The sequence below is a fragment of the Thunnus albacares genome, chromosome 8, assembly GCF_914725855.1.
Source record: "Thunnus albacares chromosome 8, fThuAlb1.1, whole genome shotgun sequence".
NCBI lineage: Eukaryota > Metazoa > Chordata > Actinopteri > Scombriformes > Scombridae > Thunnus > Thunnus albacares.
The window spans coordinates 8,999,652-9,288,009 of NC_058113.1; the positions used below are offsets into that span (position 1 = coordinate 8,999,652).

Consider the following 288,358-nt stretch of genomic DNA (forward strand, 5'->3'; position numbering starts at 1 on the left):
TCCCCAGATTGGCGCTGGGGAGCAGTCTGATGTATGATCCCTGACCCTTGCCTGCAGCCTGCAGTCTGAACATCATACCTACAGTAGCTGCTGCTCGAATGCCCACGGAAGAGCTCAGTAAAAAAATTAAGCAAAACTATCAAAACATCTGTGGTGGATCGTGGTGAAGTTATCACAGCTGAGGTTAATAAAAGTTTATTCTTTCTCATATGGAGCTCCAGTTTAAGCAGCTATTTGATTCAATTTTGCCCGGCACGAAGTACAGAATCCTGAAAGACAACTTACAATCAAAAGCACAGATGTCAGTGTATTTCAATATTAAGACCACATTGCCAAAGGCCTGAATGCCATAAAGTAATTTCCCTCTGCTCTGCAAAGTAGTTCCTGTGCATTTGTGTTAATCACACTAATGCAGAAATCATAGAAAGTGCATTATAGATATTTAATGCACATAATAAACAACATATTGCATTTTGCACATGTCAGTTTATGCTGCTGTACAGTAAGCATAAAAAGAAAGGTCAAACATTAAACCTTCCCTATCATTGTGAATTTAGCAGCTCAAAAAAGTGACCCAAAAATCGTCTGTTTTTTAGCTTCAGTAGAGGCTTTTTATGTCCTCATGACGTTCACTGAATGTTCAAGATCCAAAGAAAACAAGAAGTGAGTCCTGCTTCATCCTTGATTGCTTTGGCTGATCATTCTGGACTTTGCTAACACCCGTTCCACCACATAGTCTTTGAATTTGGAATGAAATTAATATTTCAAAACTTGCGACGGGGCTGCTCGACTTGGCCCCATGTCAGCGACAGGCCATTCATCACAGAGTTAAGTGTCAGCATTAAATTATCCCTGCTATTATGACAGCAACATTACTCATCAGGATTAGGGCTAGCCAAACAGAGCCTCCTCAGCTGCAGCCATCTCCTGCTCCCTATCGATCGCTGTTCCCTCCATTACCAACACAGAGGCTATCTGCATGACACCGGCACACTGCGCATGTTGATGATGCTCTTGTCTGCTACCAGGATGCTTGTATCATGAGGTAGAGAGAGAGAGAGAAGGAGGGAGCAAAACACGGGAGAAAAGAAGAGATAAAGAGAGACTGTACGCAGAGACTCTCCAGAGAGTGAAGGTATAATGAAGTGCTGGATAGGTTTAATACGAACAACACAAGGGGCCACTGCCGTAGTCAAGTGCTGTTAATATCTCCTCCATTCCTTAAGCAAATCAAGTTATCTGGCACTGCCTGTGTTTCGATAAGGAGTGGATGAGGTCCACTGAGAACAGCTTGATTTAGATGTTGTTTAAAGTGAATATCCAGATAGCTCAAACACATACTCTGTATGATCTGAATCTACTTGTATGTCTGCTTGTTTTTTTACTCAGCGGAGCGTGCACTCAGACTGAAGAAGAGAGATAAAACTGCAGTGGCGTCTGCATAAATCCCTCATTTCTATGTCCTTGCTTCCAATGCCTCAAACGTGCCAAAAGACATTACTTAAATAATGCCTGAAGGTGCAACACCACTGACGGTGTGCCCCTCCATTCAATTTGAAACGCATCAAATCCTCTCTAATTCCACATTTCAGGCTTTTTAAATTGCCCTGTGCTCTGAAACGTAACCGAAGGCTTCAACTTTGTTTCAAGACTTTTTCCTTTTTATTTTCTATTAATGTCAACTTTGTGTTACTCTGAGAGGACAAGATAAGAGAAGGAATAAGTCCATTTTCTTTTTGTTGTAAATGTCCTCTGTGTGGTTACGCTGGAGCATCCAAGGAGATAGCAGACGTAAGGATTTTCAATGCAGGCCAATTTTAGGAAGTGAAAGCTGACCTCTTCAGGGACTTCCACATGGCAAGTGTCTCTCAAACAGAGGAATCTATGTGGACATTGTTCTTTAGGTGGGACATCTCTGGACCACATGGACAAACCTGTCTCATTTTAGACATCTCAACTGACTGGAGCACCATTGGATCTGACTTTATAACTTTAATAACTATAAAATTCTAAATAATTTGACACAGTAATAGTGATACTTGTTGTAAATCACAATAAAAACTTGCTGTTGGCTTGTGTGGCTTTTAACGGAAAAATTAGTAAGATGAACACTTCCAACAATGAACAAAATATAAGATTGTCATTTTTCTTCAATGTGAAATGTCAAACACTTAATTAAAATTAGGCTAAGACGAAGTATGAGCGACAAAATACTTTAATCTGAACTCAAGATCCACTTAGCAGTTGGGGGTTTTCCCTCATCTCACTGTCTTCATCGGTGAATAATGATTATATAACCTACAGCTGAAGTAGATTACTTAAATATCTGAGGATGCACCTCATTGTGATTTTTTGGTTGTTAAGTTGCAGTTTTCTATAAAGGGTGAATCATGCTCCCAAGCAATAAACATTATCTACAAGGTAAGATGCATGAGTAGATTGCAATTACTTAAAAAATTGCAATTACTTATCCATACAGTTTAGCACAGGAAAACCTTTATTGTATTTGTTATAAATATAAAATAAAAAAGTTGTAGAGAGTCACAAAACAATCAATAAAATGCATGAAACTTAAGCTCGAATCTACTATCTCACCTGAGAACGGTCTGAAGATGACGTAGGACACACAAGCTGCAAAACATTGCATTGTTCATTTTCTCAAACTGTGTTAATCACTGTGCACTGAATGCTTTTTTCTTTTTTCCGTGTCACCCCCACCCCCCAGAATTCCCTGAAGGTCATCAAGCTTCACAATATTTTAGTATATCTCAAAGCATAGTGTGACTGAATCATAGCTTCATTCTGATGATTGTCTCCAACAGCCTGATATGTACTCTGCACACTGCATTTGAGGTGTGTGTGACTGTAGAGTGACACTGAAAGAAGATGTTATTTAAGTATCAGTGACATAAAAAAAGCAGCCTGTACTGGGACGATGTAACTCAAGCCCACATGGGTCAATGTATAGATCCAGTGGTTTGGAGCTCATAGCAGATCAGATAAGTCTCAATTGGTTGAGCGCTTAGCTGTAAGCTCTTTTGAAAAGATGAAAACATACAAAGACAATTACCTTTGAAAGGAAGAAACCTTTTGAAGGTATGATTGGATTGTAAAGAAAAAAGCTGACCCTAGATGTTGTCATCATATCACTAGATTATTAATTTGCAGTGACATGGGACTACATTGTTTTTACACTGGTTTTCAAGTCTTTCTGGGCTCATAATGCCAGATGCTAATACAGAAAAGCAGCCCAAAATACTTTCTGAAACAGTCACTTTCAGCATATGGATATAGCACTTCCTGAATGAAGAATGTTATCAAAGAAGTAAAGGAACACAGAGAATCCTCAGTCTTTGTTTCCCTACCTTTAGCTCGTCTTATCATTCTATTACAAATCTCCCCGCTTGGACCAACGTCATTTTTCTCCCATGTAGCTATCAAATGCCCCTGCCCCCATGTGTATCGACCACCCTCCTCCTGGAGATCAATACTGAGCCTATGGAGGCTGGAACAAAAACTGTAATTACTCACAAAGCTACAAATTCCTTGGCGATAACAGCTTATTTCATTCATTATTGCAAGTAAGAAAAATACACACATGTACACGCATACACACACACACTTCAGAGAGTAGCAAGTGATAATGACACAGTGCTCATTTTCCCTTTTTATTCATCCACAACGTCAACTCTTTCTGATTGGGGTTAGGGTTAGGGTTAAGGGAGGGTTAAGGGAGGGTTAGTAAGGAAACTTCTATTCATCTTACCATTATAAAACAACAAAACAAGTTTGCAATATATGTTGTGTCATTATATCTAGTATAACTTTATCTGTGTATTTCATAATGCAGTGTGTGAATTCATGGCCCTCAGTTCACCTTTTCTTCATCATCCTTATGACAATAAATGGGACAAGGAGCAAGCTGAGAAAAAAATCCACTTTGAACCACAACCGGAAAAGATGAATTATTTTCCACCATGAGAAATAAGGTGAGCAATAAAACCTCTCATGATACAAAAGGGTGAGAAAGGATAATAAACAAGTGGGCGAGATTTGCTGCCTTTCAGCAACCCTCTTAAGTGGTAATGGGATAACCCTGGACACGTCAAGAGCCTATCAAACTGCCCCTCACATTCGACCCCTGGGTGAGACAGGAAGGGCCTGCTTTGTTTGTAGCAATTGGGTCCTGTGTGCAGGGCCGTAATGAAGTGACCTGAAATAATGGAAAGCCCTGGGCCCCGCGTGGATGATTTTTGCTGGGATAAGAGCAGGGATCCTGATTCAGAGTCACAGTTCATTTCATTTTTCGCCTCTGATGAGATCTCCTCCGTTATCTGATAAAATTGAACAGCCATTACCGGCAGGGGCTCAGGCCGACCAAGCGGTAAAGCGCTGCCGACTGCTCCTAACAGAAATCCTATACACTCCACTTTGTCAGCAGTTTTGAATTCATCGTTGCTGGAGGTTGAGCCAGATGATAGGAATAATCTTGGCCCAACCAAGATTGACACTTCATTTCAGAAATCAATATTTACAATTTACTTCTTTCAAAGTTCATTCTCTGAGAAGATTCCATATTATCCTTTCCAAATAAGCTGATCATATCTCTCTCTAGTCCTGGAATGGGTTTTCCCAAAATGTGAATTTTTGGTTTGAGAAAAAAAATCAATGTCGCCATTGTGGGCTTTAATCTGCCCTTTGATGACAGTAAATCTTTATCTTTTTATAGGCAAACGGCTGTGGGCCGCTGACACCATTTCCTCCCAGAACAAAGCCCCTCGCCCCATGTGGACGCTGGTAGATACATGGAGCCCTAATGTGGCTGGACACGCCACCGACGGGTCATTAATCAGACACTGTGACAGCCACCTCTTCCCAATCCAGCCCCGACTTCAGCCCCTAGACAAGCCCACTCAACTCCTTACCCACAGGAGGCCACGCAGGGAGCAAAGAGACAGAGGGAGAAGAGGATTGAATGGGCATTGGGAAGACAGGATAGAAGGGAATGAGCAGGGATGCTACAAAGCCAAGGTATAAAAGGACTCAGGCATGATGGGTAGGACTTACAGATAAGAGATGTAAGAATCAGAGAAGAGTTGGTGTTTGAGATGTACTGTGGTGGACTAAATCTGAGCCTGGGGGATTTTTTTCAAATATCATCATGGATGGATCATGAAATTGATGTATATGACATATGTATCCACAGAAATGTGCCCCCATATCATGCCCCTGGATCATATTTTAAAGAGAGTCTACAGCCACACTAGTGACTCTGTGAAGCTGAGTTAAATGCTAATATCAGCATACTAACCTGCTCACAATGGCAATACTATTATGCTGATGTTAAGCAGGTAAAATTTTTACCATGGTCACCATCTTAGTTTAGTGTGTTAGCATGCTAATCTTTTCTAATTAGCACTAAATTAATGGGAATGTCATCTGTATTTAGTGTTTAACCAAAGTATTAGACAAACTGAAATTTTGAGCAGATGATGGCACCAGATTAAAAAGTTATCGTAATTAATCCTGAGTGGGACATGAATGTATATACCAAATTTCATGACAATAGTTGTTGAGATATTGCACTCAAAGCCACAAAAGTGAATTTTACGGTGGTGCTGAAAGAAAAGTCAGTGGGTAAGTCCTCTAGGAACCACAAATGTCCAAAATGTCCAAAATTGCCACTAGCATGGCCAAAAAGTTCTCTACACCAGGAATTCATGGATACAGAGATCTGATTAACACCTGTGTTCACAAGAAAGTCTTTGATTTAACTCATTAAGACATACTGTATAATGCAGAAGTCTAAAAGCCAATTTCAGGAGTTACACAGCAGTTCAATCGTCTGTTTCATGATGGGACAGGAGCAGTTACAGACAGGTCACTAAGGAGAAGTAAAGTCACTTGATCAGTGAACCATTCTCGATCTGGAACTCCTCACTCTTAAGGTAAAGAAGTAGCTAATGCCATTCTCATTAAAATCTGTCTTTGAAATCTCTCTCTTTGCAGTGTAAATGTAGTCAGTCTGCAGTAACCTAACAATTTCAGGCATAAGTCAACTGCTACAACCTGTTAAGTCAAAAAAACTGCATCTTGGAGCTCATGTTGAGATGTCAACCAATGATCAAAACCTTTTATTTGGAATTTCGCTTCGATTACTCTTGCTCTTTGTGTTGTTTGTTTCCTGGCTTGTGTGTCTTTAAGCCATAGAAAAGCGATAAGAACACACATTAACACAGATCATCACAAGTAAACCCTCAGAGGTACAACTTGATGCAGTTAAAGGAGAAATAACCAATCACAACTTTGGCTTCACTGAAAACCTTAACATGATTTGCAGCTAAGTTAGAGCCCAGTGAGCATGTGTGTTATCCAATTTTCATTGTTCTTTGGGATTGAAGTGATGTTCCAAATCATCTTATAGGCACAGCTAATGTGGTTTCAATTGATCACAGGTTTGAAGAAGAACCATTTTCTCATTGTCTTGCCTGAGGATAGCATGGAGCAAATGTATATATCTCCCAGAAAACTGAATATGTGAGCATGAATATATACATCTGTTTTTTTTTTTTCCTAACCAGGTGATAACCATGTTTCTCTCCATCCATAGCAAGCCCCTCTTCCTCAGCCAAGTATACTATATTAAAGCCCTACTTCACCAAAAGCCCCAGTGGATAAAATAAAATACTGCACTTCTCCGTATTGACTGAGTAAAATGAAATAATCTATGATGCATGAACAAGCTCTAAATGAAATAATAATGTCCTTAGCGGTGAAAAACGGATTGGTGGTACAGTAATTGAGCAGATTTATTTCCACTCGTTGGAAAATGGGAGGAGAGGGAGGCGGCGGTAGTCTGCTGAAAACTGCCCTGCTATTTTATTTAATCTCATATTGGAGGAATTATTGGCTGGTAATCTATTGTTAAACATCATTTAGGGTGATGGATTGAGAGCGTCAAGCTTTTCCCCACGTAATCAATTCATATCTCATTAGCACGTATTATTTATGATTCTCATAATGTCCCTGCGGGGACAGGGCTGGGGGAGAGCCGGCCCCACTGGAGGCCTCAGCTGTTGCTAAAATGAAGTGTGGCATACTGTAGCTTATGACCTAATAACTGCATATATAAAAATGCTTTTGCTTGCACTATTGATTTGTTTCAGGCCAATCTAGCGCCCCTCTCCCCCTTTAGCACTCCAAAGAGAAAGAAAAATAGAACACCTCTGTGTGCAATATGTGTTTCCCATATTACCAAAACAGAATCATAATATGTGAGATTGATTTAGGTGGCACACAAGTAAACTCATTAGTATAACTGCCATGTAAATCTATGGATCACAATATTTACTACACAGTGAAAAGGTCAGGAGAGTGTACACCTTTGCAGAGAAAATAAAACACAACTTAAAGGAGAGTTCTACATGGCGATATTCTATGATTTTTAACAAATATCATGTATATTATGGAGTAATGTCCCCAGCAATTGTACAGTATTGTTTAGCCTTATTTAAAGATGTATGGTTTCAGTAGGAATGGATGTAGTTAGGGCTGAATAACACAGACAGAGAATGAGGTGTCTCAAAGTGTTAAGGGACAGGACGCATTGTCGGTTTCTGACTTTTCATGAGAATTGCTGATAATAAAGAATATAAATTATTGCCAACCTTATTCTTTAAGATACATTTAAGTGTTTATGTGTTTTATTTGACTGTCATGGTTTCTATTAAAAGGATAAATTGAGGAGCATGATGGAAAATGAGTGACACTAGTACTACAAAGCAAAACATTCTGATTAAAACTGCTGTTGAGCTGGTCATGTATTGTAAAGAAATATATACATATATGCAAACTGCAAGACACTGAAGAAATAATGAAATATCTTGGTTAGATCCTCAAATATGTGCTTCCTAGAACAAGAATAAGTGTGATGTTCTGAAAATGAAAAAGGCAGAATGATTTTTCCCTAACAGGCTTGAGAGGTCATAAGTCTGAGATCTGTGATCAATATCCTGGACAGGAGCATGCTGAGCTGCAGGAGCTTTTCTTCTGTTCACTGAGCCAGCACAGAAAAGGAAAAGTGTCATATTGTGATCTTTATCCAGTAATCGTCCTGACACACAGTCAAGTGATATATATGTCCGCTCGTTTGCTCCAGGGCTCTATGACTGTCCGCAGTGTGCGGTGCAGCTAACATCTCTGCTGAACCCTGGTAACACTTGGCAATAGAAAGCTTAGAGCCAGAGGAGAATGAGAAAAAGCAATTATAGACAAGTTATGTTCAATTGGACATTGTTGCAACAAAACAGTCTAAGAATGGACAGATACTGGTAATACGTTTCTGGATCAGTCGATGTTTATTTTCAGCAACCACGCAAAACAAGCTGTTCAGCTAAGTAGATGCACCACCTGTTCCAAGAATAACATTCCCAGTTTTGGAAAAGAGTCTAAGCCAGCACTTGTCATTGACTGACACACATGCAAGTGGTTGACACAATAATCCTCTTTTACTCTGATGAGGATGTGCTGTTTATTGTTGTTGCCTTATTAAAAGCTTTAACTTGAACATTTTCATTGTAATCCCTTACAACAGACCTGCAGTATATAATTTTATTGTAAAGATACCAATGCTACATTTTCATCAGAGAGGTGTTGATACAACTCAATGGTCATTTTTGAGGCAGCAGTTTGTGTTGTTGCATTAGATTGCATGAAACTGTTCAATGGACAGTGGATATGCTCTCAGACAATTTGAGTACTAACATGCCCTGAAGTGACATGGGCACTGAACTAAAACACTGCATGCACCTGGAGTTAGTCCTCACAAAACCTCATGCACACTGTGTCTACACCATATGTCACAATATGATCTCGGAAGAAAGAAAGGTTCATTTAAATTTTCACATTTTTCTTTTTCAATGTTTTTTTTTAATAAATCAAGGACCCGATTGCAGTGAGCTGGCTATGAGCCAGCATGGTGGCCCTCATCATAACAAAACCCTCATACCACCTCATTTTTTGTTCTGCCTAAACCAATTATTGCTTTTATAAAACAAAAATTACTGGGGTGGTTCATTAAGACCAAACAAAACTAGGATTGTTACAGGTTGCTAATTTGTTCTATGTGTCATCCTACATTATCAACATCATTCCCTACTTGCCAGGTAGTCACTAACTTTGAAGTGGAGGTGAGAAGTAATACGTGAGCTTAAAAACACTATGAGTTGGATTTACCTCTTTAAGCCAATCCCAGTAATCAGGGTTAGCACTTAAGTCAAGGTGGCCATAGCAATGCCTTTTCAAAATATTGTTAAGAGAAACTGTTTTGGCCATGGAGCATGTGTACATGACAGCCGAGTGTTCTGAAAATAACCAAATCACTGACAAAAAAACATGTTTGTCAAAAGACTTTCTGAGATAAATGCAGCAGATACAATTTGTAACTGTCACAGAAATTAAAAACAGAATACACAAACTTGGTGAACTAAATGAACTTGAACACCAGTAATATTTTTTTCTCCATTCTCCAAGACGATCTGTTGGTTGGTTCTTTCTGAAGTTTCTGTTATGACAACAGATAGGTATGAAAAACAGTTGTAAGCTACAGTAGGATCATTCCACCTAAAAGATGTGGAGTACAGTAGGTCCTATCTGAATGCTTGCATCAACATCACTACAACTAAGCAAACATGGTGCCAAAAATAACACTCCACCAGTCAGGGATGAGTCTAACAGTTTCTTTTTAGGAAAGATCTTCAAGTGTTTCACACGTGGCTCATCTTACAGTTAAAACATATTAATACAGTATAAACAGAGGCTCAACAGTTTAACCCAGCCTATCCTTCCAGTTACACGTTAGTTCTTATAAGGCAAAATGCATTTAATTTCATACAAACTGGTGCTATCAAGAAAAATACAAAGAAATGTCACAAAACTGCTTAGTAGCCAGTAACTCACATACAGATTCATTCATTCATTTATTTTTATAGTATTTACTGCTTACAGTTAGGCTATCTTGTGGACATCTACTTAGAGTCCATTAGGAGGCATACAGTAAAGATGTCCATAGATGGCACGTTACAGGTGCTCGTCAGTCAGAGCTCTCTGATTCGTGTCTTCAGTGTCAGTGAGCTTCCATCCTGAAGCATCACTGAGTGCAACATTAAATCCAAACTCAAACAACCTTTCTGTGGAGAGTGAAAAAACGTTTTCATGTGGAGATAGAGATATAAAGATTATGTATAAAAAATTCTACTTTTATGACAAGTAGTACTGTTTACTGTGATACTAGTTTTGTGGTGTAAAAATTCAAGTAAGCAGGGTTAGATTTTAGACACTTAAGTTTATGTACAAGTGCTAAAAGGGTGATGGTGAATGTTGGAGTCTCAGGAACAAGGTAGTCGCCCTAAAACCTTTTTCTTATACAAACCTGACATCTACTGGGCAGCTACAGTATTGGATTAACAATCAGAGAACATGAAAAAAGTAAAATATTGTTATACTGTAAATAGAAAGCATTTTAAAGATGTATAAAGCGTTTTAATACATACAGCACACCAGTTTTTGATGCGCAAATTGAAAATGCAATTCACCACTGTACAGTATATTCACCATTAGTGTCTAATATGTTCTTGTTTTTCATAAACCTTCAAAAAAATTCAAAACCCGAAAATGTATGTATTGTCAATATTTCGTTGGAGCCACCAGATTTAGATTTATAGTTTTGTCTACACTATTTGTATACTACATGTTATATATTAAAAACTGTCATATTCTATGTTGTGAGTCTTTTGTTGCTTTTGCCATGCCCTAGCATTTGAGAGGCATCTGCTAAGTTATTCATAAAGCCCCATTACTCCTTATGCATTTTTAATTGGCCAGACATAGCCTTTATGTCATGATATGGAGGCTTGTAATGAATATTTACTGTCCAATTATTAATGGCCTTGACGATTAATAATAACCTGAAAGGATGGCACATTAAATTCCACCACACTACTCATTCTCCAAGGGCTTGTATTATAAATTGACAGATAACATTTAATTATCATAATGTAATCATTGAGCTCATTCTTTATACTTTGACCTTCATTTAAGTCATGAAATATTTTCATCTGTTATCATTCAAACTCAAGAGATATCAGCCTGGTCTGCAACTGCTCCAATGAAAAAGATCAAGTGACTCTGCATAAGGTCTCACTACATTTGTCCCTCATTTGATTGCTGAGTAGAATATCATTGATTTTTTTTTCCTGACCACATGTCCTTACCTTGAATGTCAGAGATGTTCATCACCTTTTTTCCAATATTTGCTCACCATCGTGCTGTTCCATCATTCACACAGACTTCCAGTGCATTTAAAAATGCACCTTCAGCAACTCGTCGCCAGCCTGAACGACTGCATGCTTTACAAGATGGGAAAAGAGGAAAAGAGGAGGTTTCTCTGAAGAAGCTGTTCTGCATTTGCAAAGCACATGAGTGGACAATTTTAAGTATCAAAACTGCATGTCAGTATAACTAACTACATTTATTGTATTCTGTAGTATACAGTGATATTTGGTGAATTAAACATTTTGCAATAAAACAGCTCCTGAAACGGTATATATAACGTATTGTGTAATACCACCTCACTGTACCAAGCACAGACACATACACACACACACAAGGAGCTGCATCTTAAAAGAGCCGTCCCGTCTACTGTCCACTTGTAGCATTTCTTTAATCACATTTACAGCTGTAATACCTGACTGGAGTGGTGTCATCAGACAAGTGATACGACAGTGAGACTGGACAGGAGTGGAGACGTCTGCAGCCATGTAGTGAGGACAGTAAAACACTCACTCACACACGTTCACTTCCAACAGATCACATTAGAACATCATTTTTAAAAAGGCTCACATTGCGTAGGTGTCACTAATTGCATCAATTTGTGTAATATAAGAAAGTGATAACCAAAAAGAAAAAAAAACAGCTTTTGTGGAAGATGTATCAGCACATACGAAATCCTGTTCTCCTTAACTGAAGGAAGGTATTGATATCAATCCTTTTATTTCATGGAAACCATTTTTGACTGTGCTTTGGCGATTGAATTTCTAGATGGATGTCCTCTATTCTACAAGACACCTGTCTCTTATCTCCCTCTTATCTGTGAGGATCGAAGCATGCAGACTCTTGAATTACCTATCCATACAATGTCATCTGTTTGTCCCCCAAGTTGGTGTAACCCGACCTTGAAATCAGAGCCACCTAAAATAAATAAATGAAACCCTAATCAAAAATGCTACTCTCCTTTGGACTGGTGTCAAAGAGGAAGGATGATCCGCCCTGATTTGATTTTGTTTCCAAACCACATGATGCATTCGGACAATTAAAATTTCAGCAAGTCATTCGCTGATAGCCTGTGAGTGAGTGCTGCTGGGCCGGGTCTTGGTTTTGGATTTCTTGCGGTTCTGCCGACACTCTGAGGGCAGGTTATTTATTTTGGCCCACTGCCATGTCTGAGAAAACCATGTTTCTCTGAGTGTGTGTCTGGAGTCAGAGAGCAAGGTCAAAAGTGTTCAAAGACCAGTGAAGAGACCCAGCTCACTTTAACAGAGACTGGGCTGCTTTGTCCTCAAAAGTGGTGGACAGCTATAAATTATTTGAACGTATCTCTCTTTGTCTGCTACAGTGTACGTCACTCATCTGGTTACTCATTCATCAACATTCAGAGCTATGGTAAAGAGCAAAACAAGTGACTGTTTTGCACTGATGCTGATGCAGTTGACAACTGTTTTACTTTTTTTTGTATTAGCTTGTAGCACTTCATTCATCATTAGCAGGATGAATTGAAAACTTTTTAATGACACTTTATACCAATAGAGACAATTTTATCAATATGAATGTGTGACAAATAAAAACAGTTTTATATAATAGTATAAATTTCATTGTAAGTTCATGGTTTTATGACACTTTTTAACATCACTACCATAGTGATAAGAAATAGATTGTGGTGCATGTTTTTTTATAATTTCGATTTGTATTTTCTATTTTTTTTTAAAAAAATGTTTCTTTTTTTCCATATTTTTTTCTGTGTCTCATATAAAAGTTAATTATAATTGAAGGAAACATTTTGACAAATTTTGTAAAGTTTGGGGTCACTTGTTAGATTAAAGAAAAACTTTTGTTAAAAAAAAAGCTGCGTTGAAAAATGGTGTTAAATTACTTATTCTGTGTTTTGTCTTTATTTTTATTCATTTATTTTTGTTGTTTAAGTTTATTTATTGATTCATCTCTATGTCTTTGATTGTCTATAGCTCTGATACTGTGCAGAACTTGCTTACTCAAACAATTGTAAAATAAGTGATGTTCTTGTTTTTGAAAATGAAAAAAGGGAGGAACAAAACAAGCCGACATTCGGAGAACTGCTCTCACATACATCACAGATTAATCACTCTAACTGCTTCAAATGGAATAATGTTACATACATTTTTATTCATTGGCAATTCTATGACACTGTAACCTAATTAAAGAGCATACATGTAATATCTGAAAGTACTGTACATAAAGATGCACTTTTACTTTTATGAAAGTCATGTAATTGAGGGCAGCTGTGTGGCTCAGGAGGTAGAGCGGGTTGTCCACTAATCAGAAGGTTGAAGTGGGTGAATGTCAGACATTACAGCATCATCTTATAGCATAATTACAGCATAGTGAACCCAGTTTCAACAAATGAATATTTGTTGATTATGAACATTTACACTGAGGTCAAAGATGTCTTATAAGAGTGTCACTTTAGGTGCAATCTCTCACACATTATGTTGCAATGTGTGTTTACTGGTTAGATCAGAATCTACTTATCTTACCCTTTTGAAAGTAATGTTAACCATGTGGCATTAGAGCAGGAAGTTTGAATTTAACAAAAGCAGACTTATGTTCGTGTGTCAATATGTGAGTGTTTCTGTGTCCCTGTCTGTAAGTGCATATGCTCAAATAAGGCTTGTGCGCACCCACTTGTGGAACATTTTGCAGCCAGTGTGGCATGGCGGCGAGCAGATAAAAGAAAATGAAGCAGAATGTGATTAAGATGAAGTCATCAAGTATAATCTACTGCTGCACAGCAACACTGCAGGGACTTCTGATAGGGGATACTGCTGTGTTGGGCAATGGACGACCAGATATGGGTGTGCAGCAGTCCGTGACACCCTTTTACCCAGAGGGGTCTGTCCAGAATGAGAGTGACAGCAATGATGATGTCATCAAAATAGGCCTTGGCATGATGTGCTTGAGAACGATGCCCGGCTAGGGGGGAATTGCCGATTTAGTAAGCAGTGAAGCATGGCAACTCTACTACAGGCAGTGCATAATTCCCAGCAACACGGGGAAAGGACATGACTTTAAAAAAAGTGTATGGCTTCACCATAAATAATGAAACACAAATGGCGTTCTATACCTCCTGGCTGGCTATGCAGGGCTATTTTTGTTTTTCTTATTACACTCCATTGGTTTTTTTCCTCATTGAATTTTAATCTTGGAGAAACAAAGACCACTCTTCAAAAACAATTCAACAGGAAATAACTAAATGAGCTCTCCTCGAGGATTAAAAACAGTCTGGGAACTTTCTTTATAGGTTTTGCTTTACTGTGTGATTGTCTGAGTAGAAGTTGTGACAATGTTTTTACCAGGGCAGAAACAATATTTCTTTGTGCTCATTTCCCCAGTGATTTTTTTTGTTTTTTTTTTGTTTCCCGAGGTAAAAGTGAACTGAAATTACACAATTAATCAAGACATTTTTTTCTTGATAGTACAAATGCTAAAAACAGTCAGCCCAAACAAGGTAGAGTGCTAAACACATTCAGTCAAAGAGCCACAGTTCAGTCAGGAGTTATATTAGCCAAACACACACAGAAAAAACACCAACTGACTGACCAAACAGGTATACAGATTTACAAGCAGACAATTAGACCACAGACAGACACAAACACATAACTAGATTACTTCATAAACCTATAAATGTTGGACAATCATGCCAATAAGGCTTTTTTTTACTCTATGACTTTATAACATCATAAACAACATGGAATAATGGATTAATAATACAGTGAGTGCACTATGCACATCATGTTAATTTCTCAGTACAGTCTTGATGGTATTAGTGTTGTAGTTTATACTGAGGTTGAAGTGTTAAATGTGCCTTTGCAGTCACAATGCTGCCATCAAGTGGGGGATTTTAAACATTACAGTTGTTTCAAAGTATTTCCTCAATTTATCTTTCTGATGCCTTTATTGTAATTGTCTTCAAGAGTTTTTCAATGAGGCATTTATATTTGAATACTGCAGTTTTTCAAATCACCATTCAGTGAGTGTGAGATTAATTCGAAATTGCTGATTAAAGTTGCATAACCTGGCTAGCTCGCCATGTTATTATTTCATCATTTACAAATGTGTACAACATGTATATTATTAGAATGTTCTCTAATTATATGCACAATAACCTTGTTGTTTATTGTTCAGCCAAGCATACAGTGTTACAGTAATTCATAATACATTTTCAGAATCATTCTTTTAATAATATTTTTAGCACCTGCATACACACAAATGCACAATACAGTAGGTATGCTTAGCATCACTTAAATTATGCTGTTAAATTTCCAGACACAAATTTTTGTGAACTTAAGTATGTTGTTGAATGTAAATTATGAAAACCCTGAAGCAAATGTGCTGTTATGTTTTTTGTAGTTGTTGTTGTTGTTGATTATTTTGTATTGTTTGTTGTATTGAGATTCATGGACAAGCCTTGAAGTATGGGCTTAAGGGACTCATTTGGAAAATTGCATGTCCTGATTTACCCCCATAACTAAGCAGTGATGCATATTGGTATGCTTGTCACAGCTCAGTAAATGAGAAAATCCCAGACGGCATCATTTACCCACAGAATAAGGAATGGTTTAACCTGCAGAGGTCACCAAAACACTGTGTATAAAATCTCCAGAGCATCATCCTTCCCACAGTAAGAGGGCTAACACATGCTCAATGATTACATGGACAATGCTCTATTCAGTGTTATTCTATCTTCATTACCTGTGATCTCAAGGAGAATCACTTCACTGTCGCATTTGTCGTGTGTATGATTATAAAGACAGAGACTCTTTGTCATCCATAATGTATATTGTTAGCTATCAAATGATGAATGACATGGTGGAAAGACTATGAATTAGGAGTTATTGTATTTGGTCCTCCAAATCAAATCACCCTCATCACTAATGATCTCAGCAGAGTATCTACTTCGTAAAACAATATGCACCAAAGTGGCCGCACCAAAATTATGGAACTCCATATATTTAATAGATTCAAGTGTTTAAAGCCTACTGTCAGAAGACCAAAAGACCAAGAGCTAAATATGAATTACAGTTTTTAATCATTTGTAATTAATCTAAAACCAAATTTTAACTCCAATTAAACAATAAAAGCACCTAAAAAGCTTAAATACATGGTATCTTGTGTCCAAATCTGTGGACTGAGGAGTCATGAATAGAATCTGTTGCCATCATGCTGCAGCAGAGGCAGAGAAATGGACTGGCAGACTGTCAAAGAGACAGTCCGGACTGACAATCAGGACTGATTAGACCTAATTTGGCTCTGAACCAGATGTTGATCGGGTAAAGCTGCTCTGTCTCCATGACAACAACCATCCACAAGAAAGAAGAAGGGATTTCAATTAAGATTGGCATAATTCTACCTAATGGTTTTAATAGAGCGGAAATGTGTGGGAAGATGACATATGGACACAACCTCATAAAAGTTGCCAAATTTGTACTGAGATGAAACTTGAACTGAAGCACTGAATGATCATATTTCCCTGCGTCCAAATGAGTTCATACAGTACAAGCAGATGATAATCACAACTGTTATAGATTGTGAGATGATTATAGGGTTCTTCAGAGCCAGGAGCATGTCCATTTAACACTAGGGGCGCAATAGAGTAATGTTTTGATGACAAGGTCCCCATTTTGCTTGTATCTTTTGCTCTAGAAATGATAAAAGGATGCATAATGTCACACATTTACGCACATAGAGGGCGGCCATGTATATTGATACATTTTAACCATGTGCCAGCAAAAGGCAGGGAAGATGTTTGCTGGTGTAAACATTAATGTATACAATGTAGGCTTTGAAATATTTAAAAAAAAAAAAAAAAAAAAAAAAATCAGCTTTGCAAATGTTTTATGCAGCTCATTTGTTAGGCCTCAAGGACAGACAAAATGGGCTTTGCTGAGAAATGTTGAATGTGAATAACAGATGTGTTTATTTACAAGAAAACTCCACAAGGCATCTTCAATTGCTTCAATAACCTCCCATACGGTTTGTCACTTTCATTGCGTCTAGTGAACATAAATTTGTTGAGGATGGTGGTATTTCAATGAGCAACATTTAATGGGCTCATAGCTAATATGAAACACTCAAAAGTGAAAATGCATATCTCAAAGCAGCAATAGATGGATGGACTATTCGTTTTGAATTCTACTGGTGCATCCCATTACTGCCAGAGTCTGATATGGCTAAAATCCTGTTTTGCAGAAGGTTTGCACAGCTGCATCTCTCTTCCTACTGATTGGTGCCCTAATTTATTCTGAATAACTAAAATGTTCCTTGGGCCATTTTTTCCTCACATCTTTCTCTTCAAAGCTAAGTAGCTGATACAACACCATTAAGACATACAGTGACATTGACCTTTACAAGTCATCACACTGTACATCAAATCAGAGGTTCATTGATTCTAAATAATAGAGAGAAAACAGAAGACATGCTTCACTTTGACATTTTAATTGCCGGAAGCTCTCCCAGAAAGTGGTTTTCCTCATGAAGTTGTCACAGAAGAGTCAGCTGGTTTAACTCATTGTAATTAATCAGAATTCAGGTCTAAGAAAGAGTTGCATTTAATTTGAGAACATTGAATGACGATTATTATTTACATCTTGAATAGACACTGACGCATATGTGTGACTCACCCCTCTAAAGACACTAATTTACTGGTGACTGCTGCAGCATGTTCAGAGAACTAAATCTTAGTAACACAAATAATTTTCATAGATGCAATAAATATTATGTAAGGTGTATTTAGCAATAATTTAATGTCAGCCGAGAATGTGTTAAACAATGGATGATGAATCCAAACATGCTTGTGCTTTCATTGTAATGGCAGCTGTTCACCTTCTTCAACATCTAGTGTCTTTCTCTGGCTCTGTTGAATATACAGTATTGAACATAATGTTTCAAACTGTGGTTCATTTTTTGAATACTGAGAAATGTTTCTTTATATTTTGTAAGAATTTCTTTTGTATTTGATGCATATTATCTTGCTTTACAACAATACACCAGGACCTTGTCCCAGATTAGATTTCACAGTATTATTACTAAGGGAGTGGTAATGCATGAAGTTTTAACATATCTAACATTATTTTATTTTACATTCAATTATATTACTTATATCACTACATTAATACTGTATTGCAATTTGTTTGTTATTGTTATTATTATGTTATTTTGTTTTTAAACTATATTATATGGTATTTCATGATATTCTCTTCCATATAGCATTATTACTGTATAGTGTGTGTATATAACATAAAATGCACATATATTACATATCTCATAATATTTAATATATTATTATGTATATTGTACTTATATGTCATACCTATATATAATTATATTATATATAGTTGACGCATCATGTTCCACAACAGGATTTCTTTCGCGCAAATATTTAAATATTTGTACAATGCTCTTATATAGTCTAATGTATTGTAATGTATATATTGCTTTTAAAAGCTAATTTCTTTCAATTCTTATTTTATGTCATTCAACTATTTCTTTATCTGTTTGTTTATTTTCTTTCTTCTTATTTTTAGCTTGTCTCTGTGCTGCTACTACATGTGAATATTCCACTGAGGAAAAAAAGTCTCATCTTATAACATGACCTGCAATTCCAACTGCCTAGTACACCAGATTTCTTGCACAGCTATTACTAGGGACTTGGTGTCTCCAGAAAAAGCTACAATTTATGTATAATTTGGGGATTATTAATTCTGAGAAATTCTGAGCTGTAGGGACGGTGAGATGGTGGGGCTTTTATGATTTCTGGAGATGGAGAGTCAGGGCTGGCTCTGCTGTCTTAGCAAACACAGCTGCAGCAAATTAACGATTAACAACCCTCTTTAACTCTCATCCTGAGACCAACAGAGGAACATGTTCACCACTCACTGTGGAAAGACGAACTTGCAGGGACTGACAAAAGCCAAAACCTTGGACTGTGACCCGTGTTATGTCTGCGTCTTAATGGGGAGTATTTATATCACAGTAAAGGTGGACTCTTGATCAACGCAGGGACACCACTCCACCTTCTTGCCCACATGCAATCACTGTTCCCCTCAAGACAGCAGGATGTAATTACTAGTTGGACCCCTTTCTTGTTCGTGTCAGTGTATTTGATGGAAAATGCTTACTATGTCCACATGCAGCACCCAAGGGAGGGTAATGGATGTGGTTTCTTTGCCCATTCGGATGTTTTGTTCGACTGCATGCGTGTCGACCTGACGAAGCCTAAACTCTAAGACGCTGTGGTAATTATTTGCATATCTTCAATTACTGCTTGTCATTGGTGAGAGGACCTGTAGAAAATATCTTTGGACTAAATGTCAAACAAATGTCAAACAAATCTATTCTTTAAATGAAGGGTGAAGCTGTCAGGATGAAGACCACATATTTAAAAATGTTTTCAAAAAAGAAAGAGGGATAGAGGAGAGCTTTTGTTTTCAGGGGCATGCTAAGCTATGTATGATGGGTCTTTGGAGCATAAAATTAAATGTCACAATAAATTTTCCAATAACATCACTCCCATAATATTGTCATATTTTCTCAATCATGAACTGCTGAGCTCTAGTTGAACCCACCACACACCACACACACAGACACACTTCATTCATTTACACACAAAAATTGAAAATGGATAACATTAACATTTAAGTCTTTCAGTTACACACACAAGAGCAGTTACATACTGTGCAGCGCCATGGACCACCAAGACTCCAGCAATCATTGTGAAATGAGGCTTGATACTTGTGACATCACATTAAGTGTAGGCCCACAGTGGGTTGTTTGGTAGAGTGTCACAGTGTTATTCAAAGTACTATGCGTTTACAGCCTGAAAGATCTAGAGAGGATGCTAAAAACACTTTCTCACTCTCTGAGAGGTACATAATTTGGTCCCAACCCTCTAGACTGCAAGGCCATCTTGTCAAGTAAAATGCATGAAAGAAACTTTGCTATGTGAATTTAGAAAGCAATAATAGGTTTCTGTGCTTAGTGGTGGAAACAAATACACCAGTAAAAAAACTATAAACAATATGAGATTGAATGCTTAATATAAGTTTAAAGTTGTCTTTTCCCATCATTCCAAATGAGGCATCATATGACATATTTTGGGGGCGTGTTGCCTTGACGACAAACCACAGAATAGATGGTTGTTTATATGAGCATCACAGATTTTTATTGTTTATCAAATTCATGTTTTATATGCTTGATATAAAACATATTATATTAAGTACCTCTATGCCTAAGAGGTTGATCATCTCAGTCATCATGATGCCAAGTGACAATGCTATAAGCTTTCGAGCAGCCAGCCCTGAGTGCGAAGACATATTAGTCTCAATGATGTTCCACGTGGACAGGAAGAATCAAAGCTGATTAAATTTCCATCCTGCTCCAATTAGATTTTTTTTCCCTTGTTATAGCTCATTAGAAAATCCTGGTTGAGTGGACTGATTTTGAACCTCACCGTCACAAGAATTGGGTGATTTAATCCTTTTCCTTGATTAGGAATGAAAAGAATAATAATAAGAATTTTCCATCTAAAATAGGAGCCTATAGATGACCAAGTTCAGGCCATTTTTCTGGTAGTATTTTTATACAAATGTGATGTCTCTTGTATCTAAGTCATGTACTGTATTAAATCCCCTTTTTTCCCAGACCTAAAAATCTTGATTCAAAATCTAGATTAGATGCTTTGTGTCTTAAATGTCTCTATGTGATCAACTTTAAACCAAACCAAAGTCCCTGATGTTCTTGGATTGCTAGAAAAAGATTAAAGAGTGGTAAAGGAGATTTTCCCTTTTCCTCTTACACTCTGGTGTTCAAATTCCCCAGGAATACACGGAGGAGTGAATGTTGAGATAAACACCAACATTGGTAACTCAATATCTGAATCTTGTGGAAGTCAGTGTCCCCTCACTGTCCTGGTGGCATTTTGATTGAAAGATGAGTTGATGCAAGATCAAATTATTAGCTCCCTGCCTTTTCCACAGAAATCAAAACTCCTTTTTTCCACTCATCAGTATTAAGCCAGTAATGAGTATTTGTTAAAGTTGTAAAAGCCTAAGTTATCACTCAAATCACAGAGTGAACCTTCCTCACTCCCTCTCCACTCTTGCTCTCAAAGTCCATTTTTTTGCATTTCTGAACTAGTGGTGTGTGCCGAGAGGATACGAACTGTGAATTTCAACATCCTTTAAACCACATCTCACATCTGTTAGCCTATTGGTATTTTCAAATTGCTGAAAAAAGCACTGTCAGGATGCATGTTTGAGTTCCTATAGGATTCTTCAGAAGTCTTTTTCAACTTTTTGAAGACTTGTATGATCATGGTAGTAATAATGCCTCCAGCTACCAATTTCTTAACAAATGTCCTCATTCTTTAAAATATAGACTCAAATTAATGCTTGCTTGCATTTGAAGTCCACATGGCATTAATAAATCACAGTTGAGGGCTCAGTAGTCCTCATTCAATCTCCAAAGTTCTATGATTGAATTGGCCAACCTTTGTTTAACCACAATGTTCTCTTAACATCAAAAGCTTTTTGGGGGAAGGTCATGGGCAAAATAATTATTGACATGCATTGTTATTAATCTGACGCAGTGTCTTTTTTGGTACTGCCACTGAGAGGTGCCAAAATTGAAAATCCTACTCATAGTGGCTTTAAGATAGACTTCAATTATTGATTCCACTGCTACATATGTAAAATATGGCTAAAGCTAAGGTTATACTAAAACATTAACTGACTGCCCATAACGTAGTTCTTCATTAGTCTGTCACTATGCTTCATATTTATCATGCTAAGTGTTTTGTGTTGGTGGCAATGTGATATCAAAGCACTAGTAGGCAACACAGCATTTTGCATTTCAGCAGACGTAAGTACAGTATTATTATCCAACCCATGTGAAGAGAGATGAATCATTTCTGATTTTTTATAATTCTACTTCATAGTTTATCTTTATTGTTAATCAAATATGTTGGATTGAAATGGAAACATTTAATCCCATCTCTAAAGACAGTCTTGTCTTTTTGACATTTAGACATTACAGGTTCATTAGTCTCATGTCAGACAGCAAAATAAAGTGAGACAGTATTCAACTGCTGCTCATCAGCGGAGGCAGACTGTAAGCAATACTATTTTGATGATAGATCTAGAACAGCAGTAATTAAGCTCTTTAAATTACACATTGGGAGTCAGGTAGACATTTAACTGGCTGATTAGTTAGGCAGTGATCATCAATATTTAATCATAGGGCACAGTTAAAATGAATGCACATGTGGAGCAGTGACCTTTGGGCACATGCAGATTTGCCTTTTTGCTGTATTTGCTGTGACCTCACACAGTATGGTACCAGAGGCAGTAAGTACCAAAGAGAGCTTAAACTGTTGTACTGATGTACTGTCTGAAATGAGTTAACAAGATCATTAGTTTCACTATGAAATAATATAAAAAGAGGGAAAATTACATGTTGAAAATTGTACCACAGTGGAGGAATTATGAGGAAGAATATAATCATATCAGTCTTTGTGCAGATATTGACTAAACTGTAAATGTGAGGATATCAGCATTTGTGAAGAAGTATTAAATTGACTTTTGAAGTGAGTCTATTTTTCTCCCATTACGCAAGGAAGCCAAGGATACTTGAAAACAAATGAACTGAAAGCTCAGCTTGGTCTCTCAGAGTGCTCGACTTTTCTTAGGACACACCAAATGACAAATGACCAATGTACATGCTGGGTGCAAAACTAAAATACGGTAGTGATTCTCACACATTGGGGAGGGTGACCAAGACAAGGGGACCTCCCACAGAAAATTGGTAGTTTTAAAAGCAAGACAATTACATTTGGTAAACCCAGAGAAAACCATTTATCTTACACTGACATAAAGCTGTCATGAGTTTTACACTGCTAAGTCCATACATTGATTTACAGACATTTATGGTATAAAGTATCATAATATCCATTGATTGAAAGTTTTAGTTGTTTCACTCTGTGTTTTATGAAGGTTTGTGTTTTTTTTCCATCACAATGTCAAAAACCCAATTGGACAATTGGAGATTTTAACCTGTTCCACTCAGTTTGAAGCCTGATTATATTTTTCACACAGTCCTGACAGGTATTTTTCCTTTAGTGCATTTTGTAGCTGCTTGATCTGAACATCTTTTGAGCTACCAACTTCGTAGCTTTTTCACTGGCTGTCACTATGTACCCTGCACAATTAAATAGTTTTCCTGAGTCAAAGCTAAAGCCAAATCGATTCCTCTGTGTTACTGCTATCATAACACAACACAACAAGAGATTAAATTGAGGTTTAGAATTTTGTGTGATTGGATATGTATTACACCTCTTTTCTGCTATACACGTTTTTTGTCTATTTGATGTTATATTGTTTTATGACTCAGCATGTTTTAATGACTTGTTGAAATAAAGGGGAGGACTTTGTATAAGCCCTCTGGGCTTCCTTCCTCTCCTGCACAATTTAATATAACTTTTTACTGTGTAATATTTTATTGTAACCTTTGTGCAAATAAAAAGAAAAAAAAGAAAAAAAGAGATATTTTCTTCAATGCTCAACGTGTGGTCTCTAAAACGATTGATCTGTAGAATTTTAAATAGACTGATAACAATGTCATGACCTCACTGCTAAACATGACAGACATTTGCTAAGAGCAGCAGCTGGTTTGGGGCAACAGAGCGCTGTTTTTCATTATGTGTTCATGTCAGTCGTCTTGCTGCACTTATACCTGCCTCCTCCTACTTGGTGCATGTCATCTTTCCCCACAGGAGCACTCAAGACGAGCACATGCTGTGCCACAAAGGCACTCCTCTGTTTTCCATGATCTCTCTGCAGTATGGCCTCCCCCGAGTCCTCTTGTCAGTTAAGCTGACAATCACTTTGGAAAGTGACAGGTCTGAGAGCAAGGTAACTCAGCTGTCCATGTCTTTTGCTCAATATGAACAGAAGGTTTACATGTCAAACACAAGGCTGCACATCTTGCAACCAGTGTGTCTTTGGCTTTACAGCTGTTTGCATACACAGCAAAGTTTTCCATATCTTGAATATTCATTTAGATTACTGTGACTCTTTTATCATATCAGAGATTGCCAAAGACAAACACAGGAACCCATACTGGCAGCTAACAATCTTTGACAGACGTGTCGTGGAGGAAAAAAGTCTTCAGCATTTGCAGCTACATTTCTGTACCAATTTTACATTTCCACAATTAAAGGAACAATTTGACATTTTGAGAAATACATTAATCTCTGAAAGATAGATGAGAGAACTTTGGTAAATATGAAGCTGGAGCTAGCAGCTGTTAGCTCAGCAGAAAGAAACAGGGGGAAACAGCTAGCCTGGCTAGCTGCTAACCAAACCACAGACACCGGCACCTCTAAAGCTCACTGACTAACAAATTATATCTTGTTGGTTGTATCCAAACACACATTCACCCTCATAAAACCATAATTGATTTTGTTCCCTTTGTTCATTGCCAGACAAGCGGTGTCCCATATGCTATGGTTAGTTTAGTTTAGGGGAGTGTAGTTGCTGAGGGTGCCATAGCCTATTTAGACTGTTGTACAGGTGCCATGCCATTGGTCCGACAGCCCATTATTCTGAAATGCCAATAGTTTGTAAAAGTCATTGGCCAAAAGCCCATCAGTCTGACGGCCCATTATCCTGAAAACAAAAGCCCACTGCTCTGGAGGCCCGTTGCTCCAAAAATACACACTCTCTCTGGAGTTTTTTGCCCTTAATATCTTAATGTATTTTGACATGCAAACACAAAGATACCATTTACAAAATGTTTGCGTTTTAGTGCATTTAGTGCATACTAACCCTAACCCTAACCCTGGCCTAATCTAAGGGCTAAACCTAACCATAAATAATGGCAGTGCATCAGTTTTATGTGCATTATTCTTTGCTGTAGTTCTCTGTGCTATAATCCAAGGTGTGCCTCTCATAGTCTCCCTCAGATGTTAATGCAATTTTATTGCTAACTTGGTAACAATGGCAGTAGGGGACATATGAACATGCCAAATCGAAAGAACCATCAGACACCCAGCACCATTCACCTAATCAAAATAGCATAATGGGGCCTGCATTCTGTTTGGTCAAAGTGCATCATCCTTGACTCTCCTGTCTTTGACTCCACATTGACATGGCATCTGATAAATTACCTACCATTATTAAAACTGCCTTCATACCTCCTCACCTCTGAGGCATAACAAGAGGAAGGATCAGTATCAGCTGACTCATAATAAGAAGCGGTGACTCACATTCAACCACGTGACCAGTCACCTTCAATCAACACAAAGAAGCTGTCTTTATATTCTGACGAGCTCTCACGCTCACTTATCTGATAATTATGTTACTGCTCATGATTATGCTGGTAGCTGCTACACATTGCTGTCACTGGTCGTCTTGATTTGATATCTGCATCCACCACACCAACCTGCTCTCATTCAAGCCCTTATTAACATACCTGATGAGGCCATCTTTTGCCTTGTGCATTATCCATACCTCTGCAATACGTGGGTCTGTGTAGCCCTTGGGGGAATTTAAAGCACCCCCTGCTTAATCTCTCATCCCCCCTTGGATTAAATGAGGAGCACCACAAATCTCAGGGAATTTTCTGCCAAATAAAATTGCATGATGATTGGTCCTCTGACTTGTTTTTAATACAACAATTTTATCTTTTTTTGTCTCCAACCCTTAATAGGTCTTCAGTCTTAACCACTCCTTTAAATGTTTAATGCTGCTGACAGCTCTGACTAAGTGGCACATTAGGTGTATTAAAACAAACAACTTTTGGATCAATACAAGTAAGATTACAAATAGCCTGCATTGTAATTGCTGACCCAAGACACAAAAGGATAAAAGTTTTTTCATTTTCTAGAAAATCTAAATTTGCACCTCAGAGTGTAATCGTACAGCGTCTATAAAAAAGTATTCACCCCCTTGGAAGTTTAGTTTTTATTGTTTTACAACATTGAATCAAAGGGGATTTAATGTGTCTTTTACAGTGATCAACACTGTAAATACCATGTTTATGCCATCATGAACATAGGATCACCACAATGAAGCATGGTGGTGGTAGCATCATGCTGTGGGGATGCTTCTCTGCAGCAGGCCCTGGGAGGATTGTGAGTGTAGAGGCGAAAATAAATCCATGAATGAATGTAAAGAATGGGGAAAAATTGCAGTGCTCTCAGGTGCAAACCCATCCACACAGACTCAAGGCCATGATTGCTTCCAAAGTTGGGGGTGAATACCTTTTATAGGCTGTATTTTTCTTGCACAAAGGTCCAAGCTCTTATCAAGGTTTTGGTGTTGTTATGATGCATACATTTATAAAAAAGCCCTTTTTCTCTTGTGGTATGTTGTGGCAATACATTATGTGGCAGCTGGTGATGTGCACTTGAGGCTTCATTCCTGAAAGGCAGAAATGATGTTACATATTGTAATCCTGTCCAGGTTGCATGAATATTTTGTCAATATCCTCCTGTTCTTGCTCAGGCACACAATTTCATCTTTCCCACCAAATAGTGAAAGTAGGCTCTCCCTCAATGCTTCTGTTCCCTCTATTGATTGCTGCCTCAGTTCTCCATCTCGTTAGTGAAGCCTTCAGTATCTTTACTCTTGTCCTCTCCTCAATATCATGGTGATCTTTCACCAGGGAGTCAAGGACAAGATACAAAGCGAGAGAAGGTGACATACAGTACTTTTCAAATGGAATACAACAAGGTTTGAATGTGGAAGACAGGACGTTCTGTGGAGTTATGAATTGGGCACCTTAGGCTCATGACCCCTCCAGAAGGCTCGACAGTGATTGCTGACATTCAAAAACACAGATTGCTAAAGCCACTATCCCAGGTCCCAAGACCCAGGACCCTGGATCTCTCAATTGGTGTTTGCTCACTTTTAGCTGTCAGGTGTACCCAGACTTATGTGTTTATCTTACTAATATGCATTTCAACTTTTGCTTGATTGAAGTCTCAATCTCAAAACGCCTACACACCTGCTTTTAACGTGTAACAGAAAAAAGATAAAGGTTATAAATTACAATAAAGTTTGAATGATACAAACTCTATGATTTTGGACTGGACTTGACATAGTTTTTTTTTATTGCAGCACATTTATCCAAGCTATTTTAGTGATACAGTTATTAAAATTCTTTAGAAGTAATAGATCACTGTAGCTGTGTTTAATAGAGCACTGTTACTGTCAGAGTTCATTTCAAGGTGCTAATCCACTCTTCCATGGCTCGCTATCGTGACCATACTGATCATGCACCTGTACACATTGCTGCAGTTCAGGGAATGGAAAAAAGGGAACTCCTTATATCATCGCCTGTAAGGTACAGATGCAGTGTGTCTCCTTTTCATTATAGGCATCAGCATAGTAAATGGGCCTAAAAGCTTGAGCAGTGTGCTCTGGATTTTACAGCAAATGTTGCAGCTGCTGCAGCTCTGATGATTTCTGTATCCATAGCCTTGTGAAAATCTAGTTTGGGTATGACAGTGTTACACAGGAAGGTGATAGTTACATGTGTTAGATTGTGGCTCGGGTATGCTGTGAAAGGCCATAGGGGTCCAGAGAGCCTCCCCCACTCTCTATATATAAGCTCTTTCTCTGTCATTATTATACATAAGCAGACCGTTCCTTTCAGTGGCCCCAGTGGTGGTAGTATGCATGTGTGTTTTGCTGAAATTGTAGAAGATGATGTCCTGATAACAGAAACAAGTTTACTGAGTTATCTGTAAGACTGTAAGACCCATAACTCATTGGTGCCCAATTTGCTTTTTGCTTTATTCCAGTTCAAATTTTGAAAAACAGGTTAAACAGGTTGTGTAGTAATCCAGTAACAGTTGCCTGTTACTCAGCTTTTATGTCAGTCTTTTCTCAACAAAGTACTCAATAGTGAACTCATAGTTTATGGTATCAAAATCTCCAAAGCTTTTTTCCTCCAAAAAGAAACCCTAGAAAAAAGATAGCATTCCACATGTTGCCCCAGAAAGGCTTCTGACAGAGAGACACACGCAGAGCTAAACACATAACTCCCTTCTCTCAATGGTTTAGGGCCAGGATTTTACTTGTCTTGTGTTGCTTTTTATCTTAGGGGTTCTGCAATCATCCTCCGTGCAGCTATGAATAGTTTGAATTATTAAGCAGTGATCCTCCACTGATTTGGAGAAGGTCATCTCTGCAATTATTTCCTTTTCATTAGTCTCCTGTAATTTCCTGTCTATCCAGAAAGGTTCTGTTTAAAGATTGAGATTTTTTAAGGTCCTTCTCTGCTTTTTGAGCACCACAGTAGCTATCTTGCCCGAAATTTTTAAATCCCTCCTGTCTGATACACAGCATATATATAGAAAATTAGACTTTCTCTTCAATTGGTCTAAAACGTGCCATTTCCTCAGGAGTTGTGATTTGAATCAATAAAATTTAACTTTATAAATGGTTTGTGTGATTTTCATTGATCCTAACTTACAACTAGCCATTATAATACATGTAATTTGATACTAACCCTAGCAATCTGATCGGAGACCTTGAATAAAGATTATGCGGCTCAATGTTTAATATAGGAATACTAATTTTCAATCAATCAAAGCACTATGGAGATGATAAGGTACGTTGGTGTCAGAATCTTAGAAGTTACAGGGGGGCGACTGACTCATAAGATGTTTTGAATAATGGTCAGTATTGACATACTAATGATTTCCCTTTGATATTTAGATCCATTTGTTTCAATATGAATTCCAGTTGTGCTGGCACATGCTATGATAATATGGAACAATTACTATGAGGTTACACACCAACTTTAGCTTTAATTTAAGAGTGTTTACATGTATAGATAAACCATGTAGGGCATTTTAGATATATTTAAAGTTCATATTGTATGTGACTGAATGTTGTATATTGCAGATTTAAGAGATAGATCCAAATATATCAATACTTAGGCTAGATGCAGGCTAGATAAAATGGTATTTACTATTGCAGACAAATATGACTGAACTTTAATTTGATGAGCAAGTGGTAAAGGTAAATGGATGTTTTTGTTTGTTTTTATGTTATTTTAATATTCTCCTTACGTAAATTAAATTTAAAAAAAAAAAAAAAAAAATAGTTTCATATTATTACTATAATAACTGTTCTTGTTTGAACTAGTATGTAGATGTGTTTATTGTGTTGCCACATGCCTTCATAAACGCTGCATTCCCGGTGGTCACGTGATCAGCTTTCTGTCTAATCACGTTGTTCAACTGACGTGACGTGGGAGATTCAAAGTTGGCAGCAACGTCTCTATCCGTCCAGACTCGACTCCTGTCTTCATCTGCGGCTTAAGCTTTTAAAAAGCATATAAAAGTTATATATCTCAATGTTTTCATATGAGTGAACAGGATATTCATCATCAGAATGGAAGGCAGAGTTATCGGACCGGGTCCATACAGGGCGACAAAGCTGGTGAGTGTGGTAAAGTTAGCGAGGCTCAGTCAAATGTGACATTGAAAAGCTTTGAGCTAAGTTTTACAATGTAACTTATGTGTAACGGTACGTTAGTTAAACTTTTCTTTATGTATGTATTTTATGTAAAAGTTTAGCCTGATAGTTATTCGATAGAGTTAGAGTTATTTGATATTAACACCTTAAGGAGGCGAAAGCGACGACGTACTTACTCGTTAAGGGGAGTTTAACGCAACGTTAATTAATTAGCTAACAGTTAACGTTGCATGCAGTTAATGTGCATCTGTACTTTTCTTCCTAATGTAGAGAGTTTAAGTGTCATCGCGGCAAGGAAAGCTCTCAAAACATCACAAAAAGTTTGTTAGCCTTTAAAAAGAGTCGTCGAGTCACTTACAAAAACAACCTTTTGGGGACAAAACGTCTGTGTCACAGTAACGATGCTCTGCTTTGCCCCTGCAGCGGGTGCACTGTGGTATCATAAACACCAATAACAGCATAATGCTCTAAATGCTCTATTTTTGCTGTTCCTGTGTCAGAAATATTTAACAGCAGTGTTGTTTTTCACATTTCCGATCACTCTTTTCACAGGAATACGCCCTTAGTGTTTACATGAGCAGTAATTGTATTACTCATGTGTCCCGAACTGATTAAAGATAATGATAATGTGTTCTGTGAATATATGGGCGCTAAGAGCTAATTTCCTGATTCATACAGAAGCATATTTTACACAAAATCCACAAAGCTTTTTTTCTCCAAAATGAAACCCTGGAAAAAAGACAGCATTCCACCTGCTGCCCCAAAAAGGCTTATGACGGAGAGACACACACACACAGACAAACACCTAACTCCCTTCTCCCAGTGGTTGAAGGCCAGCCTGGATTTTACTTCTCTTGTGTTTTTTTTTTAATTTCACATCACATGTGTAGCTCTTTTCAAGGTACAGGCCAGCCAGAGTGAGCTTTTTATGATAACTGCATCTGCTTCATACAGTGGGATACTCTCCTGGGTTGTAATGACCTTGGATAGTTCTCCTTTTCTGCTTTTATCTGCTGCTTTTATTTTTCTCCTCCCCATATGGATACTTTGTGAGATATGATAACCTCTGCATCATCCAAAACATAAGAGATACATACTGTAGGGTTCTAGTGATATGTGCCTGCTTTTATAGTGAATGGAGGATGATGAGTCCTTTCAGAACTTGCTGTGTTTTCAACAATGTAATTCTCCCTAATGGTCTTTGTCCTGCATTTTCTATTAGAATTAAAACAATGTACATATGTGAATGTAACTGAATATGGCCTAGATCCTTTGTGTGAAACTTTATCAACAATAAGTGAGTTTTATATCCACCATAAAGTATAGCAGGTGATCGTTATGCAAACAGATTTGTTATCAAAGTGCTGCAATACAAATATTCTAAGAAATTAATGTGCAGAATCCTAAATGGAGCAGTTTTTTTTCTTTTTTTTTTCCTTTTTTTATCCTAGTTGGCTGTATAATTCTGGGGAGTTTTTCCTTATCAGGGTGGGGAGTCTAGAGGGTGTTGTATGCTGGACAGATTGTAAAGCCTCTTGAGGCAAATCTTTGATTTGTGATATGGGACTAAATAAATAAAATTGACTTGACTCACATGTTGTTGGATGTATCCCTTTTTGGGAGTATAACTACAAAAATGTCCCAATCAGCAAACTAACTCATGTCATTGAGAAGAGGAACTTGGTGTTATCTGGGCGCTGTCAGAACAGTAGCTTCAGCAGAATATTTATAGGCCATATTAAACAGTATATTATGCTAGACTGCTTGGAACACTCAGTAATGATGTATCAGTTCTTTCGATTACAAAACTTACTTACTTTTCTAATCATAATAATAAAGAATGAATGAAAATACAACAAATGTGGGATATCAAACAGCAATAAATCTTCCTCTGTCAGATACACATATAGATGTAGTTAGGGTAAGGATGGCAGCTGTTAAATCTGACCATAACTACTTTTTTCACTTTCTACATTCAGCCTTTCTCACACTGCACTCTTGTATTTCTCCCTTTTACAGTGGAATGAAACCATTAAACTCTTCCGTGGAGGCATGCCGCTGAGAAGGCACTGGGCGCACTTCCGCTACTATGATTTCAGTTTCACGGGATCCGAGGCTGTGGATTATCTTCATGAGTTGCTGAAACACAATGACAACTTTGGGCCGGAGGTGACTCGCTACCAGACTTTGCAACTGCTGAGAAAGTTTCTTAAGGCCCATGTTATTGAAGACATCAAAGGACGCCATGGGACAGAGGACTTTGAAGACAATGGTCACCTGTACAGGTACTAATGAAATAATGTAAATTATTTCATGAATTGTCATCTCTAATACAGTTACTACATTATATGCAGAGATGTGCTAATATCTAAATTTGGAGAAAGGATCATCTCCCATTGTGCAATTTCTGTTTCTTAAAGGGAAACTTCAGTATTTTTCAACCTGGACCCTATTTTCCGTCTTTTTGTGACTTAGTGACTAATGGGGACAACATTTTTAAAAAATTGGTTCAGTATTGAGCGAGAGAGCTGCAGCCGGCAGCTGCAAAACGGGCTGCAAATCCTTTGGGGCAATAGTGCCCTGTAAGTGTTCGTCCACTAAAAGTGCTTGTTTTTGTCACTGACAGGCTCAGATTGTTATTCTAACAACATTGTGGAAAGGACCATACAGAGAAATAAACATTTTTCTTTACCTTTCGCTTCATCCGGTCTGCTTGTTATTGTGTCTGACCAAGTCTCGCTCAAGGAGAAGTCACATTCTGAAATCCCGCGAGAGTTGACTTGTTGTCGAAATCACCTAAATATTCAGCCACATGACTTTGAAAATCTTGCCTGATAGGGAAAGTGAGTTACTCGATTTACTAGCTTGGTGTGGCATTTTACTTGCCCCAGGCAATCGAGCAAGTCTTATTGTTGAACCATGTTTTCTTTTTCTGATGTATCTGGAAAAATCCATGCATTCAAATGCTGACCTGCATACTATATGTGTTACCATAGTCACCAAATGATTTTGCATTTAATGGTTATACAGCCTAAAGATTGTGAGAGCGCTTTCTTAACATTTTATGATCAGCAGATGGACGTTAAAGTAAATTGGCTTTTGAATGCCAAAATCACATATCTACTATCATAAAATGCTGTGGTTGGTCTCTTTTTGCTTTGGCACAGCGAGTCCACCTGGAAGCAGACCAAGACTGACTGAAAACGTGGATCTATGTCCGCTTCCATGTGGACTCTGGTTTTGGCTGCATCAGCGTTTAATTGATGACTTTCTCACCTGTTCAAACTAACGGAATTTAACGGGCAAAAGCGCCAGAGTTTGATTGAACTGAACGAAACAGGTTAGGTGTGAAAGCACTCATAATTTCTTGACAGTCAGCCAACATTTCCAATCATTTGCCTCAGCAAGAGTTCAACAGCAATTTGAACCGGTCGTGCTCTGGTAACATAGTTCAGTAAAAATGAGAAGGATATAGAGGAAAAACATCACATTTCGCTGATCACTTAATTTAAGTGGTAAAGTTCAGAGTTGGCCTGGACTTTTCTACCTGGCCGTTTGTTAAAAGGCAATTTAAAGCTTATGTAGTTATGGAATAGAGATGGAAAAGGTGTGACAGGTTGTGTCTATTTATCAGTGAAGAAAAGTCTTCTGCATCTCCGGCCATGAGATTTGCCAGCTACTGGGTGTTGTTGCCAAGCCCCCAGGAACAGCACCGGGCTTTGAAGCCAATATGACTTAGTGGTCGAACCGTGTTATTGAAACATCCAGGTCTGTCACGTGATGCACACTGGGCCAAAAAGCATTTTTCCTGCACACAATCACGGGGGAAAGGAGCGGCTGTAAAACAATGGATACATTTTTTTGAGCGTCATAACCCCCACAGAATGACTTGTTTCACTTTTCAGAATTTGATCCATTCAGTCCGATAACATTCGGAAAGTCTAGAAGAGCTGCACAATTGAATTATTTTATCCCCATTCAAGTTAGTGGAGGGCTAAATTGGAAGTTAGCTGGCTCCGCAACATTACTGCGCATATTCAGTGGGCCACATACCCCCCCCCCCCCCACAAGTAAAGCCAGAAGTTAGAAACATTTTTGGCATATGCGCCAGGCGAGCAGTTCTTACTGGACTGAATGTCTGCCATTTTCGTATGACTATAGTAGAACGCTGCAGTCATACGTTATCCTCATAAAATCCCTTTGTTTTTTGTGAGCATCATATAGCCTTCTGATACAATATCAGGCACTTGTGTTTCATATGAAATACTTGCTGCAGATGTGCTGCAACAACGGATTAATGCTTAACATATACAGTAGATAATTTATTTCAATTAAACAGTCCCCAACCAACTCTACAATCCGCTGTCCACAGCTGCTTTATACTGTGTGACAAACCTCTCCTTCAGTTCATTAAATCCCTGCAGCATCTGGCAGCAGGACCAATATGTTGATAAATCCCTCCAAGCCTCCAACACTGTATCCAGTTCTCTTTATACATCCATGGCTGTTACTTGATATAACAGAAATCATTGCATGCTCTCTATTTACCCTTTCCTTACTCGGCTGATCCCAGTGCTGTTGTCTTTCTTTCCAGGTTCCCCACATTGTCGCCCCTGAAGTCTTTTCCAGCAAGGCAACTGTTGAGAGACAGCAGTGACCTGCCAAGACTCATTCGCTGGGATGACTACGAAGAATTACCACAACAGGAAAACATTGCACCCCTGAAGTCTGCTGTCATGGTGAGAAAGAGACAGAGCTGTTTCAGCCCCTCCTGTGCTTGCATAGATTCTTGCTGTGCTTGGAATTTGTAAGCAAACTTAATAGAAGAGCAAATGACAAGACCGATGAATTTAAATGTAGCCCCTGTTTCAATTACCACTGTGTGTCATTTACATCATTCTGCACTCAAGTTTATACAGTACTCAAAAAACAAAGCAACAATGCAATGTGGTATACGAGCCCTGCAGTAAATACAATGTTACAAAAAAATATTTGAACCACCACACCTTACAATGCAATGCCCTCTATGCAAGTCAAGTCAAATGTATTTATAAAGCACATTTAAAAACAACAACAGTTGACCAAAGAGCTGTACAATCAAAATGGCAAAAGCCATAAAACAACACAATAAAAACACAAAGACAGACAAAAAGACAAAGAAAGGCAACTCTCATACTGAGTTAAAAGCCAAGGAATAAAGATGTGTGATTTAAAAACAGGCAGTGTAGGGGTCGGCCTAACATGCAGAGGCAACTGGTTCCAGAGTTTGGGGGCTACAACTGCAAAGGCACATTCTCTCCTGTGCTACGACCTTGATCCTGGGACAACCAGAAGCAACTGGTCAGCAGACTTGAGTGACCTTGATGGGACGTGAGGTTGTAAAAGGTCAGAGAGAAAGGTTGAAGCTAGCCCATTTAATGATTTATAGGCAAACAAAATCAAACATACAGGGAGCCAGTGAAGGGAGGCCAGTACAGGGGAAATGTGCTCTTGTGTGCATGTTCATGTTAAAAAAAACGAGCTGCAGCATTCTGGACTAACTGCAAGCGTGAGAGGAAGGCCTGGCTAACACCAACGTAAAGGGCATTACAGTAGTCAGGTCAGGATGAGATATAAGCATGTATAATCCTCTCTAAATCATATGCAAGGACCACACAAACTGCAGTGTCAAAAAGTACCGGAGAGTTAAATCAACACAGCTCAGAATGTCAACAACAAAAGCAGATGTTCAGTTTCACAAAAGTAGAATTTAGTTACACGGCGGTTGAGTTTCTATTTTTCTGTTCACTCAGTGTAAAGTTAACATGTCTCTGTTCCTTTTTGAACAGACTTCAGATTTGTGGAATAAAAGGCACAGTGTAGCTATTGGGGATGTCAATGAATGCAAGCTCATACGCAGGAAGGACATTACTCCGAAACAGGTGGACCATATCTGGAAATCAATGACAATTGCACAGTATGTAACCCCTTTACATATTATTCTCTTCCACTGTTCATGCTGTTTGTTGTTTATTCTCTTCAATATTTGATTCAACCACTGTTCCTTTAGGTTGCAGAGAGTGCTGGGCCTAAAGACATTGGATGGAGTGTTAAATCCAACACATGTGAAAGGCAGGCACATTGTTCACAATGTGTTCAGCGTCAATAAGACAGGCATAGTCATATTGGAGAACAAAGCCGGTATGGTGCATTAATTGGAAGAACAATTGCTTTGTTTTGACTATTATGTTATGACTCACCTATCTCCTCTCTCATCTCCAGAGGACATGCCCTATTGGGTGGTGTCAGCAATGAAATGCCTCGCCAACTGTAAGTACACATTTTCTGCTGTCTTCAAACATTAATGTTATAAAACCAAAAAGAACATCTCCTTTGGTTGGGATTGGTGTACCATGTGCTGGGACTGCAGCAGATACAAGCACCTGAAGGACATGAGTAAAATCTCTAAAATGATAGGATTTATCATTTTGGTAAAGTGGATGCAATTTTTGCACCTGATAGATATCTCACTGTGGGGTGAACTGTTTATATGTGAATATATGAATGTTTAACCTATTTCTGTGTGTGTGCACACGTATACTATAAAATCTTTCCCAGGGCCTAATGGCAATGAAACCAAACAGCCAGTGTACCCAGGTTTCGAGAGAGATGTGCTGAGAACAGTAGCAGATTACTTTCAGCGACTCAAAGAACCTCTGCTGACTTTCCATCTATATGAAGTCTTTGTCAACATTCTCAGTGAGTGCTTCATTGTACGGATACACCACTAATATTTGTACACTGCCGCTGAGAAAGTTGCTGGTGTTTATTTTGTCCAGCATGTATGTTTGTCCTCAGAGAGCATGACTCTCCTCTCCTCATATCTCTGCAGGCCTGCTGCAAGAGCCGGAGGTAGCCACTGAGGCTCTTCAAGTCAGCAGTCTCTTACTGCCGCCGCCCAACCGAAGACGCCTCCAGCTTTTACTGCGACTCATGGCCCGCGTCTGCCAGAATCCCCAACTGCCTCCACTCAATGACACCATCGCCACACGCACACTGGTACATATTCCTAACATAACATATCTTGTTCTTTTGGTTTGCGGCGGTCATACAGAATAGTTTTTTGGTAATTGTTAGTTAGTTAGTTAGTCCTGCAATTAACAGTACCTCTATAGCGCTTCTGATATACTTTTTTGACAACGTTTTAGAGGTTTTTGTCTGCCATTGTGGCATTGCTATATTAGATTGTGAGGTGAACACATCTGAGTCTCAGAGGAGGAAACAAAACAGGCAGTTCTATGTGCAGAGGGAAGCTGTGGGAAATATTGTTTGACCAGAGGGTCATTATCCCTCATTAAAAGTCAACTTTTTTGTGTTTTGGATAATACTTTTTACCTGGAAAAGGTGCTTTGGAATATGCAGTGGTCTGAATATACATATCTGTAGGATTCAACTGTAAAAACGCGCACAGCACCTAAGTGTTTTTTCACAGCTTCTAAGCCGAATGAACAGAAAAAAAACTATGCTGAGAGTCTCTACCACTTTCTGGTGTAATTTATGGTCGTGCTGCCTCTGTTCCCTGCTGTCTGTGTTAGAGTTTGACCAAGGGTGGGGCTCAGCTCCTCCATGCACACACACACACACACACATACATACATCGTGGGTGACTCGAGGCAAGTATGACTGTCCTCTCCGTTGGGTCATCTACTTGTGGGTCTTCAGATGGCTGCAGAGGCTGATACCCGATCCACATACTTTTAATGCTACACTCATTACTGTGCAATAAAAGCTTTGCAAGTAATAAGCCAATAAGAGTATTTTATCTGACCACCTGTTCAACAAGCATAAACGTAGAAAAGCGATATTTTCAACTGCTTTGTCTGTAGCAAATTGTTATAAACAAATGAAAGCTGTCTGTATGAAAGCTGACTAATTAACAGTTTAGCTTAGTTTGCCACAGATCTTAAAATGTGGCAAATTCCTGTAAACTACTGGCTGAGACGGCAGCCCCTCCTCTGTCTACCTGCAGCAGAGGGAGCAGGACAGAGGGCATTCTATCTAAACTTCACTAAGTATTTTGATGTCAGAAATATTATTTATTTTATTGACATTTCAGATTTGTTTCCAGTGAGACATTATTGAGTGTATATAGTAACTTTGCTGTTGTAAACTTTACTATTGCTGCTCTACAAAACAATATGTGGTTAGATTTAAAATATAAATCAATTCTAATATTGTTCTATTCTTTTTATAACAATTCAAGAAACCCCATTTCTTTAGTAATGAAAAAGAACTAGTATGAACCGGACCGGTCTAAGGGCATGGATAAGATAAAATCCTAACAATACCCATCCCTACAGCTGATTAGTGGCTTTAACCTAATTTTGGGAGGATGAGCAAATCGCTCTTCAAATCCCTTCACTATAAGCCTTGTTTTACCAATGTTATTTTTTGATTAGTGTTTTTTATGGCGCACAGTGCAATTACTCACAAAAATGTTAAGGATTACTTCAATAGTATATTTTTTTAAAGATCTGACCTTGGGCTCAATTTAGAGTCTCCAGGTACTTCTTAGCTTGATGTTTTAGTAGCACCTCAGGCTGTATTTATTATGCAGTCATTAAGCCATCTAGATAATACTACCAGACTCAAAAAAGATCCCATTCTCTAACACTGCATGCATACAAAATTCAACAGTTCACAAAGGTATTATTTTTTTGCAGGGCTGTTCTGGCTCTATTTGACCACTGCCCATCATGTCGTGTATATGTGTAGTTACAGTGTAGCTGGAAGGTAGTTTCCAATCTATCTCCTGTTCCCCTGTCCAGATGGTGCAGATGTTCTCCCACTGTGTTCTGGGCTCAGTAGATGATATGGACTTGGACGAGCTGCTTGCTACCAAACTGGTGACCTTCATGATGGAGCACTACAACACCATCTTCCAAGTGCCTTCCAAGCTGCATTGCCAAGTTGAGGAGCACCTGTCCCACCTTCGAAGAGTTCAGGTCAGTATCCTGCCTACAGTCCCACAGTCCGTGTGTGGAAAAATGGTGGTTACTGGTAAATTATATATTGATTAAAGGCACATAAAGTACACAACTTGCGTACATTTTTATGTTAATGTGAGTGGAAAACAGTCACAGTAACTTGAGGCTCTCGGTGTCACCGTGTTGAGTTGTGGGCACAACGTCCCATCTGGCAAAATGGACTTCTTTTGATTGGCTTCTGTGGTAGACTGAGATCTGTGATAGAGGGTTGCAACAAGAATACATATGGGAGAAGCAGGTCAGCAGCATCATTGCAGGATGATCAGGGGATATGAAATTAAATTCACTATATGATGCATAAATTCAGTTTAAACATTTATAAACAGTTTAAACAGCTCATAACATAAGAATAACATTAATAATAGTAAATGAGAGTGGCATCCTTTTTTCCTTTTTTTGTCACTGCTGCACTGAAACCTAATGTTCCAGCTTCTGGTTTGCATCTGTTGCTATGGGAAACACCATAAAAAGGCTTTTACCCACCTTTGGTTCCCACTGCTTCAAGCTAAACCAGTTTTATTTCATTCTTACACTGTAACCTTGTAGAAACTACTATTGTTTCTTTAAATAAAAAATATGTGCACACATAACATATTATAGAAAACGGCATGTGCCTTATTTTCCCTGCAGCATGTGGTATACAGATTTTCAATAGAAAACATCATTGTGGGCTGGAGTGATCAGTATCTCCACAGGAGCAGGCAGTAGTGGGATTACATATCTGCGGGAGGAGGCAGTAATGGTTGGAAATCCTGCAGGAACGGTTGGGCATTGGATTGAAAAACAGTCTCACGCTAACATTAAAGAAAGGATAGTTACTCATGACATTGCAGGAACAAAACTTTCACAGAGACAGAACCAATGACACAATTTCTCTTGCATTTTGCACTTCCTTTCGTGATCGGCACCGTGGAGCGAGAGGAGGTGTTTCTGAGATCTTCTGTCTTTTTATTCATTCATTTGTGCCCAGCTTGCTCATATTGATGTGTGCATGTGTTTTTTTTTTTCCTTTTGGCGGGCACATCAGAAAATGTAGAACACAGACTGTATTGACTGTGCAACACTGTTTGGCCTACAAATGTGGGATTGATTGATTTTTATCTTTGAGTCCAACAGTGGACGCATATGCTTACACATGCTGTGAATGGTAGTGAACTAAACTAAACATATTATTCATATTTACTGGTAGTCATATTAATTATCCTCATTAAACTCTTCTGAGGAACATGTAGGCATAATCAGCCACCCACTGTGGATGCTGTTACAGTTACTCAGAAGTTGGATCCCAAATCACCAAAATGAATCCTCAAAAAACTGCAATAGTTGACAACCTAGATTGAGTGTCACAGAAAGATGGGCCACATATATGTTCTTACTTGTAGCCAGGTAATGTCAGTAGGTTCAGATTACTGGCTATATTTTACACCATACATGCATAAAATGTTTGACTTTAGTTGTATTGTTGGCTCATAATAGGGCTAGTTCCTCAATCGCAGGAATTATTTATTGATGGTAAAGCAGTAAATCAGCAGTTCTAAATGTCCTTTTAATTTTTTCTCTTTTTTATTTATTTAACAAAACAATCTTAATCCAGGATATGACAGTTTGTGTCACAGCAATATACCAATATTTTCCATTCTGCCATATTTGTAATCATAAAGATGGTTGGCATTCTGAGTCCATCAATCCAACACGTCCTTTGTTTCTTCCATCAGATAAAATATGCAGGTTCAGATACAGACTTCAGCACATCTCCAGCATTTTGTAAACAGATCAGCAGGGTGGAGTCTGAGGAACAGAAGGTAATAGGCACCCAGACCCCCCTGCAGGAGCTGCTGGAAGGCCTGATTGCAGACAAAGAGCTACCTGCCAAGGACAAGAGGAAAAGGCTCAAACAGGTATGTTCATATTATTTTGAAAGTAGACGGGTTAACATTAAATGCACAGTAGATTCAGTGGGAGGTGTTTCCTTAAAGTCTTGATGGGCCTTGGGAATACAGCATAATCAGACTGATTTGAGCAATAGGCTGTAGGCATTTATTTGTATAGCCACTGCTACTGGACTATTCATTTAAAGGCACTAAAGGAAGACTGCAAATTGTAGAGCAAAGTGTAAAATTGGAGCGAAGGAAAATTGTGAACAAAGAGAACTTCAAAAAGGCAACACAAAGGATATTAAAAACAAATGGTCTTATGTCAAGAAAACAACTGTTCATCAAACCAAAGTGGTGATGTCTTCTAACTTTTTTAGTTTGACCAGCAGTCCATTAATTCCAAATAGGTTCACAGGAAACAGAGAAATCCAGGGTTATGTCAGCAGTTGGAATCTATCCAAAAATATCCAAGAGTGCCAAGGCCTTGGTTCAGTAAATAAAGCTCTAAACCCAATATCTGTTTGAGCCTGGGGATTTATTCTCAACCTTGGGGACACATATCTGGAGGGCAGCCCACTATTCTGTCTTCCATATTTGTGTAGGGGTCCAAGGGGATGTTTTAATATTTTAACATATACTGTACAGTAAATATGCATTTCCTCCCCTTTTCAGTTCCAAAAGTCTTACCCAGAAATCTACCACAATCGATTCCCCACTGAGGAAAGTAAAGCTGCTGTCATACCTGAGAAAACTCCAAAACTCAAACCTCAACTCTTCTTGTTCAACATCAAGAAACCCTTCCAGCCCTTCCAAAGGAGCTGGAGCTTTAGGGCATGATCTGCCACCTCTGACACATCCACACTGTATACACATTCAAACCTCAGAGTTATGAGACAAGGAGGAATGTGGCTGTACTGTTGCTCTTGGCCACACTTTTGGTTGCTCATGGTTGACTTCTACAGTTAGTATTTAGAAATAATACATTTGACTTTGTAGCAAAAGTACTCTTAAAAAAGATAATAGTTTAAAAGGTTAGTTCATCCAGATTATACAGGTACAGTTACAACCACTGAAACAATTAATAAAATACTGAAAACTGCTAACAATGGATATGGATGGATGAACTGACGCTTTTAAAAGGTACATTTCTAATTATTGTGTTGCTAGAAAACTTGAACAAAATAAAGGAAACAATGATCCACTAACATTAAAAAAACCACTGATGTTTCTTAAAATCAACTCTAATGACTGTTCTAAAATCGTGTGTATGTTCATTTTTCTACGAAGATATGTGTATGTTAAAAAGATCTCAGTAGAGTTTCCAGTAGCTAAATTGAATGAAATGCATTTCAAAAATATTAACGGGTTATTTGATGTTAACATAGGTAGTGAAAAAGATTTATATTGATCTACGGTTGTATTCTGTTACAGATATATAAAGATGCATTTCTACATGGGTTTGAGAGGCACAGTGTTGGTACTAAATGACCTTCAAACAGATGATGTAATTTCATGAGCTTGACACTAGTAATGCTATGAAATTTTATTTTCTTAAACACTTTCTGACATGAAATGATCGTTATAATGCTGTACACATAAATATATTTTTTGTGTTTTTCAGTTAAACATCAATGAACATATCAGGGGTTCACGTAGAAAGGGTGTGTTTGTGTGATACATGTTACATAATTGAGAAGCTCTAGTTGACCTTCAGCTGATAATTGTGTTCATAACTATAGAATCCAAATAAATGATTGTACATCTAAAAGACCCAGATGAAAATTGCTGTAATATTGTACAGCTAATTTAATCTGATGTGCTCTAAACTGTCACAGCCCTTTCTCTCTAAACCCTCCCTATACCTTACTTGATTGGTCCAATTGTATGTGCACTCTTGGAACACCTCATTTCATGTTCTTACTTGTTGGTTTTATTGTGTATATAAGAACTATTTACCTAATTGGTACATATTTCAATGTCTCATTCTCTTTCACTGTTTTCAATGTATTTTGTCATTTTCTATTGCCTGCTGTAGTGTCCTGTCAATCAGTTGTCTTTCACTTAATTTGAGACTTAAATATTTTTTTATTTTTATAATGATATTTTTGTATGGATCTTGAAAAATACTTTCGAACAAATGTAATAACTGCTGGAATAACTGTTACACTTGAATTGCTGCACTTGGCTTGCTGGAAAATTTCAACTGGATAAAAAGTTGATTATGATGTAGATTATTCACTAAAACGTTTAATTGGAAATTTAACTTTTTATCGTCCTCTTTTTTTTTCTTCTTCTTTTTTTTTAGGAATTTGTTGTGATACATTAGGTGTCATTTGATATTCTACACAGGAGAACAAATTTTGTTGTGACCTAAACATGAAAATAAACTAAATGCATCCTCCACTAGGATTAGGATTATTGTGTAATTTCCTGTGCATCATCATCTCCTGAAATACAAGAACATAACAAACACAGTTGTTTGTTTCTGGCCCAAGCCCAGTCTGAGAGAGCACATCTGTCTGCACATGTTGTCAGTGTGTTTGCATGAGGGCAAGACAGAATAGAAGAGACATGAAATAAACATTGATCCTGTGAAAAAATGGTTGTTATCGCAGGAAAAATCATGTTATCAGTTATGAAGAAGGGAATAGGTTACAATATACTGTATGCACACAACCATGGTATAAATTGGAAACATTGTCTAGTTAATAGTTAATAGTTGCAGTTATGCTTGAGGAGAAAAAACAGCTGTAATGCTTAATGGTTCATTAAGGCTAAAGAGGACTGCTGGAGTGAACAGCAGTGTAAAGGCTTTCCACCCAGTTGTATGAATCTATTTGTGAAATGTACATCTAATGTGGTTATGGCTCTAAGCAACACATTCTCTACAGTTTGTCGACATTTGCCTTACATTTTACTTTGAAAACTACTCTTTTAATTATCTACTTAAAATGAATACCTTTTAATCAACCATTATCTCGTTATAGTATTGATACTTATAGTAGCCTACTTTCCTTGAATGGGATGGGAGTCTGAATGGTTCTATAGTACACATACAGCATACTTAATCATTATAATATGGTAAAAACACACAATACAAAAGGAAATACAGCAGCATTTAATAAACACAATTTTTCTTTTTATAGAACTACTGTAGTCTCATTACTAGGTTATGTACACTTGCATTTTTGCATTTGACAAGTACTAGAAAATGAAAGTGTGGGACAGTCTCCTTTTTAAAGATAACCTTCAGCTGTCTGCCCTTTGTCGCCTTCTCTTTTTCCCTTGCTATATGCACACATCAAAAGCTTTTAAATGATAATCATACTGCTTAGGGTTTTATGAAGCTACAGGGTGCTAGAGTGACAGTGAGATATTAAGCTGCGAATGGGAGGAGAAATGCCTCTGTGTGACACAGCAAAACAGTTGTCAGCAGCTGACACCTGCATGATTGCACAGGGAGACATCCCACACAGTAAACACTTTGGGTTGTGTGTATGGGGGTTGAAAGAAAACTACTGTACTTCGAGTATCCCACACAAGTAATCATCACCAACATGCAATGATTCACAGTGTTGAATCCAGAATTCTTGCATTTTTCAAGTTATTCTGATGGTACAAGTTTATAGTTTTAAAATAGTAAGACAGTGCTAATGGAAATGTGTGCAGTCTGTCATTCACCCTCAGGCTTACATTGTTGCCACAGTGTTGTTTTGATACTACCACTGGGGGGGCGTCAAGGTTGGAAATTTCACATGTAGTGGATTTAATGCACTGCACCACTCTACAAGCGCTCCAAGCGAGCAGTTCTTTGAGGCTGTACTTAGCTAAATGCTAACATCAGTATGCTAATATGCGCACAATAACAACTTTAAGATGCTGATGCAAGTATGTTTACCATGTTGATCATCTTAGTTTACCATGTAAGCATGCCAACATTTGCTAATTAGCATTAAATGCAAAGTACAGCCTAGGCTGATGGGAATGTCATTAGTTCTGCAGGTCTTGGGTTGTAGTACTGGACAAATCAAAGGTTTGACTCAATGATGGCACTTGATGGAATGTTAAAGGATTAGCAAAGTTGTTACAATTCATCCTGAGGTGGACATGAATGACTGTACCAAATTCAACAGCAATACGCATCCAAAAGTTGTCAAGATATTTCACTAAAAAACTAAAATGTCAAGGTGGTGCAGTCAGGGGATCGCCAAAGTCACTACAATTCATCCTCTCAGGACCATGAACGTCTGTACAAAATTTTGTGGCAATCCATCTAGTGCATAGATGTGGAGATATTTCACTAGATAAGTTAATATTTTTGACCTGCTGGTGGCGCTACATAAGAAGCCACGGATCATCAAAGTCATTAGAATTCTTCCTCTGATGGCTATTGATATCTGTACCAAATATGATGGCAATCCATCCCACAGTTGAGATATTTCACTTCGACCACAGACCAATCAACAGACCAACATCCTTAGAGCCACATCACTAGCATTGCCAAAAATACTCTCAGTATGCAAAACATGATCCAGATACCAAAACTCAGGGACTTGAAGCCTTGGGATGAACACTAAATATTTGCTCAAATCAAAACATTTTCAGCTCTTTTTGCCTTAATTTGCACTGCCCAAGAAACTGTGCATCTGTTCACACATATTTGTGCAGTGACCTCACAGCAAACATTCCACCTCTAAAATTTACTTTGTCAATTATGAACACATTTTTAGGGATACCTGTCAGTATCAAAAAGCAGTGTGTGTGCAACTGGGCAAGGTCTAGAAAATTGCAATTAAAATGTACTTATAGATAAGGTGGTATGTGCATGTCATATTGTTTTAAAACATGTATTTTATGGCAAAGATGCACCAGATGTATGTTCACAACAGACTGGTAAATATATACCTCAGGTCACTTACCTGAAGATATCTTGCAGCATTGTTAATCTCCTCTGCTGTTCTGCAACAAAACTGATATGATCCAGTCTTTCCAAAGCAATGCAGAGAAACAGGAGAGAGAGCTTTCTGAAAGGCACCAAAGTTGAAGCATGGAAGGAGATCACTACCATGCTGTTCATGTTGTGCTGTTTTAGTTTAGTTTAGTTTTTTTTTAATCCCCCGAACCAGTTACCTTATGACTGGGTATCTCAATGTACCCTTTGTCAGTGGCAAACTAATGACTCTCTGGAAATTGCCATAGGTTGTTAATGGTATGGTAATATCAAAAACGTTTGAAATCTTCACATTACTCTAATGGCTAGTGGTGTGGGGGATGTATGTGATCATTATGCTTCAGGTAGTCCATTATTAGAGCATTATTATTCTAGCCAGTGTGCTTGCGGATGGTACAGTAGGTGTTCCATTCAGGGTGATTAGGAATAGCTTATTTCTTAGCAGTGGAGTGAAGGAGACTTCACAAGGGAACTCTTCTGTCTTTGTAGCCATGAGGGTAAAACCTGACCTGAATACAATGCAGCTGATTTGTTGCTATGCATCATGATTGTATAGCTAGCATTAGGTGCTGCTTTCATCCCTGCTCATGGACACTCAACAGATCTGATCTTTAAGTGCTGCTGACAGGGTCTGTCTGCAAGTTAGCCAAAGTATTTATGAGTAACAATCGGAAATACAGAAAAAAAAAATCACATTTTGCAGACCGCCAACGCCAATTATAAAAATCTAATTTTCCTTATTACCATTATTAGCACTAATTGACTAATTTGACATGTTTCTCTTGAATTTCTGCTATGACTAAAGTACTGAAGTCAGTGGTTGCCAGGTCCTGGGTTCATAGCTGGGCTTTAGTCCTCGCTGTGAGCAATTTGCATGTTCTCCCCAAATCTTAAAGTACATTTTCTTTGTGCGTTACACTTTCCACTCATAGATGTAGACTAGATTGCCAATTATACTTGATTGTGTGAGGAGAGGAAATTCAACAAAATGGTTATTTCCATATACTTTTTCTTTAGTTCTGAGGCAGTCAAGCTCACATGTGCCCACATAATATTTTTGGTATTGTGTGTTCATGAGTCAGCCCATGCTCTCCAGTTGGGAAAGCCCATGCTGTTTCCATAATGCTTTTCTGGGAATAGACATGTAGCTGTGGTAATTGGTTTTTCACTCTGGAAAGGTTTGCCGTGCCCATGTATCACACGATCACTACGACCTGAAAGCAATTCAACACAGCGAGGAAGAAAATCTTGCTGTAAGTACAATATTTTCTCACTATCAAGTGCAGAAATACTATGTAGTAAATTGAAATATTTGATGCCGATTTTGGTTATAATGCCAGTACTAATTTATACGGTTTACGTCAGTGTTGCTTCTAGATTACAGTTTTGTTTTTGCCAGCAGAAGACACATGATGTTTGAGTAAAATTAATTATTATTGTAAATTACGAAAAAAAACTTAATTATTTCAGATTTTTACATGCTGTGCACTAACAGAGTCTCCACTAATTATGCATCAGTCATAATTACAAGAGCACAAACATTCACAGCATGAGGTTCACCTGTTCTCTCAGAGTGAGTCAGTAAAACTAATTTTCAGAACAGTGAATACACCAAACACCATATGCTGCTGTTAATCATGAGCAAGGAGTTATGAAAACATAAAGGTGCCAAAACATAAGATAAAGTGCTCTGCACATAATTTTCTGGCAAGTGTGGGAGAAAATGAATCTGTTTTGCACAATGTTTGTGGTAAACACAGCTTGCAGCTTAAGCCCAAGTAATCAAACTGTAAAATCTTCTGTTTAATACAAGATAAAAAGTCAAAAATGCAGTAAACAAGGAATGTTTACATTTCTGGGTTGTTGGCTCACATGCATCATAATGAATCATTTCAAAGATTAAATGTAACACGACACGCACTTCTTTTTTGATAGTGTGCCTCCAGTCTGCACTGCTTCTCAGTGAGGCCGAACTTCAACCCATCTTTGCTCCATCAACATCAATTAGATAACAGCCAATTGAGAGGAAATGAGTCTGCACTGTCTGCATGTGGTTAGAGTGAGCACCATGTTTATTTCTGAGTGACATACTGAGTGATCTTTATGTCTGGATGTTGATCACTGCTTCAGTTGAGTGTTTTTCTGCTGGGTGCAGTAAGAGCGCCTTTTGTCTCTTAGCCTTTTGTGGTGTAAAAAAAAACAACTGTTAGTGGCACTCAGCTTTTGTGCTGATCTCAAGGTGTGATTCTGAGATTGGTAGTAGTATGTCCTCTCTTCACACGAAAGAAATAAAGACACATTATCTAATATGTCTAAAAAACACATGATGATTTAATGAAAGGAGAGTTTATTAGTTTTTAATGAAAGGATAGTTATGAATCATTATCACTCAGTGCAGTTCTAGTGTGAAATATAACCATAGCTGTGATACCTCTAAGTGAAATCTGAGAGAGAGCATCATTAAGTCTCAAGGTGGAGCAGTAATTTTACTCAACTCTACTCTCCATAATTTTTCACACCCTTTGGAGTTTTTGATTTCACAGTGTTCCTCACAGAAAGAGCTGCAGGAGTAAGGTCACTGTTTGACTCACGACAGAGAGCTAAAGAACCAGTTTTTCTGTTGCTGCAGTTAACCGATGATAGAACAGGCAAAGTTGAATGGCAAAGAAGAAAATTGTGAAGGAAAATGATACTATAAATGGCACACATATCTTTGATTCATTGGTGCTCATGTATTAATGATCTCAGATGAAAAGAGCAGGCAGCTAAACCAAATGAACAATAAGATAAGCTTTCTATGGCTCTTTGCTTCCATCACGGTGTGTAGCTCAGATGGGGTTATTAAATAAACAGCCATCATAGAAAAAGTGATAGTAGTCACACTAAGAGCTTTTGTGGGTGTAATCCAACATCACACACTGTGTGACTCAAGCCAGGCTTATGAGAGGACGCGTCCACAAAATCTGTCATCATCCCTTAAAATACATGCAAACTTCAGACAGAAAGGATATGTCCACATGAGTAATGACATAAAGCAAAATGAATTTTGAAACAAATTTGTCAAGGGAAGCAAGTAATTGCTTCCCCATTGCACAGTATATCTATCAGGATCCAAATCTAGGTGAGTCTCAACCAGTCTGGCTATCTGCAACTATAACTCAATAATACCGTGTTGGATATTCCAGAGTATATTAAGTTTGTCCAGCACTAACAGAACAGTGCTCGTTCTCAAAGCTTGGTCACCCACTGCACGTAGCCCTGTGTGTTTGATGCCCTGATGTGTAATGTATGCTGACAAAATGAGTTTCCTGATAAATGTCTGAGATGATTGAGCAACACTATCAGAGCTGAGATTTGTCTCAGGAAAACATCATTTAAAATCAAATAAATTTAGATAAAGACGGTTAAGTGGCCTTTAACTAACCCCATTTCCCATGAACTCAAATGTCACAGCTCGACAAAAGAGTAGAGCATTGGTGAGAAAAGTGACTTCTGTTAATTCAGACATTAACACAGTCATGTAATAACAACAGAACAGAGAAGACTGAATGGTGTAGAGTCTTTTAGACAGCAGAGGTTACATCTCAAGAGTTGAAAAACTGACTTTAGACAAGAGTGTTTGTGAATACAATACTGACAAAACCAAGTTACAATGTATCTGCACTGCCATGCCAGTAAATTTTCATGGCAGCTGTAGTTTTCTGTATGCTAAAAAAATCATTGTTGTTTAAAGGGGACATATTATGCATATTTACAGGTCTATATTTTTAATCTGGGGCTCTACTGGAATATCTCTGCATGATTCACAGTTCAAAAAACTCCTTATTTAACTCATACTGACCTTTTACACAGCCCTTCAGTTCAGCCTCTGTCTGAAACCCCCCCCCCCCCCCAACTCACAGCATGGTTAAAAACTGCAGTTGGAAACAGTAAGCGAACAGTGGTCTCCTGCAGTAAAGTCCAGTTCCTCCAGCAAAGTCCAGTTCTTGCCATCTATTTATCTAGCCATCCACCCAACCCGCCACCTCTGAATATGGAAATTTGACACCTTATCTACACATCAGTCATTGGTCTCACAGTGTCTCTTTCAGATTTTGTGGGAGTTCTATAGAAGTTTATCGGACTACCCTGCATGTTGAAAAATAAGGCTAAAGGGGTACCCAGTTCGTTAAAAAGTGACCAAGCTTCGCTATGTGACAAGGTATCATGGGACTGCAGGCTGTTTCCTGAGACCTCTTAGGGATCATTGGGTTGATTTGATGCCAGGAATTGCACTCCACTGGTGTGTAATCAACTAAAACCAAACTCTCAGGGGAATCCAACTGGTGGGAACCTCCACTGTTATTTTCTTTCTGTTGGCCACAACCCATTGTGTCAGTGAGGGAGGTGAGGGTTGTTTTGTATCAGTAAGGCTGAAGAAAAAGCTCCTTTTATAGAAGTGAAGGCCTCAGTGAGATGTGAAAACAATTTTTTTGGGGAGATTTTCATTCCTGAGAAAACACATAAGAATTTTAAAAAATGCAAAGCAGGTTTCATTTATGGAATAAAGAGATTTCTTCAAGGAAATGACACAGAGTTTAATATAATTATATAATATAAGTAGCACTGCATAAAGACACAATCAAAAGCCTGGATATATTTCAAAATAACATCCAGATATAGAGCCTTAACAGTTCTTCACATGTTGCATTTCAAGCACAGAGATTCATCCCCCCACCCCACCCACCCCAATATATCTGGTAAATTATTTGACTTCAATGGCACTGCTGAAGTAATACGAGAAGAAGGCTGAAAAGACACATCCAGACAACCTCAGTAAAACACATGAAGCTGAAAATCTGTACAAGCAGCAATTTCATAGCAATATCAACACTGTTACGCTTTGATTCATATTTTCCCTGCCTTGTTTCTCAGTAATAATGTTATACTTCATATTTTTTAAATAGTAATTAAAGACATGTACATTGTAATTTATTTCTAACTGCCTCTCAGAAACAAAGCTGTAACCTCCTCAATCCCATCCTCTTGTCATCCCCGTGTGCTTACATATATGAAGTATAGATACGCTGTTACATTTTTTATTGATACCCCAAATATGCTAATGTAATTGTGGGCTGTAATCTAAAGTGTTAGAAAATTAAACAATGCATTTCCTGCTGAAAAAAATATGTTTTTGTTCATGTGCTCTTTACATGGGTATTTTGAAGGAAACAACACTGTTTGTGATCCACATCTGTATCATTTGCCAGAGAAATTCCATTCATTCACATTGCCAGGCAGTGTGTGTGAGCCATAATCCCACCAGTAATTAGCCACGTCCCTCACATTTCCCGGATTGAGATTCCATGAAAAAGTCCCATTTAAAAACATTCCACGAGTCCTGTGTGGCATGAATGAGCATCACCATCTGTACAGTCAGCATATAGTGAGTAAAGTCATCAACTGCACCGCTTCTGCTCTCTGGGAATAATCCTTGGCTCTCACATCTGAAGTCCTCGCTGACAGGGGGGATGAGTCTGCTGATTAAACTGATTAATTCCACCTCTCTGTTTTAAGTTAGTGTTAATCAGTCATATCAACTGCTGCAGTACAAACCCTGCAGCAGACTCCCTTTCCTCCCTGGCACACAGTTGCCTATTCTGCTGAAAATCCCCTCTTAACTTCACTTGGAATCCTTTTCAAGCAAAAAGTGAGTTAAGAGATGCAACATGTTCCTGCAAAAAGTCCACATTTTCCAAAGATGTACACACAATACTGTAGGTCCAACTTAATGGTCTCATATTGTTTTGTTTTAATGATTTTGTTTTACTGAGGTAAAGCTGCTGTGTGTAGGCTTGGCACATTACATACATATGGCATACAACATATTCCACAGGATCTCCTGTAAGACTGTTTTCATGGGTAGAAAAATGGCTACCAGAAAGGGTACAAAACAATCATCTTAACGAGCTTTACATATCTAACTGCCTGGCTCAGTCATACAGCACAGCACAATCTGAAAACTGTTAATATAGCATAACAGCCACATATAGAGGGAGGCTTTCACAGGCAGTATGTGAATACCAGCTTCAGCGTCCATAAATATTTACAACCAAATGTACTTAAAATACAAGCTTGAGTGCAATAGCAATGTTTTTTTTTCTTATCTACAGTGGCAAAGCGGCAAGTTACTTGAAAAATGTAGTCCATCACTCATACATTATTTTCATTGCTCAGCAGCACAGCTCTGACTGGCTCTCTAACAACTCCAAACTCCAAAACCAACTCCAAATCCTCTGTATTTAACATGTGTAGAAGTAGAAACTGAGTTATTGTAGTTTAACAAGCTGCCAGCTCACTCTTTGGAGGCGCTGACTTTATTATATTTCTCTTTTGACATTTTTAGAGAAACCAGGAGCCACATTTCTTCTCTTTCCATAGAGGATAGCCAGAGCTTTACAGAGATTAGTGTACTAACTCTAACGTAATTCCTAAATTTGAAATTGGGGTCACTTACACTAATTGTTCCTAGAAAACATTCTCTAACAAACTATAAAATAATGCATTAGCCTACTTCCCATCACTGTTCTTCAGACCGAAAAGACACATTCAAACAACCAGGTGTTGTGTTAATGCAGATGTTGTGACCCAACATAAAAAGTCTGCCAATTAAGATTTTTAATACTAACACTACCTTTCATATTTTAAATGTATTAACTTATAAATATATCAATGTATTTTGTCTACAATCAAATGACTTTTACTTTAGAGCGAATGTCATTTACCTGAGTTTCAAATTCCCCAGTTTTGAACAAAGAGATGTAGGAAACATAGACTGATCGAACAGAGTAATCATGTCTTGCAGCCACAGTGGCTTTATCTCAGCTAGTCCAGGTATAATGAACAGCGCTTATGTGGAAAAAGTATAGCTGTAGCAATATCCAAGCAACACCCACATCACAAAAATCAACACCCACTCATGTCTGATTGTTGTCACTATGTCCTTACAATAAGTGACAATGTTTGTGATGTTGCAATGTGACATTTGTCATAATTCATTTTCATGTCACAATCCACACCTTTTCAGTCAAACATTGGTGCAGTTAGTTGAGGGTGGAGTGTCCACCTTGCTGCGGATCTCCTTGATGTCGTTGAGCGGCGAGTCACTGGAACCGATCTGGCATTTGAACACTTGCTTGTAAGCCTTTCTGAAGTTCTCTGACAGGAAGGCGTAGATGACCGGGTTGACAGACGAGTTGCTATACGCCAGGCAATGGGCAGCCACCCGTAACACAAAGGAGGCCTGGTTCAGTGGGAAGGTCCCGAACTCCACCCAGAGGTGAACGACGTGATGAGGGAGCCAAGACAGGCAGAACACCACCACCACCACCAGCACCGTCTGAGCCGTCTGGGATCCACAAAAGAGGAACAGAAAGGGGTAGGGAAGATATTAAGTCAGTGCCCTCAGGGACAACAGTGATGACATTTACATGCTGTATTAAGGACTGTTTAAGTCTTATTCAGGATAAAAGAATAAAATATGTTTTGAGAGGTTGGTGACATGGAGAACTTCCTGCTGCTGCTCTGTTATTATTCTGTAGTACTATTCTAGGGTGCTACTAAACGTTGCCATACACTCTGTTGATGGAGTACACATTAACCTATACATTATATAAAGTTAATGATTTTTTTGTATTATTTTCAAAACTCAGCAGCAGAAAAATACACATTTATTCACCTGATATACCTACACAAATGTTGTGGAATTGCTGCTAAAACACTGGACACAAACACAGAAATAAAAGCATAGACACTGGTTGATCTGAAGATTAATGAAATTATTATTGATCAATAAGGAGACAGAACTCACACAAAGCGAATCATTCCTCTGTCTCACTATAAAAAGCCAAACTGACCTTTTTATAGTCTTTAGAGACAAAGAAATGATCATCGTTTGGTCAATTCATATCAACTTATGAATTACATTCAATGGCAAACAGCAATGAGATACATTTACATGCACATGTATGTTAACTAGGAGCCACATCACCTAAAGACACAAATCAAGGAAGAGCCTCAAGCCATATGTGGCCTTTGACCTTTCAACATGTCTTGTTTATTCCAAGACACAGAATGGTACCTTATTTGGGCCTAAGCCAGGATGGAAAGAGAGGAGTGTGGGCCTCCTAAGGCACATTCCTTCTCTCAGGAACATGCACACATTAGCAAAGGAGAGAAGTAATGATTATCTTTACATGTTTCTGCACATTAAAATGATAAGACAATCCTTTGGTCTTTGATAACCTTTACACAAACTTCGGTATAGTACTTAAACTACACTGAGTTAATGGTATTTAGGTATTATAGAGCCTGGTGTATGCTAAAGTGTTAGCTTGCAGCCAACAATCTAACAGGGATAACTACATGAATGATTCCTGTGTCATTTTGTCATTATTTTGCAGCAAAGTTGGGCAACAGGCCAGACTTCCAAAATATTTTCCAAAATATTTTCCTTACAAATGCAAGTCTACTATTCACTGTACTTTTAGCTTTGTTTTGGTTTCCACCAACTTCCGAGAAACATAGCAGGCTCTTAATACTCCACTTCTTACCAGCTAGTGGCTAACTTTGTCTGCTGGCTGTTTGGTGCTAGTCAAGTAGTGTAGATTTATCATAGTTTTTCCACTGAAAACAGATGTTTTCTGTTTTTGTCTCAGCTGAAATTGAAGTTGATAATAAGAGAGTTGTGGGCTGGAAAAACCAAAACAATAAGCTAATAGATGCAAAAACACACCTTAGGGCCGAAGGAAACTACAGACTTGGTAATAATTTTCTATGGGTTTGTTACTATGAGCAACCCCCTTCACATTTCACATAGTCATTTGATCTATTGTCAATATTTAAAATATTGATTAGTGCAGCTTTAAATTGATGGCATAAACATTAGCTGTATTGCAGTTCCTTCTTAAACCAATAAAAACTGTAGACCCATTTGTATGCAATTTCATACCCATTTAGGACCTCATAAAATCTTTAATTGTATTGCATTACACTGACCAGTAATGTAAAGTATCCTATTGACATTTCACTCAGCAAATACAGCTGCAATTATGTAAATTTATGTTAGGTTATATGACCCTCTAATCAGAAGGTCATGATGCAAACGATCATACATACTACTGATTCACTCATACAGTATGTACATAGTGTGGGTGGTTGAAGTGAGAATATGGGAAGATTTGTCTCATCTATACATCTAATTCCAATACGTCTACAGAGCTGAACATTAAGCTAACAGAGACTCTGTAAGACTATCATTCTTTAAATCCTGAGGCTTGTTAGGCCTTGAGCTTTTATACTAATGATAATGACAAGAATGTGAAAAAAAACTACAACCTTGTGGAATAAATGGTAAGAGTGCCTGGAAAATGGCAGAAGACCTCGCTGCACTTGTTCCACTGCTATAAGCATGAACATCACACATGCTGTCTTGCAGCTGGTACCTGATTCCATTGATTGATTAAGGCTTTTCTGAGAACAGAAAAGAATCAAGACTCAAGGATTCACTTACTCATAGTTCTAAATACATGCAGTGAAGATAGATAATAGGCCTGCAAACATGTATTCATTTAACACTTACTAAGGAACTGGTGGCTCATGTGTCACTAATATCCATGGAGAAAACTTGCACAATATGTACAGTTATAACACAAAGATATGCCTGGCAATGTTGTGATAAAAAAGAGTGGCAAGTGGCCACCAGTTGATCATATAGTATACCAGACAAGCAAAATAAGTTACGCTTTAACATGATGTACTGAAAAGTATCAATTTGTTTCAAATAAAATGTGATAACTTAATGTGGAAAGTATGGCAAACCAATTTTAGGTCATGTCTAAGAGGAAAGTGGTGGTGGATGTTATTACTTCAGGCAAGACTATCAGTAAAGCAAAGGCTACAGCTGGGAAGTGTCATTATAAAAAACTAATTACATGCTGCCTGATCTGCAAAGCTGCTCCACTGCATTTCTAGGTAGCAAGTGGATTTATTCCAGAGCTAATTAGTTCACATTGCAGAAAATAAAAATGCAGAGGAGAGGAGCCTGAGATTATTTAGAAATGCTGCTTTATATTTCGTTTTGTTCAAGGAAAGTTACAAATGTTAGATTAAACATGCCAAAACATGTCCAGTACTGTACATGTTCCTAATATTTCCCACTAAATTCCCCATGGATAAAGTCCTCCAAATTAAATTATAACATATGTTGTTGGTCCATGCCCTCAAGAACAACACATATGGAGGACAGTCTCTAGATAAAACATTTTTTCCACAGTGTTAAACATTGTTCCATATCAATTTTGCTATCTGCTTGTTCACGTCACAATTATATTGAGTGAAATACTCTGAGATGCAATAATTTATGTCTGCACTTTTATACCAGGCAGAAAAAAATGTCTTGTGTGTTTTTTACACATTTCCCTGAATTGAGAATTACTGCACTCCAAAACTATAGGATTTTCATGGAGAACTACATTTCTGATCACTTCTTTGACTAAAATAGAGATTAATTCTCTCTTTCAGAACTGTATTCATGTCCATGTGGAAAACCATGCCCAAAAAGTGTAGGCTCAAAAAGTCAAGTCGAAGAATGAGAGATACTAACAATCATGAAAAGGCCCTAACTGTCATGAAAAAACATGAAAGGCCTTCTCTAGAGCCAGTATTTGGTTTGTCCCTTCTGGGCTACTATAAAAACATGGCAGTGCAACCTGGCGGCCTCCATGGAAGGGGACCCGCTCCTTATGTAGACATAAAGGGCTCATTCCAAAGTAACAAAAACACAATTCTTATTTTCAGGCAATTATACACTAACGAAAACATACTTATGAAAATTATATTCCATTTCTGTCAAGTCTATTCCGCTAGATGGCACTAAATTCTACACACTGCACCTTTAATACATGTGTAGCATGAACATCAGAAAAAAGTCAATATATGAAAGACCATGGGCAAGGTAACAAGGTTATAATCTGATTTCTATTAAACTAAATACAAGGAGTAAACTTTTCAACTCTGTATCGAACTGAAATAAATTAATCACAGGTTTGGCTGTAGCCTAACCTTTACTCTGAACAGCAGTACTATAATAATAATGACATGTCGGTGCAAATGTTTGCACAGTCTGATGAAATGTTTTATGATCATCATTTCAATTTTAGAGCTTCCCACAGTCAAGTGTTATATTGATTAGTGTTACAATAAATGTGTAATGGAACTGCATCCTATCGATCATATTTGAGATAAATGTCACTGACTGGATTATATCCACTTTGAAATGAAAGGTCAATATTGGCCTGAGATTACAGCCAAACCCTGACACACACACACATACACACAGAAGCCAGAGAGAGGTTCCCACAGTTTTAGTAGAGCAGTATGTTGGTAGCAGTGCTTTGTTTGCACAGCCTCCATAACACATTCATATCTTCACCTCATACCCCTGGAAGCCATCAGTTAGGCTAATATAAACAGCAGCATTGCCACAGACAGAGAAAACTAATACAAATTCTTGTCTTTCTGCCTCTTCTGTTGCTTCACTTGTCAAAAAGCTGTTATTTGTTCACTGTTGTTCAAATGCTTTGAATAATTGATTAACAGCTGTCAAGATTTATTTTTGATATTGAAATATTAACCTTACAATGCTCCATCTCCTTAGTTAACATTTTAAACTGTCACAGTTCAGTAATGTGTTCAAGTGATCAAAGTCAAAGTTGGATATCAGGACCTAAGGCAAGCTTTTCTCCTCAGAGGAAAAAGAAAACACCATAAAAAGCATTAACATTCAAAATTGCTCTGCAATTCAGGACTCATTTCATTGTTTGGTATTTGCTATTTTCTTAAATAACTAGCTACAGCACATGTAGACATGTAAAGCTGTGTTCAAAATATTTCAGCCATGTAAAATGTCAGTGATAATCATCAGGAGTCAGTATGTCGGAATCAAAGTGGATGAAATTGTTTTGCAATAATAATCAGCAATCATATTATATCGTATCAGGCACATTAAGTGTGTTTACATGCTCATAAGTATCCAAGTTTTGAGTCTTATCCTGGTTTTGATCATATTCAAGATATGATGTTTACATGGAACATGAGAAGCCTGGGTATTCATTTCCCTTGGTAGATGATTCTAACAGGGCAGTATGGTGGTACAGTGGTTAGCACTGTTGCCTCACAGCAAGAAGGTACTAGGTTAGAACCTAAGAACCTAGAGCCTAGTACCTGAGGCCTTTCTGTGTTTAGTTTGCATGTTCTCCCCGTGCCTGCATGGGTTTCCTCTGGGTGCTCAGGCTTCCTTCCTCCCCCAGGCTGTGACTCTAAATTGCCCATAGGTGTGGATGTGAGTGTGAATGGTTGTCTGTCTCTATGTGTCAGTCCTGGTGTACCCTGCCTTTCGCCTATCACCACCATAAATCAATATTTACACTATAGGTATCTGTAGCAGGGCTCCTGTTAACCCCTTGTGTCAAGTATGAATCCAGCTTAAGAGTGTAAACCTGGTGATGTCATCACTGGGCTTTCATAAAGTCTTTAAGGAAGTACAGTAGTAAATCACTGGTGCATTCCTTTGATTCTGTCAGGTAGGATCGTAACACTCAATTACTGACACTCAAATGGGCATCTCTGTCAGAAATAAGCAGTTTGATCTCTGAGGCATTAGCTGTCCCCATTCTTTTTACAGATTCTGTAAAACAATTTCAAGACTAATATTCATTTTCATAATTATCCATAATCATCTGTGTGCTCCGTCTGGATGCCTGACTGACTCATATCATTTCTGGCTTTTTAACTTCTCTCTCCATTTAAAAACATTATTGCTTGCCAAGTAAAATGAACTCAAACGTTCTGTATCCCCAAGGGCATTAACCAGGAGCCATGGTAAATAAGGCTTTGACACAAGAATTTTTACAACCAAAAATCAATGATACTTCATATTTCCTTTATCTGAACAGGACATTAAACCTGAGAGGGAAAGAGATTTATTTGAAATGAATTTGGCTTTTGAGATTGCCTCATTTGACTTTTGGAGGCAAACTTTTGGTGCCTGGGGGTGATAGGAAGTTTGTCAACAGTAGATGTATTTCACAACACCAGTGGGAGTAACCTTGCTCTTCCCATCTGTCGTTGTATTTCACAGGCCTGGTGGTGAGCTGCTGAGACCCAAATATAACACACAAATTATCGATTAAACACTTATTTGAACAAATTCCCTTGCTTTCCACCAAGGCCATGTGTGGCCCACTGCCATTTATTTATTTGTCTCCTTTGAGTTTCATCTATTCTGGAAAGCACCCCTCGTGTGACATATCTGCTAATATTTTGAGACAGCAAATAAAAAGAGCTTGCAAACATGACAACAACTTATAATTAATTGATAACAATACTATTTTGATTTGATTCAGCACAATCATGATTTTTCTTTCAGATAACCTTGTTTAGGCTGCCTGTATCTCCCCATTTCCAATCTTAATGCTGAACCAAGCTAACCACTGCTGATGGTAGCTTCATATTGAACAGACAGACATGAAGGATATCGATCTTCTCATCTACAGAACTCTCAGCCAAAAAAGCAAAAAAGGCTATTTCCTTAGACATCAAACTCCTTTAAGTATGAACCTTGGTCAGTGAAAAATGGATTATGAGGACTATAATCCATATTATGCACACATAATAACATCACACTAATCATTGTGGCCAAATTGGTGACAGCTAGGTGACATTGTTGCATCATCAGACCAGCAATCAAATCAAAGTGAGACAGTTATGGTGTGCTGAGTTAAAACAAGTTAATCTCTGCAGCAGAACACCCAGGTTGGCTTTTTACCGCATCTCACAGAATTGCCAAGTCTAATGCATTGACCGTGAGCCTCACAAATTTGACACTTTTCACATGCTCTCATGCCACATGTCCATTTTCTCACGCAGTGAAAAACAAATTCATGACTGATAAAGTTGGGGCACGAAAAAGAGGACACTGACAGCACGCAGACAGACAAGACAGAGCAGCACAGCACATGCAGACATTAGTGAGAGTGAGTTACTAGGCTTATGGGGATGTTCTGAGTCTCTATCGCCCTGAAACTTTCTTGTTAACCAACCAACTACTATTTTAGGCTATGGAATATTTTTATGAATACAAATTCAAATATGAAATAGCCATTCTTTTAATAATCATTTCCTGTCCTGATCCATTCCTGACACTGTTCTTGACGCATTCTTGGTTTTCATAGCACCCTCAATCTAACCAATCTAGACTCGTGCACATGTCCGTTTCTTGACTTAATCCAAGAGGGTAGGTAACGTAGAAATGCAGAAATTTTGTTTTAAAATACAACAGGCCGATTGCTCGGGCTTCAGCTGCTACTTCAACGCACAGACAAATTAATACAGGCGTGAATGAGAATATACACCAACAACATTGACATTTGTCTAATTTTATGAATTCGTCAGGTGTTACTCAGGATCTGTCGTTGTAGAGCTGGCCTACGTAGAGCAAGGTTAGTAAAGTTATTGCAGCATTGCAGCACTAAACAAGGCCAGAGAGAGGTCGAGTGGGTCAATTTACCACGAATAATGCTCATTTTATTATGAACAAAAATAAGCACAACTGAAATACACACACAACCCTGACCTCCCAGCCCCACCCCATGGGAATAAATATCACTCCAAGCTGAAGTCAAACGTTGGCAGCCCTAATCTCAGCTACAAGGACGAAGAAGTAATACAAATGATAAAAATAATAAAGTAGCTGATCTACTAATGGTTTCCTAATGTACATGCATTATTCATTGTCCAGTGATTATACATGTAAAGTGCCTTGCTATACATTAATCTTGACAAGACATAAACAATACACACCCTCAACAAAACAGACATACTGCAAAGCGAACTCTAATTCTGGCACAGCTCCATACATGGATATTCATAAACAAGACTAGGTCAAAACCTAGCACACGGCTGGACAGTGTATGGTCAATGTGCAAAATTGTGGCCACTTTGTTACAAGGATAGTCAATGATAGTGTCTATAATGTGAATTCATGGATATTAAATGTTCTGCAATTTTCTGAAGTGGTCCCAGTAATATTTGTTGTTAAAGTGTACTGAAGTAGCATATCACATGACATGGTTAAGCTACATTTGAGTCACAAAAAAAGGTTATAAATGCAGTTGCAAGAACAATACTTTCCACTTGATGTTTGATTTAAAAGAGAAATAAAGTAAATTTTAATTTTAATTATAACTATTCTAATTATCTGTTAACTCCCCTGTTTCTATCTGCAGATGTCTGTAAACATCATCCATATGTTAGCATGCTAGGCTAACAGTCCATCAGCTGTGTGACTTTATACCTGCGCCATGACATCTTTCAGAGTACAAAAACACAGTAGACACACCTGTCACCTGCCCAGCACAGTGCTGTGAAACACTGCAGCTACACCTTATTCTTATACAGTCTATGGGCTACACACAGAACGGCACGGCCATGCTAACTAGCTCATAGCCACCATGCAGGGTGCTCCTGTCAGTGTCAGAGCCTCCATGTAAGACACTTCGGCTGGTAAATGTGTGTTTTTAAAACTTATTTCGGGACTAGTGATCTGCGCTCGGGGCTCTGCTGTAAACACCCCCTGAGGACATAATTGAAACCGTTAGCACCAATTCATTTTGAAAGTGCAGTGGTCAATGGGGAAACTCCAACACTGGACTGGCCGACCAATAATGTAACTTTATCACTCAGTCAGTTAGTCAGTGACAGACAGACATTTTAGGGTTATACGGCTGGTCTGTAGCTGGTCCAGCCAAAAAGTAAATGTGCATGTTTGTGCAGTTTTAATGCAGTTTCATGTGATATTACTTTTTTTTTTAGCAGGATTACAAAGTTTGTATGTTTTTCATTGCTGAATATTTATGTGCAGACTGTCTCTTCTGACATATAGTATTGTGCAAAAGTTTTAGGCACTAAAAGTAAAGTGAGAATGCTTACAAAAATATTGCTATAAATTGTTTTAATTTATCAATTAACTTACAAAGTTGAGTAAACAGCAGAAATCTAAATGACATCAACATTTGCTGTGAGCAGCTTTGCCTTTAAAACAGCAGCAGTTCTCCTCCGTACACTTTAACTTTCATGGTAACTTGCAGGCAGGTTGTTGTAACCACCATGGAAAAAGAATGTTCTTCTGTGGATTTATTATTTAGGCCATCTCAGGTGCTTCTTTATGTAATCGACTCCATGATGTTGAGATCAAGGCTCTGTGGGGGCTTTACCATACCATCTGTTGCAGGACTCATCATTCCTCTTGTTGCTGAAAATAGTTATTTATGACTCTAGCTGTGTGCTTGGGAAATTGTCATGTCATTAATAAATTTGGGATCGATGAGACACCTCTCTGATGATATTGCAAAATGGATAAGAATCTAAACATCTAAGGTGCCTAAAACTTTTCCACAGTACTGTAGGTTATAGTTTAACAGTAGCTAATGGGGTAATTTATGTGTCTGAGTTTAATCCACTGTTTGCTAACTGTTTATCACAAAGCTGTCAGTTTAACATTCCCCCTGTGCATTAGTTAAACTGATCTGCACAGTGATCACAACACAGTAAATCATCAGAATATCTGAGATTCCTGTTTGACCTTCCACTGTTGTTTTAAGCCTCATGTAATAAAGCATGTATGCAGGGAGGTACACATCAGCCCCTCCCCTCCCAGCTGACCATAGTCTGTACTCCTGGTATCATAGTATAGCACACGGCAGTTGTCAGATGTACTGCTAAACTGACCAGCTGTGAAGAACAATGGACAGACAGAGAGACAGAACAGCAATCCAGCAGGTGACAGCAGATAACTGGCACTCTGGGAAGCTAAATGACCTGAATAATGAAGACTAGATGGCAGTTTGATTGCACAGTGCCTTTTGGCCACTTTTCTCGAGTGTGGCAGTTAACAATAAGCACTATAGCATAAAAAATAATTATTTTGTCTCTAAGGGAAAAAAACAAACAGAGACGATGGAAATAGTTCCCTCTGACTGGCTGTTGAATTAAAGGAAATAACAAAACACACAGCCTTGTAGCCGCGTTGAATAATGTGTGTGGGACTTTGGGTCAGTGTTGCTCTGATATATATCTTCCTAAAGGCCAAGAACACTGACTTCTGCGTCGAATCATAGCCTGTGTCAGCAGAGGAGAAGGCTGCAGCTTAGTGAACCGTGAAATGCACTGATCTGGATAGATAGAGAATATTTCCATAAAGGTGCAATTTAGACACAAGCTGTGCAGGCTTTTTCTTAAAAGCTTTGTAAAGGTTGACATCATTAATCTTTATAATTATCATCATGATGGCAGGTAATGGTATATTACTCAATCCAAGAGTGCAGGAGGTCAAGTTTAAGTGGAAATTTATAGCACGGTAGTATTTTCAGTGATTTAAGAATTATTTTAACTACAGAAAACCTGGCCCCTCACTTTGTTTCATGTCACAGCCAGAATTCCTTCAAATTAATGCAATTCAGCAATAATTCAACAGGTAACAAGTCACTCAATCTCTCTATCTGGTATATTTATTCAGTTTTTGTAACTGATTAAGTCAGCCAAGTTTGCACACAAGGCTGTTATCTATGTACCCCAGCCACCCCAGCCCTCCATAAGACTGGTTTAATACATACCTTTTTCTTTGATGCCTCTGACTTTTTGGACATATTTCTCAGTTTTTTGTGCAAGTGATTTAAAACCTGCAAGCAAAGAAAAAGGGGTAAGATATAGTTAGGAATCTTCAATCATTGCCATAATTATGAATCCATGTGAATTGGTTTTCTTACCTTTGCATAACAGAAGGAAATCAGCAGCAGGGGCAACACATAACCAAAAACAAACGTGCAAACCACATAGACTTTCTTCTGGTTTTGATCTGGCCACACTTCCCAGCAAAAAGTATGATTCTCTCCTCCATGAAAAATGTTCTGGTAATACATGATAGGCGCTGCCATGGCCAGAGAGAGTATCCAAATCACCACCACTCCGATCAAAGCATGCTTCGCTACCCTGATAGAGGAGGACTTTCTGGAGTGCACGATGGCAATGTATCGGTCCACGGACATGGCAGACAGAGTGAAGATGCTGACCAGCATGGACACAGTGAAGAAATAGTGGATGAATTTGCAAATAAAGGCGCCCAGGACCCACGTCGGCATCATGTAGATGGTGGACTGGAAGGGGATGCAGAAGAGCAGGTAGGAGAGGTCTGCTATGCTAAGGTTGAGGATGAATATATTGGTGGTGCTCCGTGGTTTCCCTGGTTTGCTCCGGGCCAGCACAGTGATCACCATGGAGTTGCCCAGCACCCCGAGCGTAAAGATGAGTCCGAAAACCAGCAGCGTGATGAAATTATCCGCGCCGATCCCGAATAAAAGTTTCTGGTCCTCTTCCTCCGCTCTGCTTAGGTTCCACGGCTCTTCGAAGAGCCAGGCAGACTCTGATAAGTTCATGATTTATTTTTCCCCTTAAGGTGAACTTGAAATGTTGCCAAATTGACCTATGGGAGGTTTATGTCCTGTTGCTGCTTCATGGCAGAGTTTTTAGAGCAGGGGTTTATGGTCCGGTGCGTTTCCATTAGCGCTCATGTAAGGATTATCTTTGCTCTCATGTGTCTCTACCTTAAGGTTTCACCAAATCCTGCGCGTTGGTCTTAGACATTACATTAGTAATTCGTATAAAAAATCTTGCAAATCAATCTAGTTGTCTGTAGAGCATTCATCAGTCGTGCCGCTGTGCGTCTTTGGAGTCTCTCCTGGTGCGCACCTGACGCGTCTGCGCACCGAGCGCGCTGATCCACTCTGTAGCCTATTTCTCTGCGTCTGGACCTTTTTCCTCTCATTGTAGCAGGGGCTGGGCTGTGCCATTCACGTCAGCACCCATTATACCACCTCCCAAGAAATTCTGAGACAAAAAAAAAAAAAAAAGATCTGGATGCGTTTTGTTCTTCACGTTTCAGAAACCATTGCTATACCTACAATTTGGATGCCAGGGGCCAATGTCATTTTCTTACTCATACTAGTTTTGACAGAGATTGGATGCAAATACTATTATGATATTCCGCATGGACTGTCAAAATTGCTCTGTACCACAAAACAATCTCACTTGGCAGTTTTATTGGCAGTCTATGATTGCCTTATTCGAGTTTTATTTCCCCCTGTGGTGAAATAAGCTCTCTAAAAACATTTTAAAAAATTAAGAAAAACATCAGTGGTGGGTTTTTGTGCTATCTGTGTTCGTTATTTCACTGACTATGTGCATGCAAGTAGACTATGCTATGTTTTTCATTCTTACGTATGGGCATAGATCTCGGTATGGACTAATCATCAATGTGATGCTGGATTGTCCCTTCCAATATTTTCAATATTTTCACCGATCTCACATAATCATCCACGTAATGTTAACGGTAAGATCTCTGCAGAGTTGCCAGATTTGTGTGTTTTCTGCAAAAAAAACGTGCGCTATTATGATAAAGAATGAAAGATGATATGGGGGGATACTCGACCTGATGATCTGGCAACCGTCAACTTCTAACTGTACACATTGTTGACTAGCAGCAGCTCGACAGCAGCAGCAGCAGCGGAGTCGGTGAGGTGGAGAATCTGAAGCTGTTAGTATGTATAGTTTAAATGTTCCAAACGACTTTACTGGACGAAACTAAGATCATTTGATATTATATTTCATTTCAGGCATTAGATGTTTTTTAACTAATTTGTGATTATTGCTCAGACAGGTTGTTTAATTAAACAGCTGTTGGTGAAAATTCCTCCTAAAAGCGAATTAAGACATCTGATTATTTTCAAAGAAGAACCAAAGTGTCAGTAACACTTGAGCTTAAGAATGTTCTGTAATCAGTCCAAACACTGATCTTTGAAATTAGTGGGAGAAATATTTACTATTTAATGTCATCTCCTCCTTTTTCCATAAGTGAGCACAGTTATTATTGCATAACTTGAGTTGTGTTGCCCAAATCTACAAACCAAAAGAAGGACAGAATCTCAGGTGAGGTTTGAAAACCTTACAACAGCGAGTTACAGTCTATATGTTATTTTTAAATATTATTTTTGGTTTCAGATTTATAGCTAAGTAATCTATTAATAAATATTAAATAAAATGTAAAAATCAGTCCTCAGAGAAAAAATCATGATACAAGTCTGGTTTCAGGCAAGTCAACAAATGCATATCCATAAGGTAAACATTCTGCAGAGTCAGGCTCTTTATGTGTGTATGTGTGTGCCTGTGAAAGAGAAAAGCGTGATAGAGACAAAGTACACATACACAACAGAAACATTTTAAATGATTCTTAGAAAAAACAAAAAGAACCAAAATATTTCTTATAAAGATGGCAAATATTTCTCACAAACAGCTGCAGGAATCCTAAGATTCAAAAATGGAAAATTCAGGAGTTCTTGAGCAAAGAGCGTGCTTTGGCCTCTCAAGATGTGCTGATTTCCCAGAAGACTGAAGGGTCAAGTCCAAGCTGAAGAGCTGTTGATGAAAATTTAATGTGTGAACTATTGGTTTATTGTTCACTGTGACGGAAAACCCACTGAGCTGAGCCTATTATGTCATGGTCTTCAGAAAACATGTGTTATTGCAATAATACAGCAATCATTTATCCACGGAGAGATCTGTAAGTCAGCAGCTGTCACTAATACTTTATTAATGTGCGCTAAGCTGGACACATGCTGTTAACTGATCCGATCAATCAGTAACACTACATGGTAGATCAGGGGTCTCCAACCTTTTTTCCTCTGACAGTTTATCTGACAAAATTAAAGAGCTACTCATGTTTTATTATTAACATTTATTCACATAGTTCTGAATAATATAACACTCACATTTTGTATCAAAACATCTTAAAATCAGCAGCATGTGAAGGTTTTTTTCTATATACATTTTCATGTGTCAAACTCACACTTAAATTCACATCATATTAATGTCATAGAAAGCAAAAGTGTACTTATTTTATTTGTCCTTATGTTCAGTCTGTCTACATATCACTGTATCACATGTTTCGTGTTTCACTTGCCGAATATAAAATGACAGTTTTGCTCTGAAAGCCTTAACATTTCTGATCATATCACATAGGTTTTTATCTTTACTTTGTAACTGTAGGTTCAAGTGATTCAGTTTCTCAGTTACATCCGTCAGAAACACAAGATCAAGTAGCCACTCAGCATCAGACAACAGGGTGGTATCCTCCCTTGATTCCATGAAAGCCGTGATTTCACTCAGCAAGGAAAGTAAGCACTGTAGTATCTTACCCCTGCTTAGCCACCTGATTGCAGTGTGGAGAAGGATATCCCCATATTCAGCAGAACATTCCTCCAGGAACAGCTTGAAGCTCCTATGTTGATTGGCCCTTGCTTGAATGGCATTGATCTTAACAACAGGTGTCATGACATGATCAAATACCATAACCTTCACATGTTAGCCTGTTGAATGAATGATACAATGATAGTTCAGAAATTTAGGAAAGTCCGGGTCCGCTTTGTTACTTTTGTTGTCCTTGAATAACGTTTCAGCCATTGCCAGGGCCGCCGACCCCAGGAGAACACCAGGTCAGTTGTCCCGGGTACAAAAGGGCCCTCCAACCTTTAAATAATGTGCTGGAATAATTTGTCAAAAATACATATTTATGAAAACTTTATGTAGTATTTGTGAGTTGCATAAATGCTTGTTATTTTTTATTATCCTAATTTTCCTTGACAAAGTCCTGTGAAAAGTTGCCATGGACTTTGGTGAAGTGGCACTCAACATTACATTTTTAACTGACTGAAACATTCGCACTGCAAATGAGACACAAACACTTGTTATTCACATTCATGAAAGAAAAAAAATCTTCATGGAAATAGTATAATTTTTGCCTTTTATCGGCCTGACTATTTTCTGCAGTCATTGTCAAATCTGGTGCAGGCCGCTAGCCTGCTAGCATCACCTAATATTAAGGTGTAACCAAACTTGACAGCAGTGTGACTCATTTAATTGACAGCTGTTTGGCAAATAATTATTTTGTGTCAGCAGTGGCAGGATGTCTGAATTTGATTGGATAGAAATTTAAACAGGTTTACCAAGTGACTGTGTTATCAAATTTATATACATATTCTTTGAACCTTCAGAGAGACACTCAGAGACAGGAAGCAAGCTACTGGTAACTCACAAGCGATGTGTTGGAGACCCCTGTAGGTGTAGATCGATCTTAAGGAATGATTCCTTTCAGTCAAACTCTGCTGTCTAGTAGCAGTGGAATACTGTTAGAAAATACACTTCAATCTCCTCCCACCTGTCACCTCATGCTCACATCACACATATAATCACCAGCTAGCCCACCTTGACCTGCTATTAAACTCAATGACACTGAACTAGACTGAACTGCACCTGATTAGAAATGTTTTACATTTGGCTCCATCTTGGGGCTCGTTGTTGTGGTGTTTGATTGGCAAGTAAAGATTAAACGGTATGAATGTTCCTTTAGCATCTTTATTCCAAAATTTCTTTAGGTGCTGATTTTTTTTTATCAGTTGAGAGGCTATATCTGCTTGTACTATCCTCCCTTTTCTATTTTGAACAATCCTGAAATGTAAAACACAACACTCTCTGTATGCCAGTGGACTAGACAAAGGCTTTAGTCCGGCAAATCTTTTGTGACTTGGATATACTCTTGTGTATACAACACAGTCAGTGATAAAGTGAAGAAAACAAATTATTTTTCAATCTTACAGATACAGTGATTTCATTATACTATCAGGTGTAGCAGTGTAGGCTATGAAATGCAAGGCTATGTATTGTAAATTAACAGCTGTAGACCCTGCTACATGTTTGATTCATCAAGGTCCATCTGACTCACCACAAAACTCCTACATACATTTGGATGTCAGACATTCTTTATTTGTTTCTCAGTAAGTTTTACTGCCTTTTTTGTAAGATATGAGATTGACAGATTTTTTTTAAAAAAAAATCATCTCGCAGCAGTGAAACGTGCTAGTTGTATGGCATTTCCTGCAGATAATGATGCTTTCATGTCAGAATGGTCAAAGGCACGCTGCCCATTGTTTGCCTTTTTTCTCTTCCACTGACAGCCTTTGTATTGTTTTATGTCCCATTAGACTCAACTGTGTTAGAAAATGAAACGGGCGCAGCTTCATTGATCTCTGCCAGCAGCGATGACTAGAAGGCGTAAGTGAGGATGTCTTAGGACGGAATAACTCACTGGTTTCTGCTACTGTCAGACTTTCTGAGCCCACAAGTGCAGCTCTGCACTCACATTGCCTCCTAACAGACAGAAACAATACTGACTAGAGGCATGGCAGCAAGCAGAATGGAGAACACACACATCACAACAGCCGTCCATCTATTTGGACTTGATTAGATTGGATGAAACCTCAAAATGATCAGTGTAATTGTAATCAAAGGTCAGACGACAAAACCGATACAAAACAAATAGATAAAAGGTTATTCTATTCTAATATGATAGAACATACTGTTGACATTTTGTACATTGTATACACAGTATACTATACATATTTTTATTGTTTTTGTAAATGCTATATTTTCTACCACCATTCTATGCCCTCATGATCCTGTAGTTCTATGATTATAACATTTCCACTCATGTTCTATTGTTGAATATATAGGACATGTTGAGTGTCTACTTCTACATTATTTATCCCCTTTTCTCTTTGGTACGATGACCCGATTTCACTTAAAGGAGTTTTTGAGCAGTAGCAGGGTTAAGGAGCAATATTTTGTTTGTTCTTGTGCACAGTCATGAGGACACACATGCACAAGCATATGGATGACACACTCCTGCCGATGTTGCACAGGAGCTGGTAACATGGCAAGAAATGCAGCAATGCAGCAGCAAAAGCAGTGAAGAAGAATACTGCTAGCAAGTAAACATGGATGTAAACAATGCAGGTTCAAAATCAGCTCTATAAATGTTTTATGAGGAAGGAAATGCATTTGATACGTTTGACCTCAAGGATACACAGAATGTGTCTTGATGTGTGACACTGAATGTAAACAGAAGCCGTGTTTGTTTATAAGAAATCTTCACAGGACAACTTTCATTTTCTCCTTAAAGAGGTATTCCAGCCATTTACTATTGTACTTCCACAAAGTTGGGAGGCTTGCAAAAGACAGATTTGAAAAAGAATGGTTGAAATCACTGCAGGATAGGCTGAGATATCACAATTTTTAGTCCCAAGTATGGTGCAATTTCAAAAAATGCTGGATTTCCCATAATGCAACCAAATGGTAGATTTGGTTGACTTCCCCCTCCTGGTAAATACACTCAGTTTTCAAACCCCAAACTGCATTTGTAACGCAGGCTTTCTGTTGCAAATTTGTAGTCTCCTGACGACATAATCAGGGTTATTATCCCAGACTCCAGAGCCACAGGAGTCATTATGCAACTGATTTCACAGGCTGAGAAGTACTCCCCATGACAAGTAAACTGAACTTCATGTGTAAAGCCAGTACAGTGCCCCTTTAAAATGTTATTGTATCTCAGATATTTTATAAAGTGTCCAACTGAATCACAAAAAACAATGCTAATTTGTCTTTTCTTTTCTTTTTTTTCTTTTTTTTTTTTACATTTCATTTTTTTTAATGGATATCTTCCACTAGATGGGGCTATTTTATATTGAAGACATGCTTTTATTACTTTTTAAATTCAGCTGTGTTGAGAATCTATTGTTGATAGCTTAATGTGCATTTGAGTGTTCAGGCCCTGCTGAATGACTGTTTGCTGCAGTCTGCAACACTAATTCCCTCTGTGTGTGTTCAGTGGGAAGTCATCAGTGGAAATAATGAGAACACTGTACCAGCCTATTTGATTTAGCAGAGTCACACAGGTTAATCTCTGTGGTTTGAAACACCAGTTGCATATACAGGTCCAACATTTGGGGATGCATAATCACATTTGGAGTATCTACCTCCTGTCAGCTCCACACAGACAGTTGTTTTTTGTCTGTTTTGTTGCACATCAGAGCAGCAGTTTATACGGGGTGTCTTTCAGCAGAGGATGCTATTTTGCAAATTGTCTCGGAACCCTGAATTGAATCAGGCATATAGCATTGCACATTTTCTGTCAAAAAGATAAAGCAGGTCAGTTTTAAGTATTAATGTATTGCTTTATCAGATAAAGCCAGAAATTAAAAGGCTGTTATCATTTATTGAGGCTTGAGAGAGTTCTGGCTTAGAAAAACTCAAAGTAATAAAATCTTTTGATTACTTTCATCTGTCACTGTAACTGGTAGGGACAACAAAGTAAGAGGTCACAGAACAACTTCAGGCAACCTTGAATTAATGTGTGTGTGTGCGCGTGTGTGTGTGTGTGAGACTTAGCCTAAATTATATTACATTGGCCTTTATTGGTCTTTAAACAGGCTGAATTCTATTTGAGAGTCATGTCCACCACATATAGAAATGCATTCAGTGGAAACTAAATCCATTTATTTAGTTTTCTAAATAAAAAGTAAAATCCTTACATTTTTGGGTGAACTTTTATGGCTATTCTGAGTATCAGCATAACACATCCTTTACATCCAAACCATACCGCCATAGCTATCAGATCCCCTGTGGGATGAAAGTCTTTGTATGAATGATTTGTATTTCTTGCCATGCCTGACAGTGGTTGTGGCTTTGTTCTGTGTTTGAGATGTTATCTCAGCTTTTTCCCCCTTCTACATGATTAAACTTAAAAAGGAGTAACCAGGCGATGTTTAATATCCATCAGGTTTCTTGGAGGTCATTAGGCAAATGTTGATGAGATGAGATAAGGTGCAACTGCTTATAAACACCCCTAAGTGCCCTTTGGTTGGAAGTACCTTTTGACCTTCATTATCAGTAATCCTGAACATTCAGAATGAATTTATATCAGTATTAGAGAGATGTCAGAATGAGAGATGTCTCATGTTTAAGGTTAAGGTACTGAAATCGCTTACATGAATACTGAGGTCGCCGCCTCAATTAATTTACCAATCTTACACTTCCTGTCACCACTTCACGCTTGGCCAGTGTCCCAGCTGCTTGTTGGTGTTACACTGAGTTTGTTTTGCACAGAAACATCTGAACAAATTCTTACCTTCATTAATTGTTGTGTAACGTTGTTATGAAATTAAAGCTGCTATAATCAATATTTTTGGATTAACAATGGATGATGTGACGATGCTTAATGGAAAAGGGGTCACTGGTAGTGACAAACTCACAGAGAATTTCAACCGAACTCTGCAGCTCCCCACTATAGAGCATTTTAGGGTCTTTCAGCTCATTGTTTTGGTTTTGTAGCTCACACAACTTTATTCTTTTGGCTCATTCTCGCTGCTCTCATCAGAGCTGTTCCTAAATGCAGTAGGCAGCTTGCCTTGTTACACTCCATTTGGTGGAGTGGGCGGATTCAAAGGTCTGGACCCAGGCAAGTAGGCGGCTGTTCTCAGTGGAAAAGTTTTAAAAACCAACTGCACTCTACCTGCCCAGCACCAAAAAGCAGACAGACGACATCAGCAACTAGCTGGCTGACATCAGCTAGTTGCTAATCTAACATCAGCAGCTACAGAGTCAGATAATTCCCTCAGGAGTTTTTGGAGAACAAATCAGGGCTAAGAGTATTGGACTTATCACCAGGTGGACTCAAACATAATTTCAAATGAATGCCAGTGTTGTTCCTTGTCTTCTAAATGTGTAAAAGCTGTTTGCTAACACATTCATCATAGCAACCAATATAAGGGGATGTCTCAATGTTGCGTTTACAGCTGATTGTGTTGCCCCCACGTATCATATCAAATAATGTACGATTAATATTTTTCTTCAGTCACTCACAATCTGATCTCCAGTGAGTTAAGCTGAAATTATAGTTTCCATGTCCAAGAGTTAGCGAGGGTCCGCTAGGGTCCACGTGATGTAAATTTCGTCAACAGAGGGTGTACGTGTAGATTCCATGCTGACATCTGGGTACCTGCAATTTGTTGTGTCTGCATGGACCTGTCCGCACCAGTTGGCACGGTCACAATGCTGTGTTCCTGTAGACAGCGATCTACTGCGCATGTGTGAAATGCGTCCTCCAATCGGACCCCAGAAACTAGTATAAACAGAACAACTACCCATCCGTAGTGCCTGCATCTGTCCGTGTACGCGTCCCCTCAGGAGTATAAATGAAGCTTTAGCATTATGTATTTAGGCCAAGCTAACATTACCAATAACTACCAGAGCTGAATGTAGCAGTGTTTTAAATTGTATTATTGTATTAGCACACATGAGACTAGTAATCTCCAGTGTTCTGCAAAAGTATCTGTTTTTTCTCCATGCATCACAGGCTGTGTATTGTATGATCTTACCCTGATTATTCCAGCTATATGATGTAAGCATTGCAGATCCAAGACGATTACTCAGATGAACAGCTGCCAATGCAATTAAAAAGCGTAATGAAACAGCCATTTCCAAGAATGTAAAGCCAGAGGACAATGTATTGATTAGAAAAGAGTTTTAGGCCTAAGTGTGTATGAGAGTAATTGTATAGCTTTTAATCTTACAGTTTCAGAAATGATGTTACCCAACAGTAATTTGCCAAACAACACTGAAGTATTTATGAAGATGATGAAGTTAAATTAATTAAGACTTTCTAAGGAATTTTCGCTTAATGGTAAGTGACAATATGTTTACCCATATAGATCTTGATTACATATAAATTGCTAAAGTTAAGTTGTAAGTTTTTGTCTATTAGGTGACTTTCCTTGCTAGATAGAGACATAAACACAAGTGAGCTTTGGAGAATGTTAATTAACATCACCTACTCAGGCCTTTACTTCCTGGCATCTGTAAGGCCCATTTGTGGTTCAGTTCATGTAAACAAACCAGCAAACAGCATAAGACACATTGGATACATATAGCCATAAGATCTTCAAACTACATCTAAATTAACCTTTTAGTTAAGAATTGCAGGAAATCCATCTTTCCACTGTATACATGAGGAATTACATTCCAGACAAATACATATGAGAGCAAGACACTTGGATTTATTTCCAGCAGGTGATCAAGCAGAACATCCAGCATTACATAAAAACATGACATTATAAGGATGTGTCCGTTTTAGGCCTTTAACCATCTGTCTTTATCTGCAACTCGTGAAAACAAACACCCTCTGATTCTTGTGCAGTTTTGTCTCCAATCAATAACTAAGGGTATCATGATTTCTAGCTTTGAGTGAAGGACATATGACCCCATATGTCTGCTGAGCGTTAAGCACACATTTCCCTCAACACAGATACATAGACGACAAACATCTCCCCCTTCCCCTGAGTTACACTGATGGATAAATCATGCTTTTTTAGGCCCATTACCTTAGCTGAGGCCTGGCTATTTCCATGACAACAAGTTACTGTATCTCTGTCCAGATCTGTCCAGGCTCTAAGCTAATGGGTTATTATTATATGACTGACGATGTTGGGTAATTTTCTCTGCCTTGGGCTGATCTCCCTGGTAAGCAATCAGATTGTTGATTCTGCCTGCACCCTCTCTACCCCCAACCTCTATCACCCCCCCCCAACTCCCACAAAGCCCCAACCTCATCAGCTGCAAGCACTATCCGCAGCTCTGAGTCAGGATGAATTGGACCCAGTCCTCCTAGATACATTATCATAGGTGATTTGATTTCTCTGGTCACCACTGCATCATTGTATTACAGCATCAAATCTAATCATCTTTAAGCAAGGACTGTTATAGCAATTGTCATGTGACAACCTATGGCTGTAAAAAATATCACAGGACTCAAACTGACACTGAAGCTGTTTTTTTAATCATTTGACATAGCATTTCCTTCACAGGATGAATTGTAGTAACTTTTCATCTAGCATCAGCGTCTGGTCAAAATTTTAATTCATCCAATACTTTGGTTTATAACCAAATAACAAAATCATTGACTTTCCCCTTGGTCTCGGTTGCACTCTCTGCTAATTAAATTATGTTATTTTTTAAAAGCTAAGATGGTGAACTGCTAAACAATGTCCTTATGACATTGTTTGTGACAGTCTCATATAAAACATCTTAGATCATGGTGAGTCAGACTAAACAAATAAAAGCTTAAAAAGTTATCACAGCAAAGTAAAATTAAATCAACTTAAATCTAAGTCTAATTATGAAAAATAAAGGATAAAGCATAAAGGAAAGAACAACATTATAAGTTGTATTTAGCATTTTGTCTTCCCTAATAACGTCACAAACAGCATCATTATGGAAATTACAGCACCATACAGATGGATCATCTTTTCCCACATCAAAATCATAAAGTTTATACAGGTAGTATTTGCTGCAGAGCTACTGTAGTGGCTTACAATAAATTGCTCAGGGTCTGTTATTGTGTAATTTTCTGTATATGATGGAAAACAGTCTAACGCAATGCTTGCGCAATGGCTGCAATTTCCTGCTTTCAAAGCAAGGTATTTTTAGGGCCAACATAAAGTACAATATCTTTGTTTAAATTTAATTAAAGCATATAAATGGACAGACTTTGTCCTGCTCTATTGGAAGATTTGAGTTTTGGCCAGCAGAGATCTCCATTAGGCTATTATATAAATCATTTTATTTTGTATGGGAATTGAGGTCACCTCTCTGAGGTCTGCTCTCAGTCAGACTTCACTTTCAAAGTCATGGAAGCTTTTTGCAGTTTTGCTTTGGTGCTTTATTTCTAGCGAGAGGGGATGAAGGTAACAGAACTGGAAGAACTGAGTATTTTTTCATCAGAAAACAGAAACAGCAAATTTGATTCTATGGCTCACAGAAACTGTGAGATAGCTTCTTATGGAATTCATGAGGGGAAGAAGGTGTTGAAATTATTTATGTTCATATCAGCAGGAAGAATACTGAAAAAGAAAAAAGAAGAAAAAGAAGACCCAGTGGATATTTATTGAAGTGACAAAATATAACACTACAGAAGCAGAGAGAACTCTTGATCCAATCTTTAAGTCTCTGTTGTCCAAACTACCTCTTATTGTACAAATTGAATTCCTACTGAGAGCACTTGTTTACAATATTTGCTGATATTATCAGTGGCCAATATATATTTAATTTCCTATCACCTAACTCCAGGGCTGATGCAATTTATAAAAGAAAAAAAAACCACAATTTGTTTAATTGATGCAAAAGTTAAGGAAGGATTAATATTTCTGACCAGACATTATTGATTCCAGTAGATGTAATTTTGAAGCAGCAGGAAGTCCTTAAAATGAAGTTTTTTATTAGAAAACTTAAGTCATCATGAAAAAAAGGTCATTTTAAATGGAGCAATCAGAATAATAAGATGATCGATTATTAGATATATAATAACATTGTCCAAATAATATGTTGTCATTCATCAATCATGAATCAGACTGATAGAAATTTCATTCAACTAAACTGCTTTGAAACACTGAATTGGACACATTGAATAAATAAGAATTTTCACCATAGTACTTCGATGAATACCATAATGTCAATATCATTGAGTACTTTTTTTTTTTTTAAATTCCCACATTATATCTGCACACGTAACACAAATGACAAATAAAAAGTGTAACATAGAAAGGGCAAAATGCTGCAGAAAATGTGAGTGTGTTCACTTCAGCTGAAAGATAGTGCTGTAGTCTATAAATCTCATATTGCTGAGCTCCATGTAAATGTGTTGGTAAAGGGAAATGATATGAGAATCTTTTTGAACCTACAAGAACCTGTTGGTAGGAGTGGAGTTTGAACCCCTTTTGGTTATTTGTAGGTCTTGTAGTTGCAGCAGGTGCAGTGGTGGAAGTATTCAGATCCTTCATTTAAATAAAAGCAGCAATAGGCCTCTTTTCGCAGCAGACATTTTGACTTGTCATAGCGGGAAAAGCACGGGTGTTACTGATGACATTAATGATGTTACTGTTGCATTCAAGTGTCCCACTCAAAATGTTACTTTAATAAAGGAACAGATGTAGTTAAAGTATTCAAAGCTCATAATATTGACATATCATCATAATATTGGATTTTTATTACTGATGCACTAACATGTTAGCAGTATTTTAACAGTGAGTCTGACAGTGCACCTCCAATTAATTAAGGGCTAGAGCACCAGAAATGTAGGCCACTTTTAGATTTTAACATTGTTAAAGACAAATATTTCTATGTAGTTCATTTTGGAACTAATGATAGGGACAGCTGGATAAATCCAGCCCAGTCTCTTCAATCTGTGTACAGACAACACAACTTCACACAAATTGTGTGCAGTGCATGCGCCAAAGTCAAATTTTGCATGCAAGTGATACACCAATCCTTCCCAGGGTAGTGACATCAATATAATTCCACTTTCTTGTATTTAATAAGTTGATTTTTGGTTTACTAGGAAAGCAGCAGGGGAGCACTGTTCCTGACCGCCAACATCTTAAATGTCACTTTGGGCATTTTAAGATTTTTTGCATCATATTCAGACATTTTTACTGCATTTTACTGTTTGAACCCAAACCAGGATTTTTCCCTAACCCTAACCAAGTGGTTTTTGTGCCTAAACCTAACAGTGTTTAATGAGATGCAAAAAGGTGAAAAATGTGGTGTTAAATTGCATGCAATTTGAAAGTGGAAAGTCCTGCTATTTGTATGCAGATTGTGAGACTAGGTTGATAAATCAATAAGACAACCCCCTCTTCCTCAACAACTACTGTTGGTGCCCTTGAGCAAGGCACTAATGGGCCTACCTATACTGGCCTAATGTATGAACAGCTGCCTAATGAAAGTACCACAGAGTGGTAGTGGCAATAGACTTCAGCATATCTTCTCAGAGTGAGCAAACCCTACAGTGGTTAGGGTCATTTTCCATGTCTACTGTAGATCCTACCGTTTTCCAAAATCATATGCCACTATAGTCGCGCGTGAATTTAACCCCCCCTCCGTACAATGAACCGCGACATACTAACCACGCATAGGCGTGCACCAACGTGCCTTTTGAGCCCACATTTCTTGGCGGACTAATGCTGCATTCCGCCCCACCCCTTACAAACAACATCATCACCACTGTACCTAAATCAGGAAGCACCGAGACACGTTTTTTTTTCTTTTTCTTTTTTTTTTATTCGAAGACACTTGTGATTACAACAACGACGAACCATAAAGGGGAAAAAGGCGTTATTGTTGATGTTGTTGCCGACCACCGTCGACCACTGCTGAGAGAAGACTGACAGCTGGTTACATCCAGTACAAGGCTCAGCTGTGGATGCATTTGACACAGACTAACCGGAGAAGGGTATGTTATGTGCACAGTCGAACTGGTGAAATTGACCAAAACCAAACAAACATACGGCGAGAAAGCCAGTGTAAAGACAGTTACACACATGTGGTGGTTATATATACTATGTCTGTGTAGTTTGTTTTTTTCTTCTGCGGTTTACGTGGTGTAACGATAATAAACATATGTTATCCACGTCGACTTGTTTACAGTGCGTAACAGCCGTTTCGAAACCTGCCGGGAAAATATGCTCGGAATGTAATTTTCATGCTTATACGAGTCTGCCAAACTCGGTGTAACCATAAGTAGTAAGTTAAGTAATGTTTAATAAGCAGCACGGCCACTAGTGTCACTAATTTGTCATGTGCTTTGACAGTGTCTCCCCCCTCCCCACCCTACCCCCACCCCCACTACTACAACCACCACCTCCCTCCCTGCTGCCTTCTGTCTTGTTGAACCAATCACAGCTGACGTTGTTTGCAATTTAACGCTTCTTTGCTTCGTACCAATGAAACTCTCAGTGAAGAATGAGATTTATGAGCTGCAGTCAAACCCTGGGTAGTTCTCTGTAATTCGGCATAGATTAAACACACCAAACAGAGTTTAAATCCAGTAAAATTCAGACATTTATAACAGGTCCACGCTATTTCCTGCTGAAAACCTCAGTGTGTTTTGGTTGAAGCGGCGCGAAGGATTACGGGGGGAGGCAGTCATTTAGTTTAAATTAAATGACTTGTGCGGGTTGGTAGGTAGATTGAGTGTATGCCGAATTTGTCAGAAGGTCCTAATGATTCGTTTAAGCATCAAATCATGTTACACGAGGCGTGTCAATATGCACCAACGTGTCTTGCCTTTAAATTGAATGATTCCTAAAGGGGATTTGCGCACATACTCCAGGGCAGTATGCTTTTGGAAGTGCTTTGGTTAAATGTTGTTTATTAAAATGTATTAAGTATTCAAATACATTTAGTTGATTTGCATGATATTGGGACTTAGAGTAAACACTCTTGACTTTGACCACATAAATTACAGACAAAAATCTGTTGCCAAGTGACATTTGAATGGTTAATGCACTTAAAATTCACCTCGCATACAACTGTATTAACTTAATCTTGGTATTAGAGACACATAGTCATCATTACTGTTACAGTTTTTCATATATATAATTGGTCAGCAGTAAAACAAGTGTTTAGTGTTTGCACTCTTTTTAAAACTGTCTCCTAAAAATCAGTACAGTGGCTCGGTGTTGCGCCTGGCATTACACGTAGCTGTAGAGGATCACTGTAAGGTGTGATTTCTCACAATCTTTGGTCTAAATTTTCATCCTGGCCAGTGGATGGACTGGTACGCAGTAAAGCCTGGAGGAAATTAAATCTTACATCACCATGCATCCTAAGCAAGGCCTGGTCAGCAGCGAGCTCCACTTGTTACCCAACTTAACATAAAAACAGTGAAGGTCTGTGACAGAAACCATACAGGCTCTATTGGCCTGTTTACCACTGCGCTGTGATGGTAAGAATTGCCAAGATATAACAGCAGCAAAAGACCCTGAGCTTTAGGCTGTATACGTCTGTCAGTAATGACTGTGACATGCTCACTTACTGGCGCTCCTATGCACAGTCTATAAATAAAGTACTCACACATGAGTGGCTGCTTATGTCTGATCTGCTCTCATTTATTAAAGCCTGCAGCCCAGAATGTCCTCTAGCCAGGGAACATTCAGCAAGGAAATCTGGCTCTGTTTGATACAAATTACATGTAGGTTTAATCCTCACCTTTTCCTTTAGTTGATGAAGACAAAACATGAAGCAAATCATGTTAGTTGAAACACTGAGGGATCTAATTTTCAAATCATCATATCAGTTATATTATGATACCTGAATATCTCCCTGTCACAGTCACAACATTGTCAGATAACAGGATTTCATTTTTGAAACACAACGGTGCTGCTGTGATGGAAATCTTTCTGGTGTCCCCCTAATGGATTTTGTGGAATCTTAAGGATTTCTAACTAGATAGAAAAAAAACAAAACATATTGACATATGCGAAGCAAGATGCCAGCAGTTGTAGCTTAACCCTCACATAGTTTCAGGAGAAAGCTCTGTTTGGCTGCGACTACCTGGACTGGGAAGGCCGCAGGAATGCATTCCTTTGCATTTCATACCGTGGGATTTGCCTCAGCTCAGCCAGGAGAGAAAATGCCAAGAGGTTTGCTCAGCCGTCACGTGGCATTCCTTTGTCTTTATACGCACTTATACCAGTTGGCCTCAAGTGAAATTTTGCACAGTTAACTGAAATATTTGCTGTTTGCTGTTACCAAACTATGTTAAGTTCTTCATCCTGTTCCTTAAATGTGTGACTGCAAATGCACTACACACACGCCCACACTACATCTGTGTTCTGCAGGTGATGCATTGTGGTTAGTCAACTTCTGTCCTCAAAGACTCACAAACTTCCTCTCTTCTCTTACTTCCCGTCTTGTCTGCGCCTGTTCTTGGTAGACAGGTTGAGTCACATTACCTGCTGTGTGAACACCCCCTGTGCAACAGCATGATAGTTTTGTTAGTTTTTGCCCAAGGCGTGGTGCTGCCAATCAGCTCTGGGTGCTACTCTGACAGCATATCTTGTTATCTGCAGTGGCGTCGCAGCCTGCAATGTGTCGGGTCCTCATAGCGATTACAGCAGATGGTTAGGGTTGAATATGTTGCCTCCAGACTCGATTCGAGAGGTTGTAGCTCGGATTATTAGATGGCAAACCCCCAGGTGGCAGCGGTTGTGTATCTCCATTGAAGAGCATTGAGCTTATGCTTCATGCCCTAGGCTGTATCACAAGGACACCCCAGGGAGTGACGGGAGGTGCCCTTGCATAGCAAAACAAAACAAATACGTGCTTGTTTTAACAAAGCAATAGCTATATACAGCATTGGACCCTGGGGAGTTTTTTTTTTTCTGTTCTCAGAAATTTAAAAAGTCCCCCCCCCACACACACACACACACCTGTCTCCACCTCATGTTATCCTCTTGCTAAACAACATCAGAGAGCGTCAGTAAGGAAGAGATGGAGAGTGTCATAGTAGTAGTCCAATATTTCAGTCCAAGAAAAGAACCAGGTTAAGTCACTGAACTCTGAGACCAATTATCTTAAGTTAAGAGAACAGAAAGCAGCAGCCCTGATGTTCCAGACAGGCAGCCGAAGCCCACAGGCAAACCCCGCTTCACTCAGTGGTGGATCTGCTGCGCTGCGGCCACGGCTGACTGGTCCTGAGCTGACAAAACTCAGCTCGCTGACTACTCATCTAGCTTGCTCCCACATGTAAGTGTCCTCACTTACTCACAGTGTTGAGCTCAGACTAAACTGACATTGTTACCCAGCCTAGGGGTGGGTAACACATCATCGTAATGATGATGTAATAATGGCAGTGATGAATGTAAATGCAGGGATTTATCCCTCAGTTAAGATTTTGTTAAATGGTAATGTTTACATGTTAAACAGTACCATTTACCATAAAATTCCATCTATCCTGTTTTGCTCAGAAATACGTCACAATAGAATGGAAGTTAGATACTCTTGAAACGCTGTAAAGTAATACTAACAGTAATAGTGACAGTCTCAGATTACTACCACAACTAAAGTAAATGTTTTGTAATCATTTAGTAATCTCATGGATATCCCACTGCTGAGTCTGAGCCTGTGTGTGTGAGCTCTCCATCACTCTCAGAATCTGTTGCAACATCGCAACAGACTGCAATGACTGCAGCACACATTTGCGTATCACCATTTTTGTAGTAAATCTGGCCCTCGGTCTTGTTCAAACATGACAGCCATTTTTTGCGAAAACCAAAACTAACACAGGCTGTATGTCAGGCTTCCTGCAGTGTGCACTCATCGCTGTACAAGCAGATGCCCTCCCTCAGGGACAGATGTTGACCTCTGACCTCAAATCTCTTGCCAAGAGTATAGATAGCACTTCCACTAGCAGATAGGCAGCGTGTAACTCTATTACTCTATTGCTGTTTCTCATATCATCACTCCCTCCTGTTCCACCCCGCCTACCCTCACACACACGCACGCACACGCACACACTCATGCTCCATATTTATTATGTAATTGACTCTCACGGTAGAGAATAACACAGTGCAGTTACTAAGGGAAGCTGGAGGGTTAAAAGGAACTGTTGTCTCATGTGCACAGGGACAAACTTAAAGCGAAACAAAGGCACCAGGCAACTGCAGACAGACACCCACGTGTTTCAGCCACTTACAGCTTTAGTGGTGGACTGAGAAATGGGCTTGTCAGCATGTTGTGCAGTGTTATGCCACGGAGGCTTCTTATCAAATTAAATATGCAACAGTGGCTATTGTTGAATAGATACGTTTTCACATGCTGATCATACTATAAGCAAGTCTTCATGTTAGTATTATTTCCTGCATGGGTTCATAAATGGTCACTTTTCAGTGATACAGTTCTGGGTTAAATGCCTGTCATATAAGTTTAAACATATTGAAAGGCTTTACTGTATATATCATTAGAAAATTTGTTGTTTCATCATCTTAGGTTTGTGTGTGTGTGTCAATCTCAACAAACTCATTCATCCCTTCTTCTTCTTAATGTTAATAAGGGGACATTAGACCCAAATACTGAATTTAAACTCCGGGGGAAACTTTTGTTACTTGCACGGAAATGTATATTACTTAAATGGATTGAGTCTGAGTCCCCTACAGTTAATATGTGGTGCAATGAAATACTCAGGATTCTTCCCCCAGAAAGGCTGCCTGCAGTCCTGAGTAGCAGTGAAAGTAAATTTAGCCAAATATGGAGTTTTCTTTTTAAATCATGTACCACAGGCGATTGGAAATATTCTGCTTGCAGGATTAACTAACTGCACATCAAATTTTCCTTTATATGTGTCAGATTCTTCATTATATGTGAAAGAAATAGAAGGATTTCTTGTAGAGGTGATTGACTTTTTCTTTGTGTTGTTACTTTCACTCTTTACTACCTAATTACTGTCTTTTTTTTATCTTTTTGCATTAGGGTGATTTATTGTCTTGCATGGGAATGGCATCTGTTTTTGTCGCAGAGCATTAACTGGGCATGTTATTTGTAATTATTTGTGGTGTTGTAGATCTTGTCTGGGTTGATGGGATTGGGATGATGGGGCAGGTGTTGTCAATATATTTTTGTTTTGTCTTATACGTATGGTGTTAGTGGGTTCATTATGGAAATAATAAAACATAAACACAGAGTAATGGAGGACGTAGAGATGGCTGCACAGAATGCTTTTATACCTTTTGTTTGCACTCGACTAGTGAAGAGAGCTATTATCTGTTTGTCCTCACAGTGATTGAGTGGAGAGTGCAAGACAAGCCACAGATATATAGCATGGACACTGAATGTAAATACAACAGCTGCAGCAGGGCGGGCACTAGTCAACCTGATAATATGCATCATACCTACTTCAGTGTAACGTTTCACTCATTTTGGTGGCAGATTTATTCATAAGTAATCATAATTCATGTTTTTTTCTTGTTTTTTTTTGTTCATTACATGTCTTGTAGGGCTGCAACAATTATTTTAATTGTCGATTAATTTGACGCTTATTTTCTCGATTAATAGATTAGATGTTTGGTCTATAAAATGTCAGAAAATAGTGAAACATGTCGATCACTGATCTCAGAGCCTAAGGTGACATCTTCAAATGTCTTATTTTGTCCTGACCAACAGTCCACAACCCAAAGAGATTCAGTTTACTTTAAAATACTAAAGAAAATATTCATAATTGATAAACTGGAATCAAAGAATCTGAACATTTTTTTTCTTAAAAAATGATTCCAAACAATTAATCAATTATGAAAATAGTTGGCGATTAATTTGATAGTTGACAACTAATTGGAGCTCTAATCTCTTGCAGTTTTTGCAACAGTGCTGTTTAGTTGCATTACGACTGGTAGGCTGCTACAGTTGATACATGTTATCAAGTAATGTTAGCAGCAAACAATGTTAGTATAAAAATTGATCTACCAAGCTGCATCTTAATAGGCACTGGTTAAAAGTAATAGTTCAATATGTTGAGATATTGGCTGGTTGGCTTTTTTTAAGCATGGAGCTAGAATTGGGATTTGCGTTTTTTAGCATAACGTCTGGAAGCAAGAGGAAACAATTAGCCTGACTCACGCCAAAAATACACCCAACAACATTTCTAAAGCCCACTTACTATCACAATGTGTCAACTCACACAAACAATAACAATGTAAAAATTTATGGTTTTACAGTCATGTGTCGTAACTTTTTCATGGCAAACCACTTCTGTACTTCTGTTAAGCATGTCAGCTGGTTACCTGGCAACTCAAGAAGTCACTGCGCCGCCAGCTTTAATTAGCCTATTTCTTGGTGAACATCAAGAAATATTTACAGCACATAACTCCCCATAAAACAGCAAATTTACATGACTATTTTTGTACACCTTTTTTTGCACACCTTCTATTAATAAAGTCATTCAGCACAGAAAAACAGTCGTCATGACTGTGGTCAAAACTGTTGTTTATATAGCCACTGGTCATAGCCACTGGTTAAAAATGTTTCCTCTTAGTTTCAGGAAAGTCTACTTTTCTTTAGTCAGTTCAGTTTTTTAAGTCCAAAATCATTTCTTTTTGGAATGCTTAGCCAGGAACAAAATACCACACCATGGCTATGATCCTAAATATATTCCAAAAGTTAACTGATTAAAATTACTGAATTTATCCAACAACTTCCTCCCACAGTTAGCTGCAGGCAGTAGAATTTTAAAGAGGAGTGATGTTTCTCCAAGGGCAGGTACATTATTTTTGGAGTTTTTGAGGTTTGTAAATCATTCTGTAGCTTCACATTAGTGTTCCATATGTATTCAAATCCAACAATTCAAAGTATGTATGTTTTAGCATCAAAACGCTATTTTCCCAAGCCCTTCTAAAAACCTTTTCCCACCTGACGTAGGTTTCTGCATGATGACATGGCTACATATAAACTGATAGAAACCCCCTTAGCCTGCCCAGCCAGCAGCCACAGAGACAGTCTGAGCACTCACTGCTGCTGCTGCTCTGTCACTGCTCTCTGCTAACGGCTGAGTGGGCATTGCCATTTGAAAAACCCAGTAAGGAACGCAGGTGGAGTTATTCTTTAACACAGTGCTCCTTAGGCCTGAATTGACTGATCTGCTAAATTTATGTACAGAGTCTGATTCCTTGACTTTCTTAAAGGGAAATGGAACTTCTATTACCCATATCTATTCTAATTTGCCAATTGTTTGTTTACATTCATCATTTTTGTAATTCCTTGCACTATGTTTTTTTCTACTCCCTCAGAAAGGGTTCTGGTAGGAATTTCCTACATTTCTCTTCTCTGTTGCACCGAGCCAGCGGGATCTTACAAAAAACGAAAACAAAAGCAACAGAGAGTATCTTGTGTACTGGTGCGTCAACCTCTTGTATGATGGATTTCTTCCTGTATGACTCTTAAATAAAGACCGCGAAAGAAGCTGTTTAAACTACCAGAAACTGTATGAAAGCAGCCTATATGTGAACTTCATAATAACAAATTCAAGAAAATGACTGGCCGCAGTGTCTTTCTGCTTAATCTTCAGTGTGTAAAGGGTTTTGGTGACCCCCATTATAGCGGGTGCACTGACCTCAGACCCCCTATAATCCCAAAAGAACTAAATCTCGCTACCATGAAGTCATATTCCAAAGAGATTCCTTGTTTTACTTTTGGTTAATGCCTGTCCCTTTGTTGGAAAATTGGACTTGAATGCTTGTACTGTACCGGGTGAGAACATTGAGTGAAACATTGATGTACTAACATGCTGTACAGAAAGGGGAAAAAAATGCACCGCATCGTTTACTTGGCTCTTCACATCCATCTTTCTGTGAGTCATAGTCATATAAAAGTCAGTTTCACACTCGCTGACCCTTTGTTTGAGGAAGTATCCCTGAAACAGAGCAAATCTTAGTAGTGTGAAATCCATTTGCACAGTATTGTTTTGGCTGTGTCCATAATTGTCTCTCCAAAATGACAAACATACTTACCGCGGGTTGATAAAGGAGGCCTCATCATCCTGAATGCTATTATTTCCATAACGATTGTTTCCAAGAGTTTTATTACTTTGGTTGTTGCTGGGTAATCCATTCTCCCTTTTGCAAGCATTATAAAAAAACTCATCCGATCCTGACATTGAGATTTATTTTGCTGCAAGGTAATATCCCTTTCATCCTTATGAGCCTACAATCAGTGAAATAAATAGCTGTACCGTGTCTATTTTCACTGTCAAAAAGGAGGATTGTCTTTTTATTAGTTGATAAAATGTTACCCCAACCAAATTTTCCTAGCAGTCAGCCTGGAAAAAAAAGATTTTCATTACATCTACAATTCCGCAGCTATTGCAGATCTCCCTTTCCTACAAAAATATAAAAGCACTGAGTATCCCCTCTCAAATGACTGTCTCTTTTTGATGGTTTCTGTTTCATCATTCGAGTGACTGGCTCCGAAAACACAAGATCAGGCAAACGTAATTCATTATGTGCGGCAAACAGAAGACATATGGTAGGAGGTTTGTTTAAATGTCAACATACAGGTTTTTTTTTTTCGTTTTTTTTTTTCAAAGTAATGAGACCCAATCCTTATCCGCGTTGAAGCCATGTTAAAACATTAGTGGCTCATGTGAATGAGGATTGCAAAAAGCCTCAGGTAATGGACAGCTCAGACAGATAGATAATTGCTCACATGTACTGCAGACTCTGGTTGGAGTGGTAATGGATTCTTCGAGGTGCTGGCCTGTATGTAGCTGCCCTGTAATAAGCTTTTCCATCCTAATGATTTATTTAAAAGGTAAACTGAAATGATCAGACACCCCTTGCAATTAACAGCAACTTATATGGTGAAATTGGGAACTGCATGTTCTTTAACACCTTCCTATCACTTTCTAAATTACAGCGCGCTGTGTGAGGGGAAAAATAAATGCCAGGCAACCATGTGTGTTTTTTTTTCTTAGTTAAAAAGTGGTGCTGCTGAGTTGTTATTGCAGGCTTGTATCCCCCCCCCCCCTTCTGCCTCTCTCACTCTGTTATGCAACAGTCTTTTCTTGCAAGTCCTTGCAGGATCTTTGATTGTGTAACATTTGAGAGTGAAACTGGCTGTAAAGCCTCACTTTCAGTTACACAGAATCCTTACAACGTTTCTCCATGTCCATCAAACATTTGGGTTGTTGGTGAATATCACTGCGATAAACTGAATACATAGCTTTAGGCGATATAATTGTGGCCCTTTGTTTAATCAGCAGTGAGTTTCAGTTTATTTATGTAGCTGCTTATTTGTGCTCTCTGGTTTGGCTTCACCCCAAGCACACCTCAGGTATGAATCAGCCCATTCTCTCAAGTTCACAAATGCTGGTTAAACAAAGCTTAAAGTTATACAGACATACTTCTCTATAGAGCTAAGCGATCATGTTTTATTGATTTATTAGATCAGTACTAGCTTTAGTAGCTTTTAAACTGTGTCACAAATCTCATGGCTGACAGTGTAATGGAGGTCCAGTGGAAAATTAGCAGCGTGCAGATGAGTTTGTTCTTCATTATTCCGGCATACTAACAATATTTTAGTTGTCGGTGTTTTCCCGGAAACTGGAAATATGTAATGTGATTCATTGGATTCAGAAAACGGATATCCAACCACTGATGGCACAGCCTCTCCTTTATCTTTGTAATATGCCAACAGGATCAAAAAAGGATTACTGGACTTGTGCAGAGTCACTGCTTAAACCAGACTTGTTCTTTTTACCTTTTTATGTCTGGAACTGTGTGAGTTTGGTTGTTTTTATTTAAGCTGCTTAAAGCCCCTTGGAGCAATTGTCGGAACTGAGAACTAAGTCTAGCAACTAGGATCTATGCTAAAACAAAATGTAAAAGAAAAGGCTTGTTTAAAACTACAGTAAAACCTCAACATTTTTATATTAGTGTGTAAAGCGAGACGGGTCTTTCCCATCAAGCAATGAACCCACAGAGAATAATCACCTGACTCTGAAGTTGCCCCCAGCTCTAGTGAGCGTTTCAGCATTTTTAGCTCATCTTTAGCTCATTGTTTTAGTTTTACAGCCCAACAACTTTACTGTTTTTGTTCACTCTCAGCACTATCATTAACTCTGTTTCCTGCCGCAGCTGGCATCTGTTTTCAGTAAAAAAAAAAAAAAAGCTCTGTACAGTACCTTAGCTGCACTGTACATTAGGTGCCCAGCACCAAACAGACAGAGCAGCTAGCAGCTAGCTACTGAACATTGGAGCATTTAGCTGTTAAAGAGCTGAATATGTACACCAAGGAAAGAAGAAACAAGACTCCAAATGAAAGCTAATGTTGCTCTGTGTCTGCTGGATGTGTAAAAGGCAATTGTTTGCTACTGTAATACATGATGACCTTTTACGGTGATAATATGTAACAATATGTTGTAGTAATAGGCTGCTTTAAAGTTATCTGGATTATGCTCAGGGCTGTTAAATTTCCCTTTTAGCAAACTTATTTTCAGATACAGCTGCTTCTCTCCTTAGAGAGGCATCAGCACAATGTTATAATGAGGCAGATTTTCAGAAGAGAAACTCACTTTTGTTTTGTGAGTATTTTCAGTGCATGGGAAAGTTTCTAATTGTTAAGGATGGTCTTTGTTGTTCTTTGCAAATTCTATTCATTTGGATGAAGGGCTGTTTACTTTGAGCCACACTACTATGGTATAATACTTTAGTGTAAAACTGCTGTTCATGGTAAACACTGCTCCCTGTGCTCCCTGTTCAGAAAACAATGGATGTAACAACACCTCTCAATAGTTAATCTTGATAGACCGTGGGCGCATGGGAGGCTCGGGGTTAGATTTAATTAACCTGACTTGACTGTTTCATAAGGCAAATTATGTGTTTAATATTGTGTGTGAACTAGAATGTGCAGTAATGATTATGTCAGGACTTTATTATTTTTTACCATATTTGTTCAAAGACTTAATTAACATATTTTGAATCGTTTGGACTGATTGACCTGTGATTAAGGAATGTGAAAGGCTCCCTGTGATTAAATTCGGAATAATAAAGCTGCAATCTTGCATTAATTAAGATAATTTATTTTAATTGTTGGCTTTCGCAAGAGAGCTGGCTATTGTTAGAAGCCTGTGTCACATCAGTGCTGACCATCAACAGGCTATCAACAAACCTTGTTACTAAACATGTCTTAGGATAAACTGTGTAGTGTAGCAGGAACTTTCTTGACAGGGGATACTATCAAGTAGTATCCATGTAGTGTTATAAAAATGAAGAGAGGCCAGAAAAGGAAATAGTCAAGGTGTGGACAATCATGAAAGTCTTTTGATGGCACAAAAATGCTCCTAAAAGCCAAAAATGTTGCTGTGATTATTTGAAAGTAAAGGAAAATAGTCCTTAAGTGGAAAGATGATTTTTCTTTGAGTGGTGGGTGCAGGCTGAGATTTTGATTCATGCAATATTCATAACTTGTGTTTGATAAACAGGCTTTTTCTCATTTACACCTTCAAGTATATACATAAATGGCAGTTTTTACTCACTTAAGTTGGAATCATTGATTACTTGCTTTCATATCAGGATAGAAATTCTTGGTTGGTTGGGTTTATGTTGTTTGTGAGCTGTGGGCGCACACACACACACACACACACACACATACACACACCACAGTTTTCTCCTTACTTGACAGACATTTCTTACAATCTCTAGATGGAGAGAACTAAGGCTTCCTTTACTTCTTCCCTTAGGGGAATTTACTTTTCAGGACATGTTGTTGCTTTGCAGAGACTTGACAGAACACCTGTTCACTGGAGTCAGTCAGTTTTCTGTAGTTCTTTCTGCAGGTATCGCAGCAGCATTTGAGTTTCACGTACACTGTTGTCAGAAGCACAGATATTCACAAATCTGTAATTTAGCAGCACTTTGTATGTCGAATTAACACTTTTTTGTTTTACTTACAACCCACAACCAGTTCCATTTAAGTTAGATAGCAGAGCTCCAGATTGTGGTTAGGATAAGACTAGTTTGCAGCTCTGCAAAATGATATGTTGGTGGTAAAAAAAGGTGCGTCATCAGCTGTGGAGAACTTCATCAGATTCAAAGATCATGACGCTAATGAAGTATGTACTAATCACTTGCTGGCTGTGTTTTATAGCAGTGGCAAAACAGACCATGGGTACAAAATATTCTAATGAATGGATGAAGGCACAGAAGACTACAAGACATACAGGGAAGAGTGAAGGCTAACACGTTTTTGCTTTTAAAAATTGGGATAATATCAACCTGTTCTGTACCTTAGTGGTCTGATAGTATAACATTTACCATGTTCACCATCTGTGAGAGCGCCTTTAGACTGTGCGACAGCGACAATCGTGTAAGTTTATTTCATGTTACACTGTGCGAGAGGGCTCCTACAAAGTTTTGGTTGCAATTTGAGGCTGTCAGATTGTACAATGAATGTCTGGTGAATCATAGAGCTACAGTGTAAATAGAAAAAGGTATATGAAAGCAGAGGCTTGTAATCAGCTTGCGTCATCCATCCGTTTTGAAAATACAGCAGTCACCCAAACTTCTTTTTCCTTATGCCTCGATCATTTTGGTTTGTGTTTGCCATGGATGTATTAAAGAGAATTAATGTGTTTTCTCCCTGAACTATATTCAAAAACAGTACTTACAAAATGTTATGGTGGCCAGTGTATTCTGCATCATTTCATGTCATATTCTGATTGGTTGTTTGGTAGATGTGGGTCATAGCAGCAGTCACACTGAAAATTTGGTCCAAATTGTTGACTGTCTTTGGCGGCCAAAGCTCCAAATCTGCTGACAGTGGACATGTGTTACAGTGTGATCTAGGACCTCCATTTTGGATTGACATCCAAAGACTTCATTACACCTCTCTCACGATTGTCAACTTTTGTCACAGTTTAAAGGGGCTTTTATTCTAGTGTGTTAGCTTGAAAACAAACTTAAGTGCAGCTGTGGCTGATGGGATCACATTAGTATTACAAGTATACAGTAATGAACCAAAGTATCAGAAAAAAATAAAAATTTAACCTGATGATGGCGCTATATGAAAAGTCAGGTGATCACTATAGTTACAATTCATCTCAAGGGGGAAATGAATATCTGTACAAAATGTCAAGGCAATCCATACAATAGCACAAAAACATTAATGTGAATCTCATTAGAGCTGCAACAATTAGTCAGTTAATTGATTCGTTGTCAACTATTAAATTAATCACCAACTATTTTGATAATCAATTAATTGTTTGGAATCATTCTTTAAGAAAAAAGTGTCCAAATTCTCTCATTCCAGCTTCTCAAATGTGAATATTTTCCATTTTCTTCAGTTTTCTATGACAGTAAATTGTATATCTTTGGGTTGTGGACTGATGGTCGGGACAAAACAAGACATTTGAGGATTTCATCTTGGGCTTTGGGAAACAGTGATTGACATGTTTCACCATTTTCTGACAATTTATAGACCAAACAACTAAGCGTGAATTAATCGAGACAATAATCAACAGATTAATCAATAATAAAAAATAGGCTTGTTAGTTGCAGCCCTAAACCTCATGCTGGCACTAGAGGAAAAGTTGGGATCACCAAAGTCAGTAGGATTCATCGTCTGGGAACCATGAATGTCTGTACAAAATTTTTGCCAATCCATCCAGTAGATATGGACTTGCATGGCTAAAAATAAAGAAGACTAAATACAAAATACCAAATAAGGACTTAAATATATTTTGTCAACAAAATTGACATGTTCAAGAATGACACTCTTGATCCTGATTGTTGATATATTCATGTTTCTCCATGCTGTCATTGCCAGAAAATAAACATGGAAATATGCCAGTCTTTTTATCCCTGGGTGTGATGATACAATTTCACACACAGGCTGAGAGCTAACCCTTCTTGCTTAGATAAGGAGGAGTGAGTATGTAATCTTCACATATTATGGTGTTTACCGTCTTCTCCTGGTGTTAACTCATTCTCTTTTTTGTCTTACAGTCTCTGTCAGCAGCATGGGCCAGCATCTAGGAAAGAGGGAGTTACCCACAGACAGCAAGGTAAGAGTCCATTTGGGTTGTTCCACTTTTATATAAAGGCATAACAGTATCTTCAAAGTGTGAGTTTGTGTAAGTATTTTGTTGAATGTGACCTGAGAATGAAGCATGTGTTGGAGAATTTCTTTCAACCTTATCAATGTAAAAATAGTCCTTTATCACTCAGACTTTGGATCCTGTTGTAGACAAGCTGTCAGGCTCCTTCAGTCAGACTGATTTATTACCTTCACTGAGCTTCAGTCAAACTGTTACTGTATGCGCATCTCAAATCTCTTTTTTATTCAGCGCTTAAACAGTGCAGAATAAAATAGTCCGACCTTATGTAACACAGAGATGAAAAATACCAAATTCATCAGAGATGGTGTATTTCATCTCTAAGAGTATGCACAGAATGTTTTTTATGTTCACAAGTGATTTGATTTATTTCTCAGCCGCCTCCGTGTTCTTGGTTACAAGCACTTACTCTCACCTCAAGCACTTGGATCACAAATCACGGTTTAGTGGTAATCACACTGCCATAGGCATCACTTTACACTCATTTCTCAAATGTATTGAGAAGCAGTAATCTATGAATAATGCATTTGTTGTGCAGAGTAGAGAAGTGAAGAGGTGGGGATGACTTTGCAAATGTTGGATTGATGGCTTTGCCTTCAAGCTGTTGTTTTTAGGTTAATATTGATCCATTATTTTGACGTAAAGGTTAAATTACTGGAGCACATCATGTACACTGCAAATTAAAAAAAAACTTCCTGCACTCTTTTTCAAAGATTGGTTAATTCAGTATTCTACATCTCAGTCTTTTGCACAGTGTAGCAAATGAAGACTTTGGACATGCAGGACTGAGAGCAAATTTGGGGTTGCCAGCTTTTTTCTAGTGTTTCTGCATTGATCAATTGCAAAAAATTTTGAGATAATATTTTGTGCACTTTATTTGAAACAATTGATTTGCTACAACCGTCAGCATCCCACTCTTAATTAAGTTGTGTTGCCATGGCAATATCTAATGCATGATGAGTTTCCATGGCTCTTCTGTGTTGCCCTATAATAACCCCTTGAAGCCTTGCTGCAACAGTGCTCCATGAGAGAGCCCATTTGAACCTGAGAGAGTAAATAGATGATTGTGTGCATCAAGGCTGACACTAAACCCTCTCTATGTCCACGTCTCATTTAACCATTAGCTTTGGCCCAGCTATCACCAGGACTCTGTTCAGCTACAGTAGCTTCCACCCTCAAAGTTCTACAGCATCAAAAAACTGTCACGCTACCCAAATTCCATCTAGAAACAGTTTTTCTATGAGAAGTGCAGAAATGGTAGGTTGTGAGTTTTAAATTCATGGTTATATTTCTGCAGACTTGCATCTTGTATTATTGTTGAGTGAGATCTTAATGCTTAAAACAGTAAACTGGATTAAAGTGTGTAACAGGGAGCCATTATGCTGGCTGATGGGTTATGCTTGCTGCAGTTACAGGACTTTGTTTAGTCAGCAGGTGGGCAGATCCGTAGGGATGGATACCCTTCAATGATTATTGCACTTGATAGAATCAGGATGGATCAGTGAGTTTAGACACTGAGGTGGGAAAATAAATCCTTTAAAAGAAAGTATGATTACATATGACATAAGTCTTAAGGTCTAGTGCAAATTAAGGGAGTCTCTTCTTCTGTAGCCCTCATAACAAACCGAGTCATCAAGCACCTCGCAGTAGGCATTTTAATTTGGCTGGGAAGCAAGGTGCTCTGCTGTCCTCCAGGTTTAGTACTTGACAGAAATGATTTGCCTCTAATAGTCCTGTAATTAAATAGAGCAAACGTGTTTGAGAGATTTTTTTGGCTCATCTTTCAGCTCTGCAAGTGCATACATTAAAGGCCAAGACACTGGTCCTGTATGCCAGGTGTGAGAGGATCAGACTTAAACTGGGACAGTAATGTAATTTAATGACATCATGTAATTAACCCCAGCCTTGCTTAAGTCCTTTTGTCACAGCTTTTCAAAATTACAGCAGATATAATGAGTTTGGGCCATTACAGGTGAAGCTGCGATCAGATTTGAAGAGATTGTGAGCTTGGTTATAGTAGACCTAACCCATACTGTGAGCAAGGAGAGGGGGAAAGAAAAAATAAAAGAAAATATGGGGGATAAAAGCACTCGCCAATGTCAGCAACTGAGGCTGTGGGCCTGTACAGTCTAGTTTATAGTATGTATAGCTACCTGGCTGATGCATGTAATGGGTGGAGTGATTGTATGGGAGAAAAGATTGGATTAGATTGGATTGGACTGGATACGATTGGGTTGGATTGGACAGTCTTTATTGTCCTCAAGGGGCAATTTGGTTTACAAACAGTAATCAACACAACCAGTACGCTTCATAAAATAAATAAAAAGACATCTGTTTACTTTGGCCCTCCTAGGGAGTCAAAATTCTGCATGAAGAGGGTGTTGAGGGTCCACCAGGAAGGCCTTTGCCCTCCAAATAGTGCTAACTTGATAAATATGGCCAAGATCACTCAATCTTTCCCAGCCTATTTGTGTTAACTATACTGAGGTTGCAAAACCAACAAATCATTGCAAAAGTTAAATTGACTCAATAAAAGATGAAAAAAACATTTTCAAAGGCAATCTGTCAATGTTACAACCTCTCAAATTTCTTAAGAAGAACAGTCTCTGATTGGCCTTTTTGCAGATGGAGTCAGTAAGGGCATCGAAAGTCATTTTGTCATCCAGGATTGTGCCCAAGTACCTATATTGTCTCACTGTCTCCACAGCTATGCCATTGATAAAAGTAGGTACCGTGACAGGAGGGTTTCGGCGAAAGTTGACAAGCATCTCTTTTGTCTTAGAGACATTGACTTGCAAGTATGAGTCATCACACCATTTGATGAAATTGTCGAAGGCTGGACCATGGCCCACCTCATGGTCCTGCAGGAGGCTGACAATCATCAAATCATCAGCAAACTTGATTATGAACCTGGACTCAAACATACTCTGGCAGTCATTGGTGTAGAGCAGAAATAACAAGGGCGACAAAACACACCCCTGGGGTAATCCTGTAGAACACATCAGTGTCATTAACACAGGCTCTCTGTGACCTCACTGTCAAGAAGTCGACCAGCCAACATGAAGTGCCAAAGTCAATGCCAGATATTTCAGAAAGCCTGCGAGCTAGAATATATGGCTGCAAGCAGTTGAAAGCTGACAAGAAATCAGCCAGGCATAAGTGTACTTGCGTCTTCTTGCCTTCCAGGTGCCCAATAACAAAATCCAGCAATGTTGCTGTGGCATCCTATACCCCCTTCCTTGCTTGATTGATAAATTGGACTGGGTCAATTACGCTGGCCAGTAAGCTCCTCTTCACAATTTGTTTAAGACCTTTCATAACTAATGAGGCGATAATCATTCAACACCTTTGGTGATGGAACCTTGGCCACTGGAACAACAATGGATTCTTTCCATAACATGGGAACTTTATTCTGTGGTAAAGAGAGCTGGAAAATACATATGAAAATGCCACACAAGGAAAAAGCACAGTTTTTAAGCAGCCAGCCGCTGATGCAGTCAGGTTGTGTGTTCCAAGAGTTCTCCAGATGTCCATGTCATCAATCTGAATCTGACTGCAACTCTAAATTCGGCCAGGTCATTGCTAAAATCATGGGAATCAAATCGCAAGTAAAACTGGTTTAACTCCTCTGCCAGGATAGAGTCAGACTTATGAGGCTTAAACACCCCTTTTTTCTTGTCCTGAATACCCACCATAGATTTGATTCCCCTCCAGGCAGAGCAAGAATTGCCATTCTGAAGTTCATTGTCTCTCTTGTCTTTAAACCATATTTTGGCCAGCTTTATTTCCTTTTTCACCAACTTTTGAGCATCTCTTTGTTGGTGAATGTCACCCTGGTGGAAAGCTAGTTTTTTCTGATTGAAAGTATTCTTGAGGGAATTACTGACCCAGGGCTTATTATTTGGGTACAATGTAATTGTCCTCCTGGGAATAATCATTTGCTCACAGAAGGTAATGTAGCTTGATACAGTGAAAGTCAGTTTATCTAAGTCAGTACAAGAATCTTTAAAAACATCCCAGTTGATACTGTGAAAACAGCCATTCAGTACATGAATCAGTTCATTCAAAGGGGAGTCCAAACCAGTGGGGAGGCTGATGGCTCAGCCCGCAGATGATTTGTTTCCTTTGCCTGCAAAGCACACTCTTGAGAGAGAAGAGCAGGAGAAAGAAAAGTGGATTAATTTGTCAAGTGCAAAGCTGCCAAGAGAGGCATCATGGCAGTGTGTTGCACTAAAACAGCAGAATTTATTTAGCTTGATTATTATGTTGCATATCTGTCAGTCTATCATTTGTTTTCCCCCTTCCTTTTGGCTTGATTATGGTGACATCAAAGTCAATTTAAAGGTCTGGCAAAATAGCCAGTTGTCATAGTGACAGTCAAACAGGAACAGAGCGTGACAGAATAAGGCAGGTTGTGTTTAGGTGCTGTTGTCTGAGTCGTGATCCCTCTCCCAATCCCTTATCATTACAAGAAGGGTGAAATGTACCCATACCTCCTTTGTAAAACCTGAACAGTGGCTCTGACAAAATGTTTGTCTTTCAGCTGTCTGAAATGTTCACATTGCTGACATTTCAGAGCTTTAAATCCCACTTAGAATTACAGTATAATAACGCTGGCCCTGCTACTCAGTGCTTTGGATAGTTTAGTAGAAACAGAGGCACAACGTTTGCTCAGATGTTCCTAAATGCTAATATTTCTATGCTGGTTAGTGCACACCATAATATTTTTGGAACAACTAAAATCCCTAAAGCACTTTAAATTAGGACCACAGTGCATTCCATTGATAGGAGAGATGACAGGATAACAAGGAAACATAAACCCTGCTTCTCTTTCTCTGGATGCTGTGTATTGCACTGAATTACAGACAGAGGCACGCAGTCACTGCGTGCAAAGCCTATAAATTCTTCAGTAAATAAATGAGCAGTAGACAGTCACTTTCACTGCAGTCCTACAAATATTTTTTCATTGCAGTCATTTTAAATTGCATTTTGTATGATCTTACTCTCTGGACTGACACTAAAGGGAACAAAATGCAGCTTACAAATACATAAAAACTATTTAAAAAACATCTTTTTGCAGTGTACCTTGAATTTCTGGCCTAATTGTGTTTGTGTAGATTACTGGTCAACCATAGACTATGAGACATACCATGTTGAGACATTTCCTGCTCAGCTACAGTGAAATGATTCGATTTTTATACAATCTCAGACATCAGCAGGATGTGGTATCAAGTAGGGATGCAACAATTATAGACTGAGAAAAAATGCAGTTTTAGTAAAAATGAAAGACAGAAATTGAGAACATCTCTTATGCACGTATTATTGATCACTGAAATGCAATTAATTAGATCCCACGGTGTTGGAAGTCTACAAGATCCTAATGTTAAGTTAGTCTTTTGCGCCTAGCATATTTACCTACTATACCTAGCATTTACTCAATGCAAATGGGAGGAAGCAACAGGGTGTAACTGGTTGCACTGAAGCCCTTGAGGGGATTACATGCTATTTTGGTGAGTGGTACTTTATAAACGGTGCAGTGCTCCTTTTGCACTGAAAGCCCAACTCTTTGCTCACAGCTGCTTTGTTGATTGTGACACTTTTATGTTTAATTCCCTACCAACTCAGTGCTTCATTAATGGTCATTTCATTATAGCCATACCACCCGGGGTGCGCGCGATCTCATCTGATCTCAGAAGCTAAGCAGGGTTGGGCCCAAGGCCATTTGACATAGCAGCCAAACCATGTAATTACAACGTCACGTGACGCTATTGGGCCCAAAAAGACTTTTTTCCATAAACTTACATTGTGAAAGAGATGTCCGTAAATCAGCAGATACATTTTTTTGAGCATCACAACCCTCGCAAAATGACTTGTCTCACTATCAGAATTTGATTCATTTGGTCCAATCAAATTTCAAAAGCCTAAAAGAGCCACACGATTGAATTGTTTTATCCCCATTCAAGTTAGCGGGAGGGCTAAACCAGAAGTAGCCGGCAAAAGCCACTAGTGCGCTTGCTCTATGGGCCCAATGATCCCGGAAGATCCTGGTAATTTTATACACAAAAGTCGAACTTTTTTGGCTTCATGCGCCACTGAGCAACTTTCATAGGAAGGAACGGGGCCCCGCCTCTGACGCTATATCCAGTTCTCTTTATACATCCATGGTTGAGCCTGGTTTGTACTTGGATGGGAGACTGCCTGCGAGTACCAGGTGCTGTAAGTTTGGGGGCGGCTGTGGTTCAGGAAGTAGAGCGAGTCGTCCACTAATCAGAAGATCTGTGGTTCGATCCCCAGCTCCTCCAGTCCGCATGTTAAAATGTCCTTGGGAAAGACACTGAACATGTCTGCTTAAGCTACTGTAGCCCCCCTGAAACACAAATCAGGGGAGTAGCTCTCATGACAACATGTGTAACTTTGTGTACCTGAACTTGTTGCAGCATGGCATTTTAAGCTGGTACACCAGGTTCTGCCTGCAGTCTGCTGGTTGCGCCTGTGGACATTTTTTTTTTTAACACAACTGTCTAGTTTTGTTTAATCTTCCTCGTAGTACAACCACTGTTCATAGAAAAATAACATACTATATTGTCCCTTTTTTTAAAGTGAGAACAGAAACATTTGGTGTAGCTGAGCCTTTATGGTTACAAAACCGTGACGTTTTAAATGCGGTTAATAGTGAAATTGGTTAATCGCTGCATCACCAGTATCAAGGCCTTGAATTCATAATGCATATTATTTTTCTAGACTTGCCATTTTCTACTGATACTGAGCAATCAGAGATAAATCCATTGCAGCAAAGACGGCAACACAAATTTCTCCACTGAGAGTAACCCCAATAGACCAGAATGCAGTGCAGCCAAATACTTATTGCATTTTCAGTAAAGGGCCTACAGTAGCTTTCAACTAGACTTGAAAAACAACTCAAAATTGCAACCATCACATCATTAGTTAAGGTTCAGTTCATTTAGGGGAAATACAAGAAAATCACTAACTGAAGGAGAATTAGACAAGGTGCATTAAGCAAAGGTGGGTTCCAATAAATTAATACACTTGTTTCTAAATACTATGCATTGCTACTGTTTGCATTATACTGGACTGCATTAATAAGTAATTGATGGTATCTGAGAATGACGTTTTCCTTCACTTAAGTGTGTTCACCTTACTGCCTCCTAGTAAGAAGAATGTAGATGAATATGTTTTTGATTAAATGAGCACCAGCCTCCCAGGTCACATTTATGTCATGGTGGTCTGTTTTCCTTTTTGCCAGGAAAAAAATAAATTTTGATGCTCTTTGGGGAAATGCATTTGGGAAAAAGTACCACTACACTTAGATCACATGTAAATGAGCTGAAGCACTAGAATTATCAGAACACCAACGACTACAAAGAAAATCAATTAAATACTGAACACTGTCACAGACATGGTTGCACCAGATAGAATTAAAAGTAACACGTTAGACTTACCTGATTAAATCCTGCAGAAAAAGGGCTTTAGATTATAAATGTGAAGGAGTTAGTGCATGCTGTACAGAGGATCTATGGGTGGTTGTACAGCTCAGAATCAAACATGTTGAAGAGATTAGGTTACAGTGTTACCTCACAATTAGATGTTTCTTTGTCAGTCCTCCTTTCATTTGCTACTTTGTATCTGAATTTGATAGTCTTGTTACTGAAACTGCTGAATTAAAGACTGAAGTCTCCAGATGAGGGAGCTTGAGGCTCAGCTAGAGGACCACCAGCCTTCAGAAACTATCTAAAGTCGTACTCAATTAGAGTGCTGCATTGTGATCAGCTCAGCAGGTTTGTTCCTGTCACTCCTGTTCCTCTGTGTGAGATCTGACCAGAGAAAAAGTCACATCTGAATCATAACTACACTCTTCCCATCCCAAGTCTTTCTTGATTTGTACTCTGTTTGATTTTAGCCAGAATACCACTGCTAGGCTGTTTTAACTATGAAAGTGAAACTTGAATATACTGTCAGTTGCTGGAACAGTTACATTTCAGTGACGTTTTAGAGCTCAAGTTACACTTCAGGTTATTGACCATGCATATACTCATGCTTGGATTGGAAAAAATGTGGAACTAAGCCATAAATCTGCCAACCTCTCATTCTGTATGTGGTATTCTGTCTCACTGTTTTGCCTGTTATTTGAGTTATATATTACAGAACATTTCAAAAGACTTGAACTACTTGCACTGCTCAGTTCCTGGATGTTATCTTACTGCCCTATGGCAGTTTGGCCTTTATTGGGTAAATTGACTTCCTTACAGCTCTAATAACTGATGAATGTTAGAGATATTTGATTGTCCTTTTGATTTTTGATGAACATTATCACAGTATAAAACTTGCATATTGAAGGTAGAGCTACAGAGACTCCACTGTGTCTATTGCTTTTTAAATCTTAGTGAAAAGGTGAGATGAGGTGTGCATGCTCCACTTGTCTTCCATATCTAAAGAGTGGACAGGACGAAACACTGAAGGACACAGCTATCACCCAGCCGCGGATAGAAAGAGGAGCTTAGATTCCTTTGAAAGTCTCAAATCAACCAAGCCCTGAAAGGTGGTCAAGTCACTGCTCTCTTCTCCTGTCTCACTACTCCAAAATAAGGAGTACTTAGATATATTGTAGATATATTGAACCCCGTCCAGTACTCTACAATTGAATGGGGATCACTGGGCTTAGTGGAACTGAAGCAACAGCCATCATGGCTAAGTGTGATAGTCTAAGACACCCATCAAACAAATAAGTATTCTCACAAAAAAGGTACTCACAAACATAGATTTAAGGGCAGAGAATAGCAAGTGTGTTCCTTATTGAGCTGCTTTCATGATCTGCTTTACATGCCCTAGGGTAAGGTGATGCTTCACTGTCTCTGTCGCCAACCTCTATGGAAGCTCAACAAGAGCTATATTTAATAAGCGACCAGTGGCGAGTAGGTGTGAAGTCACACTGACAGCTGCTGCCCAAGGTCGACATTGAGATGCTGCTCTAGTCTACTTGGAGAAATTGGCCAGATATTTTTTTTTCTTTTTCATTTCCTCCTACCACGCCACATGTTAATAATCAGAACCAGATACAGTAGAGGAGAATGGTAATCATTTTAGTAGCAACAAGCTAATGGTAGTATAAGTGTATGTGCCCTGCAGTTAGAGTTAAAAACTGGGTGTTTGAGGAAAAAATTCCCTTTTAGTGCCTAAAATATAAATACTAAATTAAATGAAGAAGCAGAACAGTGTTCATATTTTTACTATTTCACTTATGTCAAGCTACAAATTTTTTGTTTTCTAAAATTCAAAAAGGGCTAAAAGCCCATTATGTGCAAGTATAATCATATGAGTGGCCTCAGCATCCAGAGAAATCAGTGCAGCAAACACCAGTGTCTCATTTCCTGGAATCTAGATTTGTTGTTTTGCATTGCTAATTATCTACACTTACAAAAAGTGCAAGGCTGAAGAGAGAGATAAGACAGCTGTGACTATGCATGTGGGTGTATGTGGACAAAATCCAACTAAGGCTGAATTCTGAATGCTTTAATGATGGAAAAGAAATGTTGATGCCAGACTGTAGGAATGCTGTGATAAGGTTTATCAATGCACAAAAATCCATGTGCAATTTGTCTTTTCTTTCTTATTCTCTGTCTCTGTCTATTGCTTTCATGTTGCTCCCACAATAACATTGGTGGAGGGACTTCACCAATGTTAGCCTGATCAGCCTTTGAGCGTCCAGCTGTTTTGCCATTGTGTTCATTATCTCAGATGCCACAGCTCAGGGCCTGCACTGACCAAACTTCTAAGAATCTTACATGTAAGAATGCTCTAAGGAGACAAATTAGGAGTAAAGAAAGTTGTTAACTAAAAGTTAAGAACAACACACATTTATCAAGCATCTTACGTTCATACCTACAGCTAAGTTTGATAGTAACCTTTATGAGCAGCTCTCAAGTGATCACATAATTAGTAGGCTAAAACTACCCTATTCTGAATAATACATAGTGCGTCAGATAACGTATTATTCAACATTGACCAATGTATTTTATAGTCATTCTAAAAAATGTCTGAGAACGTCCATGTTTGTCTTTGTACTGCTGTCATCTAGAATCTCCTCTTAACCAACATAAGAAACCTTTGGAGAGCTCTTACATATTTTCTTTCTTCTTATACTTTACTCTTCTAGTTTGAATCAGTTGAATGTACTATATTGGCATGAGACCAGTATTGCCAAATACATCCACTGTATACAACTACATACAATCTGACATCCACAATCTATTATTGAATCTGAATCTCATTTGTTTACATAGTTGAAAGGACAAAGAACATTTCAAAAGCATGGCACTCGTTGACCTTTATGTGATTTGCATTGGTAAATGCTTGCCCACCACACTTGTACACCTCCTCTCAGTTGACAGGACTGTGACACAGGTGCAATTCTCTGTATTCTCATTTAATGGTGAGCAGTGTGCCCACAGATTTTGAATGCTTGTGTTGATTCCCCATGCTGGCAAATCCACTCGGTAGTGAACCTGGAGATGTAAGTTGTACATTGTCATTGGGGAGGAGGAGGAGGAAATTCATAAGAGGATTTATTCAAGATGCAGGTATATTGTGCCTTTGGAACCAATTTCTAAAAAGAAACAAGTAACCTCACTTGTGATGAATGGCTAAAGAAATAAACAAGACACAGGGACTTGTTAGAAATGACATGGGAGATGAGTTTGTCTGACCCAGTGACGCAGGAGGGTATAACAGTTCAGCATGCATAATGCTTAAGGTATGACTTCCTGTGTTCAAACAGCCTGAATCAAACAAGAGCTGACAGGCAGTTTCAGCTGAATCAATACTTAAAAGGTCTGATAAGACAGGTGTACCTTGTTTTTATTATAACACCTAATGATGTAATATACACCCTGTTTCCTCCATGTTAGCTTGGGTCAGCCACTGTCACATCACATTGTGGTTTTGTCCAAACTTTCAAGCGAATGTGACACACCAAATATCGATAAACTGCAACTGTTTTAGTTCTATGTTTAATCATTTTTTATGAATGACACCATGGACTTGCTGTGGGTGTTGACGTCCTGCTTTCCCTCCACTGTCTACCCAACAGTACTGACAACAGCCAAAGACTGTCTGACTGCTTTAAATTCATTACCAAAGTCTCTCTCTCTTTCATACTGTTCAATGCTGAAATGGGTTAGGACAAGTAAGTTTAGTTTTGAGGATGGACAATTTACCATAAATGATAAATAAATGAATCCAAGAACATTTTTTCTAGTCTAATATTGGCAACATTATAACATTAATTAAAATATATTTTATAATTTTGCATATCTATCCTGAATAAATATTTACAATATGACAAATGAACAAGTGAAAGTTAAATAAAACAAATAAAGTCCTTGTCTAACCACATAAGAAAGATTTTGTGTAAAAATCCTGATAAATACAGCTGATGAAACATATAGATTTTAGAACTGGGATCAAAATGGGCAAATCTCAATGTGTACAGTATGTCATTCAAAAATTGTTCTTCTTTTGAATGTTAAATGAATGGGTCTGAGTGTAATTCTGCTGTAATTATAAAGCTAAAAGCCTAAATAGGAGTAACTATCTCTTTCTCTCCCACACTGTCTCTCTCTCTCTATCTGTTGTTCTGTCTTTGCTCTGTTGCCATGGCACCTCAGCACCTCACCTCTTCAATCTGTTTTTGTGTTCCTATTAAAGGCTTCGTCGCCTGAACCTGAAGCAGAGCAGAGAACAGCAACAGCAGCAGAACCTGAATCACAAGATGAAGTGTTTGGTAAGAGGTTAAACCACGTCTTTGAATTTGCATTCATGTTCATATTAACATTTGGAATTCTAAACACCCTCTGTTGATAGGGCTTTACTATACAAAATATCTGGCACACAAAAGGTATTTTTAAATGTTAGATATAGTATGTTTTTTATATTTTAAGTTTATAAAGGTTGGTAATGAATACTGAACAGACTGCTGCCCTCAGAAACTCTACCATCATCAGCAGAATGTAAAAATACATTGCAAAATGTCCCAAGTGTGATTGCCATTTCCTTATTTATCAGCATCAGGGGTGCTTTAACATTACTATAGGCCCTGGGGCTACAGATGTTTTGGACTGTGGACTCACACTGTGCAGGAGCATATGTTGTGTGCAAACTGTGTGGAGGTTGCACTTCCTGTAGCCACCAGTTTAACCAGTATTAAATATAGGCTATTTGACTTACAGATATTCCATAGTGTTTTTACACTGGCCATCTAATCTTGTCAACAGCTACCACAACATTTGATTCTTAAGTATCAAAGCCATGGATGTATACCTCAATAATCAAAGCAGGTTAGTAGTTGGTCCACATTTTCTACTAACAGTAATGTCAGATACTTCAACACACTCAAACTAACTTTAAGAAAGGTGAATGCTTCTTGCTGCCGACACAGTTTCATTAGTAAGACAAAAGTAAGACAAAAGACTTAGTAAGACAAAAATAATCTGACAAATATTTATTTAACTTGTAATGAAAGTAAAATTAATAAGGAATTTTCAAGAACACCTACATGTTCTCTTGGTGTTTTCAACAGCTGCCGTCACTATGAGCAACCACGTCACATTCAGCTGAAAGTCGCCAGTTAACATGGTCAGTTCAACTACTGATGTGTTCATCTCATTGCGCATAAACTCCCAAAATTGAATCACTTTTGCCACAAAGTCCTCCTTCAAGTCCATGTGATATTTTCGTTGTCCTTTTCAATGTCTTGACTTTGACAATGAAAACTTTTGCTGCTGCTTGATACTGCACCTCCATGTTCAAACCGATGTAATGACATAAATCATGTTTAGTGTTAAAGCACATTGATAGGATTCACTCCTCATCCACCCCCACATCACAGGTAGCTTACTCTCCTACATTGTGTTTACTGTGTGTGTGTGTGTTTGTTTTGTGTTTTTAAGCTCATGTCTCATGAGGCCCCTGGAGGCCTGAGGCCCGGGGCTTAAGCCCCGATAAGCCTGTGCATTAAGGCACCACTGATCAGCATGCAGTTCCTCCAGGTAAAGCCTTTGAGGCTTTTAGGATGTAAACATCCACTTGCTAATCAGCAAATATATGCTCAATGCAGACGGCAATGGTGCACAGTGCATCTATTATATCCAACTTGAAATATAGTACACTAACTTAACAACTGTTAATTCATGTATCATTCAGTGAAATATAGATTTTGTGGTAGTTTCTCAGGCAGTTCTTGCTGAGGCCTTAGTCATAAAGCACAGTGTAAAGCACTGAAATGTGGACCCTGAAATGACAGCCTTAAGTCCACATGAACATGGTAGTTCCTTTAACTCGGCTATCTTAATTCAATATCTAATTTTTTGGCAACAATTAAAGGCTTCTGCTTCACAACACAGGCTCAAAAGCTGCTAATCCTGCAGAGTGATATAGTTTGGAGTAAGCAGTCTGGCTGATGAAAAGTTAACAGTTAGCTAGGATGAATGTACCTTAATGGTTTGTGGAAGGTAACCATTGCTCATAATGAGAAAATGTCAGAAGTCAGTGTTCCATACACCCGAAAATGTATTTTCTCATACTGTTGCTCTTAGAGAAGTTTTCCCTCAAATAGGGCCTTTGTAATACTGCAACTCAGCAGATGATGGCAGACTTTGTTGCACAACAAAGAAGACATCCATTGGTTGGCACTAAGTTGATCTCAATGGTTTTACAAATTAGGATGGAGATTGTCCTTAAGCCAGGGAACAATTGCAATTGCAAGTTCAAATTTGCTGAACTTTTTTAATGAGGCAACAGCTCTGATTTAATTCTAATCAAAGGCAAATCAGATTGGATTGGATACTGCTGGGATATATAATAGATTATGTATAAAATCATACAACACAAAAGCTCAATCAAGAACTTAAATTACAATTTTACAGAGACCTTGTAAAACCAACATCCCCAATGTCTTCTTTTTTTCGTTACCATGAATGAAACCATTAGCGCCTCTGAGGCCTCCTGTTGGCTCTTGTCAGTTCTGATGATAGGAGCTGAGTGAAGATGCAGCCTAAGGCACCTCCCAGGGTGAAGGAAATTATTTTTTTTCCACATACAATATGTGCTGTGGCCAAACTTCCGGAGCCAAACATCAACTGCAGACTTATCAGTGTTGGCTTCTCGTAGCTGCCTGTTCGGACTTGATGGTGTGCCAAAAAAGGAATCACACCAAGTAATGAGGAGAGGTATAAATTTGGGAGAGAAAAGTTGGTTATTCATTCTGCCAGAGAATAAAAGTGTCCCTACTTTGACCACATTTGTCTTAAAAGAGCACCAAACATTCAATAGATAGAGAATGGAAAGACAAGTGCAGCCTGCTTTCTCCCAATTGTGTCAGCCTCAATTGTTTTCAGGGTGACCTGAAGTGAAATGCAAGAGAGGGGAAGAATTTGGCCACATTTACCAACTAAAGCAGTTACAGCGCAAGAGATAGGGCTTTATAGTTGTGTGTGTGCTTAACAACTAACATGAGTTGTTAATAGCTGATTCCAGAGCATTCAGAAACTGCAGATAGCCAATATCGTTTCCCAATATTCAGTGTCTTTAAGATTGACTGTATTCAAGTTTAAAACATTTAAAACATTACACTGTTTTTTAAACATTTCTTCCTCTTAAGGTAAAATATCCCCTAAACCATTGCAGTCAGATTAATTTCTTAATTGAAACCCATGATGACAAATATTTTATAGATTCATAGTTCTACCACTACTACTGCTGCTATGTCTGCTGCCACTAATATTACTATTACTACCACTACTGCTACCACAGTAGGTCTAAATGATAAATCATTTTCAAACCAAAATTGCAATTCAAAGCAGTGCAATTTTTACACTGCAGAAGCCACAATTTATTTAGGCCATAACTCACATCTTTAACAAGATTTTAGCTGAAGCTAAATGAGATGAAATAATTATTGGCAACTGCTGATATTGATGGCAATGATGAACTGTTGCTGACAAATTAACTCAGCTGTAGCGAATTAGCTAACATTAATTTTGTGAGTTCGCCAAACTACAAAATGGAACTCTTGGCTGTCTGGATAATATCTGAATGCCACTGTTTGTAATATTTATGCCTGCCTAAAAGAGATTTTAATGTTTGAAAAGGTAGAGAGTGGATTTTGTCTTTACATTGTTGAAAAAGACCAACCATTCTGTTGGTCTTTTTCTAAAAACATTTTAGCGAATTGCATCCCGTCATTTTCAGATGGGTATTAGCAGCAAGCTTTGTTGGTAGTTGGTAGTAGAATGACCAACACTGATATGTAATGAGTCTGAGCAATAGTGTTAGTTGGAACCTTCTAATTAAACTTTTAAGCACATCTTATCATTGCATTACCTAATCATATCACCTGTAGCATTAAGCTAACTTTAGTTTTAGCAGCTAGCTAAGGTGCAGAGCTGTCAACACTACTTTTGAGGGTCGTCAGTCAGATATCAAAACTTTGACATTGGTCAAGTGAAAGTTAGCAGTTTTTCTTAACATGTATACATTGTATTGGTGGATAGAAGTGGATGTTATCAACTAATATAACCACTTTTAAATATGATATCTGAAAATAATTGAGTAGCTAATGTCACATGTACCACTTAAGTAATCTTACTATATGTGAGCTAAATTGGTCGATTTCTCTATAGACAATTAGCCAAGTTCAATTTGAAGGTGTAGCAAAAATATACTGCACACAACAAGCCATTGTATCATTTTCTCTGATTATTATAAGTTTGTGATTATGCTTGGTAGCTGTTCAATAATAGGTGTACCACCAATACTGGTCTGGAGTTTAGTTTATAGAAAATAATCAGATTAAATAATCAGAATTTAAATTTCAGTCACAATGTATGGCCAGAAAAATCATAGTTTGATTTTGTCTTTTCCTCAAATTGTTCAGCCTTAACTGTGACATTTACACTGCTATTACTACTAAAATTGCCACTACTACAACTGCTAATAATAATGCTAATAATAATGCTAATAATAATAATAACAATAATAATACTACTACTACTAATAATAATAATAATAATAATAATAAATCTGATATGATTGCGTCATTTGCATCAGTCAGGGTCCTCTAATACAAAGTCAGTAAAGCATTGACTGATGAAATCAGTCAAACTAAATGAGAGAGTTGAGGTTCTAAGTGATTTTCACAGATAGGTCAATATATCTAATATTATGAAAAATCAGTTGATCAGTCTAACTAAAATCATGCTTCCTTGTACAGAGGGAAATTTACAGACACCACACTCTCTTGTTATTCGCACTGATGCTTTATTATCAGCTGGGAAGTTACCTTGCAGAGACTTAGTCAGATTGATCTGTTAGCCACTCGATACACTCTTTCTTCTGCAGCTAATTAATGTCTGTTGTCTTAAACACTTGTCATTGATCAGCATGGAGCAGACTTGGAGGGTCCACCATTGACACAAGTGATACTTCAAAGCAGTCACCCACACAACACACAGTTTCATTACTTTTAGCCTGGGGGGATAATGTAGCATCCAGGCACAGACATGAAACTATCCGACATACAGTAGCTTACTGTGCTAGTAACCAAGCTTATTGCATCAGTGATTTAATGGCTTGACCTTTGAATCACGAGTGATGAAACAGTTATTTTCTTATAGTCTTAGGGTCTTCCTCACACAGGAGCTGCCTGTGTGAGGAAGAGGAATGAGAACATGAATGAATGAGTGTGCAGGTTTAAGTGCAGATCTATTTAGAAAAGTGAGGTAAGCAACAGCCTAAAACATGATCTGACTCCAGTGACTCCATGTCCATTCAAGTTTTCTAAGGCATTTGCTTCAAAGTGAACATTATTGAACTGTGCCTACACCAAGAAGAGCAATAATTAGATTGGTATTTAGATTAATTAATCTGGTAAATGAAGACAGTGCGTTAAAAGGTAAGTAAAAGCTTAGAAGCTGTACTTAAAGAGCCCTTTGGCTTAATTGAAGTTTGTTAGAAGGCTAAGTGGAAATCAAAGCTCTATCGTAGCGTGTGTTCTGTCTGACAGTTATTGGTCAAAAAGCTGCTTTGGAGCACCACAGTATTCATGTGTAGATCTCGCTTTGATGCTTAATGTTTAACTGGTTCTTTGCTCAGTCAGCACTGCTCTCTGATAGTGTGTAAAAATCTCATTTCCTTATCAGTTCGTAACTCATTCTGAGGGAACATTGCTGTTAGGATACATTATAACCTTTCTCTGACCGGTGCACCAAGGCTGAACTAATTTAACACCATTAGGTTGATTCAGGGTGCAGGCAAAAGAAAATAAAAGGAATTTCCACCAAATTGACATGGTGTGAGTGGTTTATGACGGGCACGTTAGTTGTGCTTTATTGGAGCCTGTTTTGGTCTAGTTGTGATCAGCAGGCGTCATGACTCATCCCGGCCTGTCCAGTGTCTGGGGATGTCTCCATGCTGCACTTCCTGTTTGCACTGCTTTTCCACTGAAGGGCAAACACCACCATCAGCTGTGCGGCTGTTAAAAGCCCATTATGGCTCCATTACCTGGCCCAGCCTGCAGCAGGACCCCACTCAGCAAAACAGACCCCCTCTATCTGTCTGTCTGCCTGTTCCGTCCTGACTCTGTCTGGGTCACTGTTTCTTCATCATCCCAGGGTGAACTGAGGAGAAATGAACAGCAGTGGTAGGTAGAAACCCAGGAGGGCCAGAACAAAGTGGGATGGTCTTAGCAGTGGTTGCTTGACCAGACATTTTAGGATGAGGTAGCTTAAAGGGCCATTCTGGTCGTTTTGCATGTTTGACGGTGTGTTAACACAGAAGGCAAAACAAATTTTGCCTTTGCGTCAGTCACACATTGACTGCTGGACTAATTATGCAGCCTCAAACAGCCAGTGCACCAATTGTACAGATGTGAGCTGTAAACTAGCTAGAAATAGACGCACCAACCATATACATGGCAGTGTGTTTGTGTTCAGCTCAGCCTCTGACTGATCTCAGAACTCACCATAAACTCAAGTTTTTTTCTGTTATTTCCCTCCAGTCTCTCTCCTTTTTCGTCTCAAGATATTTTCAACTTGTGCGGACCTCAATTTCAGCTTCACCTCCATTCTCACTGCTTCAGGCAAATTCACGTCTAATCTTAACATACAGGATGAAGTTTTGTTAGCAGTGTCCTTTTTTTCTGACAGAACAGCAAATCAAGTAACAAAACAGCATCAAGTGAAATAGTTAAATAGAAATGTATAGCACAAAACCACTAAAGTCATACAAACAGTGTTTATTAGTGACATACAGTAACACAGGCATACATGTGCAGCCTAAACATATTTCTGTCTGGCTGCTATGCAGTTGACTGAAGATGCTGCTCTCCGACCCCCTCAAAATAACAAAAAAGTTTCTAGATGCTTTTTAAAAATCATAATAATAATAATGATAAAGTTGTCAATTCCAATTTCACACCAAATGCCCAAGAGTGTATAGTTTGCCTAAAGTAGTGCAAAGAATTCATTGCAGCACATAATAAAAATAACTTTTGCTGCAAAACCTGCTTTGTGGATTTTGTGTGAAAGCCCTGTAAAGGTGTCTTAAAAGTCACATAATCCATTAAATCCACGGATGTCAGAGAATGTTTTAGAAAGTATTGGCAGAAATGTAGAGCTTCTCTGAAAAACAGACAATGGGTTAAAACTTGCAAAGTGCACCTATTAAATTCAGTACATTCGATGACAGAGACTCACCATCTTCCAGCTGCAAGTCTGTCAGGTCAATACAAAGAGAAAACAAGGGTGCAAGTGTAAGAGGGCTTTGGCTCTTTCTCTGGAGTACTTGGCTTGAAAAGAATGGTTTTTCTTTGTAATTAGTTTGTTTTTGTCCTTGAGTCTCTAAACCTACACTCATGAAGAGGACTGTAATAAGGTGAATCGATATGAGTTACCTATAAGCTCTTACATTGCAGGTCAATCTGTTCTCATAAAAAAGAGTTGGTTATATAGAAAAAGAACGGAGTACTAGAGGAGCTGTGGCAGAAATGTATTTCTTATATATATATATATATATATATTTTAATAAATCTAAAGCTAGTGCCTTATTTTGTTCTTGTTATTATTGTTAAGATTTGCTATTTGAAATCCTCTCAGTATCAAGTATCGCTTCACCACAAGAAAGAGAAACAACAGCTAGAGACCACATAAACCCTCAGCTGTGTTCAGTCAGCAAGTGACCAGTCCGGAGTGAAGCCTGAGGGTGACTTTTTTAAGCCTCATATTACATTGTCTGCACAAGGAAGCTGCACACTGTGTGTGAGGATCTAATTCTCCCTGCTACCGAACACTTTGTTTGGGAAAGTCTGAATGATGAGCCTGCTAGGAATGTTGATACAGTACCACTCTCTGGCAATACAGCAGCTAGAAATCAACAAATAAAGAAAGAAATACATATGAATAATTCTGAAAGGATTATATGGTTTGTAAAAATTGTTTTTGAATATTTGAAATACAACTAGAGCACCAAAAAGCTTTGGATAATTGTAGTGTTTTATCAGTATTCTGAAACTTTCTTTCACTTTCACACTTAATTTAATTGTCCTCCTAAATTTTAAGAGTCTCAACATTTCAAAACATAATAACATTAATGGAAAACCTGAACAAGCAAGGAGCTGGTAAAGCTATGGACGTAATATGATAAGAAACTCCTCTGAAGATCAGTTTTCATGTCAGATTCATCCCTTCTCAAGGTCACACTTGAGTTTCTATCAAATTGAATGATATTGGAGTAAGCCAGTTATCGCTTACTTCATTCACTATGTGCTTCCCCTTTAATTGCATTTGGGACCTAGCGGCTACTCTCCAAATCTTAAGAGTGGAACAGGCTGCTTCACATTGCACTGATTTGGTCCGAGCCTGGTGGGGTTAGTCAGAGTGCTCTTCTTAAGTTCTGGATGAGACGGAGTAGGAGGACGATCCGAGACTCCCCACCTCTCTTTTTTGCTTGTTAATAACTGTGTAGAGAAGCCTCTGAAATACAGATCAACCTGTAATGAAAACAGAATCTGAACATGCTCTCTGGAAATTTGATTTTCCCCCAATTATGTCTTGTGAATATTTAATATCTTGTTGAGTTCTTAAGGATGAAGAGCTGGATGGAGTTCAGTGCGGCGATGTGTGTGATGTACACAGCTAGGTTTTCATTCACTGACGTACTCTTCTTCTGGTTCACACAGCTCCCTCTGCTCTCTTCTCTAGTGATTGTATTGTACAGATATCTTAACAAGTCTTTCTTACCCTCATAAAACAAAAATAATTAGGCTATTCTTGGAATATGGAATAATATTGTGGAACTGGCTTTAAATAGTTAGTTAGTTTCTTTTATCATTGGCTTTTGGCCTCTGCAGTTGAAAACAAATTGAATGGTTTTAGTTGCAGAATTTAAACATCTCATGTAAAATATGGAAGCTTTCAGACTGGTGGAGTCACTTAATATTGTTAAAATCATGTAGAGAGGTAGTATTTAATGTATTTTCTCTCTATAATCTAACCCCCTTGATTTTGGCCCTCTCTTAGACGCTCAAAATCTATTCAGCCAATTTAGTATCTACACTTAAAGGCAATTATGTGCTTGTTGCATGTGTGTTTTTCTGGTGCGCATCTATGTGCGCGTACTCTACATTCCAACTGTGCTTGTGTCAGCACTGCTGAGTGTGCATGTAACACAGTATTGAGAATACGTGTATTTGTTTCCCTGCTATGCATTTTGTCACTTGTAAAAGTGCAGTGGCTCAGTCATTTGTCTCTGTGGCGGAGGCAGATACGGGTTGGTACGGGCCCTGGCACTGCCAACATGAAGCACCTCCTTCCCTCTCAAAAGCTCTGATTGTTAAAGGGCAGCATCCATCACTGGACCAGTGTTCTTTGGTTTGACACCATTGTTCAGATTCTCCCTTTCTCTCCCCTCTCACCTCACTTTCTCGCCTCTGATCTCTTTCCCTTTCTTTCAGCTTTTTTCTTTCAGTCTCAGATGGATGATCTCCATTCGACGGAAAAAATGCAAAGGCTACAACATGTACAGCATGCACATTTTTCCTTACATTCCCCCCAAAAGCATTTGCGGTTATACAGCACGCTCATCCCCTCCTGCTTGCAGCTTTAATCTTGATTGCATTTCATGTGGATACGCACCATCTCTCTGTGCATTCCGCCTCTGTTTCTTTGTGTGCCATGTTGTAAGAGTTTGCGCATCAATGTGGCCATGAGTTCAGGAGACCACGTCATCTGGCCTCGACCATCTGGCAGGACAATCAGTGAGTGTGTGTGTGTGTGTTAGCAGCTGGGTCTGTGGCTACAAGAGTCCAAGGGGAGGGAATGATGGGTAACCAAGAGTACAAAAGCACTACCCTAGCTACTGCAACCCATATGTCAGACAAGATGAACTGGAGTCCTTTTCCCCCTCAGAGCAAAACAAACTCAATTTAAAGTGGAAGTGCAGCTGTGGAGGAGCGCAGCATGTGTGACGTTTTTATACATTCTATGGTTTATCCATAAACACCCAGATTGTGTCTAGATTCAGCTGAGAGGGATTACAATTGATACGTGGCGCTAGACTGTGCCTCAGATGTATCACAACTGACTGCTTTGCTTCACTGCTGATATTTGATTTTATCTGTGGGGCCACTGTGACAGAAGCTAAACAGATAAAGTTCTACATTCATGCTCACCTAGTCCAGCTGGCAAGGACCTCAGTGGCTCTTTGGTAACTCGCTTTGGGTCCAAATTTTAAAAAGTCTGAGTTGTTTTGCATCAGAAAATCAAGCGATGATGGTGAGCAAATCTTTTGTCTCACTGGTAGTGTGTGTGTGTTGATGGATAGTTGTTAGATAGCTTTTGAACTTCAGGTATGTTACCACCACTCTCTGGACTGAACAGTACTTACAATATCAAGTTTACATCTAACATGGTAACAGTTCGGCAGATACAAACAGATTTGTGAACCTGTTAACGGGGTTTGTACGACATTTTGACCGACCACGTCTCAAGGCACATTTTTTTGCAGTTGTTTGCACTTAAGAAAAGTGACAGAAGAAATATTGTGTAAAGAATAAAAAAAGGACTTGAGAGAGAAGTAGAAAACACTTTCTCAGCTCTGCTCACCTGGCAAGTTGCTGCTTGAAGTGGGTGTGCTTGTCAGTTTGTCAGTTTCAGAAAGTTACTGAAGGGTAGACAAATGTGCATACAACTGCATCAGGATTTTATACAGATATAAAATATTGTAATATAATGAATTGGGCCAATATTTCCTCAGTACTGTTTCATAAAGCTGTCCACTTTTGATCAGATTGCCCAAGATTCATTGCAGCGACAGTGTGAACAGGGCCTGGACTATCCGACCTCAATCCATCATCCACCAGCTAATTATGCTGTCCCATATCAGTGCACGTGCTTTGGTTGCAGTATAAACCTTTTTGTGTCACCTGTTGCTGTGTGAGAATATTGAATTGCTTCTTCAGAGAGGTGTTGACGGCTATAATGGCTTAATACCATTATGATTCACTCAATGTAAGAACAAAAAAAACAATTTTTTTGTGACATTTCCTGTAACATTTGGAAGATGCTGAGGTCTTGGGTGTTTGACAGAGCAGAATGTTTCAGATTGTGTTGGGACTTGAATCTCTCAGGATGATGGTTTTCTTGTGCCATTGGTCACGCTACATTTCTGATGTGCTGCTACGTTATGAACCATCTAGACCTCTCATGTCATCTGGGACAGGTCTGCTTTCTGTCCCCAGAGTCAAAACTAAACATGGAGAAGCAGCATTAAGTTTTTATGCACCACATATCTGGATAAAACTCCCAGAAAACTGCAGGTCTGCTGCAACTCTCGGTTCTTTTAAATCAAGGCTGAAGACTTTTCTGTTTGCCGCTGCCTTTTATTAAATCAAAGAATTATTCTTTTTCTACACTGCACTGTAACTTTAATTCTTGTATTTTATGTCTTACTCTGTTATAGCTTCTTTTATTTTCTATTCTCTCAGCTCTTTAATGACTGTTTTTGATTGAATTGAAGTGTCCTTTTATGGTGTGTTTTTATTGCACTTTATCTCGACGCTTTTAATGTTTTATGTAAAGCACCTTAAATTGCCTTGTTGCTGAAATGTGCTACATAAATAAACTTGCCTTGCTTTGCAAAAGAAATCAAAGTGTAATATCTTAGTTGATGCCTTTAAGACATGCATCCAGCTATCTTATGATTTTAGGACATTAGTCATGTCCACTGCCCTGTTGAAGTGCGTGTATGAATAAATGTGTTTTGGCCTTTCATGTCTCCATGGACAAGAAAACGTCCCTGAGCACTACGCTGATGGCATTAACCCATGTTGAGCTCTATTCTTCTTGTTTGCTGTCCCACTGTCCTACTAGAGACACTCATTCATACCAGCTACCAATGAAAACCTCATCCGCCACAGACACGTCTGTCATGAAAGAGATATAGTACTGTATTAATACACCAGGCTTAACTGGACACATTCAAAATTAAGATTCATGAGTAAGCTTGTAAGAAAATATAATTAATCCCAAATGACAGTATTATGTGCTACTGTGCTTAATCCAGAAGTCCACAATGAAGTCCCAGAAAGTTAAAAGAATATATAAAATAGTGCTGAAATGATTCATTGAATATACAGTCACAGAAAATCAATCAACATTCATTTTGATAATCAATTAGGTGTTTAATGTGTCAAGCAAAAATTTTTATTGTTGTAAATCAAATATCTTTGTATTTTGGAACATTGGTCAGACATTGTAAGCAATTTCAAGAACATTTTTTTGTTATTTAAAGAATCTTGAAAAGTTCTCTATAAATAAAATGTTTTTTCCAACTATTTTACTGACAGCTTAAAGACCAATCAATTAATCTTTTAATTAAAAAATACAATAGGCAGATTAATAAATAATGAAAAGAATCGTTAATTGCAGCCGTGAAACAATAAATAAAGCAGTGGTGTCATTTAGTATTACCGTAGCGACTGGTTAGGCTAACTCACATTCATTTAAAGGTATACTATGCAGGATTTTCTTTAAAAAAAAAAAATATATATATATATATATAAATATATATATTTTCTTATATATATATTTTGCCTGTATTTTCTTATTATTTTGCTGTGTTCAGGATGTTTCTGGGCATCAGCCTTTGGGCAGCGGCTGTGTAGCCCCTAGCCAATAACAGTGCAGGTGTGAGGTCGGGACTCGAAGCGTAGCGACCAGGTTACATCACTGTCTCTGTCTCTCTCCTCTGCTCTGTTCTCTGTCTTTGTGTCATGGATATATAAAGAGCTGCAGCTGTGTGTGTGTCTGCTTGACACACGCCAACAGATAAATCCTGCATACTATACCTTTAACTAGGACTGCAACTAATTATTATTTTCATTATCGATTGATCTGCTGATTATTTTCTGCCAATTAATCATATAGTCTATGAATAGTGAGAAATATTTCCGTTTTAATCCCACAGGTCAGTCACAACACACAGATAAACAACAAAGATATTCAGTTTATTGTCATATGTGACAGAAAAGCAGGAAATCGTCTAATTTGAGAAGCTGGAACCAGACAATTCCTGCTTGAAAAAAGGCCAAAACGATTATTATCAAAATAATTGCCAATTAATTTTCTGTCGATCGATTAATCAACTAATCATTGCAGCTCTAAACTTAACGAACAGTAGCACAGTGACACATAGCCAGGATATTTGTTTAATATGGGAGATAATTAATAACAAGCCAATATCTCTGTACTTAATACTTTCTACTGGCACACACGCCTCTATTGATTTGAGAAAACTTATAAATGTCCCCTGTCCCTGCTATGATGTGATAAAGAAAGAGATGTAAAAAAGAGAGAGAAAATAGCTGCTGTTTGTCAGTAAACAAATCGATGTGAGGAACTGCTGGTGATGATAGATCAGGGCTTCATTATGTTTGGTAGTGCTTGAGGGTAAGCCTCACACCTGCCTGGATAAATACAGCAGCTCTGACACTGCTGTGTATATAATGGAGCTTGCAACCCTCATAGCAGACAAAGATCAAGCCAAACATGGCTAATGCCTTATTTCTTGCTAGTGTAGTTTTGACCAAATTAAATCGTGTCCTTACTTTATCATCACAGTTATCAGCGGTACTGCCAGGTGAGAATCACATCCTTCCCCATTTAAAGTCACTGCTAAAAGTGAAGTTCAGGGGTCATGAACAGGGCTTTGGTTAGAAGAAGGGAGTGGTACGTCTTATCTCGTCCAGAAAAATCTCTGGAGGACTAACGTCCTGAATGCCAGATGGGGTTTCAGAGACAGAGAGAGGCTTTTTTCTCCAGGCTTGTGGGTGCTTTAGATCCACCATGAATGTTGCGGCAGAGGGATTTTCGCCCTTGGGTAGGAGGTTTGGTTCGGGGCCACATAGCTATGAGTGTTTTTTCAGAGGAATACTTCCCGTGCCTCAGTCCCACCACAGGCCTTGTTGTTGTCCCAGAAGCTAGGCCACACATCCTCTTCATGCTGAGGAAGAGGAGGAAAAATGAGGAGATTGAGGCCCACTCCCTGCATACCTCTTCCCCTCTAGATGCTGATCTTTCTCCTCTTGTCCAGCACTGAATTTCTCTGTTAAACACATCAGATGGGCCGTTTTTGGTGTCTTCACCTAACTATTTACTACATTGTGCAAGAGACAGAGGTGGTGATGGTAATTGTTCTGGGCACAATAAGCTACTCCAAGGCGGCAGATCATGTCAATTGTCCCCTGTAATTTCACCAGCATTATCAGGCCGTTGCTGCTTTAGTTGTCATAGGGACATCTTGGTGTTGTCATGGTGAATTAATCAAGATGTGATAACAGGCTATTATCTGCTCACCCTCAGACTGCAATAATGTCTTGGAAGAAGTTAAAAACATATTTTAAGATAGATAAAATAGACTTTATTGTCCCAAATGAAATTTGCCTCAAAAACATATGTTATCTGCTGTTAAATAATACAAACATAGTGCATACATATGATACATACACAGACTGTCACCCGTACACATGCACACAAACAATACCTACAGTACATGCACAGACCTGCCATCAACCAACAAATTGCACACTGTCCGTTATCATAATGGTGTACATAATATGTGCAGTAAGAGTAAAGCAGCCTCATCAACATAGAGTCATCATAAAGTACTGCAGGTACTGCAGTACAACCATACTGCAGGATGCTGTCAACTATGGCATGGTAGAAGAGGAGCAACACTTTCTGGTCAACACCAAAGACTCTCAGCCTATGAAGGAAGTGTAGCCGCTGTTGGACCCTTGTGCAGATATTTTCTACCTGAACACTCCATGTCAGTTTCTTGTCGATGTGTATGCCCAGGTATCTGTAAGAGTCAACCTAGGCTATGTTCTGGTCATGGACAACCACTGGTGAGTGGTCTCTAATGGATTTGGTGTTGAACACCATCCCCTCTGTTTCTGTTGTTGAGGGTGAGGAAGTAATGTTGCTGCAATGTTTTCAGGAGAACATGAGGCTGCAGGGTGTTAAAGGCTGAGCTGAAGTCTACAAACAACAGTCTAGCATAGGCTGTAGGTTTCTCAAGGTGTTTAGTCACTAAGTGCACTATACTGTTGGTTGCATCATCAGTACCTCTCTGGTTTATGCGACGTGGTAGGGATCTAGCTGTGGGCCTTCATCCAGCTGTAGTTTGCTCACTATGAGCTTCTCCATACACTTCATCACAACAGAGGTTAGAGCAAGAAATCTAAAATCATCACTCTCCTGTGGACAGGGTTTCTTAGGAACAGGTGTGATGATTGCTTTTTCCATTGTGTTGGTACAGTTTGAGAATCTAGGGTCCTCTGAAAAATGGAGCACCAGGCATGTGTCCATTCATCTGCACATGTTCTTAATAGAAAAGCAGAGACACCATCTGGACCTCTGGACTTTGTTTTAGGATAGATCTTTAGCCTGTCAACACCACCAATAGCAATACCATCTGGCACTATGTCACATTCAGCAGAGAAATCATAATTGTAAAAAATGCATTTAAAAAGAAAACATTGAGCTCATTTGCTATAGCCAGTTCATCTACAACATACAAAGATTTCTTTGTGGGTTTCATGTTGGTAGTTGTTTTCATCAAGTCTCATAGTTTTTAAGATTTCATAGTCTGGAGTTTTTCTCTATCGCCTCCCTCTGGTGTTCCTTTGCTTCTTTGAGCCTCTGGTTCAACTCCTTTTGTACAGTTTTTAGTTGTAGGTGGTCATTGGTCTTAAATGCCTGTCTTTTTCTGTTAATACAATCCTTCATCTCCTTTGTGGTGTAAGGTTTGTTGTTGGTGTAGGCTTTTATTGTCTGTTTTTGATCACAGTGTCAACACAGAATTTTATGTAATCTGTAGTAACTTCTGTTGCATTGTCCAGCTACAGCTCTCCAGAGAAGATATCCTAGTCTGTGCATAAAAAGCAACCTTTCAAGTGTTTCCATGCTGTCATCTGTCCATGTACTGATAGATTTAATTAGGGGTTTACTGCTCTTTAGGGCTGTCTTGTATGTGGTGATCAGGTGACCAGTGTTAGTGTTAGACAGGGGTGGTTTAGCTATGGATATATATGCATGTTTTACATTACCACAGCACTTGTCTAGAGTCCTATTCTTCCTGGTATCACATTTAATATACTGTTCAAAACCCGGCAATGCATTGTTTAATTTGTAATGATAAAGATCTCCCATGATGAAGATCAGGGCATTTTGGGGTGTGCTGTAGTTAATCATGAACACAGTCTGCCACCTGTGTCGCAGCCCTCGAGGCGTTGCCATTTGGGGGTACATAAACAGAGCAGATGATGATATTACCAAACTCTCAGAGTAGGAAGAACAGCCTGACACTCACACCTAACAGTTCCACATCAGGGTTACAGAGTTTCTTCCGGACTGTGAGCTGTCTGCACCACTTATAATAGAGTCCCCCTTTGCTTTTCCCTGACAGCTCGCTTCTGTCAGAGTGAATATGCGAGAGCCCCTCTAATTGAACAAGACAGTCCGGGATCTCGGGGTGTAACCAAGTCTGGGTGAAAAGCGTGATACAGGACTCACAGTATTCAAAGCATTCCCTTGTTAGGAGACTTTTTTTGCATAAGGTCAGCGTCTCTTATTGCTAATAACGGCAGACATCCAGTGCCATATACTTGACAGAGTGTATGCAGCAGTTCCTGACCTCACTGTCTTCTTCTCTGGTGGTTTAAGGACCTTGCTGGTTAAACCGGCGACAGACATGTCTGAGAAACTGATGTTATCTCTGGATTTCAACACATGAATAAATCCGGTATTTATGAAGGGAGCCAACAAATTGAAGGCAGCATACTCTCAGCAGACCCTTGCTCCTCTCTGCAGTGTTATGCGTCAGACTGCTGGATAATTGGCCTTTAGTGCTGTGTACAAGTTGTGCTTCTTTTGCATAGAAGTGCACAGTGATAGCTATGCAGCTGGAGGAAGAAGGGTTGTTTCTAATGTAATGAAGGACTATAGAGAGGAAAACAAATCACACAGCATCATATTTGGCCCATCTCCCCTTTCTCCTTCACTTCTGTTAAGCAGTATCTTAGGGAATAGTGGAAAAAACATAAGTGTGATATGAAAGCTTATTTCCCTTCTCTTTTCAATAATCTCTTATGTTTCAGAGGGACCACAGCTTGACAAGGTGAGTCTTAATTGCCAGGCTGAGGAGCACAGACAATTGCAATTAATGAAAAATTCGTAGTGCTTGTGAAAAGTCCCAGTCATCCACGTCATGGTTATCCAAGGAGGGTTGTATCGAGGGCAATTGGACTTGGTTGAAGATACCTGAAGTAGTATCAATGACCTTGATAACGACCCCACAGAGTTTAAATACCTGGGACTGCCCACCTGTCCGTTAGAACTGAAGAAGCTCCTTGGATGAGAGGCGAAACGTCTTCAAGTATCTTCAACCAAGTTCAATTACCCTTGATTCAACCCTCCTTGGAAAAATTGGTTAGGTGTGCTGAGGGTGTTATTAAACTTTGCTACGTTCTGATTGATTGTCTGACTGGCAGTTTTTAGTGAACTTAAGGGACGTGGCAGTTGTTATTAAACTAAAGGGAAGCGTGTGATTGATTGTAATTTCTTGAGCTCAGGCCTAATTAAAAAGTCAGCATACTGAGGAGCGCAGGCTGTCACACAGTTGTCAGTGACACAGCCACAGAAACAAGGTGGCCACAAAAGCTCTCCCTTAGAACTGTCTGAGTTGGATTGATTAGTGGAGACTATACAAAAGAAATGGTTATAACAAGAAACATTAGAGTAAACTGTCTGTGTGGGTGGAAAAGGCAGCTCAGTGAGCTTTTCATTTGGGAAAGTGAGACAGGATACATGGATATCCATGAAGCAAAAAGACCTCCAACAAACAAACCAACCAGAATATCTCGTCCTGCCACCTTAATTATCCAGCATGCTTGGCTTGTCGTACTGCATTAATTGCACTTCTATGAGCTGCCGTATTGCTACAAGTCATACAGTAGGATACGTGCCCAATTTCATGCCTCTCTACATAAAGCATGCACATGAAAAATGAATATACATTTGAGTTATGGGGGACTGCAAACTTACTTACTAGAATAGTTGTTGTTCACTTGTTTCTATCATATTTTGCACATTTAGCTTAAATTACTACTAACTACTAAATTAAACTACAGCAACTGAAATATCTTTTACAAATATACTTTTGGCTCCTATTTGTTATATTTTTTATAGACACTGATTTATTCGATTTAATAACCGTATATTTTCATAAAAGTGTTGGTTTGCAGACAGTTTATAATACAATAAAAAATGAAAACAGCTGATCACAATCACAAAGAACAACTAAAGGATCATTACCCAGTCTATTTGTATTTAATGGACGTTTAATGGAAACCATTTCATATCAACAACATTGATGGCTATCTGATACAGGGTATGGTGGGTGGTAACGGACACAAATAACAGTCTAATCTTCACCATATAGATGAGTAAACTATCTAATCTAAGCAGAGATCCAATAAAATCTCTAAAAGATAAATAACACCATGATAAACGCAGGAAGAAGAATAATACTGCTTTATCATTAAAGCATCGTATTTGAGACATGAAAACAACATTCTGTAGCTTTTGGACAGAGTCAGTCATTCACCACCCTTCATCATTAGGCGGTTGAAAACATGTGGGGGAGGGGACTTTTGTTTTTCCATACGGGAAAAGTACGGGGTTGGAGAGTGAGTTCTGATTAGGCAGAAATGTCAGCACCTGCTTCAGTAATCACTGAGTCATCAGCATTGATCAACAATTCTGTCAATCCCCCACAAATGTATTCTGGTCAGTTTGTGTGTTGGCAGACTAAAACCTTGACTTAATGCAGCTTTAATAAGAGCACACAGGCAGTCAGCTGATTAATAAGTTACTCATCAACCATCACCTTTTTATGGCCAAACACTGTGAACATGCAGTCGGTGTTTGTTGGAGTATTTATGGACTATGGTGGACTATTAAAGTTCAGCCGTGTCAGGGATGTTTTCCTCTTTGTAATTTGTATTTTATTGATATTCTAGTGGTGAAATGATTTCAGAGGACTCATAGGCAGGCCACTTGGGACAGAAAGACAGCAGCGCTCTTATTTCTTCTACTCTTTGCAGTAAAATAACAACCACAGAGGCTCTCCTGAGAGGGAACAACATCGTAATATAAAATATTTACTGTAAGGTAAAAAAAAAAGAGTTACATTATTGTAAGCAAATTATAAATTAGTTAGAAAGCACTGCCACAATTTTATGAGGCTGTACCACTGTGGGGGAGCGTATAGCTCCATGTACACAGTCACAACTCAAAGCAATGAGCTGAACCGACTTGCTTATTCGGCTGTGATCCCTTTAGAATTGTCCCAGATCCATAAAACATATGTAGAGTGACTCTCTAATGAGCCTCACTATTGGCTGCTGAGATCACAGGCCAGCTTTTCCTCCAGTGGCTGGCAGGTCGTGCTGTCTGCTAACGAACCCCTGGGTGAAACTTTAAAACATAACAGTAAGTCTTATGTTTTGGAGGGTTTGTTTTAACCACTGAAAAAAGTTTTCAGGCCAACTGCAACAGAGTGCTCAAACTCTTGTCAAAAGGTAACGAATCATGGAGATACTGTTGTGTTTTCAAAGCCCAGTGGAGGCCATCCTCACCTTTCACTGCAGAGGTACATAAATCTATTATCATCTCAGGTTGCATAGCTCTCTAATGCAGTGCTAAATAGGGTTAAACCAATTTGTTGAATTAATTATATCATTTTGGCTCAGCATCAACACTCACTTACTTAAAGCCAGTATGTCTGACATAAATGACACAAATGGGCTGAACTCAATACATAATATGCATCAATTTGTTTAATTTTTGCCATCAGAGTAATTTGAAAGACTCTTACAAATAAAATCTATATCTAAGAACCTACTCAATCAGACACACTGGGAGAGACAACTTTCACTAAGTACTTTATACAACGCTGCAGTGTGTGTGGCCAGGCTGCCGCAGCCGTCTGAGGAGCGATATTATGGAAGTGCTGAAAAAACAGCCCTGGTTGCAAGAGAAAGAAATAATTAGATCTTTTTTTTATTAAGGCCTTTTTAGAGTCATGTCTTACTACAGACAGTGTTGGCAGACAGGCTTCTAATGCCTTTCATGAATGATTTTTGGTGTTCTGGCATATTAGAGTTTTGCTGGAGAGCTGCAACCGAGATTTTGTCCAGTCCAGTGTCAACATTTACATTATATCTGTGTCTTTTTGTTGACATTCCTCACAATAATAGTTTTGAATGTGCATTTGAAAAAATTCTGATTCTCTCTCTGTCTCTCCCTGAAAACGTAATGACTCTGGTGGACGACAAGTACCTATCATCATCCCTCAGTCTCTCCTCTGAACAAACAGCAAGATAAAAAAACAACCAAGTTGTAAATTTTTCCGTCATTATGGCTCTGACAAAGCTTTAGTAGCCGTTTAGTAGCAGTGGTGTGTGTATAATGTACTGTTAGTGGTTCCTCAAGGCTGCCCCCGTCAAAGAAGGAAAGTTTGTATTTCTTAATGAATTCAGCCATATTTGTATCTACTCCTCATCTAAATTCAAATTTGATACATGAGTTGCTAATCTGCCAGAAGGGAAACAAGCTCAAGAGCCCAGTAGACCAAATGATGAGAGATTATTATGCTGATTTTACTGCCATAGATGCATTGTTTTATAAGTAATTCCATCTACAACTGCAACAAATCATAGTGCACATTTCTACATAGAAGCAGCACTTGCCCTGCACGCAGAGACAGCAGCCTCGTAGCTCTCGGGTCCCAAATCAGATAAGTATCACCGTGCATTGGGTTGAAAATCCATACTTATAGGAGTTATTTTAGTGACACTGGGCCCTTTGTTTCTCTGTAATAACTATGCAGCTCTGACAACGGGCCACTGTTTTGGCCAATATTAGCATGCAGATTCTCTGGTGTAGTGCTACACCATTTCTGCCAGTACAGTGTGTATATTGTTTTGCAGGCAGGAATGCACTGGATGTCCTCTGCTGTGGGAGCTGGCTAGCTTAATGGATAGCTGTCAAAGTGGATGCTAGGGGAACAGCTGTACTTCCATCTCATTGGAAGTAATATGCTGGAACATGTGACTTTTGTCTTATCATAATTGAACTGAAAAATAAACCATGAGATTGTAGGGAGATGGGATTTAATACACTGTGCATGGTTGACTGTTACAATGGTGCTGCATGCATATTTTTGTTAATTTTAAGATTAGTTCTTGCAGAAATTACTTATGTAAAATGTTTGAACCTACCTGTGATTGTAATAATGTGATACATCAAGGTAGAGCACTCTAATGCATTGTGTTCCAGTGAGATTTAGCAGGGATTCACCTGCTACAGCATTGTTTTGCCTCACAAATGTCTGCACCCAAGAAGGTGAAAGTGAAGGTGACCTCAGAGATGACATGATGCTTAGGAGTTCAGTGAACAATCTTCCATTGCTTGTGCCTTTAGTCTCACATTTCCACCTTTTCCCGTTCATAGGGTAAGGTTCATTCCAGTTCAAATGTGAAATGTTAGCTCTGCTGGTCTCTGCTGCAGCAGGAAGGGCACAGTCTCGTCAAAAGAGCCCATTGTGCTGCTGTGGTTTGTTGTGTGCCATGCAGGCCCAAGCCCATAGATGACCCTTGTTGTTTCTGCGCAGGCCTGGGTGAGGCAGATGCGAACCAGAACAATGGCTGCGTCTCGGAGAAGCCGGTGGTGACTGACTCCACGGGCGCTGAGGGCCCCCGCCAACCCTGGACCTCTGCCAGCACAGCTGACCCTGACGCCGCCACACCACGCCCCCACCTGGTCCGCCTCTTCTCCCGAGATGCCCCGGGCCGAGAGGACAACACCTTCAAAGACCGACCCTCTGAATCGGACGAGTTGCAGACCATCCAGGAGCACAGCGGAGCGGCTTCAGAGTGCGGGTCGGACAGCCCCGAACAGGACCTAGACTAGGCTAGCTTTTTTTTTTCCCTCCCTCTCCTCTCTTTTCTCTTTTCCCTCCTCTGTCCTTCACTCTCTTATTTAAGAGAGACAAGAACCCCACATTTGACAAATACGAATATATACTACCAAACTACTACTACCATGGCATCTGCAAGCAGCTCTGCACAGGCCGCCTTCGGACTGGGCCGGAGGAAGAAGAACCCCGGCCTCCTGGATCAGATTGGAAAGTTCTTTGGAGGGGACAAGAAGAGGAAGAGCAAGGTGAGGAAGCAGGGAGGGTCGAGGTGAAAACTCGACCCTTCTCAAGTATCTCAGTTCATTCTGCTGATTCGCTCCCAGAACCACTTTTTACTTCTGATTCTTTAACAGATCCTGTAAGAATATTTGTAATAGTTTTGTGTTTTACTGTTGTTTTTATGGTGAACCAAAGTCTGACATTGTCTTAAGTTTCACGTTAACCGGCATAACAGGTTATGAATTGATAGTGGATAATGACTTTGGCTGGGGTTTGTTTTATTTTTTGATACAAAGAGGCTGTGACTTTGAATCATTTAAGAATTAATACCCGTATTGTTCTGTTTTTCTTTTATTTGAATGGTACTGACATTAGTAGCATTATTCTCTATATCTGTTGTAGGTGACATATAGTCTAATATAAGTGAATGGTGGATTTGTTCACTCTTTGCTGCCGTAGTGCAGTTTGTTTATTGGAACATTTGTCAAACTGGAGTTAAGAACAGCTGTGTTGCAGTTCAGCTATGTCCCTAAATGATAATGATGATTATGATGATGTGAGAGATGGGGAACTTTATGCCTGCATCATTAAGATGTAATACTGGTACATAATTTTGCATTTTAGTGGCATTAGGTACTCTGCAGAGAGTGAGTTTCTTTGATTTCTCTGTCTCTGGGCTAATATTTAAACATCTGTGATAAGTCAGCCATAGGGAAGTGCTCTACTACTGTTTGCACACACGGTACAGCAATCTGCTAAGTCACTTTCAAGTTAATGATGACATTATGGTATGTATGATCAAAGAGAAATATTTTAAAATGTAATGATATGTTAGATTAGGAGCATATTATCATCCCTGGTTTGGGAATATATACAAGAGTCTATAAAGTAAGAACAGGCTTATCTTATCTTGCAGACGAGTGATTATTTCAGCCTGCAGTGCTATTTTATTACTCTGCACTTTAGTGTTGTCAAGATACCAGAAGTTTGACTGTTAGCATCTTAGTGTGACACTCAACCTCACTGATCAGACCCATGTTGTCCAAAAAATGAATAAATAATGTTGGTTTAGTGTCCATTTTTGCTATTGTTCCATGTGTAGCTCCTGGCACCAGTTTGTCCACCAGTTTAGGCAGACTGGGATCCAGTTCCAGACATGATGGACTGCTTGGCACTGTTGCCACGGCTATTAGGAACTAGACAGCAGCTCTGTTGGTTCCACTGATTTTCAGGCCCTGGGCCATGTGCTCAGTGATGCCCTCTGGAGGCAGTGATGAAATGAAAATTTGAAGCTTTCAAAACACTGGGCTGAATGAGTTTCGGTTATCCTGACAACACTGCTGCAATGTATTGACGCTAAATCCCAAAGCCTGTTGTAAATCTGTCAGAAAGAGTGCTGCTGTATATCTTCCAACAAGATTCATGGCTGTTCATTTGGACACTTGTTTTTACAAACCATGGATATTACTGATGATGGTTTTTAAGGAAAACTATGGTACAGTTAGGAAATTCCTTTGGGCAAAAACATCCTCTCTGATTATAAGCTTTTTTTTCCAGCTCCACTAACCCTGCAGAGTGCTAATCAGAGTGCTTTGGCAAGATAATTGCAAAGAAATCACTGAACAGCATGAAAATATGCATTTCCCCATGCCTTACGTCAACTATGAAAAGGTGTTCAGTGAAAGATCCAGGATGGAAATGATTTTATATATGTGCTTTAGCCTGTTCTGCTGATCAGATATTATTTTGCTTTGGTTAAAATTATACTCATGAGATGTTCAGGGAAAATGTCAACAGAACAAATTGTGAAGCTATCATTTAACATTAGGCGAGGGAGTGATTTGCTGCAGTATTTGTTTGATTTTCTTTTTCCTTATGCCATAAAATGTAAATGCTCTCCATATTGATGACAAGTTTACTAAAAAAAAACAAAAAAAAAACAGTTGTACAAATATATATTTATGTATTCACCAAGGGTTTGCCTTCAGATGATGAGTGTTCACATCTCAAGTAAATGACAGACAGGTTCGCCCCACCTCCGTTGCCTCTAGCCAAAAACAACTTGCACTTTCTGCTGCAAAGGCTTTTTATTCCCATAAAGAATTCTACATAAGACAGATATTGTTCAGCTTCATTTCTGATCCGCCCTGCCTGTCTGTATGCACAGATGCTCCACAGACGTTCTCAATGTATACTTTGACTTAAAGGCGGCAGTATTAGTGGGATACTTTGTGTCAGTGTTTTTTGTTGGGTCTTACATGTAAATATGCATGCTTATTTGAGTAAAGCTGAACTGTTTTAATATTTGGCAGGTGTGGAGCCATTTACAAACTGATATCTTGGGCTTTTTTTGTCCCTTGTCTCATTTATTTACATAACTTTCAATCCAGGCCTGAGTATGGGCTATGAGAAAATGTTTAAACAGTACATAAGAGCTGTTTCAGAAGTTGAGAGACAACACCAAAAAAAGACAAACTCCACTCTCAGGATATGAAACTACTGCAGGAAATCTGCATTTCAATGCTAACAGGTTTTTGATCATTTCAAATTACAGGGGATAATCATGTGCTATTTGGAGGGGAAATTAAGTTTGCATGAACAATAGTCATTAAAGCAGAAATGAAGAGCAGAGAATATTTCAAGTCTTAATTTGTATTTTAATTTGTTGAATGGCAGACAAGTCATATAATGTGATACAGGAGTGATTACTGTGTATGAATCAGGCTTCAGCAGAACAGTCAAAACCAAAACTCATGTGATACTGTACTCTAACCCCAGTGTCTTGGATGGAGAGGGAGGGGGGCGGGGGGAGGTCCTCCCTCACATCAGTTTGCTCACCTCAGGTTCACCTGTCTTTGACCCAGTCAGAGAGTTCGTTTGAACCAGCAGTGGATCTCTGCTGATCCCTGTTTTGTAACGCCTTCAATTTTACAGTGGATACTTGTAACCGTCTGTTGTGAACTGTTGTGACCGCTGACCTGTTCCTAACCTGATCCTGTTGTCAGCTTTTGGATTATTGCTTGATTAAAACTCTTTAACAACACCCTCAGCGCTCTCTTTGTTTTGTTTTAATGAGTGTTTGGCTTGATGTCTCTCTTTTTGGTTCCCCTTCTGCTTTAAGAATGTGATATATAGTTTTAACAGCTCTGCTAACAACTGGTAAAAAATGAACATTCTGAGTTGTCATTACTCCAATTTTTAAGCAGTGTTGCAATTTTATTTTTAGTGACAAAGAAAACCAGCCAGATGTAGAAAACTTTACTTTGAGCATGTATTAAGTGTGCTTGAGTTTGTCTCCAGCCTTCCATATTACAGTCTTTAACACAAATTAATATATTCCAGCATGCAGTCAGTCACGTACTGCAAAACAAAAAGGAGTTATCAGAGAAGGTTTAATGGAAAGCAGAGCTACTGTTTATCTCTGAGTAATGGATGTCTGGCTTGACTTTTTTTTGTGAGCCCAAAGATAAAATGACAAGAAGAGAGAAAACAATAAATCACCTTTCACTCTTTTCACTCAGTTTGTCTACTAAAAGGGCAAAACGCTGGGATCACCACAAACAGCATGCCAAGTGTGGTCCTCCCAGTCTCACTCATGAATTGAAATCCATTCATTTAGACTCAGGTCAGAGAGGAGTGTTGCCACATTTGAGTCATCTGAATGGTGTATAAAGACTTTTCATTAATGTGAACAGCAGCATGTTTGTGATGATTACCTCTCCAACAAAAGAAAACAGTTCTGAGAAATTCAATCAACGCAGGCTCATTTTAATTCATTTAAAAGTTCATTTAGGATGCAAAAAAAAAAAAAATGTGTGTTTATATTCACACCTTGGTTAAATGGACCAAGACATAAACACAAGCAGGAACGCTGGCACAGGAAATGATTGCTTCAATTCCACAATGAAAACAAACACTCTTTGGGATTTGGACGGACATGCATTTTAATTCAATTTAAAAAACAAGCTGCAAATGATTGATACCGCAGCCTGCCTCACTAGTCACACCTGAAAGAAGACAGTAAAACCCCTGTGTATGTAGCCTCTGAGTTCAATAAATTAAAAGTGCAAATATGTTTTACTGAATATGACTTGATTTGATGATTTGATTTTTTTTTGTGTGTTTATTTTCTCTTGATGAGTTCTATCTGAGAACACAGATAATGGCCCACTTAGCCTACTTCTTGTTTGGTATTTGATTTTGTGAGGCACAGGACCTGATTGCCTTCTGAGGGGAACAGCAAGCTACAGCTGCCTTTTTTGTGTATCTCTACTGCCAGAAAAACCGTTGTTTGTCAGCCACATCGATTGGCCCCACACTCCTTCTTTTCATGAATCTGAAAGGCTGCAACTGCAAAAAGGAAGAAGAAAAGCAGTCCTAAGAGTTGAATGTAATTATTACTTCTTTATTCTGCACAGTCTGATAGATGTGAAGCATCCTACACAGTTCACAAGTGATGCAGAGAGGAAGCAGATAAATGACCACCGGTTCAGTACTACAGCTGCTATCTGTATACATTACTCAGCTTCCTAACGACCACTAAGAGGCAGATAGGCTACCTGAGAGTAAATAAATATGTAAATTAGAATTGTTTCCTTCCATATCAGTGCTGCAGGTTGATACCTGATTTGTGGAAAGTTAGTTTTCAGTGTGAAGTAAGTGAACGTAGACAGAAAGCGGAGACATTTTTCATGAGGGTAATGATGAAATTGTCAGATTTTCAGCCATGCCTTCTCTCTGCTCGGGATTAATTATTAAGCATCATCCATTATGTAGTGGATTCTTGGCCAGGCTGTGACTTCTCACCTGAGAGGAGGCAGTTGTGATCATTAACCCGCCCTTTATAAGCTGTAGGACACTCATACCTTGTGTGTGTCCTGAATCCTGACCTCTGGCTTTGCTTCCCTCATTTCGCCCAGTTTAGATCATTTGTCTGCATGTGTGACAGTAGAAACAGCTGAGAGACACTCAGCTCACTGTCAGAGATAAAGATGTCTTGCTGAAGGTGGATGAGAAGATAAATACTATTTTCATTTGTTTCTGTTCAATGTGAAGCTGGAGCCGGGAGATGGTTAGCTTAGCATTAAGACCGGGAACAGGGAGAAACAGCTAGCTTGGCTCACTAATTAAGACTAATTAAACAAACACTCCATGATTGATTTGAGAGCTTTAGAGGTGTTGATAGCCTGACTTTCAGTGTGGCTGCATGGAACATGTTAAATTAAGATGGTAAACATGGTAAACATTATACCTGCAAAAAATGTTAGCATTGTCATTGTGAGCATATTAGCTCAACTGCAGACTGTTAGAAATGTGGACAGAGCCAGGCTAGCTATTTCCCCCAATGTCCAGTGTTTATGCTAAGCTAAACTAGCTGTGTCCTTGCTGTAGCTTTGTATTTAATGGATAGATATGAGAGTGGTATTGATCTTTTAATTTTTGGTAAGAAAGCAATCATGTATATTACATTAAATGATAAAAAAAACTATTTATTTTCATGCAAACATATTTTTTTCTAGTCTGCATCCTAAAATAAACCAACTCTGATTCAACCTATAGCTAGGTTTGAAAAGTCAGTCAGTAATTTACTGTTTCTGTCTTCTGCAAAATACACTCAGGGAACACAACTCCAAATCAACAGCTCTGCCAAAAACTCGTACTTTTACTGAGCTTAAACATTTTCTATTTAAGTCGACATTGTCAGAAAGGTGATAATTCTTTGTTTATTACTGAAGTTATAGTGGTTGATGTTGATGTACTGGAGTGTATTATAATAATGAACTTAAAGTACAATTAGAAAATTAGAAGAAAAAAAAATAGAATTTATGGCAGAGCTTTTGTATTGGATTGCATTAAATCACACAGATGTCCCTAATAAAGTGCTTGGTGAGTGTATTTATTGTTATAATCATAAAACAAGAATAGAGGAAGTTGATAGTTAGCATGAGCTGTGATCGTCAGTGAAGAGACAAAGAGCAGCAGTTGCAGAAAATCAAACTCTATCAACAGAGAATCCAAGGAAAGGTGTCACAATACTGTTTGATCGACAGGCAATCCATTCAAAATGAACACAAATTGCACCTGTGTGTGTTACAAGCAGATGAGAATAAGCTGTTTGTGTCGCACTGCAACTCCTTTTCTCTCGCTCTCTATATCACACACACGCACACACACACCTGAAACCTTTTCTCTTCAGACATCAAACAGGGATCAATGATTGCGAGCTGTCTGTTCAAAGACACTACTGAGACGTGAGAGGTTGAGAGCAATTTCAAATGGCGAAATATCAGCAGCATTTAATAAAACATCATTAAAGACAGCAACAGAAATGTGTTTTTAATAACAGGATACCTCACCGTCACGGTTCAAAATTTGAAAGTCTCCATCATCATTAGCAGCATGCCCTGAACTAATGGAAAGCTCATTTGCATTTTTTCCCCTCTGAAACATATGTCTAATAGTCACTTGACATTTAAGTGCGTCTGCTTTGGCGGACCATAATAAACCACTGTGATAAGATATTTGTTGTCGTCTTACCATTTTTTTTTTTCAAATGGAAAAATAAGACAGGGGAGAGACTCATTCACATCAAAGGGACAACTGGCTGAAACTGAGTCTGTACCAATAGAATTCACACGGCATTTATTTGATCTTCCCTTTCCTCTCCCCATCGCTTCCTCTTTCTTTTCTACTTTCCCCAAACAAAGGTGCGCCAGCAGCCACCGAGGTCACTCTATTTTCTACCCTCCCTTTCATTTCTGCCTCCAGTTCCCATCATTTACATCATGACAGAAACAGATGCAGTCAAGCAACAATACACACACACACACAGAAACACACTTATGCAAGAGGGCATCATTAAAGGGTCACTAGTAAAGCACTTGGGAGGCTTCAGAGCTAGAATACACATGCTGACATCAACAACAGAAAGGATGAATTTGTTCTCATTCAAGTATCTGAAATTGTGATCTTTATATACAATTTGGTAGACATTTTGCTCCAAACGGAACAAAAAATCCCTTTATTCAACCCATGATTGTCTGGCTAGATATCTATTTGGTTGGACTGCGTTCTTTCTTTGTGTTTGTGTGTGTGTGTGTGTTTCCATCACTGTATTGATCTAATTGTCTGTTGGACCATTTTCACCAAACCCATAAAAGACAGTGAGAGTGACATGTAATGTAACACCATATGTGTCGGTGAAAGTTTCTCCCCTTTTCGGTTACCTTAAGGTTCTTTGATGTGAGATAATGGATGTGAGTCATGAACAGAAACCTCCCCACTACCTCCATCCCACACACAAACACATACACACACACACACACACACACACACACACATACACTGTATAAACACACACACACATTTCCTTGTTGCATTAATGGGGTCAGAGGAAGGGATGAATGAGATAACATTAACTGAAAAGACTGAACATACTGAGTGGGTGCAAATTATTTTTTCTCCCGTGGGCTGCTGGTTGTTGATGGTGTTAGATATTAGAGAAATTATACTTCTCACCTTTCAATGTTTTAATCTTTTGCCTGTGCTGTTTGCATGAGTTAATAGTGGATTTTTTTTAATGCACCAGAGTTTTACACAAAGTCACAGGATATCAACCTTATAAAGCTCTCTTCTTGACATAGCCTTTGTAAAGTCTGACTTTGAAGAACTTCATTCATTGATTCGTACTTTGGGATGATAATTAGTCTTCTTTGTTAAGTTCAAGTCACTGACATGTTGAACTGCTCGTCTGTTCCATTTTAATTTGCTTTTAACAACTCGTGGACAAAGGTTTCAGTCAGTTTTGGATAAAGGCTAATGAGGGAAGCGTTGTCAAGCGACGTGAGGCTACTGTTAATGTATATATATTATATATATTAAGTCACTGGCTGTGCTCCTCACCACACACCAACACTAGCCTCTACTGTGATAGTACAGGCCACAAGCATTTATTTTGTCAAAATTATTATATATAATATATAATGAACAGATTCATTAAACTTAAAATTAAGTATAGTTATTATTCCAGGTGAGTAACCCTGTATGTGCAGTGGTTTTTAGCTATAGAGACTCATCTTTGTTGCTGTGGAAACACATGATGTATAGGCTGGACAATTCAACTGTTTTCACTCATCATTCATCAGGTAAGTAGACCCAGTGAACAGGGTGCATAAAGCTCAAGGGCCATTTTCTTGATTTTAATGCTTTATTAATAACAGGATTATATCTTATTTCAACAGATATACACTTATTTTATGATTATTATTAAATATTAATAGTTAATAGTTTCAAGCCATATTTTTGTTTCTATCCCTAATCATGCCTCTGTTTAACATGTTTAACATGTCTGTTTTTCCCCTCCTTCCATTCCCTTTGCTTTCCTCCTCAGGGATCTTTCCGTGGTGCTCTCTCTCCCGGCCCTCAGAAAGCCTCTGCGACTTCCCCACGCAAGCGCGGAGCAGAGAACGCTGTGGTCCATTTCTTCCGCACGATCGTAAGTAAAGTATAGCTTTAAAAAAAAAAAAAAAAACACCAACAGAGTCTATGAACAGATCCTTCAGTGTGCTTCAGCAGTGTTGCCGTGTGTGTTCTGCCATGATCGTCTCTTTGCTCCTCTGTTACCTTTTCTGAACTCTGTCTAACTCTGTCAAACCTCTTTACTCTCTGTGATTAACTCGTCTTCAGGTGTCCCCTGCCCCTCCCAAGTCTAGGGTGAGTCTGCTTTATGAAGCTTCTTTTGAAGTTGAAATTGACACTCACACATAGTATATACAAAAATAAATAGATCAATGACATTGTTTTTGTCCTTGTAACTGATGAGAATTCTGGAAATTCTATTTATTTGAGCTTTGTTTAAACTAGACTGTAAATACCATTCTTTACTGTCATTATAGACAATTTTCCATATAGATTGTTTTTAGATTTAGATTAGATAGTTGATAATAGAGAGACGATTTAAGATTGCACCTTCATAGTGTAATTCCTTGAGCTGTGAACCTCCAGGATTAGATTTTGATCAGATTTTGAATTAGATTTTGATCAGGGCAGCATGTAATTACAATAGAATTTGCTTAGGTGAAAGGCTTCCCATTGACACCAGTTAAACAACAATACTGTATCATTTCTGTCATCAGATGACACTGACTGTCCATTTTCTCATTAAGAAAATATGACATAGTTGCTTGGACAAAGAAAACAAATGTTTATGGTATTAGAAAAAAAGGTTTCAGCAATGTATTTATCTAACCATAAATACATGAATACAATACATTTTAAAAAATGTCAAATATATTATTTTCCATAAGCTTTTTGTCTTTAGGCTTTGTTGCATTGTTCTGTTGAATGTCACTAAATTTGTGCTCTTCGATGTGAGCATCCGCCTTGCTCCTCTCTCCTTTCCCCCCCACACATTTGCCCCCCTTCCCTCTGCTCCTCATCTGCTCCTGCCCCCTGTGACCCTGTGACTCCTTCCCCCCCCGGACGGACCCTTCTACCTGCCTCCTCTCCTTCCCATCCTGCCATCTTTGCGCCGAGTAAGACACATATTTCTATTTGTCCCCTCTCCCTTTTTACTTGTCCTTGTCTCTTGTTTCTCTACACGTCCAGTGGAGAGGACTAGCAGCCAAGATAGGCCTGGTAGGTGGTTTTTGAAAACTGCAAAAACACGGAGGTATCATGCCTAATTTAACTGGGGGGCAAGCGAGGTCATCCTCTCAAGCCTCCGAGCGTGACGCCTGTGGCTCTGTTTCCATTTATTCTCCATCAACCACTTAAGTCGTTATAATCTGACCATACATCAGTGATAACGTCCTCATTTCCCTCCGCCTTGAGCCCATTTTCAAAGATTTCATTCCCATTTAGTAGCTTTGCAACCTGACTCATCCATATCATGTGCATATACTGTATGTCCATGATAACACAGGCATTATTCTGTTCTTCATTATCCTTGTTTCATTAAAAAAAAAAAAAAAAATCCTCTGTGGCTGAAGTCAGGCTGCCTTCTGCTTCATTTGCAGACGTTATCAGCACTTAATTTAAGGCCGTCATGTGTGTTTGTGTGTGTGCGCTTTTTCTGAATCATGCAGCTGCAGAAAGGTGGTTGGGGGGTAGAAAGTAAAGTGGTTTGGACAAAGGAGACGCAAATTGCACAGAAACAACATTAATGGTGCTGGTGACAGCCTTGTTATTTATGAAGAAAACATCAGGTTCGGCCTCCCTCACCACTCAAATCATTTTTGTGCAGTCCCTAAGTGCTTTTCTAAGAGAATGAATCTTAATATAAGACATGCCCTTTTCCAGTTGATAGAATTCATTTTTCATACATACGTTATTTGATCAGACATCTGTCTTACTTCATTCAGTGATGTTTTGAAATGCTGCCCAAATAAAATACATTTTGTTCATTGCATCCGTCGTGAGGAAGTGAATAAATCAAGCTTCCTGAATGTCATTAAGACACAACAGAAAACAGACTCTACAAGAACTGATTAGCATTGGTTTTTGCATTTGTTGTGATGTTTTGAAGTGCAGGTTTTATTTTAAATGTTATCAGTCGTGCCGAAACATTCAATCAACTCTCTTCTTTTGCATTGGTGGTTCAAAATTTTTGACAAAATATGCAAGGAAGAAAACTTTTCCGTTTCATGTCAAACTTTGCTGCTTTGTAGCTTTTTTAACTCATGCAGAATTCACACAAAAGCACTTGGATGAAATCCTTACCTGAAAGGGAACACAATTATGCTGTAAAAGTAGGGAAAAATTGGATAGTGGTGCAATCGATAGCCAGTTTTCTCCTACATTTGGGTTTTTGAAGAGCAAATTGATCCCTCACACCCAAGCACACCCTGGAGAACACACCCTCTATTCTCTTTACTCTCTGAATTTTTCATCCCCCCTCAACTGAATTGAAAATGAATGTAAGGCTCTCTATAGAAAGGTCAGTCACATCTTAATCCCCTGCCACACATCTCCAGGGCTCTTTTAACACACTGATTCCTTTTCTCCTTCTGCCAGGGCAACCAGAAGTCACAGTCTAAAGCCAAGAAGGCCAGCGCAGGGGACGGCAAAGGCACCCTGACTAGGATCTTCAAAATGGTAAAAAACTGCTTGTCAGACACTTAACAAGTTATTTCCCAACAGCTTCTGTTCTCTTTCCTTGAAGTGAAATGACATAGAAAATGTAATATTTCCTTAATCATTTTCTTGCCCTTATTTTTTCTGCCTCAGTGATGATATCAGCAGCAGAGTGAGTAACCGATATGTGATGGAGGGATACTTGAGTTTAACTCACTCCGCATTTGTTCGACATTGATATGCTTAGAAGACATCCTAATCTCATTACTAGCGCAGCAGCAGCAGAATAATAAGAGGCTTTTAGAGACAAGATGGATCATCGCGCGTGCTACAAGCTTTGTGCAAGTGCTGATATAATCATGCCGAAGATGGTAAATCCAGTTCTGATGAGGGTCCAGAGGTGCCATACCTAACATACTATAACAGCTTTATAGGGAAGGGTTGGTTGCTTATGCACAATGTATAATATAACATTATTATGCAATGTCATCAATCACTTGTCAAGCATGACTTGCTCCTTCAGGAACTGTGAAGGATTCACTGCACTCACGTATTGGCAGAATATTAAGTGTTGATTAGGCACACAGCATACCGAGAACAGCTGTCATTCAATGGTCACTAATGTTAAAATTAAAGATCTACTGAAGATTTTTTTCAGTGATTAGGGTGTCAGTAAATTACATGATATTTAGCAGCGATAGAAGGGATGAACAAAGTTAAACAAAGTAGCTAATTGTTTTGGTTTTCTGCCCTCCAACTTCACTGTTTTGGTTCAGTCTCACCACTCTCATGCCCATATCCAAATGCACCAGGTGGCTGTTTTCAGTGAGAAAGCTCTGATAAACCCAACTAGTTGGTGACATGAACAATGAAGACCAAAACAAAGCTAAAAGGAGAATGAATATTGCACTTACAGTCACCAGTTGGGCAGAAACATGACTCCAAATGAATGTTAATGTTTCTGTGTGTCCTCGACAGATGTAAATACTGTTTGCTAACACATTCACCATAACACCTTTATATGGTGATAATATGTCAGTGTTGTGATTACAGCTTGTTGCATTGCCCCCAAGAGGCCAAAAAACAAACAAAAAAAAAGAACCCAAAAAACAAAAAAAAACAAACAAACAATAAATCAACAATTAATGCAGGTTTAAATATAGTCATATGAAATGTTACAGCATGAGATAAAGCATTTATCAGCATTGGTACCACACTACACAGCATGTATTATTTTTTCATGGACTGCTTGTAAATAAATATATGGGATTTAAATTCAAAAGTTTTTTATTTAATTTTTAAAAAAGTTAGCTCTGACTTGTTAACTACATGTTAGGATCAGAGCCACTACTAATGCTGGCTTCATCAGTGTACCACAAGACAGTTGGTAAACTGGCAGGCAATGTCTGCTAGAAAGCCAAAGTGTAAACACAAAGTTAGTCAGACGTGTCAGTGGTGAGATAATACCTCTCACCGGTTGAAGCTGAAGAGGTTGTTGATAACCTCATTTTGCTTTTTTCCAAACATGAAATGTCAAATGTACTTGGAGCACAGATGGTTATGACTGTGATCCTGGTACTGTATGACTAAGTGGAATTTGATTTTCAAACTCCCACGCTGGAAGTCTCAGAACATCCAATTTCATACTGTAACATTCACTCAACTTTTCAGCTTTAGGAGACTCATTAGCCTTTACTTTTAGACTGCTGTATTCACAACTGTCTGACTTTCCAATTTACAGAGAAGCTATTTATTAGTTGATTTGTTTTCATATGTCATGAAAAGGTGGCGGCTTTTATGCTCTGCTAGTTTTTCCCTGACAGGGTTTAATTAGCCATCCGCTCCCACTGTACCTTAGATTAGTTAGTTTAGCAATTACTGAAGGTGGAGAGAAATCCAAATTTCCCCGGGGCTGCATCCTCATCTGTAGTGGCTAAATTGTTGTCACTAAGCTACATGAGAGTAAACAGCTCTAGAGATGATGAACTTCTGGGACGCTTGTTTCAAATCCTTTTGATACGGCTAATTAGCGTTGACTCAGTGCCATCACACCACCACTTCCGACTCTTTCACACATACATGGGCATCACAGTCCAAATGGAAATGAGCATAAAGTCACACTAACTTTTAATCACTGTTTCATTCAGTTTCTATTCATCTGCTGCATTTAATTTCAGATTCCAATCTATTGCTGTGTATTGAGTTTTTCTCTTTTGTGACAGATAATGAATTTCATCTGAAATGGCTGTAAGAATAGCTTAGAACAAAAGTTCAGTCTCCAGCCTTCTTTTTATGAGGAGCAAAAAGCTTCTCACAATATGGATCATCTTCTTAAGCAATCCATCAAGATTTGTCTCATTTGTATAATCTTCCTGCCTTTCAAAATCCTCTCTACTTTTTGATTTGAATGAGAGAGCAGAATGGAAAAAGCGCAATACGGTCTCAGACTGCTTTGAGATAAACACAGGACGTCTAAACTGAAACTTTATGGACAAAAAGAAACAAAAAACAAAGGGGAACTGCAACTAAAATGAATGAAATGGCTGAAATATGACAAAGAAAGCAGATTTGCAGGATCTGCAAGACAATATGTAATTACATGTGGTCAATGGATAAGCTGCAACCTTATTTCCTCTCCAACTTTTTCTCTTTACTTTAAGGACAAATACAACAGGAGCTTAGCTTGATAAAAAGAGTTAAGACCTGATTGCAAAATTATAAGCTCCCATGTGCAACATCAACTATGTATGGAAGCTTGTTGATGCCCGGAAAAGAAAAAAAGAAAGAATGAAAACATAAGGATGATTAAAATAAAAATACTAATTGTAAATAAAGATTATAAGATACTAAGTCAAGATTCTAAGTCAAGTCAATAATATGACTAAGTAAGATATTTTGACTATTCAAGTCAACATTGTAAGGTATTTAGTCATAAATATGAAAAACTGACTTTTTAAGTCAAAATGATTAAATAATAAGCAAAGATTAAAAGTTAAAATTTTGACTTACTCAAAATAATGACACTAAGAACTTATTTTGACATACTATGTCACAAGTATCTCATACTTTTGAGAAATTTTGAGTTATTTTCTCAAAATTGTCAATTACTTACTCATAATTTTGACTTGGCATCTCATAATTCTGACCTACTATCTCAGGATTTTGACTATTTTCTTGTATTTATGACTTACTATTTCATAATTCTGACTTCAGAAGTCAAGATTTTGTCAACAAGCATATTAACCTGCTCATTTCTCACATTAAAGGACTAGTCTGACTTTTCAATGTCAAAGCCTGGTCTCGTTCAATAGAACCTGTAATTACCACTCCCGATTGTTAGTTAAAAGATTCATGTGTCAGGCTTGATGAAAGAACTAGTGAAACCTGACAAGTCACAAGAAGTGACAAGTTAGCCAGACACTTAAAGTTTCAAAATTTCTGATGATTCATCATGACCGTCATCAATGGTAAAGACTGAAATTTTGCTGTCAGAAGTTATTGCCTACAATTACTTAACAAGCTTTTTGCTTAAGTGTTGGCAAGGCCTTCAGACAGAGCTGTCTACTGAGCTGATTACTTTTATCACATGTTGGGTGAATTGACCTCCAGGCTCCAAAAATATCAGTGTAGTCCTTTAATGCTGATTTAGACTTGAGGGGCTGCTATCTCCATATACTCATCAGATATGTCTTGTCTATCACACAGGGAAGCAGGAGTGCTTCTCCAGCCAAACGCTGAAGTCCCTCTCTACAACCCCTTCCAACAGCACAAGGGCAGATGTTCAAGAACACGGGACTAAAGTGGGGAAAAAGAGGAAGAAAAAGAGGAAATCTTGTCACCCCTTAAACTCACCTTCCCTTCCACCTCTGTTAACATTCTAATGTTCGCTAAATCCTTCATCTCCCCTATTACCCCCCTATACCCCTTTGGCTGGTAGATAGCGACACAATCTGTTGCCCCTTTCCCCTGCATGCGTTGTGCTGAGTCTGTGCAGTCATCATCATCGGTTTGAACTTTTTGCTGAAATTGATCCTGAAGCCGCTCACATGTGCAGCCTGAATGACCCCCGGCCCCTGCCATGGCTCTCGATACTTGTGCTTGAGTTTCTGTGGATACGTCTTTGATGGTTTCTCTAACAAAGGGTGGCGAAACTGAAGCAGACCTGGAACAATTGAAGGTTAAGGCCGGTGCAAGTCCGACTGACTTGACCGTTATTGCCGTTTGCTGATTGGTTGAGAAGACCGGGTCGATTCGGTTTCAGTAAAGAGCTTTTTTTTGTCTTGTCACACTGTCTACGTCATTTCCTCTTTCTGTGCACCTAAACATGATCCTGTGTTTTAAGTATTGTTTTGTGATAGAATTAACCGATTTGACATTATTACGAGAGCCATTTTGTTCATAATGTGTTTTCATTCTACCCTTGTGCCATAGCTGTAGTTAAGTGTCCTGTCATAAATGTGATGTTGATCTATGTTTGTCAATAGGGCCAAAGGCTGGCTGCGGATTTTGTGGTGAACACTGAGTTTCTTAACCTTCTAAATCAATTTCTGCAAAGTCATTTCTAATGTCTTAGTTCTTTTTCAGTGCATGAGATAATGGCATACGCTAATTTTCCCCCTCCATATGCATGACTAAATTATTTTGTAGTGCCGTTTTCCACCTTTAAAAACAGCCAGACTCTGAATCTGAAGCATCATGTTGGTGCTGCAAACACGGCTCCTCCAGCGCAATGCCAGATTCAGACGTTTCCTCTATGCATCAGTGTAGGTCTCTCCTTTGTCTTCAGTATATCTGCACAGCACACATATTGTGTAAAACAACAAGTGCCTTTCCTCCTGACTACCAAAACAATGTGCTGTGTTGCCCTTTTGTGGATAATTTAAAAACACAAACACAATTTCAAAAAGGTGCTCTGTGACTAACTCTGTAATGACACATTATAAGGTGTTTCTTGAGAATGTGTGGGTTGCAAGTTTTCAGAAGAACAGTCGGTCAAAGAAAAGAACATCCATCTTCCAAATGTGTTAAAAAAGCAGGCATGTGTGAACTGTAGCGTTCATCTCTCTCTCTCTCTGTTTGTGTGTGCTTGAGCCTCTTGAGTGCTTGTATAGTGTTTTTTTTCTGAATGGATCCTGTGAATGAATGTAAAGACCCTCCTCATTATTGTATGTGTAATAAACATGACCAGCCACTTAACTGAAAATAAAAAAATAAAAATGATAAAACCAACTCTACTCTTTGCCTCGTGTAGTGTCTCTTTTGTGTGGAGCGGCACAACCAAAAGCGAGTGACGCAACATAAAATAAAATTGAAGTGAATGGAAAGGATGTTAAGGGGTCAGGTCACAGTATCACAGCAGGAAAAGGTATGACACAGTTTCTTTCATAGAGCAGGTATGCATGAGTCATTTGGTCATCATTATTCATGACAAGCTTTCAGAGGTACTCATGACTGGAGTACATGGAGCACCATTCAGTCTCAAGTATAATCACAGTTGTGTGTGTATGCAATTTCATGTCATGACGAAATTATAAAAAAAAAAGAACAAAGGCTGGCTGATGGGGGCACTTCAAATATGAACAAAACACTGGTGACTTCCAATTCATACTTCCCCAAAAGGACACAATAGAAATTATTCTACCTCATTTCCTCACAAAAAATTTTCATTCCTCTTACATAACCTGTTCATGTGTTCCCATGCAACAATGTTTGGATAATTGCAAACGTCTAATGCCTGCTGGGGACTAAGTTAATGGATTCTACTTTGAACCTGAAAAAAAATTATTTTGTGTCATTGCTGAAGATGTAAAAGCAAATAAATTCTCAGATTAAGGGGACTTCCTTGGATATACTTCTTGTATTTGGGACCAAATAGAATATGTTGGACAACTTAAATTGTGTAGCTGTATATAGGCTACTGTAAATATAGAATACAGACCAAGCAGGTAGCTCCAGGTGTAAAAAGTGAAGCCAATGTGGAGGTACCTTAAACCCGCATTCTCTATAATGGCCAGTAGGGGGCGACTCCACTGGCTCCAAAAGTCCGTTTGTATAGAAGTCAATGGGAAAATGACCCTACTTCTCAGTGTCTGTGGTCTCAATCGCTAGTTTCAAGTCTTCTTCAATACAGCATGATGTTCATTTTGTAAATTATGGTCCTATTAGAGTAAAATAGACGATAACGTAGGGTATGCTTTAGGGTGTGGCTACCTTATGATTGACAAGCTGCGACCACAGCAGTGCGTGAGGTGTTGCACTTGGACCCTGGGGAGCTCCTTCTCAGCTCCATGCTCTCATCCAAATATGGTCACTTCTCATCATTTCTGACTCCAAAAAAGAAGATGGTGACGGTCAAAATGCTAAACGCGAGGTTTCAGAATGGGAGTCCACAAACCGATGGGTGACGTCACGGGCTATGTCCATTATCTTATTTTACAGTCTAAGATACAGATGTAGTGAAAAAGACGGATATGGTGAGAGAATGGAAAATGTATTGTAAGCCGGCGCCAGGAGGCAATTCAGGTAATAAGCTCAGCTTAGCATAAAGACAGGGAGCGGGAAACAGCTAGCCTTTTGTCCAAGGTTAAAAAGTTTGCCTACTAGCATATCTCAAACTCACTAAATTAACATGTTATGTCTGGTTTGTTTAACACGTACTCAAATAGAAGTGTGAAAGCAACTTGTGGTTTTATGGGGGGTTACGCAGAGCCAGGCTACTTTGTTTCCTTCTACTTCCAATGCTAGACTATACTTGCTGGCTCCAGTTCCATCATTGAAGGAATAATTTTTGGGACATTTTGGAAAGTATGCTTATTCCTCTCTATGCTCTTATATCTCGTATGCTAAATATGAAGCTATAACCAACAGCTGATTAGATTAGATAAGCATAAAGACTGGAAGCACAGGGAAAATAGCAAGTCTGACTCTGCCCAAAGTTCAAAACCCTGCCTACCAATAAATACCTCTAGAGATCAGTAATTAACATGTTATGTCCAGATTGTTTAATATGTACAAAACAGAAATGTGAAAACAAGTTTTATGGTTTTAAGAGGACCAGGCTGTTTCCAGTCCTTATGCTAAGCTAAATTAATCACCTGCTGGCTTCTATCATCATATGAATAGTCCAACATTTTGGGAAACTTGCTCTTACATCTGTATGCTAAATATGACACTATAACCAACAGCTGATTAGCTTAGCTTAGCATGAAGACTGGAAGCAGGGTGAAACGGCTAGCCTGGCTCGGTCCAAAGGTAAGCAAAATCCACCTACCAGCATTTCTATTTCTTGGCCAGGTGCAGTGATTTCCTGGAGTAGGTTTGGACAAAGCCAGGCTAACTGTTTCCCCCTGCCTCTAGTTTTTATGCTAAGCTAAGATAATCACCTAGCTCTAGCTCCATAGTTAACATAAAAACATAATAGTTCATTTTCTCATCTAATTTTTTGCAAAAAAGCCAATAAGCCTGTTTCCCAAACTAGTCTTTTTTTTATAGAGGAGGAATTAAAGATTCTTGTATCTGTAAGAAACACAATAATGCATATAAGAATAAAAAGAAATGCAACTTTCAATTATTAGAAAAATTACTTTAATCTGCTTAATTTGTTATGGACAATAGAAAATACAACTGCAAAAAAAGAGGAGAAAAAAAACAGCTTATTGTCTGTACATTGGCTTTGCTTCATAACAAACACAACATTATGCTCAAATTACATCTTTCCAACCAATTCATATCATGGCGGTTCATCAGAAAATATACGCAATCTAACTACACTATGTACAAAAGTATACAGTATAGAAAATGTCGGAGCTGCAAGTGTTAATGATATGACGAGAACATGAAACACAATGCTGACAATCAAAACCTCATACAGCATCAAATCCAGAAATCCAGTGTGTAGGATTTAGTAGAATCTAGCAGTGAGGTTGCAGATTGCAACCAACTGAATACCCCCTCCCCCTCCTCTTCCAAGTGTGTAGGAGAACCTACAGTGGCTGCGAAACTTGCGAAAAGCGCAAAAGGTCCTCTCTAGAGCTAGTGTTTGGCTTGTCTGTTCTGGGCTACTGTAGAAACATGGCGGTGCAACATGGCGGGCTACGTGGAAGAGGACCTGCTCCCTATGTAGATATAAAGGTCTCATTCTAAGGTAACGAAAACACAACTTTTCTTACTTTCATGGGATTATACACTAATTACAACATACTTATGAATATTATATTCCATTTCTGCCAAGTCAGTTCTGCTATATGCCACTAAATTCTACACACTGCACCTTTAAGGTGCTGTATTTGAACTAAAACAATCATGTAGCAAACTACAAATGCCATCTCACTTCAGGTAACATTAAGATGAAATATGTACAGTATAAATATGTAAAAAAAAAAAAAAAAATCAGATTTTTCATAAACCAGTGAAAAAAGCGTTCTATGTTATGTGCTGTTACACAGCTGCTTTTGAAGCCATGACAGCAGTACAGTTGGCTGCTGCTCCGCATATGTCTCTCTGAGCAGACCAATGACGGAGAGACAAGACACTGGTTCTCTGGGGAGCTTTTTCGCAGACTATAGTTTCCTCTCTCTCAGACAGCATCAGCATTAGAGGGACCTGCTATCTCCTGACTGGAGAATTCTCTGGGATGCCTGTGTTTATTGAGCCAAACCTCTCCGGAGATTATCATATTGATGACAATCAGGCAGTAACAAAACAGATAAAAGTCATTAAGCCAATGACAGGGAGCCAGACCCCCCTTACTTCACTGCTAATTTGGATAAACAGCAGTGGGCTGCTGCAACGGTAAAAGCCTCAGTATACAGCAGAGCAAATTTATGATGTCTTACATCTTTTCTAACCAAATAACCCTTTTGAAAGAAGGAATATGTTTGGCAAAGCTTTGCTGTTTAGTTATAAAACTCAATCAGTGTTCAATACACTGTACAGTGATTTTTGACTCTTGGGACTTGTGTGGTTTGTGGTCAGTCAGGGGAAAACGTTGTGCCAGTCTCCAGATGACTCAGGAACCACTTCCAGGTCAAGTTCAGGTGTCACCTCGACCTGGGGGGCTGCTTCTTCTTGGCCTAAGGACACTTCCTGGATCTGACCTAGAGGTAGAAAACAGGGAAAATGAAGAATGAGAAAGGATTTGCATGACTTAAATACAGTAAAATACAGCCTGATATTAATAACAGCGCTTTGTAAACCAGATGAAAAGCCCACAAACACACATTTATGGAACAGCATCAGCAGCTCTGATGCTATGTTTAATTTGCCAATGGCTGTTATGCAAATGAGACCATTCATCAAAAAGCTATCTATCCTCCATGCTCCTCACATTTTCCCTGCTCTTTCTTGTGAAAATGCAGCTATTATACAAACTATATAATAAGACTCCACAGATATGGAATAAGCTCATTGTGGGTTGTAAATATGGTATGAGCTATGTGTCAGAGTACATTTAGCTTAAAATAACTTCAGCACAAAACAAGAAGACACTTTGGCACTGGCTGACGGGTTCAGACATGCTTTTTTTTTTTATTGCTAGAGGCCACATGCTGAATTGAGTTTTACAGTGGGAGTCATTTAATTATCTTCCTCTATTTTTGCTCTCTGTATCTGAAACACTTCAAACACATATTCATTAAGTTGCAAGCGTATGAGTGTGTATCTCAAGTCCTCCTCCGGTGCTTTGCCAAAAAGCAAAATGATTGTGAAAGAGAGTCTTCCTCTTGTCGATGTGGACAATCTACTTGAACATACACACAAATGCACAACAGATCTGGACATACATGTCAGCCTGGGAACTGTTAAAACATGCATACATGTGAACATACACAACAATACATACATACAAACATGTGCAGTCATATGGTTACATACTGAGAATTCAGATCCAGGTATTTGCCATGAATTCTCGCTAAAATGGTTCAGTTTCCAAGGAAAAATACACGTGGAATATCTTAAATTGCCATTTTAGAGCAATATAACTGGATCTGACGGTGTGGAAATGGTGTGAGTGGTTTCTTCCAATTATTTTTAATGCTAAAATGGCAAGTTCACAGTTCAGCTGAGCTAAAAAATATTCTTTTTTAGCAGTGAAGATAACCATAATGCTACAACTAAATATCCCAGAACAATGCTCCTGTTCCTCAAACCAAAAACAATTTGTGCCAAAATGGCTACATACAATGAATATTCCTTCTCTGCTGCTGCACGCCATGATAACCTCAGGTCAGCGTTAATTAAAATGGTCATATACTCCCATAACCACTGGAATCTAAAACTGGTAAAAGGCTAGAGGATCAGACCATTCTATATGGTTGTAATTGTGTTTTTTTCCACCTCATGTTCAATATGAGTCATTCCCAGTGTCTCTACTGATTCTATTTTGTTTTTAGATTAAGTCTAACTGGCAAATAACGACAAAAAAAAGACATCCACAGATGCTTTTTGCTATGTCTAAGGATTGCACATACTGTATATGTACTGTATATGCCAAACATAGATTACATCATAAAATCTTCACCTGAAGACATTTGACATGATATTATCTTGCCTGACACTGCACTTTCTTCAGACATTTAACTTGGTCACTTGGTCCCACAGACACTTCCAACTATTGTGCTTTTCTAGTGAAAAGATGATGAAAATCTTTGCATGGAAACAACAGTGAGAAGCTGGACTGTTGTCTTTCAGTCTCACTTTAGTGTCTGTACAACCATGTAACCACGTCAAAGTCGTGTACGACTCTTCCAGAAGTTTAACAATATTTGACAAATTTATAAAACATAATCTGACCTGGAAAAATATTTTTTTTGATTTCTACAGGTCTTCATGGAACACAGACAGCCTTGAAAAAGTGAATTAAATGTGCTCTAACTTTGCAGAAGCCTTATTCCCTGTGACACTACGGGCGCCAGTGTTTCAGACATGACTTTTTAAATTATCTACACCCACCCAGAGGGGAGACATGAGTGGAAACTTTTGTTGAATAGGACAGAATGGATCTGTCAGAATTGCTCTCCTCCTCGGGTCATCTTCAATAGGGGCCTGCCTGGTGGGAGGTGGAATGTTTGAATGGAATGAATACCAATGCAGGCACGTGTGTGAGTGTGTGTTAGTAGCACTCTCGCCCCAAGGTTAACCAAAGGGGAGCTGCCACCTAAACCTTAACCGAGGCTATCGGGAAGAGGTGATGAATTAAAATTCAGGATGTACTGAATTGATATCACAGAGGAAGTTCAGCTGACAGTTTCAAGTGAACAATCACAATTTTCCTGCTTAACAATGCTTGCGGAAGGTGGGGCGTGTGTGTTGTAGCCAATTTAGATGTGTGCTATGTGTTGTGTGTGGTAAGTTGTGTAAATACTGCTGTTGCTACTTCCCCTGCGCATCTGAGGGCATAGGTAGGTAATCACAGTAGTCACGTAGCCTACACAGGGAAGTCACAGGTGAACAGCTGGAGGGGAATTAGGAACTGAGGAAGCAACACAGTTTTTCAACCGTGTGGGTGTTTTTTGGTCTGATCGTGTTGTTCATATTTTTTGTTTCATATTCGCAAGCATCTATTCAGTGCATCCAGCTTTTGTAAGTGTTTTTAAATCTATATATAAATGCACTGTCAAACAAATATTCCATTGCAGACTTCATGTTTTGCACCACCGCACGTTGGGAAATGCCTTCAAATTCCCTAAGTAGCCTTTTCTGTTGTTTGATTGCTACTGTACTTTGTGTGCATGCACATTATCGCTGAGTGTGTGGGTGACTGAGTGTTGGCGTTATGAGGCTCTTTCTCAAAAGATAATGAGAAGGATAATCAAGTGAAGAGTCACAGACACAAAACTGGAGAGAGAGAGAGTATTCCGCGGGGGAAGGCCAACACTTCCTCTCTCTCAGCAGTCTCAAGTGTCCAAGGCCACCTTTTAATGTGATGTGATGTCGCAAGTATAGTTTCTATTTTACAGGAAATGTGTCTTATGACCACGCGAGAGAAAAGACACACAAGTCACGAGGTGAATTTCATTAAAAAATGTTCATCTCCCCTGATATTCTTAGAAACACTGTTCCCAAGTGAAAGTGAACTAAGTTGACAGAATGACAAGAGAGATGATTACTGTCTTTTGTTACACAGCTGCACCAACAGCAGGCTGTCCCTCCGAGTGTTTTTATGTGTTTGCTGGTGTGATGCCAGTCAGCTGCTCACCGTAGCCGTGGGACCTCTTCATGTGGTGTTTCATGTTGCTCTTCTGGGTGAACCTGATGCTGCAGACCTCACACTTGAAGGGCTTCTTTCCAGTGTGTTTGACCATGTGAACCTGCAGGGCGCTCTTCTGATTGAAGGCCTTGTCGCACTGACTGCACTTGAAGGGACGCTCGCCTGCATGAAGAAAAAAAAAACAAAAACACAGACCCGCGGATAATTGATCATTCTGGTGGTGTTGCGTTGTGCATGTGTCTGCATTATAATGCCGCTGTCAGATTAATTGTGATACACGGTATTGTACTTTGCTATAAAAAGTGCAAATTAATGTCGCTACGATGGCAATTATAGGAGTTAAAAGCAAAATGAGGGTGTTATTCAATGAGCCCAAACAAGTGTTGTGCTGCTGGTATTCATTCTATTAAGTAAATACAGTAACTTAAGCATTATACCAAATGAAGTCAGTGTAAAAGGTCTGCAAATGTTTCATTACTGCATTTAGAAATCTGCTGATCCATTTAAACCAAAATTACATTTAGTTTACAAGATAGAATAAATCACATCTTAAAGTCGGCGAAGCAGAGTACATAAGCTCAGAATATTGAAATCATTCCCATCGTCCACTTTCGTCTGGCTACATTCAAAGCTTTCAACATCATGGGGTTTTGGCCAAAACCCACAGACTAACACACCACTTAGTGTGCAGGACACACATGCAAACACATGATTACATGTGCACACATAACAGTAATTCATGTCAATTCCTGTAAGAAATTGTGTGCTTTGCTATTTTGATGTTGAGAAAATGGTGTTATATCAAAAGGTAAACTGTATCCTTATCCATGAACCACACTCTGCTGTTACGCGTGAGGTATATGAGCAATATTAAAGGTGTTTAAAATTAACCAAAATTTTAATTTGATAGTTTTATTCACATTATTAAATTGCAATGTCAATAACACACTTTCAATTATTAGTTTCTGAGATCTGACACTGATCGATTTTAGAATTTTATCTCTTAAAATCCTTATTCACATCACTGTATGTGGCAGCCCCGTTTCATAAATGCTGGTCCCTGTTTACCTACAGTATATTGGTATTCCTTACATATCTGTGTTTTGCTCAACTGTGGACTGTTACGACAGGCAAACAAACACCTTTTATTCCCTCCAGCCAGCAGGGATTTGTTGGATATCTTCTGACATGAAAGCTGCAGTATGTCACATAAATCACTGCTCTTTATGCTCATACACTTTAATGCTGAGGGAAAACTAGACTCACTTTTTCCTTTTCAAATCCTGTCACACACTCTTTAAGCTAAAGATCAAGACGTGAATAAACACCAGTTCACGTCGGGCAAAAATGAGGAATAGAAGGTAAACTTAAAGGAAGTCAGTAGAGCGCACTGCAGAATACATTTATGTTTAATATTTCTGAGGTTACTGGTGGAGTTAATGACTAAACAGTCATCATAATAGTTCTCACTTCCTGCTCTATATACAAATAAACACACATCATTTCCGTTTGCAAAGACCAAATGCGTTGTTGTTTTTAACCGGCAGGAGGCAGCGATGCACTTCCTGTGTCTAGTCTGCTGGAAATAAAAAGAAGTTTGTCAAGACATTGGCATGTGGACGAAAACAAAACTCTTTGGCCCAAATGGAAATCAGACAGTGTGTTTTCTGTGTACTCCATCCATGAGATACCCACATTGCCTGATGTTGTGGCTTCTTCTTCTTCTTGTTTCACACTTGCACAAATGAGTATGTACTTCTGCTTACACAGACAACGTCAGTTGAGTATGAGGTCCTCAGGACACATTCGCGTACACTCTGCTAAAAGAATGTGGCCTTATGTGGCCCAGACCACCTCCGAATGTGGTCTGGGCGATCGGATCTCAATGTGTCCTCAATGCGTCTTGGGTGCATTCACACCTGTACTTAGAGCCGTCCACTTGTGACACACATTTTAATGCCAGGTGTGAACAGGGTCTATGAATGTATGAATTAGTGAGAAAGCTGATAACGGTTAAATATCACCGTCTGTGTAGGATCCTGTTTGCACATGCAGTTCTTTCTTTCACCATGTTGTTTAGGTCTGTATCAGGACTCTTGATTTTGACATATTTCACTTGTTTTTACTTTTTGTGAGAAAACAAAGAAAGAAAGGTCCCCAGTTTGAAATTGAAAAAAAATGCTGGATTTGAACTTCAATCACAACTTTGAGATTTTTGTTATGACATCCTCTATTAATTCTTTTACCTGTGTGCGTCCGGTTGTGTCTCTCCAGCTGGCTACGCTTGGCGAAGGCCTTTGCACAGGAGGAGCAGTTGAAGACTCTGGGTTTCTGGGAGCTGGGTGACGGGCCTGGCTGGTGCACTCGTTCATGTTCCTATTGACAGATCCGAAAAAAAAACTTATTTTACTGTCACAGTCTAGCACACAAGCTCTCTCTACAAGACTACAAGTGTGTCTTTTGACTTTCTCTCTTGTGCTTCCTTTCATTTTGATGTCTAAGGTTGTGAATAATGTACTGTGTTGCTGAGGGGGCTGCTGATGTGATATGTGGAAGAAAGTGTAATGTTTTGTCTTCACTTTTGTGCTTGATCCGTTTGAAGCTGACGTTACATAACCTAAATTAGTTGTATGTGCTTTTTGAAGACTGACTTGTATATTTCTTTCAAATTTTTAAAAAAAATTTCTATTAAACACTCTCCAACCAAACTCGGCACAGAAAATAACATTTAATATGGCTACAGTAGGGAAGTCAATAAATAAGTCTGCATTGATCTATAAATGAATACGGGTGATTGTTGCGGTATCTGCTGTCTACAGCTGCTTTATACTGTATAAAAAGCTTCTCCTTCAGTTCATTAAATCCCTGCAGCAGCTGAGGGCAGCAGGACTGATATGTTGATAAATCCGCAGCCTCTGAGGAGTGCCACCTCAGAGCACCTCCATTAAATCACCAGATGACACCAGACTGCTGAAGAATAACACATCAGACTGCTCGGTTTTAACTCAATATTCTGACTTTTTATGTGGGAGATGTCTGGTTACCGGGGCCCACCAGTGCCTCTTTCTTTTTTAGCAAACTTTCTTTTTTAGCAAAAGTAATGTCTCATGTTTTATTCTTGAGATGCATTGTGGTGCAAACATTATTGTGTAACGATGATTACTAAACTACGCAACCATTTACGAGGTGAGATACATTAGAATTAAGGCTTAAACAGCGTCAGCCTGATGCAATCATATAAACAGCTTCACCAAATATATTTTTTATTTGTGTCATTATTATAGTAAATAAGTGATGATAAAACTCCATCTGTCTTTGGTTGCAGATGCACATGGAGATGCCCACACAGTCCATGCACACAACACCTCCCACTTTGCATGTTGCTGCACTTGCACAGTTAAAATAGAGCCCTATGTGTATTTGCAAAAATGCTGAGCTATTACTTTTCAATTTTCATTACATCTAAAAAAAAAAAAAGTTTCTGACCTTACAGCTTTTGTTTGCTTTTGTTGCAAAAAAATTTAGATGGTAAATTCAAGTCTCCAGGTAACTGCAAAAGTGAAGCAGTGGGCAGATAACAAAAAATACCCTCAATTTATCTGGCTGTCAGGGTCATGTGATGGAAAAGCTTTGAGTGTCCTCTCTCCTGTGAGAGTCTACTGATGTCCCCTAACCCAGCTTGCACAGAAAATGCCTGCAAGTAATTCTAAAACATTAAAACATTGTCATTAAAATTTTTTTGTGTTCCCATATTATAAAGCCATGGTCTTGGTCTAGCTATAATTAAATGTTCAAAGTATTATCCACAGGCAAACCAAACGAAAAATAACAGCACTACCAATTTATCTTTTCCCACCACTGGGCCTTTTTAAAAAAAATCTCAATTTAACATTGTCATTGCAGACTACTGAACAGCCTGGGGTCCTGGAGTGGATGAAGCTTGGTCACCTTCACTGTCACACTCACCTAATCTCAGTGTCATTATTTCTATGAGAGACAATTGATTTGCAGCATGTTTAGGCACATTTACAAAAGTAAAAGCCTGTGGTATAATGGTCTCTCCTTAGAAATATGAAATACGGTGGGGAGAGAGCTTCTGTATGAAGCCATATCCTCCTCGGGCTCTTTCCTCCTGATTTGAGAAGCCTGGTTTATGAGTTTGAGTGTCTCAACCACATGAAGAGCATTACCAGAGAAGAGAAGCCGATGTGCTCCTCTTCCTAATTTAGCTGCAAAACACCTCTCGGTGTAAGTGTTTTGTTTTGTTGTTGAGAATGACAGTTTAAAAGAGTCTATCCTCTTGATGAATTATTCTTGTTTTTCCTTCAAATAGTGGTAACAACACTATTAATATTAGCCCTTTTCTCACTGACTCTTTGAATCATGAATTTGATTCATTTTTTCAGCCTGGGTTGGAGGCACTGATGACAAAAAGTAAGATTAATGTCGTGAGAGTTTATTTACTGTTTTCATAAAAGCCAGAGAGTTTTATTCATCTGTTTTACTCATTAATATAAAACGGCTAAATTCTTAATTGAATAAGTGACCAGTTTGTGTCTACAGAGGAAGCAGTAGCTGGAGTCATATAACAAAGATCAAGATAGTGTTAAGCTATAATAGCTTGTATTCAAACTGTATATAATCAAAGTCTACTATTTTTGAATATGTTCTTACCTTCAGGTGTGTCGCTCGCTTAAAGGCTTTGTTACAGAGACTGCAGACGTGGCAGCGGTCCTTGCCGTGAGCTAGTCGACAGTGGCGGCGCAATGTGTTGGCGTTCTGGCAGACCTGATTACAGTAGTAACACTGGTTCCGATTATCAGCCTCTGTCTGGCTGTCCTTTCCACCCTTATGGCCATCGTCAGTTATCTGGATCACGCACAAAAAGACAGATTGGTAAGTAACGTCTTTACAGTTACTCACAAAAATGTACACCTACAGATGCATGGTCAAAACATTTCGCTGGAGCGGACAAATGTTTTCTTTCTTACTCTTGCATCATACGCAATAAAAGCTTGTCTTGCCTTCTTTCAAATTGGCCAAAATGTTTTAAAAGTTTAAAACTTGGACAACTCATGGTGCATATTTCCACAGAAATCCAAAGTTTTTAGATTGATTAATGTGTTTTTTTTATATTCAGACAGCCAATGAGTTCCACTCATGTTAGAGTAAAAAGCAGCTGACAGACATCATTAACTTGAGACAGATAATCCATCATAGTGGATTAGCCTGTTGCCATCTTGAGTGTTTGATCAATTTAACAATGAAAAACCTTCCTTCTGATTCTGTTTGACAGTTCCTGTCCTTGGATATCTTACAGACATGACAAACACACTCACATTATATCCATTGTCCGACACCCCGTTGGCAGATTGGGAATGGTGGCTGACCAGTATGACCTGCTGTCCTGAACTGGCTGGCTGTCCTGATAGACCAGAGTCATTCAGCACTGCTGGAAATGTTTGACCCTGAGGATGAAAAGATACTCTGGTAAAGCAACCACATGATGTTAAACTTGATCATCATACACTCATATTTTTAATGTTTCTGCTGTAGAGTCAGGCAGTCTTTGGAAACACACACTTGATCACACATGATCAGCTGGATAGAAGAAGTTGGATGTGAGATACACACAACTGATGACTTGATTTTGGCTCACATGCAAAACATAAAGTTCATGAAGCTGCAACATGGAACCAAAACTAGAGGTGGTCACATCCAAGATTAGCCAGCCTAAATGTCCTGTGTGCCCACCAATGATTCATGTGTGTTGCTTTACCTGTGCATTGAGGTTTAGAGTGACACCGTCCAGCATACCCTGCGCATCTGCCAGGGTCAATGTAACACTGCCGTCACTGGCCACGCCTCCCGGTGACATCACTAGGCCCTGGGATGCAGCGGTATGTGATAGGGTGGTGCTTGGTGGCAGACTGGAAACTGACAAGGGGTAGACAGACAGCAAGGTTAGAGTGACTTGAGTTTTTAATGGCAGAGTGTAATGCTAGAGTCATTGGCTGCATTCCATTTTTGCCTAATGTAAAATTCAGACCATATTCAAGCTGGGATCATGTGATCTTTACCACAATTTAAATGCTCTATGAGTTTGGTGGAAATGGTGGTGGACACCAGGCAGTGCAGGGCTTTAGAGGCTAATACCAACGCCAGCATTTTGATATAAACTGACCGTGGTTAATGGTGTGGTTCATTTCTGATGATATTCAACAACTGTAGCGATGTAATGCAACTGTAACAAACTGTCTCTGTCTGAAACAGCATTTAGACCATCATGTGAAACTAAAACTTGCCATTTAAAGCCAGTTAATAAGGAAAAACTCTCTGGATAAAGAATGGTTTCATTACGGGATTTTCAGATTCATTTGTTCAATAAAAGCCTCACACTCTGCACTGGACTGGTTTCTATGGTTACAGGCCACAATCTGAACTCTGGACTACTGGCTAGAGATGAAAATATTGCGGTAATCTCAATATTTTTACCCGTCCTTGCCAATCTGACAGCAACTGAAGTCTTTTTGGTGCTTGGTTCCCTGACTCAAAATAATAAAGACAATTTCATTAGTTTTGGTCAGAGAGGAACCTCCGTTATATTAGAGATGAATAACACTAGCAGATGTTTGATTTTAATAAAATTTTTATCTGTATCCAAAGCGCAGGTTGAACCGTATTCAGAGTGAAGGGAACGCTTCAGTCTAATAAAGAAAAGCAGAGATGTTCTGTGTCTCTGTGAAGCAGTGGGAATGTTTTCCACTTGAGTTGAGAGAGAAAGTTAATGAAGAGAGAAGCTTCTATGTGACAAGCAGTCAACAGAACAATCAGGAAGCCGTCTCTGACAAAACAAATCATATTTGTTTGCTTCACGGCACACAAGCCCTTTGTGTTCTTATCATGGATTGGACTGTGCAATTACTAAGTGACAATAATTCATTAAGAGACTTTTCAACCTCAAATGTTCTTTTGATAGGAGCACATACACTAGATTTTATTTTAATTGCACTAATATAACTAATAATAACACTAATATAGAGAGGAGGACGTGCAACAAGGTCAAACACAGGATAGAAAGTCAACTTCATTTATATGCTGTGGGAACCTTATTTATCAACCATGTTCACGCATGGTATTGTGCTTAAACCATATGCATGCTATACATCCATCTATACATTTCAAGGATAACAAAGAAAACTAGGAAATAATTATTTTTCATGTGAAATCATACAATTCATGCCTCTATTTCTTCTTATTTCTCTGGTGCCGTGTCACTGAACACCTGAGACTCCAGACACAGTCTGGTTTAGCTGAATTTTATTTATTACTGAGCCAATCCAGAGTTCTCAGCTACAAAACAATAATAGAAAGTAAGTTTGAGTTTATAAATAAATACACACAAGAGCTTATTCATTCCCTCTCATGACATTTTGTTCCTGAGGTAAAACAGATGGTCCATTGTGCAGTCAATTTCAAGGTATGTTTCACCTTCTGTTTTGTTCTTTTTTTGCTCCCTGTGGTTATACCCGGCTGACTGTGCCTGATGCTACGGAAAGGTTTTGGTGACAGTTGGTAACGCTCACAGTGGAGGTGTGGAATTTGTGAGTATGGTCTCAGTAAACACACAAGTTTAGTATGGGCGTACTTCCTGCTAGTTCCACTGCTATAATCCAGAGTCAACCAGAATAAGCTATCTTTATATTTCTGTGAGCTGTGTGCAGTGGGGCTAGGCTTATTCAACCTTTAATCTGTCTGCTATTTCAGCTTTCCATGTACGCTTTGATGACTTTAAAGTGGGGGCACACACCTGAGCATGGCATTTCATGAAAAGGGCATTGATTGAGAGGTTTGAGCATCAATCAATACTTCAGTTTTATCTTGGTAGGGCCCTGTGATTTCTGCGTTGCGGAAAACATGGACAGAATTGTGGAATTTGATAATAAAAATAGAATCAACTGTAAAACACAGAATATCAGGGAAATTGCCTTAATGTAGATGCAATTTATAAAAATAGGGTTTTTAAAATTTGAATTTTTACAGCACCTAAGCTGAATAAACAGAAAAGAATAACATTTTACCAATGTCATTTTGTGATTATTATTTTTTATGGCGCACAGTGTGATCACTCACAAAAATGTGAAGGATTGCTTCAGGCCAAAGTACTTACAAATCTGTTTCACTTCTTCATGATAATGTCTTAGTTTACTATGTATTGAAGCACTTTCTTTGATTAAAAAATAGTGCAGTGTTGTGTTGCATCATTACAAATTCATTGATATTTATTAATTTCATTCAATGTGTGATTAAATTTTGAATACTTTCTTATTGAACTGTTGAAATGTTATTAATCCACCGCATGATTAGACACTCTTTCTGATGGCAAAATATGCTTCAATTGTAAAACACAGAATTCAGAAAAAATAAAACGGAATCTGGAAAATTTTTTAAATGGATTTCACAAAGTCCTATCCTGGGATGGTGAGGGAAGCTCCTTTTTAACCATTAAGCTCCAGTTACTCTCACATGTGTTGGCATTTGTAACATTATATATTTATGTATTGTGAAGATCTAACAGACGAGAGATATACGTGTAGCCTTTTCGCCTCTTTATTTAACTTCCTGGTTTTTCCCTCCAGGACTCCATCTCCCTATATCTTCCCCACATCCATCCATACATACGTTCCTACATATACACTATCACTACAGCATTCATGCTTGCACCGGTTAAGCATATGAGTGAACTACATACACTCATTCACCTCATCTTATGTCATGTATCCTTTGCTTTTGAAGTACCTACAGATTATTGCTGTTTTGCTGATCTCTGCTCTTCACTCTCTACCTGTCATAACTGACAAACAGCAAAGGCTTTGTGTTCAGTCACATCTATAGAGAAAGAACTCAGTCCTTCTGCCAATGTGATCCACTGGCTGTTGTTTAAACCAACAAGAGGTGAAAGTCTGCCTACGCTGTGTCTCATTCTTTATATGTTGTGAGCGACTGTAACGGCTTGCTTCAATAAATACAAGGACCTCTCACTTAAAGTGTGTGCTCATTCCATCAGATGTGTGGCAATTTAATCAATTTTGCTCAAGTGGGTTACTGTGGGTGATATTTGTGCAAAAGCGAGCTTGTTATCTACTACTTTCTACTACTTGGTGACATTCTATTGCCTTTAAGAGGTGGCCTTGACCTTGGGCTGAGAGGAATGTGTTGAACAAAGTTGAGTGAAAGAGAAAGGTAAGTGATTTTCTGGGAGGCTTTTCAAAGTCATACTGTCTTTAAGAGATAGATTGTTCTAATTTAAAGGGGAAATTAGATAACTTTATCAATATAGCCCATGAGGAGTCACAGGACTGTGCAGGTACAAGCAGCCACATCTCACTCCCCAGTCATTAAATAAACAGTATATGGGAGTGAGATTATATACTGTTGTGGGTTGATCCCATCTTGTTTGCTTATAGGAGAAATCCACTGATTATACAAATCAAAGCCTGTTTACACCAGGCTGCTAGGACAGAGATAAGAGATAAAAACGTGTATTATTTTCAACTTGGGGAATACTATGAAAACTTTCTAGTCATGACTTCTTTTCACCACAGAATGCAAGTAAAATTTCTGATCTTGCTTCGGCATGATGGCCAATCACATCAAAGATGAGATCCTCAAAGAGTGAGCAGTGTTTGAATTTCTTCCAAAAAACAAGATTAGAAAATAAATGACGTTCCACTGTCTTACTCATGAGCACCTCTGTATGATAGCTGTTAGGGGGATTGAACATGTTTTGGATTATACTGTATGACTTTTCAGTAAGATAATCTTCTACCTACTCCTAGATAGAAACACTCATACAGTATGTATGCCAGTACTAACCTGCCATTCCAGTGTTGGCGGGGCTCTGAGGTAGGAGGTGGTCGTTGGTGATAGTCAGGGTTGCGCTGGTGGGCTGGCTGCTGAGCGGTGATGCCAGCCTGACGCTGCCATTCATCTCTGCACCATTAGGGTTGCTGTGCTGAGGGAGCAGATCTTGACCTGAAAAGTTATGAAGAAAAGCACATTTCAGTCTATAATTCAAGAAAGATTTTCACCATCATTCACACTTTGGAAGTGATATTTTTTTGTATTAAGGCAGGATAGGATGTGGAAATTTTGGTCCATTAAAGGAAGAGGTGTTAAAAATATGGCTGTATATACGAATAGTTAGCTATTGCCATGGCCTAAAGGATTTGAATCACAATACAATAAATATGTCAGAATTCTGAGTGAAAGAAAGTCCCCACAGTATCCGGAGGAAATGATTGCTGCAGCAGGAATGATCTGTCTTGACTTGAGGGGGCTCAGAGGAAGTGACACAGCCAGAACTCTCCTCTATACTGTGGATGTAGTGTATATCCCCCGCTTATACACCTTATGAGCAGCTGAGCATGATGTATGTGGGAGGTGAAAATTTGGTTTTTGAATAAGGTGTATTGCTCATAACCTCTAATACTGGGGCTTTAGGTCTTGATATGTGAAGTGGCTTCAAAATGAAAGAAAGGGCTGTGAGTTATTACTGGTTCTGTTTTTTTCCCCCCTGTCTGCCTGCAAGCGTATTCGCTTGAGTGGGGAAATCAATAAATGTGTTACTTAACTTTGAGGGAAATCTTACTTAATCTGTTTGTTATTGATAGTCTGCTTCAGTACTTTTCAAAAGAAAAGATTAGTGTACATGTAAGTAGGTATTTGCATAGTTTTTTGGGTTTTTTTTGATGGAGATGCACTGTATAAAGCTGTCCATACCTGATATGGTGAGGGTGATCTCCTGAGGGTTTCCTGCTCCAGTGCTGGAACCAGAAGCTGAGGCCTGGGCTAGGGCTTGTGTCAGGCTGGAATTGTTAATGGTGAGTGTAATCTCCTGACCTCCACTGCCTCCAGCCACCAGTCCAGAGCTACCCATGACATGGCTTAAATCCTGAGAACCTGCAGGATCCATGGGAAAGCACAGATCGGTTATTCAGCTCATAACAGAGAGTAAGCAGTTTTCTCAAGGAAGGCCGTCACACATACCTGCAGTGTCCTGCTCGGAGAGGCCGGACATCGTGACCTGAGCAGGTGTGATGGTGGAGGGCTGCAGGGCCAGGCTGGTCAGGGGGTGGATGACGACATTGGCAGACACGGAGGGGTCAGCGGTGGACATGAGCTGGCTGCCAGAGTGGGGCACGAGGCCAGTGTCAACGCTCAGGGGTTGAGAGAGGAGACCGCCCTGTTGTAAGGTCTGCTGCAGGAGGGTATGGTCAATCTGGAAGACAATTTATTACTCCACATGAAAGAGGAAGGGTGATTCAAATTTTAGATAAACTAAAAAATTCATCACAGGCTTCCCACAGGTCTGTTGAATCTCGCTGCAGTGCTCTTGTGGAATTGCAGGATCTCTCTTCCTTTTCCATTTGCTTTAATGCATATACGTTCATATCAAGAATGATTGTTGTAAATGCATCGGAGAAGAAGAAGTCATCTCTATAACTACAAGCTTAAATGTCCTTTGTTGTGAAGAACTGCTCTACCAACAACGAGACTGATCATGCATCATCTGAAATCCATTTTGCACAAACGAATCTGTTAAATGTAACAGCTTGGATGAAACGATACACACCTAAGGACTAATTATTAAGTCTTCTGCTTCAATTGTTCTCTGCTCAATTAAATGATGAAAATGAAGAATAAAACAAGACGTAATAAAACAATAATATGGCAAGACGTATTCACAGAATATTCATGTACTCAAACCTTTTTGACTTGTATAAAATGTATAAAAGGAATAGTTTATAAGTAGAAACCATTTCACAACATATGCTTTTTGTCACCAAGTACATATATTTCCAAATGACAACTAAAAGCTATAAACTGGAGGTGGGCTTGGCTAAAATGTTTTGTCCAATACGTTTAGTATAATGACACAGTATGTATTATTATGTTATATAATGCGAATATAATACGCTATGAAGCACTGAGTAGGAGGTGTGTATAACCTGCAGCGTGATGTTGTTGATGTTGCTGGTATCGATGCCAGAGATCTGGACATTAGGGCAGACCAGGTTGGCGGGCGTCAGCTGGAGGTGGATGCCTTCCAATGTGGTCAGGCCATCGGACAGGGACACAGTCAGATCTCCTGCAGCCACAACACATGTAGAGACGTCTTGATATTTCACATTTTGATATTAATACTCAACACACACTAATGTTAATGTTAGACTAGAACTAACTATCCTGGCAGCAACATGTGTTTAAATTCAAAAAATATATATTCTACTGTTCAGCTGGACCAACTATTCATGCCAACAAAAAGCTGATAGCTATAGCAGTTTACAGGCAAGTTAAGGTTTTAAAAACTACTTTCACGCTACCGCTACGGGATGCCAATGGAGGCAGATAAATCATTATTCATGTAGGTCAAAGACAATATGTGGAGGCTTGACATACAGCACAGTATATGCGCTGCTGGGCTGCTGAGACACCAAAGAGCCCTGATGGCTTCTGCTGGAGCAAGCGAGGGTACTGAATATTTCATGAGTAAGTACCACCAAAAGATTGAGAGACAACAAAGAAAATCCGACAATGTATTCAGTCTTTTCCCAGATGATAAAAAGAGAGGGTGTTTTGGGGAGAGGCTCGCTTGCAATGAACTGCGCACTTCACTCACATATGCAGAAACAGAGAGAGAGAGAGAGAATGAGTGTGTAAATTCTGTAGTGGTGAGCCTGAAGAAGAAGAAGAAGAAAGCAATAACCGGAGAACATTTTTTTGGACAACTCTCAACTCTCATGCTCCAGGAGCTTTGTGGAAAAGGTAATTTCCTGGCAGTCGTGCACCGTTCCCCACAAAAGTTCAGTGAACATGTTTAACGCTAACTAATGAACTTGGACTGCTTCTGAGACATGCTGCATTCAGAAATCACAGCTGCTCCATAACAGCCATTGAGCATTGATGCGGCACCATAAACTCAATCTAATAAACACTTTTTTTCATTAATCTGTTTGTTTCAAATTAGAAACCTTGCAGGTATTTTCAATTTTGTGGGATTCAAAGAGCTATTGTTGAGCTCAAACTGGAGAAAAGGGAACAGATGCAACATTTCTATTGAATGTAACATAGCTAATCTTTTTTTTAAATGGTCAGGTGTGAAAAGAAGCCAGAAAATTGATTTCTAAAAATATCTTTCCGCATCAAGGCTTAGTATAATTCCCTTCGTTCAAAAACCAAGCTGTTTTATTGACATTTCAGACGCACACACACACACACACACAGAAAAACCTTCATTGCTCAGCTGTTCAAGTGTGAAAGCCTGTTACAGAGGCCTAAAAGAGATATTCCTTCTGTTATACCTGGAGGTTTTATTTGCCTCCGAAAATGCATCCAGGCTACCAAGCTAGAGTACAAACATTATAAGTCAATGTTTGGAGGCTCTTTGGAGAATTTTTGATATAGTTTAAATGCAAATCAGACTTGAAAACGATCAAATGGTATCTTGTGATTGGGGGGAAAGGGAGTACAAAAGTGGTGGTTTGCGGTGATAAAGCACCTTCCTCCTCCCAGCATCAGCCTCAGTCTCATCAGGCATCGCCATGTAATTCCTCCCGCTCTGAGCGACGATGATGATGTTGACAATTGATTACCAACAGACCGAAACTAGAAATGATGATCCCTGCAGCATTTCACTTACACCCACAAACTTACAGTGTGTTAATCATTAGCCTGATGTGGCTGTCAGAGTGAGTGCCAAAAAATGATAAAATGTGGTGTTGGTGGTTCATCCATAACAGAAGAAGACGCTGACTATTTGGGATGATAAACTTTGAGTGCGTCAGTTTGACTGTCTTGGGTGATTTTATCCACCAAAAAATATCCCTGTTGACTACAGTACACTCTGTGAGTTGATAAAATAAAGTAAAACAAGAGCCAGGTATTAGACAGCGCCTTGTCTGACTAAACAGCTAAAATATGCAGGTTTTTCATAACTTCTTCAAACTAAGGCTGTCAAAATTGGCCAAAAATGATGTTTGATTATTCCTTCTAAAATTAGAACTTCTATTTTTGCGCATCATGTCCATAAGAGGGCAAACCAATGCAACGAGAGACATAACTACTTGTATTGGTATATTTCTTTCAACATAAACATGTCTTTTAAATGATCTACATACCTACATGTTACAAAATAAACAAATAAAATAATGTCCTATACTGTAAAACCTCAGTTACAGACTGCAGAACTCTCTCTCTCTCTCTCTCTCTCTCTCTGTGCTGTGGTGATGTTAGAGTGAGAACTGAGAACATGTTGTATCTCAGAGTAAGACCAAATGAATGATTTGTAATTGATGTTATTTGATAGCCTTATTTTTATACAGGTTAGGTAATATTCATACTGGTTACCAAAATCTTAAGTATTTCCAAGCAGAATTTTTCATACTGGTCGGAGTGCAAATCTCTCTACGGCTGAGTTGGGTTGTGAACTCTCTGCAATCATTACCACACAGCTGTTGAATTATTCGCTCATTCCAGCTTGACCTACATTTCATTTTCAATCAATGAAAGTGATGTTGTGTGGCTCCCATCCCTCATGCAGTGTATTCAGTGTAGTGGCCCAGGCCAATGCAAGAACTTGTGAGGCAGACAGCAACAGCAGTGCTGCTTTTTTTTTCCATAATTGAATATTTCACAAAGTTTCACAACGTCTTTTTAGAATATTCATTGACAGCCCTACTTCAAACTACGTTTTTATGTGTGCATGTGCATTTCTGAGTCAATGTGTGTTAACCCATCCGTAATCCATACCTGACATGGAGGCGGGCAGGATGGCCTGTCCCACCAGTCCTGGTTGCAACAGATTCTGGTCAAACTGTCCTGTCAGGACTTGGTTTGTTGGGAGGTAAATGTTGGAGTCAGAGTTGGGAGTTTGTAGCAGCCCCACAGACTGAAGAGCTTCTGAAGCTGCTGTCTGTTGGCCTTGGCCTGTGGCCACAGCCTGCCCCGTCCCTGGGTCTTGACCCTGGCTGGCCTGACCAGCAGACGATGAGGGTCGCTTGGACTTGCGGCCATCACTGTTAGACCGGAAATGGCACTGGATGTGGGTTTTGCGATGCCCAGAGGTTCGGAAGCGGAGGTCACAGAAGGGACATTTGAAAGGCTTGGAGCCGGTGTGGAGGCGCATGTGCACCTTTAAGCTGCCCTTTGTAGAGAAGGAGGTGTTGCACATGTGACAGCTGAACAGTTTCTGACCTGCAGAGACAAGGAACAAGTTGGAGGTGGAGTGTCATTCATCAGACCAAAAAGCTACACCAGCTTGTTGTCAGAGAATCTAACTATGAGATTCCATCATATTCTCTAACTTTTTCAGATCCCATATCAAATTCCCCGCCTTGTTTCAAATACACTACCCATTCCAAATACTGCAACATTCCAGTAATTACACATCCTTTACAAATTCTGTAAGTAAAGTGACATCAACCTCAACTTAATTAAGCAACAAATTCTAGTGGTAAAACACTGACCTGTGTGTGTCTTCACATGACAGTCCAGGGTAGATTTCACTGTAAAACTCTTCCCACATTCATCACACTTGTAAGGTCTTTCTCCCGTGTGGATACGAATATGCCTTGACATTTAGGCAGATTGATAGACACAAAACAGGAAAAGAGCACGCACACACACACACACACACACACACAAAAAAAAGATGGACAAAGACAGCAAGTGAGTTGAATTTTTTAGTATATGGGAACAGACAGCACAATACACAGCTTGCCCGATGTTTACCGCCTCTCACCCAGAAGCACTCTCTCTTTCATCTCATGCCTTAAGTTCCAAGAAACTGCAAAGGCACTCTGACTCAGAATATGGAGCATCTGAGTAGTTTAGGAGAAGGAAACTTGAAGCTCACTTCCAAAAAAAAGTGGTTGGAGCATTACAGGTCAGAGACAATGAGATTTAAAAATACATTTATCTCCACCTGTGAAATCATCTCTCCCCTAAATCGGAATGCTTTCACACTCTTTGAAAGCCAATCAGATAATATGACCTTTTGCATTATTTACTGACTTGTGTCATTTTTGCACTTTTCATTTTTAATCAGTAAGTCTGACACACGTAAATTGCATGGGGAAAATCGACAACCCACTAATCCTGGATCTGCCTTCAGTAAGTGTGTTTTATTTGTTTTAAGCTTTACTTCTACCACATAGCAAACATACACTTAGGGTAAACGATCATGTGGCGGACTATAAAACAGGCCTGGTATTTACCTGACGAGGTCGCTGGGCTTCTTGAAGCTCTTGGGGCAGTAATTGCAGCAGTTGGCAAACTTGGGTTCTGTTTCCAGCTCTACAGCTTTGTCTTTGATCTCGCTGATCCGATCCCTCTCGGCCGCTGACTGGGCGAGGATCCGCTCCGACACCGAGGCCTCCTCGCCGGGATCCTTTGCCAGCTCAGCCGCCTGCTCTTCGGTGAAAGTGATGATTTCCAAACCCAGACCCCTCCTCTTGGATGCTTTTTGGTCCCCTTCCTCATCCTCCTCCTCTTCGTCGACGTCTTGACTTTCCAGACCTATAACTGTGAGAACTGAGGTTGAGCCTGTGGGTTACACTATGCGTTATGATCCGAGCAAGAAAATCATATCCATGCACACAAAGTTACTTCTAACAGACTTTTTCTAAACAACTTCAAGCCTTTTCTCCATTCATTTAAAAAAATACAAAAACCTGTTACATGTTGATCAACTGTATCTTAAAGATTCCCTCATTACTCTCTGTGAAATCATTTTCATATTCCTAGAAACTCCATAGAACCAATTCCTTACTATGGAGATGCAATGGAATTTAAAAGGCCCTGTGTAAATAGGGTTTAATCCTAGGAAACGGGAATCTAAACCATTCCCTGTTTCCCGATAAATATAATAATGGGAAAACAGAAAAAAACTTCAACTACTTCAAAAGATTGAACAATGAAGACGCAAAGTGTGTGCTTTGTGAACAAGTGATGTGCCAGAGGTTCAACAAGCGGTTTGCTGTGACATTTGGAATCTCAGCATGACAAAATTCCAAGTGAAAGCCCACAAAAGGTGTGCAAGAACACTGGATTCATACTTTATCCAAAACACTTCCCTGAGCAAAATACTGGCAGAGATGGCAGCATATGATGGATTTACATTCAACAGTATGGCGAAAAGAAAATCTCCCTAAGAATTGATCCGAAATCTCACACAAAGTGAGAGCTTTTACTAACGGAGAAAAAGTGTTGCTTGAAATATGACCAATGTGTTTTCCTAGGATTCCCGGGATAGGTTGCTTCTGTTCCCGGGATAGAAAATGTCTCATTTTTGGGAAAAATATTAATGCCTACTGTGTAATAAGGGAGTGTCATGTAATGAAAACATCCAAATGATGTCTAGGTGTCCTTACTTCGATCCCCCACAGCGTGCTCCTTCTTCAGGTGCTTTTTACACAGCAGGCTGGTCCTGAAGCTCTCGTCACACATGGAGCATTTGAAAGACTTGATGTGGATAAGCATGTGGCGGTTCAGGCTGCCGTTGGTGGTGAACGAGGCGTCGCAAACATTACAATTGAAAGGCTTCACTCCTGTCGGTGAGAAATGCAGGGTTTCAGACGCTTTCAAACTTTTTAGGAAGTTTTAATACGAGAACTTTACTTTAAGAACATTTACAAACCCAAATTATAAAACTGGAGAAGTCTGCAGTTGTACTCTGCTCCCAGAGGAGGAAACTGAATGTTAATGTATTCCTGACTGTGTCTGTCTGTCATTTTTGAGAAAGTTTTTTCCAAGTTCTTACAAAAAAAATACATTATGGATGTTGTTCTAATTCTGCACTAATTAAATCTTTAAAATGAAGATTTCTAATAATTTAATAATAGTTTTTAAAACTTAAATTTGATCTTGACTTAAATTTTCTTTTTCCAATGTTTCAAAGATTCACAGTTGCAAGTTTTTCATCTAAAACTTTTTAATTTGTAATTATAGTTTGAATGAAATACATGGCCAGATTTTGGGAGATAATGCAATAAAAGCTTCTTTTTTTTTTAAATCACAATGTGCAGGTTGAAATAATTAATTTAGTCCTTTAAATATTCCAATTATTATTAATATCCAAACATCAATAAATTAGAATATGATATATTTAATAGTGTTCATGAGCTTTAAAGGTTTAGAGTGTGTAATATGTAATACATTCTGGAAGAAAGATTTCTCAACCCTTGCAGACACTCTGATATAAAGCAATCTCACCTGTATGTGTGTTGAGGTGGGACTTCAGTACTCCTGCTGATACAAAGGCTCGTCCACAGAGGTGACATCTGAATGGTTTCTCCCCAGTGTGGGAGCGCACGTGCTGTTTCAGATGACTTGACTTTTTGAAGCATTTATTACACCAATTGCACCTGAAGAGAGGGAAAAAAGTCTCAAATTTGAACCACTCAGATTATATCAAATGTGAGGATGAACTAACAGATCAGGATAGAGAATATGGGGAATACACTAAAACACAGCTTAAATACACGTGCATTCATCAAATGTCAGAATATGTGTTTCCTCACAGGTATACAATCACACCAAACTGCTTTTCGATGGATTGGAGTATGTGGCAGCTCACAAACCAAGAGGCATGTTTTTTTTTTCTAAATTAATGATCCAAACATTGCTGATGACCTGGCTGCCTGTTTGTGATTAAAGAATGACAAAATAAACAAGTTGGATTCATCATTAACAACACAAAAACGCAAGTGATGTGACTTCATGTCACTCCCTGCGCACCCTTCAGGAAAAAATGATCAGCCTTCTGCTGACAGCAAAGTGTCGCACTGTTCCCACAGCAGCTGGCAGGTGAAATAAAGGTTTTGTTTGTTTATTTCTTGTATGGGAGACTGTTAATTATGCTGTGTGATCAAACATTTTCAATACATCATGAGTCACATCCTTGTCAAAGCAAGTTGGTGAAGATAACTGCAACTACTGAACAACTAGCTTATAATAATACCTAATAATAAGAATAAGAATAAGAAGAAGAAGAAGAAGAAGAAGAAGAAGAAGAAGAAGAAGAAGAAGAAGTTAGCTAGTTACTCTGTATTTCCAGCCTTTAAACAGAGATGGACAGGCTATGAGCTGCTCCAGCTGAATTTGGAAACTGTTACCATGACACCATCATCTGCACCTCGCAACCTGAATCTGATCAAAGTAAAGCAAACTTTTCTGTGCTTGTGTTTGTCTCTTTTCTGTTCACGGTGAACTTTCATTGAAAAGGTTTCTGCAGGGCACAAGCAGCTCCGTGTTTACCATCCATCCTGACTAGACTTGCATAAATATAAAGCTGATGTCAGGAATCAAAACACTGCATGTGTGAAAATGATCAAATAGTTTTTTGCTATTCCTAACCAGGCTTCTTCTTGTCAAGGAGGAAATATCCAACTAGTGGATGATGCAGAGGACGAAAGGTTATTTATTTCATTCAAGTAAAACCCCTGGAGTGAATTAAAATAAATGAATAAAACATGTTTGTGACTCACCTCCTCTCTTTCTACCTACCACAGGTGTGCAATGTGCTGAAAAGTGTTTTCTAGGTCTGATATATAGATGGAGAAGTGATTACGATGTATTGAGGTGATGCCTGAGATACCTGGCCAAACATGAATGCATCTCTGGGGTGCGCCTCTAAACGATACAGCTTTATCTGGAGTAAAGTGCGAAATGAAAGATGCTGATAACAACATTCAGTGAAGTTAATAAAGGAAGTCATTCTGAGCGCTGTAAACAACGCTTTCTATTTCCCTGGGCTCAGTGTTTGTGACCGTGCCTATCATTTATCTTCTTTAAGCCCTGAAAAAGATGTGATTTGTTTGGTTATTACAGAGCGCACAAACACAATGCACACATTGCAATGTGGGAAAACTGAAAGCTAGACACCCTAAAGCTGGTGACAATATGAAAACTGTCGTCTTCACCCGAGTTAACCCTCATTAGTGCTCTGAGATAGAATTTGACTAGGCAGTGGCGATAATAAGGGAAAGAGGGGGTTTTTGGTTGAAAAAAAAAAACAACAAGAGAAAAGACCAAGAAGAGGAAACCGTCTCTGTAGCACCAAGGCTCATCAGTCCTGAGTGCTACAGTGCAATCAGCCCCAAATGGTGAGATGAATAGACAGAAGCCACTCCAGAGGTTGCCAAACCTGCCTTGAAAGTACTCAGAGAGCATATAGAAAAAGACTTTCTGGTTTGATGAGGCAGAAATTGAACTCGGAGTGCTCTGGTGGGAACCAGGTACTGTTCATCTCGTGGTCGATACCGTGTCTACAGTGAAGTGTGACCATGGCAGCATCAAGCTACAGTGAGGCTTGATGAGTTGTGAGCATTGAGGGGATGATGGACAGAGAGAAAACAACATCAGGATGGGCAAAGATTCACTTTTCGGTACATCTTGAGTCACTCAGGCAAGACAACAGGAGTGGGTTTGGGGGAGTTACTGAATTTCCTAGAATTGCCCACTCAAAGGATTGGACTTGATAACTATTGAAAACTGAGGGAGAGACCTTAAGATCAAAGCTCACTAAATATCCTTCGACCATTGTGACAGTTTGAAAGAATCAGCAAAGAAGAAAGGCAGAAATAGTCTTTGAGAAATATAAAGATGGTAGAGGAAGACCCAGGAGACTTGAAGCTGTAATTACCACCACTGGCTCTTTTCCCAAAGGGTTGAAACTGAGAAGGTGACGAGGTGCGAGCACTTCCTGGAACCACTCGTACAGGCATGGACACAAACACAGAAATAATAATTCAGAAGTAAACCTGTAAGCTCTCTTGCTATTGTCTTCGCTGTCGTCCTGGTAGTCCTGTGTCTCAGTCGTCAGCTGCAGTTCTGCCTGACTGCTCTGCTGAAGAAGCCCGTTCGTCTACATTAACAAGGACACAGCAACAAAATACACTCACCTTACAGAAAAAACATTTACAAGGACATTACTGGTTTTGAGTGTCACGTGGTTAATCGATTCAGATATGTCTTTAAAGGAATAGTTTGAGATTTCATGTCATTTCATGAGACTCGATTAGTAAGGGGTGCTGGTAAGCGAATGTTTGACCTTTGGACGGAGACAGGCTAGCCGTTTGCTTCCAGTCTTTGTACTAAACCAGACTAATCACTATGGAGATAACGGAGCATATTTTAATTATAGTGTTGCACTCAGTCAGTGTTATGGATCTCTCGTTTGTCATTCTGACAGCAGCAACACTACAGGGTAACCAGGCTACCTTGGCTATGCCGGCTAGCAAACACCTATGAGCATGCTACAGCTAAGCGGTGCGCTGCCAAAACGTTCTGGGTGGAACATGCGCACTAGAAGTGAATTATTAAACTGTAATTGTTTAGGTCATGGAGCGTATTTTTCGTATGCCTGCATGCACCGAACTGTAACGTCTGTACCTTGACGGTTCAGGACAAATACACGTACTGTTACACCGCTACCATTAATATGCAAATCTTTGCAGCTACGTGCTCCAAATTTAACTGAATTATCTCCTCTATAAGGGGAGGCTGTGTTGCAAGTTGAAGATAAAAGGAATAATGAATAACAATGGACTGAAATCAGTCTCAGATATGTTTACTAAAAATAATTCTGACACTTTTTTTAATCAAGTCGGAGAACTGAAGAACAGGTGAATGGAGGTAAAGGGACACCAAGGGGCCCAAGACTCACCACCTCAGCGCTGGGAACGTGGAGCAGATTCGGGGGGTGGTAGCTGGAGGACAGGGCCTGAGACTCAAGCGTGCTTGAGTCCTGCAGCTGCTGGACAGTGGAGAACTGGGTCTGATTGTAGCTTGATTCAGTAATAGTGAAGCCTGGGTGGAGCCAACAGAGGAAAAATCAGTCTCACATATCGAGCTTATCTCGTTGTATTGTTCAGATTTTAAGATCCTGGCGTTGGCTGATGGCAGTAATGGCTCTACATGGAATTAGAGAAGTAAAATTGTAACTACACTTTCAACTGAATTAACACTCAATAGTTTTTGGCTCCTAAACATTCCAGTAACACATCCATGAATGCTACATAATATAAAGCAATTTTGCAAGAAATTGAAGAACTTTGGATAAAATGCTTAACCAAAATGTACATTTAAAGGAGATATCCTGATGCTGCAGCATTTAACAATAAAAGCAGATCTACAACTCAGCACAAATGCAGTTGACAATTCAATAATCATGATGAGAACAAATCTTCCTCTCAGCAGAACTAATAATTGGGAACTATGAAATCTAGTTGCACATTCATGTTTATCCAGTTCAGCAGAACAAGAGGCAGAAACTTGGTCGGGTCAGCAGGAGGGAATGGCTTTTATTGATTTGAAATTACTGAACTTTGAGCACAACACCATAATTCACTGAAACTCTTGACTGCTGACGCTAATTACTGACCAGCACAGGGATTACAGCCTAAACAACCCTGAGTCTGTTATTCTAAGAAATCAGTGCAGTAAAAAAAATCCTCCTTGCACCATAGTAGGAATTTAATGCAGCCACAACGGCTGTTAGAGTACAGATGATGAATGGGCTGAAAGAAAAAAAATTATCTCCACAATGACAAGAGAGCAGATGACTGATGCAAAAGTGTCATTCTAACCCAACACTGCGTTCATATACAGCCAGCACTTATTGATGTATGATGAATGCTAAAAGTAGTTTGTAAAAGCTGCAACGTTGTAGTTATTGGAACAAGTGTCAGGAATGCTTGTGATTTATCTGCTCCTTCCCCAGTGCATAAAAAGTGATTACTGTTTGCTTGTTGTGTATTCTAAAGGCAATCTGACATGTCGCACATCTGCTAAGCAAAATGAATGGGGGTGATACAGAGAGTATGCTTCATCAAGGGCTGAGAATATAAGTACTGTCATTTGAAATTCTTTGTTTCAATATTCAGTTGAAATTTCACTTAAAGGCTGTTTCTATATAGTTGAATCTTAAAAATCCATATTCAACTTTTAAAAGCACTGATTTCAAATTTGCTACATCTGAGTATTTGGGAACTAAAGAAACTACTGCATAACCCTCAAAGAAAAGAAAAAAAGCCAAAGCTTCATTTTGTGATTTTTAACATTTATAATATTTAGCTGTTTGGCAGTCAGGGTGTTCAGTATTCTTTTCAGGATTTCCCCCAGGAAGTCCAAGAGATCAGTGTCTCGAGCGCTATCACTAACAATCTGAATAATAATGTTTTTATCATGACAGTGATATACTGGGGGTTCAAATATGATTAGATGCTCAAGAGCCCTCTTGCCCAGGCATATGAGTTTTCTGCCCTTGAACAATAGATGACACTCTGACAGGGCCGTATGGCTTTGTTCCTAAATTGATGAAATTCCAGGTCTGTTCTGGTCAGATAAAACGGTTACAGTTCCTCCTGAGAGGATAGAAAAGGTAGCTCTGCCTGACAGATGTTTGCTATCAGTTTGCTGTGCAGCCTTTAGCTGCCCAAAGTCCACTATCCTGATTGCACAGAGTGCAGGCTGGAAACAACAGTCAGTTGGCATGATGGAGATATGTTGAATGAGACAGGAATAAAGTAGCGACCATATGTTTGAGAACATCACACTGGATTAAGAGTTACATGCAATGGAGCAGGATGGGAAGGGAAGAAAGTGAACAAAGAATGACGAGACATTTTCACAGATGTTACATGTAATATGACTAAATGAACTGTTCTAGTTGTTGTGGGAACTGTAGGGAGTTTGGCTTTTTCACACAACCACCACTGTCTCCATTGACATATTAGTGCAGCTGAAATAAAATGTATTCCATCATTAATATTTTTGTTTATTTATTTTTACTGATAATCTAAGGTGAGAGATTTCATTACTGATTTGGATGCTCGAGGCAAACATTTTCACACTGCATGATAAATTAACTCTTATAGCAGAAAACCCTGCAGGCTAATTACTACAACTGTAAATTACTTCCTTCAACTTATTATCTATTCAATATTCAATCTGCACAGTAAGAAATCTCATCGCACACAGATGTTCTACTTCGTTGTCATACACAAACACACATACACACACAGTGTGTTTCATTGCTTTATGGACATTACAACCTGAAAACAAAAAAAGTTTGTGAATGTTTGCACATGTACCTTGTGTTAGAGCTTGCTGGTCAAAAGCAGGCTGGGGGAGTGCTGGTGTCTCAAACTGGCTGATATTCTGAGGCAAAGCATGTTGGGTAGTCACATACGAGTCTGTCAACACAGAGAAAGAGATGCGAAGCAAGCTGACAAGTTAGTCTAGTTTAAGTACTCACAAAAACAAAGATCGGTAGATTGAAAATAATAATATTTTAGTTTTGCAACACAGAATACAATAACAGCTGACAACCCCTCAAAAAAACTTTGGATCAGCTCTGCATGGGTTAGACTGGGTCTAGTTGATCACCTCAGGTGCTGTGGGAATGATGTGAAAATATGACTTGCACAAGACTTGTCTCTTGTCCTTTGTATGCAGGGCACATGTACTCTATGCACTATTCAAATGTCATCAAATATAGATAACTATGGTCAAGAGTTTTGAACGTGACCAGAAGGTTAAAACTGAGGTAGTTTAGTGCTTTGGGAAAGCAACAATCCTGTTGTCAGAAGAAAATGTTGCCCTAACAAGCAAAGTATTATAACTTGATGTGCTTGGTTCTCAAGTATAGAGATGCTTCCTATTTTCAGAGAACATGGGCCTTATTACACATTGATTATAGGTTTAGCTGTAACCCATGTCAAATTTCTGAATTTCCAGCAATATGTGGGTGATTGCTTGATTGATATTTGAATGTTTTTGGGTTCTGAACAAACAAATATAGTGCAGAGAAGCTGATCACACTACAGGAGTAGTTTGGCAGGTTTCTCTTGGAATTTTGACAACTTTTCAGAAAGCAGGAAATTTCTATTGCTACATCCTGTACATCCTGTGTCATAACAGAATAGTTTGCACGTTTTCCAAAATTTGCAAGATGACAATTCTAAACCTTGATAATGAGAAGAACTCTGTCATTTAAAACAAGGTCAAATTTTGAGCCAAAATGAAATGACACATATCACAATGTTACAGTTTTCAGACGTTCTACTACATTTTGTTCCATGGTTTGTACGTATGTAGCTGGTAACGCTCACACAAGCTGTTCTTACCTTCTCCTTGTACTAGGGGTTGGTCTGTCAGAGGTGCCTCCAGCGTCACTTGTTGACCTCCGTTTACCACTTCTGTCTGGCCTAGTCCCAGCATGCTTTGCTGCTCTGCTGATGTAACAGGTGGTTGCTGGAGGGAATCGCCCTCTATTTCCACCTGCATTTCATGGGCCACAGTGCCCGCTCCTAAGGGGTCTTCTGTTGGCTGGGGCTGCAGCTGCTGGGCCAGTTCATACCTGATTTCGAGGGACAGGATAAGAAAGGCAGGATATTTAATATCCCTATTTATGTATTTGTGCAAGAAACTACCTCTGAACTCTCAATTTTTTGCATCCATCTGACTAAATTAACAAGCAGAATCAATAATGTATGCTGCGTTGTGTTTTACTATATATTTACTTGGAATATCCAGTCTGTGTATGACTGCCTTGTCATGGCTACTTTCCCTAAGCCATGGCAAAAAAGTGTCACTTGAGTAAAAACAAGCACAGCGACAAAGCCCGAACCTGTGTGTCTTCATGTGCTTCCTGCAGTTGGGTGATGACTTGAAGGTCTTCTGGCAGTAGGGGCACATGTACGGTCGTAGATCGCTGTGGGTAGTCATGTGGCGTCGCAAGCTGCCGCTGGTGGTGAATGTTGTGTCGCACACCAGGCACTTGTACGCCTTTAGGCCCGAGTGGGTCCTGATGTGAGCTTTGAGAACCCCCGACGAGGCAAAACCCCGACTGCACTGCACGCACTTGTAGGGTCTTTCTCCCGTATGAGACCTGGGATGATAAAAAGGATGGAAAAGTAGGACACAGTAAACTCTAGGAGTAGCAAGTTATTAGGAAATCAAGGTTTAACAAAATGTAAGTTTTTGAGGGCTGCTGACCTAAACCTAAAATATTGATGGGTTCACAAAATGAAAAGAAAAAAATACCGTTGTTACATGTTTATACAAGAACAATGAGAAAAAATACTTGCTTTGGTGTGAGTTGTCATGACAATTTATTACTTGGCCGACTTGAATGGAATTCCCTGAAGGTTTTTTTTTTAAAACTGTTTCTGCAGCAGGTTCATCAGTGAGTCAAAGCAGCTGTCATTAGTGGCAGATATGGATCCTCTGAGATACCAGCCATTAATCTAAATCTGCCGATAAAGAAAAAGTAGCGGAGCGGCACTGACTATTTAAAAGCACCACGGGGATGACAGTGCCATAAATTAGATTAACCTCTCGATATTGAAATAAAGAAAAATGCTGGGAGTCTGTCATAATGCGGAGGCTTGAAAGTTCAACAGAGATACATACTTTAAATCAGAGCAGCTGAGTGATTAGGCCACTTATCATTCTTAGTGCCTCTATTGGAATGTCCTATTTTATGCATGGCTGACAGGGCCATTTTAAAGTTACTTTAACAAAGTCCTTGCACTGTTCATCTATGTCACATATTTAAAAAAAAGCCAATGATATAAAGTTACACTTGCCTTTAAATACAGATTTGCCATAGTGGTGATGAGAGTTTGTTAACAGGTTGGTTTGCAGAGTCTTGTTTTTTGGGAAATTTGGAGGCGTCTTCTCTGGCAAATGCTGACAAAATCCACGCCAGATGCTTCTCCTTTATCCACCTGCTACACTGCACTTCTCTTTCCCTCCCCGCTCTTCTGTCTCACATCGATTTCATCTCACCTCCCTTAGTACTTTCTAAACATCCTCGCCAAATTCATCACCTCTGTCATCATGTCATCACTTTCTTCCGCCCTGCTCTGCTCTCTCCCTTCTCACCTCTCTGCTGACAGTCTGTTCATGAGCTGAAGTCTGAAGCGAAAGTAAACTTAACCAGCTGAACACTATTCTCAGCGCCTGTCTGACATCATTATGTGGGCTAAGTTCATTAGAAGCGTTTAGAGCAGATTCCTGAGATTTGCTTCTCAGCTCTCTTGAACGCCTCATTAATCTCCCAGTGGTGTAAATACCAACAGAAACAGACGCACTAATGGTAAACTTTCTTTCTCTTAGGAGAAAAGTCATGTAGGACACTTGGCCTGACAGTGGAGGAAAGGCATCGCCATAATTAGCAGCATCCTCTGGAACATCTGGATAACCACTTCAAATTTCAATTTAGCCAGAATGGAAGTGTTATTTGTATAAGTGTTCATTGTGGCTTGATGGTGAAGCTAATTCCAAGGGATTTAAACTATAAGTATATGTTCAACATATGTTTTCAGTGTGGTTTGGTAAGTTGCCCATTCGGTCACAAACAAAATTTGCAGCAGAATGAATCATCTGACTATTTTTTGTTATATTTTGGCATAAAGTGTCATAGTGAATCTGATAAATGACCATCTAACAGCAGATTTATTCAAAAAATGCTAGCATTAACGCTTTTACATGATGTACTGGACATGCAGGGTTATAAAAAAGCCTTACCTGACATGCTGTTTTAGATGACTTGATTTCTTGTAGGCCTTATTACAGAACTGGCACTTGTACGGCCGGTCACTGCCCACCACTTCAAGGTACTGTTGGAAAGCCAGGCGAGGGTTCTGGGATGGGATGAGGCCTGTTAAGCAACATGTGAACAACCAACATGTAGACTTACACGTGAGAAGACAGGAGTCATTTTGTGCACACTGCACACGTGGAGAACCATCAACAAGAAAGCGACTGAACGATACATTCCACTAACTTTCAAGGACAACAGAGATAAAAGTGTGTATGTTTACAATCGTGAACACAGATGCGACATCACCACATGCCCGCGACACATGCCCTTACCGAAGTCAGTGATGAGGATTGGTTCCTGCAGGGGGATGTCAGGCAGAGGTAGGTTACTCTTTGACACTTTGGCTTTGTTGGTTTTTCGGGGAAACTTATGCTTCTTCTGCTGCAAGCTTTTGAAGTGAGAGGCGATGTGTGTTTTCCTGTGGCCCGACGTACGAAAGATCTTATCGCAGTGAGGGCAGGGGAAAGGCCGAACACCTAGGAACAGTAAAAAAATAAAAAAAATAAAAAAAATCTTTTGGAGAATCGGTACTTAAGAGAATTAGACTGATTGAACATATAAGCTTCGACACAAACATAAAAAGATTCCAAAAATACGCTACAAATTACACAAAGCATATCAGAATTTAAGAGTTATTATCTCTAAACCATTCTAAACAAATAATATGAAACTCACACATAAACCAAAAAGTAAGCTTATAATTTTATTTAATTTGTGGCTACAAAAGGTTACAAAGCCTTTCAGTTAGCAGGGAACAATATATATTTTTTTTATAAAAACCAATGTACAGCAGTTAAAGTGACAAAGATATGAAACTTTCTGAGCACAAAACCTCAGTAAAAAACACAGCCAAGAACAGATTTATTAAAAGCCTTAGCTTAAAGCCTAGCAACCACAACACATAGCCTAAGCTTAGGTAAAAACCTAACATAGACAGCGCCATGACATAGCAGCAATTAGAGCGACAAAGACTAATGCACAAATGCACATAATAATTCCAACTGTTACAGTTTTTTTTTTTATTTACACTAATGCTGACATTTCATGTCCAGGGGAAGATTCTTTAGGGTAATCTCTGTAAGAAGCAAATACAGAATAAATGCAAACAGAGGAATGCAAATGAGGCTTCTAGCAATAGCGGCACTTTATTTACACAGGTCTGGCTCTTGTATTTTGCTGTATAATTTATCATAATATATGGCTGAATGCCAAATGATAGAGGCAGCAACATTATGTTGAAAGCTCATACGCTGTGCGTCGCCCTTAACTTGTGCATACTAAATATGCTGGCAGAAAGCGTACTATTAAACAGATGTATGATGTGACGTGAAGAATAAGCCAGCAAAGTGAAAAAAAAAAAGTGCTCAAATGTTGATTTTACTTTGGCGTTAAACGTAACCCTTTCATAAAGCGAACCTGCTTCTCACCTGTATGTAGCCGCATGTGTACCTTCATGCTGCCAGAGGTGGAGAAGCACTTCAGACAGCACTGACACTCAAAGGCCTTGATACCCGTGTGAGTTTTCATATGTGCTGTTAGGGTACTCTTGACGGCAAAAGCTCTGAAGCACTGTTTGCACTTGAAAGGCTTCTCGTGGGTGTGGATGCGGATGTGGCGGACAAGATCACTAGGTTTCTTGAACTCCTTGGAGCAGTATGGGCAGCCATGCCAGCGAACGCCATTTTCCTCCCTAATAGAGCCTGGAGAAGAAAGAGAAGTGAGGTGGCTGTGCAAGTATTTCTGTCAGTCCCTTGATTGGTGCTGCAACAGAAAGCTGTTTTCATTATGAATTATCTATCATCTTCGTAAATAATTAATTATTCAGTTTATGAGATAGATACTGTAAGTCAAGCTTATCTTTCTAGTGTTTTTAAGCTGCAAATGTTTGGTATGTTTACTTTTTAAAAAATTGTATGTCATTTGCAACAACGAAGACACAGGTATGACATACAGATAGGAAGGTAGGGGTGGATACTGGTTAACAATGTAGAATATTGAAATAGAGAGATTAACTGTAGATGTGCATGAAGATGTGTGGTGAATGATTGTTGTAGAGAAGCAGCTGTGTGGGGTAAGTTTGGGCATAAAAGTATTTGAATCATTGATATTTGTGGCAGCAGTAATACTAGAAGTAAACAAAAGGACGGTCGGTAGAAAATAGAAAAATGAGTGGATGAATGAGTCAATAAATAAATAAATAAAAAAGAAATTTCAATAAATCATTATGCAACGATAATAATAAAAATGGTAGTAATAATGATGGCAATGATGTTTACTTAATAAAATCATAAATCATAATTGGCAGAGTTTCTGCTGCTCCACTAATGGATTTACAGACTAATCTTACCTGCAGCATTGTTTGTATTTGAGGATTTCCCAAAGAGAGAAGTCAAGTTTATCAATAATATAACTGAAAAGGCACCACCAAACCCACTGAAAAAAAAAAAAACTCAAAGAAATCAAACTCACGTAATATACTCCCCTCCCCCTACCTGGCATTTGTATAGGTTTCTTGAAAATGCTCCTTTTCCTCTCCCTGACTGGTTTGTCTGGACCCTGTACTTTCTTGCTTTCTACAGTAGCGCCCTCGGAGGTCTGGTTCTGTGACTCTCTGGATGTAGCATCGCTCTGCGGCTGGACCACACTGAGCCCGCTGTTCTCCAGAGCTTGCTGTAGAAACAGGAGGGAAATCTGCTCGAACACCAAAGCTTAAAAATATTTCAGAAAAATAATTCAAAACACAAACCACAGTCATGGAAATCCAAGTCAAATATTGCAACAGAATAGTTTCTCAATTCTTAAAAAAAATACTGAACCTAACCATGTAAAGAATTATTATCAGGTTAGATTTAACAATTTGAAGTATGACTTGTAATAATGTGACAAAAATAACAAAAAGATTGGCCGTAAAACAAGTATGGTCCTGAACCAAATCTCTGAGTGAATCATATCCTGTTGTGTTAAAGAGCAGAGGCTCTATTCAACTCTCCAGCAGTACTCATCTATAAAGCATCCTGGTGCAAATTCATTATTATACTCTCTCCTTTATCCCTGGATGGATCTTGTTTCCAACACTGTGAAAAATTCAGTCACCGAGGGAAAGCAACTTGACAGAGCATAACATTCGGTTTCAGGGACTTTTTAGTCAGTTTATAGAAACATTGTGTTCTTTTCACCTCTTTCCTTCTCTGTGTGTCCAAATATATTCACACTGTGACCATCAAAATCATTTCCACGTAAATGGTTTCCACTAACTTTTTGAGGTCTAAATTGACAGCTGCTGATGTGTATTGTGACAAAGATTTCAATAGTGGTTATCATTTGATGTATTTCTTGTATATGTTATATATTTTACAAATGTTTTCAAACTACAGGGTCAATAATAGTCTGTCATTCAATGTCTGCTCTGCATATCAACCTGCTGTGTCTATCTTTAAGGTGACTGTATGAGAGTTATTCAGCCTCTGTTTAACAGTTAGTTTACGTTGTTTTTGTCTGAGCCGGTGGTAAAACAAATCATAGTTCCGTAGACTTCTATGACTCTTTAATGTGTTGATCTGACAAACCTTTAGAGGAGTGTTGTTTGCTGCCAACTCAATGTGACAGTAACATCACTGTTATTCTGTTAGTCTTTACCTTTGCTTCTATCTGTTAACTGCAAAACACACTTAGACTACTTACACTAACCATGAGGTCTCTGTGAGATCATCCTATGACCATACTTGTTTGAAAGAAGGCATAACAGTTTGTGCAAATGTCCATTTAGGGATCTGACTGTTTTTGACCTTGCTTCTGGAGAGGTTGAAGCTGTCTGGTTTGTGTTCACAATCTTTAGAGAAAAGGCAGGCTGAACGACGTGCTTTCTTTCCAAAGATGCAAGATAATTGTGTTTTTGTATTTGTCTTGAATGTGTGCCATGGAGTCATAAATAGAGTTTCTCTGGACAAACATTCATGAAATGTGTATAATTGTTACTGATTGTGTGATGGACTGTATTGTGTTTACAACTACGCCAACGATCAACAACGTTTAATGTTTTCTTTGTGTCTGTGTGTGTTTTTTGAGAAACAATGCAAAAACTTCCATGACAGTGTTTATGTGGAGCTGTCTGTATGTGTTTGTGTGTTCTTGTGACAGGGTAAATCCTCCAAATGGGGAGTTTTTATCCTTCTTCATATCTTAATGAGTCCATGTCACATTGTGGTGCACTCCATGCTCTAAAACTGGTATTTGTATCATATGATTCAGTCTGTGGGAGCCTGGATCCCACTGGTTTTAATTGCAATCATCTAACAGGGACACATTTAGTGTGAGTGTATATCCTTAACTCACTTGTAGAATGTCCTGGTTGATTGCAGTTTCCATGGCAATAGCTGGTTCTGGAGGTTGGGGTTGAGCGGCCTCCCCGCTGACCTGTTCAGACAGCTCTAGAAGTTGCTGGATGACATCTGTCACCGCCTCACCACCCTCTGATCCCCCAGGAGCCTGACCTGTCGTCTCTGTCTCCTATGGGAGAAGAGTGGAGGGGAAAAGGGAAGAAAAGCAGGACAGAAGACAGGGACCAAATTGGCAAAGGGCCATTCACAAGATCAGGACAGGCCATAATTTCAAAGCTGACTAATTTTTATTTGGAGCTCAATGGAACATAAAATGAGCGGTAAATTGGCCATTACTGAACAAAATGTTAATTAACGTCTGGCTGTGTCTAAATTATTGACACTTATTGTGCATCAAGTCGAAAAAGACAAACAGTGGCTATGGTTACATATACAAGGACTTTTATTTTATGTGTGGATATGTGGCAGGCGGCATTTTAACATCACTAAACTGAAAATATTAGTCATTACCTAATTACCAAATTCATTTGGACACACGTCATTGTAGAAAAGGGAGACTATCACTGAGAAGATTGGCAGGCGCTACGCTGCACTTTAGACTGTATGTCAGGTCAAATTTAGCAGGAGATCTGTTTATTTTCTTCATGACAGAAGGGAAATTATTTCACAGCACAAAAATGGAAGAGAGTCCTGCTCTTTTATTATAAATGAAGTTGCAGCTTTTAGAGTTTTTGGTAATAGCGCATGGTGGAAGTACTGAGAGTAGAAGTAGTGATGTAGTGATTAAAACTATGTGCCTTCTTCAGATTATTTGCAGTTGGCATACAGTATACCTTTGTTACAATGTTCATATCTATGTACTTTTCATCTCCCCCTTGAGAGACTGCAAGATAGTGGCTTCCTTCTTAACAGGAAAAAGAAATCATAATGGCAAAATCATGTAACAGAATTGCCCAGGTTTAAGCAGACAGGACCAATTTAAAGATAGTAAAGAAAGATATATAGTAAGTATGTCTCAATGGCCTTAACCAGCAGGGTTAAAAGCCAACTCCTGCAGTGTTTTGCTCATGTTTTCTACATACTGTACTGTCTTACCGAAGTGCTGGAGGGCACCTCAATCACAGAGATGTGCATCTTGCTGATGTGGGCATTCAGGCTGCCCAACTTCTTAAATACACAGCTGCAGTCCATGCATGGAAACAGTGGTACGCCTTTAGTCTGTAAAAACACATAAAACACAAAGAAGGACATTATTGCTGGCTGTTATGCATCTGTTTTGCTGTTAAAGCTCTCCCCTAATGATTTCATGAAACTTGTTCTAATCACTAAACATCCTGAAAATATTTTCTCTGGCCAGGAATGCAGAACCATGCATGTTTGGTTTGGTAGAACTTAGCTGATGTTCCTGCTTTTCCCACTCAAGAAATGATTTACTTATAAGGCCTGGGAGGAATAGGCTATCTAATAACAACAAGCCTGACTCTGGATCTACATTCCACACCTAGCAGGATCTGATTCTGGCTGAGACTGATGGAGATACATTACCTGAACAACGCCAAGATACAGCATTTAAGCGCCTGTCTTCATTAAAGTCAGAAAATGATCAAGCGTCAAAGTTGTATTTAATGTATATATTGCCTTTTCCTGGTACTTTGTTTATCAGTTGTCCAATATATGTTGACCCTAACTCAACCCAACTTAAAGTCAGGCATCATGAAAATTATGTGTTTACCACTGATATCTAAAGTCCATGTAAAGCAATAATAAATATGTGTTCTGAGTTTGTCACACCACAGAAAAATTAGTCATTAATCACCCAGCTGAATTTGAATGATTAAAAAAATCTCCAAGTATATAAAACTAGGTTTCAAAATCATGAAAAAAACAAGTATTCTATAATCTGAACTTTTTTGTAAATGAAATTGTAAACTTAACAACGCTCATGCGAAACTCCCACATAAAAATACAAGAAAAAATTGTTTGTGGGTGTAAGACAAGCAAGATGGATGATATTTTAAAAATAAAGTTCTAGGAGCCACTATTTAATTTGACACCTATTTTGTAAGTAAATTTTCACTTATTTCTGTAAAAATGTAACTTAAATAACTAGTTAACAAGTGATCCATCACCAATCATCGTTATGTTAAATTCCCATTTTTTTCTCAATGGAGTCAAGACCACTGGGATTCACAGATAATCCGCTGTTACTGGTGAATGGGGCCATTTTTGATAAACAGCAGTGCTAAAGGAGTTTTTTCAAACCGAGCTGAAGCGTCCGTTGACAAAGGGTAGAGTCTGTGTTAAAGCGGTGCTGGCCTCCACCTCCGACTTCAGCTTAGCACCGGCTGTTCAGATGGGAGGTCCCCGGGGAGGGCTGAGGGAGAGCATTTGCAAGGCAGCATTTCACCAAAAGGCACAGCGTGAGAGGCTTTTGCTCTATGGGTGATGGCCAAAATGAGGCCGCAAAGGACTCTTCAACAAAGAAGTAAGTAACGTTGACACTGAACTCCACTGAAAACGACAATTGAACATGATGATTGGTGATGGATCACTTGTTAACTAATCATTTAAGTTGTATATTTACTGAAATAAGCCCACATTTACCTACAGAATAGGTGCCACATTGAACAGTGGCTCCTAACTGCTTTATTTCCTTTATTTAGTTACTTTATTTTAAAAAATATCACTCACGTTGCTTGTCCTACACCTAAAAATAAGGCCTATTTTAAATTGTGTATTTTTATATATTTTTAGGGAGTTCTGCATGAGCATTGGTAACCGCTGATGCTAATGTGCTAAAGCTAGTTTTTATATAGTGTTAGAGGAGGGGTCATGCAAAATATGGCTTCAGTACGTCATCAAGCCACCATTTCAGGTCCACCCAAAAAATCCTGAACACAAAAATAGTGAAAAACAGTAATTCCACAATACATAGTTCAGTCTTTTCATGTTTTCAGCAATTATCTTTTAACATGTATAATGTGTTTAAAAAGAAATCTGATTTTCCTTTACACAGTTCACCCCAAGACCTGCTCAGCAGTGTGCACTTTTACTTGTAGTCACAGAGTCATTTATTATGTTCATATACATATGTATGAGTAATGAACTGTTCTCTTGAAAATGAACCACCTGGTGTCTCCTAGTTAATTTGTTTTTGATATAAACAAATCAGGCATGTACAGTTATGTACTTCCCCTCTTACATTATATTTGCTTTCAGACGTTAAGGATACTGTTCTAAATCAAAGAAAATAAAGAATTATGTCTGACAGTGTTTCGATATTTCTCCTTTTTTAAAAGTGTGGCAATCTTAGTAATAAGTGTCTGTTGTCTGTATTATACAGTACTTTGACAACCACTGAACCTGAAATGGAAAGGAACCAAAAAGATGGAGGTAGAATTTGCCTCAGAGGAAGTTGGGGGAAGCAGAGGTCCAAAGCAGATAGCAGGACATTTGATCAGTATTGTTTTGTAGTTCCGATTCATCTTTGGAGAATCCAAGAAATTGAGAAGGCATGAGTAAGAAGATGAAGGAAAAGAGGGAAAAACAGCTTGAAAATTGAACCATTAAAGACACATACATAACTGAAGTGACAGTAAGTGGTGGGTGGAAACAAAGTTATAAGTGATGCTAAAAAATATATCAAAAACAGATTGGAGATGTGAGAGCAGCAAACAGCAAAAACATAACAGCAAGTGGGAGGATGAGCGAAAATGATTGCTTTAGAATGATGGAGGAAACACAGGTGAAGTGGGTGATGAATGTCAGTGGACAGGGATCGTTCAGTGAAAGTGGAGGGAGTTTTTGGAGTAAGGCAGTCAATCTCTAGAGTTACCAGAAAGGATAAATTTGGAGCATGACAGGGTGAGGGCATATGTAAGAGCTCTACTATGGTATTATCAGTGTCAGGATTATGGGTATGTGGTGGCTGGGTGTAGGATGAGAACATATGGGAATTTCTCAAGGGGCCACTGTAGTGGTAATCATGAAGTCGGATTGAAGGACAATGAAAGAAGGGAAAGAGGTGAAATAGATAAATAGATGTCACATGTGGAGGCGGTGAAGGGAGTGAGGGTAGAGATAGCAACAGTGATGGAAACATCAGGGCAGAGATGGGTTTACAGAGAAAGAAGAGGGGGAACCTGACAGATATAAACGAGATAAGGTCACAAAGATGTTTGGAGGTCATGTTGTGATGTCATACTTGTGAAAGTGAGAGTGAAACATAATGAGTGGTTGATGCAGCAAGGGAGATTTTGGGATGAGTGGTATTAAAAAGGGTGAAATTTGGGTAATTTTAGGCAGCATGATTGGTGGGGTCACACATCAACAAAGTGAACAGTCTTGGTACTGCTAATGTATTACTTTACTGTTAACTGCCAAAACAATACATAATAACAAAAAAGACTAAAGAAAACTTGGGTGTGTTCGCTTACACTGAAAATTGCACACGCAAACTCTGGAAACATGTTTAAATGTCTTAAAATGTTAACAGTTTGCAAGTGTCTGTTGAAGTGTAAGAACTAAAAACAGTTTAAATCAGTTGAGGTGTCAATCTGATTGGAAGCAATGAAGGGGTTTTAAGTGTCTGTTGAAGTGTAAGAACCATAAACCGTTGACATCAGTTGAGATATCAGTTGAATTGGAAGCACTGAAAGGGTCTGAAGAGTCTGTTAAAGTGTAAGAAACCGAAGCAATGGAAATCAGTTGAAGTATCAGTTGGATTGGAAGCAATGAAGGGGGTTTTAAGTGTCTGTTGAAGTGTAAAAACTGAACACAGTTTAAATCAGTTGAGGTGTCAGTTGGACTGGAAGTAATGAAAGGGTTTGAAATGTCTGTTGAACTGTAAAAACCAAAAGCAGTTGAAATCAGTTGAGGTGTCAGTGTAATTGCTGGGAGCATTTTAAAAAGTGTTTAAAAACTTTATAAACTTAGATTAAAGTTCAATTTCCATACCCTAGGTAACTGCACCTTCTAGTTTTATAACCTGTACAGTAAATCCCTTTCTGAGATACAGTGTTTTGAAGAAGCTTTGAGGAAGAATTATTTTATGAGTTTATGATAGTCAGGTTCAAATGTCATGAATGCACATAAGTGGGATTTTATATTCATATTGTGAATTGTTGTTTTATAAATCTGCATACCATTGACTCAAAAATAAATGAGGTAACAACAGCTCAATTTTTGGACTCAATACAGACATTGTCAAGAGCCTTAGGCTGTCGAGCAGATTTTAGATCACACATTAATGGAGTTGGGAAAAACAACTTTTTCTGAGCTTTAGCACCTGAATCTGTAATGAGTGAACATTTTAGGTTCCATTTACATGCAGACAGTGTTGCTGTCTCAACATGCCTACACCCTACATGACCAAACACTTTATTGGTTTTAACCATGATGATTATACTCCCCTAGCTCCCGAGTATGCATCTACTCATGAAATTTACGCAAATAATGCCTGACCATAATTTATTTATAAAGTCGGTCAATCATAAGGACAAACTCTATCTGGAACAGGAAAGCTGAAGAACACTTGTGAAAATTAGATGCATTATTCAAAAGGTCCTGCTGTTTGGCTTTCCAGAAGTAATTCAATCAACTGGCCCCATCATGAGCTGTTAGCATGGAATACACAATCATGTTAGCAAATAAGAAAAAAAAACATGTTTCAAACCCATTTTGTTTGAAAGATGAAGAGAGTGTAAACAAGGTGTTGGAAATGAAATCAGCAGGCCATTTGACCAATTGAATCCCTTCAAGAAAATCATGTTCAAACGTTTCACTTACATGTACAAACACTGGAACACAGTGCAAGGGGCAAAATCTAACATCAAATATGCACTCATAAGCATTAACTCAACCTGACTACTCACAACCAGTCAATTACATGTGAGGCTTTTTATTCAGATTGAATTAATTCTAAAAGAAACACCATTAAACGCCCCCACTGTAAAAACAAAATAAGGCCCCCTTTACACCTGGCATTAAAATGCAAAATGCATATTGGGTGATCAAATTGCAATCAGATAGTGCTTGACCACATGAAAGTACAGGTGTAAATGCAACCAAGATGCATTGAGGATGGATTGTGATCCGATCAGCCAAACCACCTCTGGATGTGGTCAGGGGCACATTGTGACCACGTTGAACACAATTATAAATGCAACTGTGTTGTCAATGCACATACAAACCACCTGATCAAACCAGCGAGGTAGTAGCTATTAGCCAGTTAGTGAGCTAAGCTACTAACAAGAAAGCGACAAGAGAGTTTTGGATATTCAAGACAGTTGTGGATGGAGTCAAGATGAGACCAAGCATCTGTCTTCAATTTGGTCTGACAAGCAAAACTTGGCAATTCACATCACAACTGAGCAATTTATGAAGCAATGGCTAAGCAAATAGTTAAAGTCTATATAATAGCACAGCTTCACAGATGGCTCCCATCTTTTTGTTGTTGTTGTTGTTGTTTTGGACCCACCCAAACAAGAGGAGGATGTGACGTTCGGTTGTTTGAGCTAGACAGAGCGATCGGATCTCAATCGGATCTCAATGTGGACACTGGAGACAAATTTTAATACCAGGTGTAAATATAATCAGGTTAAATCATATCTAGATACAAGCTGGATACAAGATGCATTTTAATGCAAGGTGTAAAGAAGCCCAAAAAAGTGTGAATGAATGGTACTCCCAAATACCTCCCTTGATTCACAATGGGTGATGTCACTGTACCATCAGTATGATTCTGGGTTAAAGTATGTACTTCATCAGATTCTGAGTCTACTTCAGCCAAAGCAAGATTGCGGCTGGTGTCTGTGACAAACAGGATGGAAACTAAGGAATTGTCTTCTGTCAGAAAGGCCATATTAACCACTCAATATATGCTGGAAAGATATTGGAAAGATGTTTTAAATCACCTGATACAGGTTCATACAGTGGCCTATATAGTATTTCAAATTGTATTATCTAAGCAACCTATACACCAACATAACACCTTTTCCTTTCCAAATATTCTGTAGTTATAGCCTAACCATGGCAAAAACCCAGGTAAATTAATTTCTCAGCTGGCGCTGGCACTCAAGCACATCAATGGAAGCAAGCACAAATAATCTTTTATACTTAAAGGCTTTGTTACCTTTTTGCTAAAATGCACTAGCACTGACCATTGTGGCATATCCACTGATGGGGACTCACTGCACCTCCTGTGATGGAGATCATTGTGTCATTGTGTGTTTTACAATTAGGCTGCCAGTAAGCTGACCTGGTCAAAACTGTAGCCACATTATTGCAGGCTGACATCAACCAAGAGCTAACCCCACCACTATCAATCCACCCATTAATGGGCTCTGTTAACAAAACCTAAAAAATGTGCTTCCACACACAGGAGAATTTATTATCTGCCAACATGGACATTTGGGAATCTACTGAGGACTCTGATTTGGACACTTCTTTCAACCTCTCAACCACGGTTTGGCACAAAGAAGTGACCTTGGTGACAAAGCAGTGTTAGAGACCAAAGTCCAAGCTAAATTAGGAAAGATAAATCATCAGTACGGCTTTTTAAAACTGGCTGCTGTGAAGTACTAACAAAAGAGAAGAGCCAAATGAGGAGCAAAGAGCTGAAATTTCTCCTCATTCCCTTTCCAAAAGACAAACAATATGGCAAGGTGTCCTGCTGTACTGAATGTAACAAGCTGTGATCAGGAGGGCTGGCAATTTAGTGTGCAGGTCAAGGAGGTTTACAAAAAGAGACAGAAATATCTTGTACAGCAATCAGAATAAAATAAATGATATTGAATTACAAAAATCTGGTAAACAGCAAAAAATGTTTGGTTGAAGTAGGGTTGAGCCTGTTTCCGGTTTTGCCGGAGTGGTCCTGTCCGGTCTGATTTTACGTGAACCCACTAAACTGTCATTTGTCACTATGAGACGTGCAAGTGTCTCACATGGAGGCTCCGACACTGACAAAACTGCTTCTGTCCACCCAGCTGGACACCAAAGACAAGTTGGAGGAGGCAGGCTGACCCGGGCAGATCTCAATGATAACCCGGATAAACCCGGCTGGGCAACTTACAGCTTCCATCAGAGAACAGCGTGTGTTTTGAAAACTAGCTGGCCAGCAGCTAGTTAGCATGGCTAGCATCGTTAGCATAGCATAGCCGTGCCATGCTTTGTGCAGCCACGATGTTTCCAGCTGTTAAACTGGAAATACCATGGCTTCACACAGCACCCTAGCACAAGAAGTTAAGTTGAATTGTTGTTGTGAGAAAACAAAAATATGATGTGTCACTCAGTTGTCCCGACTGTGGTGCATGGATGTATAATAAGAGATGGATAAGGCGTCGCCGCTCAGCCTTGCAGCCAATTTTTCCCAGTGGCCACTCACGGTATTGCAGGCCAGTGGGGGAAACACTACTGCGCATATTCAGTGGGCTGCACAATGCAGAGGCAAACCCGGAAGCTAGAAACTTTTTTTGGCGTATGCGCCAGGCGAGCAATTCCTATAGGAATGAATGGGCGCCATTTTTAGTCTGGTATCCAGCTCTTATAATACATCCATGCTGCGGTGCCACTATACTATCATTCATGGGCTCTCATTGTGTTCCACTCGGGAACAGCTGAGTCAAATGTGACACCTAGTGCTAAAATTCGGTATTACTGGTCCGGTCCGGTATTTGGCTTAATATCAAACCTCTTTGAAAATGTCTACATCGGCCCAGCCCAAGGTTGAAGTATCTGATATTTCTTGAGCATGATGAACTGCTGCATTAGCATTTCAAATGTATGTGCAAGTCCATAACTTGAAACCATTTGGCTCTCCCAGGGAGATTTATTTTTTGATTTCCTGCTTGATGAAGTTAGGGAACATCTTTGCAACCAAACAACAAACGCTGCACTATCAGTAACTCATTTCAATTCAAGCAACTGCCAGATTTTATCAGAAGCTGTTTCCTTCACTTCTGGGGGGAAGCGATTCTATGTCCAAATCAAACACTTCAAAATATCGCTGTTTTCTACAAAATGGTATGTGTGTATGCCAAGAAATTAAAAGTATTATTGTGCCAAGACCCTGGGAGCAGAAACCCACGCTGCAATGATTGTGTATGTAGAGCATGTGACTTTCATGAGCCATTGAATATAATGTCAAGTGAAAATCATTATTTTCCCAAACTAAGTGGGGAAGGAGGATGGCGTTATAGTTATAGCAATGGCCTCTTTATTCCTATAACTATTTCTATAAAGTCCCAAAACAAATAAAACTGTACTCATTATAAAATTAAGTCTGCTCTTTAGCAGATAACAATAGCTCCAAGAATTAAAAGAATCCACAGAACATCGTCTCTGTTGTCATCACACTAAAAACAAATTCATTCCTAATCGTTATTTCTAATTTGTAATTGTCATTTCTAATTGGTACGTCATCCCAAGAGGATTTAGGGGGATTCAAATATTGATGAATGTCTCCCATTTGTCTTTACATATCAGACAGTGATGGAAACTTTCTGACATGTGCAATTTGCAACTGTATTTCAAGATCACCGAAACTCTTCTACAGTAAACTTTCCACATTGCAAGAATATAATGGTGATAAGCCCAAAGTTTCTTTTCATTTAAAACTTACGGACGTGGAAGGAAAATCTAAGAATGTTTTAAACTGCTCTTAAACTGCTCTTTGATGTTATACACAATTAGCATCACAGATAGCATCACATCACACGGAGACATTTCTAATGCAGTATTTGAGGTTGTAAATTTGAGCGATCGAGGGTAGAGGCAACAAACCTGTGTTACTGTGCTCTTACCTCAGAATGAACTCTCTGAACATGGGAGTGTAGATTCCCCTTCTGGGAGAAAGAGGCAGGGCAGAACATGCAGAGGTGAGGTTTCTCCCCGGTATGTCTCACCATATGAGTCTGCAGCACCACCTTCTGGTTGAAAGCCTTGCCGCAATGTGTGCACTTGAAGGGCCTCTCACCTGAGGAAGGGCAAGGTCAAATAACAGCCATGAGGATACTGGAAAAATTTAAACCAAGTTGATACTTGATACTCTAACTTGATAACTTCAAAATAAAAGGTAAAAAGTGATGGATGGGTGTAAATACTAGGGGCTTCTTTACGATGACATCAGTTACTGCATGCTGTTGGAACAGTCCCATTACTTAAAGCAGCTTTTGAGGCTGGTTACATCAATAGATATTTGTATCAGTAAACTAATGTGACTTTTTTCAAGCAAAGCATCTAATTTTGAAAAATAAGTGACTCACATGTTTGTATTTTTCTACAACTATTCTCTATTTCTTAATTATTTCAATAAAAGTAAACAAAAACACATATAAGATAATTAATTAATTAAGTAAATATTTTTTATCTATATCATACATTTAGACAAAAAATATACATGACAGCCTGGTTGTGTCCATCTGTCAATGAAAATCTTACTCTGCAGTGAAACACAGCTTGTTTTCATTATAGTTATTTTGGAGTAATATATAGTAATTCATACTGGCATATCAATCACATATGAAAATACATCATTTAATATTACTACGCAATTTTGTTACCATGACACCAACATACGGCCACCTCTTGTATCATTTCAGACCTTAATAAAACATGACTCAAATACAATCTAATACTCTTACCAACTCCTCTGTGCGTCAGAGAGAGAGAGAGAATGAGGCATGTGTGTTTGTGCGTGTAGCCTCTTGAAGCGACTCTTCACCTCATCAGCTTAAGGGCTGTTTGAGATTCTAAGCACAGCAGAATCGACTCCATCCGCCATTAGTCATCCAGCCAGCCAGCCAACCAAACAAACTAACACGTGGATGATGTGTAAACCACATGTGGGTGGAAGCTACCGGCTACATTACCTCAACTCAGACGGCTCAACAGTCACACAGCGGCACAGGAATATTAGAATTTAAACAGCATATCGAAATTCTACCCACACAACATCTCTGCATGACAGTTGAATGCGTGATGAACCCAGCTTAAGGTGTACATGCTCTCAGAAATGGGGGGTAAACACAGCAGACTACTCGGGAGTCGGTGGTGTTATGTCATGGAGTCAGTTCATCAAAGAAAACATAATCAGAGTAAAACTACTTTACAAATATAAAACTTCAGGGCTTACATAATGCCGCCTGTAATTTAATTATAAGTTAATTAAAAACTCGGATAAGGAAATAAAACTGGTAACTCTCCTTTTTGTTCCACCTCAGCCCACACACCCGCAGAGTCTCCTGCTGCACCCACACCCTCCGGCGTTAGAACAGCAGGCTATCAAGCCCCCACCACTATCACACATTACAACCTGGTGCCAGCGCCCACCCACAGCTTAGAAAACATTAAAAACTTAAGGTTCTGTAGAATCTGTTGACCAACACTCCTGTAAGCATGAATCATAAAATGTGGATTAAGATCATGAAAACCTTAAACATGGTGATCATTCTCTGTGCTTCTTGCTCACCTGTGTGTATTCGTATGTGTCTGACGAGCTGGCTGGGTTTTTTGAATGCCTTTCCGCAGTGATGGCAGCTGTTTGAGAACCCGCTGCGATCAATGTTTTTCTTGTAGTTTCTGGAACTAGAGGTGAGCGGCCTGTAGAAGAAGAAAACACAAAAACATGTCAAATATGGTTTTACATACCATGCATTGACAATGGACCATCAAAATCACAGCGATATGATGTTTTCTTTCTTTTTGTTGCTATGTATGTATTTGACATTTACACAAGGTGATGGGGTGTTATCAAGAAGTGGAAGATGCCATAGACATGATGAATAAAAACCCTCAACCTTGCTTTACTCCCACTTCGCACCTCTTATATACACTGTTGTGGAGTCAGTTGATAATAACTTTTCAGTTCCATGGTAAATGTAGTAAGTGTTTTTGCATCACAGGACACTGTGATGGCTGCTACATCCCTGACTAAAACCCCATCTCAGTTGTTTGGGTATTATATATCCCTAATACTGGCTTTTTTTGCTTCTAGTTTTAGATCAAACCTTATCTTTTTAATTTCCACATATGCAGTTCTGCGTTTATAAAGTGTTAAATGCACTAGTGACATCCTCCCAAGCTTTTGTTATTACTAGGCTCTTTTCTGACCTTGGTTCTGAAGTCTATCTTCCACTAGTAACAGCCTAAAGATGGTTTGCTCAGAGCACTGCGGACTGCATAGGATTATTTTGGAATTTTACTTATGCTAATGAAAAAGTGCCTGCCATGTTTACTCTATTCATTCACCAACGTGTAATGGTTGAAAGCATAAATCAGTGCTTTGTTTTTTAACAGAAGCTTGTGGGAATATACAAAAGTCCATGCCAGGGCAGAGTGCATGTGCAAAACAGATATACTGTGACAAAGGTTCACCTGTGACCAAAGCTTTTGCATATTTTTCACTATTAAAATTACCAGAGAGATGATTCCAGAGTGATGAAGGTTTTATTTTTTTTTGTAAAACCTGTGAAATCTGTTTCACTGCAGGTTGTTCAGGATTTCACAAGGATGGCTTTCGTTGGAAGGTTTCAGTGTCCCTTGATAGTCAAACAGCCTCAGAACACTGCATCCCTCTAATTCATTCAGCATTATAAATGAGTAAATAAAATTATATGTAATGTAAGATACTGTGTGTAGACAGCTGCGATGCACAAATCTAATTATCACAGCAGCATTAAAAGCTGTTCTCATTAGAGGAACAATTCATTCAGCAGGTTCTGTAGATTTATACTCTACGCTGCTGACAACAAGAACCTCATAGTTCTTATAATAGCTGCTGGATTCATGCTTCCCTTTTAACTTCCAGCTTTTCTTTTTTTTTTCGTTTGGCTCGGTCAAATGAAATAAATCAGCATCTGAAGCCCCGCCTGACCTCATCTTGATGTGACTCTTCATGTGCTCCTTGAGGTGTGCAGACGACTTGAGCTCCTTTTCGCAGGTCTTGCAGGTGTAAACCTTGATGCCTGACAACTCCTTGCGGTGCTCCTCCAAGTGCAGAGAGAGCTGACTCTGAAGAACAAACTCATCTCCGCACTCTACACAGATCAAATTCTGCAGGGCGGGTAGCAAAGGAGGTAGAGGAGAGAGAAAACAGAGAAATAAAAGTTCTTTCTAACGGGTAGTGAATGCAAATCACGACGGTTTCGTGTTTAATCGGCCGGTTGACTGACCTCTTCCTTCTCGTGCAGCATGATGTGGGATTTGAGGCTGGCGATGCGGGAGAACTTTTTATGGCAAACGGGGCAGGTGAAGTCTGAGGTCGTGTGTGTGGACTTATGGAGTGTGAGGTTGAACTCCACGTTAAACGTCTGTGGGCACTGGTCGCATCGATGAGGCTGCAAGGGAGAAAAGAGAAGTAAAGCAAGGTAGCAAATAATGCAAAAGGTTTCAGACGTCTCCCCCCGCAAGGCAGTCCTTATGGCTGCTAACTCTCCCTCCTGGTCTTGGGAGGGTGGACCCAGCAGGAGACGGTGTGGATAGACGTACCAGAAGGGGACCCTATTACACCTCAATCAATGTGCTACCTTAACTGACTCAAGCAGCTACATTTACTGTGAATTTGGAAACCTTTCTCCCCTTGCTCTCCCCGTGTTCTACTTAATGACAAGTGTCCCCTGGAGCCTTGAATGGACACCTGAAAAGTAACAAGTGTGTTAAAATCTAATCATAATCAATGGTTTGTCTGTGGGTAGTCTTTCTTTTTAGTGTCTCTGCCTGGGAGTGAGAGGGAGAAACAGATAAAAAAAAAAATAACTGTGATACAAGTGCAGAATTTTAACAGACGACATCAGATCTTTTCCTCCCCGTGTGGCAGAAATAGTTCAAATATTAAATTTCACTTCTATTACAGGAGCTGACTGACTTACTTTCAGAGTATTTTCTGACTGGTGAGGGCCAAGAGCAACACTAACACCGGTAACACTGGTCTCACTCAGAGTGGCGGACCCCAAGGCTACAGCTCTTCAGCTTGCAGAGTGCGCCTACGAAAGCGAAGGTACTGGCCTTGAAACCGAAATAGCCTTCAAGTACAGGTGCGACTGCAAAAACGAAGAAGAGGTAGGGTCCTATTATTGCCTTTTCACACCAAAAGAGAGAAAGAGGTGGCCACAAATGGACATAAAATCAAAAATTCTACATTGTAAGTATTTTTCTTAATCTTACTTTTTTTGTTAAAAGCATGGAGTGAATACCCTTGCCCCTTAACTACCCTAGCCCCTTCACATTATCTGGGATGATGTGTTTATGTTTGTGTGTGAGAGAGGCAGAGGAAGAAAGAGACAGGAAGCGAGTGTAGACGGATCTAAAAAAGGGGAGATGGGCGAGATGTGTTGCCGAGGCTGTAAAATGCTGGAAATCGGAGAGAAGAAGAGGCACCTGGACACTTTTTTAAAGGCTAACTAAAAAATATACGTGAATGAATGCTTATGAGATACTGCATGACTCAGCATAGATTAATACACTATGCTTTTGTGCACGTCCACAAAAAAACATCTGTTGCTCTACGAAAGAATACGCTCCCACACAAAACTGTCCAGTCATACCACCTACTCCAAAAAAAAAAAGTGTTAACACCATCCTCACACTGTACCTCCTTGATGGGCAGGAACATTCTTCACACAATGTCTGAACGCATGATAATAATCGTACACTACAAAGCATGGATTGGTTCTAAAAATGAAAACTGACTCATCTGGTGACTCAGGACTAAGTGTTGGAGATGAAGTGGTTTGGGGTAATGTGATAGGCTGTGTATTTTAGGATTTTCCTATGTACTGTAGGACCACAAAATACGAGGGAAGGAAATTCATACAAATAGCCGCTGAAACCAATTTACTATTACTGGCGAGTGACCACTGCAGTGGAGGAAATTGCGGTTGTGATTCAACATCTGAGAGGAGGGGGTGTAATATTTGCTGCGCTATTTAAGACTGTTTTTGAGCATCATGGAGGGAGAGACTCTAGCCAAGGGGGGAGGTTGTGGGTTGGATTAAGCAACTTTGGCTCTACTTAGCAAAATTTCATTTAGTTGAGGCGAGAAAGTAGCTCTCTGTTCAGTACCATGACAACACAAGTGGCCTACTGCTTGAATATGATTTTTTTTCTTGGCATGGCTCACAGCAAATCAAGTCTGGTGTACTTTGACAAACTTATGACTACCTAATCTTATGATAATCTTATTAAATGTGCAAGTGCAGCTCCATTATAGTTTCCTCAATCAATATTCAGTAGTGGAGAACACATCCTTTTGAGCTGTGCTGCTTTCCAGACACGCACAAGACATTAAACAGCCCAGTATCGAGTCTTTTTTTTAGCAGGAAGTCATTTAAATCAGCTCAATTCCTGTGCTCATTTGCATCTTCAATATTAGTAAATACCCCGATAACCTGAAGACAATGCAATGACACAAAACTTCGTGGCTTTGACGTCATTTGCGCAGGGATTAGTAAGCAACCTCAGATGTGTCGCACATGAGGAAAATACAAGAGGAAGTCTACCATGCTGCTGGAGACAGCAAGTTTTTGAAGCTTTGGATGCAACTGGCACCAAATATTATGACTGCCAGACTAAGTTGAGACCTGAGCTTAGTCTGCCAGATAAACAATAGCATCTGCGGCGGCTTCAAACTTCCAGATTGGGAGAAATCATCTGAGCTGAAAAAGCAATGACACTGCCTAAACGTTGTGGGCACGGAACACGAATAAAAAACAGCTTTGACAGTAAACCACTAGCTTGGCTCAAATCCAGCTGGAAGCTTAGAAAACGGGCCTCATACAAGAACCGCTCATACCATAAGATTTGTTCTTAAGATGCACGTACAAGTTTTTTTAAGAACATTCGTGGCATTCGTCAATTATCTTGTACTTTCTCTTAGGCACAAACTAAATTTTTATGAGTGGTCCAGACCTGTCGTATGAGTCATGAGTAGATCGTCTCTGCCTCTCTTCACACGGCAGAAACACTTGTATGACTTACAATTACTATCACCTGATCTGAATTAATATGATACTGAAATGAACAAAAACTTAAATATATAAATAAAACAAACTTAATGCAAGGTTAATATTCTGTTTATCATGTTATCATCATCATGGCTGCTAATTTATTTGAACTTACTTTAAGGGTTTTTTTATATTTTATGATTTTTATTGGTTTCTATATTTCAGCAGTTGCTAGGAAACTTCCCTCACTCCAACAGCTGCTTCTGTGTCTGTCTGCAGCTCTCTGTCCAGTATCATCTTCTGTTGCAGCTGACGGTGTAACATCACCTGTAGACTATAACACTCTCCTCCAATATCTTTGTGACTCTCACATCCCTCGACTGCCTCTAATCACGGACAGCTTTGCTTCAGAAAGATATTGTTCAGCCTCGAACTTCACATGAAAGCATTCCTTCTTTATTTCTCTCACAGCGCCTCACTGCTCTGATGACACGTTGGCTGGATTCATATTTTCTAAAGGAGGAGGTTGTTGAATTTTTCCAGAAAGCATTGTGTTTGTTTACCTCACAAACTAAACTTATTGCAGCAGTACTGTCACCTCATACCTCATCACCTCATACACTAATACTGAATATCCTGTGGTGCCTGGCTTGGCGTTGTATTACAGCATCTCCCTGAACTTACTGGTCAGCAACCAGCAAGACACTTCAAATATGAAACTGAAAAGCTCACAAATCACAACTGCTCCGGTGTTTAGGGGCCTATCACTTAACAACAGCATCTGGAAGTAGATTCTCGAGATTTCAATATGGAATCAAATTAACTTGATTTCTTATTATGGCTGTGAGTGCGAACACGGTCGTGCTGTATTTACCTTATCGTTGATCTCATGTTCTCGGAGATGCTTCTGCAGCTGGCTCTCAGTGGTGAAGATCTGAGAGCATATCGTGCATTTCTTGTCCTTGAATTCTCCATCGCTGAAACTTTCCGCCTTACTTTCACTGGGATCCGCATCTGATGTGAAGTACGAGAGAGAACACTTCAATATCTTAATTTGGTTCGAGAGGCTTTCTCCTGACAAGAATAGCTGAAAAGAGATATGATACAGTACATCTGCCACTACCCTCTTCAATTACATTAGGTGCTGTGTTCAGCAGCTGTATGCTTTTAAATATCATCCAAAACTCTGCTGCCAGGATTTTAACTCTAGGTATAGGAAACATGATCACGTTTCATCAATTCTGGCTTCCCTTCACTGGCTACCTGTTGCTTTTAGAATAGATTTTAAGATTTTATTGATTACTTACAAAGCCCTGAGAGGCTTTACCCCAAGCTATCTGTCAGATCTCTTATTGCCCTGTGTCCCTTCCCGCTCCCCGAGATCATTGGATGCATCGCTTCTTGTTGTTCCGAGGTCCGGACTGATACATAAAGTGGACAGAGCCTTTGCAGTCGAGGCTCCTGGACTTTGGAATGAACTCTGTCTCGTCTTTTAAATCACTGTTAAAAATCCACCTGTTTCAAATTGCTTTTTGGTGAGCTTATTATATTTTATGGCATCTCTGTGTTTTTACGATGTGCTTAGTTTTTATGGATTTCAATTGGTTTTGACATTTTAAGTGTGTTGTTTTTATTGTAAAGTACTTTGTAACAGTGTTTTGAAAAGTGCTATATAAATAAAATTATTATTATTATTATTATTATTATTGTGTCTGAACTCAAAGGTTTGCAACAGTCAAACAGTTACTGTATTACTGCCCTTATAGAGACCATCATATGATAGCCTTCTCTCCAGAATTTAAAATTGGTGGTGAATGTTGAATGTTGTCATCCATAGAAATTCAGTGTTTCTGAAAAATGAGGTCTGGGGACCTGTGGGAGTTCCAGTATAAAGTGGAATTGGTTAATCTTACAATTAGGCTACATGAAATTATTACAAAGCTAGCGGGATTATGGCTCTTCTAATGAAGGTTATTATACATTTTCACAGTCCAATGCAGGACACAAGAGTCTGACCTATTACTGAAGGCTGCTAATGATCATGGTTCAACAATAAGGCTTACCCGATTGCTCAGGGCAAGTGAAATACCATGTCGGGCTAGTAAATCTAGCAACTCATTGCCTAATCAAGCAAGCGGTAAAAAAAGTAAGTAATAAATTTTAAATAATTTTTTCGATCATCGTCGCATCATAAATTAGGGCTGGGCAATATATCGATATTATATCGATATCATGATATGAGACTAGATATCGTCTTAGATTTTGGATATCATAATATCATGATATGGCATAAGTGTTGTCTTTTCCTGCTCTCAAAGGCTGCATTACAGTAAAGTGAGTCACTTTCCGAACTTACCAGACTGTTCTAGCTGTTCAATTATTTGCCGTCATTATATCCACATTACTGATGATTATTTATCAAAAACCTCATTGTGTTAATATTTTATGAAAGCACCAATAGTCATCCCTACAATATTGTTGCAATATCTCATTCTCCAGCACGCAGCATAGCCCCCTCCGCTTGCACGCATCGGAAAATATTGGCATGCGCCGTTGACCAATCACACATTGAGTAGGCTTGTAGTGTGATGCATGAAGCAAACATCCCTCATGATTATGTGAGCATTTCAAACAGAGGAATCAATGGAGCATGTCATTTTTCACTGCCATAAATACTCTTGAGAGCGAGAAACATTAGAGAGGGAAATTCAGGAAGCTTGGAGTGGAAGAAATGAGTCTAAAAAATGTATTTGCCGTGGGATTAGGGTGTCTATTCCAGTATTTGAAAGCAACTGGGCTGATCAAAAAAACTGTGTTCAGTGAAATATAGGGGATGGGTCATACCATTTTCCATATGCAAGAATGTTTGTTGCTTTACATCTATGACACCCTGTGTCCTTTGTCTGTTTCATTTAGCCTACTTAAATAAAGATAAAACATGACAATTAACTCTAGTCTTTGTTGTCATTTAATAGCCGCTAATAAATAAAACAATCTGTATACGGGCAAGTAAAAATTGACATCAAGCAAGTAGATTTCTGACCCACTTATCTGACTGGCCAAGTGAAACAAACAAACAAACAAATAAAAACATTAACATTGAACCCCGCAATGAAAGAAACACTCAATTGAACCTGAAGGTATTTTTTCCAACATTTTTTATGTCCTATACATAGTATCCAGTTTATAAAAAGTTAACTTTCCACTGAAAAAAAAGAAATACCTCTGAAATGTTATTCCTCACTACATTTGTATGTTTAACAATGACAGTAATCAAAGGTCTGAGCACTAAGAAGACTATTAATAAGAGCAAATATTGATCTGACTTGGTTTCACTCTCTCCTTACCTCCTTTACACACAGCAAATGCAGTTAAGTATAAATGTATTGAGTAAAGTAAAACAAATTGATTGGGTTCCTGTCACCTCATGTTTATATTATGTTTCTGACGAGACGAACTGTTTTATGGTATTTAACACACGCCCATGCTGGCTGTCACCTTCAATAGCTTTGCTAGGACAGTGTATTAGCTAACGTGTTTTATAGGAAATAATTCAAATTCAAAATAAAAAATGTAACATGATATCGTGTTTAATGTTTTGTTGTCAACTATAGATGACATCCACATTTGGATTCACGTGCTAACGTACAATTTAAGTTAGCGAACATATATCATAACTGAGCTAAATTTGCAATATTGTATTCCGATGATGGCATCCAAATGCTACCAAACTGAATGCATTCCGACAACACATCTGAGGTGTCGGTATTAATGTGGATGTGGCAACTTCTTCCATACATAACTGATCCGTCGGCAGCTGGACAGACTCGCTACAGTGTTGCACGCGTTCAAAAATAACAATGGGCAACATTTTTAGCGTGTTAGCCTCGAAGCTACACGGTAGCAAAACGAGCTAGTTAGCAAAACACAAGCTAACGGTGAATTGCTGATAAAACAACGATAAAGTCCAAAAAGCGTACTTTAACTTAACGCTTCACAGCACCACCGCTCTTCCTCTCACGGACACCAATTTAGACTGGAAGCCAATAAGAAGAGCCACCGAAACGTTATTAATATCATTCCGCCTCAATCACTCCTTCGCCGCACAAAGCAAAGCCCACCCGCAATACTATATCCGGGGACTATATACACTACATTGAAGTGTTATTATATAAGGCGCAGATATGTTTGTCCAAATAACACCGGGTTATTTGGATAGATCATAGTCTCTATTTTTTATTCGCTGCATTTTGGTACTTGTTACCTGTTTCGTCGTTGCTTTTAACTCTCAGTTTGCGAGGCCGGCCCCGCGGCATAGTTCCAGTACTCAGGGCGGGTGTGCTGTGAACAATTTGCTTTTCAAAATGGCGACTTGGTCATCTGTGGACAGCAGCGTATCCGTGCAGACACACAGCTGCACGGAGTAGGGAGACATCTACCGTCTGCTTCTTTGTACATGTGGGTGTACAGGTGCACACAAAAACAAACACTTCTTTTTCTGTCTTATCAATAAGGGAATGTGCTAGTTCATAATTATGAATTACTTATTAATTAAATATTCGTAGATGATGTGTACACCCTCAGTGCAAGTTAGGTCAAGTTTATTTTTTGTTGTTGTCTTCAAACAATGTGGTTGTATTGGTAAACAATACAACATGCATAGGTTATAAACATCAACAAATACCTTTATTTTGTTGTTTTTTTAATTTTATGATAAATAATTTAGACCACTGTACTGTAACCTAGAGCTGTATTGTAACTTAGGTAAACCCTCAGGGGCCCCAAAAGCCAAGAATCTTAATTGTTTGTTCTTAATTGTATCTTAATTGTTTGCCAGTATACACCACTAAAGCACATCAATAACTGAAATGATAAGGACAAAGGTGGGCAGCCCACTGCATTATTACATGTTCTGTCTACCCATACCTTTCTTTTAGAGAGGCCCTGTGTCCAAAGTTATAGTGCATATGGGCTACCTAAATAGATTTGTGTTTAAACAGAGGATTATAGAGGCCGAAAACTTATTTTTTGCCCTGGGGATCCCTAGCAGGTAAATCTGACCAAGTTTACAACAGTAAAAAGTTGTCTAAAGTAAATAATGGTTTAAACGTGAACGTGCATATAGTGAAAAAGAAATTGGAATCTGACAATTGATTAACATCTAGGCTAGCTAAATGCAATTGAGATTTTGATTAATAAGGCTAGTTTGATCTCATTTAACATATACATTAATGCATTACAGACATGCTATACTGCAAACCCCATGAGGAACATTACTGAAAAGTTCTAGTGGTAGTGTAGGAGAGAAAACACCTCGAAATATATGTAACTCAGTATGGATTGCCAGTGACACATCCATTACCAATAGAGACATTGCTGCAATATTACCACAAGAAATAAAAATACCATAAGGTACTGTATAATAAGGTGACCATAAATTCACCAATGACACAGCTCAAGTCCCGGACTATCAGACATAAAAAAATAAAATAAATAATAATAATAAAAAAGTATAACATATTAGTTTTTAACTCACATCAGGGTGTGAGGTGCATTGTAAATGACTTGTAGTTTACTGTCCATTACATCATCGCTTAGACTATATTTTATATATTTTATTGTAAACTTCCAATTTATGTTATTTATTATTACTTAATTTTGCATATATTTTGATTGTTATGCGCAATCAAAGGCAAATTTTTTGTATATGCAAACCTACTTGGCAATAAACCTCTTTTCTGATTTCTGTTTAATACCAGCAGAGGGAGTCAGTGAGTTATGAATGGCTTCGGTCATTTAAGGCCCAATAATCCCTGAGATGCCAGCAAACTGACTGTGCTGATGAAATGGGATTGGTTGTGAAGACTGTGCTACTGATCTCAACTGCCTGAAAGACTGTGTTTCACTCACATCTTATCTCCTCTACCTCCTCTGCCTGGCAAAATGAGTATTATTAATATAATTAGTGTGTTCATGTGGTGAGTATCCTAACACTTGAACTTTATTTTACACTCCAACCGAAAGACATGCAGGGGGCGTGCACAACCACACAAAAATTCATACAGGATGACTAAGGTAGTGTGAAAGACTATGGTTATCTTTTTCCTATAATCACATGAACCGAGTCACTTCCTAAATGTTTGTCTTCGGCTGTTAGTCTGGTGTTGGTACTGATAACAGTCTTCATACATTCATAATGACAGGAAGTCAAGAGAATTTATATTTTCAATGGACTCTATTTATGGAATACAGAGCATTAGGGAGCAGAGATGTGTGTTAAAATGAGGGAAGAACAAGAGAGTATGGATGGATGTTCAGAGTAATTTGAACAAAAACACTAATAATTTGTGTAGGTTAATTGATTTAATTAGTGACAAAATATAAATAAATTCCACAGGGTTCCAACTGGTCTTGCAATACAGTTTTTAGATGTGCGTTGCAGAAACAGAAATTAATTTGATCAATTCTCTGAGGAAGTCAGGAAGAAGTCTTCTAATGTTTGTCCTGTTAGGAGAACATTCACAAACAGAAAGCAGTCTGACTCAGTAATAAAAGTCATGGAACCATTTTTGCCATTGGGGCCACTTTGGCATTGTTGTAGAAGACCTGTTACTAAAAATTGTCTACTGTAAGTTTCTATGCTTTTCAGATCAGCTACAGGATGTGTATGTGTGATGGAGTGTACCATTATGATTCAATCCTCACCAATTGCCATGAAATGTAACTGTTGGAGAACCTGTTTGTTCCAGCTGATGGACCACAAATTACTGTTCTTGATATCATCACTATTTCAGCGGTTTCATTGGAAAAAGGATTTTCCACTTCACATTATTATACAGTTCAAACTGCTGGTGGAATTGTTTGGTGAGCTAGTAGATAATTGACTTCAAGTATTCCATTCAGACCACAGTGTCCAGAACTGGATACTGCAGGCTAAACATAGCACATGTGCAATATAATGTAGTGTTTACAGTGGTTTCCAGTACAAATCCAGTGGTACAAACAGAAAATAAAGGCCGTTTACATTTCTGTCTAGTCTGGAATAAAACAAAAAAGAAGCACCATATCTGAACAAACAAAGAAAAGAACACCACCTAAACTCAAAGTTCCTCAAACAGGATCTTGTACATTGTACATTTAACATGTCTATAAATAGATGCCCCATCTGTTGTATGAATTCACCTTTTGCAGGATGTATAGAAGCCTGATTGCCACAGCAACATTTTTTGTCGTTGTCGGCCTACAGGTGAAAAGCTGTGGCTCGTTGCTGTGTTTTTCTTTGTTTCAAAAAAGGGGAAGTCAGCCCCTTTACTTTTAGTGAATAAGCAACCAACGAAGTGCATGTTGATTGTGTAAGAACATCTGTTCCTGCAAGGCCGCCAGTTACTCTGCCTGTCCCCTCACGGCTGCACAGGCCACTGATCTCACCACTGAAAACAAAAGACTGGACATCATTCTGACCTTGTGGGATTGTCCACGCCCCTCTTTCCTCCCTCTCCTTTTTTTTTTTTTTTGTTTTTTCGCTCTGTTGTCTGCTGTCTTCCCTCTCGCTGCAGTCAAGAGGAGAGTGATCAATCATTAAAATTGTCATGGGCTCTGGGAGTGAGATTGTCAGGAAGCCCACCTCTCCTGGAGACATGCTTAACTCATGTTGTGAAAAAAACCTGCTGAGAGTGAGAGAGCTGCTATTGTTGAGTCCCATCTCTAGCCTTGTCATTCATGCTAACAAGCCTCACCAACAACACCGACATCAATGATACTAGCAGTGCCTTTCCACAGACAAGGCTAGACATGAGTCAGACTTGAAAATGCGGTGCTTGTTTGCAACACTTTGCAGATGAGGTATCTGTGCAAGTGAAAAACTCCTATGCAATTAAAGATTAATTTCATGATTTCTCAGCAATGGGAAGCTTCGGTTGCATTTTAGTGACATCAGACTATTCAGAGTCAGAACAGAGACATCAGTTGTCTGAATGGTGCCCTTGCTGAATTTTTGGCTTGTATGTTTTTTCTTTTCAAACCAAGACATTGTTGTCTGTAGATTCACCATCACCTCACACAGAGGCAGACAAAGACAAAGTCTGACTCCAATCTCAAACAAAGGATCAATTCAGACACAATATTCTCCATATGTAGCACAAGGCCAGGCTATGAATCCTCAATGACGGGGAAAGGGGTGACAGGTCTTACAATGACCCTTGGAACGACCTTGTTCAGTAACATTTCACATCCTGCCAGTGTTTCTTCTCCCAGGTGTGGTACAATCTCCCCCCTGCGCTGTCAGAGAGCACTGTCCGGATCCATGAAACCAATCATTCTTCGGCATCATGAAAACAGCATCTGACAGCCATGGTCGCCATGGGCGTCCTCCCCTGTGACCATCCTCAACGGGGGACCAGGGAGGTAAGGCCACGCTCAGCAACACTCCCAGGGCTGCTGGGTCTCTGCTTTAATAAAGAAGCTTTTGTCCATGCAAAGGATTTGTATCTTTTGTTTTGTTTTTTGTGAAAATTCAAGACACGTCAAACCCTTAATGATTGTTAAATACGAAAAGTTGCAGCTACAAAAGACAGAGACAGAAAAAATATAGAATATGAATAAGAATTCAGCAACATTTACATTCAACATCTCATAGTCAGTAACTGAAACACTAGAATTACAATGAGATCTTGCTAACAGTATGTAGGCTGTGCAAAACAGCACAAGTAGAGCATAGTGTGACAGAAAAATGCATGTGTGGTATGAGAATATACCAACATATAAAATGTATGCAGGCAAAAAAATATATCTAGAAGTATTACTAAATCTGAAATACTTGGTGCGGATTACAGATAAAGGGTTTTGGCACTGTGAAGAATTTATAACTAGATATGTATATGTACACACAGTGTCTTGGTATGCAGATATTGTGTGTTGTAAGACTTACTGTAACACATAGCTCAAAATACAGTCAGATAAATGCTGTTGGATGTGACAGACTTGGTGTGATAACCATAAGACTGTGTTTCACCCACCCATTGTTGCATATTGGTTTGTCTCTGCCTACCTTTGTCTTTTGTCTTGTGCAATTCACTGTCAGCACACTGTGTAGAGGGATGTGGAGATAAGGGAGTTGTTTCTGCATATCTACCATTTAGCCTCCCACTGGGTACTATAGGGAAAGGAGGTGGGAAGGACAAAGAGGGAGAAAACATTTCACAAACAAAACCATACAGCCAAACAAAAAAGGTGCACACATTAATATACAAAACTAAATCTGAACTGCTCTAAAATGAAGCCCAACTCACAGTCAGCTGTGCTTGAAAGATGAAATAGCATTGCAGGAGTGTTTTGTAATCAATAATGCATGGCTGCCCATCTTCGGAAAAGAGAAAGCCCTTCCAAACACACCAGAGGCATCAGACACTTTTCATTTCATGCTGAAGGTCAGCAGAGCAGCATTGACGTCCCTACAGTACATACAGCTACTTTACACATGGAAGTAAACACATAGAGAATGTAATTTTGAAATGTTCTCCGTCCACATAACATGAACATAGATGTTCATACGCTGTCATGAAGGGATATTTTTAATTAATGAGAGCTTCAAATGATTATTCCAGCCTTGTTGTGTAATCTGATCCCTAATGTAATCCACAATCTACTAAAAATATGTTAGTCAGCTTCTCTTCATTATTATTTCAATATGATTATTTAGATTAATATATTAGTGTTAACTGTGACTACATGGCCTTGATATAAACTCATCTTCAACACTCCTCAATGTTTTCAGCAATGCCCATCTGTTCAGTCCAGATTACTGTTAAATATTAATCCCTCTCCATCCTTACTGCATTATGACATTATGTTCATCACCTGGTTGGGAGCCATCGTCTGTATCGATTTCCCTCCGGCTTCCGCACATCTGGATGTTAAATTATTCTGACCGCAGCCAAGCCTCTCCTCTCCTCAACAACTATAAATACAAACATGCATACACACTCGTAACGAAATATACCCTCCCCACATATACACACACTCGCCCCTTGTACACACAGTGCATACTCATCTGTGACTGCCTGAATGCAAATGCACATATAGACATAAGCGCAAACAGAGTCCCTTCCCCCACGTTTTAGTGACACGGAGTACATGAAAATTTGTAGTTATATTTGGATGCACATAATCGCAGCCTTGTGCACACCTGTGTGCGCACACAAGCATGCACCAGCATCTGACTGTAAAAGCCAGAGTGCTGAGCTAATGCTTATGCACTGAGGATGACACGTAAGGATAATCAGCTTCCTACCACATGAAGCCATGGCCCCATGACAGCGCAGATCAATTAGACACCATTAAAGGCTGGTCCCAGAACAGCCATGGAAACTTCCTAATGTCTTTTTTCCCCCTCTGCATGGTGCTAACAAAATCCATCGTCTCCCTTGCCCAAACCTAATTACAGGTAGGGATGCACTGTGTGAGATGAAAAGCTGGGAGACGCTTTGATGGATGGTGGGCTCCTGCAAAACAGAGCAAACAGGTAATTAACATGACAATGGGGATGAGGCGGGGGTCTCATACAAAGACACAAGGGTGGTGGCGGGGCTGTAGGAGCAGAGGTGTGCATATGTGTGTTTCATGCGCTCGTTCGGAGGGACAAAGCAGAAATAAAGGGAGCTGAGGACCAGAGCTGGAAACTTTGATGTGTTGTGTAATCCTTTCACTACGTATGTTACGGTGAGGTGGAATGGATAACAGTCCTGCCGGGAGTGACCAGATGCTTAACAGAGATGTTGAGAACTTGTGGAGAGATAAATAATGTATCCTTTGACAAAGTATACCTTATTAATTATTCATTGCAGCATATTTACGGCTGAATCAGTTGAAATTGTCAGGTGGATAGCGTAAGAGGCGCTGCTCCACTTCAAACAGTCCAGTTCAGTCGGTGTATAGATCTGACAAAATTATCTCCCCGTCTCTTATTTCCCCGTCACTTTGCAAGCTGAATTCAAAGAGAATTTGACTAATTTTAAACAACATCTGGCGTGTAAATGTCTCATTAGGAGATAACAGAGAAAACACAAAAACGCTGAGTGAAAGCAACAGCATATACTTCCCTACTGTATTTTATGGCTCATGAGATTAGAAAGCACTCCTCATGAGCAATGGCTGTGCTTGGGGACTTGCATACAATAGTAAATGGCTATGGGCCATGTGTTACACTTCTGTCAGGGTTTCTATGTGAGGATAGCAACAACTGCTTGGCAGCCAGTTTGTTAGGTAATCTGTATGTTTTGTTATTGTTTCATAAGGTTTTAATCCCTTACATAGTGTCAATATGGTCTTAGACAGATGAAATAATGAAGACATATGACAATTTATTAGCAAACACACAGTGATATCTAACACAAAGCTATAACTGTATTGTTAAAAGACCAGGAACATTTAGTATAGAATAAATAATTTGCAGAAATAATTAAAAAAATAATTTAAGATTTTCAGTCATCTTAAAAATAGGCTTTCCTCTTAGCTTTCCTTTGTGAAAATGTCAAGCACAAAAACAACAGGAATCATTTGAGAATGACAGACAGTATATCAGACCTCCTTCATAACAGCAGTAAAAAGTAAGTTTGGAAGTTGCTTTATTAGACAAAAGCAGTTTTGACAGTAAACGTTCCTGTGAAAGCAGAAACTCTTAAGACCTCTGGGAGAATAGTCCTTAGACATGGAAGGCTTGAACACACATCGTCATGTGTTTTGATCCCAGTAACAATGATGACAATCGAACACAGTAGAAATGACAAAAAACAGGAGTAATTTGAACTTTTTAGGAATTTGTTTATTCCGTCAACTTTACCCAGTGGGCCTATATGTGATGAGATGACTGACGTCAAAATCATCTCTGTATCTCTTCTTCTGTCTGGCGAGTAGTAATTGTTGACAGCTACCATTGTCCTCAAAATAGATGATGAATTATTTTAACTATGTCTAAATTTGCCTTGGCTTGTTTACCAGCTATGTGGGTTGAAATTGTTGACAAAAGCTCTGTCAATGCAAGATCTCTCTTCCTACAATACATGTATAAACGAGCATAATTTGATTGATCAGAAAGTTTAAAAAGTTGACCTGATAGGTTTTTGCATTTTTGATCTTGTAAAGCCCCTTTCTAAGTGTACAGATTTTCTTTATGTTTTGGATGTTGCTAGTTTCTGATTACTTCACATAGAGCATAAGAAGAAACGAGGAGAGAAAACATACTGAAAACATTTCTAAATGTTGGCTTTATCAGTTAGAGAACCCCCTAAACTAGTTATTGGGGCAAATAATCTGGTAACACAATATTTAAGTACAGTGGTTATACCACAGAATAATTCAAGCAGAGGTACAGTTTTACAGTCAAGTGCATACGAGTTCCCCACACATATTCTAAACTTTTCACAACATTTCTTCCACTTGATATCTGATTTTTATGACTACACTATTATGATGCAGCTGTGAATAACTGTCCTTTGGAGACAGTCCTTTGGTTGGTTAGCGTTTTGTATTTGTAACACCTTAGTGACCCTTTCACAATCTTCCATGACCCACTGGTGAGTCATGACCCCAACTTTTAAAAGCAATGCTGGAAATATGCTTCCCCCTCCCTTTACTGTCCACACGTTTTTGTTTAAATGAGTCAATCTGTTAACATGCTGACATACGGTATGTTTCATACAGAACCTACATTGTAAAATACTTTTGCATTTCCCAACGGCTTACATTCAGACCGACCCAAACACACAAGAAAATGCTGTAAACCCCGGCTTGATGGCCCATCACATGATTGAAATACACAGTAATTCCCAGTCTATGGCAGAAATGTTCTGTGGGATTAGTGTTGTGGACAAGACTCCTTTGTTTTGGATTTCAGTATAACAGCCTCTCTGCGCTCAAATCATTTCACAACTACAAAACTCCTTTCTTTTCAACAAATAGAAACACTGAATGTAATCTGCCAAATCACACTGACCTGTCTCTATCATTCGAAACACACCTCATTATTCTCTTAGAAGCAAAGAAGAAAACAGCTAACATTGCCAGGGACAAGCTAACATTGCTTTTTCATTACAATAAATATTTCAGCTACATATTTAAGCTGATAGCAGTTAAGCAACAATAACCATACATCTAACGAAGCTTGTCCTCCCTAGAAAAATGACACAATAGCCAAAAACGACCTATAGTTACGTTTGAGTGACAGACGCCATCTAGCAGCCAGAGTGACAAAGGTGACAAATTTCCATATTTGGAGGTCACGGGTTGGGTGGCTGGTTAGATACTAACTTGCAAAAAGTAGACTTAGTGGACTTTGCTGCAGGAAACTGCTGTTCGCTTCCTGTTTCCAACCACGAGTAAAACATCATTATTTGTAACAATGATTTGACAAATTATGTTGTCCTGCCGATTACTACTGATAGAGGCGTCTGATTAGAAAATGCTCCTCTGGGTCGTTCTTGGAGCGTATGGTCAAAACGACCTATGTGGTATAATTTGGAGGACTTGTTGGTCTGACGCCAAGCTATATGTCTAGTCAGTACAATGCGGTTGTGTATCGGAGAAGGGTGTGAATGAGAGACTCGCAAATGCTTTCAACAGAGACGCTCTGAAACTTCCAATGCACATTTGTCATGCTTTTAAGTGATTTACAAATGAGAGGCATGCAGGCTTTGTGAGAGAGACAGAGAGAGAGAGGAGTTTTCAGTGAAGAGCTTTGTGTGTCCCTGCCTACCCACAGCATATAGATGGAGTTGGAAATTGTGTTGTGCGTCATCAGTGGTCATTAAACTGGGAGATACACCAGAGCCATTTGCAGTATGGTGATGAAGGGGAGAGGGAAAAAAAAGGGAGATGATGAAAATGATAAATGTTTTCCTAAGTTTTTTTTTTTGTCTTTATCCTGACAGATCATAAAAATAATTTAGCAAGAAGAAATTTGAAATGTAAAGACAAAAAAAAAGAAAAGGGGATAAAAACTGTAAGAACGTTGATGTGTAATGAAGAAATAAACGTTTTGCATTGAAATGCATTTCATTGTATGAATATTCCTCTCAAAATATGTTAAATATGAGTCGTGTTTATTCATTCATTTATGTTCACTTCAGTGCACGTCCCCTGACACCCCACCCACTCATTCCCACGTGCACGTATACACACACACATACTCTTTCACTCTCTCTCTCACACACACACGCACGCACACACACACACACACACACACACACACACACACACACGCACCCGCCACTGCATAATAATAACATACAATATCTCAAGTAAACATACAAACTCCCAGTCAGTGACAATATCTTGCTGGCTCTTTTCCAGTCACTTATAACTCATTTATTATGACTTTCATTCAGTGTGCAGGGGCAGCTTGTTTTAGCCAGGCAGCCCTTGAACAAAGATGAGAGGGAAGAGAAAAAAGACAGAGGAAGAGGGAGGAGGGACAATCTAAAAACCACCCATCCCCCTCTCGGTAAAAAAAAAAAAAAAAAAAAAAAAAAAATGCAGCCTTGCCATGATTTCCTCCCTCACCTTCCTATACAAGGCTTGTGTTTTTCAACTTTCCTATTCAACTTCTTTCTAACCCTCAAGATAATGTAAAACACTCTGATTTGTGTGTTTAACCTGTGTTACCTGATTTGTGTGTTTTTACTGGCTGTGGTATTGATTTTAGGAAAGTTGTTGGCAAGTTTGCCATTTGAGGCAACAGGTTTCACATCATGTTAGCAGTTAAGCCTTGATTTGTTACTTTGATAAATGTTGTTTCAGCGCGAGCCCGTGCAAACATAGGCTCAATATGTCCACAATTCCTTTGCAATGAGGTCACAAACTAACACATTTCAACGTCAGCTGTTTTGAACATGGCTTCTGTGTTGGAGCTATTGTCTCTGGCTGGAGCTGTGTGTGTGTGTGTGTGTGTGTGTGTGTGTGTGTGTGTGTGTGTGTGTGTGTGTGTGTGTGTGGGTGATTCAGGCGCTACTTTGCAGAAGGGATTGGGGGTGGGTAGAGGGTGTTGTGGAGATGAAGAGGGTAGAAGTGGGACCCTAACCCCCCCCCTCCTCCTCCTCCTCCTCCCCCCCCGACTCATCAGTTCAGTAAAGTAAAGCATAGATAGGACTAATTACAAAGTAGGTTTGAGCACTCGGGGCAATACAAACAACAGCTGTCTGTGGCATAAGTAGGAAAGTCAAACACACAGTTGCGTACACAGACACACACAAACACACACGCCTTGGATATAATTTGCTAGATCAAGATAAGTGGAGGGCAACATGAGACATTTGTGTGTGTGTGTGTGTGTGTGTGTGTTTTGTGCGCTGCAAAACAACTATTTGTAAAATTTCGCAATTGCAGATAAACGTGCACCAATTGGAAAATGTCTATATTTACTGCAGCTGGTAAATTTAGTATATATACACAGTATGCTGATATGAATGGAAAACACTTGTCACAATAGCACAAGGCTCTGTCACCCTGCTGGCCTCGTGTAATACTTGGTGCACACTGTTCAGTTCATCACAGCTGAGGATGATGAATGTGCTACACCACTTGTATTCTAGGAAGTAGTAATTGCAGAGAGCAGAGGTGAGTCGAGCAGTAAAAAGATCTTTTTTTTTTTACAGATTTGAATACTGTCAAAAGACTATTACCAATCTGTATTCTCAGAGACAAATTATTTTTTTCCCTGAGACAAAGAGCTGTGACTCATTGAGTTTGCACATATCCTTATTGATTTTATCCAATAACTATTTTTGTCTTTCTTTTTATTTCATTTAATGTTTTGGTTCCACTTTCTTAAAAGTAAATGATTTATCAGCCATTGATCAAACCGTTTGTTACAACTTGTAAACCTTTTATGAGGGGTTCCTTATTGGAACATGGTACTAAAAGGTCAACTGAGCCTAAGTTGTGTATATCCATCAAGTGTGCAATAACTTGAGTTTCACATACTCACAGGTGGAAAATTACAGCACACAGTGATGTCACTCAAAACAGTGTTGACCTCACCTCAACTTTTGTTGCCGTCTGTCTCAACAGCAGTGACTGAAGTACAAGCGGTAGTGATAATATCAATTTCAACTTTTTAATACTGGCAAGGGAGGGAGTGTGTGTGGGGGTGGGTATGATGGTGAGTGAGTGAGAACGGTTGAGGGAAGGGTTAGGCGAGTGGGTGCGTAAGCAGGTTTTAGATATAGAACTATTTCGGATTCTGTTAAGTGTTTGCAAAGCAGGTAATATGGGGGCCTGAACTCTATAGCTCCTCCAGCTAAAATCATGTTTCATGCATCGTCAGTAGAACTGGATGACAGTGGAAGTCACCAAAATATACTCATATAGGCGTGTTCTCTCAAAACTTTCCCCAAGTGCTCTTGAAAGCTGTCAACAAAAATCTACAATCTGCCATTTTCTGTAACATGCCAAACACACACATTAACATCTTCATTTAAAACACAGCCGCCTACAGTACAACATGATGAGCACTAATGATAATGGTCTGATAGCTTCTTCATTAGATCGTTCTGATCATATAATGCAGACTTGTAGTAGTTGTCTGTAAACCTTATATGTAATTTGAAAATCTTTTAACATTTATCAGTAAGGATTTCTTCTAGAAGTAAAAACAGTATGTAAAATTTATGTGATGTTGATTTTTGTGTTTTGGGGTATAGGCAGGTTATAAACATAACATTACTATAAAAATGAGTAGCTTTAATTATAATAATTATTATTATAATTTTATATAATTACAATATTGAAACCCAATTCTGACAACAAAAACCAAGATATTGATATGAGCATGCTATTGCAGGATATGGTTGCTGTTAGCATTTTGTGGAACTCAGCAAATTGACTTCAAACTTACTGTTCTTACTGTAACTGTAGTGACATAAATAGCCTGTTGGCATGACTAAATTGTCTGAGTCGTTGTTAGTCATCAGTAGGTCGTGGAAGCTGTCCACAATCAAACAGTATACTCAAACATGCTCAAAGTGACAATGCTAACACGCTGATTTTTAGCATGTACAATGTTTACCATGTTCAACATCTTAATTTAGCATGTTAGCATGCTCACCTTTGCTAATCAGCAATAAACACAAAGTACAGCCTAGGGTGTATTTAGACATAATTAAAGTATTGGACAAAGTAAAATTTTGACCTGATTGAGGTGCTGGATGAACAGCAAGGGATCTGCACAGTGATTACAATTCATATCTGAGGGCAATATGATGTCTGAAACAAATTTCTTGGCACTCCATCCAATACTAGACATTTCACCAGAAACCACAAATGTGAACTCCATGGTGGCACAAGAGGAAAAGTCAGGAGGATTCATCTTCTTGGACCATGAATGTCTGTATAAAATTTTGGTAGCAGTCCATTCAGTGCTTGTTGTGATATTCCATTGATAATACCGCCTGACAGAGCCATGCCGCTAGCATGGCTAAAAAAAAAGTATTTTAAAAAAGCATCAATAAAGTAGAGATAAACTCTCAGTAAAGTAAGAGCAATGTAATCACATTAAAAACTTTCTTTTAAAGAAAGATTAATGACTTTTTAAGTTGTTGTCTACAGTAAAATAAATTGTCAGTGTCATAGCATCTGTATGCTGCCTCATTACTGCAGCAAAGTTGTAAATATTCAGTCTCAAGTTATAGAACTATTCTTGAATTGGGGTAAATAAATATTAGAAACCTTGTGTATGCACATAAGAGTGAAATTGCATCACCACTTGACCTCATAGAAAATGGGTCGATTGAAAAAACAAAAAAGAAAACCACTGGTCTAAGCTACGCTTCAGTCTCATCACCTCAAACTCACAGGAACATGCTCATACACAAGCACTGTGAAAATGCCATCCATTCAGTGGTCGTTGTGTTGAATCAACAAATTTGTGCATGTGCCCGTTGAACTTTTGCACTGCCTGATGTGATGAAAGCCAGTGAAGAAAAGCAAGAAAATATAGCAAGTTATAAATACAGCTTTTCTCTTTGCTTTAAAGCTTTGATTTGGTTGGACTTAACTAATGAAGATTATTTCTCCAAAAAAAAAAGTTTGAATGAAGTGGAATGTTTTGCGGCCTTGTTCCGGGATCTCATGGACACATTTCAACAGCAGTGCATGTACTGCTGGTTGGAGAGCTTGGTAAATTGGAGTAATAGAGCCTCATGCCAGACAATAATGTGAGTTAAATCCTTTAGGGCAAGGAGCTGCAGAGATAGCCAAACAAAAGATAATCAATATCATATGGTGTGTCGCCTGGAGACTAAACCAGCCTCCCTGGCATACTCATCACATGCCTCTGAGCGGTTGTCTACCGCCAGATTCAATGTCAGACACAATGTCAAACAGGCAACACGTCCAGGGCAACGTGTTAATTACATCATCATCAAACAAATAAACACTCCTGTAATATGACAGCTTTCAACACAAGGTATTTGTTTGGATGTTTTTCAGATGCAATAAGACAATGGTGTTAAACAGCATGTGGCTAGATTACATAAATAAGAAGAGGTCACATAAATAACCTCCTTAAAAAACATTTCCTGACATTAATTTTAGAAATGTTGAGAAGCAATGATTCATCTCATTAGAGATATTTATTGACATCTTGCAGACAACTATAGTCTCATTTAGATGTTACCAAATCCCAAAACACTGTACATGTGTAGTAAAAGAAAAGGTGCATGCTCTGTAAAAATAGAAACACAGAAATGATGGCAGGCTCATTTTACCAGATGAGAAAAGTGGAAGCGATACTATGAGAAGTCAGTTAAAAGGATGTTATACTTGTGTGTTTTAATAATGTCACTGGACACCAAATGCATGAGTACACTCAGCATTAGTTACAAAGCTGGTTGGTGACAGTGTAGAGCACAATAGCAGAGGCTTCAAATTGCAGTGTGTGGCAATGTATAGAACGAGGCTGGTGTAACACATGCAGGCATACACGCTAGCGTATGCAAGCTTTAGGCACCTTTTCCTGCCCCCCTACCACATATACACACACTCCCTTCTCTCTATCTCTTTTGAACCTGAGGGCACACAGAGCCGGCTCTGTGTTTGAATTAAAGGGCTATGGCTGGAGTGGACACTTCCCTTCCTCCGTGACAAGCTGTATGTAACAAGGGTCGCTGTCACTAGTGAAAAAAAAAAAAAAAGTCATGCATGCATGCGTGGCAAGGTACAACAACAGCTCCCTGCCTGACTTCCTGTTTGCCTTTTAAGACAGACATGGGATCTGTATGAGAGCTCTGCAACACACTTGCAGAATGACATAAGATTTGATGATGAAATCCTTGCTGTGATATTCTCAGTGTATCCCTGGTGGCTGTTTTTGTCTTATTGTTTGTTCCTGCAGCACCTTGTGTCTGAACATGCATGGCTGCCTTTGAATGAGCCGGTGAGTGAGTGTGTGTACTGTATGCAAGGGAAGGAGGGGTGGAGTTGGGGGACAGAGGTTTAGCTGTAGGGAATATGTAGCTACCTTATGAGTGCGTGTTTGCATTTGTGCACTTTTTGCATCAGTGCTGCTCATCAACTCTCTTGCAACCAGCTAGTGCACTTTTTCAACGTGTGTCATGTCTACATGCACATACGCTATTTTCGTTAAAGCAACAAATATAATTGTGGTTGCATGTGGCTACACTTGCTCCTCAATCTGTGTGTGTTCAGGGCTGGTGGGTGTGTGTGAGAGTTTTTTTTTTTTTTTTTTTTTTTTTTAGAGTGATAATTCTGCTGAGAGGCAGGCAGACAGTAGGGGAGGGTGAAGGAGGAAGAGGAGGAGGACTGAAGACAATGTCAGCGCTGCAGTATGATCCTGTATCCATCAGGCTGCCTCCTGCAGTCACCGCTGCTTAAAATGCACTGGCACAGACACTCTCTCCCTCTCTCTCACACACACACACACACACGCACACACAGGAAATGGCCTCAATCACTGTAGCACACAGTCCACAGTTTCTCATTCCAGATGGGATTATGATGTTATTATTGCACGATTACGCCGCATAACTATATTAGCAACAGAACACAACCTGGGACTTCTCAATCAGTCACCTTCCCTTTATACTGAGAGGACTTTTCAACAACCCCTTCCTGCCTCACACACAGATACACAATGTACACACCCTGAACTAACAACAGCAGAGGTCAGCCATTTACCTTTATCTTTATCCTCCCTGCCGCTGGTGAATTAGCTATTATAAGCATGATTTAACGATATTTGTGCTGTGATGTATTGCCACTTTAATGCTGCTGACTTTATGTTGATCCAGTGACGCAACAAGATTTGTGTTGCTTTTGGAGGTTTTTTTGCAGGTGGATGTTGTGGCCCAGCTGAAAACAACACTGCTAAAATAGCATGAATGATCACTCATGTGGGTGGATCCACCCTCACTTCCCCTCCCCACCCTATGGAATTTGATAAGATGGGAAGGAAAGGTGGTCAAAGAGAAGAAGAGGAATTGAGAGAGGTGGGGAGAGAAGAGGAGGGGGCAGGGAGGAGGGAGGGGGGGGGGGGGGGGGGGGGGGGATGAGAGAGATGTGAATTTTTTTTTTTTTTTTTTTTTTTTTTTAAAGGAGGGGTGGAGTGGAGGAGTGCACCAGGAAATAGATGAGATCCAAACGCTGTTTCAGATCGAGTCAACAAGATACAGAAAGAGAGAGCGAGAGAGTGAGAGTGAAGGCAGCAGCACTTCCTCCTGTACAGTAGAAACAATGAAGAAAAACCATATGCAGTCATCCTTCTTTTACCATTCTACCCACTGAAACATCACCTGAAGAGAAAAAAAAGAGAAATTTTCCACAACACGTGCAAAAAGCTGCCACTGTTTCACACAGCCACACAGTAAAGGACAAGAAAATACAGATTCTCTATGTGCTTCGATTAGATTCATATAAGTGAATCTAATTTGAGCTCAATTCAGTTCAAATTAATTCTGTTTAGTACAACTGAGCTAAGAGAGGTGTGGCATCAGAGTCCAAAAAGGGTGTTTATTTGCCTTATTCAAAAGAGGTAATGTGATATCCCATGAATATTTAATGTTGTATGGCAAGATGTGAGCTTCCTTGTGCTGCTCACAGCATACGTACAGTATGTATGTGCTCATGGTCTGGTTAGGCAACAAAGCACATGATCAACCCCCCACCTCCCCTCCCCAACACTCCCTGAGGTATCTCCTTGAGGGTTCTCCTTGCACTCCTTTGCCAGCTGACAATTAGCATGCGGTTGCTAATGCACTCACTACAAGCTAATTGAGCACAAGGGGGCTGAAGGTGTCAGTCACTGGAGAAGGCTTGTGATAGCGGTGTATCCTAGTAGCGAACACCACTGCCTCCACTGCTTCCATTTAAAGAGAGGAGAGGATCAACTCGACTCAACCGTTTGAGAAAAACTGGGTCACAACAGGAGCAAAAGTAATGGAACACAGTCAAAATGAAAGTGACAACAAGAAAAGAAATATTGGTGAGGTTAAAGCAGACACGTGAGCATGTGTTACTATAGGAAGAACGGATACGATACTTTCACCCCCTTTGATTCAAGTGAATCATTGTCATATAAATTATTATTAATTATTTCAATATGAGAGAATTCAACCTGTAGTCAGGTAACTCAAACATGCAGAGACACCACATACAGTAATGTAGATCTGTGCTGGCTAGAGCAGTGCACATTGCTGTGTTGAATACCACGGGTAGCTATTATAAGAGCTGCCCTGAGGTGTGCGTATGTGTCTGCCATGCATGCACAAGCAGCTATGCATGCAATAGTGTGCAAATGCATGCATGCATTGTTGTCTGCATGCACCGCTGGTACAGTATAGACAGCGCACGTGGAAGATTTTCAAACCCCCTTTTTAAAGGTGAAGGTTCACTGAGGTATGTTTTAAAATGCTGAGTAGGTGACCTGCAGACTGAAGGGCGTTCAGCAAACAACAGAGAAGCTTCTCTGCCGACTGGGTCCAAGAGAGAAAGAGAAAGGACACCTTGGTGTGTGTGTGTTTGGCCTGACATTCCCTCTGACTTGGAGAGCAGGAATGGGGAGAGGAAAGCTGTTTTAAAGACTGCTCTCTTATAACAGGAAGTATCTAAACAGTGACTCACATACTACAGGGAGAGACAGAGCAGGGAGGCTCTGCTCACTGTGTTGTACCTATGTATCACTCATGTCTTTGTCATTTTATCCATGGGTGTGAGTGAATATTTTTCTTCCATGCATGTTATAATGAACGTCAGGAGTGACTGTGTGTGTCTGTGTGCGTGGGAGTAGATCACATTTTTCAAAACAAGGAATGGTGTGTGTTGTATGTTAAACATGTGTAGTGTGTGTGTGTGTGAGTGTGTAAGGAAGTCCATACATATAAATATGTGTATGGGTGTGTATGGGTGTGTTATCTGTGTGAGCAGATCACATTTCAAGAATACAGCATTGCATTTGCATCTGTGTTTGTATGCTGGAAGGACTCTTGTGTGTTTTATATATGTACAGTTGAGAAGATCCTATTTCATCATGGATGTATTCACTTACTTAATAGTCTTGATGTTTATGAGTATTTTTGAGGAAGCAGTGATGTTTTTTAGCGGTTAGCATGTGCATCCATCAATGTGTATGAGGGTGTGTATTTTCTATGTATGCAAGTGCTCAGGGAGCCCCCGTGGAGCTCCAGGGCTGCGTACACAAAGCACTGTGCCTGCCGTTGCAATTCAAGGGCTCGTCGCTGATAAGATGTCTGTGTGTCTTAAGTCACTGGTACATCAGCAGTCAGAAACATGGCTCCCTCTCACTGCACACACGCTGAGCAAACAAGCCTGACCTCTGCAAAACATGCACAACACAACACAATGGAGTGACAGTTACAACACATAACATACAATAAGCTGGAGTTCCTTTTAACAGCAGTATTTATAGATCCGTATAACCTCATGTTTGTCATGCCTGGAAAAATGTTGGCCACATTTTGGTGGCGTTGAGTGTGAAATGTGCCGACAGTGCCAAGTCAATAAGGCACTCATTACAAGTAACACAAAAGACTTTGATCCACAACTATTTGCAGTGTGTAATCAGATTGATCAGAAATGATACATCACTTTGTCCACATTTTTTCCAGACCTCTGAGTTATCACATTCATTTTCCATGCTTTTCCAGGTTTTCCAGTCTTTTAAGGCAGTGGATCTCAAACTTTTTCATGTTAAGGACCCCTAAACTGACACAAGTTAGACCACAGACCCCCATCTGATAGACTTTTGCTTTTAGATGTTTTATTACAGAAAGTGTAAGAAAGCAATGACCAAAATAGTCATACATTCTATCATTGTGTTATTTATGGATGGAATTATAGTGAAAAAATAAATTATTCCCCTTTTTGCTGGGGACCCCCTGGAACCTCCTGAAGGACCCTTGGGGGTCCCGGGACCCCACTTTGAGAACCACTGTTTTAAGGAAGCCAATTTTAACCCATTCCCGCCTGGCATTTACATGACTTGGGGACAACATGACCTAATTAATTCAATTCATTAAATCAAATGAATCATTTCACTCCTGTGGTTTTCAGCAGGTGAACTTACTACTGACGTGTACTAACGCGAAAACATACTAGAGACAACATGTGTGTGTGTGTGTGTGTGTGTGATAACAGAGTTGTAGTTATTGTGTAATAGACTAGACTAACCTTAAATTTTAGCTGTTGTTATGTTTGCCATCTTCAAAAATGTGTGTAAAACAGGCTTGAGAACCTGTTTGACTGAATGTAAAGCAGCATTACATTCTAGCGACATCAAAGTGACAAACAAGAAAGTGAATAATATTTTATCTGCAGAAGATATCCATTTTAAAAATCAAGTTTTAAAAAAACTGTACGAGTGTACGTGTATGAATGCAGTCTCATTTCTTTCAGTCAGTACCTTTATGTGATGGTAGAATAATGTAAATGAATAACCATGTAAATTAATGTCACAACATCTCATTAAAAAAAGACAGAAAGTGGAATTTTTCCAGCCTTTACCAGTGAATGAAGTTATTTAGACATTCATTCAGTTTCTGTTTTTAGAAGTGAGATCAGGTATCAGTGCATTACTGTATGTCTGAGTGTTGCGACAGGGTGGATCAAGGAGGATGACTCCTCTGCTGTCTATATAATGACACTCCACTGGCAAAGAGTGAAATTACATCACCTTCTATGGTTTCTATGCCATGACATCATTTCAGATACTAACATTTGTCTGAATAAACCGGTAATCAGGACACTGACACAGTCTTTGCGCACTTCTTGAGTCCTTAGCAGTATCAACAACTTTTCGCTGATGAGACAATAGCCGATAGTTCCATTTAATGCGGAACAAACCATTCTGCCGCGGAAAAGGGGTTTCAGGAAACTGCCAAAATACGCACAGAGGCACCCAATCTTACTTTTGTGGGAGGGATGTTGCTGTGGGTGACAATTCCACATCTGTATCCATATATTTTACTTCAAAACGACAGCTTTATGTGATATGCGAATAAACGCGGAGAGGGATCCCTGCCACGCCCTCCCATGGGACAAAATGGACTGGACCTACTCAATCATGCACTTCAGCATACATTGCAAAGAGCATGCTTTCACCTTTAGGATTGTCTATGGTTCTTGAAGTCACCCTGGATTATTCTTCTTGATAAATCAGGTACGCACATCTCTGATTTCCTCTCTTCCGTCTCTTTCCAGTGAATAACACTGGACCACCCTGTGCTTTGAATGGGAGGCGATTGTCTGATCTTGATTTATAAATAGGTTACAAGCAGGCAAGGGTGTAAGGGTTGATAAATGATATTTAATGACCTCCTGTCGGTGATCATCTTCAGGCAACAGAGATTTAAGTGTGTAAAATTGTTTCAAATTTTCACTTTTTATAGACACTATCTAACTTGCAGTAGTTTGATGACACTTATGATATGATCTACGTGAGTCATCATACTTAGTGTCAACCTTTAAAAGGCAGCCTAAACTCTAAAAAAAAAAAAAAAAAAAAAAAAAAAAAAAAGGAATAAACTGAGCATGGTCAGACTCATGTCGTCCACCAACATCCTTGAGGTTAAGCAAACTTTCCACCAGCTCACCACCATGAAGTGCTCATCTCTTCCTTGAGTGAGTAATTTTTTGGACAAGATACTCTTATCACCACAGCATCAAACAGGCAGAAATTGCGAAAGAATGAAAAGGAGACAGCCTGCATAAGAGCAGTTTTTCCGTTTGTTAATGATTTTCTTTTTATTCACACGAAGACACACAGGCTGGAGGTGGACGGTAGGAAGGGGTGGGGGTGCTGGTGGGGTGGGGGGGGTTCATCATCCATATTAGGAAGTCGTGTCCTGCATAATATATAGGCAACTGCCACTGAGCAAGGCACAGGTGCCAGGAGCCGGAACGGTGTTTCTTCTAGTCATTAATATGAGGATCTGAAACCGCTGGAAGCTCTCTGGTGTGTCGCATTTCTTCTTCTTTCAATCTCTGCGCCAATTCCACTTCAAGCTCTCGGAACTCATCTGCATGCGGTGTTTCTGTGTGTGTGTGTGTGTGTGTGTGTGTGTGTGTGTGTGTGTGTGCGTGCGCGTGCGTGTGTGTGTGTTTGGGGGAAACATGTGGAGAGGGAGGAGTAAAGTGAGGGGGTCGATCGAGTGTTTCGTGTGTGTGTATGTGTATGTGCTCTCTCTCTGTGTGTGTGTCTATGGGAGGGGGGGCATGCATGTAACTTTTTTCTTTCCTAAATAATGATGCATTTACAGGATGTGAGCCTGCTGTTATGGTAAAGGAACACAATAGGCTGCGGCTGCTGGGGTCTCAGTACAAGATAATCCGAATTAATGACATATTCTAGATTCTCCTTCACTCCATTATTTGACATGTAGCCTACATACAGGTGACTGTATCAAAATGAGGCGATGTGGACAAAAAAAAAAAAAGTAAGTATGCAACCCGATCACAGATAGTGCTATCTGCCTGTACTACCAACGTGTCTTTTACGCACGAACCCGATTGCGCATGTATGGTACGGGGCTGCTGGTGAGATGGGGACAATTGTTCAGTGTCGCCTCCTCTTTGGACAGTTTAGACTAAACACACATGAGCACAGCAGCTGGTCCCCCCCCCTCCTGATAGGAAGCGGTGGAGACAGAAGTGAAACAAAAGCACAGTGAAATGTGCGACCTATGCGGACCGGGGTTTAATGTCAAGGACTACACCGCGGGGACAAACTTTTCTGCTTCTCCCTTTTCGCCCTCGATCTTGTCCTCGGTGTTTCATACAGGGCTCCTTTCCATTTATGGTGCATTCAGGTGCTTCCATAAGTCCCGCCATTTCCATGTTAGAGTTGCGCGAAAGTGATAAAAAAAATTCCATAGTCGTTTAAGATAGAAAATAGAAAAATAGTTGTACTTTCCACTTTGACATTGGGAATGTTAGGGGATCACATATTTTTTTCATCATAAAACCGTCTATGTGGGATTACCCAGTACACTTCACATGGGCTATAAATAGGAGTTATAGGAAGTTGAGTGTCCCTAGGTCCCAGGCAGTGTCAACACAAAAAGTCAGAATTAATTGACAAAACATGCTGTGTATTTAAATCAAAACAATAATTCTAATATAAATAAACGTGTTATCAATTCCATGAATCAGGTTGATTTACCTGGAAACAGTAAATTTACATTGATAAATATTATCAGCGTACCCCACATGAGTTACATTTTTAATCTCAGAAACTGCGTCACATCAATGACCTCTGGATCTTCCCACTACGATTTACCTATTCACTTAATTACCACTCAGCCCATCTCTGAGTCACAACATTTCCCGGCAGCACGTGAAGGTAGCACAAACGAAACGACAGAGACGAGGGAGAGAGAGACACAGAGAAACACAGAGGGGAGAGAGAGAGGAACCTGTACTGCCCCACAACACAAGGAGATAGGAATTCGCCAGAGATAATCATAATTCCACGCGATTTTTGCAAAGTTGAACCGCGGGTCGCTGTTGTCAGTCGCTGCACTGGAAGATACAGTGTGTCTCCTCTTTATCTCTGCTGGATCTGGACTCTTGATATCTGCTTTTGGAGAACTGCACCGGTCTCTTTTTCTGTATATGTGTGTGTGTGTTTGAGCTCAGCGGTGTTTTAACTGGTAAGGAAGTGACTGTATATAATTATTATTGTTTGTTATTTTGAGGGTGTGTTCGCAAGACTACTGCTGCTGCTACTGCAATCTTTGGCTATTACAGACTACACGTCTTTGGTTTTAAACTAGTCATTTCCTTAAAGAGTGTTGGACTGATTAAGAAACGGGCAGCAAAACTACATGTGCTACAATGGAGATAAGGGTCATTATGAGGAATGTTTGACTGATAAAAGACTGGAACCTTGCAAAAAAAAAAAATGGAGACACAGTAATTATTTGATACATTTAGGAAGTGTACTATATAAATATCTGGCAAAATGAAGTTCCTAAAGGAATCTCATAGTAATATTATAGACGATATAACAAACATAAACTTGCTATCCAGTAGCAGGAGTCCCTACAGGAATATTATAGCTATATGATGGGTGATAATAGGAGGTAAGGTAAAGAAAAGGTCACAATGAAAGCTATTAAACATTTAAGATACATTATACATACCTATGGGCATATTACAGGACTTTCACAGTGAGTCTCCCTCAGGGGCAGGCTGGAGCAGTTATCAGATAGAGATAGATAGTTATGTAAAAGCATAGTTTGCAGTAGAGAGAGAGAGAGAGAGAAAAAAAAGATGGTGTGCACGCACGCGTTTGTGCGTGCTCACACGCTCGTGTGTCAAAACAATGCTCACATCCCATCTTGTTTGTAGTTCAAGTACTACAAATGATTAAGAATGAAACTAGGCGTTGTCTTATCTGGCGCTGTTGGAATTCTGACTTCGAATAGTAGCTGATATATGCGGCTGACTTTGTATTGGTGGAACTTACACACACACATATTTGAACACACACACATATTTGAACACACACACACACACACACACATGCACACACAAATCACTATAATATTCCTGTTGTCACTTGTGTGAGTTCTACTGTTTGTTTTTCTTTCAACTTCTATACATTTCTGTGGTAGTAGCTGGTGATGTAAGTGTTGTATTTTGTATGGTGATCCTTCAGCATGCCAGTAATAATCTTTTACAAACTCCCAGTGTGCATGCGTCCTTATCCTCAGCTGTGAGTTTTCTGTTCTTGACTGCCTTTTTTTTTTCCTTCTCAATGTCCTTTGCTTTTGACTTTCTGCGGTGTGCTGTTTTTCTGTAGTTGCCGAAAGATAAAGTATTTTCTTCAGTGTAAGGTCACACACACACACACATACAGAAAGAGAAAGAGATAGACAGGGAGGGAGGGAGGAAGGGAGGGAGGAAGAGAGGCAGAGCGTTGTTTTGCAGACAGGATTACATTGTCTCCCCATGTCAGATTTCAGACATTATGTTAAACATTTCTTCTACAGCCTGCAGCTCTCACTCTGTGGTTATACAACACCCTGCAACACCACACAACAACAATAAATGATCTTACTTCCCTAAATTGACTGTTCTCCAAAACATGAAAAGTACCAAGAAAAGATTAGAAGGTAAACACGTTTAGTTAGTAAAGCTTTATAGAAAATGTAGGGGAAAAAAAAAGTTTTTCTGGATGCTAAAATGGAATTCTATGTGATGGCAGTACTGGGGATTTTAGGTTATGCTTGTTTTTCTTTTTAATCTATTCTATCGGATCAAGGGAAAACAAACAGGCTTAACTATATCTAAAGATTTCAGCGTGAGAGTATTTTTCTTGGAGGGTTATGTCATCCAAGTATCTAAACTCCGACATGTGTGAGATCACTTGTTGAGCGTTGTCAAGTCAGAATAAATAGGAACATCACCTGTGTTTAAATGTGACTTATTGTGGATATCAGTTGACTAATATAAATATGATTCAATCAAGCTTCTATACAGCAGTTGCAAAATGAAAGAGCCTGTACAGGAAAAAAAAGAGATTTGTAGAAAGCCTGTCGCAGATGCCTCATATTCACAAACAGATCCCTTGAGAGCTCACAAATTACTTGAGTGAAGCTTTTTGTATTTGATTGCCTTCCTCCATTGTGTCTCTTGTCATACACTGAATAAATGCTGCATACATTCAGGTTTTGTCAATAGGAGTGTTTGTCTTTTGTAAGCAGCTTGTGTGCTTACTTTTCCATCGCCATGCTTATCATGATCAAACTTTCAACTCTGCCATGACTCTTTATCTCCTCCAAAGACTTGACTTTTGTGAAGTTCACCCCCCTTCCACTCTCTCCCTCTCCATTTTTTTCCTCTATCTGTGGGAGTAAAATTAGCAATTTTCATCTTTTTTTTGTCTTCTCCCTTCAGAGTGTGGAAGTGTTTTATTGGTGTGGCGAGAAACAATGAGGACAAGGCAGGGCTTTGTGGTGGCAGAAATGCATTTTTAACCCATGTGAATGAATGGCGCCTCACATTCCACAGCAGCAGGCCCTTTACTGAATGGCAGCACTAACTCGGCTGTTTTCATTACTCATTACTGCCTTGTGCCTTTTCACCATGGACATAGTCATTTACCTTCACCAACTGAGAGGGGGGTTCAACACTATTAAGACACGGTCATAGTAGATTTTTAAGGTATTATCTCTGAGATTGGTGTGGGGCAAACCTTTATGTGTATGTTTTTACTAATTGATAAGGTATTTGCTCAACAGGACTTTTGTCTTTCTCAGCAGTTATTGACAAAACTATACTTTGACATTCTAGGAAGTATGCTTATTTGCTTTCTAGTAGAGAGTTGGATACCACTCTCATATCTGCCTGTTAAACATGAAGCCATATGAAGCCATACAGCCAGCAGCCGCTTTGCCTAGCTTAGCACAACAACTGGCTACAGGCAAACAGCTAGCCTGGCTCTAACACATGCTAATTAACACATTTTAGCTACAGCTAACTACCTGTAAAATGGTGAAGTGTCACTTTTACACTACCTGTGGATAGAGCCAGGCTAGCTTCCAAGCTAATCAGATGCTGGCTGTAACTATATTTAGAATAGAGATGTGAGAGTGTCATCAGTCTTCTCATCTGACTCTTTCGGAAAGTGAATAAGCAACTTCCCAACTATTTCTTTAAGAATAACATACTGAATTTGTGACTTCCACGTCCCAAATAATCTCTTGTTTTAGTACATCTTTGTGGTTACAATTTTCTCTTGTTAGCTGGTTCATTACCCTGCTTGTATGTCAGTAATATGGTGACTTGAGTGTCTGGTTTTCCCAATAGATATATTTGGGACAACTGTTTTTTAAAGAAATACTGACAAGTGTTAGCATGGAACAAGGTCTGTTGTGGTTCCAGCACCTTGTTGAATTCTAGAGCTAGAAAGTTGGGTTGTACATGTGCATACTATTTCATAGATTGAATCCATTCAGTCCTTTTTAGGGTAATTGCTACCCTGCTTTGACTCTCCGTCTTCATCTCTGTCCAGACTGGTTGTGTTAATGTTAGGTGGTTTTGAACTAGAATGGATATGAAAAAAGTAAAGACACCAAGTCACAAGACAGATGTTTCCCCACTGAGTCAGTTAGGCTTAAGTCTTATGTGTCTTGCTCTTTTTGTTCTTTGTCTCAGCTCTTCCTTGTTTTGCTTTAGATTGTGTCAATCCTTTCTACATGAAAGCTAAGGTGTATTTGCCTTCACAGGCTTAAATAACTTTCTGTGGCATATTGAGGTTGGATTATGATGAGAGTCAGCAAACAGCAAGTGCAAAACCCGTTTAAACAGCTGTTCCTTATTTTTGTTATGAAATACAAACTGAAAATGAATGGAAAACAAGAAGCGCACCTCTCTTTGCTGGTGGTCACATCATTTTAATATGAGGTCTAGTGTCTATTCTGTGGTGACGGCATTGATTCCCTGCTGCATGGTGGGGGTTTCCACTCTGAAAGGGCAATCTCTCTGTGTTAGCCTAGAAACACCAAGCTCCTGGATTAAATTATAAATGAGCCCTCCATGGGAAACGTATTGCTTACTGCCTAGGAAAATCAGAGGGACTTTAGATTTACTGCAGCCATAATTCTACACTTTGTCATTATATGTACTGTATATGTCCACTCTTTACGCAGATATTATTGGGTGCCAATTTTCTTGAAACTTTAGTAACTGGTGGGTGGTTAATCTCTTTATTTGGGTCACACCTGCACCCTCCCCTATGGATCAATAGAGTCTATGCCAAGCCAAGCAGCACTGTCCAGGTAGTAAAACTGTGAAGCCTGATAGCTGTCCAAATTAGGCCCAAAGAAAATGATGTAGTAATCAGAGGATTAAGATAGGAGAGGGGTTAGAGTTGGTGAGGGGTGGGGGGGTGGGGGAGGTGCTGGCGGGGGGATTTAGGCACAGACACATTTTGCCTCTGGTGACAGGGAGGGGAGAGAGGAACGTGTTAGTGGTGCATAGAGTTCAACTGTTGCTGGTGCTACTATTTTTTCATTGACGCCTCCGATAGTTGATATGTTGTGGTGAGATTATTATCTTAAGATTTAAACAGTGTGACAAGGATTCAGTTTTTCCCCAGAATTTCATAGTTGTTGTGGTGGAAAACCCCTTTGAAACAGCGTGCCATTATGGGACGCGAGAACTCCCCAGTGAAAGCCATCATACACAGATTTTCAGATTTTTAGAGTTCTGTTGCTACAAAACTGAACTTTAATCAAACAGAAAACTACTTTAACATATCACAATTATATAAACCTGGAATGGTTTACTTTATTCACACTCCATGCATGCGGGGGAGCAAAAAACAGCTGTAACTGTAAATTGCATTGAATAATGGCAACATCTGCTTTAGTGAGGAATCTCATGTTCAGAGATGGAAACAAGTCAAGTCAATGAAAAGAGAATTAGTCACTTCCACACTTTTGTGTACTGTAATTATTCAGTATACTGTCGCTTTATACTGATATTTCAGCTGTGTGTGCCTTCATCAGGGTTATGTAAAAAGATGGCAGTATTATTTATACAGTTCCTGTCAAGTAACAACAGGAGAATGTGGGTGTAGAAAACATCTGACACTTATTAATTGTAGCTATATTCCATGTTATTTTCAGTACAACGTACAAAAGGTTACATTATCCATATTATCACCACATTTGTACACATCCACAACTGTTAAACACTAAGAGAGTAATGCAGAACAATTAGTCACAACATCAATTAAAACAATGAGAATGTGTGTGCATTAATTGTACAAATTGATACGTGACGATGTTTAAAGCAAACATGTCAGAACATGCAGTGTTGAGATCACTCATTGAAATTGCTAGATATGTTAGCGATGAAGCCTGGTGATTACCGTTGATAAAATGTGCAGCTATTAGAGAGATCAAGTTGTGACATATATTATGATCCAATGCTGGTTGTAGTCAGTGCAAGACGTTTAATAAAAACATATTCCTCTAATCGAAATTTTCTTCCTTTACTGTAGATATGGATATAAAAAAAAGTGCTTAAACTGTAAAAACTAATAAAACGTTTTATTTGTAACCCCATGATGGCACAATGTAATGTCAGTATGAAGCTATTCTAAATATATGAGGGCTGTGTGAGTGTGCGATTACTTATTTTGTTCGTGTTGATGTATTCCCCACTTCAGTGCACCTCAGTGTGGATGTGCATCTGAAATATTTGCTGTTTGAACACTTTCCAACTCTGCAAACAACCCCACTGGAACAACTTGCCTGGTTAGACTACTGTTACCACTCCTACGACTGTGGCTAGCAGCAATAATACTATTAAATAAATGATTTACCGGGACCCTCACCAAATCAGGTGGCCCACACTGAGTGGCTAATAATCTGATAATCATAGTTGGGTATCGACCTGAATCTATCAGTGCAGCTCTGTTTGTTCTTAGGATACTCACAGCAGCATGGTTCATGTTGTGATGCAAGCGGCTTTAGAGCTCCTTGTCAGAACATAGATTTCATCAGTTGAATAAGATAGGATGTGGTGGTGTTTTACAGAAAGTAGAATCTCACTTCAGTTCAAATGCAAGTGCCTTAACTACATTTCGAGAGGCATTATCCATCACCGTCACTCATGTTGATTTTCCACCTTACACATTATTGATGATCCAATGAAATAACAATCATGAGCACACAGCGCTCAGCTGAATGTGCTGGATTCATTAGCAGTGCTTATCAGGTTTAGCTGACATAGTGATCATAGTTAATAGATTCTTGCTCGTGTCTATGGACCGACGCTTGGCATTGTTGCTGTGATTGCTGCGGGATTAAAGAAGAGAAATAAGCTTAGCTGGGAGAAATAGCCCAGAGGACCACGTGGCTGTGATCAGGGATTGAGAGAGGGAACGGGAGAGCTGCCGGGGGAAGGAACAGCACTCTTTGTCCAGCCCAGATGTCACTGTAGTAGACTACCATTATTGATCCACTGCTTTACACACACACACACACACACACACACACAACCCACACCACACACATACAAACACACCTTAATGGAATAGCATTAAATGGGAATTTAAAAAAGGATACTGTCAATTCTATTACATAAACACCTTTTACTATTGATTCATCCTTTACTTTGAGAAAATTAATGTCCAATTAAAATTTTTTTATCTATTCTTTTACACCAAGATCGTACAAAGCAACTGACATATAGCATATTTTGATATATCAATGCATCACACTCTGAGGTTACTCCTCCTTAATGACTTGTAAAACCAGCTTTTCTTGCCTCTGCATTCTTTTTAACTTGGAAATCTCCCTGCAAGACTGGTGTCTTCCTAACGGCTTTTTTCATATTTGATGGCCGACTTGATGACACACAAAATTTGCATGTCTGGATCGCATGGCTAGGTGTGCGCGCGTCGGCGTCTGTACGTATGTTTTGCAGGGGTGACGGCTGGGCTCGGTAGGGAGGGAGGGGACGTGGCACCCAAACTTAATCCAAACTCACAGCAGCCCAGAGGGCATTAAGGTTGGGTGGGGGTTGGGTGAACCCAAAGCAGAGAGGCTCCTTTTTAGCATTCACCATTCTGTTTCAGTGAATAAACATGATTCAAATGGGAATTTAAAGGGCCACAAAAATTAAATAGGTCTTAAATTTTACAAATGAAGGTCTCCTGTTTCCTTCCTAAAGTATCTGATGTGTAGGAAGTTATACTTTGTTTGCGGCAGTTTTAGAATAAAGAGAAGAAGTAGTATGAATAGGCTGTGGCTGTGCAGACAAAGAAAAGAGTGTCACCCACAGGAGGAGTTCAGATTTAAATAGAATAATCTAAGATTTGATTGACAAGTGACTTCTGGGAAGAAGAGAAGAGAATTTGGGAACTAAATCTAAAAAAAGTTTGTGGATTACCACTTGAATGGTGTTTGCAAATATCTATTAAGCATATCAAGTTCATTTTTACTTTAGTTTCACTTTTAATGGAAGTATGTAACTGCTATCTACTCCACCCCTTTAAACACACGCACACACACACACACACACACATACAACCAGGGACTGTGTTATCTAATTTCCCTCAAGGTAAAACTGTAGTTACTACATTTGAGTATGTAAACAACTTCAAACACAACAAACTTCACATCCCTCTGTTCTGCTTTTCACTCTATCTCAACTGCCCCACATTCACTACATTGTTACCGTCATCTATTAGTGAGTAAAAAAACTCTTATATAGAATCAGTAAGAATGGAAGAGAGTGGATGTCGTTAGTGCAGATTGAAGGCCAGTGATGTTGCATGTCTGACTAACTTAGGGAAACAAGCTGGAAATGTCTCCAGGCTACTGCAGCTAATCATTCAGCCCAAAGAGGAACTGATCGTTAGCCTGCTGATGTCAGCCTAACCTTGCCGCGATGCGTTTTAGTGAATGTGTGTGTGTGTGCATGCATGTGTGTTTATGGGAGGGGGGGGGGGGAGTACAGACGGACGGAAGTTTGGACTTTATCCTGTCAAAATGTTTGCTTTTGTGGTCATTATAGAGGAGGAAGATTCCTTCTCTCAATTATGGGAATATAACATAGAAATACAGCAATTAAATTCCAATGAAGAGAAATAAACAAAAGTGATAACATTGCTTTTTAATAGAGCTGGACTTTTGTACAACACTGTTATTGACTTGCCTGCATGTCACTATTGTTTTTGTCCTTTTGCTGTGGAAAAAGAAAAAAAAATCCTGCTCTACTCTGACCCACTCATATGGAAATATAGAGGGCAGTTTGACTTCTCCTTCGCTGCCAGACACTGTTAGCTGTCTCAAAATGAGTCAAAAGAATGAGTAACAGTAAGAAGTGACCTTATTTGTACAATATAAAGTCTTTATTATCAGTCAAAAGGGAGAGAAAATCCAAATTTGGGCAATGTGCACGACAGTAGAGCCATGTGAATTAAAAGAACACTGAAAGTGCTTCCTTCATTTTTGTTATATTTCCAATGAAGGCAATGACCAGCTGTTGGGAAACAGGGTTTAGGAAATTGTGGAGGAGCTGTGGTGGGGTCAGGCTTCAGCGTCACTGAGGAGAGAGGTGAGGAGGAGGATGAGGGTCACCCAGAGGCTAATGAGCCCACCCCCAAATCCACATGTGGATCAGAGATACAGTACAACTCCGAGCATGCATGCAAAATGAATGAAAGTTGAATGCACGGGCAGGATGCAGGTAATGTGCATCCATTAGGGTCATTATAACTCACCAGATTTTTAGAAGGCAAGGAAGGTTCAAGGATAGATGAAAAAATTTAACCCTTCTCTTCTAACCTGTAACTATCACCTGTCTCCTCCAGGTCTTTCTATTTAACTAGATGTGTGTATTACATAATATTGAAACTCCTCTTTTTGGTTGCAGTGGTGTAAAGCATTCACACTCATTTATTTCCACAAAGCAGAACTGAAGAAATGCATGCAAAAATCTACATATTCCAGTTACAACCAGCTTGATTACTTCCTGTATATGCTGTTAGTTCCCCTCTTAATAGCAGAAACACCAGATTTTTTTTTTTTGCACGTCTGGATTTGTGCTCCCACATTGTGTTTCCTGGGCTGCTGCTTGCTACTTACCCCAGTTCCCAGCTGCCTTTCTGTCTGTCTGTTGCTTGGGGCCTTGCAGTCAACTACACAGGGAAGAAGAGACCAAAGACAGGGAGCTTTTTAGTATCCCCCCCTCCCCACCTTCCCACCTCCACCACAACACACACAACCCCGCCACCCCATATCCACCAGCAGCAGCAACAGCACCACCACCACCTTTTCCATTGGCTCTTGATGTTTTGTAAAGAATTCCCCAGCACACTCACACCCTCCCTTCAGCCATCCCCCTGGCCTCGGTGCCCTGTTCCCACATTGTATCCAGATGTGAGGAGGATAGTTGAGGAGAGGGAAGGTAGGGGCCCCTGGTAGTGCCCCCCCACCACCCCCCCAACCCATACTCTCAACCCTACACCCCCAGCCCCAAGCACACCATCAGCTAAACACATCCAAAGACTGGAGCTTTTCCAGTATAATCAGCTGTGGAGTAGAAACAAGTGAGGGAGACCTGTAGAGATGATATCTTGGGTTAATCTTATTAGAACATTATAGATTTTCTCATTTTTAAAAAAGCTTTTATGTCAATATTCCATGTCGTTTCGCTCCTCTTCATCACCGGCAACATAATAGCAATTCAACCTCTTGTCATTTCTTGAAAGCTTTTACATGATATCAGGTCTTATTACATCTTTAACATTTTTTTATTACATTTTTTCAGAGATAATAGAGGTTTTGACACACACACACACACACACAAATATTTGCATGCATGCACAGTAGACACAGGTACACACATCTCTATACAGCATCGTTATCCATTGTATCATCCTAGTGACTGCTTCTGTGTTTTTCCCCTTAAACTAAAAAACATAGAGATGAAAATCTGTTGCTCTTGAAGCCGACTGGCTGTGATCATCTAATCCCTGGCCGCAGAACTCTATTTAAAGAGCGTAGCTGCTAATCCCATCAGATTATACCTGACCAACTCCACAAAATCACCCAATTAATAGTCTTAAGAATGGCCACAAAAGCCTGTCCTCCTTAAAAACAAACCCCAATAAGTCACATAGAAAAAACATCTGACCCATTTATGGAGTCCTAATCTCATACTTAGTCTCAAACAGGGAGGCAGGCGGGGTTCAGCCTAACCATGTTCGCCTGAACCAATTTTCTACAGCCAATATAATTACAGAGGAAATATAGACTACATAGCTAGAACTCATCATCTGGAATATGTGCTTTTAGAGGTACACCAAAAAATATTTTTATATTTTTCTATCAGTTGAAATGTTTTTTTTTAATCTTCATGCAACCTCCAAATTACAGATGCTATTGGTTTACCAGCTCCTATCTGAGGCTGTAGTTGTCTTCTGCCACATATTCTAATATGACTCATTGTAAATGCATATTGATTTCACTATTAGGTTTGAGTCAGGAGTCCCACAAGCAGTTGGTATGCTTAGGTTTAAATACCTGGACAGCAGGCTCCACAGCCATAATTGTCTTAGATAGATCTGAGATGGAATTTTATGTGCTGTACTTGTCAGTCTTGGGATTTTTGAAGGGAATTTCTACTGAAGCAGCAGATAGATTTGTGTCAAAATCCAGTATATTTTAAATTGACAATTTCCATAGCAAAACCTCACTAAGAATTCCAAATAGGCAGTTTGAAAAAAACTGAACTTGCGTCATACACTATGTTCAGCTCATAATCTCTGTTGTTTTCTGTTCCCAATAGACATATCATTAACAGAGCATCTCATTGTGATGCTTTCATAACCTTATCATACCTCCCAGATCATATTTGTTGTAATCACAACATTGATTACAATCACTCTCTCCTTTTCTTTCATTATTAGCCAAAACTTTCCATTTTCCACTGTTTGTCATTCTTCCAAAGTTCACATCACTCTTTGATTTGCTTATCTTACATTCATACAAATACATGCAAGTTTACCACTAGACTTGTGTCTGTGTGCGTGTATGTTTCTCTTGGAGTTAGTAGTCTCCATTTTTAGTATCCCATCCTGCAGTCGTTCAGTCTATGTTCTGTACAGTGTGTTGGGTAAACTGTCCACTGGTGCAATGTGGAGAGAATGACAGTGTGTGTAATCCTCTGTCTCTTATTTCTTGTGTAACAGGGCCTGTCGGTTTTTAGCAGTGGCCGACTGGCTGGTTGGCTGACTTAATGGCTGTTTTGCTGCCTGGCTGATGCAGGTAACTCCCGTTGGAAGTGTCTGATCTCTCCAGGGAAAGCTGTGTAAACATATCTGCTTGACGCAACATTTGCCTTCTCCTGTATTACCCTCAGTTGCTCTTCTGAATTAACAGTTAAACATTAAGTGGCATGCAGAGAAGAGCTGATATTTTGTGGTGTTTTGCACTAGTTTTGAATTGAATGTTAAAAATTTGCTATCTATTCTATCTATTCTTTTTGAGATGCAAAATCCTCTGATGACTATCCACTGAAAACTTGAAAACTAGATATGTTATACTAGCATTGCTATCAATAATACTACTGTGACAACTGCTACTACTACTTTTAATAAATAGTAATAAAGTAAGTTGGCCCGACTGACAAGTGTAAATGTATCACTGGTGTCACTATTTCCTGTGTTAAACTGAAAAAGCAGAGGATAGGAGTAAAAGGATATAGACATACCACATGTGCCATATACACAAACTACATTCAAATTCAGTCTGTTATCTCCTGCCAGCTGCAATACAGCTGCAACACATAAACAGAGAATTCAAGTGATGGTTCACATAAGCTTTATTGATGAACAAAATATATGGCTCTGTAGCTCCATGAGCACATTGTAAGAGCTAAAGAAAAAAAAAAAAACAAGAATCAAAGTCTACAACCATGCAGATGGTTCTGTTAGGCTGTAATTAGGCAAAGTGTTGCTTGAGGTAGTAAATGCTAATGCAAGCATGCTAATATGCTCCCAGTGACAATGATGACATGCTGATGTTTAGCACGTATATTTTTTTACTATGCTTACTATCTTTGTTTAGCATCTTAGCATGCTAACTTTTGCTAATTAGCACTAAACACAAAGTGGCTGACGAGGATGTCATTAGTTTTTTATTTGTTTGTATTTGGAATTATTGATTATTTGACCTAATGATGACGAAATGTCAAGGGGTCACCAAAGTGATTACAATTCATGAGTATATGTACCAGATTTCATGGCAATCCATGTAATAGTTGTTGAGACTTTTCACTCACAACCACATCACAAACATAAATGTCAAGGTCACGGTGGTGACAGAGAAAAGTCGGGACCACCAAAGTCAGTAGGCTTCACCCTGTCGGAAACATGAAGGTCTGTACAACATTTCACAGACATCCAATAGCTGTTGAGATTTTTCTTTTGATGGTGGGCATTGTCCTTTCATTAAAATAAAAACCTAGAAAGTGGACTCATATTTTTCACTTGACAGTAATCGTTACCATTACTAATAATATCCCTTCGTGCCAGTGTAAGTGCTCTGTGCTTCGTGGGGTGTAATTCTGGTAAATCTGCTACTGACTAAACACAGCAACTAGTGTAGATCAGGTTTTGCCAGCAAGTTTATTGTAAACAGGTGGGTTGAGGAATGCTGTTTGTTTACCAACAGGATGCTGTGATCTGGTTTTCTTAAGACCACCTGCAGCAGAAGTGAAATGGAGGAATGAGGACTTTAGCTAGATAGTTGAGGTTTTTTCTGTGTTTATCTTCTTTCTTTGTCAGATTTTGTAAAGAAACCTTTTCATATGTCAACGTTACTTTTAGTAGCAACCTTTATGAATTGGCTTTTCCAGTCAAACCTCTTGAGACAGCTGTTTACAGACACTTAAGGAATTAAAGCGATTCTTTTTAATGTTATTTCGGCTCTTTAGTGGGAGATTTCTGTGATTTTTAATGTTTTTAAACCGAATCTGTCAAAACAGAGGAAAAAGTAACTCAAATTTTCTTGAGAACTTGCCATTTCCCACATAAAGCCACCCACCCACACACAAACCTACACACAGATCTGATGAATACACACATACAAGTCACGTGCATGTTGCATACACACCCACATTTGTACAGTACGGGGTCGGTTGATTGGGGGACGAGGGGGAGTTAGAGTTTAACTATACTAGCAGATTGTCTCTGTTGGACTATTGGATGAATGTTGAGAGAATGGATCCTGGCCAATTTCCTGTGCTGTGGTTACACTGCAAAGAATAGCTGTCATAACAAACCATGTAGTATGCTATTAAGAGTTTCAATCATGTTTTCTTATAAAAAAAAAAGCTTTAGTGAGAAACAGGGCCGGCTCTAGCTCCACCACCACTTTTTGTTGCTTGACCTGCAGCTGTATTCAAACATAAAGTATATCCATACTGTTATCAATTAAGTCCTTTGTGTCATTCTACTGCATATAAAGTAGCACTGTACAAATAAACTTTATTTAATTTAACTAAGACCTACATTTAATTAGTAACAAGGTGTAAATGTGACATTCAACAATAATGATAATAATAAAAATGTTGATTACATACATGTAGCCCTCTAAGAGCTGTTGCTCTTTATAAACTAAAGCCTATATAGTAATATAATAATAATAATAATAATAATGATAACATAGCAGTGTATTTTCAATTACACAGAGACCATAAATGATTGGCTGAATTTACATGCTTCAGAGAGGGGTGTAGATGGGAGATCAGATGTCCCTTCTCCAGCAGCTGGGGGCTTCTGCAAATATTTCCTGAATGCATCTGGACAGTTATAGAGTAGATAGTAGCCTATTACAACATGTAGCTGCATAGTAGGACAGTATAACTGCTGCATCCTGTTGCACAAGCTATATGTAAGTTCAAACTTAGTTATAACATAAATTATAACTAAGTTGTGATTTATACATAAGTAAAATAAAAATGATTGCACCACAGAGAAAAGTTACAACATAACTGTAAGAAACAACTATATAGTTACACATGGTCCCATGGTAGGTATAAATCATAAAATGTCACAAAATGATACCCACTAATCGTGAAAACAGCACTTTTTCTACCACATAGCATCATTTTTTCATTGACTGCATGCCATTTTGCAACACAGTAATCCAGTAGAGACCTAATTTATTGATATGATATGTCAATATTGATCGAGCTTACTATGATGTGCTACAATGCCAAGTGGGTCATGCAAGCCAGAAAGCCAATGCGCGTGGTAACCATGACGATAGAACTAAACTATCTTTGATTGTTGATTGGCCACATGCCTTAGTTATGACTATGTCCAAACTAGTTAGGTTATACCCCAAGTAATCATGATGCAACCAATTTTAATAGCTGATTTAGTTACAAACTAACTAGTAGTTACTAAGCATCTAGTGTCGACTTTTCACACTAAGGAGAGAATTTACGGATAGCTGGTGCAACCCAGAGCAGAAATCTATGTTTTCATGGATATAGCATAAGCCATTATGACTGATATTGGTCAGCAAAATTTTGGCACAATGCATTACGTTCTAGGAAGGAGCAGTTATCCAGATAACTAGCTACTGGCTTTGTATTCAGATTCAATCTGTATCTGAGTCTAGCAGCTATGGCACCATCATTATCTAGCATTAGCTTTATCGGCACTTAGCTAGCTAGCTACTACAAATGAAACATCTACACACAAAACAGCCTTTTAATGTTAACATAAGACAGAGCATGTGAGGAACAGGTGTGCAAAGTGTATTTCTTTCTTTCTTTTTCTTTTTCTTTCTTTCACCAGAAAACACTAGACAAAGCTAATAACCAGAATGACACATTTGTTTTTTGATCAATACTTCCTAAAAAAAGTCAGAGCAGTCCTGTAAGATGGACATTTTTTGCAGAGTGCAGCCCTCAGCCAGCTTTTCTCTCTCTGTCTTGCTCTTTGTCTCCCTCGATCTCCCACATCTCACTCTCTCTCTCCCTCTCAGTCAGCTCTTATTATCCCAATCCATCTCCTGCCGTGACTTTACATCACTACTTACCACTTATCTTCCCTCTGCTGCCCTCCCTCTCATTATTTGCTCTGCCTTTTCTACTCTCCTTGACATGCATCTCTCTCTCTCTCTCTCTCTCTCTCTCTCTCTCTCTCCCCCCCCCCTCTCTCTCTCTTCAGATGCTGCCTTGTTTTCCTGTGTATTAGTTTAGAGTTTTCCACTGGGCAGGTTAACAAGCCGGCATGATTTCATCAATGTGAATCAGTCAGGCTGATAAGACGGGACCCAGATGGGATCTCCAGCTCTTTTTATACAGCCATCCATCACGACCACGTAGCCACATAAGCTCTCTCTCACGGTAATGCCTGTCAGCCTGCGTATGAGAGAAGTGTGTCATGTAGCTTCAGTGCACTCTCTAGAAAAACTCTTTGTGCCGTATAAAATACTAACAACGTTTGTTATTCTCATCTAGCAATCCGAGTTCCTGTGTGGTGCTTCTGTCTTATTATTTTTGGCTATGAAATACTGGGCAGATGTTTCAACACACACACACACACACCACACACACACACACACACACGCTTTGTGGCATTTTTTTATTTCCAATGGTATCACTTTCATATTCCTATAACACTCCCACAGGGACTTGAAGTATGTCTGTAGTCCATAATAGTGAATTTATAGGAATCTTATTACACTGAATGGTAAACTATTTTTGGTTGCATCTGTCTAAATGGAATAGTTTGACATTTTGGAGAAAAGATGAGAAGATTGTCAGTACAGCAGTTATGAAGCCACCACCAGCTGTGGTTGACTTAGGGAACAAACAAGTAAAAACAGGTCAAATGGTAACAAAATCCTCTACCACCACCAAAGCTCACCGATTAGCATGAGGTATCTTGTTTGTTTAATCCGTACAAAAACAGAGGTGTAAAATTGACTCATGGGGTAAAGCACCAGAGTATTTCTTGGCAGGATACAGTGACTCACTATGTCAGTTGTACTCTTTGTGTTTTAGATGGATTAAACAAAGTTGATTAGGGAGATTTATATGCGCTGGTAGGCATATTTAGTCACATTTGGACAGAGTAAGACTACCTGTTTCCCTTTGTTTACAGTCTTTGTGCTAAGCTAAGCTAACCAGCTGCTGGCAGTAGCTGTATTAACCTTACAGATATGAGAGTAGTATTAATCTTCTCATCTCTCAGCAAGAAAACTAACATTTCTATTACATTCTTATGGAGAACTTGTGTCTGTGATACTACAAATTAGAAATATCTCCTGTAGTTTTACTGTAATATTTCTCATAACATTATATATGCTATGTCTTAGCATTGTCTGTGTGGTGCACAGTAGTGAGGTAAGGGTGTCACATTGTAATGGAAAACTAACAAAAATAGCCATTGAAGTTCTTGTTTTACATGCACAAAGATATATGATGCTTATATTTGCCATATTGTGATATATGTCAATAATGGAAATAAATAGTCGTAATTATTATCACTATATAGTTGAGACTTAACAGTGTCAGTGGCCATTTTGTTCCGTTTGGTTTGTAACTCAACAGTGACTTTATAGTGACTTTACAGTGACCATATCATGTTTTATGGTAGTTTTAGCTCAAACGGTATCACAATAATTTCCTAATGATTCTTTGATAATCCTATAGAGATTTATAGCATCTCTGTGATTCTCAAAATCTAATATATAGTGAACCTACGGTATATAGCACTGCTTTTTATTTCCTATGGTAGCACACGCCTTTACACATACGTATGCACACAGAGAGAAAGGGTTCAATACTCAATAAAATGTACTGTACACAATAACACTTTTTCAGAGGATGAAACTGGATTCTATCTACAGGTTACTTTGTTTGGAGTTGTGCTTCTTTATAATCTGTCTTAGTATGTTTTTTTTTTCCTCTTTTTTTTTTCTGGCGTGTGTGTTTGTTCTTTAGAGCAGTGTGTGAACCACCTCGCAACAACTGCCTGTTTGAGCCCACACACTCTCTCTGTAGTAGAGCCATCAGGAGATTTCTGTGGAAACCCTCCCATCCTGCCTGCCAGTTTGTGTGTGTTTGTGTGCAGGCAGCAAGGAAGAGTCAAAAGCAGTCTGTTGCCCTGCTATGTTTCTCATATCTCCTCTTGACAACTGTTACAGGATGTGTTCTTCAGATTTCACCTCGAGGTAAAGACAGGTTTGAAAACATGGTACACAGCAAGGAACAACAACAAGTAACTAAATGAGAAGGCAAAGGAAATTCAAACATACAGTACATACTGCTTTCATAGATAATCATCATACAAATCAGAAATTGAATATCTACATATCAGAGTGCGTATGCAATACCTCGGCTTGTTATCTTGTTTTTAGAAGTACGCGTTGATGATTAGTTCAGTTATTGTGAGACGACAGATATTAAGATCCTCCATGTGTTTGCCTGACATCAGTATGCTTACATTTTACAAGTTTATTTTCTTGTAAACAGATCTGTTTTCTGCTTTAGATGTTTTGTGTTTCTGATATGATGCCCTTCATTAGTCCATAGAAGTTAAAATATTTTTTTTTCCTTCTCACCTGGTGCAATGAGAGTATGACATAAGCTTCTCACATCAATTTTGCTGTGTGAAATGACAATGACGTCTGTGGTAGATTTTATCAGCCTCAGGTTATCATTAATGAGTCGACCAAATTCCAAATTGAAACTCTTGGTTGTTGTCTTGTTGATGTGTTGTCTTCATGCTGCTGTATTTACCTTTTACGCTCGACCAAAGATAAACACTTGCAGGCAGCAGCTGACTTTTTGGTCTTCTCCATTTGATTAATTTGAAAATGAGTACACTAGGGTGTATGCTCTGTCTTGCTAAAGGGCACTTTGGCAGGTAATTCTGCAACACCGGAACAAATCCTTCCCCTACTGTTGTTTGTGTGTGTGTGTGTGAGGGATGTGTGTGCGTGTAAAACCCACTAACCGCTGGGACATCTCGCCGCAGCGAGCAGCAAAATAAAACGGTTGCATCAGAAAGTGTGACAGTGTGAAAGACTGGTGGCCAGCTTTGAGGTCACCGGTCTAATTACACTTCAGAGAGACTGATTTAGGTTCAGTTGCGGAGGTTGTTCAGGGCCGCAGACGGATGGAGGAGCGCAGAGGAGAGCGAGGAAGAGGAGGGAGAAGACTGGGAGAGTTCTGAGAAGAGTGGACAGTCAGGCATGGAGTGAAAAGAGATGGAGTTTCAATTTAGATTTAAATCGAACACTATTACCCGGAGTGCCTCTTCTGCTTTCATCGCTTTTTACGCCAACAAGTTGCAGTAGCGCTTGCTTTACCTCTGCTCCTGCTCTCTTTCTGCTCCGTCCTGCGTTGGCCCCTATTGCCTATGTATGCCTTCACTTTCAACAGGAGGGAAAGCATAGATGGGAACTGGTTATGCGGGCATTTGCATGGATCAGAACAGTAAACAGTGAAATCTTATCTTTGATCATGCATGGTTGTAACTTTCTAAATGACCTGTATTTGTGTACAGAGCATGAATGTTTAAGCTTTCTTAAATGTCTATCCTTGTAAGGAAAATAAGAAAGATCCTGTTACGTAAGGATATTTTGATCATCCCTACACCTATTCTAATGCTTAAGGATTAAGATTTGGATTTAGGTTTGGGGTTAGATTAAGGTCTTGGTCAGGGTTAAAGCTGGGTTTAGGAGTTTGGTGGTGAATGAGGAAAACCGATGACCCTGCACAAGAAGCATTTCTGCAGTAAGCATATCTATTGTTTGTGAACTCTGAGTTCTCATTTAGATCATGATTGTAATGAGTTTAGTCTGTGTTGCACAGTGACAGTAGATCTCAGTGTGTGTGTGTGTGTGTGTGTGTGTGTGTGTGTGTGTGTGTGAGGAATGCTGCTGTGCTGCAGAGGGAGGAGGGGCTCTATGGGCAGGAGCACCCAGGGGTTAACGAGCGGTGTGAGAAAAACAGGCAGAGTTTTAGAAGAAGAGGGGGGAGGGAAGCATGCATGCACGTACACACAGACACACATGCAAACACACACACGCAAACCCACACAGTCCCAGAGGAAGCTGGAGATGGTCGGACCCTTGAGAGAAGGCAGCTCTTGTTGGCTTTAAACTGAGCTAAATTATAGAAGCAGGTACTCCTCCATGCTGATAAGTTTAGTACGATAACGAAGAGAAAACAATTCACAAGCAGAAAATGCATGGAATCATAATTTGGTATCAGCACATAAATGGACAATTAAGATATTAGACTCAAGCTGTTGTGACCCTGGAAATGTTTTTTTTATATATATATTTTAGTCTTATTTTGATCATTGTTCTCTTTCCATTGGAGACCTGACAGCGTAAAAATCCAAAAAGAAAAGAAAAAAAGGACAAGAAAAAAACACAATAGTATTTACGTGATGCAACAGGCATGCAGAAGCATACAGGTACAAACCACCAGTTATAATGAAAACCAGTAAGTCTGAATAGATAGTTGTTTTTATCCGATTTGTATCACTGACTACATGGTGTTTTGTTGGTGTATAGTAGTCATAGTCTATAGGGCTGAGAACCATCCCCTTTTTCTTCTGACCCGTCCAGTAATCCCACTAGCATGGACCGGTCACCAAAATGTAACATGACAGTATTGACCCAAACACCTGCTACTTCCTACACACACACATACACACAGACCCAGTGGACTCTTTTCTATCCAATGGCCCTTCTCACGCAAATAGAGTAGGCAGGCAGGATCCCCTCTCAGCCTATTTATCAGAGGGGGGGGGGGGGGGGGGGGGGGGGGAGTTTGAGAAGGGACAGACAGCGTGGACCCCCTCTATTGTTCTGGCTGGGTTTAAGGGATGGGGGGGCAGGGATGGAACCAGGGATAGGATGGGAATTGGAGACCCCAACAATGCCACAAAGCCCCCCACTGCTCTTCCTGCTTATGAGCATGACCTGCTCTGACAGTCCGGGGACAAACTCCGACTGAAGGGAAACTAGACCAAAACTATAACATAACTCCAAACTGGACCCGAAGTTCTGTTAGATTAAACCAAAGCTGGTTTTTATAGATTAGAGCCAGCCTGCGGTCCAGAGCTACACTGGTACACAGGTCAATCACACTAGAGCCAAACTATCAACGTACATGCCAGATTTTCTTACACTCAGAGCCATCTGAGTTAAAATAGAATTAAAGAGGAGCCAAACAGTAGTCAAATGAGCTGCCAAGCTAAAGTCACTTTTGGACACAAACTAGAGTCAGAGTAGATCTAAGTCAAGGAGCATTCAATACAAAACTGGGCCAAAACTAACTTAAGAGACACAGCTGCATTTAGACTCTAAAAGATTGTCTTATCTAGCTTGCAAACATACACAGACACACACATGGCCAGATGTAATTATGTGCAAGTATGTGAGCAATGTAAGTAAATCCTGGGGTGAGGGCGTACATAGTGTTAACAATATAAGAAGAATGTATCCTGCAGATTCTTGGAAAATACAGGTTAAAATATTTGGAAATATTCCATGTACATAAATGTTTGATTTATTGTTTATAGTGTATGTGCCTACAGAGTAAAAAGATGGAACTTTTATATTTGTTTTTTCCAACTGCAGACAGAATTCTTGATCTATGGGATGTGACTGAATCAGCAGTACTTAACAGCAGTTGAAACAGAACCTTGTCTGTCAACCACAAAGTTTGCAAAAAGTTTTTTTTTTTTTTGTTCCACAGCTGACACGTTTGTCACCCTAAAACTGTCCTAAATCTCTAGTGAGTGTGTTTTGCAAACAGCCTGTAGGTGTGTGTGTGTGTGTGTGTGTGTGTGTGTGTGTATGTGTGTGTGTGTGTGTGTGTCCAGCTGTGCTTTACCCCTCTCCCTCTTCATTGTGGAGCTTACAGCAGACCTCTTTGTCTGCTGGTTTAGAGCAGGGTGGGAGGTGAAGAGCAGTTTGTTCATAATGGATTATTGATTGGTCTGAGAATACACTGGCTCTGCAATGTGTGTGTTTGTGTGTGTTTAAGACTCCATACCATTCCCTCTGTCCCACTCTGAATGTCTCCACTCCAGCAACTGTAAAGACGATAGCAAAGTTTTTTGTAAAGTGCTCTCTGTATGTTATGCTCCATGAAGTAGTGTATGTGTGTGTATGTGTGTGTGTGTGTGTGTGTGTGAGCAGCCCTCTGTATGGGCCGTTAAGCTTTCAATGCTGCCTGTATGAGACAGTGTTAAAAGCCCACAGTGTGCGCATATAGACTTTCAAAAGATGTGTGTGGACAACATTAAAAGCGCCCTCTGTTTTGCTTCTTGATTCCTCAGTTTCCCTGCATGTATGTGTGTGTGTGTGTGTGTGTGTGTGTGTGTATTTAAACAGAAGGTCCACTCTTTTTTCCCCCACTGTGTATTTTTTTCTTAACCTCAAATGCTCGTCTCTGTGCTGCTGCTGTGTGGGAGGGACACAGATCCCATCACCGGTGAAGGATGTCCCACACGAGAACGACCCACAGTCATTATCAGTGATAAGGTGACAGTGTGAGTGAGTCAGTGCGTTATGAAAGCCAATCTCCACACCCTTGGGTGCAGGAGATTTGTGTCATGGCTGCCTCTGAGATGATTGCAATGATGAAGGTGCTTCCTGGCTGGATGACAGTGGTTTTCTATCACAGAACAGCAAAACAGTGAGGTTTAGCGGCTTCTTCTGAACCCCTTTATGGCTCTTTGTATCACTCTTTAAATAATAGATTAAGTACATCCACGAAGTAGCTCTTTTTCCTAACCAAATTTGAACAGACTTTTCTTATTATTGCAACAAATGTGTGCATGCTGAATTTGTCTCCTCTAGAGGGGGCATTTGAGCAGATTTCAATAATTACTGGCATAGAAAAGTCAAACAAACCACCTAGTTTTGAATTGGATTGTAGTCCACTTAAACTTGTTGACAGGGATTAAGTTGTTTCACTCAGAGAGCAAAGACAAACCTCTAAGAAACATCAAATGTTTCTACAGACTCGGCTGCTGCCTGATAGTTTTTATGTGTCGTGGTGCTGCTGAATTTTTAAGCATGAATCTGTTTTTGTATTTAAGTCAAAACTCTGGCTTTGTGACCACGCTGATGTGTGAAAATAGATGTGAAACAGAAAACCCTATAGCTTCACTGCTCCTCTGCTGGCCTGCTTAGACAGTTTGACACCGTTTGTTTCAAGATTCACTCCAGATGTGTATGTCAGGAGTCTTTAGAAACAGAAATAGCCAGGCTGCTCCGAGATGTTGCTTACGGATGGGAAAAATAAGAGCGGATTTCCTCCTCTTGTCGGACCTCAGCTGCTACGGTTCAGTGTTCAGAAAGCAGAACGGCAGAGGTTGAGCATGTAAGGATGAGGAGAAAAGAAAAAAAGAACTGTTTGTTTTTGTTTGACATAGCATTCATTATCAGCTGAGTATAGGCCTCCATTCACTCCCAGTGACTCATGTTAGGGCAGCATAAGTGTCCATTAATGATGTGTCTCATAACAGACCAGTGGCGTTCCCAAGTCTAAGTTAGAAATTAAATATTAGTTGTACAAATTCAGTCCCAATTTCAGCTACACTCTGTTTCTAATCTTCTGAATCCTCCTGTGTGTGTGTGTGTCTATGTGTTAGGTTAATTAGCTGGAGGATGTCAATGACAGTCAAGGTCTACAAAGTGGACTGTTCTTGGTAGCTCCAGGAAGACACTGTATCCATTTATCCTTCACCACGTTGGCCTTTAATACAGCTTTGATGCCTCTTCTTGTATGATTACTTCTGTGGTTAGTAATCTTGTCCGTCTCTCCTGGACAGTTTCTTCCTCCTTAAGCCAATTTGTCATTTTTTTTCCTCGGCCTGTATGTGGAGGAGCCTGCATTGTTTCCCTTCTGGTGGTTAATCTCATTACATTTCAATTTGCACATGTGACTGTCTGGTGGATGACAGGCTTACTGTTGAATAGTCTCAACCCCCCCAGCCCTCCTGACCCCCAATCAACAACGCCATTTAATAGGAAATACGATCATTATCCTCTGTTTTTAGCGCCAGAACTGGAAACAAAGTATTAATGAGACAAAGTATTAATGAGAAACATTAGGATGTCGAGACAGAAAGCAGATGGGACAGATGGAGGGGAAAACTAGAGGATGAGAGGCTTTTTTTTTTTCTTCCTTATTTTGCTGTTATATGTCCATCATCACCTGATTCTCTGTCATGTCATGGGGTGGATGTGATAATCAGCTTCTTTGTTCCTCATTTTAAAAGGTCTGTGTCACATTTATTGCTCTTTCCTTTTAAATTTAGTCTTTCTCTTATTTCCCAGTAACACTCACACTATTCATTTCATGAACAGACTCTTCTCAGATTTGGGGTTTCTCGGTCATGGTCGCTAAACGGTGAATTCTAATGACTTCAGTGACCTCCTGAACTCACCTCCAGCACCACTAGTAACTCAAAGATTTCACTTACCCTGTTAAATATTTCAACATCTTCTGGATGACAGATCCGTCACTTGGGCCAAAATTTTAATTTGTCCAATACATTGTTTTTCAAAAAATATCATTGTCATTGTTAGCATGTTAGCATGGTGAAATCAGCATTTAGCTCACAGCACTGTTGTGCGTGATAGAGCTAGTATGGCTGTTAAGTCTTATATTTTTTGCAACTGAGGCAAATACATGAGTCTATTCTCCTATCAAACACTGGACTTGTGCGGATATATTGAACACTGTACTGTACATAACAAACAACGTCAACAAACAACATACAACAACGTACACAGATTACAAAGTTACATCCATTAATGCCCCTAAAATACTTATTTTAAAGCTGTATTTTTTTAATGTAAAAAAAGTTGCAACAGTATTTTCAAATGTGAGCACCAATAGTGTGCCTCTTTTTTCCTTTTTTAGATCAGCGTTAGTAAAGCCTTGTATATTATATTTAGACAGTAAAAGGTTTGTATCTGATAATACACTTTGCTTCAAAGTAATGTCAGCCACAGGTGCACTTCTGGCTGGAACAGTACTTGTTAGCTGGAAAGCCCTAGCTTACTAAGCACTCCAGGAGGAAGCATGGTGAACCATTGAGGCTGCACTGATTTCAATAGCATAAATCATGCTAGATAGATAGGTGGCTCTGACACAGGGTAGTCATTTTCAGTGCAAGAGTTTAAGACATATGATTGTTCTTGCGCTAACTTCCCTCCTCCACCACCTTATCCTCTTATGATTATGATCAATTATCCACTTATAATTAGAGCCTTGCAGTAACTCCGCATATGGGCTGTGGCACTTTATATAATAGCCTGTAATAATGCTGTCAGTCTTATTTCATATAGTCCACACTTTCAGACTCTAGCGTCAGCTGAAATTAATACTCTAGTTTCCCATGGAAAGTTCTTCTCATGTTTCACAATTTTGTTCTTGATGAGTTGATAATTTAGAAGTTGTTATCTCAGTTTATACTTAAAACGTGTCAGTTTAAGTCAACCAAACTGTTACAGAAAGGTGCCTTATTTAATGAATTTTAATGAGCTGGATATGAGGAGAAAAGAATGAAGATGTAATTAACCTTTTGTGATTGGGACTTTGCAGCAACAAATAATAGATAATGTGGTCAAAACAACTGACAATTTCATAATGCAAGAAATGTATGCATTTAAATTAAAGCAGAATTGTAATGTAAGATTTAAAAACAACAGAAGTTGAACAAACTGGCAAAAAAAGAAATCATGGAAATATTCCACCCAGTAAAGAATTTATGTGCAATACCAAATTAGTCAACACTGTTAAAGTCCCTGTCTTATCATTCTCTCGCTTTCTCTTTCTATCTGACTCTCTCCCTGACCCCATTCAACTCCAGTTTGAGAAACAGAGCAAAGCAAACTGTCTGAAGAGCCACTTCCTGTTGTGTACTTAAGATCCCTGTCATGTGATAGTGTCAGTTGAGGTGGGTGCATGAGGCCAGTATTGGGAGGGAATATGGTGGCACTGCTGATCTTGCTGATGTGAACATGCCCCCCTCCCCCCCCCCCCCACCCCACCTCCCAACCCCCCCACCCCACCCCACCCCACCCCCCCGCCATCCTGATTGTGTAAAGTGTCGACTCAGCCAGTGTGGCGTCAGAGCCCCCAAGCCCTGCACAGCTCATGCACAATCACACACATGCACGTGCATACACAAATTTAAAGAGGATTAACCCACCTACACTCAATTTATACCAATGTAAATCCTGTTGAGGTAAATTAAACTGATACACATTACAAGATGGCTTAGGTGTTTCATGGAATTTGGGGGTTTAGGAAGGGGTGAACAATCTGTTTATAGAAGGAGATAAATTATGTGTTGAGTTTCGTTGTCCTACCCAAATAGCACAAATTCACACGTTTCTAAAAACATAATCTTCAGTTTTATTTGTATTGCTGAATTGATGATCACTAATGTAAGGTCTTTGTTTTTCCTTTTAATTCACAGCTACACTACAAACACATGTAGATCATACTGTGAATTGGCTTGCTAAGCTGTGTATGTAAATTGTAACTGCTGTTTCTGAAAAAAAATGTCTTTGAAATAGGTATGCTTTACTAACATTTTCTTTGTTTCTTTTCTCACCCTCTTCCCCAATGTCTGTCACCCTCCCTCTTTCTATTTCTTTTTCATTTGCAGGTGGATGATATACATGACCTGAAAGCTGCTGATACATGTAAAAACTGAAGATGGAAAAGAGAAGCCAAAGAAATGAATAAAAGGAATGTGGCAGATAAGCTACCCTGATGCAGAAACCTCTCAAAAGTCCTCACTACTGACACAATGATGCCCTGAAACTGAGAACAAACTTTCACTTTATTCTAAAATAGTTAAATCTCAGAAATCTCATTTCATGCTACCACCTATTTAGACTGATTACATTTTACTACATGTGTCTAAATAACACAGAAGTTGCTTCATATGGTGTCAGTAGCAACCAGATAGTTTGAGTCACTGATTCACTGACAGTGCTAGATGAAGATGGAGAGATGGTATTGCGTCCAGTAATTGGACAGTGCTAAATGAGCTGTTGTGTTAGCAGCTTGATCTCTGGATGACTGAAGGCAGATAGCATTTTAACTGACCAACAGATGCACACTAGACATTTCTAGATGTGCAACTGCAGATAGCAATAGTTTGAAATTTTATTGAGCGTGTGGAAGGCCAGGTAATTAGGGTAGATTAGTTCGTACAATGAATCCTAGAGACAGTGTGGAGATGATGGAGACCCAGGCAGTAGGTCAGAAAGAGAAGCTAGCTGGAGACAAAGCCAAGCCTGGAAACAACGTTGAGGGTGAGGATGACAAAATACCTGGGGCATACGACTGCAACATTTGTGGACGCAGCTTCCCGTTCCTCAGCTCTTTGTCGCAGCATATGAGACGCCACACGGGTGCACGCCCTTACAAATGCCCCTACTGTGACCACAGGGCCTCTCAGAAGGGCAACCTCAAAGTCCACATCCGCAGCCACAAACTAGGCACGCTCTCCAGCCACCACTCCAATGACGATGAAGAGGGAGGAGCCGAGGAGGAGGAGATGAGTGTTTCAGAGGGTCTTGATGGAGGCACAAGTCCAACCAAGAGCAGCTCAGCCTGTAACCGGATGATCAATGGGGATAGTGCAGAGGATAGTCGGAGGAAAGTGCCTGTGAGGAGCATGAAAAGAGAGAAGTCCGTTACTGACCAGCGGCCTTACTGTTGCCGTCTATGTGGCTATGAGGCCCATCGGGAAGACCAGCTCCTCAGCCACATCGAGAAGGTCCACATCACTGTAGACACAGAGGAGGAGACCAATGTTAAGGAAGAGGCTGTGGCCGAACCTGATGTCATCCAACCCCAGAATGATGGGACCTTTCCTTGTGAGACCTGTGGCCAGGTCTTCACTCAAGCCTGGTTTCTGAAGTCACACATGAAGAAACATGCAGGGATCCTGGACCACTGCTGCCGTATTTGTGGACGACGGTTCCGCGAAGCTTGGTTTCTCAAATCTCACATGAAAACACACAACACCAAATCCAGGTCACGGCCAAAATTAGATTCTGCTGAACATCCAGCCACCATCAATGATGTAGCCCAGGATCCTGATATTGTTACAGGCTCTGTTACATCCATCTATCAAATGTGTTCCAAATGTGGGAACCTGTTTCACAACAGAGAAAGCCTGAGGGCCCATGATAAAGTCCACAGTCTCAGCTCTGACAGGAAATCCCAGAACCAGTGCAGACCAAGTGATGATGAGGACTCACCAGCTGCTAAAAGACGTTTCCTTGACTACTTAAACCTCCAGTGTGTTGAGGAAAAGACTCTAGATGAAGAGGAGGAGAGGGAGAAGAAGATGCTGGGTCAAAGAATCCCGGAGCTTGATCCAGTTTGCAGCTACCAGGCCTGGCAATTAGCCACTAAAGGAAGAGTTGTGGAGCCAGTGGAGCCTAGTTACAAGGCCTCCTATGGGGGAGGAAGTCTGGGGGAGGAGGCCCTTGCTGGAGCTGCTGTAGTTTTTGAGAAAGAGAGCAGCCGTTATGTTCTGCAAGGCCAAGAGAAACGCAGCTCGGGACGACGCAGCAGCTCTGGTTTGGGAAGCCACGCTTCTACAGGGGACCGGACACCAGAGAGCCTCAGCGACTCTGAGTACAGACCTTCGTCTCGCCAGGACCGAAGACGATCATCCCAGTCTCAAGCCTCTTCCAAATCCAATGAGTGCTTTGAGTGCGGGAAGGTCTTCCGCAGTCGTCATCAGATGATTGTCCACCAGCGGGTCCACAGGAAGGATGGAGGCAGGGCATCTGTCGGAGAGAAAGAAAGAACCGCAAGAAACGACAGATGGGGCTCCACCAGTGATCCAGAGTCAGGCTCGCCAAGCCGGCCCAGCACCCCGGGGTATGGAGATTCTCCACCAGCCTCCACCCTTGGAGACCAGGCATCCGAGATGGGCACCGCAAACTCAGGAGAGCTTGCAGGTTAGTTATTAGTTAAAATTTAATTTTTTTTATTAAACCATTTTTTTAAGCTAAAAAACAAAGGGAGATGTTATAGCACTGAAGATTGTCGCTGTTTCATTTGTTGCTCATGTGCACCAATACTATCTAAACCTTTACTCCTCTTCTCTTTTAAGATTCTGACTTAATTTTCTAGCATAAGTATAAAGCATTTTAAGCATAAAGTGTAAATGTCATAAAGTAAATGAAAGCTGAAAGCATACACTAAGAAACACAGGCTGCAGGATTTTTTAGTGGCAGAAATGACTGTAGCCCTTTACAAGCCTCCCACTCCAGGCCTCTGACTCTGTCACCCTGTAGTAAACATCTGTTGATGAAATGTGCTTTGTTAAAGTGCAGTTCCTCAACTCATCAGTCTCCTTGGAATGGGAACTGGAGCCACCATGTGGCTTAATATCAAAACTACATCTGACTTCAGTTTTTTTTTATAGAGTGCTGCACACAAATAACATCAAATATAGTCAATAAACTTTAACTGCCACTGGAAATTCTGTTTACAAGAGTTCAATTATTTTGTATCACACAGCAATGAAGTTAACAGTTAAATGAAACTTCGTGCCTGTTAGTGGCATGTCAGTAGAGGGCATTTTTGGAATGCCTATCATTTTTTCACCTCCACAACCAATAAACACTGCAGAGCAAAAAAAGAAAACCTACCCATGCAAGGGCAGACACCTATAATCATGGCTGAAAAAATAAGGAAGGGTTCCTGTATATGGAGTGTTTAGAAGCTCTCTAGCTTTGTATTTTAACTTCCAAGTCTATTCAAAACACTGTACAGGTTATGATAGTGTGCTGAGAAGTGTAGTGATTGTTTCCATTCTTCCCTGTTAGTACAGACATTCAAAAATAGCAGCAACATTTCTTCAGGCCTGATCGAGCTGTGTGCTATTTCAGGTCTTCCTGTCTCAGGAAACTCCCCTCACCCCCCTTATCTGCGTGAGAATATGTTTTTTGCTCTCCTTTTTATGCCTTTGCTATGAAAATCTGTTTTTGTTTTCTTCCATAATCAACAATGCTACTGATTTTGCTTATTGTATAACATCCAGTTATTAGCATGAGTGGAAAGACAACCCTTAAGTCAGCAGTTAAAGTTGTGGATAGCTTCATCTATAGTAATAAGTGTACTGTAGACTAGAGTATTCACTCTCCAAAACCATGGGAAATTTAGAAGAAATTGATACCCTGGTGTCTGGTTTCAGCAATCATATTTGGGGTCTGAGATCTTTTTTATCTGAATATATACACTGTGGTACAGTAATTATTTATTGAGAAACAAAATCTTTATTAAATTCAGGTTTGTTTTGGTGTTTACCAAAACCTGTGACATCAGGAAATATAGTAAAATTGGAATGAATATATAGATTGTTTTTATCTGTTTTTTAATGAAATTTTGTGGGGGTTTTGGGAGACAGAACCAACTTACACAAAAAGATTCCATGAATTCAGAGTTTACCTGAAGAATATTCCTGTTGAGATGTGAAGACCTCTGTCCATCCGTCCATCCTTTTCCTCTTTACTTTTCTTCCCTGTCCCATCTGACTCTTCCCCAATCTCTAAAGTTACCTCCTGTGACACTTCCACTGTCACTCATCCACTCCTCTTACCATTGAGCCAGCCATGCAACCTGATGTCTGAGGGATTGGTTATTTATAGAGTCACCTCCCAATGGATGCAGGCAATGGGGAAAGAGACACTCAGAGGACACACTCGTCCCAAATACGTTGATGTCCCTTACAGCCATTTAGCTACTTTTTGTGAATGCCAATGATAAATGACAGCATACACATGCATAAACCAAAATGATAGGCTTTTAGACAAAGTTATATCACTCAGTTATAGTGATTATGGATTAATGACATTTTACTCTGTGGTGATTGTCATGAAATAAAATATATTTACAGGCTGTGGATATTGAAACTTTGCCTGATACACCTCTACAACTGTGGGGATTTTTCCATTCAGTTTTGCTCATGATGAGAGCTGACATCTGTGCATTCTTTTGAACAGCTCTATACAAGAGAGAAATTGGGGTTACTTTTGTAGGTTTCAGTGACATGGGTTCATGGATATCTCAGATTTTTGTGGTGTATATTTCCGGGATTGTGTTTACTCCACCTTTTACAAGACAAATTGTTCCTGTAGTGACGGTCTGAATATATATGGAATGTTTTGCTTTAATTTAATATGTGAATAAGTGAGAGTGATTGCAGTGATACTTACTTATATTTTGGGTGTGAAGAATATTTGGTCTAATAATTAAATGTCTTAAAATATTGTTTATAGAAAACTGACTAACTTTGGTTAAAGATAACCCACATCGGCCTGATAAACAGTACACATCAGTCTAACCACCCCGCTTGCTAAACTGCCCAGGCAGCTGTGGGGCTTCACCTTGGCAGAGTCTGAGCTGTGTGTGTGTTGGCCAGTGTTGCCAACAGGAAGCCAAATGAAAAACAGATGGCAGGTTACTGGTGTTGTTGTAAAACAGGGGAGGGGTAGTGGAGAGTACAATAATATGCTACTTACAGTATCTGATGCATTAGATCAAGGGAGCCTTCGTGTGTGCGTAGGATAATATAATGCTCCATTAAATGAGCTTTTGTCTGATTTCAGGGTTTGTTTGTTTTTTAAATCAAAACCTCTGAAATCCAGTTTCACTATTTTCATGTTTTACATTGCTTTAAGTTTTATAACCTTTTGACAACTACTGAATACAACTGCTACTATCACTATAAAAAATGATTCATATTTAAATCCAAATTCTGATTCTCAGATTCATACATAAAGTTTTCCAGTGACAACAGTAGAATTCACTTGAGAAAAATGGGACATATACGCCACCTTGTGGGGAATTAATAAAGCTGCACTTCAGGAATCCTCAATGTTGACTCAATGGAGTGAACACCTGTATTGTGTAATGCAATCCAGTACAAGATTCTTACAATAAATATCAACTTGTAAGCTCATAATATTACATTTTTGAAGTTATAGTATCAAAGAGGATATTAAACTCTATGTTTATGTTTGATAGTGATAGTTTGTGATTATGCTGCACCATATAGACTATGGGAGTACGGGCCAATACTGCAGCCTGGTGGCTGTTCACCAAAAGTACATTTGGTTGAACTAACATGAATCTGGTACAGTGAACTGAATGAGCTCTGAAAAGAGTATAAGCTACATTATTTCCTTTGCAGTCATTGACCTTTATGTTTTCATTTCTCTTCTCTATAGATGAGAAGCCTTACATCTGCAGCTTGTGTGACTTTGTTACAACCGAGTCACAAGCCTATTTGACTCATGTTCGTGTCCAACACCCGGCTGCCCCTGGAGACAGACCCAGCCCCATTCCCAGCCCTAGCTCCAGCTCTGACAGAGGCACCCCCAGTGGTTACCCCAAGTTGAAGAAAGCCCTTCTTCATGGGCTGAACAACTCCACATCTTCTTCTGCTTACCTTTCCGCTCGATCCTCACCACTTGATCCCAGCATGACCCCAGTGGATCTATGTGTGAGAGCTGAAGGCCACAGGGGCACAGCCTCGTCAAACCTGGACAGGAAGATCCTACCTAACCATAAGTGCTCCTTTTGCTCCCACTCCACTCGCTACCCCGAGGTGCTGTGGATGCACCAGACTGTGGCTCACCGCATCAACAGCAGTAGCTCCAATCTGGCTCCTAAATGGGCCCTGAAAAACAGCTCCAAGGGCTCCAGGGACAGCTTGTTATCCTCCAAGAGACGCACTGGTCCCCCACCAGTCCTGGAGGGGAAGGAGTGTCCACCACTGCCACCACTGATGCGTGCCCAACGTACGCGCCCCCCGACCTCCTCCAACGAGGCACTAAAGAAGAACAGGCCAGGCAGTCAAGCAGCTACGCCGTCATCATCCTGTTCCCCCTCCTCCTCGCTCTCCAGGGGCTCCTCATCCACCCCAGGCACCCAAGCTGGGAGAGTCCCTGTACGACCAGGCAGCAGCAGCAGCAGCAGCAGCAGCAGCAGCAATGTCAGACACATGGAGAACCAAAGTCATCCTTCTCGCTTCAGACCCAAAGTAGATATATACCCTCGGGGAAGCTCATTGTCATCTTCCAGCTCCTTGGAGAAGAGCACTGGCACCCTCTCACGTTCCTCAGCCCCAAGCCCCAGCTCCGCTCCAGCTTCCAGGATGGCAGACCGCTACTTAATGCCTCAGGAGGGCCTGGGTTTCATGTTGTCTAGCAAACATGGCCTAGCAGAGTACAGCCGAGCCAGGGGTTCCCCTCATCAGCCACTTCCCAACTCCCAAAGCCAGGGCCGGGCTAACGCTACAAGGCCTAGCACCATCATCCATAGCTCCATAGCAGGAAACAACTACGGAGCTTCCCAGGCACATGGAGGAACTCTGCAGAATTCCTCCTCCTCCTCTTCTTTGCCTTCAGAAGCTCGTGGAGATGTGAAGCAGGAACCAATCGCAGAAACACCGGAGGTGCCAAGTGACATCCTCAGCTTCCTCAAAAGCCCCCATGAATTTGCTGCCCTCTACCACCGCTGGGGTGCAGCCAATGCCCTGTTGGATCCCACTGGTAGGGAGCAATTTTTGTTCAGTTTTTTGATTGATTTACTTATGTACTCATGACAATTTGCAGTGACAAACTCCAAAAATGGGAAATAGAAAAAATGTAATATAGGTTAAATTGTGTTTTTTGTTAGTTAAAGTCACTATAATACCATAATTTGGAAGAGGCTTTCTTCCAAATCCAAAAGGCCTGTGAAATCCCTCATCAGCAGCTTACATTCAAAATGCCTGGAGGGTCATGACTTTGGAGAAAATGCCAAATGTCAGGAGTTATAGAGAAATGTTTTCCAGTGACTGAGCATTTGTTTTGAGCTTATGAGTAAAATTGACTGGACTTTACATGCTAAATCATGAATGACACATACAGCCACACTGAATGTGTGAACGGTCTTCAATCAGGTCCACATACTGTATTCACCTTCTGTAACACACACTGACTCTCTCTTACACTAACTCACCATCTGGCAGAAAGTGATTGACAGACACACATACTGCTGCATTCTGACAAGGTTTTGAATAATGAAGGGGTCCATTAAATGCGTGCACACGTGCGCTTGCATGTTTGTGAGGTATGATAAAAGGCTGTATCTGGGGCAGCATGTGTGTCCATATGTGCTTGTTTTTTTAGATGCAAAAGAAGTGTGTGTGTGTGTGTGTGTGTGTGTGTGTGTGTATTTTTTATTTATTTTTCTGTAAAAGACGTGAGAGAACCTTTGCTGCTCTCAGGTCTGCGAGGCATGCCTAGTCTCCAGCTCCACTCTCCCAGAAAGCTGTCACAAACTGTTTAGGTCACGGCTCTGCCTGATGAGAGACTCGCACAGATGCGAATGGAGGGAGGCAAAACACAGAGAGAGGGAACATAAGAGGCAAAGAGAGAGATGAGACAGAATAATTACCCCACCAGCTGCTTTGGAAATGGTCATTACCGAACATCCATATTATTTACCCATTTTCAGTTGTGTCTCTAAGGTCAAGTGGGGCTGTATGGAGCCAGGGGTCAAAGACAACAGCCCCAGAGCAGACGCATGACATCGCTGTCACCCGTCCAGGCGCATATCGTCACGATACGCCTTAGCCCTTTGAGTCACATGCTATAAAGTGACCTTTTTTGAGCAACTGAATCTTTCTCCCTTTCTCTCTGTAATATGTGTATGAGTGTGTGTATGTCTGCTTGTGTTTTCCGTCCAGCTCTGTCTTGTCTTTCATTAGTGCATCAGTGAGAAGGGCTGGCGGCCCGGAGTAGAAGTAGAGTATCCAGAGGCCAGCAGTCGGGCTGCCAGAGACACTCTCTGTCACCTCCTCCGCCTCCCTGTCCTCCTTGTCCCGCTGTGTCCTTCCAACCCCCCGTTTCCACACACATACACACACACACACACACATACAAAAATATACACACAACCAGTGGGCACTGCCCAGGTATATGCCAGCCCTAATGCTTGGGGTGTTGATGTGTCTGGTGGGGGTTTGTGCAGTAAGCGACCCCCTCACCAAAAGCACCCCCAAACCCCCAGGCCTGTTATCTGTCAGCAAGAGAGGTCAGGAGCGCATGTGTATGTGTTTGTGTACGTGTGTGTGTGTGTGTGTGTGTGTGGTAGTATTCACAATATCATCAAATGGATCCAACCATCTTTAAATGTCTTTTCATCCTGATGCTGTCGCTGACGTTAACATACACACACAAAATCATGATGATAATGTGAGTGACATGTCTTTATTGAACATCTATCTAAATTATAAAAATTGAATGCTTTAAATGCAGTCATCCCAGTCGTCTTCACCATACAACAAAAGGTTTCTTCATACTAAAAAGCTGCTCTTTTAGGCACTCACTATGCATTCTGTCTACTTTACCAAATACAGTTGGGCTTCATGTCCTTTAACAATTAATTTCCTAGTGGAAAATTTTCTTAAAGTGCCTTATTATAGTTTCAGGACTCTCATTAGCTGTGCTCAGTTAAAAATTGGCTGGTTTTTCCAGGGTTTCTTTTGGTTTTTAAATCGGTCTTAAACAAAAATCCATGTAGCGTTGTAAACATTTCAAAAGTTTTGAATTTAATTAGTTTAGTTTTGGAAGTAATGCACTTCTTAGATATGTACTGTATAATAGCATCAGAACAAGTACAAGGCGTGTTATGTTGTAAATAAAGCAGGTAATTCAAGGAGGTTTCAAAATCACATGACTGTGTTAGTCATGATTTAGGTTAAATTCTTTTTAGAGAGATTAACCTCAGGGAAATGTCAAAAAATGAGGTGCTGTCAATTCATCCTGTTTGCCCAAATTCAGTTCGGTGTCAGGTATGAACACTGGAGAGCATTCCTCAGCAGTTTTCAAAGTTTGTCATAAATATTTGCAGTCGGGCAAGAAAGTTGGATTGATCAACAATGGCGTGACCTCCTCACCACCTCCACTAAGAAAGCAATTTTACACTCAGTCATGTCATGTGACAGAATGTATCAGTTTTGAAGTCATCGAAATTCAACAAGTTACTTCTTTTTGCCATTTAGGGCCATTAACATGCAAAGGTGCATGTAATTGGAGTTTGTTGCATCACTGTGCATGTGTGTGTGTGTGTGTGTGTGTGTGTGTGTGTGTGTGTGTGTGTATGCCACAGCCTGTGCCTCACTTTCCTCCCTTGGACCAAACACACATATATACAACTCTTGGAACACATACACATGCAGACTCACACACCTGACATGTGACACACGGGCAGCGGAGCGGGCACATCACAGCCGGGGCGTTTTAATTGCCTGTAATTTATGCGGTGTGTGTGTGTGCTGTGTGTGTCTGGCTGTCAGCTTCTGAGATGATGCTGTGTGACAGCTGCAGTCCAGCCCCTGGAGCTAGCCGCTCATAATGACACATTAGACATACTAATGATGCCTGCGCTAGTCCACTACTGACGCTACCTACCTCCACCGCTCCAGCCAGGCTCTGTGCTTGTACACCCACTCGCTTTCTGAACCACTACTGACCTTTACAACTTCATTCAATCTCAAACAACGCAAACGCCACGACATGAAAAATGTCTTCTGCTTCGGAATAAAGTGATGCTGATGTCTACCTCTCCCCTACTCTTCACAGAAAAAGTCACATGTGAAGTCACACATGTGAATTTATAGCATATGTGCTTTTAGGACACAGTGGCCTTCATATGTTAACATGTACATTTTTTCATTTTGGTATTTAAAATATTTTAACCTTTGAACTGTTTCATGGTAAGTAAATTCAGATTTCATGTGAGTCCCATACAAACAAAGGAAAACGTTTTTTTCTTTCAAATTTAAGTAAAAATACATGTTCCCAAAAAGTGGATATGTTTTGAATTTACCTTTCTCTGGGAGATTTGTAGTATTCAAAGATTAAAACTGATCTTTGAACAACTTTATCACAGCAAGAAAGGCCAATTGTAGTTTGAATTTTGCATTACGGATTGATAATCAAAAGTTACCTGTCTTATAAGAATGTGGAGAAATTAAAATCCATACAATTTTTGGGCTTCCTTTGAATAAAGATTTGTTTATTTAAACTTAGAACCACTGTATCTTCAACACAGCTGGATCTGCTTACATCCGATACATTAGATTCATGTCTTAAAACTGTTTTGACCGCTGTGATGTGAAGAACCTATTAGAACCAGTGTTGTTTTGAAGATTTTGCTCTTTTGTATGTTGGTTAATTGTGTTTTTTTCTCTCCTGTTTGGTGTGTGTGTGTGTCATTTGCATTATCAGGGATGCTGAGGTCTCTCATGCGGCAGGGACAGTATTTCTGTCATGAGTGTGGAAAGAGTTTCAGTCAGCCCAGCCACCTGCGCACTCATATGAGATCCCATACAGGTAAATACAGCCTTTATACACTGACACACAAAAGCACACAGATTGTGCACATACACACAGACAACATAATGGAAACACTGCATAAAAAAGGACATATAAGTAACTAAATCACTCTAATATTACAGTGTATCAGAGATTTAAAGAGGCCAGAGAAGCAGTCATTCAATATGAGTTTTCAACGCCTCATGTGGGAACTGACACAGCTTTTGCAGGCTAAATGGTTCACTTTAAAAGAAAAACTACATAAGGAAAGAACAACAATGGCAATTTAGTACAGTATATAAGAGAAGTTCAGCATCCAGCTTGAGGCTGCCTGATTAGCTACATGTTGTTCATGTATTACTGTATATTCCCATTTTTTGGCCACTCCTTCAACAGTCACTCATTCATGTGCCACCTGTGTGCACACACATCATTGCCCTCGCAGCTATTCATCCACCCAGAGACACTCGGGTGAGATATAGAGAATATATGCACGGGGATACACATTCTCAACAATATTTCATTGTCTGACTCTCCGTACGTCCGCTACTTCCCAGCGTTTTCCAAAATAAATCAAAACAGATCTTTTTGTTCAGTTGAGTGTGACAGCCAGTTTGTGAGTCCTTCCCCGCCCTGGGCTGGGCAGCTGTCTCTATTTTTTAAACTGAAACATGATTTGCTCCAGATACTGACCTGTGACAAATTGTATACATTATTAATCACTTGTCAATTAGAGAGATGGAATTGCGCATTCTAATGAAGCAGAACAGCATTTGTCCACGCCAGCCTTATGAATCCATTTGCATGCGTCCCGATGCCATTCACTAAACAGCTTATTTAGACATCCTTCCTTCTCCTCTACTTTCTGCTTTTTTTCTCTCTACTTTTCCTTAGTCCCCTTTGCTTTCCTTTCCTCTCTCTCTTCCTCTCATGTCAGCTTTTCTCCTCTCTCCTCTTCCCTCTCTTTCCTTTCCTCTCTTGTTTCCTCTCACCTTTTCCCTCTCCTCTTCCACTTTCGCTCCCCTCTCCTCCCCCCCCCCCCCTTGTTTGTGCACTTTCCTCCTTTCCTCTTCCTCCCTCCTCCTCATTTCTCCCTTTCCTCCTCCTCTTTCCCTCTCCTGTCCTGTCATGTCCATCAGCCTAGTCGGCAGTGATCACAGTAGACAGTGAGATAAGTAGCTTCTTTATGGAGAGTGTGAATGATATGTGGCACAGCCAGTGATTCTAAGTGACAGAGGCCAAATGGTAAGTGATGCAGCGTTCAGCTTCCCCCCAAGCCCTATTGTAAACACACACACACGCACACACACCCTGCATTAACACACACACTCTCTGTAAACACTCGGCGAGACTGTAATTAATGTTGTCACCAGCGGTTGTCTTCAGCATGGACGTGCACACGCAGAAAAGGCCAGCCACCCCGAGGCCTCTATTAACATGCGTCATATTAAATCACTGACTTGCCTCCACCAGGTTCCATCACAATCATCACCACCATCATCACCATCATCATCACCATCATCATCACTGCCAGCTCCCCTCTATTAGCAAGGGTGCTGGTGGCAAACGCTACTGTGTGCGGGTGGTGGTGGAGGAAAAACAATATGCTTGTGTGGATCTGGTAGAGCTTTTAACCGAATGCCCTCCTCCCCTTCCTCCTCCCCTCCTCCTCCTCCTCCTCTTCCTCCTCTTCCTTCTCCCCCCACAGTTGGGTTTGATTTTAACGGACTCCACAGAGGTACTGACGCTCACACCACCGCTTCTGAAGCTCCCAAACAAGTATGTGGCACGATGGCTAATCACTGGGCTCCCTCATCGCTTTTGCATGTTTCTTCTTATTATTGTCTCACCTCCGCATGTGTGTCAGTGTCAGTCCCGCATCCCCCCCCCCCCCCCCATCCTGTCGAATGTGTGTTTTTTTTAATTTAATTTTATGTGTAACAGTCACATGTGGCACACTCTGCACCTGGCATTAACACCTGGCATTCTCACATCAGATTTTTTTTTTTTTTTGCAGGATCACACCTGACATTAGCATGTGTATCTTGTATACACATCAGTGCTGTCATTTGAAACGCTTCAGTTTTGCTTTGCAAACATTAATGTTGGTGATTTAAATGTTTTAAATACAGCTGAAGAATGAATGATTATCTTATTGATTGGGAATAAAGAAACATGGGGCTTGTGAGTCCCTTATTGGATAAAGTCAAATACACATAGTGAATCAGTGACTTGTACGTATTCAGTTGTAAGCACCTAACGTCGACTGTACTGAAATCAGATTGCCTTTTGTCTCGGTTAATTACAGATTCTGTTTGTACTTTTAAATAAATGCGATCAAATCTGCAACCATGTCCAAAGGTAATTTGGGAAGACTGGCGTTTCAGTGAATCTTGGGTACATTTAACCGTTAAAATGGTTTCTTCCTACAACCTGATATAACAGCCTACAGCCAGTTCATGAAAACTAAATAAAAGCCATTCAAAATACCAGGAGTCTGATAGGATTTTTTGTTAGGAAATATCCTCCAGTACCTCCACAAGATATGATGTTTTTTTCTGTTACTGGCTTATTTTAAATATGCTATACATCAGAAGAACTGCAGACTCATCCGACATACAGACTTTTGCAGCTGCAATCACAAACCTCAAGTCATAGCATTCAACTGTCAGTGAATTACATTTAGATTTCAGAAATAACGTCCCGTTTTGTATGGAGATACGCTGGCTAGCCACATTGCTGCAATGCAACAAAGATGAAAAAAAGTGCATGTTAAGTGTGTTTGTTTTCAGAAATTGCAAATGACAGCTGTAAATTAGAGGTGTTCAGTATGAACAAATCTTTGACACCGAATTTTTAAAAATGAACTGACTCAGCGCTGACTGTTGTCAATTCAGCTATAATATACAAGTTACTTCTTTGTTAAAGTCTCATTGAAAGGCTGCTAAAGCTACAAAAACATTATGTCATGACTTTGTTGCAAATAAGTGGCTGCTTAACTATTAAACTTATCAACATCACTTGTATATAGACCTAGTTTTGTCCTGAACTGACAGAATCAGCGCTTACTGATGCGATTGTTTAGCTTAGAATCTTAGAACTGAACTGAACGAAACGATTCAAATCTGCAAAATGATTAGTTATTTCCACCTTTATTAGAAATGTCTGCATATAGGGTAATAGATGCAGGGCTAAAAAGAGAACGGCAACTACAGGAACATCTATTGTTTTCTCATAGTCTTCAGAGTCAGTCATAGAGACAAGGATTGAGTCAGAGGGGACAGAGGAGTAAATCTGTTCTGCTTTGACATTCGGAAAGAACTGGGTTCTACATGCTGCGGCTCCATCTTAATTAATCACACACATAACACACACACTCCCCCACATGGACTCAGATTTACCGCACACTATGAATGATGGGAGCAGGCGCAGCAGAGGGGTCCAATTAGATGTAGTGTTGACGCTGCTTTACGGTGACGATAACCTTTAGTATAATGTAGTGCACCGGTCCCGTCAGCGATGCTTCCTCGCAGGACGATGTCGTGGAGGTTCTCGCTTTCCTCTCACGTCTCAACCTCGCCTCGTCTTTCCAGCTGTTTTTTTTTTTTTTTTTAGATTTTTGTTTGATTAATTATACCTTTTTTTTTGTTTTTATCTCTCGCTCTCTCTTTCTCACCCCCCTCTCCCTCCTCCCTTCTCTCTCTCTCTTTCTCTCCGTTGTATTTCTGATGATGTATGATAACAGCTATATTTCCCTGTTTCTTCTTCAGGGAGAAGGGTGCGGGAGGGGCACGGGGAGTCATTTGTTTTCCCGCTTTGATATTCTTCCATTTATCAAAATGATAATTAGGTGCAATTAAATGGCAATCTCATTTGTTTTGTTCAGGTGTGTGTTGCTTTTTAAAAAAAATTATTTATATTTTTTTTTACTTTTTTGCCGAGGTGTCTGTGCCATTGTAGGTCATTCTAATTAGAAGAGAGTAGAGAGAATAGGGAAGTGTGTGCGGGGGGCATAGGGTAGCCCGGCTGATTGAGAGAAATACGTGGAGACAAAAGTAGGACTGTTCAGACAGGGATGTGTGGAGCTCTTCTCCAGATGGCAGGAAATATAAAAGAAGAAACGCTCCAACTGGGTCAGGAAAGAAAAGCAGTTAACTTTTTAAGCAAAATTAGGTATAAAAAAAACAAAATGTGAATGCTACTCTTGACCTGCGTAATGTTTTCCTACTTCTAGTTCAATGCCATCATGTGTCTCTGTTTATGTTTGTCTGTATGTTTGCTTGTTTCTCCCCCTTTTTTTTGTTTCCACTGCAGCGAGTCTCATCCGTGGTTCACGTTGTTGTTGTTGTCTTGTTAAATCCCCGCTATATTCAAAATTCCTTTCCTCTCCAAATCCTATGTATGACATCACCTGTGGCCTCCATCTGACCTTTCAACTTTGTGTGTGTGTGTGTGTATTCCTCAGGGGAGAGGCCATTCTGCTGCCAGCTCTGCCCATACCGAGCCTCTCAGAAAGGGAACCTAAAGACACACGTCCAGAGTGTCCACCACATGCCTTTTGACAACAGCCAGTACCCAGACACAAGGACCTTGTTACTGAGCCAGGAGGAGCAAGGAGCACTGGCTGCCAAACACCCACCAACATCACAACAACAACAGCAGCAGTAGACCCTCTTTTAGACTTGGGACCAGACTAGTCAGGGAATTATACAACCTGAAAACACCATCATCATTTCTAAAAACTGGACTGCAACTAGGACCCAAGAGTCATGATTGACTTTTTTGGTGACGAGCCTGCGCACCTTTTCCTCTCCTCTCCCGACATCCTTTAATGACCAGTGAACTTCAAAGCTTTTTCTACCATGAAGGTTCTTGTAGTTTATGGAAGTTGTTTTATTTTTTAAAAAAGAACTAGATAAAGCTGTTCTAAAAGATTTCAAAATCACAAAATGGTTCTGCAGCAGAGAAGAGTGTCTTATGTCTTAATGGAAAGAATTTCTGTGGTGAAGTTCTGCTGTTTGAAATTCAGGTGTCAGGTGTGCACACAGGTGGGATTTTTTTTTCTCCATGCAGAAGAAATGAAGAGTGAAATATAAAGCAGGAAAGCTGGACTCACCGACTTTCAATCTTTCGCTTCTCTTAGTCTTCTTTAGTATGAAGGTTGGCAGAAATGAGCAGGTTGTGTGTAGTTTACGTCACCTTAAAGGATTTCTGAATATAGAAGCCCATGAATTCAAAGACTTACCTCTTGCTGCCATTTTTTGGAGGTACCAACAAAGTGGAGGTACCAAAGTGAAGTTGCCTGCTGCATCTTTACAAGCAAAGATTTTATGAAAAGAAGTGGAAAAACTGAATGCAACTGCTAGCATTTAAATCAAGGACTGTGGCATTGCATGGCTGCTGTAGATGCCTCCCTCTCCCTCTTTTTTTTTTTTTTTTTTTTTTTTTTTTTTGCTTCATTGTATAAAAGCTTGTGCATTCCTCAGGACACCAATCATCCAATCCACAGCACTGAGATGAGAGAGGAGATACTCTGCAATTCATCAACAGTCAACTGACACATTGCAAGTTTGTCTCCTCGGGGTTTATGAAGATGAAGACTTGCATCTGTCTCTATGTGTGTGTGTGTGTGTGCGTGTGTGTGTGTGTGTGTCTGTGTGCACAAGTGTGTTAAACTTAAACTCCCTCCACTCCGAAGTGTAATGTTAGGAGTGCAATGACCACTCAGAGGCTGTGTAGCTGATGATTAGGAGAGGGAGAGAGAGAGGTAGGAATCAGAGAAAGAGAGAGAGAGAGAGAGAACGCTAATGGGGGTGTCTGCTTTAGTGCTCATTAAAAAGAGTGTGCATTTTTAATAGCCAATATAAATGAGCATACCATTTTTATGGTCATTCAATTATTGTCCATTTAAGAGGAAGGGACTGAGCGGAGGCAGTTTTCCTCCATAACTCCTTAATATTAGGGAGTGTTTCCGACACCGACACTTCTGACTTTGAATTAGACTGACTCCAAAACAGTGGGAGTGGCAGGAGGATGCTAGCTCAGCTGTGGATTGCACAAATTAAACTCCCAACATGTGTACTTGCAAAGGAGAATATGGTACTGCTAATGTTAGCCAGCAAAGATGCATCCTAATTTCCCTTTAGGCAACATTGAGTTTTTGGCTTGTCGATCTTCTTATCTAATATGTAATGAAAGCTTTTGTGCCAAAATCATCTCAGCCTCTCTGGTAGACAGCAGCACACGATACCTTAGCACAAGAAATGGCCAAAGGGGTTGCAATAGAAATCAGAAGGTTCAAGAGATGATTAATGGGATAAGAGAAAATCAAAACCATATTTCTTTTACACAAAATTCTTTTCATTTTTTCTGACTTTTCCAATCATATCTTTGTTTTCCTGGTAAAACAGAGGATAGTTTTTCCCCTTCAGGCCTGTAAAAGTTATTCAAATGAAACAGTTTGAGAAGGGAAAACCACTTTGGTTGAACTTCTCACGACATAGACATATTAACCGTGACAAAGGGTCAATTTAAGGTGAACACAAGCCCAAAAGTTTGAGATCCACTGCCTTAGCATACAGTATGCTAAATGACTAGGATCAACTGGCATTTGTAATTCACCAAGTTCACTGTATATAAGCATGCACATCGGACAAAACAATCAAACAGAGATGCAGAGGTGATTTTGTTACCTAAACATTTTACCACATAAGCAGATTAATGAACCAAACTCCCAGAACGTCATTCTAATCCTTGAGTGGTGATGTGAAGATTTGCATTCTAGGAGGTGAGAGAGCGAGAGAGAGAGCAGCCAGAGGTCGGGAGGTCAGGCTTCCAGAGAGTTCAGGGATAAACACACGAGACAGAGATGGTTTGAAGCCTTTTGAATGGTAGAGCCGTCACAGCCTTAACACAGGTGTGTGTGTGTGTGTGTGTGTGTGTGCGCATTTATGTGTGTTTGTGCATTCTTTTCAAACCTCTGCATACTGTATGAGATGTGGACTAACTTCTTTGTACTCCAGCCTCCCACTAGATGCTTTGTATACTAGCCTACCTCCTTTGCAATGTTGGTATGAAGCGGGGACTGTTCTTTGCTAGGAGGAGAAGTTTTCTTTGTGTCCTGTGCTTAGTTTTCTCTCCTCAACGGCCTCCAAGATTGAAAAAGCCATGCCTCCACACATTGGGGAAAAAAAAGAAAAAAGAAAAGAAAGGCCGTTCGAAGCAGCTCAAACTTATTCAAGCAAGAGTACAATTTGCGAAGACATTTTTGTACATGTAAAATCAAAATTCAAACCAGTTAAAGATAACAGAGAGTACTGTACTTCTCGTCTATTTTGAGACCTCAGTGGTTTTTACATGAACACATGATGAAATGGTTGTTATACCAGATGGTGGTTGAGTTATGCATACAATATCGTGTGCTTGAATATGCCTAATAATACACAAATGTGTATATTGAAGGTGTGGGTAGTGAAAATACTTGAAATGGATACTCTAGCCTTCGAGGTAGTGTAGTACTAATACCAATGTTGTACAGAATTCCCTTTAAGATTAACTCCTCAGTTATGAATTTGTACTCCGAAGTGTGACTTAGAAAAACTATGAAGCAGGAGTGAGTGTATGTAATATAAACTGTATATCTGTAATCCACTCTTACCAAACCCTTTATATACAGCAGTAGAAACCAAATGGCATTACTAGTGCACTTAGACTAGGTTACTGCTTTAACTGTTCTCATTTTGTCCAATTCTAGCTAAGGTTTCTTTGAGAATGTCTTTTTAATGGTGCCGGCTAATACACTTCAATGTCATTTCTGGTTTAGATGCTTTTTTGTTAGGATGATTCCCTAGATTTTAATGACAAATGATTTGTTCTGTGACAGCTGTGTGGCACAGCTTTTTAGCTATGTTTCCTCATGGAAAGTTTGATAATGCTAGGTGCAGCAGTGCTTATTTTTTCATAAAGATGTAAGAGTGTGTTTTTAGTCTTTCTTTTTGCTAAACTGTAGGATTTGTTCCGTAGCTAGTCATGGCTGCCCTCCCAGAGGGGCTGGCAGGTGTTGTTCTCTTCTCTTTGGTTGGGTTTTCATCATGCCTCTTAAGTTGTATTATTTGTGTCCGTATTGTTTTTTTATTTGTTATGAACTTCATGATTAATTTACCTTAGAAGACATTATTATTCCAAATGTATTTGGTTGATATCTGTATTTATTATCACTTCAAAAAGGATAAGAGGACCGAGGCAGACAGGAGCGTTTGTTTAATTTGATTTTTCTGGGTTGTTTTTGTTCGGTTGTTTTTATACAGTGTAGTTTTCAAGCCAGCAAGCCGATGTGAAAGCTCTACCTCGTCTGAGCCATTCTCAGTTCTGTTACACTTTTGTACATCATTTCAAAAAGATGTAATGTCATGTCCACAATAAAGACACACAAAATGGCACCTGTTGGCGCTGTTTCATCTGGTTTTGCTTGTTTGTTTTAAATTTACCGTAGCCGCTGTGACTGAACACGTCCACATTTAGATGAAAAAGCTTCACAGATTTACAGGTTTCGGATTTTGTTTTTCTTTGTTACTCACACTGCTAATGTGAACTTTACAAAGAACAATGCAGTGCAATGCAATATTGACAAGATAAATAATGGAGTGTTTTTTGTACCTGAATATATTTTCCTTACCAGTGAATGACTTGCCAAACATTTCTTTTTATTTCACTTAACTTCTGTTAATTCCTTAATTGCATGCAAGTTAAACCACAAGACAGTCCTTATGGTATATAACAAATGTTATTTAATGTGAGAACACTCTGAACAAAAGGTGTTATCAACACACAGCTGCTCACAACAGCAGCAAAGACAGTTCATATTACCACAATGTGATCATGAGACAGACTTATTTTTGGTATCGATCTTCACTCCCTTAACAGAAATACCGGTGATCCATACCTTGGTCCTAACATAGTAAATGTCAGGTCATGCAGCCTGTGAAGAACTTTTATCCTCTGCCATATGGTTTGAAACACTGGATCCTCAATATTGGATTGGCCAGCCTGGAAACAACTACAGTACATGAAAAGCCTGTAAAACCGACAATGAAATTTTATTCTCTCACAATTAAACTTTCATCATTTAAACTATCAATGTGATTTGAAGAGATAATTTAAGACCCTGAAGTTGTCTTACGGTTGGCATTCTCACCTTGGAATAGAGAGGTCCTTTTTTTCCCAAACTGAATGGGCTTTTTGTTTGTGGTGTTTTCATGATCTGCCCCTGTTTGCTGGGGTTCTCTCTGGGTGCGTATTGGTTTGTAACTTTGAATTGCAGCTTATGGTCGGCGCCATCTTTTCTGTTTGGAGCCAGGACCTTCCAAATAAGAAGTGTGGGGTGTTTCTTTTCACACTCTTGAAACACGCCACCTACCTCGGACCGAAGTGAGCACTAGCTTACTGGGAAACACAGAGCGGTGCGCACTTGGGCTAACCTTAACTACTTTAGTTCAACTGTTCTAACAGGTCAGGTATCATATACACGTGAAATTAAACTTCAAAATATTCCGTCAATAGTCCGACTCAGCGAGTCCCGGAGCCGGGGAGAGCAACAGGTTAGCCAACTGTCAATCACAAGTGTCAATCAATGCCCAGATGGCAGACATTAAACCTACTATTAGTCTTCAGATCTTATTAATGGAGCAATCATTTACAAAATGACCACAAGCCCACTTATTAGAGGGACTGAATTTAGCAATTGAGACCATAATGACCTCTTGAAAAAATGATTTGGATTTTTTGGAGGCAGCATCTAGCAACCACTGGTGGCATTGCACTTTAAGGTACTTCTGCATTGGCTTCAGCCTTAAGCCATTGCCAATTGTTCCAGCCTACTGGAAAGGCTGTGTTAGAAGGGTCACTTTTATCTTATGGAGCTGTTAACTCTTAAAGTAGAAGAAGTGATTCAACTCTACTAACAATTTGGAGAAATGCTGATTTCTTGCCTTTTCATGCCATAAAAGTAGTCAGGTCTGCAGCCTCAATTCCAAAACAACCAGCTGAATACTATTCACTGTTTGGCAGATTTACTGTAAATTGTCTATCACCTTAAGACCCACACATGCACTTGCCTGACAAAACTCTACAATACTGACCTGCTTCTTGTCAAGAGTCAGCTGTTTCTAATAATGTTGGTTTTCTGAGGCCTTCCAACTCGGATTTAGCTCCACATATAATCTACATTACCTGAACAAGAAAGTAAAAATAGTCATGATTAATGGAGATGAGGTGAAAACAGATCAGACCTAAGCCATACTGCATGCTGTTCCCTTTCATAGCATATGACACGTTTGATGGATAGGGACTTTGATGTTCGTCCGGGCCTATTGGCACCTTGATGTCCATGTGTGGCCATGTGGTTGAAGTCAAGCTGCCAAGCAACAGTGATGAGAAATCCTCACCCTTCAACTACGAGGGACCACCTAGGGATTCGTTGCTACTTTGCCAGTCTCTTTCATGTTCAGTGTCTATGTGCACCATCTGTCTGTCGGTTTGAGTGACGGCTGAATGACAGGTTCCCTCTGAGAACATGGCACATAACGTTAATGCCAGGCAGGCCCGCGGGCTGAGAAAAGACTGCAGCTGCCCGTCACTCTTCCCAACCTCATCAGTCACCGCGAAGGCAGACATGACGGCCCTGAGCTCCCTGAAAAACCTGTTCCCTGACATCTCTTCTTTCTGTCACACAGCAGAGGGAAACTGACTGACTGACTGAATGACTGACTGAGGCGGAAAATGTGCCAAACGTCAGTCTGACTCAGATTTGATGGGTAGGTGTGTTGGAAAACACAGTATCGTGCTTTTTTTTATTTCACTTCTTAATGTGTTGTAAAGGAAAGATGCTGTTCTCTTTGCTTTTACAGAAATATAACCACAGGGGTATCTACACATTACTCTTTCCCATTGCACAGAGAATGCATAAGGTCTTTTTTAGCTACCTTTTCAAAGTGATGTTTCTAATGTTTCCATAATTTTTGATTGACACTCATGGTAGCTCATATTATGTGACAATTTTGATTTACATTACATGGATAAGGTGTTTCACTCAGAATCATATTCTGATCAAGGCTGGAAAGCCATTTAGACATCCATGGGTCACTAAAGGCGTCAGTCAAACAAAGTGCTTGTTGGATAGAGCATTGTCTGAAATGCCCTTCCCCCATACTTTTCCAATAGGGAAGTCAGAGGAAATCTCATAACTTTCTGAAAAAGACAATCCAACAAGCACAGAGAGGTGAGGAAGTTGGCAGGATTTGAACTTTGTCAAGCTCTCTTTCTAATTTTTTGTAGGCGTTCCGTCACTGTTCATGTGTTCGGATGACACTGTACTACAGTGACCAGATGTCCTGGTTTGTCTGAGATTGTCCTGGTTTCAAGCTGGGTGTCCTGCGTCTTTACAAATAACTGTAAAGCACTGAAATGTCCTGGTTGTCACTAAAATTAAAATAATAATTATAATATAATGTTTTCAGGGCTTACACAAACATTTATCATGTTCTGTCTGACTCATTATTACCTAACCCAATATAAAAGCACAAACAATACACCATGTGTCTGAATTCAACACTGATTTGTCTGTATGTATGTTAATCAATCAATGTGTCGTTGTCAAGGCTGATACTAGCCTCGCAGCCTAGCTTGCAGCTCTTTCTGACAGAACCTATCAGTATGCTCAACGGGAGAGTTGTTCTACACACACTGCAAGAGTACATTTTTGGTTGCGCACGGTGGAAATGCCAATATAAAAGATCATATTAAGACAGCCATACATAAGTGGTGGTTTCCCAGAGAGCTGAGAGCTCCAGAAAAGAAACTCTAAGAAGAAAGACTGAAAGTTGAAAAGCACCCAGCAATCTTCTTAAAGGTAACTTTCTTTTAAGTCTCTTTTGTTGCTAACAAGGTGCAATTGTGATTTAGTTTTTACGTTATGTTATGTTATACCCTATAAAGTTATTTATTGGCCACAAAGAGATTTGTGCCTTGTTTTGTTCTAAAAAAAAAAAAAAGAATGTGGCAGAGAATGTGTCACAGTCGGCCATTTAACCAGCAGACTGCACTTGTGCACACTGACAAATACCTTGGTGGATTTTGGGAGGCAAAACATTTTTTTTCGCCGCTGCTGAGGTGCTGTCGATGGTGTTGAAAGGTGTGCTAGGTAGGTGTGGTAAGCGCTGAAATAATTGTTCCCCATCCTGATGAAAATGTCTGGTGCATGCATAATCACATACATGTGTGCATGCAGAACTTTCGGTACACGTAAGGGTCCCAGTTTGGGGGTTTGAAAATATGGTCACCCTACCTTTTACACAATGTATTTTGTTTCAAGCATGCTTCGGCCCTAAAGAAAATTAGACATTTTGGGAAATGCACGTTTTTGCAGAGAGTCAGATGAGAAGATCGATACCGCACTCTTATCTATAAGGCAGTCAGCTACCTCAGCTTAGTATAAAGACAGGGAACAGCTAGCCTGGCTCTTATTCACCAGCACCTCCAAAGCTCAATAATCAACACCTTATATATTGTTTGTTTAATTGTTATAACCGAGTTGTAAAAACTAAGTTAACAAGTTTCAGTTTCACAGGGGTTATGTACCAGACTATTTCTTGGCAGGAAGCACTGAATTCCGGAAGTCTTGTCCTTAGTTTTTTTTTATGCTAAGCTAAGCTAACTGGCTGCAACGTTATACTGCACAGATATGAAAGTGGTTTTGGTCTTCACATCAACTCTCGGCAAGAAAGCAAAAAGGAAATTTCCCAATTGTCTAACTTGCTTTGAGACTTTAACCCATGGGTGGGATTAAAGAAGTTCAGTGGTTTTTCAAGACAGGGCAAGGTTTCACCATATTTACAGTAAAAAAATCAATACATATTACAATGGAATAATTTGTTTCTCTTATATTTTAATCAACAAATAAATACTAATGGTTTGGTAAAACTTATTCCGATTATACAACAGTTTAAAGTTGGTATGTGTACAATATGTTTAACATTTGAAAATGCCTTACTTTGGTGCCATCCTTTGACAGTATCAAGAATGACACTGTGGCAGATAGGATAGCGGTGTATACCATTACACCTCCACCAAGAGATCCGGCACATACTGTAGACTGCACATATGCACTGCACCAGGATTCTTTCATCTAAAACTTGTTACAATACACTTTACCATGTTTCTAAGCGTTGCATTTGATATACATTTCTGGTATCTCTTCTTGCTGCATGCAAGAATGAACTGTTGTCATCCCTCTGGAGCACCTACCTCTCTTCTTCTTTGAATGTAACCCTCTGTAGCTCTGCTTTGTACCATCCAAGTCAGAGGGCATGATCTATATCTGCCACCAGGGAGCACTATCCCTCTCTAATGGCTGCTAAACGGCCTTCCTCAGGAGGACAAGGGCCACATCACAGACAAAATAGCACTTGTATATGTACAATGGCTATGGCAGCGTGGGCGGTGGAGGGGTAAATATACTTAAAATACACTACGGCATATATCAGTGCGGCAGCCTTGACTACAGTTACCACCAGAGAGTCCGACTCCTCCGCATTTCCCAGGCAAAAGGCCAAACGCATTTACAACACTTCAAGTGTCTGCGACACAAGAACGCCCTCTCCACTGTGAAATATGTAAATATTGCACTAATCAAAGGGTTGTGGAATCGCAAAATGCCACGGAAAGGTTATGACCCGGAGCCTGTGCTAATAGGGGAGTGAGGGAGGGGGAGAAAGAGGAGGTGGTGGAGGGAGGGCTGGGGGTTCAGTTGTGGTGGTGGGGGGAGCAGAGGAGTGACAGCTACCACAGGCGTTTCTCCTGCCTGAGGAGGACCTTCACATGCTGACCTCCGCCTCCTGCACTCCAACGCTCTGACAGTAATGAATAGGAAGGGGCTGTTTATGCATATCAAATGTTATTTACTCTCCCACAGTCAACTGTAGCCACAGAGGAAAGAAAGAGAGAGGAGCAAAAAACAGGATATTCCCAAAGACCGTGGGCTGCCATTAGAACAATGTGGACAAGAATGCAGAGGCCTCTGCGGTGCACTGAGGTTAATCTATCTATCGCAATGAATTACATGACATGGTTTTGTAGGGCTTTAGCTTGACTCTCTTTTAAAATGCTGCATTGTTCACTGCCTTTATTTTTTTTCCAGGATTTGAGTGCTTGACAGATACAGAGTACCTACATGAAAACAAGCGCTTGTAAGTATATAAGTGAACTTGACAATGAACTCCTCCTGATATCTAGCCCACATGATTATTTACTTCAACTATCTCCTGCTCTACCAAACTAAAGTCTATATCCAGAGACAGAATCAGGGGGATGTTAACATACATTCTAGTCATGTAATATATTTTTAAGCAGGATTAATTCTTCTCTACATTGACATGATTGGTCTTAAATAGCGCAAACCTTAAAGCCAGAGGGAGGAAAAGCCTGAGTGGAATTATTCAAGGGAATGACGTTCAACGACAAGCTCAAGAAAATAACCTTGAGCATGAACAATGAAAAATCAGCCGCCAGAAAACGTTTGTGTTTTCCCGAGCCGGCGTGTCATCGTCATCGGTTTACGGCTCGGCTTCATTTTCCATCACCCCTTATGAGAATTAAGTTGGATCTTAAGTATGTAAATGAGAACCTATTCTGTGGCCCCCACCCTCTCTACTATGAATCCCAGGACAGACCATGACATTTAACATCGCCTTTACTAATTTGTGCTTAATAGCCAAAAAGTGATTAGAATTAACATTAATGACATTTCATATGTCTCCCCTTCTACATTCATTACCCCTCGCTGCTGATACTTAACCAGCTAATGCTGGTGGCTGCTTCTTACAGCTTAAATTTCACGTTACACTTTTGGCAGAAATCTTTCAGTCGCCCTTTTTTACACTTTACTTTTTTCTGCTCCTTTGGAAGAAGACAACAAGGAAGGAGAATTAAAGAGGGGAGGGGGGTGTTATAAAGCCTTTAAGTTGGGAATCTATTCTATCGGTCACACTCTCTTTACCAATTGACATGAGCATCGCAGCAGATTAAGAATAAGGGGGGTCATCTCTTTTCTGGCTCAACGCCTGTTCTATCACCCTCCGCCCTTCTTGTTGAAACAAATGCTGTCCGATACTCTTCATCTCTCTGTCTTCTCCTTCAGCGGCTTTTTCAGTGGAATTTTCTTGCTTGATCTGTACACGGAGGAGATTATTGTGTGAAAACTGAGCATTGTGTTTCTATCAGACGACAGTCTCTACCAGCCCTCCGCCCTCCTTTCCGGTAATTAGTGATGGTCCCCAACCTTGTCCAAGGGCAGTGAGCTTTTCCCATGTGTTTCTATAGGGAGGTCACCCGATCCTGGCAAGCATGTGACAAAGGTGGTTCAATAACAGCATAAGCAGTTACAAAAATGTAAACATTTTAAGGTGATGGTAATTTAGAAGGGGGGGGTGGAACAATGAGGGATGCATTGGAGGTAAACCATTATAAGCTTTATTATGTAAATGTAAAAACTGTCAATTTGATAAAGCTTTACGCAACATTTTCTTACATACCTACATACATCGGGTGAACTTCTGCATACTTACAATAAATTGAGTTTAACCAACATTGAAAAAGTCAGCATATGAACCACACCAGACTTGATTAAATTGAGTAAAATTTAAAAGAAAAAAGTAAGAATTTGAGTTGCAAGAACATTAATTTCTTTACAGCACTGTAACGTTACTGACAATATTGTAATTCTCCAGAATAATTTGAATGTTACATGTAAACCAAAAGAAACAGTACCAAATGATGTCACAGCTATTTAAGTTTAATAAGAAAGGAATAAGAAAGAATCTTCAAAAAGGAAAAACATCCAATAATTACCATTTTTCTGCACGTTAAACTGATTTTTATTAAGTTGGCTGTTTTGTCTCATTAGGATCATCGACTGGAGGGCAGAGTTTAAACACTTTTTTTGTTTACCACTACAACACTGTTGTAATACAAGGATGCAGAGAGGTGGCAGTAAACGAGGAAAACACGGTTGAATGTATGTTGTGGACAAAGGAAGAAGAGAGGGTATTTCAGTGCAGGGGTGGGGGGTTAAAAGGGTAAGAAGAGCTGGAGGTGATCATGGGTAATGGCAGGACCCTGGCCGCTGACAGACAGGCCAATCTCCCGCCTGGACAGACTCAAGAGAGATGTGTCAGTCTCCACCAGCACCCCAGGCCAGCCGCACCACCACACCACTAAATGTGTATTGGCAAAGTGTCGGTGCCAATGCCATTAGCCAGCAGACTTAAATTCCCCTGTAATTTTCTATGGCGCTCCTTGTTATTGGCACCTCTGATGGGTTGAGTATTTGAATCCTGGTTCAGTTTTAATGGATGACTGGTGGTGGTGAGCAGCAGGGTGCTTTGTTATCACTCTTACAAGACATGTCCAACAAGCACAAATATACACACTCACACACACACACACACACACATACATTGGTGTTGCTGTCCTTATCAGGACCTCAATCAACACAATTCACTCCCCTTTGTCTAATCCTCACTGCCACATGGTTTACACTAACCTAACCCTCTAACCTGAACCCCAAACTTAGGTCTCAATCCTGAATTTAATTAAAAGTCCAGTTTTTTACAGTAATAAGGATTTTATTTTCAAATTATACGATGCTCATGTTTTTCAAATGAATACACAAGTTAAAATCATTTTCATTACGTGCTTGTATATAAGTATAGGAAATTTCAAATTCCTACAAAAAGGACCATTTAATTCTCTACCTAAAATCTACAACCTAACTTTAAACTCAAGTCCTCATCATTAATCACTTTTCAAAGAAGAAAAACAAACAAAAATTGAAGGAATCTTTGCACCCTACACATCTAAAACACAAATATAGTAAGCAAAAAGCATCTCTGACACACACCTGAACACCTCTCATTACACCACCAGGATAAATCTAAAGTAGAACGGTTTCTAGACATTGGTGCTGATCTGAGATCAGGCCTTTGCCAATCAAACCTCACTCATTAGCTTTATAGGGCAACAAGGACAAACCTGCATGTGGACTGATTGTGATTAGCATTTAATTTAAGTTTTAATTTTTCAGCTTAATTCTCCCTGGATCATGATATAACGAGTGCAAAAAATGAGACATTTTTACTTTCCCTTACCATCTGTGACCTAAAAACACATTAAAACTGCTAGAATTTTCATGAGCTAACGATTGCAAACTTGTTTTGGACTCTTGTGGGATTTGTAGCTTTGAACGTCTCGTTCACAATTTTACAAATCTCCCTCTCTGCTCTCTCCCTTCCAGCGACATTGCCCGTAGTGTATCGAGGGAATACAACACGTCGTCAGGCCAAGACAAACACGCGCACAAAAACACACATGAGCCACTACAAAAGTTAAATAACTATATACAGGAGCAATTTAGCTCCACTGTAATTTGTATATAGTGTTTGACAACCTTGCTGGAGAAGTTTTCACCCCAGAAATGCTAAGTAGTCCCAGCAGGAGTCAGTCAGGAAGAGGAGAGGGGCTCTTTGCTGTTTAATGTATTCTTCGGCAGCCCAGAGGCCTCCAAAACACTGCATGTCTTTACCATCCACTGTACACACACACACACACACACACACTCACACACAGACACATGCATGCGCACACACACTCACATATCTGTCTGCAGTCAGGCTCTGAAGGAACACTGCTAATGGGGCTGTTTTTAATGAGCCAGGAAGAGGAGAGTGACCCTTCGAAGGTGAATATCTCTATCTCTCTCTGTATTTTGCTCTGTGAAAGTGTATGCATGCATGTCTCCCTCTCTCTCACACACACACACACGCACGCACACTCACACTCATACACACCAGTCCCGCTGATTTTATACAAAGTTGTAATATTTATGTCTAATTGTTTTTAACTGCCATAATTACTTTCAGCTCTTGGCTCATTCATTCATCCAATCCTCTCATCAGGAGTGAGCATGTGAGACATCAGAAGGCAGAAATGTGTGTTTTTACGGCTGGAGAGCCTGCATAAATTGTAAGGGTTTGAAAAAGAGCCCTGCAGCAATATGCCTCTGCAAAGCTGCAGGAGATCCGTCGATTTCCTCAAGTTCCACTTCACGTTGCAAGGGACATATCCATCCCCAGACAACCATTTCACTTTATTTCACTGATTTTATGATCTTTTCCTGCAAGGAAAAAAGAAAAAAGAGAGGAGGCAGTTCTGTTAACGGCCAAAAGATGGCACACTATGTATGGCGCGAAGAGAGGCCGAGGTAGTTGGGAGCGTTGTGGCGGTTGTGGTGTCTGTATTTAACCTAGAACCTGGAGAGCGTCTGTGTTTCCTCTGCTGGGAATCTTCTGCTTCCAGGATTCATAGAGGAGGAAGAGGAGGAGGGAGAAGAAGGAGCTAGGTAGGTGAAGGGATGTCATGCTTCTGCTCATGTTGCTCAACAAGCCGTACTGTGGCCGCTTTTACACCAAAATGAGCCTGAGGATATATAGCTGTGACATTTTATCTGAGAGCCCCTGGTTCATTTTGTCTGCACAACATGAGTTAAAGTGCAATCTGAGAATATAGCCAAAAATAATGGATGTTCTGATGATATGTGTTTTTAATGTCTCATACATAAAATAAATGTGGTAACTAAACAGGTAGGACATATTGTATGGGTTCATATTTCCGGTCTCTAAAAAAAAATGAGAGGAGAAAGAAATAGATCATTTCATACATCTTGTTTTATACAAATTTGTCATGAAGCATCCTCATTAATCCTGCCAAAATTGTCTTTTTATGAGTGTTGCTAATTTCATTTAATCATTCTTTCCTCACGCCTGCTGCAGAGGCAGTTTTATATCAGTACTAAACAATTTCTTTTTTTGCCCGACATTAATGATTGGAATGTCTCTTTTTTTGGTGGGTTAATTGGGAATCATTACATTATCATTATCACAAAAATACAACATCTGAAAATGTGAAATTTGTTTCTCATAGAATGGATTATGATTCATGCCAATACTGAAATTCACACACATTAGGAGTGAAGCTGATATAGATGCCTTCAAATATGGAATACATTTTATTTCATCTTATTTATTTGTTTTTTCATTGTTATATATTAATATACTGTATCTCTTTTATGTACTTTCTACATGCAATTGGGTATAAGGAGTGAAAGTGTCTGTTCCTACAGTGTGATTACATTTGCTGTGTTACCACACAAACACTCAACATCCCCGCTTTGAACATGGACATGCTCCTATACTCTACACACTCCTCAAAGACACACACACACACACACACACACACACACACACACACACATACACACATACGCCCATGCTACAAGACCACTGAAAATCAATGTGACAGGTTTCAGTCGTCCCTCAGTGTACACATCCCCTCTCAGACTCTCTCCTGACATCTGCTCGATTACCTCCTACAGCCACACACACACACACACACACACACACACACACACACACACACACACACACACACATAGACGCCCTCCCCGTGGCCGCCCTAAGCCCCTCTGAGCCATATGAAATGTAGTCGGTGCAGGAGAAACCAGATACTGCTGGCTGTGTCACATTGCGTTTGCTGCCACCCGTCAGAAGCGGGTCTGTTTGACTGCCAGACGTTATGACAGCGTCAGTCATCCTCCAGCCCAGCAGCAGGCTGTGGGATGGAGAAGAGGAAGAGGAGGAGGAGGAGGAAGATGGGGAAAATAGACCTCCAACACAGGCTGACTGGGAGGTAGTAAGGAAGGGAGTACAGTCCCGCATTTACAAAAAAAAAAGAGACAGGAATCTTTGATTTTGCATCAGAATGTGCAAACACATTTACATGCTTGCTGCATTTGATTTAATTTTTTTGCGTATAGAAGCTCAGTTTTCTTTTCAGTAACACTATGCTTCACATGATACGGCCACACAGGCACACTTGCTAAGAAAGGGAGGTTGATAGCCTTCATATTTTTTCAGCTGGTCTAAAGATTTCAAGCGACCTTCTGGCTCTCTAACCTATTGCATTATACTTGTGTTATACCCTGAAAAGGGAGAGAATCGATAAAGATAGTGCTCACAATGTTCACTTTCTGGCATCTTTATGGAGAATACTTCAAACCTTTGTTGACAAAGAAGAAAACATATTAACAATACAGCAATAATCATTTTCACAATAATTGTCTATTGCCATTATATTCCATTTCAGTTGCAATCCAACATAAATCATCTCAGTCCAAAAAGCTTCCTTCAAGGTCCTTTATACACAAAATGAGCATTTGTGAACAGTCCAACAAATCTCATCATGCCTTCACCAGTAAACAAACAATATATAGATGAGAATATACAGGATGTCCAATGAATATTCTGTTAATCTGTAACTTCCCCTTGAGTCTGGCAGACATGGCTGCAACTTCAACTCCAGCCCATAAGTCTTAAATAACACTTTTGTATAACAAATGTAATCCAAAATACATACAATAAGTGTCGCTTTCGAGCAGCTATTTTGGCAGCAACCAGTAGATTACAGCAGTAAATTTCAATAAACATTCCTATAACGCTGTTCACATATACATTCACAACAAGCATACAGTACATGTCTATTGCTGGTTATAGCCTGAACCCCCACACCAAGATTATCCTTATACCTCTGGATAGTCAAAATTATTTGTCCTAGCAAATATGAATATAACGCAATATAAAATGTCTCTGTGCCTTGATAACTTTCTCTCTTTATGCGAGAATTCACTAAAGGTTTTCACCTACATGTTGCAACATATGAACTTTCACCCAAAACCTGTATCTCACGCAGTGTTTCCACTTACTGTAATTACATTGAAAACATGTTGTGCGGCCATCACTAACTATCTGTAGCTGTATTTTCCTTGGTCTATTTCACCAGAGCAACCCGGCCTATCTCAGCACAATGATTACTAAAGACAGTTGCTAACAACTGAACCTAAAGCATTTACCAACTTATTTGACACGTGTTGACAACTTTAATGTGTTTTTCATACCTGAAAAGGGAGACAATCAATAAAGATAGTGCTCATAAAGTTCATTCTCTGGCACCTTTATTGAGAATGATGCAGCCGTGGTGAGAGCTCCCTCTTCTGGATTTTTACAGACATAAGTAATCAGTCACCGAGGACAGCTTCTCTGCCATCTACTCGGCAGATTTAGAGGCTTCCCTCGGTTTAGATCACAGACTATTTTACTGTTTCACTGGCTTATATTTTTATACAGGATATTTTCCCTTCTTTTCTCTTATTGCATTACTCCTGTAGGTTTAATTCGACTGATGGACATGAATTTCTGTCATTTCTCTGTATTTGTTTCTAACAATTTTAAAACTCCACTATTGATATGTTGGTCATATGTAAAGAGTTTCGGGGCTCGTCTTTCTCTCCTTGGCTGCTGGTACCTTGGCTCCTCCTCATCAACACCATCACTGGATGTTGAGTGTGTGGAGTAGTAATGGGCGGACCGATTCTTTTCACAGTATCAGTTCCTTCGAGTTGATACATTTAAATGTATCGAACCTTTCGAGTTTTGATACTTTTCGCAAAATATACCGTCAGTTTCTCTGTGACACTCAGTTATAGTACATGCACATTCAACAGCTAGTGCTGCCTGCCCCACAATATTTCTCTTCAGTGCATTACCAGTCATCATGTATAAGTTTACATTAATAAAGATAAAATATTAATTTAAATGCATTGATTCAGCATCCCACTTGTATGTAGGTAGGCTATATAAGCTCAATATGATGTTACAGAAATGTGATGTGACACTGACCAACGATCTGTGAGTCTTTTGGGGGGCAAGTAGCAGACCTCCTAGTTCAAGAGAGCAGCAGTTCGTTCAGTCTCGTTCAATTTAACCTGCTGTCTGTCTCGACTCGAGTCCGATTAAATCACTTCTTATTCACTCATACGTCCTAGTTCGAGAGAATGGCTCATTTGATCTCGTTCAGTGAGTAGCTGCCAGGCTGTCTCGACTTGAGTCACTCACTGACGTTGTCGTTCAAGACAATGATTCCCGCTCTTTCATTGGTGCTCATTGATGTTTTGAGCGACTGCACTACTGTAGCAGGCAGGCGGGCGGGCAGTGTGAGCACTACCCTATGATAACAGTGAGTGGCTGTGGGCAGTATGAGTGGGAAAAGTCCGGGATTCATGAGCACTTGGTACTCGGTTCCTCTTGTTCATCCTTTTCCTCTCAGTCTGTGCCTGTGTTGCAGATTAGGTTTTCTCCTTTCTTCCGGCCCACTAAATTGTCACCAGGCTGGATTCAATGAATCAACTGTGCTCTGATTACTGGGCGGTGTGTTCAGCGCGGTATCTAGGCAGGTGACTGTTCTTCGGATGGACGTTTCTGCCTCTTTCTGGAGTCTGATTTCCGTGAGGCTAGTGTGTGCACAGTTTGGCATGCTAGCGTGTCTGCCATGTTTCCTTGCGATCTTGTCGCTCAGCAATTGTAAGTTGCGTATTTTTTACAGTCTTCCTGTGCTGCATGTGTGCTATTGTCATTATATCTGCTGCTGCTCTTTTGCTTTGCAGTGTGGTCTGCTCATCTTCTGGCTGGAGACCCAGAGTAAAGTTGCTCTGCTTCGAGCCCTTGCTTAACGCACTTTCCTTTATGTGTTAAGGTAGGCTGGCTTAATTTTATTTCGCTAATTTTAGGCTGTTTTTATCTGGTCTCCAGTTAAACGTAAATTTTTCTCTCTGGTCTCTGGTCTGCTGTAATAGTGATTGAGCTGCGGCTTTGCTGCTCTCCCACTCCCGCAGCTGGGAAGGTGCACCTTCACTCTCTTTGGTATGTATATGTGAGTTTGCATTACTTTTAATTCAGCTGTAGTTCTCAGTTGGTAAGTTTGGTGTTTTGCGCACTTTGCAGTTATTTTTTAAGCCAGGTTGTGCACTACGGTGGGTGGCCCTTTTCAAACCCCAGCCCCCCACTCCCTGTGCAACTGCTGTTCTGTCTTTACATAACTACATCAGCTGTTTCTACTTTTTTTATATATTTCTGCATCAGCTGTTGTGTCTCAGCTGTTTTGTATCTACTGTATAGGGACTGTTTTTACTTTTATTTTTTTTTTTGTTTTACAACGCAACTGGTTCGGCTCTGCGCTCGACATCATTGTTTCACTTGCTCCTCTCTGACACTTTTCTTGTATTTTCTTCTACTATGTCATAGGCTTGTTGCATTTCCTGTTTCAATTTTTCCACATTTGTCTGTGATCTGTGTTCCCACTCTCAGAGGTATGACCAAACATGAGATCAACTGGTAGCTGTGGAGACCTCCCAAACAGTAAGTAGAAAGGCGAACAACCTGTTACTTCAGATCCGATGCAGTTGTATGCATGTATGAAGTTATTCAGTGATCCCTTCCAGTTTGTTTTCTCTTTTTCAGTAAGTGTCTTGAACATTTGGAAGAGTGTACGATTGAAATGTTCCACCTGACCATTTCCCAGGGTATCGTCCTTAATCCTAATACAGTGGAAACCGTTTATGGCGATAGTCAAATTGATCACTATAAGTGGATGATTATTATAACCGATTTTTTTTTCATTTTCTTTATTTCTCATGTAGATTACCATCCAATTGACATTTGTACATTTATAACATGAATATAAAGTAATGAAACGGATAGCTTCGCTATTTACTGAATTTTATTGACTGTTTCAAAATACAGAACAGCTGTTTCAAACGTTTGTTGTTTCGCTGCTGCATCTCATTGGCTTGTTTTTGGCAGTTTGTCATAAGCTTCGGGGAGACTATGTTTTTCATTGAGAGAAAATGACTTTTTCCTTTTCTTTTTCCTGTCATGATTTCAACATGCACGCAGCACCAGCCTCCCAGCCCACAGCAGACGGGTTGTGCGTTTAGGCTGCGGGGGTGGGGGCCGCAGGGGTGCCGCAGCGAAAAAGTTGAACCAGAATCAACTTTTGGAGAAATGCGACCCGTAACGCTGTACAATCCTGCCATGAGGGAAGACAAAAACATTACTAGGAAAAGGGGAGGACATTTCTCATCATTCGATAACATTAAAAGTAAAGTTAGGCTTTGCTGACGGCTTCCCAACTAATTTTAAAAAAGATGACACAGAGAGAGAGAAGCAGTGGTCAAGTGAGCTAGAGAGTGGATGAGGAGAGAGCAGTGGTAGCGAGAAAGATGGTGAATGAGAGGAGTAAAATGTTATTTTCTGATTGCTTCATGGCAGTTACAAATAATCATGCCCACACCTCCACCCCACACCTCCACACAAACCTGTGGAGGTGTGCCACAACACCTTTGGTAGACTTTGAAGTGGTTGGATAGGCCTGGGTGAAGCGGGTAAAATGATCAACGATGACCAATATATATTCATGCCCACCCGGGCACTTGTCCAGATGGAGAAAGTCCATCGACACGAGTGGCTTTAAGCTGTCTTTACAGTCTATGGCACACAACAAGGGTGAAGTAAACATTGTGCAGACCCAGGGTGAGGAATCTTGGGTCTGAATGGCTGGGGTTGTTGCCACCATACAGTCAGATGAGAGCTCTTTTGACTCATCATTGTTTCTATGTCGAGAAGCATATTGGACAGACGATCCGCATCTACATATTCTTTGCCTGGACGGTATCAAATGGTAAAATGAAAGTCTGCAAGTTCTGCCACCCACCTGAATCTGGTGGTGTTGAGCTTGGCGCTTGAGAGGACATACATACATTAGGGGATTAATATTGCTAAACACAGTGAATTTAGGGGCATAATACACACAATCCCTAAATTTTTCTGTGACTGCCCACTTTAATGCTAGAAACTCTAGTTTACCAGAGAGTAAATGTTCTAATTTTGTTCTGATTCAGTCAGTGTCCTCGATCCATAGGCTTTCACACAGAGTTTCCCCTCTTGCTGTTGGTACAAGGTGGCCCCAAGCCCCTGATTCAAGGCATCGATATATAAGACAAATGGCTGTGAGAAGTCTGGGAACCCTAGTACTGGTGGCTCAACCAGTCTATTAACCGCTGAAGTACAGCTTGATGCTTATCAGTCCATACAATCTGTGTATGTGAAGGCACACCTTTGTTTTTCGCTTTTACATCACTTGTGTTTGTGTTTGCACTGTTCTGTCTCTCTTTGTCATTGTCTGGCGTTCTTTTCAACAGGCTGTAAAGTGGTCCTGTGATCCCAGAGAAATTTTTATGTACTGTCTATAGTAGTAGTATAATAGTACTACTACTTATAGTAGTAGTATTATAGACCCATTATTGCTCTCAGTTGCCCCATAGTACATGGTTTCTTATCCTTCAATGCCCTCACAGCTACTGATTCAGCAGGGTCCATTTTGCTCCCTTCAGCGTAGACGAGTTAGGTAGATATACCTAGATAGCAAACCTCGCACCTGAATATCTGGAATTTGCTTGGTATCAGCTTTATCCCATATTTCCTCAGCTGTTGGAGTACCTGCCTTACATGGTCCACATGGTTCTCAAAAGACTGGCTGTATACCAATGTGTCATCCAGGTATGGAACATAGATATTGTCCCGTAGTTCCTCCAGACACTCTTCCATACAGCGTTGAAAAGCTGCTGGGGCATTCATCAACCCAAATGGAATTCCTATCCATTCACAGAGGCCCCAAAAAATCACAAATGAAGTCAAGGGCCTGTTGGCTTCATCCATAAGAGTCTGATGGTAGGCCTTGCCCTGATCTAGTACTGAGAACCTGTTGCCCCCCAGGCCAGCGAGACTGTCCTTCCCACCCTTGGGATTGGCGGTCAATCAGGATGTTTTTTTCTGTTTAATTCCCTGTAGTCTATACAAAGATGTAGGCTACCATCCTCTTTCCTCATACAGACAACCAGTGAGGCATAGAGTGAGCCTGACTTCTGTATCCACCCCTGGGCGATGAGGTTATGGTAGTTTTTTATCTCCTTGTATAGCAGCTTTGGCACCAACGTGCATGCTATTCAGAGCAATGGGACACTAAAAAGATGGTAAGTGCATGCTACTGGATCCATATCCTTCAGAGATATGCTCAATTTCAGTGGTGGGATATTTCTCATATCATCATCAGCTTTGGAGAATGAGGCACACTCCTCACACAGCATTTTCTGCACCTCTGTCTTTTCTGTTTGACTAACGTGGCTTAGGTCAACAGGTTGGTCCCACACATTGAGATCATTAAGTCTCTCACTGCCTACCTTGATCTCATTCACCAACACTGTAGGAGAAGGAGTACATTTTTCAAAAACACTAGCTGGATACACAGCTTGCACTTGATTTAAGGTGTCTACCACAGTTTTTTTCTGACAGTGTGATATCATGATCCGTGGGATTCTGGACATCAAGCACAATGTAAGGCGGGGTTCTCAAGGTTACAAGTGACTCACAAACTTCAACCCTTCAGCCCATTGAGGGTTCACATCTGGCTCAAAGAGAAGTGTGACATCTCTTTTTAGGGGCTGTGTTTTTACTTGGCATTCAACCTGCACAGAAGTGTGCTTTGGAATGTTGACTCTTTCTTTTGCTTTACAACATATTTGCATGATGGTTCAGTGCTCACTAGAACAATGACAATAGGAACACTACTCTTCTGTAACCTGGAAAAAGTAGTTTTAAGAATTGCATGTAGCTGTTCTCTGTTTGTCTCATCTGGATGGTCAACAGCAATTGTCACTATTTGTTCTATGACATTATAGCCTATTACGGGCTGAGAAAGACGTCAACCATTCATAACTAGCATAGTAAGTAAGTAAAGCTTTATTTATGTAGCACTTTTTAAAACATACTGTTACAAAGTGTTTCACACACACACACACACACACACACACACACACACACACACACAAATATAAATGAATAAACAAATGAAATAAAATGAATTACAATATAAAACCCAGCACAATCAGAATCAGACCAAACTAAAATGAACAAAAACCTATGACCGGGATAGAGATCTATAAAAACACTTGCCTATAAAGATGGGTTTTTAGAAGCCGCTTAAAACAGTCCAAAGATTCAGCAAATCTGATAGATTGAGGAAGATGATTCCATAGGGTTTGGGCTAAAACTGTGAAGGTGAGGCCATCTATTGTATTGCAGTTGGAGTGGGGGATAGATAAAAGGCCGAGATTTGAGGAATGGAGAGGTTGAGAAGTGGAATGCGAAACGAGGAGATCAGAAATGTAACTGGGGGCAAGGTCATGTAGTGCCTTATATGTAATCAAGAAGATCTTGTAGTTTATTCTAAATTTCACGGGAAGTCAATCGAGGCATGCAAGAACCGGAGTAATATGGGACCTATGGCTAGTTCTAATTAATAGCCTAACAGCTGCATTTTGAACCAACTGTAGATTATTTAGAACAGCTTGACTGAGTCACATGTAGGGAATTACAATAATCTAGATGGGAGAAAATATAAGTGTGAATTAATAGTTTGAGATCTGTATAAGACAAGATATAGCTGATTTTTTGCAATATTTCTTACTTGAAGAAAAAAGGACTGTTGATTCTGTTGATTCATGTTATTGGGATTGGCCGAGAAATAGATCTGTGTATCATCGGCATAATAGTGATATGACACATCTTAAAAGTGGCTGAACAAATGACCCAGAGGAAGCATGTATAATGAGAAGAGGTCCAAGGACCG

General features: G+C 39.5%; 5 protein-coding genes and 3 long non-coding RNA genes across 12 annotated transcripts; 6 read left to right on the plus strand and 2 right to left on the minus strand.

Annotated features, from left to right (window-relative positions):
* The first annotated feature begins 19,224 nt into the window (after nucleotides 1-19,224).
* On the plus strand, nucleotides 19,225-19,872 carry LOC122987884. Its single transcript, XR_006404650.1, has 2 exons — nucleotides 19,225-19,601; nucleotides 19,715-19,872. It is a non-coding gene; the product is annotated as an uncharacterized LOC122987884 (long non-coding RNA).
* A 9,741-nt stretch (nucleotides 19,873-29,613) lies between these two features.
* depdc1b (DEP domain containing 1B) lies at nucleotides 29,614-43,153 on the plus strand. The gene is made up of 11 exons (XM_044360309.1): nucleotides 29,614-29,816; nucleotides 31,872-32,137; nucleotides 34,447-34,591; nucleotides 35,681-35,808; nucleotides 35,902-36,032; nucleotides 36,114-36,161; nucleotides 36,450-36,590; nucleotides 36,724-36,890; nucleotides 38,660-38,836; nucleotides 40,594-40,776; nucleotides 41,425-43,153. The coding sequence occupies exons 1-11, from the start codon at nucleotides 29,769-29,771 to the stop codon at nucleotides 41,587-41,589; spliced, it is 1,599 nt and encodes a 532-aa protein (XP_044216244.1). The 5' UTR covers nucleotides 29,614-29,768; the 3' UTR covers nucleotides 41,590-43,153.
* Nucleotides 43,154-50,434: 7,281 nt separating this feature from the next.
* Nucleotides 50,435-64,639, minus strand: LOC122988161 (galanin receptor type 1-like). The gene is made up of 3 exons (XM_044360337.1): nucleotides 63,565-64,639; nucleotides 63,412-63,477; nucleotides 50,435-53,090 (listed from the first exon to the last, which is right to left on the minus strand). Exons 1-3 carry the CDS (start codon nucleotides 64,228-64,230, stop codon nucleotides 52,770-52,772), a joined length of 1,053 nt encoding a protein of 350 aa, XP_044216272.1. The 5' UTR covers nucleotides 64,231-64,639; the 3' UTR covers nucleotides 50,435-52,769.
* Nucleotides 64,640-77,763: 13,124 nt separating this feature from the next.
* LOC122987025 (myelin basic protein-like) lies at nucleotides 77,764-142,300 on the plus strand. The gene is given in 9 exon segments (XM_044358619.1): nucleotides 77,764-78,023; nucleotides 92,059-92,117; nucleotides 103,890-103,965; nucleotides 125,469-126,019; nucleotides 134,383-134,487; nucleotides 134,679-134,705; nucleotides 135,600-135,629; nucleotides 137,007-137,087; nucleotides 140,772-142,300. Coding segments are annotated over 8 exon segments (948 nt in total). The 5' UTR covers nucleotides 77,764-78,023; nucleotides 92,059-92,072; the 3' UTR covers nucleotides 140,805-142,300.
* Nucleotides 142,301-145,264: 2,964 nt separating this feature from the next.
* LOC122987172 (zinc finger protein 236-like) lies at nucleotides 145,265-201,637 on the minus strand. 3 transcript variants are annotated; one of them, XM_044358906.1, is made up of 32 exons: nucleotides 201,484-201,637; nucleotides 198,094-198,233; nucleotides 194,451-194,615; nucleotides 194,153-194,331; nucleotides 192,749-192,879; nucleotides 191,082-191,254; nucleotides 182,377-182,499; nucleotides 181,277-181,450; nucleotides 179,437-179,614; nucleotides 178,372-178,644; nucleotides 177,217-177,420; nucleotides 176,869-177,001; nucleotides 174,965-175,225; nucleotides 174,462-174,694; nucleotides 173,427-173,528; nucleotides 170,999-171,141; nucleotides 170,094-170,197; nucleotides 167,545-167,696; nucleotides 166,704-166,880; nucleotides 165,549-165,855; nucleotides 164,799-164,902; nucleotides 164,083-164,526; nucleotides 161,283-161,422; nucleotides 160,321-160,552; nucleotides 160,054-160,233; nucleotides 159,148-159,306; nucleotides 155,051-155,208; nucleotides 154,611-154,739; nucleotides 153,946-154,140; nucleotides 151,518-151,647; nucleotides 149,260-149,433; nucleotides 145,265-146,161 (listed from the first exon to the last, which is right to left on the minus strand). In XM_044358906.1, the coding sequence occupies exons 1-32, from the start codon at nucleotides 201,533-201,535 to the stop codon at nucleotides 146,040-146,042; spliced, it is 5,571 nt and encodes a 1,856-aa protein (XP_044214841.1). In that variant the 5' UTR covers nucleotides 201,536-201,637; the 3' UTR covers nucleotides 145,265-146,039. The 3 variants fall into 3 exon arrangements, with proteins under 3 accessions (XP_044214841.1, XP_044214840.1, XP_044214839.1); XM_044358905.1 differs by having other exon boundaries at nucleotides 165,549-165,864; XM_044358904.1 differs by having other exon boundaries at nucleotides 165,549-165,876.
* On the plus strand, nucleotides 201,595-207,742 carry LOC122987173. Its single transcript, XR_006404467.1, has 3 exons — nucleotides 201,595-201,677; nucleotides 205,473-205,622; nucleotides 207,661-207,742. It is a non-coding gene; the product is annotated as an uncharacterized LOC122987173 (long non-coding RNA).
* Nucleotides 207,743-221,823: 14,081 nt separating this feature from the next.
* On the plus strand, nucleotides 221,824-269,133 carry znf516 (zinc finger protein 516). 3 transcript variants are annotated; one of them, XM_044359659.1, is made up of 6 exons: nucleotides 224,121-224,389; nucleotides 249,943-252,262; nucleotides 255,539-256,864; nucleotides 260,591-260,695; nucleotides 262,386-262,456; nucleotides 265,143-265,325. In XM_044359659.1, exons 2-6 carry the CDS (start codon nucleotides 250,498-250,500, stop codon nucleotides 265,200-265,202), a joined length of 3,327 nt encoding a protein of 1,108 aa, XP_044215594.1. In that variant the 5' UTR covers nucleotides 224,121-224,389; nucleotides 249,943-250,497; the 3' UTR covers nucleotides 265,203-265,325. The 3 variants fall into 3 exon arrangements, with proteins under 3 accessions (XP_044215593.1, XP_044215594.1, XP_044215592.1); XM_044359658.1 differs by lacking the exons at nucleotides 224,121-224,389; nucleotides 262,386-262,456 and adding an exon at nucleotides 221,824-221,898 and having other exon boundaries at nucleotides 265,143-269,133; XM_044359657.1 differs by lacking the exon at nucleotides 262,386-262,456 and having other exon boundaries at nucleotides 265,143-269,133.
* A 13,826-nt stretch (nucleotides 269,134-282,959) lies between these two features.
* Nucleotides 282,960-284,213, plus strand: LOC122986748. The gene is made up of 4 exons (XR_006404366.1): nucleotides 282,960-283,197; nucleotides 283,281-283,369; nucleotides 283,470-283,536; nucleotides 283,983-284,213. It is a non-coding gene; the product is annotated as an uncharacterized LOC122986748 (long non-coding RNA).
* Nucleotides 284,214-288,358: the final 4,145 nt, after the last annotated feature.

What these genes read in the sequence shown, in the direction of transcription:
- depdc1b (XM_044360309.1), top strand. Translation starts at nt 29,769, where the DNA reads ATGGAAGGCAGAGTTATCGGACCGGGTCCATACAGGGCGACAAAGCTG. An exon ending in GACAATGGTCACCTGTACAG is followed by an intron (nt 32,138 to 34,446) that starts GTACTAATGAAA and finishes CTTTCTTTCCAG; the next exon opens with GTTCCCCACATTGTCGCCCC. An exon ending in AGTCTTTGTCAACATTCTCA is followed by an intron (nt 36,591 to 36,723) that starts GTGAGTGCTTCA and finishes ATATCTCTGCAG; the next exon opens with GCCTGCTGCAAGAGCCGGAG.
- LOC122988161 (XM_044360337.1), bottom strand. Translation starts at nt 64,230, where the DNA reads ATGAACTTATCAGAGTCTGCCTGGCTCTTCGAAGAGCCGTGGAACCTA. An exon ending in TTTCCTTCTGTTATGCAAAG is followed by an intron (nt 63,478 to 63,564) that starts GTAAGAAAACCA and finishes CTTTGCTTGCAG; the next exon opens with GTTTTAAATCACTTGCACAA. An exon ending in CAGAGGCATCAAAGAAAAAG is followed by an intron (nt 53,091 to 63,411) that starts GTATGTATTAAA and finishes TGTGGATCCCAG; the next exon opens with ACGGCTCAGACGGTGCTGGT.
- LOC122987172 (XM_044358904.1), bottom strand. Translation starts at nt 201,535, where the DNA reads ATGCCGCGGGGCCGGCCTCGCAAACTGAGAGTTAAAAGCAACGACGAA. An exon ending in GCACGCTGTGGGGGATCGAA is followed by an intron (nt 165,877 to 166,703) that starts GTAAGGACACCT and finishes TGTAACCCACAG; the next exon opens with GCTCAACCTCAGTTCTCACA. An exon ending in GATCACCCTCACCATATCAG is followed by an intron (nt 159,307 to 160,053) that starts GTATGGACAGCT and finishes ATAACTTTTCAG; the next exon opens with GTCAAGATCTGCTCCCTCAG.
- znf516 (XM_044359658.1), top strand. Translation starts at nt 250,498, where the DNA reads ATGAATCCTAGAGACAGTGTGGAGATGATGGAGACCCAGGCAGTAGGT. An exon ending in AAACTCAGGAGAGCTTGCAG is followed by an intron (nt 252,263 to 255,538) that starts GTTAGTTATTAG and finishes TCTTCTCTATAG; the next exon opens with ATGAGAAGCCTTACATCTGC. An exon ending in TGCCCTGTTGGATCCCACTG is followed by an intron (nt 256,865 to 260,590) that starts GTAGGGAGCAAT and finishes TTGCATTATCAG; the next exon opens with GGATGCTGAGGTCTCTCATG.